The sequence below is a fragment of the Sciurus carolinensis genome, chromosome 17, assembly GCF_902686445.1.
Source record: "Sciurus carolinensis chromosome 17, mSciCar1.2, whole genome shotgun sequence".
NCBI lineage: Eukaryota > Metazoa > Chordata > Mammalia > Rodentia > Sciuridae > Sciurus > Sciurus carolinensis.
The window spans coordinates 15,788,718-16,029,303 of NC_062229.1; the positions used below are offsets into that span (position 1 = coordinate 15,788,718).

The following is a 240,586-nucleotide window of genomic DNA, read 5'->3' on the forward strand; positions in this document are numbered from 1 at the left end:
TGGGAGGTATGGGGAACGACTGCACAGGGGAAGGCCAACTGTCACGCCAGGAAATCCCGTCTGGGTGCCAAACCGGGGAGCCCGTATGCGAGGCAGAACGCTGATTCCCTGGTGCACGCCAAGCTGGCGGTGCCTGCGGCCGACGCTGGAAATGGGCTTTCCTTTCCTTCTTTCCTTTTTCCCTTCCTTCTTTCCTTTTTCCTTTCCCCTTTCCTTTCCTTTTTCCTTTCCGCTTCCCTTCCCTTCCCTTTTTTCCAATTGCCACCCTGCAGGTCACGCTGTGCCAATGAACTTGGAGTTTTGCTCTGGGGGTTTGGTTTTGCAGTGCTGGGGACGGAACGGGGCCTGGCGCCTGCTGGGTGCCCTTCCTTTATTTCAAGCTTTCTCTCCTAATGATGACAAGAATGAGCCCCTACTAGGTGCCGGGCAGGAAGCTAAGCACCTCACACACAGCCCCTCCTGGTGTCCTCAAGACAGGCCCATTGTACAGGTGGGAAAATCAGGGCCCCAGAAATGAAGTCACGTGGCGAGGTCTCACAGTTCCAAGGTGGTGGGGACCGGATGTGAACGCTGGTTGTCTGACTCCAGGGCTCGGACCACCCGCTTTCCTCTTCGCGGCTCTCTGCATACTTGACAGATGACCTCCCTGAAATACATTCCTGCAGGTGAACTTTCTGGGTCAGAAGTGAAAAGGGGTCCCAGATCAAATGAGATCGGATCGTTCACCATCTTTCTTTCTGCGTCAGACGTTCACACACTTAAATGTTTGATCATAGTCTAGGACTTTCCTCCAGGAAAGTTGTATCAGTTCACACTCCCAGGGCTGTGCTGAAGGGTGCGTCCCCAAAACCTCACCCACCACCGGGAAGATCAGCAAGTAAAAGTGATTCTTTAGCCGGTGTGGTGGCACACGCCTCTAACCCAGGCAACTCAGGAGGCTGAGGCAGGAGGATCGCAAGTTCAAAGCCAGCCTCAGCACCTTAGCGAGGCCCTTTCTCAAAATAAAAAATAAAAAAGGACTGGGGATGTAGCTCAGTGGTTAAGCACCCCCTAGGTTCAATCCCTGCTATCAAAAAAGAAAAAACAACAAACAATTCTTTAGCTGACAAATGGTCAGACAGCATCTGGCAGAAGTTTGTTGACTTCTATACCATTCCTTGGTGGACCCTCTATTCATTTCCTGTGTCAGTTTCACACTTGGGATGCTTGTCTTTTTCTTATTGATTCAAAGTGCTCTTGGTATATTAAGGCTCCTAATCCTTTGTCTGCCATCTAGATGGCGAACGATCCAATCTCATTTGATCTGGGACCCCTTTTCAAAGTCCAGCAAATCTATTTTTAGTGCCCACTTGACTACAGGGAATGTTTCTGTTCTGACCAAGAATTCACTGCAGGCTGTTTTATTTGCAGTAACTCAAGAAGGCAAGCAGAGACCCTGAAGTCTTATAAATCTCAGTCTCATGCAGGCCAACACCAGAAGAACCCCTCAACTTTTCAAGGAAAGAAAGCTCAGGCACGGGAGCCCCAGCTCTGTTCTGCAGCCACCGTTCATGCCTGAACTTAAGGGGAGCTAGTCAGCCACCACCACGGCTCCAGTAAGCCACGCCCATCTCGCATCTAGCCACGCCTACCCGCGTCTGACCAGCGAGGAAGGAGAAGCTGGGTCAGGTGGACGTAGGTACTGGGGGAGTTTCCCGGGAAGAAGAGACTCCTGCCTGCTTCCTTCCACCTTTCTCACTCGGATCTAACATATTCCTTCCAGGCTCATGATTCCTCTGTGCCTCAGTGTCCTCATCTGTAAAATGGGGATAGTTTTCAGGATTACCTGAGTTAACATCTTATAAAGGGGATAGAACGGTGCCGGGCACACAGTAGGGACTCCCTAAGTGACAGAGTGATTTGGTTCCACCGTCAGCTGCATTTCTTCTGGGCATACAAATGGGGCAGGAAAGCAGGACCCGGGAGCCAAACCCGGGGCAGGGGGGCTCGGCGGCTCCTCACCTGGGGTCCACCGGGAACTCTCTGGGGTGGACCGGGGGCCGCATCCCCCAACCCAGCACTGAGTCTTCACCCCCATCCACACAAGCCCCAGTTCACTGGAGTCCCTGGAGGTGCCCCGTGGGACAGTGGGGCTGTGGGGACAGGCTGCCCGGCACAATTACCGTTTTCATCCTCATTAAACCACATTTTCATTCTAATTAGAGTTCCGCGCCTCCCAGAGAGAAGGGCCCATTACTTTCCACATCGTTACAGCTGCTCCCTCCCCTTCCCACACTGCCCAGCGAGCTCCACTCCGCTCTCCAGCTCGCTCCTCCCCACCCACGGCAGAGAAGCAACCGGACCTTTATTAGTCACCTTCTGAATGCCGTTTCAGTGTTTTTCCCAGGAAAATTTTCCTTTTCCCTGCACTCTATGATTTACTAGTTCTGCTTGTGTCTCCTCTTCCAAAATGACAGCACCAATGTCCCCCTAGGAGTCCTGGGCACTGTGACCCCACAGCATCTAGCAAGCAGCCCCTGAGGATTGGCACTGACTGCTGGATCCCTGCCAGGGAGGGCAGAGAGTTCCAGAAAGCAAACACTGTCCTTGCTCAACGGCCGAAGGGAACGGAGGGATAAGAACCCAGCACCTCGTCCCTTGGTGGAAGAACCCCGAGGGGTGTGTTTGGCTGATGGCGCCCCCACGGCAGGACTGGGGGCCCATGATGGAGACCAGCTCATGAGAGCAGGCTTCACTGCCCACCCGCCTCCCATCCTCACCTCCTGCTCCGGCTTCCTGGGATCACCTCCCATATCAACTCCAACCTGGATCTTCCAACCACTTTGGGGTTCAGGGAACCCACATCTCAGAGAGGAACTCAAAAACCCAGGGTCTGGGTTAAGAAAGATTCTGCATCTCTCCCTACTACAGAAGCCTCATTTGGACTCGAATGCAGCATTATCAGGCAGCTGTGACCAGCTGTGGAAAAAGTTATCGGGGGAACTCTGGTTTGGAGGGGGTTAAACTGCACAGCATTTGGCAGGGGCAAGGGGCAAGCGGATGTTTCTGGAAGGCTTGTTTGTGTCCAAGCAGAATGGAAACTACCCACATATCCATCAGGAAAGGATGGAGAAACAGTGATGGTGTTGTGGAATACTATGCAACTGTGAAAAGTGGAATACTATGTAACTGTGAAAAGGTGCAGATGCCTGTACTGGTTTCCCAGGGATGATGTAACATAGGATCTAACACAGGATCACAAAGTAGTGGCTTAAAACACTAGGAAACTCTACAAAGACCTCTTTCCAAATAAGAGCACATTCACAGATATCAACAGGCAGGACTTGAACCTATCTTTTTTAAAAAATATTTTTGTTGTAGATGAACACAATACCTTTATATTATTTATTTATTTGTATGTGGTGCTGAGGATGGAACCCAATGCCTGACACATGCTAGGCAAGCGCTCCACCACTGAGCCACAACCCCAGCCCTGAACATATCTTTTGATGAGACAACTCAACCCAAAGCAATGTCCAATGGTTGATCTTAACACAGTGCGATTTCCTTTATGTGAGAGGCGGTAACCTTTTCTGGATCATCTATCCCTCTGCCCAAACCCCACACCTCCAATCTTTAGCTCCATCACAGTAGATTCTTTGTTTGTTTTTACAGCAGATTCCTTCCCCCCGGTTAAGCCCGCTTTCACGTGTACACTCATAACACACCCAACGCAGTTGTGAGCATTTGACGGCATCATTTTATTTCACCGTCGTCACAATCCCGTGAAGCTCACGGGGGAAAGTCCTGTTGTACAGAGAGAGGAACTGATACCCAGGGATGCCAAGCCCCGTTCCATCTCAGGCGGCTGGGAAGCCACGGAGCCGGCCCCAGCGCAGAGACTTTAACTCCGGGTTCCTGACTTCCACGCTGTCGGGATGAGTGACACCCAACGCACAGGTCCTCAATTTTACCCTGCAAGGCAGAGATGGCCCTCACGCTGCAGAGGAGGAAGGCAGGCGGGAAGCAGAGGAGCCTTGCGGGGTCAGGCGGTCGCCAGGGTGGGGAGGCGAGCCCGCGGGGCCAGGTGCCCACGGGGACCCCAGGCACCACCCCCTGAGGCTGAGGCCAGGGTGTCCGCTGGTCCAAATGCGGCCCGCAGCTCGGGAAGCACAGAGGCTGCGACCCGGCCTCCCGGGCGTGAGCCTGACCTCAGGCCGTGCACCAGGCACCCAGGGCACTCTGGGTCCTTCCGAGCCGGGATCTGCCGGCGCGCCCCGCCCCGCGGGGATTTATTAATTAATGCTAATTAATATCTGTGTTCACAGACCCAGCCAGACCTCCGGGCCTGCACAGCCACCAGAGGAAAGCACAAGGAACTCGGCACCCTGCCAAGCGACGCGGATCACTCGCGGGCTGGGCTCTGGGGCTGCTCTGCCTGCGGCGGGCGGGGAAGGACTCACGGCGACCCACCGAGGAAACCGAGGCCTGGAGGTTCTGGAGAGTTTCCACGGGGCTTGCCATTTGAGAAAGACCAAGATAAGGACCTTGGAGAGCTGGGAGCTCATAGCTGCCCAAGGAAGCTGGGTCCCCTCCCAGGCCTCACTGTCCTGATCTGTAAACGGGAAAAAGTCCTTAGGCACAGCCGGGCGCGGTGGCGCACACCTGTAATCCCAGTGGCTCAGGAGGCTGAGGCAGGAGGATCGAAAGTTGGAGGCCAGCCTTGGCAACTTAGCCAGACCCCATTTCAAAAATAAAAAAGGCTGTGGATGTGGCTCAGTGGAAGAGTGCCCTCAGGTTCAATCCCCAGGACCAAAAAAAAAAAAAAGAAAAGAAAAGAAAAAAGAAAAAAAAAAGATAAGTAAAGAAAAAGAAGCAACCTTCCATCCATGTAGGGCTTCTATGCAAGTGAAAGGCAGGACACATAATTGCTCTTGGGTACCTGTCAACTCCCCTTCTCTGGCCGTCCTCTGCCATGACACCTACTGCCTCTGTTTCCCTCCTGGGCACACAGGAAGCAGGTGGGGCTTGGCTGCTCCCTCGGAGAGGGTTCAGGACGGGACGCCCCCAACTCTGACCTCTCAGAAGGCACAGAAAAATCACTTCCCGTGGCCTAATTAACAACACAGTTGCTAATGCAGCAATAAGACAGCTTCCTGGCCCCGACTGAAAACAGAAGTTTCGTGGAGACGGAGCAGAAGGGAAAACAAAGAGAAGCACACTCGTGCCAGATAAATACAGACGCAAACACACGCACAGCAGATAAACACACACTGGCAGCCCAGACACGCACACAGCCGGCCGAGCAGACCCAGAGAGACCCTCAGCGACGGCCGCACAGGGGCAGAGACACCCCACACCGAGACCTCTGCTCCGTGACCACATGGCGCCCAGAGCACTGGAGTGCACGTGCCCGGGACGACCAGGGCCAGAGACAGAAGGGGACACGTCCCAGCTCCGTCCCGAGCAGGTGCCTGGCCCGCGCTCTCCCTGGGCTTGCAGAAGGGTGGAAGCCCGGGCGGCCATCACAAGAGCCTCTCCCCTCCCAAAGGAGCCACAAGTCCTGGGACGGGGATCTGCTCCTAGGAGGCCAGCCGAGGCGCACGGAGAGGTAAAACGGAACACAGCCACCGGGGCCATTCTGCCCCCAGTGCGCCTCTGGCCATGGCTGGAGAAATTTCTGGTCCTAAGAATTCCAGGGACGCAGGAGGTACCGGCATCTGGCCAGCGGAGGCCAGCACGCTGCCCAACTTCCGGCCAGGCTCCGAGGGTCTCCCACAGCAAAGAACCTGAACTCCAGTGTCAAGGGCGGCAAGGCTGAGAAGGCCGGGTCCCCAGGTTGTATACCACAGGCACCTCCGCTGAGCCCCGCGGAGATGGTGAGTGTCACTTCAAACAGACACACAGCGAGGGTGCAGGCAGCGTCAGGCGCACACACCTGTGTCCCAGGTCCCGGGACTAGATAGACAGCAGGAAGGATCAAGCCCAGTGAGTTTCCCACCATTGTGCTTAGACCCCTGGAGGAGGCGACCGGCACATTCTGGGCACCACCCATACACCAGGCTCAGAGCCTTGATTCTCACCGTCACCCTGAAGGGGCTTCAATGTCCATTAAGCCCATTTTTCAGATGAGGAAACTGAGGCTCAGCGACCAGAACTTTATGCTCAGTGACTGCTGGAAAATCCAGAGTCCCCTGCGGCACATGCATGAAGGCAGAGAAAGCAGGCTAGACCTTTCCCACGCCACCTCAGGGCTGAGATGGGAGTGTCGAGGCAGGTTTTATCTTCCCGTCTCACCCGGTGACTAAGAAATTCATGTAATTTAATCGGTCGATTGACTTTGCAGGACTTAGGCATTGAACCCAGGGCCCTGCACATGCTAGGCACGTTCTCTACCACTGAGCTACACCCCCGTCTTTTAGATTTTATACTGAGACAGGGCCTAGCTAAGTTGCCCAGGCCAGCCTTGAACTTGTGATCCTGATCCTCCTGCCCCAGCCTCCCCGGTAGCTGGGATTAGAGGCTTGTGCCTGATCCTGGAGCCAGACAGGCATTGAGGCGCCAAACTCATCCTCACCGTTCTGCTGGCTCTGAACCTGGGCCAGCCACATGCCTTCCTGGGCCTCAGTTTCCCCACCTGCAAAACGGGCATCGGGTGACTTGCTCTGCCATAGCCGTGGGCTGGGGGCTCGCTGAGGACCAAGCACAGGGCGTAGCTCTGTCCTGGTTAAGGCAGGACACGCACACGGTAAGCGCCGTCCCCAGCGCTCCAGGCACGGGGCTAACTAACTGGGGGGACAGCGGGGGCACGCGTGGCACAGAGAGGGAGCCCTTAGCTCCCCCCCACTGCGGTCCTCCACCCCGCGCCTCTCAGGCCCCCGTTTGAAATCAAAAGCCTTCCCCAAAAAAAACTTCCCAGCCAGTGGCCGAGCCCCAAAGCGCGGCCCCCTGACTTGACTACCAAATCTGGGCCAGGGGTCCCCGAGAGGCGGGCAGAGGAGCGGCCAAATCCGGCGCGGCCTCCGCGCCAGCTCCCGCCGCTCGGCTGCAGCGCGGGGAACGAGCGCCACCTGGGGGCCGCCAGCGGGAGGCGCGAGCGCCGCCCGGGAAAGTGGGTCGCCACCCCCTTCCTCCCACTTGGGGCGCCGGGCCCGCCCCCGGGAGTTGAGGACACAGCTCACGTCCCGGAAATTCCCTCCAAATTCTGCACCCCCAGCGGCCGTTTCCCAGTCAGAACCTGCCCATTTATCCATGCAACAAGCATTTATTGCGTGCCTACTGTGTGCTTGCTCGATTCAGAAGATGCAAGATATAAAACAGATAAACCTGACCTTGTGATTACCTGCAAATGAGCGCCTGGGAGGACTGACAAGGGGAAGGCAGTCACCGGAGGCCATCAAGGCCATCGCTGGTGGCAATAAGTGCCCTGGAGGAGAACAGGAAACAGGTTGGAACTAAGCCACTGTGTAAGGAGGAGGTTGCTCCCGGTAACTCTGAGGACTCTGGGGAGGTGACTTTTGAGACCTACCAAGGCTGGAGCAACCCGCTGGCCCCATGGCCCTCAGCGGAGGAGCCCGGGTTTGCTTTGCAAGCGGGTGGCCCTGAGTTAGATCCCCAGATCCCCCTCACCCCAAAAGCATTTAAGAAGGAGAGGAGGAAGGCTCTCCAGCGGAAGACACGGAGGTGCAAAGACACGGGGCAGACGGGAATCGGGGAGACGGACGATAAGAAAGGAAGTCAGGCGGAGGCGGTGGTGCTCGCCTGTCATCCCAGCGGCTCGGGAGGCTGAGGCAGGAGGATCGCGAGTTCAAAGCCAGCCTCCGCAAAAGCGAGGCGCTAAGCAACTCAGTGAGACCCTGTCTCTACATATAATGTGAAATAGGGCGGGGATGTGGCTCAGTGGTCGAGTGCCCCTGAGTTCAATCCCTGGTTACTCCTCAAAAAAAAGAAGTCAGAGAGGCCAGAGCTGAGCTGAGCTGAGGTGGGACGACTACCAAGACCCCTTTGGGAGCCCTCTGGCCTCCCTGGGACCACCTCCTAAGAGCCAAGGGAAGAATAAGGCTCCCACGGAGGGGACCCCCTTCAGCACCCGGCTCCTGCTCTTATCCAACGGTGGGTCGCGTGTCACCCAGAGGAAGAAGCCCCAGTTCTCCTCGTCCCCAAGCCGGGGTCGCTGACCATGTGGAGTCTGTATAGGCGGCAAGGGGCATTGGGGGCTCTGCAGACAGCCCCTCCCTCCCCCCTGCAGGACTCCCTGAGAGACCCCGGAAACACAGCCAGACAAGATCCAACGCCTGGCTCCCCTCCTGACACGAGGGGACAGTGCAGGCCCCAGGGTCTCCCGCCTCTGACAGCCTGGGTGGCCATGGTGACACCCCCACCACAGGGTGCCCCTGGCCTCTCTGCTACCCGGCAGCACCCCGTCCTCCCTATGGTCGGCCTGCGTCCTCGGCACCCCGCCCCATTTACGGCTGGGGTCTCTGCTGTGGTGCCTCTTGGTCAGAGAAAAGGGCCCTAAAGGCTTGTCAGCTGCACCCGCAGACCCCGCCCAGCCCCCGGCCATCAAAGCAGAGGCCCCAGAGCTGACAGCCCCGCAGGCAGCTGTGCAGGGGACCGGGCACCCCGCTCCGCGGCGCCCTGCCTGGGGGCTGGGGGCACAGAGGCCGGGTCTCCCTCAGCCCCCAGAGGAGGGCAGAGTGCTGTCCCCGGTCCTCGCCCTGGTGCAGAAGGGGCTGCCCGGATCTTGGGGCGGGGGCGGAGCCTCTGGGACTTCTAATTATGGCTTCAGAGGCAGCAGACTTAATTACTGCCTTGCGAAGGGTTAATTACCCCTAATTGGTTGGGAATCAGGCAATTTTCTCGCCTCCTGGGAACCAAAATATTTTCCTTCCAGAAACCCCTCTTCGCCCCTCCCCTCTTTTCTTTTGCTTTTGCTCATTTCCCTGCGCGAAGGGGCATGGTGGGCTGGGTGGGGTCCGGAGGATCAGAAGCCACCAGGATCCCCACGGGGGACACATTTGCTGGATCCCACCCAGGCAAGGGTGGAATGTAGAGAGAGGTTCCCAGTCAGAGCAAGCCTGGAGGGCTTCCTGGAAGAGGTGGCTGAGGATGGTCTTAAGGACCCCAGGCCACCCCTGAGAGGCCCAGGGCAACTAGCATCCTGTTCCACTTGGGGGGCTGCAGGGGTTGATGGCTCTGGGTCTGGGGGATGGCACCTCAGTTTCCTCATCTGTTAAATGGGGGCAAAGCTTCGATGAGGTGATCAGAGTGAGCCCAGAACGGGATGTCACAAGCAGTAACCTTCTCCCAGAGGAAGCCCTGGTGGCCGAGGCAGGAGCACTCCTCAGGAGTTCCCCAGGTTGTCCCCAGCCCCGTCACTTTGCGCTGGGGCTGTAGCAGTGCGACTCTTGGGGCCTGCAGGCCGGGCTGCCTCTCTCCCTGAACTCCCCCAGCCCGGAGCTGGGCCTGAACACTCCGCCCTGCTTCTCTCCCAGGCCCGCGCTGGATCACTGCCCCCTGGTGGCGGTGTCTGAGAAGGTCCCACCCTGAGCCAAGGCCTCCTCCTGGAAGCCTCCCTTGACCGCTCTGCCTCCCGGGAGCCTCGTCCTCGGAGGATTCTGCAGCCTCCAGTGCTGTTCCCTCTCTTGTCCGGCTGGAGGACTGGGGCTCGGGGTCTTCATCGGTAGAGCGAAGGTGATGACAGCGGCCCCCTCGGAGTCCCGGCTTCCGCTGGGCAGGTCTCGAGGCCAGGGCGAGTCGAGTCCTTCTACCGGCCTCCGCGTGGGCTTCGGGGAGTCGGAGCAAAACGTGAGACCAGGGAGCCAGGGAGCCGGAGCAGCGGGGTGGGCCGCGTGCAGAAGGGGCTGGAGAGGGCGCAGCCCGGGAAGGAAGGCGCCTCCTAGGCGGGAAACCGGGCCGCGAGGGCAAGTCTCCTGCGGAGGGCACACCGCCCTCTAGTGGGGGCGACAAGAGTCACACCCGCGTTGGCTCCTGGGCTCGCAGGATGGGAGGGGGCGCAGGGAGGGACCGCGGGGGGTTGTGGGTGGGAAGGTGAAATTACAGCTGTGAGGCAGCTGCGTGGGAGGGGCAGGGTGGCTCAGGTCAGGATGTGGTCGGGGTTAAGGCAGACCGGGAAGGGGAAAGGGAGAGGGGGAGGAGGAAGGCTGGATTGGGACTGCTTTCAATTGCAAGTGAAAATCCAAACCCAAACTTAAAATAATAGTTTACTGGTTTAAATAACTGAAAAGTCTTAGACAGCTTCAGACACAGCTGGATCCAGGAGCTCAACCAAACGTTCGCCTGGAGAGCTGAGGATACAATGCCCTCAGCAAGCCCGGGGTTCTGTTTTATCCACCAGAAACTCCAGACAAAAATGAGAAAATCTCACTGCCAACAGCTCCCGTGAAACACCTGAGGCGCCTTCTCATTGGACAAGCTGGCATCATGGGTCATTTAGGAACCAGTCACTGTAACCAGGCAGGATAGACTGTCCCCAGGCCAGGAATGGGCCACACGGCCATTCCTGGTGGTACGGGTGGACAGGATGGAAGATAGACTGGCAATTCATCCCCCAAACTAACGGAGCAACTGCTGTGCCTCGCCCTGTCCCAGTGGCCAACAAGACAGGGAAAGACCCCTCCCCGAAGGGCGAGCACCCTGGGAAAATTCATCAACTGCAGTGACACTGGAGGTGACAGGTGCTTTAGAGAAATAAAGGGCAGGGGTGTCGGGCAAGACCCAGGAGCCCTGGGTTGGATCCCAGCACCGGTGGAATCCAGAGCCTCTGCATGCTAGGCAGACACGCCACCTCAAAGCCACCTGCCCAACTCTGAAAGCTAAGCATTTGGGGCCTCAGGAAGGAGGTGACATCTGAGTGAGTCCTCGAGACAGATGAAAAAGTGAGAAGATCTGAGGAAAGATGTTCCAGGCAGAGAATTGGCCTGTGCAAAGGCCCTGAGGCCCGGTGAGGCCTCGTGTGTTTGGGGAACAGCATGGAGCCCAGGGGCCTGACGCCAGGGGAAAGGGAGAAGGTGGAGGTGAGGGGCAGGTCATGGCGGGCCCTGGGGGCCACAGGGAGGACTCTGCATAGTACCTCAGGTGAGGGAGGGCCGAGGAGGGTTCTGGGCAGAGGAAGGACCTGATGTGACCTGACGCGGCTCTCACAGGAAGGCCGCATTGCCGAGCCCACAGAGCAGCTGTGGTATATACGGACAGGCTCTTATAAACAGCCGCTGAGCCGTCCTTCAGCCCAGGCGGGGCCCTCCCCTCTCTCTACACCCAGCCTCCCTGCCGCTCCCTCTGCTCCCGTTTGCCTTTTCCCACGACCCAGGGAAAGGCCCAGGTGGGGCAGAGGGCTGGAGAGCGGGTCGCTGGAGCCCGTCCAGGAGGCCCGTCCAGGAGGCCCGGGCCCTCCCTCCACCGGGCGGGGACACACTGGGGCAGGCGCTGGGGAGTGTTTGCCTTTCCCTCTCCAGGCTGGTGGGCGGGCGAGGCCTGGGCAGGAAGTCCGCCCCTGGCTGGACCCCGAGGGGCTCCGGCCTTGCTGTCAGCTGGCTCTCTCCCCGTGTCAAGGCCCCTGGCCGCCTGAGCTGGTGGGAGGGGTAGCGCGGGCGGCAGGCCTGAGGCTTGGGCAGCGATGTTGGTGGATGAAAAGGCTGATAAGGACCCTGCTGGACGGCAGCCCCGCAGGGTGGGGCGCATCCTGTTTGCCGAGGCTCCAGGGCCCTGGAGGGGCTGCTCCGGGGCTGCCCTGGTCCTGGTGGGAGAGCCACAGGAGAAGGCACGCGCCCAGCGCCTGCTGGGGCAGAAGCCCAAACGCCCCCTGAGAATCTCCACACAGTCAGTGGTCGCGTCGGGCCCTGGCCTAGCACAAGGGAGGCCCGCCTTCCAGCCCCAGCACGGGAAGATCTAAAAGCACAGGAAAATGAAAAGATAAGCCGCAGAACAGTATGCAATTATCTGCCCATCACGTACGGGACTTGAATCCAGAATATATTAAAAAACAAAAACAAAACCTCAAGCCAGGCAGGGTGGCAAGCGCCTGTGATCCCAGCAACTCAGGAGGCCGAGGCAGGAGGACTGCCAGTTGGAGGCCAGCCTTAGCCACTTAGAGAGACTCTGCCTCAAAATGCAGAATAAAAAAAAAATAAAAAGGGCTGGGGAAGTGCTCAGCAGTAAAGCACCCTGGGTTCAACCCCCAGTACCAAAAGAAAAAAAGAAAGAAAGAAAAAAAGAGTTGTTATAAAAACGAACACCTCCTTCCTGTGGGTGAGGATGTGGAGGAACTGACGGCGTCTGCCACTCTGGCGGGACTGTAACCTGCACAGACACGTTGGAAGACCACGTGGCAGGTATATAAAATGCAAACACTGGACGGGGCGGCTTCCACCCACAGGCACCGTGTGATGCAACGTGAAGTCGTGTCCGCCACGAGCCGGTCGCGCGGTTCAGAATCTCCACGAGCTGCAAAGAGCCGAGCTCCGTGAGCGCTGAGTGGAGAGACAGCTGTGGCCCCCCGTCCAGAGCAACACTGCTGGGCTGCAGCTAGGCACAGGAGAGCCTGAGGCCCTGGGCTCTGTCCCCAGCAGCAGAGAAAAAGAAGCAAAGAAACAACCAAAGAGCAAGCGCAGCAGATCGTTCTACTCCCGAGGCTGAGGCAGGAGGATGCAAGTTCAAGGCCAGCCTGGGCCATTAAGTGAGGCCGCTTGTCAAAATAAGAAGTCAAAAGGCTGGGGGTGGAGCCCACAGCACATGATATGCGGTGCCTTTTCCAGAACGGCCAAAGCTATAGAGAGGAAAGTAGAATAACCGGTTTCCTTGGGCGGGGCTGGGAGGGCGGGAGAACCACAAACGGGGGCGTTCCTATCCTCAGCCCCTGAATTGTAGCGGCCTCGCAACTCAGTAGACTCACTAAAAATCATCTCACTGTAGGCGCATAATGGGCAAATTGCATGCTATGCAAATTACGCCTCTATAAAGCAATAAAAGTGTCGCCACAGCGCAGATGGGACTGTCACCATTCAACTCATTGAATCCACAAGTACCTACGGTACCAAACTGTGTTCTGAGCTGGGGATGCAGCCGCAGCCTGGAACAAAGCAGATAAAAATCCCCACCCTCAACAGACAGGAAGCAAGATCAAAGCTGAGATCTGCCGGGTGTCAGAGAGTGATAAGAGCCACAGAGATAAACCAGGGAGGGGCACAGCGCCATCTCAAGCTGGGGTCAGGGAGGCTCTGTGAGTCCAGAAAGCAGGAGCCACTAGTGCAAAGATCCTGTGGTAGGAGCATCCAGGAGCAGCAGGAAGCCAGCCAGGCTGGAGGGAATGAGCGAGGGGAGGAGGGAAGAAGGAGAGGGCGGGGAGGCTATGGCATAGACTGTGGAGGACTGGGGCTTCCGCACAGAGTGAGTGGGAGCCATGGAAAGTTCTTGAGCAGAGCTGGGGTGCAATCAGACGGAACACTGGAGTCAGGACAAGGCAAGAGCTAAGACCAGGGTGGAGGTGCTGCACTGATCTAAGGGGGACGTGAGGGGTCTGCGCCAGGACAGGAAAAAGCACAGAGCGATGGAAGGAGGGGCCGGCTCCACAGCGGCTCCCAGTGAGGCTGCTCCGGCCAGCGCCCTCTCCTGCCCCCAGCGCCCCTGCGCCCTCGGTCCTTCCCTGGCTTTCATTTCCAGAACTTCTGCTCCCTGGGAATCCGGCCACGTGCTTCTGATTCCTTTGTCCTGAACTCATGGGGTGCGAGCCCCCCAGGCCTTATGTGGAAGAATCTGAGTGCTGGATGGGGCACGTCCGCCCCGGGGCGGAGGCAGCGGGCGGAACGATGTCCTGCACCCAGGGGCACCTCCGCGGGACCAGCAGGCTGACCCGGCCCAGGGCAGCCCAGCTCCAGCGGCCGGCCTCCGCTCCCAGCCTCCCACGCATTTCCTCCTCGAGCTGCACCGTGGGATTTGGCCTCCCCACCCTGCTGTCTCCGCTCAGACCCGCCGCTTCTCTGCTCCTCCAGGGGCTCCTCCCTCCCGACCACAGAGGGACGGGCTCCCCTTTGTGGGACAAGCAGCCCTAAAGCGCCCTGGCAGGGCCTGTGTGGGGCCAGGGCGGCGTGGGCGGCATCCCACCCTCCCGCGGCTCCGGCCTCGGCCTCGGCGCCCCTCCTCCCCCGCCTGGGCATCCTGCTCCCGCCCTGCTCCGGAGAAGCCGCCTTCCCGGCGCTGCAGCCCCAGGGAGCCAGTGACCCACGCGGAGGGCGAAGCTGTGGAGAGTTGACGGGAGTCCATAAGGCAGCCCAGCCGCCTCCCTAGGGGCCAGCATTCCCATTCTACAGACAGGAAAACTGGGGCACAGAGAAGAGATGTTGTCGCCCAAGGTCACACAGCCAGCAGCCAGCAGCGCCTGGACTTCACCCTGAGGTCTCGGCTCCCCGACTGCCATGGCTTCTGAAGCTTCTGTCTGGAGGAGAGAGGCCAGAAACAGAAAATGAGCAACCGGCCATTCAGGGACAGGGCGGTGGTGGCGGGATGGAGGCTCCGCGACAAGGGGTTTCCCAAGACCACCACTCTTGGGGTCAATGACCCACCAAGACTCACAGGGACAGACAAGCTGGTGCGCTCACGGTCAGGGTGCAGACCCCAAAAGGTCCAGATTAAACCAGCAAAGGAGAGGCAGGACAGGACGCGAGCAGGCATGACCTCCCAGGGGGTCACACAAGGCGCTCAGCTCTCCCACCAATAGTGTGTGCCCGCTGGCCGGAACCGCCAACCAGGGCCTCGCTCCACCTGTCCAGGGCTCTGCGGTTGTGTTTTGGTGTCAGGGACCCAACCCAGAGCCCCGGGCAAGCGAGGCAAGTGCTCTCTGCTGAGCCACACCTGGCCCAGCCCAGGTCCCTACACACGGTGTCCCCTGTGGCTGATCCCAGCTGCTTAGCCTCCACGCCCGCCAGTCCCTGGTCCCACCCTAAGTCACACTGTGAGCACAGCCTTTCTGGTACTAGGGATGGAACCCAGGGCCTTGCGCACTAGATAGCACTCTGCCACTGAGCCACACCCCAGGCCTTTTACTATCTCATTTAGAGACAGGGCCTGGCTAAGTTGATGAGGCTGGCCTCAAATTTGCCATCCTCCTGCCTCAGCCTCCTGAGTAGCTGGGATTACAACTGTGCGCCACTGCACCCAGTTACAGGAACTCTTCTCAGGCAGGTACTCCAGGAGCCTAGAGGTTGCTCTGGGCTGGGCATGGTGGCCTCATGGAGGATCCAAGTTCAAATCCAGCCTCAGCAAGTTTTCAAGACCCTAAGCCACTTAGTGAGACCTAGTCTCAAATTAAAAAATAAAAAGAAGGCCGGCGATGTGGCTCAGGGGTTAAGCACCCAGTCCAAAAAGAAAGAAAACCCAACTCTTAGATACAGGAATAAACAAATTCAAACCCAGATTCTCCTAAAGCCTCACAATATCTGCTTTCGTTTTGTTTTTTGAGACGGGGCCTGGCTGTGTTGCCCAGGCTGGCTTCCAAGCCCTGGGCTCAGCGATCCTCCTGTCTCAGCCTCCCACGTGGCTGGGGCCACAGGTGTGCACCTGCCGCCAGGTATGGGGTCCCGGCCCCGCCGACCAAGCAAGCACTTGGACATCGCGGGGTGTCCCCAGTTTCCATCGATCCCTACAGAGTGTACCCGGAGGTACCCTCGACCGCGTCAGAACCCACAGACTGAGGCTCGGTCCCCGTGGCCCCTCGTGCGGGTGCCCACTGCCCCCCTCGGCTGGTTTCCCCGGTGCTCCTGACCCCTGGTTATGACCCGGGTTCACAGGACCCCTGGGGTTTGACTGAGTTGCTCGGCCACTCGCAGAACCCGGGACCTCGCTCTACTCTGGCGGCGGATGGTAGCGGAGATGTTCAAGGTGGCGGCGGTCAGGCAGGTGGGAGGGGGCGGCGCCCCGCACCCCAGGGCCCCGCCCCGTGCAGAGACCCCGCCCTCGGGGAGCCCGCCGCCCGCGGTTCCGACGCGCGTACCTGGAGGCTTCCTGCAGCAGCTTCGGGTTAGTTCGCCGCTCGGGATCCACTCGATCCTCACCCCGCTCCCCGCAGGCTGTGCGGGTGCAGCCGAAAGTCACAGCCTCCTCTTTCCCCGCAGCCAGCCGCGCTCCCAAAGCCACCGGGCTGCCCGCGCTGGTCAGCTCGTTCGCATGCAAAACGCCGCTCAAGGAAGCCGAGGAGCCCACGCATTTTAAGAATCAGGTGCCGAGAAACGAAGGCAAGATCAAACCTGTGTTCCTCGGCCCCTCCCAGGGGCAGGGCAAGGGGCCATGTTGAGGACAGACCTCTCCTTGCGCAGGGTCGGGGCTCCCAAGCCCGCTGAGTGTAAGTCCTCACTGCACAGGGCGAAGGGTGGACTAAGGCAGGATCTTTAAGGAGTCCATGTCACCAGGGCCGTGCTGGCATGCACCATAGTCCCCGCTACTCGGGAGGCTGAGGCAGAAGGATCAGTGCACCCAGAGTTCAAGACTGGAAGACTGTCGTGGGCAACACGGAGAGTGAGACCCTGAGGCCCGTGGGGGCGGGGAGAAGAAGAAGATGGTCACATTGAAGCTCAGACCTGAAGGACACGGATCGTCACTAACTGAGCCTCTACATGAGATGGCAGCCCAGTGGGTAGCCCAGTGAGGAGCCCAGAAGATATCCATGAGGACAGCTGGAGCAGAGACTTGCAGGCAGTGGGAACAGCAAGTACAAAGGTCCTGAGGTGGGGCTGAGCTTCCAAGAGAAGCAGGAAAGCCAGCAGGATCAGCCCAGGACGAGGGAGGTCAGGGGCCAGTTGGAGCCAGATTGGAGGATCTGTGGACGGGGTCAGGGCAGGAGAGCAGTCCAGGGGCACCCTGACTCGGGCCTGGCCAGCTGAGCCAGCTGAGCAGCTGGTGAAGTCCTACACTAAGAAGAGGAAAATGAGGAGAGAAGGTGAGGTTGACAGACTCCAGGACTTCCTGCCGGGGTTCGACTGTGGTGTGTCCCCCAAGGGTTCATGAGCTGGAGACTTGCTCCTCAGTGTAGGTGGGTGTTAGTGGGACATCCTTAGAACAACGGAGGACATGCCCCGGAAGAGATTATGGGCCCCAGTCTCACTCTGGTTTCCTATCCTGCCATGTGCTCTCTTGCTTCCACCCACACTTCCGCCTTTGTGAGGCCTTCCCCATAGCACAGCCAATGACCTCGGATGAAGCACTATGCTCTTGAACCTCCAGAACCACAAGCAAAATGAACCTTTTTTATTTACGAAATTTTCTAGTCTCGAGTATTTTGTTACAGTAACAAAAAAGGACAAACACCCGCCCCACGTGATCTTCAATTTCTGGCATCTGCCTCCTGCATGAGCCCCTCTCCTTGAGTGTCCCGACCCGCAGGACATCAACGAGGACGGCAAACCTAAGAGAGAAGGAATGAAGAGACAAGAGACGCAGGGAGAGACAGCAAGACAGGAATTCTGATCAAGCTGCAAATTTTTATTGTTCTCACGGGTATTTATGCTGAGGGAATGAGGGGTATGACGAGGTGCAGCCTGGTTGGTTGTGTTCTTCTGCTGGGTTCCTGATAGGGTGCAAATTCGCGCCGGCGGGAAAGTGTAGTCCCGGAAGAGAAGCCGTGGGCGCCATAGGCGCCATACTGTCAGAATTATCAGCCAGGAGGGGGGGAGGGGCGCTGCTGCTTATTGTAAAGGTCAGAATGTTCTCAGAATGAGAACTTCTTGGTCCCTGACACTTGAGTTTGTACTAGACCTAGTGACTCACTTCTAACAACAGAATGTGGCAAAGTGATGGGGTGTCGCTTCTGAACCCACATTACCAGAGGCTGAGACTTCCGCCTTGCTTCGAGTGACTCTTGCTCTCACTCTCACTCCGACGAAGCCAGCTGCCATGTCTCGATGGCCCTGTTGGGGGTCCACACAGCAAGGAACTGAGGGCAGCCTTTAGGCAACACCAGCGAGGAACTGAATCCTGCAGCAACAGGTGAGTGGGCTGGAAGAGGGTCCGCCCTGATCCAGCCTTCGCAGGACACAGCAGCCCAGCCACAGCTGATGGCTGACCCAGGGACACGGCCAGCTGGCCACAGCTTGCTTTCTCGCCACTCCCCGCGTGTGAAAGGGTAGCATATGTAACTGTGTAGCGCACACCGAGCTTGACGATGATAATTAGGTGACTTACCGGTTACAGATTTACTCCTCTGTAGCTTTATCATCCTTTCTGAGCGCGCTCCTTCTGCTTATAAGACAGAAGTTCGCGGTGACACACTTCCAGGCTCTGTCAGCAGCAGCCTTATACATTTTTTTTTTCTTTTGGTACCAGGGATTGAACCCAGGGGCACTTAGCCACTAAATCACATCTCCAGCCCTTTTTATTTTTTAGAGACAGGGTCTCACTGACTTGCTTAGGGCCTTGCTAAGTTGCTGAGGCCGGCTTTGAACTTGCAATCCTCCTGCCTCAGCCTCCCGAGGGTGTGCCGCCGTGCCTGGCAGCTTATGTTTATCACAGACATATACACACACACGCATACCGCCACTTTTGTGCTGCTGGGGGGGAACCCCGGGCTTTGCACTGCCAGGCAAGCATCTGAGCTGCACCCCGCGGGTCACATCCCTCGATGACATCAAGAGCCACCCAGAGGGATCCACCCATGCTGTCTAGGTTCCTGTTAAGTACACACCACCGTGGTGTTGACACAACAAAATCACCTAATGACCCATGTTTTGCAGAATGTGTTCCCGTTGCTAAGCGACGCATGACCTTATATGTTTAGCCCCTAACTTTGGGTTTGTTAAGCATCAATAGATAACAAACACAGCAGATAGGGCCAGAAGTTAGGAGGGGAATCGAGTTTGGGTTTTGCATGTTGAAAAAACTGTAACAGCCTGGGGCTGATTCCCCATCCCCCACCCCATGTAAAGCCAGACACCAGGACTTGAGTGCAGGTAGTTCATGAGAAGGGACCCCAGAGAGGTCCCGAGGAAAAGAGAGGACATAAATAGGAAGGGTGAGGGGCCAAGGCAGGGGTGCGATGATCTGCTTGTGGTTTGTCCCCTCAGAAATTCACGTTGAGATTTAATCCTCTTTATGAGATATCAAGAGTGCAACCTGGGAAGCTGCAGAGATGGCTCCTCTTGGAGAGTGCTCGCCTAGCATACACAAGAGTGCAACCCGGGGAGCCCCTTAGGAGGGGATAAGGAGCTGGGCACAGTGGCGCCACATTCGTGACCCCAGGGACTCTAGAGGCTGAGGCAGGAGGATCACAAATTTGAGGCCAGCCTCGGCAACTTAGTATGATCCTGTCTCAAAAATAAAAATAATAGGGCTGGGGATGTAGCTCAGTGGTAGAGCCCTTGCTAGCACGCAAGTGTGAGGCACTGGGTTCCATCCTTAGCACCACATAAAAATAAACAAATAAAATGAGTAAATAAAATAAAAAATAGTTGTCCATCTACAACTAAAAAACTGTATTTAAAAAAATAAAAATAGTAAAAAGCACTGGAGGTGTAGCTCAGTGGTAGAGCTCCCCTGAGTTCAGACTCCAGTACAAAAACAAAAACATAAAACAAAAAGAAAGAAAGAAAGAAAGAAAGAAAGAAAGAAAGAAAGAAAGAAAGAAAGAAAGAAAAAGAAAGAAAATAGAGCAAAACCCACACGTTTTTAAAGCCTCCACCCAGAAGAGCCGGCTATCAAACTGGCTCCCATTTCATTGGTCAAGGCAAGCCACGTGGCTGCACATGTGGGCGGGGCAAGGCCCTCTCTCTGGGTAGCTGGAGCCAGAACTGGGATGTGCGTGAATGGCCCCAGGGAGGGAGGTGGAGGGGCCATGTCTAGGGCTCAGCAGGAAGGTCCGGGTGGGGCGCTGTCAGAGGCCTCGTGGAATGACTGGTATTGACACCCTGGAGGGACTAGAGGGACTGGCCACCTCCGAACTGTGGAGGAGACTCAGGGTTCCCTGGCAGGCTGGTGGTTCCTGCCTCAGTCCCATCTAACCCTCTGGCCCAGATTGAAAAAAAAAAAAAAAAAGTAATATATTATACATAACAAGTTAGGCGCGGTGGCGCACGCCTGTCATCCCAGCGGCTCGGGAGGCTGAGGCAGGAGGATCGCGAGTTCAAAGCCAGTCTCAGCAATTTATCAAGGCCCTAAGCAACTCAGTGAGACCCTGTCTCTAAATAAAGTACAAAACAGGGCTGGGGAGGTGACTCGGTGGTTAAGCATGCTGGGTTCAATCCCTAGTACCCCCCTCAGTTCCAAAAAGCTCCTTTTTCATCACTGAGTAGTAATCCGTTATGTAGCTATGTTCCACTTTGTTACATGTTCATTCACAGGTTGATGAGATTTTTGGGCTGTTAAGAATCTCCCCACCTAGTCTCGGTGGCCCAGACCTGTAACCCCAGCGGCTCAGGAGGCTGAGGCAGCAGGATGGAGAGTTCAAAGCCAGCCTCAGTAACTTAGCGAGGTCCTGAGCAACTCAGTGAGACCCTCTCTAGATAAAATGCAAAATATTGCTGTGAGTGTGGCTCAGTGGTTAAGCACCCCTGGGTTCAATCCCCGGCACCAAAATCATCATCATCGTCATCATCATCGTCCACGTGAGGAACTTCACCGTCATAGCCATTCTTAAGTGTGCAGTTCAGGACACCAGGGACCTCGGCACTGGGGTCCCCTCATGCCCCCGGCCCGTCTCCAGCACTTTCTTGGCAAACTGAAGCTCTGTCCCCGATCGACCCCCACCTCCCGGCCCCTTCCCCTCCCCCCCATCCTACTTCCCTCTCCGAATTTCTTTCGTGACTCTGGAGTCCCCGGATGAGGGGCTCCTGCAGGGTCTGCCTCTGGGGGCCAGCTTAGGTCACTGAGCGGAGTGTCCTCAAGGCCCACCTGAAATGCGGCCTGAGTCGCCTTTCCTTCTTTATTTCTCCTTTATCAATTGTGGATAAACACGGCATACAGTGTCCCCTCCTGGCCACGTCAGCAGGAGGGTGGCGTGGTGCGGCGTCTGCCTTCTCTGCTACCTAGAGCTCTTTTTCATCTTGCAAACCTGAAACTCTCGCCCTATTCAACAGGAACTTCCCACCCCTCCCCCCGGGCCCTGGCACCACCGCTTTACTTTCTGTTTTGTGACTCTTAGTTGAGTGACTTCGCAAAAAGGGAACACCATGGGATCTGTCCCGTGGGGACCGGTTATTCCCCTCGAGCTTCCTCCTGGCTGGTGACATATGCCAGGATTTGCTTCCTTTTTCAGGCCACATAATATTCCACTGTGGGCGTCCATCCATCAGTCCATCGACAGGCCCTCGGGGCTGTGGTGGAGGGTGCTGGTGCCCGGGGTGTGCAGCTCTCTCTGAGCGTGCAGTTCCTTGAGGTCCACCCCCAGAAGAGGAGCTGCTGGGCCTGCGGTCATCCTGCATTGTGTTTTAGGAGCCTCCACACCTCCTCCAGCAGCACTCAGGGCTCCTGTTTCTCCAGCAACCTGCCCCCCACGTGTCAGCTTCGGGGCTTTTGGTGGCAGCGATCCTGGCAGGTGGCGAGTGGCAGCTCCCTATGGTTTTGCTCTGCATTTCCTAGCGATGGGAACTTGGGCATCTTTTTCCTGTGTTTATTGGCCATTTGTCCAGCGGGGGTTTTAACGGCGGTTTCGAAGGAAGTTCAGGGTGTGGACGTCACTCTGGCGATCAGTGCCCGGGTCATCTGGCCACAGCATCTCCAGGGCTGGCATTTCCACCCCGGCAGAAGCTGGAGAAGTTGTGGGGGCGGCAGGGTTTCCAGTGGGACCCTGACACTGAGATGTGTCACTGAGCCCCACACCAGTGGTCACAGAAAACCCCAGGGACACCCCGTCCCCTGCTTGGAGACACCCTCAGGAAAGGTGCTCAAAAATCGGGCCTCCGACCATTCAGAGAAAGGGGTGCTGTCTGCCCAGAGAGGCCCCCCTCCCAGCTGGCAGGGCCCCCAGGGAGGTGACACCGAGCCCCCTGCCGAGCAGGTCGGGAGCCGCGGATCCTCCTCCCCTCCCGCCTCCAGCACTTGGAGCGTCTCCACAGACCACGGATACTTTTTTCTTTCAATTAGCTGGCCTTTCCCTTTTTAAATTCTTAAATGGACTTATTTAGAAAGGAAGCCTCATGCTACTACCACAAAAGGAAACCAGGCCATTTCCACAAGTCCAAGGGGAAGGGAAGTCCATCCAGGGGTGAGGCTGGAGGCTAGGATTCCGCTCGTGCCGCAGCCTCCGGGGGCTCAGAGCAGGCACGCGGGATGAAGGCGGGCACCCCGAGCCAAGTTTAGGGGTCACCCCTCCCGGGCCTGAGAGCCACTCTGGTTAAAAAAACAAAAAAAAGAAACACTTCTTTTTGTTTAAAAAATAATGTTTTCGGACAGACAAAGAGGAAAAGAAACGAGGGGTGGAGTGGAGCTCAGTGGGGGGCCGCTGCCCCGGCAGGACGCCTGGGTCCCAGCCCGGGAAGACAGAAAGCTGGGCACCCCGGCCCTCGCCGGTCATCCCGGCTGCTCTGGAGGCCGAGGAAGGAGGATCACAAGTTCATGGCCAGCCTGGCACTTAGCTAGACTCTGTCTCAAAATCAAGAGGTGTGGACAGAGCCCAGCAGTAGAGTGCGCCTGGATTCAGTCCCCGGGACAGAGAGGGACAGAGGAGAAAAAGAAAGAAACCCGAAAACGGCTGCTGAGCTGTTTAAAGGCAGAGAACTGTCTTCTGTGCTTCAGACTTTAGTTTTCCCCTTTGGTACCAGGGATTGAGCCCAGGGCGCGTGACCACTGCGCCACGTCCCCAGCCCTTTTTATGCTTTATTTAGAGGCAGGGTCTCACTGAGCTCCTTAGGGCCTCGCTACATGTGGGCCTTGAACTCGGGATCCTCCTGCCTCAGCCTCCTGAGTCGCCGCGCTATAGGTGTGCGCCACCGCGCCGGCCTCGACTTTTGACATTCGTTTCATCAACCGTTATTGAGCACCAGCTGTGTACCGGGCACCACCAGCTCTGGGGACCTAGTGAAGCCTGGAAGCAGTGGAGGGAGGTGAGCAGGGGACTGAAGGAGAAAGTGCCCCACTGACCCAGGTGCCCAAGGAAAAGGGGAGATTAACGGCCATGGAGAGGTGGCCGCAGTTTTAAGGGGCAGGATGATGGCAGTGGCCTCGGGAAGATGGCGTCGCCTAAGCCAAGGCTGAAAGGGGCTGGCCGGGGCGTGTGAACGTGGAGGGGACCCTCCTGGAGGCTACAGGGCGGCACCCAGGAGGCCTGTGTGGCCAGGGGAGAGCAGGGGTGGGAGGAGGTGAGTGCAGAGGCGAGGGGCAGGGGAACCTGGGCTTCTGCTCTGGGCCAGGTGGGAGCCATGGAAGGTTCTTGAGCAGAGCAGGGGCTTCCCTGATCGGTGTTCAGAGGCGCCCCCTGCAGGGAGGCCAGGGCAGAGGCGGCTGTCCTCCAGGCCGGCGGGGACAGGGCGTGGTTCTGGAGCTCACCCCCCTGCCTGACCCCGGCTCTGCGACCTGAGCCGCCCTCCTGTCAGCCTCGGTTTCCCCAGCTGGGGAGTGGTGGCCACGCAGAGGCCTATGGACTGGGGGACAGGAGAAGCCATCGGGGCTGAGCAGGGCCCAGCAGAGCCGCGGCCCCTTGCAGATAGGCGGAGGGCTGGAGCGGGAGCGCTGGGCGCAGGCTCCCTGGGCAGCTTGCGCGGGTCCTCGCCACCCCGACCTCTCTGCGCCTCCACGTCCCCCTGGACAGCGACCCACCAGCAGGGCCCAGGACCCAGTCTCGCGGGCAGCATTTAGTCTGCAACCCCCCAGGACCACCCTCCTCCTTGGGTAACCCGCCTCATCTCCCTGTTCCAGCTTCCTCCCCACGGAACTTACCCGGCACGTTGCCGCCTTGTCCTCTGCTGGAATGTCAGCCCACAGGACGGAGGCCTGGTTCGCACCTCCGTCCTCCATGGCCCAGAACGGCCCGGGACAGGCAGTGTTTGTTGAGTGAATACACAACCGTCACATCTGTAAAGGGAGAGAAACACCTGCCTCATTTCAGGGCTGCAGAAAGAGTAACTGAGAGACCCCCGGGGGCCACAAAGGAGAGACTGCGTCAGGTAGGACCATGTCCAAGGTGGGGTGGGGAACACAGCCTTGGTCGGATCAGCTTTTGTATTTTTTTGAGGTGTGATGAATATAAAATGAACCCTTTTAAAGTGAATGACCCACGGCTGAGGGTGTGGCTTGGCGCTGGGTTTGACCCTCAGCACCGCCTAAAAATAAAGGAATTGTGTGCATCTAAAAAAATATTGTTAAAAAAAAAAAAAAAGAGCCATTGACAACTAAAAACTTTTTTAATTAAAAAAAATAAAACGAGTGACCCAGGGGCATTTGTACACTCACAATGCTGCGCAACTAGCGCCTCTAGTTACAGAATATTTTCATCGCCCCACGAGGAGACATCACCCCATTCCCGCCTCCAGCCCCCGGCAGCCACTAATCTGTTTTCCATCTCAATGGATCCGCCTGTTCTGGGCCTTTCCTAAGTGAGTCATGCCACAAGCTTCTTTTGTGACTGACTTCTTTCTCTCTGGGTCATGTTTTGGAGGTCCACCCACGCTGTGGACGGCTTCTTCCCTTTTAGTGACTGAATACTATTCCATTGTGCTTCCGCTGATCCGTTCATCCTTTGATGGACACTCTGTGGTTGCGGCCTTGGCCGGTCGTGAAAAGGCCCGGACGTGGTGCTGGAGCCTCTGAATCCCCACTTCCCGTTTTTGCAGCCACGTAACCCAGGACAGAAGGGTTGTGTCACCGGGTAACTAAATGACACTTTGCTTTTTGAGGAACTGGTAACCCGTTGCTCACTGCTGACGAGGAGAACCCCCAGCCCGAGGGGGCCGTGCGGAGAGTCGGTTTGTCCCCACCAGGCACTTCTTTCTAGGACTGGCCTGACCATCGGCGCCCTCCGCAGCCCGGGTTCCCATTTATGTGACTGAGAAGGCCCGGATGTGGAGACCCAGGCAGGAGAGGAGGCCCGGCAGCGAGCCCGAGTCCCTCTTCCTCCGCCCTCCCCAGCCTCCTGCCAGCCAAGGGGACGCCCCCTCCTGCAATGTCCCCAGAGTTGGGAGCCCACCCTCCCCCTGGCGTCTCCACCACCCCGCCTGCTATACCCACACCCAAAGGCCCTTGCAGAATGAGGAAGAGGCTAAGGACTGTAAGTGACAGAAAAGCCACCCAGGGTCACCTGCTGTCCCCTGCTCAGAACTGCAGAGCTTCCTGTTGGCCTCTGCAAGCTCCCCAGCCCCTGGCTGTTCCCCTTCGCGTGGCCCACCAGTCTCCCGGGCTCCTCCTCCCGCGCCCCTTAGCCTCTTCCAGCTGCCTCTCTCTTTATTCCCTTCGGTGCTGGGAATAAAGAGCACAGTCCTCTGGGGCGCAGAGTCTGTTCAGGGCTGCCATTCCTGGGGCCACCTCTCTGCCCATGACCGGCTGCCCGCTACTTGATTGTAATTTTTTTTTTTTTTTGAGATGGTTCTCATTATGTCGCCCAGACTGATCTTGAACTCCTAGACTTAAGCGATCCTCCTGCCTCAGCCTCTGGGTGTAGCTGGTATGACAGGAGGGGACCACCAGACGTGGCTTTATTTCTTTCTAAAAATAATATCGGAGGCTGGACCTGGTGGCGCACAGTGGTAATCCCAGTGACTCTGGAGGCTGAGGCAGGAGGATCATAAGTTGGAGGCCGGCCTGGGAAACTTAGTGAGATCCTGTCTCAAAAAAATAGAAAATAAAAAGGACTGGGGTGGAGCTCAGTGGTAGAGCGCTTGCCTAGCATGTGTGAGGCCCTGGGTTCCATCCTCAGCACCAAAAATATAAAACAAAATAAAAAAGACATGGGACCTCAGAGGCTGATCCTGCCCTGCCCACAAACAGACGTGATCCTGTGACACAGACCGAGTTTCCAACTCACGCAGGCTCACAAACTCCACATGTCCCCAGAGTGTCCAGTGCTGGTGTTCATGTTCGCGCTCTCTCCCCCACGAGTCTCGCTCACCTCAGTGCTGGGGACTGACCACTGAGCTACGTCCCCCGTCCTTTTAATTTTTTAAAAAGATATATTTTTTAGTTGTCAATGTAATTTTATTTATTTACACACGGAGCTGAGAATCGAACCCAGTGCCTCGCTCGTGCTGGGCAAGCGCTCTGCCCCCGAGCTAAGACCCCAGCCCCCTCTTAATCTTATTGTGAGACAGGGTCTCACTCACCTCCCAAGTCCCTGGGATCGCAGGATCCTGCCCGGTTTACTTTCTTTTGCTTGATACAAATTCTTTCCAGAATTCTATTTCATTTTCTTTCCTCTCTCATTTTATAAAATTATGTCTGCCTTTCACCTCAGAACACCACATTCTCTGTGTTGCATGACATTATACTAAACAGCCATTGTTTTAAGAAAACACTTCTATGGAGAAACATATGTGTACTTATTTACAATGTGAATTTTACTTAGCAAAAACATCTAAATCAGTAAATATGTGAAAATAAGCCTGACAGCCAGGTGTGGGGGTGGCACCTGTAATCCCAGGGACTTGGGAGGCTGAAGCAGGAGGATCACAAGTTGGAGGCCAGCCTCAGTATCAAAAAGAAAGGAAGGAAGGAAGATGAGATGCATACCCATGAGCCCTGACCACCCAGAACTGGGACATGATTCTGCCCCTTCCCTCCCTGTCCTACAGGTGACCACCCCCACCCCCAATTCCTTACCCTTCTTTCCTTTGCTCCTTTTTTTTTTTTTTTTAAAGACGAGTTCTCCCTAAATTTCCCAATTTCCCAGGCTGGGGCTGGGGATATAGCTTGGTTGGCAGAGTGCTTGCCTCTAATGCACAAGGCCCTGAATTCAATCTCCAGCACCACCACCACCAAAAAAAAAAAAAAAAAATTCCCAGTCTGGCCTCTAATTTGCGATCCTCCTACCCCAGTCTCCTGAGTAACTGCCACATCCTTATCTTTTTAAAAAACATTCTCACATGTATTTGTATGCTGAAATCAGATGTTGTTTTGTTTTCTCTGGGTCCTAGCTTTTTGGTGAAGATGACTTTCCTACAGGGTTTGAGGGACTTTTCTGTTTTTCTGGTTTTCCTCCTCAAGATTCCATATGAAATTGTCACACCCAAAATTAAGATTTTCCTTTCTTTCTTTTTTTTTTTTTTTTTTGTGGCGCTGGAAATGGAACCCAGGCCTCCTACACCTGAGGCATGCACCCTGCTACCGAGCTACATCTTTAGTCCCTCAGTTTTTAAAATTAAGAAAGGAATGTGATATGGAGCCTCAGCCATCTGGCTGCATGTGCCTGGGGACCTTTTTCATGACTGTATTGTATTCCACTTGTTTATGTAGCTATTGCTGAGGAAGTGCCTTGGTTTCATTGTAGTCTCGTCACCATGGTGCTGCCGGAGGAATCACTGACAGGCGCTGGGTGTGGCTTAGTGCATGTGCCCAGCATGCGGGAAGCCCTGGGTTCCCTCCCCAGCACAGTGGGGACAATGCCCTTTTAAGTAACCCTCCCCTCCGTTCCCTCTTGGCAATCATCAGTCCCGTGGAAGAGGCAAAGCTGGGGACACTTTGGGACGCAGCTGCCCGTGAAGAGCCCTCGGCGCTGGGGCCACCCCCGCGGCTGTCTCAGCAGCTGCTTATATACAGTCTATTTATAGCCTGTCCCCGCCCCCACCCACGTCACCAGCCCCCAGCTGGGGCCACCAGGGAGCTCGGGACCCACGGGGAAGGGGAAGTGCGTTGCCAGGCACTGGGTTTGTTTGGGGTTCGGGGCACCTTGCAGCCTCCTGAAGGGCTTCATTTCCTAGAAGCTGGGGACGTGGAAGTGGCAGCTCAGCCCCTGGTCTCACCGCGGTGCAGTGCGCGGTGGGTGGAGGGCCGACGAGCAGCCAGGTGCTGGGTCCGCTGCAGCAGCAGGGCCGCGCCGGGCTGGTTTGGCCCCTCCGGCTGCTCCTCTGCCCCAGCGCTGTGCCCACTCTGCCCCGAGACCCCGCAGCTCCAGCCCCAGGAGATGGAGAGCCCGGGGGTCCTGGGGCCCCAGGAAGGTGCTATTGGGGTGCGCCCGTCCAGGGAGCACCTCGGGAGCTCAGCTCCATATTCAGGCGCTGGCGCAGCCCGGCAGGCTGGGGTCTGCCTCCGTGCCAGGCGGGGACACCCGGTGTCCGGCTGCAGGGGCAGCAAAGGCCCACGGAGGGGCCTGCCCAGCGGGGGGTCAGCCGGCCGGGCCCTCCCAGCCTCGGCCCTCTCCCGGCTTCCTGGCTCCAGGACAGCTGGGGACTGACAATAGCCGGCCGGCCGCCGCACTGGAGCCGCCGCTGGGCTCATCCGTGGGCTGCCCAGCCCCTTCCTCTGCCATTGTTCCCAGCCCAGGGGCATCCTGTTATGTCCCCTCCACTGAAACCCCCCCGACCCCCACCTGGGCCCAGGGCACGGCTGGTGACCCAAGAAGCGGGGTTCCGGCCCCTGGGTCCCCTGCCTCCCTCTCCACTGCGAGAAGTCCCAGCTCTGCCCCCCAGGCAGGGCCGAGTTCACCAGCATCCACTGGGGACCAGAGAGGCCACGTCACCAGCCAGAGCCACACAGCCCAATGCAGGGACAGGATGAGGGGTGCCCTGTGACTCCAGGCATGGCATGTCATCCTGTGCCTCAGTTTCTCCAGCTGTCAGATGAAGTCACAGCCCTGCTGCCCGGGGCGAGGGGGAGGGTATGTGAGCACCATCACCCTGAGGGCCCAGCAGTGCCAGGTGCCAGGCCTGGCATGGGACATGATACTACAGGTGATAGGGCTCTTCTAGTGACATGATCAGTCACCCTGCTGCCCTGGTGGAGTGAACCTGGTCATCACCTCCGACCTCAGTCACGCCCAGGTGCTGGCTTCCTGTCCCCGCCCCACGCCATGAGCAGAGGTCATGAGCTGGTCCAGGGGCCACCAAACGGGTCTTTGGAGCCGGGCCCTCCGGGTGGAGGAGGAAGAGGGACATCCCAGCCGGAGCCCAGGCGGGAGGCCTGGAGGAGGCTTCCCTCAGTGAGGGGCACTCAGGTGCCGGGCCGCCAGCGTGGGGCCCGGCCCAGGGCAGCGAGGAGGACGGAAGTCTGCACTTGGCCGAGGGCCAGCAGAAGAGAGGAGCAGACAGTAAACAAGGTGAGCAAATCATAGGACAGGAGACGAAGCAAGAAGCAGGGAGAGCCGGGAAGGACCGGGGACGTAGCTCGGCAGTGGGGCACATGCTGGGCAGACAGGACCACCAAAAAATAAAATAAAATCGGGAGCAACGGGGACCTGGGGCACGGGAGGGCTTGCATGTGGAATGAGGGGCTAGGTCAAGAGATGTTTGAGTGAAAACCTGAAGAGGCAAGACTGCGAGGTTACTTGGGGGTCAGAGCCATTCATAGGCAGTGGCAGCAGCCTGTGCAAAGGCCCTGAGGTCTGACTGTGTTGGGTGCTCTCCACAAGGAAAACTGGAACTGTAAAGGTAAGAGGGAGAGAGAGGAGGGACAAGAACCTGGCAATGACAAGACAGAACATGCAGGGCCTTGGGCCCAGGGAGGGCGTGGGGGGTTAGCTGTAAGTGAAGTGGGAGCTATAGAGGGTTCTTGAGCTGAAGAAAGGTACGCCCTGACTCAGGTGTGCTCGGGGGAGCAGCCTGTGGGGGTTGGGAGCCAGTGCACCAGGTCAGATGTTGAGGTGGGGCCCAGAGGAGGAGAAGCAGTTCTGGGTCTATTTGAAGGCACAGCCTCAGGACTTGCTGACAGGCCAGATTATGGGGTGGCAGTGGTGGAGAGGGGACGCCCTTCCCAGCCTTCAAGCATGGAGCAGACCTCTGGAGGCCTTTTCTGCTCCTGTTCCTTCTTACACCGCCCTGGGAGGCCGCGGAGCAAGCATTTAAATCCCCGTTCAGCAGACGGAATCGAGTCCAGGGAGGCCAGACCTTCCGCAGGGGCCGGAGGCCGTCCCTGGAAGGAGCAGGCCAGAAAATAACCATCACCAGAGAAGGGCGTGGGGACCGCGCCCAGGCCGCGGGCAGATCCTCCGCCACCGCAGATGGTTTCTCCAGACACCAGCTGTCTGACCTGCCGTCTGCGGGGAGCGGGGGGGGGGGGTCAGCCTGGGGTTTCCAGCTTTCCAGGAAAAAAGCCAAAAATCGACTCTGGACCTGAGCTGGCCCCTGGTCCCCGCGGCCTCCCCTGCTGTCCACTCCCCTCCCCAGGCCCTGCAGCCCCGGGCCGCAGCCTGGGACTCCGCCCCTTCCCAGGCCTGGGGGGGCCAATCAGAATAAGGCTTCTCCGACTTCAGTTCTCTAGTCTTGTGTGGGGGGTCTCGTGTGTGGGGATGGAACCCAGGCCTCCACTCGGCCCGCAAGTGTCCAGCACTCACCGAGCTGGACTTTTAACCCTGCCATAGCCACACCCCTGCCTCTTTGAACTACTCTGTACTCCTAACTTCTTGTGCACCCCAAATCCACTCATGTGAACAGGAGACTGGGGGTATTGCTGGAGGCCCTGGGTCCCAGAGGCTCTCTCTCTCTCTCTCTCTCTCTCTCTCTCTCTCTCTCTCTCTCTCTCTCTCACACACACACACACACACACACACACAAATTTATTTGGATACTAGAGATTGGACTGAGGGACTCTTCACCACTTAGCTACATCTCCAGCCTTTTTAATTTTTAAATTTTTGAGACAAATGCTCACTTAATCACTGAGGGTCTTGCTAAGTGGCTGAGGCTGGTTTTGAACTCGCGATCCTCCTGCCTCAGCCTCCCGAGCTGCTGGGGTTGCAGAGGTGCACCGCCACCCAGCTGAAAGTCACATTTATTTATTTGTGGTGCTGGGATCCCACACAGGGCCTCCTGCCTGCCAGGCCAGTCCCCTGCCACTGAGCTATACCCCAGCCCCAAATAAATATGAATTTGAGGAACATAAAGCCGGGTCTTTAATTCCAGCTGGATACAGTGCCTGCGGAGCCTCAGGGTCACTAGCCAGGACTCCCTCGGTGACCTTGGGCTCCTTGTAGGGACTGGGGTCCGGCTGTCTGTACATCTCTTGCCTGGGGCCCTCGTTAGCTGTGCCGGGCCTGTGCCTCGGCTTCTCCATCTGGGATGTGGGAATCAAACCAAGGCCTGTTGGTGTTTTAAGGAATAAATGGGGCCAGACAGGCCAAGCCCTCAGGCCAGGGCCAGGTGCAGATTCCTTGCTTTATAAATAACGGTGCTTTTACGAGTCAGTAGCTGGCTGGAGGGTGCTTTTACGAGTCAGTAGCTGGCTGGAGAGTCGAGGCAGTCACGTGACTCACTCAGGGAACTTTCCCATCATGTGACTGTCGATATGCGATGCCCACGAGCCTAGGGATGGGGCTGCACGGGGCCTTGAAGGTTCCTCCCTCCCTCTCTCTCTCTCTCCTCTCTCTCTCTCTTTGGTCAGGCTGGGGGTCCTGCCCAGGACTTCACCCTTGCTAAGCATGAGCTCTACCCCTGAGCTGCACCCCAGTTCCCCAAATTACTCTCCCTGGCACCTGCCTGGCACTGGTGAGGGGTCCTCTGCCCTCCCAGGCTCCTGTTTGGACACTGGCCTCTCTGTGCCTGTTCCCCACCTGGACATCTGGAGAGAAGGAAAGGAAGACACCCTTAGCCCAGAAACAGACCTGAGCCCAGGGCTGCCCTACGTGGGAGTCTGGGGCTATTTCTGTCCTGGCCAGTGACCAGCTTAGCCCCCTGGCTCCGCCCTGCTCAGTGCCTACCCGCCTAGGGACAGAGCCAGGCAGGCCGAGGGAGGAGACTCCTCTGCCTGGCTGCCCCTGTCCTCGCTGATGAGCCGGCCGAGCCCTCCGCGGCCAGAGAGTGTCAGGGGCTGGCAGAGAACTGAAAGCAGGTTGCATTCACTTCTGTGCCGAGCAGGTCTGTGCATGCGCGAGTGCGAGTGTGTGTGTGTGTGTGTGTGTGTGTGTGTGTGTGTGTGCAGCGCCCCTGGGTCTGTGTTTCTACAGCACTTTTCCTGTTGGCTTCCAGCTGCCCCGCCAGTTCCGGGGAGGGCCCTGGGCCAGCGCTGTCCCCGCCGCCCCCTGCATAAAGGCCCTGCCTCCAGACCAGTCCCACAGCTGCCCGCCCGGAGACAGTGGCCCTGTCCCACGCCCTGCTTCCCCGCGCCCGCCCCAGCTGGGACCATGGGAGGCCCCCAACGCCCAGCCTTTCTAGGTAAGCACTCTGAGCCCCGCTGGGAAGGGTGAGGGACCCTGGCAGGAGCCCTGGGTGACCGCTGGCAGCTCTGGATCCAGGGAAGGAAGTCGATGGAGAGGCGGGCACCCTGGGCACATGGGGACAGGGGCGGCAGGGCCTGGCAGGGGCGGTGGGGTGCTGTAGGAGCCGGTGCCCTGCCCGGAGGTCTTCAGCTCTGTGTGGCTGCCTGTGTGGCTGCACCCTAAGAGGGGACACCGGGCACCAGGGAGGGAAGGGCAGGGGCCCCAGGGGCACTTGCTCTGCGGGGAAGCATGGGTGGGGTCTGGGGAGAGCTGGTGGTGTGGACCTCTCCAGCTCCTGGGTAGCCCCCGGGATGTCCCCTGCCATCTCAGTGGCAGGGGCGGCCCCAGAGACACCCTCGGTCCTGGAGGAACAGGCTGGGACTCCTCGCACGTGGGTTCCGGGCTTTGCCGGACTGTGGGCTTGAACTTGAGCCTCCCTTCCCGCCCCACCCAGGGTGGCGCTGACGGTTATCGGGGCAGCTTGTTGCCCTGGCAACGGGGCGACAAAGAGAGTGAAGAAATGGCATTTGGGAGCAGACGGGGCTGCCCAGACCACAGGGATTCCCCTGTCGTCCGCCGGCGGCAGCGGGTGGCAGCCCAGCGCCCCCTGCGCTCGGGAGCGGGCACGGGAGCGCGCCTGGCACTCTGGGCCGGGGACAGTTGCCTGGCTTGCCTGCTGCGTTCGCTGCAGAGCCGAGTCGCAGAGCTTCTCCGTCCTGTCCGTAGGCGGGAGCCGGGCGGTTTCCCGCCTCCGGGGTTGAGCGGGTTCGCGCCGGAGCGTTCAGGGTCGCCTCGAGCAGGGGCGCGGCGCTGCGAGGACCCGCTTCTCAGCGCGGAGACGCCGGCAGCCTGGAGAACGCTGGGTCCTCGGCAGGAGCAGCGAGGACCCCACCCCGCCCGGGTCCCCAGCAGGGCTGTTCTTGCTCAGGGAATGGAAAGCAGATGGGCCTGGCAGCAAGGACCAGCAGCTAGCTCCTCTCCCGGCTCCTGTTTGGTCAGCGTCCAAGGCCCAGATGGCCCAACAGCTCCAGGCCGCTGGGGGGAGAGCCCGGCCCGGCGCAGAGGGAGGGCAGGCAGCGAAGGAGCCCCCGGGGCCTGGCGGCTTCTGCCCCTCAAAGCCACCCCGCAGCCCTCTTTCCCTGGAATCTTCCCGCTCTTGTTCCGCGCTTCAAGCCTCAGTTTCTGCATCTGCAGAATGGTCGTAAACACAGCCCCTACCTCCTGGGTTGGTTCTGAGACCAAGAAATGACGTGGGGTTTGGGGAGCTGGGGACGATCAACCCAGGTCCCATCCAGTGAAGGAAGGGCATTCTGTGGCTTGTCCTGGGAAGAGGAAGTAGGACCTGGCGCCAAGGAGGAGGAAGAGGGACCTCCCAGCACGCAGGAGGCAGGGCTGGCGTTCCGCCTCAGTTTACCGTGCGCGCGAGAGGGGCTCTCTGTCCTCACGAGCCTGAGGGGTCCTAAGTTTGGGCACTGACTGAGCAGTCAGGGGTCCTCCGGTGGGGGTCCCTGACAGCCCCCCAATCGTGCTCCTGGTGATCAACCCCAGATTTCCCCTGGGAGCCCTGTCCAGGGTTGATCCAGGCCACTGGGGTGAGTCATCCGCTCCCCTTGGCCCAGGAAGTGACTCATGCCCGTCCCCCTCTCTCCCAGGGCACCCCCTTCGGGACTCCCTGGACTGCGGGGGTCCTTGCTGCTCCTGTGGTACCCTCCGTCCTCGTTCTTTCCATCTCTCCCTGTTGCTGTCGTTTCTGACACTCTCCTTTTCTCTCTCTCCTTGGCTTTCTGTCCGTCTGGCTCCTCTTTCTGCTCTTTCCGCCTTTGGCTGCCTTCTCCCTGCTTTCTCTCTCGCCTCTTCCCGGGTCTGAGTCCTCCAGCTCCTCAGGTTCCCTACACCTGACTCCCTCTCCACCCCCACCTGCCTCCCACCCCGTCTCCTCTCCACCTGGCTCCTCGTCCCCCCCTCACTGCTCCTTCCTCCCCTTTTGCTCTCCATTCTCTCTTCATCGGTCCTTTTTGGGGGAGGTACTGGGGATGGCACCTAGGGGGGCTCAACCACTGAGCCTCACCCCCGGTTCTCTCCATTTTTTATTTTGGGACCAGTCCTCGCTAAGTTGCTGAAGCTGGCCTTGAATTTGCGATCCTCTGGCCTCGGCTGCCTGAGTCCCTGGGATTACAGGTGCGCCAGCCACCTGTCCTTTCTCCAGCTTCCTCTGCCTGTCTGTCCCCTCTCCCTCTCCCTCTCCCTCTGCCTCCTTGCCTGTCTCTCTCTGGTGAAGGGCAAGGAGGTCCCTGGTGGCCTGAGGAGGGTTCCCCAGGACAAGCCCCTGAGTGGCAGGAGCAGCAGGAGGGGCCCCTCGGGCCTGAGCCCAGAATGTGCCCACAGCACCATCCTGTGGGGAGTGGATGGAGGGGAGGTGAAATGTCACCACTGGGTCCCAGGATGGGCCGTGGACTGATGCCTGTGGCAACAAATGTGACTCTCGATGCTCCAGCCACAACTGGAGCCAGGTGGTGGGTGTGGCGGGTGTGCACCTGTGTCCCCAAGGCTGGGGCATCTGAGAGTCAGGGTGGGACCTGAGAGACCCGCCGATCCAGACCCTTCTCTCCTACCTAAAGAACGCGATGTGCTAAACCCCCAGACACTTTGGGGTTTGTTTCCACACAACCCTAGGAAGTGGGGCCATGTCGGCCCCATTCTGCAGAAAGGGAAACTGAGGCAGGGGCAGGGAGGCAACCTGCCTGTGCTCCAGGATCTGATCCAGGGCCGCCGGGCTCCAGCCTCCTGCCCACGGGCCAGGAAAGCCACGGCTGGAGCCCAGACCTTGCTAGGCTCAGGCCCCTTCCCGTCCCCCAGACCCTCTGAGAGGCGCTACCTGGGCTCTCTGAGGAATGGACCAGGTCCCAGCCCCGGGTGGGTCCGCGGCCCCCTGCCCTCAAATGCACGGCCTTCGGCCTCCTCTCCCTGCTGGGCCTGACCCGCCCTCTCTGTGTCGCAGCCCTGTGTGTCCTGCTGAGTCTCTCGAGAGCCAGAGCCCAGGACTCGGAGGGTGAGTGTGCTGGGAGCCGTGTCCCCAGCCAGAACCTGGGGAAGGGCCCCTCCCCCAGCCCAGGAGGAGAGAGGCCTCCCCACCGCCCTGGGTGCTCCTCCGGGACCACGCTGCCCCCTCCCAGCCTCTGACCAGTCTATGCCCCACAGCCTGTGCCAGCTGGTGCCCTCCGCACTCGGAATGTGTCAATGCCACCGCCTGTCGCTGCAAGCCAGGGTTTGCTGCTTTGTCTGCAGAGGTCTTCACGGACCCCCTGGAGATCTGTGACGGTAAAGAGGCTTGGGGCGGGGCGGGGCACATCAGAGACTGCGGGGCATGGCCCAGTGCCAGTGGGGTCGTGGGTAATGGTCAGAGTCTCGGCCTTTGACCTCGAGACCATCATCAAAGACAGAAAAGAGAAAGGAAACAGGAAGAAGGCGGAGAGACCAGGAAATGTGCGTGCCTTCCTGCAGAGAGAGGACCTGGGCCCCAGGAGTTGGTCTCAGCCTGCCCTCAGGTCTGGGGAGGGTGACATTGAGCTTCTAGTCCACTCCCCACCTTGGTATTGTCCCCTGTATCCAAACCGGGGGTGTCAGCCAGAGGACTGAGATGAACAGAGTAGATTATGTGGTCTTCAGGAATGGCTTGCTCCAGCCACAGCACAGCCTCAGCAGTACAGCCCAGGATTCTCTCCAAAAGATTCTAACTCAACATCAGACCCCATGCTGGGGTCAGGTAGGGGACAGGAGTCTCTTCCCTGAGAGCCCGCACACCTTTGGGAGGTGACCCATGGCCCTATTATGTTGCAGACATCAATGAATGTGGGCCACCCATGAAAGTGTCCTGTGGAAAATTCGCAGACTGCCAGAATGTGGAGGGGAGCTATTACTGCACTTGCAGCCCAGGATACGCGCTCCTTTCTGGGGCAAAAATGTTCACCAATGCGAGTGAGAACACCTGTCAAGGTAAGGCCCGCCCCTCGCCCGCCCTTGGCATGCAGATTGTGCCTGTGACGATGGCCAGGGTGCTCATCAGGAACCCTGTGGACATGTGAGATGTGATGACATCATTGTGATTTTCTGTTTTTTTTTTTTTTTAACAAAAAGCCCTGCACAGTGATCTGTGCCTGTGCTCTCAGCTACTGGGAGACTGAGGCAGGAGGATCACTGGAGGCCAGGAATTCAAGGCCAGCCTGGGAAACAGAGAAAGACCCTGTCCCAAGGAGGAAAAAGCGGGGGGGGGGGGGGGGGATGAAAAAAAAAAAAGAAAAGAGAAGAGAAACCACAGGAAAGAGCCCCTATGTTCTAAAGCTAAACACAAAAGCAGAGGCTGGGGTGCAGCTCCGGGCAGAGCACTTGCCTGGCAGAGCAAGGCCCTGGGCTCCCTCCCGGCACTGCCAAAAACCAAAACCAAAACCAAAGGTGGCTTTGCTCTCGGTTCACTGTGTGACTTCAGACAAGTCACTTCACCTCTCTGTGCCTCCGTTCACCCATCTGTAGAAGGGGAGTCGTGGGCTGGGGTGTAGCTCAGGGGTAGAGCACTTGTCCAGCAGGCCCGAGTCCCTGGGTCAGGCCCCAGCACCAGGGGCGGAAGCGGGGAGGGGAGCCATAGGTGCTTCCTCATAGAATTGAGGGACATGAGGTCCAAAGGCACTTGGCAGGTCCTGGTGCACAGAAAGTGCCACAGTAGTGATGGCTTTGGACTTAATATTTTTTTTTTTTTTTTTTTGGAACGGGGCGTGATGGTGCACACCTGTGATCCCAGTGGCTCAGGGGGCAGAGACAGAAGGATTGTGAGTTCAAGGCCAGCCTCAGTGGTAGCTTAGTGGTAAAGTGCCCTACGGTTCCATCTTGTACCAAACCAAACCAAACCAAACCAAACAAAAATGTATTTTGCAGTGCTAGGGACGAAACCTTGGTCTCCCGCGGGGGAGGCTCCGCCCCTGCAGACTTTATTCTGAGTATTGGGGCCTGGTGCACCCTCTCCCGAAAGGGCTCCTCGCGTGGTGGGCAGAGTGGCCGCAGAGGACAAACCCTGCACAGCAGCCACACCCTGGCCTTGGCCCGGCCGGGTGTGCCATGGCTGGGCTGCGTGATCAGGTGGTGTCCCTTCCCGTGGGGAGACTGTTGGGCAGGGGTGGGGATTTGGGCATTGGCAGGGGGGAAGTCAGAGCCAGCAGGGGCCTGTGCGAACTTCCCCGGGGGAGTAGCACAGAGTACGGGGGAGCAGAGAGAGAGGGAGCCAGCACAGGAGGTGATGAGCTGAGGGTCTGAGAGGACCCTCCCCGACTGCAGAATGAACAACTGTGCAGGTGGCTCACTGCACAAGGGGGTCCACCAAGGGGGCCACAGCCCAGATCCCAGCCCTGTCCCTCCTGCCGTGAGGATAACAGACCCGGGGAAGCTGGGCCACAGGGCAGAAATGTGTGTGCCAAGAACGTGCATGGCACTTGGCCAGGGGAAACGTCTTTGTGTGACTTGGAGAAAGACTGGCCCCCTTTCCACATGGACACAGCCATGATATGGCCAACACAGTGTTTCCGGCCCCCTTGGTGGACCCCCTTGTGCAGTGAGCCACCTGCTCAGTTGTTCTTGGCGCTCATGGATTCCTCCTGGCATGCCTAGCTGAGGTGCTGTGAGCGTCCTTACCAGTGCTTATTGGTATTGAGAAGGTGTGCTGCTGAGGGTCAGAAACAACCCGCGCTGGGGCAGAGGCCCCGGGTGGCTGGGCAGAGAACTGGATGAGCAGGGGTGAAGTGACATAGGGGACACGCTGAGCCCCAAGGCAGGTGATAGAAAGCAGTCTGCTAGTCTGGAGAACCACCTGGTCCAGGCCTCCTTATCTAGCGCTTCAGCTTGTGCTGCTCAGAGGATACATCCATTTTGTCCCACTCCTGTGACGTGCAGGGGACCTGGGACCGGCTCCCTGGCTCCTGGCCCCACCTTAGGCTGTGCAAGACAGTTGGTCGCCCAACCTTGTCCAACCCCCAAGACCCAGAACCTGCGCAGAGGGCCACTTCTGGACTTTCAGGACACCCTGCTGCCCAGCTGGCATCCTTTTTCCATGAACCGAAAGCGGGTGGAACCCAAGATATTCCAGGAGCCCGCGGCGAGCACAGTCCAGCGCCATTCTGTCCTCTCCCACTGCTAGTGGCTGCCGGGATGAGACCTGACCGTTCCAGGACACACAGGGGCTCAGCCGCACCTGGAACACTCTCTGGTCCCCCAGCCACCATGGACCCAGGGACTCGATCAGGAAATACAGGAGGAAGGAGACTTGAGGGTAGGCCCCAGTTCCCAGCCAACACTGCTGCGGGGAGAAGACGCAATCTGTGCTCCACGCGTTTCTGAACCACTCACTCCTCAACCTCGCCCTTCTTGGCCACGCCCCCACCAACCACGCCTTCATCGGCCATGCCCTCACTAGCCACGCCCTCGTCAACCTCGCCCTTCTCGGCCACGCCCCCACCAACCACACCCTCATCGACCACGCCCTCACCAGCCACGCCCTCATCAACCACGCCCTTCTTGGCCACACCCTCATTGGCCACGCCCTTCTCCACCGCTCTGCATCATTCATTTGACTGCCCTGCTCTGCATCCTGACTCCCCACTAACTTTGGTCCACTTGAGGGCACTGGAGGATGGTGTGGCAGGGGTGGGCAGGGTGACATCGAGTTGGGTGGAGGAAGATGCTCCAGTCTGGAACACACAGCAAGAGGGTGACACCGAAGACTACTGCCCAGCCCCAACCCGCTCCAAAGAAGGTCAACCCAGATCTCAGGGGGACTGACTACTGGGAACAGAGAGATGCTGGGTCCCACTCAGCAGGCCCACAGGTCTGTGTCCCTGGTGGAGTTGAAGGACAGATGGCAGAAGTGCCTGCCACCCCTCCCTATCAGCACAGCTCCACTCTCTGCCACTGTCTTCACCCACAGCTGGCCTGGATAGAACATGGATGCCTTCATGGGGTCAGGAGGACACCAGCAAGGTCCCGGGGCTGCCTGGCTGGATGTCGACCCTGGCCTCTCTGGCATGGTCCTCACTCCTGTCCCTGCCATTGATCTTGTCCCAGTGAGCCTGGCTCAGGGGCGGATCTCAGTTCATCTCCTTGGAGCTGGGCTCCCAGAGCTAGTGGGACGAGAGGGCACTGTCCTGCTAGGTCACTAGGACCCCAAGGAAAACTCAGTCATCGAGCAGCCACGCTAGCAGAATCAGGCCAAAGGCCCCCCTGGAAGCCAAGACAGACCCGCCTCGGGAGCTCAGAGCTTCCCAGCACGCAGCTCCAGGAGGACCCATCTGGCCTCTGCTCCACGTCCTCAGGCTGGGACACAGGAGGCCATGACACCCTGCCCCAGCTGGGAGCTTCCCAGGGAGGCAGAGGGCACGGGGAGGAAGCAGCGTCTGGAGACCATGCCCACCATGGAGTGCCTCCTTGTGGATTAGGAAAGGCTCCTGGGGGGCCAGCGGGGTCCTCCTGGTGCTTCCATGCCAGGAAACCGGGACGAGCGGCAGCCTGGGCTGACAGCCAAACCCTCTGATCACCAGGCTCGCATATGGCCCAACCAGCCCCCGGAAGCTGCCGGCTGCTGGCATCCTCCACCCTCCCCTTCCTCTTGCAGACGTGGACGAGTGTAAGCAGAACCCCAGAATCTGCAGGGACCACAGCACCTGCACCAACACTCAGGGCAGCTATACCTGCAAGTGTCTGCCTGGCTTTGAGCTCAACTTGACAGAACCGAAGCTGTGCACAGGTAGAGGCCCCAGGAGGACACGTGAGGTTGGACAGGAGCCGGGGTGCAGCCCAGGCAGGTCCTGCGCCGGAGGGGGGAAACCTGCAGGTTCCCACAAGTCAAGGTCATGGACTCCGCCTATGGATTCGGCTCCCAGGAACCTCGAACCACAGGGCAGGGAGGTCGCAGGGCCTTCTGGGCCCGAGGGTCCTGGTGGAGGCCCCCAGACCTCAGCTCCCTCCTCATCTGTCGTGTGAGAGAAGAGAGAGGCACTCTCAGTTCGGAGAAGGGAGCCTCCACCGTGGCCGGGAAGGGAGCGGCCAGAGTCCTTGGTCAGGAAGTTCGCCCCCTGGCCTCAGTTTCCCTCCTGGCTCCACCTCCTGTAAACTGGGGACCAGGACCTTGCTGTGCCCCTCATGGAGGGAGGCCACCGTGAGGTGCTCTGAAGGGGAAGCTGAAGGTCGCCAGGTGGGGCACAGGCAGGGATCCTTGGTTGGGGTGGCGACAAGATGGGGAAACGGGTGCAGCTAGTCGGGGCATGGCAGCCGGTCAGGGGAGGGGCCTGACCCTCTGGCTTCGTCCTCAGATGTGAATGAATGCGCCCCTGGACTCAACCCGTGCCACAAGTCCACCCACTGCCTCAACCACAAGGGCGGCTACCAGTGCCGCTGCCGCCCTGGCTGGAAGCCGGTGCCCGGGTCCCCCAACGGCCCGAACACGACCGTCTGCGAAGGTCCGAGCTCGGAGGCCACACCCAGACCCACAGTCCAGCCCTGATCACAGCCCTCCCGGGCACACCGACCAGACCCCGTGCTTGGACGCCTGCGCCAGCCCCGATGCTCCCGGGCTGCCTGCAGAAAGACGGGGTCCCGGGAAGGAGCTGGGGTTCTGACAGGAGGCTCCGGGGACCCGGGCAGCAGCCAATAACTAACGGGGTGACGTGCTTCCACACCTGTACAGGGCAGGCCTGGGGCGCACCAGGCCTCACATGCTCCCTGACCCCGCGCCCGCCACGCCAGGGTGTGGGTCGCCAGGTGGCAGCACCGCAGCCCAGGCCGGGCACTAATGGCAGGAAGAAGGGGTGGAGCTCGGAAGGCAGAGAGCAGCTGGTCATGGCTGGGCCAGGACCGACCCCTCTCTCTGTGTCCCCAGATGAGGATGAGTGCAGCTCCGGGTGGCATCAGTGCCACAACTCCACCATCTGCCACAACACCCTGGGGTCCTACAAGTGCCTCTGCCACCCAGGCTGGGAGCCGATCCCTGGGCGCCTCAAAGGCCGGAACAACACCGTCTGCCAAGGTGCCTGGCCTGCCCTGACCCCAGATCCTTCCACACACACGCACAAACGCACGTGCGCACACGTGCATTCCTCCTAATGAACCACTGTCCTGTCCCTGCAGTCAAGCCCTTCTTCACCTGGCCGCTGCCCCCCGGAGTCAAGAGCCAGGTGAGCTGCCCCAGCCAGGACAGGGAGGTGGGACTCCCTGGTGCAGCGCTGCGCCCACTCTTTTGCCCTGAGCTTCCCACCCACCCGTGACCCCTCCTCTCACCTCCCCAGAGTCTGTCCCGCTTCTTTGACAAAGTCCAGGATCTGCACAGGAATTTCAATCCAGTCACGGCCAAGGACACAATTCAGGTAAGGGCAGGATCCTGGGGTACCCCAGCATGGTGTGGGGATGACTGGGGAGACTTCAGTGTGGATGGAGACGGCCCCCGACCCAGCAGGGGCCAGAGACACTCATGTGCCCCCATGCATACCCATCTCCCACTCTTAGATGTATGTATGTATGCACCCTGGTGTAAGCATGCGCACACACACTAGGGTGCTAATGGCAACAGAAGGGAGCAATGTAGAACCCTGATTTGAGCCACAAGAGTTCAAATCTCCTCCCTGCCACTTCTTGCTGTGTGACTTGAGGCAGGTAACTTCCCTTCTCTGGGCCCATTTCCTCATCTGTAACACAAGTATGAAAATGGTGCCTGCTTCATTCATAAAGCTGGTTGTTTCGAATGAGCCCTGCTGGTAGAAGTAAAGCTTACAGAAGAGAGCCTTCCCCCTGAGAAGCTCAGTGTAGGATATTTAGCCCAAAAGAAATATGAGAAAGGAGAAGAAAGAATGTACACCACTTTAAAATGTTTTAGTGGTTACATTTTCAAAAAAAGTAAAAACAAGCCAGGTGCAGTGCTGCACACCTGTGATCCGCAACTCGGGAGGTAGAGGCCGGAGGATTGCAAGAGCAAAGCCAGTGTCAGCAACTTAGCGAGACCCCGCCTCTAAAAAAAACACAAGAAGGGCTGTGGGTGTGGCTCAGTGGTGAAGCACCCGTGGGTTCAATCCTTGCTACAAAAAAAAAAAAAAAAAAAAAAAAAAAAAATACACAAGTGAAATTGATTATGTGGTTACATTGGCTAAGATCATAGATCTGGGGCTGAACGTGGTGGCAGACACCTATAATCCCAGATGTGCAGGAGGCTAAGCAGGAGGATCATAAATTCAAAGCAACGACGGGTGGGAGTGCACACCTCATCTATAATCCCAGCGGCCTGGGGGGCTGAGGCAGGAGGATCACAGGTTCAAAGCCAGCCTCAGCACTGAGGCCCTAAGCAACTCATCCAGACCTTGTCTCAAAGTTTTAAAAAAGGGCTGGGGATGTGGCTTGGTGGTTAAGCACTGCTGGGTTCAATCCCTGGTACAAAACAAAACACAAAACAAACAAACAAACAAAAACCGTCAAAGCAAGTCTGGGCAACTTAGCAAGACCCTGTCTCAAAAGAAAAGTAAAATAAAAAGGGCTGGGGATGTCGTTCAGTGCTTACCTGACGTGTGGAGCCCTGAGTTCAACCTGTCATGCGCAAGGCCCTGGGTTCAATCCCTGGCACCCCCAAAAGATCATATTGAACCCAACAGGTCCAGCATTAGCCATTTCAACAGGAATGACGAGAACAAATCGAGCCCGCTTTCCAGCGGAGGCTCTAAATGGACGTGCTGCGTCCCCGCCGCGGACCGGGCGGGCCCACCTCCCGTGCTGCACACCCCGCGTGCCCTGTGGTGTGTTGCGTGCAGCGCAGCGGGAGCGGCGCCAGGCGTCCCCGTGTGGTGCGCGCCTGCGCAGGGCGCAGACTCCATCCCCCTGTCTTCTGTCCACTGCGTCGACTCGATGATGCCCTCAGGCCTGTTCCCCCGCCAGCAGGGCAGTTTTCGGCCTGTACGCTGGTCCTGGGGAGGTCAGGGCCTTCAGGCAAGGTAGCCTTCTGTGGTCCAATACCCCAGCATCTCTGTCACCCCCAGAAACTCATCAGGACCATGGACGACCTGCTGAAAGCCCCTGGGGACCTGGAGGACATGGCCCTGTCTGTCCGGCACCAGTTGGCCACGCAGTTGCTCTTGGACCTGGAGCAGTCCCTGAGGACCCTGGCGAGTTCACTGCCTGAAGGCCCTTTCACCTATCTTTCCTCTGCAGACACAGGTAGGCTTCGTCCTCCCTCTCCGTCCCAAGGCCCCGTGCTGTACTTGGTGACCCCAGTCACGGTCCCTCTCTCCTCAGAGCTGTCCCTGATGATCCAGAAGCAAGGGAATGGAAATGTCACCGTGGGCCAGAGCCACGCACGGATGCTGCTGGACTGGGCCGTGGCGCCTGGAGCCGAGAACTCCAGCAGTGGTGTGGCCAGAGGAACCGGGGCCGGGGAGGGAGAGGCCAGGGCGGGTCCAACGTGGACGTAGGAACGGTCCACAGGCGGGCTGCAGGCATGGTGGCAGGTGGCAAGTCCTGGGCGGGAGGAGGCATGGAGCTCTTCTGTCCCCAGGCCCCACGGTGGTGGGCATCCTCTCCAGCCCCAACATGAAGACCCTGATGGTCAATGCCTCCTTGGACCTGGACCCCAACAAGCAAGCCACGCTGGAAGAGATCTACCAAGGCCCCATCCGAGGCACCAAGCTCCGGCTCCTCTCCGCGGTCAACTCTGTCTTTCTTACCACCAACGACACCGAGAAACTCGCCTCACCTGTGACCTTCGCCTTCTCCCACCCTGTGAGTCCTGGGTGGGGATGGGGGGCGAGGGGATGGTTCTGCCGCTCACCCCACAGCCAATCCAGGCTGCCCCTTGGTGCCTTCAGTTCCCGACCTGCATCCACTCTGCTCCTCTCTCAGACGTACCTCAGGACCTTTGCTCTTGCTGAGGCCCTGCAGGGGACACTTCCTCTACGGAACCCAGTCCTTTAACTATGTCCAATCTTGGCTCAACTATCACCTTCTTATGGGTCCTGACTTCCTTATTCAGAATTAAAACGTGGGCTGGGGCCTGGCTTAATGGTAGAGTGCTTGCCTAGTTTGTGCATGGCCTGAGTTTCCTCTTCAGCATGGGGCAGAGGGACCTGTCCCCCAGAAGCAGTTCCTACCTGCCAGGATGCTATTCAGTTTACTTAGTAGGCCTAAAATTTATTATTTTTTTAAATCATGGCATAATTCATAGGCTGCCAAATAATATCCTACTTTTTTTTTCATTTTTATTCTTTTTTAGTTATACATGAGATTAGTGTATTTTGACATACTTAATTACGTGGAGTGTAACTTTCCATTCTTGTGATTGTACATGAATGATGTGGAGAGCCACCATAGTATATTCATATGTGAAATTGGGAAAGTTATGTCTGACTCATTCCGCTGTCTTTCCATCCCCACTTGCTTCCCTTCCCTTCATTTCCCTTTATCTAATCCACTGAACTATTCTTCCCTGACCCCCACCCCCGCTAATTGTGTGTTAGCATTCACATATGAGAGAGAACATTCTTTGGGATTGGCTTATTTCACTTAGTATGATAGACTCCAGCTCCATCCATTTACCAGCAAATGCATAATTCCATTCTTCTTTAAGTCTGAGTAATATTCCATTGTGTATATATACACCACATTTTCTTTATCCGTTCATCTGTCGAAGGGCACCTACATTGGTTCCAAACCTTGGCTATTGTGAATTGAGCAGCTATGAACATTGATGTGGCTGTATCTCTGTAGTATGCTGATTTTAAGTCCTTTGGGTATAGGCCGAGGAGTGGGATAGCTGGGTCAAATGGTGGTTCCATTGTTTTTTGGGGAATCTCCATACTTCGTTCCAGAGTGGTTGCACCAATTTGCAGTCCCACTAGCAATGTATGAGTGTGTCTTTTCCCCACATTCCTGCCAACATTTATTGTTACTTGTGTTCTTGATAATCGCTGTTCTGACTGGAGTGAGATGGAATCTCGGTGTAGTTTTAATTTGCATTTCTCTGATTGCTAGAGGTGTTGAACATTTTTTCATGTATTGGTTGATTGATTGTATTTCTTCTTCTATGAAGTGTCTGTTCAGTTCCTTTGCCCATGTGTTGATTGGGTTATTTGGTTTTCTTGGTGTTAAGTTTTTGTTTGTTTGTTTGTTTTTGAGTTCTTCATATATCCTGGAGATTCATGCTCTGAGATGCATGTGGTAAAGATTTTCTCCCGAAGCCTCTCTCTTCACATTGTTTCCTTTGCTGTGAAGAAGCTTTTTAGTTTGATACCATCCCATTTATTGAGTCTTGATTTTACTTCTTATGCTTTAGGAGGAATTCGATTCCTAAGCTGACGTGATGGAGATTCAGGCCTACTTTTTCTTCTGTTAGGTGCAGGGTCTCTGGTCTAATTTCCAGGTCCTTGACTCACTTTGGGCTGAGTTCTGTGCAGGGTGAGAGGTAGGGGTCTAATTTCATTTTACTGCGTATGGATTTCCAGTTTTCCCAGCACCATTTGTTGAAGAGACTCTCTTTTCTCCATTGCATGTTTTTGGCCCGGGTCTAGTATGAGGTAACTGTATTTATGTGGGTGTGTCCCTCCGCCTTCTGTCCTGTACCATGGTCTTCGCGCCTGTTTTGGTGCCATAGCTCTTGGTACAGTTGGAGCCTGGTGCTGGGATGTTCCTGCCTCACTCTTCTCACTGAGGACTGCTTTGGCCATTCAGAGCCGGATTTATTGTCTGTCCCCTTCACCATCAAGACTTTCTCACGAGGGCAGGGACTTACGTCTGCTTTTTCCATTGCTGTGCCCCCAAGGCTGATGCACACAGTAGGTGCTCAGTAAATACTTGTCCAGTGAAAAGCAGACTACCTGGAGCTCGGCTCACGTCCCAGACCCAAGTGAGCACGGGGCCAACCTCTCTGCTCACCCCCATCTGCCCACAGTGGGAGACGCCCAAGAACCGGGAAGAGCTGATCTGTGCCTTCTGGAAGGTTGACAAGAGTGGACACTGGGACACTACAGGCTGCTGGAAGCTGGGCAGCACCAATGGCAGCACCACCTGCCAGTGCAGCCACTTGAGCAGCTTTGCCATCCTCATGGCCCACTACCAGGTGGAGGTAGGCAGCAGGGACGCCTCAGAAGACCACAGGTGCTGGCACAGAGAGGCACATCTGTAATCCCAGGGACTTGGGAGGCTGAGGCAGGAGGATCACAAGTTTGAGGTCAGCCTCAGCAATTTAGGGAGGCCCTAAGCAACTCAGTGAGACCCCATCTCTAAATAAAATATAAAAAGGGCTGGGGATGGGGCTCAGTGGTGGAGCGCCCCTGGGTCCAATCCCCAGTGCTAAAAACAAAATCAAAAAAGGGCTGAAGTAGCCCCTAAGGCAGAGCACCCCAGGTGCAATTCCCAGGGCTGTCAAAAATTAAAAAAAAAATGAAGGAAGAAAGAAAAGAGAAAAAACCCCATACATGTGGAGGTCGGTTTACTCAAGACAGTCAGCTGGTTCTCCATGGCACATTCCATCTGGTTGTTCAAATATATCCCTGTCCCTGTGGTTGCATAGCCCAAGTGGCACTATGCCACGCCCTCCATCCTCTTTCTTGGGACTTCATGACCCCGCAGCTGTGCTGCTTGGCACTGCTGGCCCTGCTGCAGCCAGTGCCCCTCTGCCTGTCACACTGGCACCAGTTGTGAAAGTTTGCTAAAAACTCCCCATGTAGCCACTCAGGAGACTGGGGAAGGAGGATTGCAAATTTGAGGCCAGCTTCAGGTACTAACCAAGACCCTAAGCAACTCAGCAAGACCCTATCTCAAAATAAAAAATAAAAAAAAGGGGTGGGGATGTGGCCCAGTGGTAGAGCCCCTCTGGTTCCATCACCCTCCCCATGTAGAACATTCCGTGTGTGGCCTCAGGGGGATCCATAGGTAAGCTGGGCGAAGTGAACTGGGATTAGCCGGACAGCAGGGGCTGTGGTCCACACCAGAGGTCCTGCAAAACCTACCCCGCGGAATCGGGTACAGCAGGACAGGTCAGGGAAGCGGCCTGGGTGGTAGAACTGTGGCGCCTCAGGCGCTAGACGGAACTCCGACCACCCCATCCTGCTCCTAGGACCCAAAGCTGTCCCTGATCACCAAGGTGGGACTGTCGCTGTCGCTGATCTGCTTTCTACTGTGCATCCTCACCTTCCTGCTGGTGCGGTCCATCCAGAGCTCTCGCACCACCGTGCACCTGCACCTCTGCATCTGCCTTTTCTTAGGCTCTGCCATCTTCCTGGCGGGCATCGAAAACGAAGGCGGCCAGGTGAGGCCCCGCCCCGCTCTCACCTGAGGTCGGGTTTGGGGCTCCAGTGGTGGAGCCCCACCCTTCCCTGGGACCCCCTGGCGAGGCGACTCCGTCCCCCCGCAGCGGTGGTCTTTGCCAAGGGAGCAGGCTTTGGAGGCACGTGCCACCCGCAGCGCCTACCCGCCCCCCCCCCCGGGGGTGCTGTTGGAGGCGGGCTCCGGAGCAGCTGGCCACGCCCCTGCCTGCCCCAGGGCTCCGGTGGGGCGGGCCTCCGCGACACGGCCCCGCCCCGCGTGACATCGCCCTGCGCCTCCACTGTGCCCACAGGTGGGGCCTCGCTGCCGCCTGGTGGCCGGGCTGCTGCACTACTGCTTCCTGGCCGCCTTCTGTTGGATGAGCCTGGAGGGCCTGGAGCTGTACTTCCTCGTGGTGTGCGTGTTCCATGGCCAGGGCCTGAGCACGCGCTGGCTCTGCCTGATCGGCTACGGCGTGCCCCTGCTCATCGTGGCCATCTCCGCGGCTGTCCACAGCGAGGGCTACGGCCGCATCACCCAGTGAGTGCAGCGCGATGGGGCGAAGCCGGTGCGAGACCGGGGCGAGACCGGGGCGAGACCGGGGCTCGGGCGCCAGGCCAGGGCGTGTGGACAGCGCCCCGCACATAGCTCCCTGCTTCTGAGGGCACTGATGGCTCCCCTCCCCTCTCCCAGCTGCTGGTTGGATACGGATCACGGCTTCCTCTGGAGCTTCCTGGGACCCCTGGCCTTCATCATTCTGGTAATTGCCTTTTCTTGCAAAGCCTGAGGCAGGGCCCCACCCTCACCCGGAGTCCGGGCCAGACCGGCACTCCCTACCCTAATCCACACTGTGCCCCCACCCAGTGCAACGCTGTCATTTTTGTGATCACTGTCTGGAAGCTCACTCAGAAGTTTTCTGAAATCAACCCGGACATGAAGAAATTACGGAAGGCAAGGTGAGAAGGGAGGACTCAACTGGAATAGGTGTGGAGGCCGTGGGACCTGAGGGGACTGGGGTGCAGGTTGGGGCAGAAATGAGGGGCTGGGGTGAAGGGCGTGCAGGATGGAGGCGAGGCCCCCAAGCAGCCTCTGCCCCTGCCCACTGCAGGGTGCTGACCATCACAGCCATGGCCCAGCTCTTCGTGTTGGGCTGCACCTGGGTCTTCGGCCTGTTCCTCTTTGACCCTCGGAGCTGGGTGCTGTCCTACATCTTCACCATCCTCAACTGCCTGCAGGGACTTTTCCTCTACGTGCTGCTCTGCTTACTCAACAAGAAGGTGGGCAGGTGGGGAGGCTGGGAGGGGCTGCCCTCTGCTGGGCTCTGTCCCTCCCCTGACGGGCACCCTGGCTTGCAGGTGAGGGAGGAGTACCGGAGGTGGGCCTGCATGGTTGCTGGAAGCAAGTACTCTGAGTTCGCCTCTTCCACAACTGGCACCAGCCAGAATCAGACTCGGGTAAGGGACTGTGCCTGCGGCCCAGCACTTGGGAAAGCACCTGGTGGGGTCCGTCCTCATGGGCTCCTTCCTCCCCAGGTCCTCAGGCCATCGGAGTCTGGTATGTGAAGGCAAGGACCCAGCCAGGCCAGCAACTCCTGCACGTGCTGAAGGCTCCCCGCCTCCCGCTGCGCTCCCACCTTGGGCCCCACTGCAGTAGAGGGGCCACAGCTATGTCCTGGCACCCAGCCCCAGAGCAGGCTGGAGGAGCCACTGGTCCTGCTTCTGTCTCTGCCCCACCAAGGATGTGGGGACAGACACTGGGCCAGGGTTGCAGCCCAGCTGCTCCAGCACATCCTCCCAGTCCTGGGGACAGACTGCGGACCCTTGCGTCCTTTACTCTCAGCTCTTTGCCATAGAAGGGCTGGGATGCTGGGTTCAACTTCTCTATTAAGCTAAGACTGAAATCAGAGGTCAGAGGACCTGGCTGCCGCTGAGGCTCACGGTACAGAGGCCTGGCTGCCCCCACAGGGGCGGAAGGGTCTCACGGTTATCAAGGTTGTAGATATTGTGTAATGTTTTTTGTATCTGTTAACTTTTCAGTGTTGACACTTAAAAATTAAATATCATAATGATACAGAAGGTGGTGTTGCTCACTGCCCGAGCCACGTCCACGAAATGCTGACAGACCACAAAGAAACAGATGGGGTGGGAGCCAGGCTTCCATAATAAAAATGTATTCTTACACAAATCTACAGCTTTTGAACAGTAAAAAGAGACACCCATCTGTCGCCTAGAAAGAGGACGTGAAGCAGCACGTGGGAGCAGGGCAGCTGTGGTCTTCAAGGCGCGTGGTTACCGGCTCTGCTCAACTGCAAAGACAAAGGGGGAGAGGCAGTGAGGTCTCCTGCCCCAGACCTGTGTCCCCAAACACTGGCCCTGCCCCAGTCACTTACTGTATGTGGAGATATCGATTTCTTCTGGAAGCTCAGCCACATTCACTTCAAACCGGTCCTGGACATCATTGAGTATTTTGGCATCATTTTCATCAGACACAAAAGTGATGGCCAGGCCTTTGGTGCCAAAGCGACCTGCACGGGCCACCTGCAGGGAGGCAGGAACAGGGTCAGGCCACAGGCACATCCTCAGGACTTGAGGATGAGCAGAGCCAGGTGCTCACCCCACTGTCAACCTGGGAGGGGAACGTGGGGGGGGTGACACCTCAACTCACCCGGTGGAGGTAGGTGTCGGAGTCCTCGGGCATGTCGTAATTGAAGACAATGTTGACGCGCTCAATATCCATCCCTCGGCCAAAGAGATTGGTGGCCACCAAGATCCGCCGCTGGAAGTCCTTGAACTGCTGGTAGCGTGACAGACTGGGTGCAGGAGAAATAAGTGTAGGCTGTCAGACACGGGCTCCTGGACGCTGCTCCCTCTGGCCACGGCAGGTGGCGTGCACTCACCGCTCCTCCTGGGCCATGCCCCGGTGAATGGCGATGGCTGGGAAGTTCTGCTCCACAAGGAGCTGGGCCAGGGCCATGCAGCGCTGCACTGACTTGACGAAGATCACCACCTGCCGGGAGAGGGCAGCATTAGGCCTGGCCAGGTCCCCACTCCCCGAGGCCCCAAGCTGCAGCACAGGCTGCTGGGGCATCACCTGGTTAAACTCCAGCACATCCAGGAGATCAAAGAGCTTTCGGTTCTTCTCGCTGTCCTTGAGCTTGACATAGTACTGCTGCAGCCCATGCAGCGTGAGCTTGGTCTCGTCGTCCACAAACACCTCCATGGGCTGTGTGGGAAGGGAAGCAGGAAGGGGCGAGCGGGGCTCACTTCTGGGCGTCTCGCCTGCCCAGAACCTTGCAGGGAGTGGCTCCTTTGCAGCGATGCTTCCCAGAGGGCCTGCTGTACCCAACCTCAGAAATAATTCTCTACCAAAAGCTGGATGTGAGCTCTGGTCTGGCTCAGGCGTGGACCACACTCGGCTCCCAGTTTGACAAGAGGGGAAAGGAGCCTCAGCCGGCCTCCCAGCATCCTTCCAGCCGTGAGGGCAAGGTGGGTGTCGTGGAGCCGCCTCAGGCCCCTGGGGAGGGCTGAAGCTGCTGCGCTGAGGTCTCAGCCACCACGGGCAGGCCGGGGCGTCACCCTACTCACATCCTGCATGAACTTCCTGCAGACTGGCCGGATCTCCTTGCTCAGGGTGGCACTGAACATCATACACTGCTTCTCATGGGGCGTCAGGCGGAAGATCTCCTGCACGTCCCTCCGCATATCTGTGGGGAAGGCAAGAAACGGGGGGCATGAGTGTCTGCCAAGCCATGACCCCAGCCCAGACAGACCCGGCCCCTCCCACCTGTGTCAGGGAGCCACTGGCACCATGACGAGGGCAGAGGGGGCCAAGGGAGTGGCAGGAAGGGAGAGTCCCAGGCGCCTGAGGGGCTGGACTCAGGGGCGAGCGAGCGCAGGCGCGGGAGGAGCTGCAGTCGACTTACACGCTGCCAGAGCGGAGCAGCCGTGCCAGTGCGCCTCGGGCCGCGCTTCGGGGAGGGGAGCCTGAGGCAGAGATAGCCGCTGGGGTGAGAGCCGTAGCTGCTCCCAGGACAAGCCCTTCTCCCACGGGTCCTGCCACTGCTGGCTGAGGGCAGGTGGAGCCTAGGACCAACCCAACAGGTGGCAGAAGCCACTCTGCTCCTCTAGGTCCATGTGCGTGTGCTTCTGTGCCCAGGAAGGGACAGCAGCTCATTCAGGCACTGTGGTCCCATTGAGCTTGGACTCAGAAGCAGCATGTCCCACTCTGCCAACATCAGAACTTTCCCTAAAGCCATTTATTTACCAGAGACCTGTGTTCTGGCCACCCATGTGACCCACTTTGGGGAGCCTTAGAAACTGTCACAGCCCCCTTAGAAACTGACTCCAAAGTCTGGGGGTCTGCCAGGGTGGGAGGTGTGGCTGGGTGGGCCCCAGGCAGCCCCGCGGGTTGGGTAGGGACACTCACCCAGCTGCTCCAGCATCTTGTCACACTCGTCCAACACAAAGTGCTTCACATTTTTTAGGTTGAGGCTCCTGTTCCGCACGAGTGCCAGGATCCGGCCTGGTGTCCCCACCACGACGTGGGGACAATTCTTCTTCAACACTTCTTCATCTTTCTTGATGGAGAGGCCCCCAAAGAACACAGACACCTATAGGCATGGAGAGGAAGTTGCTCCCACCTATCTGGGGCTGTGTCCACACTCACACGCCATCCTGGGTGCTCCTGATAGCACAGGCCCCAGCAGACCCAAGGGCGCCCAACACCCAAGCCCTGGTGCCTCAGAACCCAGGGACAGAGAACGACCTGAGAGCCCAGTGCCAGTGAAAGGCAGCCCCAGGCTGGGACGGGCACAGGGCCCTGGAGGCCATGCATAATTCATCAGGCTTTTAAAGGAGCATAAACCACCGCAAACCTCAAAGGCAGCTGCTGTGGCCAAGCTTCGTAAATGCTGGCTGGGCCAGAGCTGGGGCCAGCAAGGCTACAGCAGACCATGTGGCACCCTGCCTGCTTGCCTGAGGCTCACCTTGACACTGGGCATGTATTTGGAGAAGCGCTCATACTCCTTGCTGATTTGGAAGGCCAACTCTCTCGTATGGCACATGACCAGGACCGTCACCTGAGGAATGGATATGAAAGAAGTCGTGGAGGATGGTGGCCTAAATCCGTCCTCTCCAGAGCTCACACCGTCTGTCCTGTCCCCAACTGACAGGACACAGCCACACTGTGTCCTACACCTCAGGCCACCTGAAGGCCCAGTCAAAATGCCTTGTGTCCTCTGCCTTCACAGTCCTTCATTCCCCCAAACCTCTCATAATTACTGAGGCCTGTCTCCTGACCACAGGACCTGGAACAAAGCCAGACACAAGGGTCTGGGTAAAAGTGAGACCCTGCCCAGCGAGGGTGACACCGGCTCCAAGTTAACAGCATCTGGCTTCTGCTCTCGAGCTGCCCCTGCTTTCCCTGCTCACGTCAAACACTGATCACCCCAGTCTTCCACCAAGTCTCCGGCCTTCATGACCTACCCCAAGGCAAGGGCACAAGCCCCGACACACCACACAAGGATGCGAACCCCCGCAAGACTAGTTTTGTTTCATTGCCGAGCATGGAGCCCAGGGCCTCCCACGTGCTGGCCGAGTGTGCTGCCATTGAGCTCTACCCCAGACTCCCTGTGTGACTCTTAGGATCAAAGCAGAGTCACCAACGTTGTCCCCCAGATTATGGAACACATGTTGATGACATGAGATTGCCAGGGCCTGTCATCAGGAACAGCAGGGACACCAGCCAGTGCAATTCCACCTTCCAAAGCGTACGCTACTGAGGAAAGCACGCGCCCAAATAACAGCACCTTCCAGTTCTGGCTTATCACCACTTTTAGATTTTGTTATAACTATTTAATTTCAAAAGCTTACAAAAAGAATGTGGGAGAATTTACTAAGGGAAGCTGTGGCTGTGCCGCCACAGGCAGTTTGAGCCTGGAAGGAAGTCACTCACCTGTCCATTTACAGGCTCGATCTGCTGCAGAGTAGCCAGAACGAAGACGGCCGTCTTGCCCATTCCAGACTTGGCCTGGCACAGGACGTCCATGCCCAGGATGGCCTGGGGAATACACTCGTGCTGGACTGAAGGAGGAGGAGCATGTGAGTGACCAGAAAATAGGACATTCCCTCTCTACAGGTTCCGGGCAGGCGGCTGAGGGACCCCCCCAGACAGGGCAGCGGCAGGTCAAGCCTGGGGCCGGACCACAGACACCTGCTTGTATTCACCAAGTTAAAGCAGAGTGCCATGCTAGAGAAGCTCCTGGGACACCCGTACAGCTGACCTACATGGACCCTCCCTCATCCCGGGCACAACAGAGGTCACGCTGCTCTGCGCAGGCAGAGCTGGTTGTGGGGAGATGAGCTGTGCAGGGGACAACACCAGGGAGCGTACCCTCTGACGGGTGTTCAAAACCACAGTCCACTATGGCCCTCAGGAGCTCAGGCTTCAGCAGAAAATCGCGAAAGCCAGAGCTGTGGATGGAGACGTAGGACCCCTTGACGTCTTTCTTGGGAGGAGCTGGAGTGCTCTCAGGAGGAGCCTGGGGCTCTTCATCTTCCTCATAATCCAAAAGCTCGTTTTCCACATCTTGTTCTGCCATGGTACTAAGGACAGAAAAGAGAGGAAGAGCCAAGGGAAGTGACAGGTGGAGGCAGGACAATCTACCCAGCAAGGGAGACGATGGCCTGGCAGCCATGAGCTGTTGACACAGGCCCATAAAAGGGCTGCATGGAAGGGCAAGCCCTGTGAGGTGGCACATGCCTGTAATCCCAGAGACTTAGGCGGCTGAGGCAGGACTGCAAGTTCAAGGGCAGCCTCACCAACTTGGAAAAGTCCTAAGCATCTTTTTCTAAATATGTTTTTAATTGTTAATAGATCTTTGTTTTATATACTTTCATGTGGTGCTGAGGATCCAACCCAGCGCCTCACACGTGCTAGGCAAGTGCTCTACCACTGAGCCACAGCTCCAGCCCCTAAGCATCTTAACAAGAGCTGGTCTCAAAAAACACAAAGCAAGCAAGCTGACAGAGCTGTGACCTATCATCCTCTGACCCCTTTCTGCCTCAACGTGTACCACCAGTTCCACCTGTGCAGCGCCACCCGGCTTCAGCCCATCGTTCCCACAGGCCCACTAACCAATCTCTCCTAGTGTCCTCACGTGCCCATCCAATACTGTCCATCCCATCCCCAAGGGCTCCCATGGCACCCAGTGAAATTCCAACTCTGCACCACAGTCCTCCCTCCTGGTCTGGCCCACGCCAACCTGCTGTACCCCACCCTTGCTCTGTTCAGCTGTTCGACTAACAGCCCCTGTCCCAAACCTTCAAGTCCTGCTGCCACCAGGGGGGAACACTCTGCACCCAGGTCTCTGCACAAAAGCACCATTCTCAACATTCAAGTCTCAGCTGTAACCCTGCTTGGATCAATGAGCCCAAAGGAGTCCCCCTCCCTCCCTCACTCCCCAAGGACCCCAGACACCTGCAGGTGTACTGCCCAGACGCTGGAGAAAGCTAAGTATGTGAGGAAGCTAGCAGCGTGTGTGTGCCCAGCCCTGGTTTCTTCTGCAACTTGTAGTCTACCCAGGGGAACAATTGCTTCCATGAAAAGGCCTTGCATTGGGTGCTGGCCAATAAAAAAGCTGACATGGTAAATGGAATTAATACAAAGTTCACTCACCTCCGTGCTTTACACAGCCCAATGTACACCAAGTGCAAAGGACCCAATTGTGAGTATGCTTTTGTCCCCTCAGCCAGCCACAGCCTCCAGCTGAAGGCTGAAGTCGGTCTTCTTCCTGGAGTCACAGGCTAAGGGTCCTAGGCTGCCTTTATCCAGCCCTATGGTTTCAACCATTCCTATGCTGATGACCCTGTGTCTCTAGTCAAGAGCCCTTCCCTAAATGCCACCGAAGGCTCATTTCACATCCTTGGGAGGCCCTGAAAGTTGAACTCAAAATGCCCGGAGCAAAAGCCTCCATTTCTCCCCTGAAGACCGCTTCCCCCATCTCTGATATGAGAATTCCATTCTCCGAAGGAATCGGGCCTTCTCTTTCTCCCTCAACCTTCCTGTCCAATCAGCCAAGGAATCCCTCCACCAAGACCATCCAAGTCTGGCTACTTCTCATTCATGCTACCACACTGACCCAAGCTGCCATGCCGTCTTTCTTCTTTAAAATTAGAAAAGCTTTACTAAGATAGTCACGTGTTATAGAACTCAAAGTATACATTTCAGTGGATTTAGTACAGATACGTGCAACCACCACTGCAGTCAAGTTTAGGATGCTCCACCACCTCAAAAAAGCCTCTGTATCCTTCAGCCACCATCCCCCACCAACAAAAGCACTAATCTGTTGTCTCCACAGAGTTGCCTGCTTTGGTCGCTTCACATAAAGAGGCTCATACGACACAGGCGTGTGTCTGGCATTTCTCACTGAGCATCAAGTTCTCAAAGTTCACCACATCACAGCACGGATCAGTGCCTCACTCCTTCTAGCCACAAACACATTCCCTTGTGTGAGCACAGTAACGCAGTTTTGTTATCTGGGTGCCACCATTTCTTGCCTGGATTATGCCAACAGCCTCCACAGCGCTCCCTGTCCCCACTCCCTTCTGCCCAAAATGGTCAAAGGGAGTTGGTTAAAAAAAGTGAGGCCTGGCTGGGAACCACCACAGGCTCCCACCGCACTCAGATTAAAACCCATGTCAGCACCGCAGTCACCTCTACAGGCAGACCTCAGCACTCGCCTCGTGGCCCTGCTGCATCTCAACACACCTCAACACCTTTGCGCTTGCCGTTTGTGCCGCCTGAACAGTCATGGACCCCCCTGCCCCTACACTGCTTTTGGATCCCCACTGCTCCAAAAGGGTATTTCCTTACAGCCCCAACTTAAAAAGCATCCCCTCCAGTCAGTCCTGCTGGTGCAGGACCTGGCACAAAGCAAATAAGCACTCAAAAGCAATGGCTGTTATGAATGGAGCAAGAATCAAGTTCTCAAGGCAGAGTTTGCAAGTCTCTGAATCCGGAAGCAATCTGATGCCAACCCTAAGAATTCTTACTGGCAAAGACAGGAGGGGTCCATTTTCCAAACACCAGGGAAAAGACTAAGCGCCAAGAAAGAACAGGAGCCAACAAAGATCAGTCCAAAAAGCACCAGACCTTTTGGGGTATGAAGGACGACTGACTGGCTGAAGTAAGACAGCAGACACAGCTGAAGAGCTGGTCTGGCCCAGGGCACTTATACTTAATTTACTAAGCAACAGGGAATCGCTGATTAGGTTTCAGAGTTAAGTGACTCAATCAGGATTTACCCAAGAGTAATTTACTCCACAGATGCAGTAAAGGATAACATCAACAGCAAGGAAAACCAGTCATCAAATGGGAAGGAATTAAAGGCGGGCGGCTAAGAAGGAACAGAGAGGATGGGACACTAAACAGGTCGGAGACAGGCATCGCCTGGGCACTCCACACATGGAAAAGAACCAGAGTGAGTTACTCTGGCCTCCAAATCTGGGTGGCCAAGAGACGGCGTGTTTAAAATAAAGAGACCAAGCAAAGTTGTTTTGTGTTGATGTAGAGACACATTCGAAGGACAAGGGGCTAGGGATGTAGCTCAGTGGTAAAGCGTTGTCCAAGCAAGCGCGAGGTCTTGGGTTCCAACCCCAGAACCGAGACGCGGAGGGAAATAACAAGCAAATCCTAGAAGTGAATCTTATGCCAGAATCTTAAGCTCGAAACAAATCGAGTCGCAGGACAGCATCTGGCGTGGTCTGCCCGGCCCAGAAGGGACGGCCGCGAAGGCCGAGGTCCCATGAGCGGATGAACTTGGAAGCTGACACCGGGGTAAGGACAACCCAGGCAAGCCACGCGTACCCATCTGCCCTCCATTGTCCCCAGTCAGGCTTTTCGCCCTGGCGTAGATTCCCTAGTGGGGACTTCTATTTTCAAAAGACGATCAATTCTGCCCTAATTTCTGGGAACTCGAATCCCAGAAACGTAAGAGGCAAGAACAAGGTAAAGCGGGGGAGGGGAGAGCCCTTCGGACCCGGAGAAACCAGTCCTGCCTGGCAGCTCTGGCTTCTCCCACCGCGGCCCTGAATCCCGGTGTAGCCCCCCGAGTCCCTCCCACACAAGGCCCCAAGCCGCCCGGGGTCTATTCTCTCCCAAGTCGGCCGCCGACAGACCGCCATGACACCCCCTCCCGGAAGACGGCCCGCGCCCTGCGCGCCAACGGCCGGCCCGGTCCCGGCGCATGCGCCCCGGCGCCCAACGGCCACCACCGCGCGCTCCGGGAGCCCAACCGCCCCGCCCCCCCTCGTCTCGCGGCCCCTCCTGCTCCCCTTCAACCCACGGTATCTGCTCTCGTTCCTTTATCCACAGGCCCGACGTCCCCGCACCGCGGCCCCGCGCCCGGGCCCCGCCGCTTACCTGGGTCTCCGTTCGCCTCCGCGTGCTGCGAAGAGAGCCACCCGACTCCGGTTACCCAGCACGCGCCGCGACGCAAGCTGCCGCGCTTCCTGCCTCCTCAGTAAGACTGTGGTTCTGCTCACAGGACAGCTGGCTTTTCAGTCAAGAGAAACGGAAGGGGTGATTGGATGCCGAGGAAGGTGTCAGGAGGCTATTGGTGGAGAGGAGGAAAGAAGGCGTGCCCCATGCCTCAGGTTTATTGGTCGATCTGAAAGTAGGCGCGCCAAAATGAGATCTTCGCCGGGCGGCGCCCTGTCACGTGATCTGGGTTCGAGCCTCCACGCGTGCCGCCATGTTTAGTGCTGGCAACTGAAGGCCAGATAATTAGCCCGTGACACGTGCCCCACCCTTTAGAATCATGGACTGTGCTCTGGAAGCTAAACCTAGAGCCCTTGTAGTTGGCACTGATCGTCTCATGGGGGCCCTCCACCCAGAAGGCTCTGCAAGGACTCCCGAAGAGGCTTGCAGGCTTCAAGTGACTTCTATAGTTTTGTCTGTTCTTGAGTTTCACATAAGTAGAATCATGGGATAAATTTGTCTTTGGTGTCTGGCTTGTTTTTTGTTGTTTTCTGGTACCAAGGATTGAACCCAGGGGCGCTTAACCACTGAGTCACGTCCCCAGCCCTTTTTCTATTTTTTATTTAGAGGCAGCAAATCTCTAACTTGCCGAGGCTGACTTTGAACTCGAGCCTCCTGCCTCAGTCTCCCTAGGGTGCGCCACCACGACCACCCAGCAGGCTGCTTTTGCTTAACAGATTGTCCATATTAGCGCAGATTGCCGGGCATATCAGTAGTTTGTTGTTTTCTCTCGTGGAGTGGTATTCATTGTGTAGTCTACTACAATATAGCCAATATACTTTTATCCATTTGTCTGTTAATTATCAGTTGGTTGCTTGGCCAGTTTTTGTTGTGGTTGTTGATTTTGTTTATTTGGATAATGCAAACCTTTGTGCACACTAGGCAAGCGCTCTAACATTGGCCTGCACCCTGAACCCCTGTTGTTTGAGACAACATCTTGTTATGTTGCCCAGGATAGTCCTGAGCCGCTGAGCTCAAGCGATCCTTCTGCCTCAGCCTCCCCAGTATGTGGGACCACGTCCAGCTTGGCGGATGTTAAGGAAGTTTGCCCAGGTATCTTTGTGAACAGATTTTTCCAGAGTAAAATTCCTAGGAATTGAATGGTGGAACATAAATCATTGTGTATGCCAGGGTTAGTAGATTTACCCCCTCAATACTGGGGATTGAACTCAGCAGTGGGGATTGAACCTGGGTCGCTCTGTGGCTAAACTACATCCCTGGCCCTTTTTAAAAATTTTGAGACAGGGCTGGGGAGGCTGAAGCAGGAGAATCACATGTTCAAAGCCAACCTCAGCAATTAAGCGAGACTTTGTCTCAAAATATATAAAAAGGACTGGAAATGTGTATCAGAGGTTAAATGCCCTGGGTTCAATTGCTGTGCTGCTATGCCACCGCCTCCCCCCCCACCACAATTCTGCGTTGTCTTTTGTTTTTTTGTGGCACTGGGGAAGAACCCAGGGGAGCTTTATGACTAAGCTACATTCTCCAGCTCTTACATTTTTGAAACAGGGTCTTGCCAAATTGCTCAGGCTGACCTGGAACTTGCTATCTTCCTGTCTCAGCCTCCCGAGTAGCTGGGACTACTGGCATATGCCACCACATCCAGCACACACTGCACATTTTGAGTTTTATTCCCTAAACCAGTGTCTGGTTTCCCCCCAGTCCTGGACTTACGTGCTAGCCCTTATTCTGAGAAATCCAAGCCCATCCACAGATCTAATCCCGATGTGGAGCAGAAGGGGATGCCATTAGCATACGCTTTGCCAGAGGAGTGACCTGAAGCCTAGAGAGGGTTAATTACAGGCCCAATGTCACACAGCTGGCAGAGATCCAAACCAGGCTGTGTCCCTTTCTTAGGCTGTACCCTCTGAAGGTGGAGACAGAGGCCAAGCCCAAGAAATTTGACTGAGGGTTTTTATTGTTTTGGTTCGGTTTGGTTTTTTTGGTCATGCTAGGGGTCAAATCCAGGGCCTGGTGCCTGCTAGGCAAGCATTCAACCACTCAGCCACATGCCCAAGGCCAAGTGGAAGCCTAGGGAAAATCAGTCCCCAGAGAGGGTGCAGGGTGGGGGAAGCAGGTGGGAGGTGATCGTGGAGTAATTAGATCATCTGAAATGAGTTGATAGAGGAAGCTGAAGCCAGTTGAGTCCTGCTGAGAGGTCTAGGAAGAAGCACACTTGCCATATCCATGCAGCCTGGGAGAAGCCTCTACTTTACAAAAAAAGAAGGAAAAAAAAAAAAAAAAAACCCAAACTTTAACTTACAGGAAAGATCAGAACCTCCTAAAATACACCCACCACCCAAGATTAGCAAATGTTAACATTTGTCATATTGGCTCGATTCACTTCAGAATGTTTTAAGATAGCAAAGACTTAAAACACACCCACCCAAAGAGCTAAAAAGAAAGACTGACAGCGTCAATGGCCGGGGTACAGGCAGAGTCCCCACCCCCTGCTGCTGGGCTGGTGAGTCGGGAAAACCACGTCTGGGCAGTCTTCATCTTAGCCAAGAGGCGAGGAGTGGTTGGGCACTGCTTTTCTTTCTGGTTTTAGTTTTCTGTGCTGCTGGGGAGAGAACCCAGCGCCTCCAACCTCCAGACCAGGGCTCTGCTGCTGAGCGACACCTCCAGCCAGCTGGGCACTTCCCAATAAGGATAACCAGGTCTCTCAACCCCAGCACCCTTGACACCTAGCTGGGTGCTGGGGACTGCGTTGCGGACTGTAGGCTGCTAAGCAGCATCCCCGGCCCCTGTATACCTGTGCCTTCTCCTCTAGTCATGACAACCAAAGATGTCCCCAGATACTGTTAACGTCTCCCCCCAGAGGAAGGGGCAACATCCTCCCACACCGGGAAGACCCCCTGGTTAAACAGACCTGTCATGATGGCCAAGCACTCCTCCTAGGTGAACACCTAACAGCCAGGGAACCACTTTTGTTCCCAGACTTTATGCATGATAGCCCCAAGCTGGACACCACTGCAGTCCCACTGAACAAGTTAAGGCATGAGCACCACCCCAGGCACACCTGGGATCCCGCGATTCAGGAGGCCGAGGCAGGAGAATCACAGGTTTGAGGCCAGTCTCCATAACTCAGAGAGACCCTGTCTCAAAAAAATAGAAAGGATTGGGGATGTGTCTGAGTGCCCCTTAGGTCCAATCCACAGTATCCAAAATCTATCAATAAATAAAAAGCCCAAACTGAGTTGCCTCTGTGCTGAACATATGCAGACGTTTTTCTTGTTATCATTCCCTAAACAATATAGTACAACCACTACGTACAGAGCATTTACGTTACTGTGTTATTACTAAGTCATCTGGAGACCGTTGAAAGTATATGGGAACAGCAGGGCACTGGGGCACACGCCTGGAATCCCAGTGACTCAGGAGGCGGAGGTACCGGATCCCAGGTTCAAAGCCGGCGCAGGGAAGTTAGCCAAACCCGTTCTCAAAATTAAAAACAAAAAGGGGGAAGGATGGAGCTTAGTGGTGGAGCACCCCTGGGTTCAGTCCCCAGTCCTGGGAGAGTGCGCATGGGTTCTATGCAAACGCTACACCATTTTATAAAAGGGAGTTGAACTTGAATGGTCACGTGGTTTGGTGTTGGGAGGATCCTGAAACCAATCCCCCCTGACTGAGGGATACCGTACTGCTAGAAATTTAAACAAAAAAAAAAAGAACAAAATAGTGATACATACAACATTATGGATGAATCTCAAAGCCAACATGTTCTCTATAAATACAGTAAAAGTCACTGGATCATACATTTTGGTTTTATTTACTTTTAGTCTTATTTATTTAGTTTTATTTACTTATTTATTTTTTAATTTCTGTGGTGCTGGGGGTTACACTCAGGGCTGCTCCACCTCTGACCTACATCCCCAGCCCTTTTTTTGTTTTCTACTTTGAGACAGTTTCACCAGCTTGCCCAGGCTGTCCTCAAATCTGTGCTCCTCCTGACTCAGCCTCCCGAGTCCTTGGGATTACAGGTGTGTGCCGCTGCCCCGGGCTTATCATTTTTTTCTTTAATTTTGAGACAGGATCTTGCTAAATTACCCAGGCCAGCCTCTTGTAATCCACCTCAGCCTGCAAGTCGATGGGATTACAGGCATGTGCCACCACGCCCAGCAAGTCATGTCCTTCTAAAAGCATCAATTTTATGGTCTGTGAATTTTATCTCAATAAAAAAACAAACATGTTGAGTGAAAAAAGTCAGCCACAGTAAAGCACATGTGGATGATTCCGGGAAAGACCAAGTTCAAGAGCAGGAAAACAATCAATCTATGGTAACAGACACTGTAGGGGGAGTTTGCCTGGGCAGGGACACAAGCTCAACTCGTGGCAGGCCGGACCACGTGGTGACCACCGGGGTACAGACATATGAAAATTAGCTGGGGCTGGGGCTTTCCCAGCTGCCTGGGGGGAAAGACTCACAGACACACCTACACCAAAAGATCGGTTTATCTTCCCGTGGCTAAAATGTCCTTCAATCAAAATAGTTTAAAGTAAAAGAAAACGCATTATAGAGTCAAAGAACCCTGGGTTCACCACCTCCCCAACTACAGAAATAATGCCCTAAAAATATAATTCTCAGGCTCAGCGGCAGAGCGCTTGCCTTGCCTCGCACACGTGAGGAAATGGGTTCCAGCCTCAGCACCCCATAAAAAAAAAAATAATAAAAATATTGTATCTATCCACAACTAAAAAAATATTTTAAGAAATAATAAAAAGAGGGCCTGGGGTTGTGGCTTAGTGGGAGAGCGCTTGCCTCACGAGCAAAAGGCCCTGGGTTCAATCCCCAGCATCACAAAGAATAAAAAAATAAATAAAATAGAATAAAAATAAAAATAGGGACTGGGGTTGTGGCTCAGTGGCAGAGGGCTTGCCTAGCATGTGTGAGGCCCTGGGTTCGATCCTCAGCACCACATTAAAATAATAATAATAATATAAAGGTATTGTGTCCGTGTACAACAAAAATATATGTAAAATAATAATGAAAATAATGCTACCCAACAGTCACAGCCCGAGTTCCACAAGACTTGGTTCGTTTTAGTCTTCCAGCCACCCTATGACTAGAGGCTGCTATTATCATCCTTTATTATCATCCTTTCTTAACAGAGGAAGAAACCAAGACACAGAGCCGTAGCCTGCCTGAGCTCAGTATTGGTGTGAGCCCCATACCAGCTTCCATACCGCCATACATTATTTTACTGTTTTAGTAAACGATATAAAAATGGTATCACATTGTATCTTTATTATTATTATTGCGGGGATTGAACCCAGGGAAGTACTCTACCTTTGAGCTATATCCTCAGTCCTTTTTATTTTGAGACAGGGTCTTCTGAGGTTGCCCGGGCTGGCCTCCAATTTGTGATCCTCCTGCCTCAGCCTCCCAAGTAGCTGGGGTTATGGGCATGGACCACCACAATGGTCTCCAGGGAAATGTTGTTTGAGATAGCTTCACTGGCACATTTAGTTCTGCTCTCAGATAAATCCGCTCCCTTGTCTTTCTCTGGCCCCTGCTAGTCCTCACTTGGTTTGCAAAGAAATTTATCTTTGAGAAAAACAGCTTCATTCTGTTCCTGCCTGATAAGAATGTATCACTGGTTCTCACCGTCCTCAGGGTCAAGTTGAAACTCTGTGGGCATGCTGGAGCCCTACCACACTGTGGGCAGCATCTGGAAACTGCCGCCTCCACACCAAGGGTTATCAGCACTAAAAGTTCCAGCCATCCCTGTGATTTTGGTTTGCTTCCCTGTCTATTAATTCAGCAGCTGTTTTATTTATTTTTTATTTTACAGTGCTGGGACTTGAACCCAGGGCCTCACACTTGCTGTACAAGCTGGCTTCCACTGAGTTACACCTTCAACCCTCAGCAACTGTTTATTGAGCATCTAGTATGTATTAGGCCCTATTTTAGGAGCCAGGAACCCAGCAGGGAACAAGACAAATCCTCACCCTTAGATTGCTGACATCTTCCTGAGGGACATATACAAGGAACAGTAAAGAAAATGTATTAAAATTTTCATGAAAGAAAAATCAAGTCAAGTGAGGGATGAAATTTGGAAAGGATGGGATGGGATTTGTTTTAGGTGGGGCTGCAATCAGGGAAGGCTTAGCTCTAAGGAGGTGACATTTGCACAGAGATGGAAATAAGGCTGGCATGATGGTGCATGCCTGTAATGCCAGTTGATTCAGAAGCCTGAAGCAGGAGGACTGCTTCAAATTCAAGGTCAGCCTTGCAACTTAGTGAGACTGTATCTCAGAAAAAAGCCAAAAAAAAAAAAAAAAAGAAAGAAAGAAAACAGGGTCTCACTAAGTTGCCAAGGCTGGCCTTGAACTTGCAATCCTCCCGCCTCAGCCTCCTGAGTCGATAGAATTATAGTTGTGCCCCACCAAGCCTGGCCCTTGTCTCAAAAATTAAAAAGTGAATAAATAAAAAGGGATGGGATGTAGCTTAGTGGCAGAGGACCCCTGGGGGAACCCGCTCCGCAGCTTTGAGGCATGTGCCTCCAGAGTGCAGCGATCGAGGAGGTCCGTGGGAGAGGAGGACAAGGAGTCAGCAGTCCCCGGAAGGTTCCTGGTTTTCCCGACTCATCTCTAGGCCTTTGCCCCTCTTTACCACCTGGCGATTTTCTAATTCGTCCTTCGGAATTCAGCTCCAGTGCCAGCCCTCCTGGGAAGCCTGTGCTGGCTGCTCCTTCCTTCATGGGATGGCTGACTCCTCAGGTCTCCACAGGCCTGAGACCTTACGTGGTGTCCAGTCATTTATTCCACAGACTGACAGAACACAGGTACTGGGCAGTTTCAGAGAGGAGTGTCCTTCAAAGTAAAGCAAACAGAGCCTTGGGCCAGAAATGGCAATGACACTTCTCAGAAGAAGTACCATTTAAACTGAGTTCTCCATGAGAAAAGGAGCCAGGCTTTCGGAGATGTGAGCGAAAGGCATTCCAGACCAGATAAAAGTCAGTGCAAAGGCCCTGTGGTTGGAAGTACGGTGAGAATAGTGCGAGACCAGAGTGAAGGGCAATGTTCCTGGATAGAGGTGAGGAAGTGGAATGTTTGAACAGGTGGACTGAGAGGTCTGACAAAAACACCATGTGGGACAGGTAAGCAGGGAGAAGTTTTCTCTAAGACTGATGGGAAGCCAGGAGCAGGTTTTCCAGCAGGGAAAGGTGGGAGCTGGTGTCCTTCAGGGATTCCAGAGCCCCAGAGTGGCTTGGAGAGGGACCAGTGGAGGGATGTGCCACTAGTTGCGATATTACAGTTAGTCCTTTGTCTCCCCCTTTAAATCCCAATTGCAACTCTGTTTCCAGTGCCACTGAAGTCCCCAGTGGGCACTGATAAATGTTCACTGAGTAAATGAATGCCGGAAGGTTGGAGAGAGCATTTGGCTGGTTTCCCCAGCTGCATCCAGCTGCCAGCCTGGAACCTGGCAGGCGGGAGAGGGCTTGTCCCTGGGTAAGGTGCTTTCTGCCAATTGTCTCTGGCCTCCTGGAAACCTCTCTGCCTTGTGCTTCCCTTCTGTTAAATGGGTGGGAGAAAATTAGAGGGAGATGCTATGACCATCAGAGCAAGGACCATAAATATCGTGGGTTTGTTTGCTTTTTTTTTTTTTCATTACTGGGGATTGAACCCAGGGGCACTTCACCACTGATCTAAATGCCCTGCCCCTTTTTAAAATTTTTTATTTTGAGACAAGATCTCATTAAGTTGCTTAGGACCTTACTAAATTGCTAAGGCTATCCTCAAACTTGTGATCCTCTTGCCTCAGCCTCATGAGTCGCTGGGTTTACAGGTGTGCATCACTGCGCCAGGCAAACATCCCGTCTTGATGATTAGAATAAGAGGCTTCTCGGGGTTTTTGTTTTTGTTTTTATCTGCGAATAACTAGGAGCAAAATAACTAGCTTGGAGAATTATTTAATTCATTCAACAAACATCTGAGGAACAGCTAGGAAGACAATTGGCTGGAGGGAATGAATGAAGAGGAGAGAGGGGAGGAAGTAAGGGTTTATCGTGCAGGGTCTTGGAGGCTGCGGGGAGGATTTTCTTTTTTTCCTGGTGAGTTGGGAGCCATGGAGTGTTTTATGCAAAAAAGGGACATACCCCAACTCAGGTGTTCATGGGCTCCCTTGGGCTGTTGTGGGGAGAACAGCCTATGGGGGATGAGGACGAGGCCTCGAGAAGAGGAAGGCAATTACACTGGTCCAGAGGAACGACCTGAGGACTGGACCTGGTAAGGGAGGCGGAAGGGTAAGAAGTGAGTGGATTCTGGATCTACCCACTTTTCCTTCTTTCTCTGTTAAAATCCCCCAAAGAGTTGCCCAGAAGTAAAAAAGAAAGCACCGCAGCCTGATCTCTGGGACAACAGAAACCACGCAGAGCTGTGCTGCTGGTAACCAAGATACCCACGGCCCTGTGTTCCGAAAGGTCCCGGGAGGGCGCCAACCTGCGAGCACCCTCTCCAGGGTGCGCTCCCCGCGCAAAGCCCCGGGGACCAAGGCCAGGCGTCTGCACGGGACTTCTGAGGGAGCAAGGGGGCCGGCGGCGGTCACAAACCCAGCTGCACTCTTCGGGGACTCCAGAGACCTTGGAGAAATTCTGCAGAAACCTCCGCCCTTCGCTTGGGCACTCATCTGCATTTGCGGAAAAAAGCTGGTCCCGTGTCGCAGCGGGGGAAAAACTGAAGCTCAGCCGCCCCAGAGGGCCCCAGCGCCACGCAGTCGAGGCCGCGCTGCGATTCGAACCCCTTTTAATGATGATGACAGTGACTTTAAGAGTGACAGCGGCTGACTCTTGCTGAGCACTCACTGTGTTCTCAGCACTGGGCATGCACTTGTCTTAATTTCTGCCAACACCCGACAGGTGAGTGACCCCTTCCCATTTCCCACCGCAAGTCTTCGGGTGTGGGGCTCCCTCCACATCGTTCGCTGGGCTTCGAACTCGGATCCGCTCAGAGTACGTCTCAGGCAGCGGGGGACCGTGGATTCAGGAGGCCGGAGCTTGCAAGGCAGAAGGGACAAATGACTGTTTTGCTTTCTCAGGGGTCCCGGAGGCCCGAAGGCCTCTGCCCCGCCCGCTTTAACGCGGCTCACCTCTCTTTGGGACCCCCGCGCGGGGACGCGGGACCAGGAAGATGCAAGGAGGGCGCAGAGGTGGCGCTCGGCGGGCGGGAGCGAAGGGACCCCGCAGCCCCGGGGGCCGCCGGGAGCCCCGCCCCTCGGCCCCGCCCCCTCCCCGGGCGCCGACCTCCGCGGTCACGTGACCCGGCCCGGCGGCCGCTGGGGCCGGAGGGCGCGGCGCGCGGACGCGGCGGCCTGACCAGGCGGGGCCCGAGCGGAGCAGGCCGGAGCGGGCCGCGCGCCTGGGGAGGGTCGCGCCGCGCCCGCGCCCGCCCCCTCCCCGCCCCGCACGGGGCGCACGCGCGCTCCTCTCGCCGCCCCTCCCTCCGCGCGGGGACCCCTGGCGGGCGGCAGGAGGACATGGCCAGCGACGCCGTGCAGGTAGGCGCACCTGCGTCCGCACCCGCGGGGCGGCGGGACGGCGCCCGGGACCCCGCCCGGGAGCTGCCGGGGCGCCCGGGACCCGGGCGGCGAGGACGGGGACCTCCCTAGCGCCCGGAGCTCGCTCCCTGGGCCGGGACCGGGGAGCCAGCGCGGCCCCCTTCTTGGCAGGTGGAGGCACAGACGGGATCCGAGGAGCGGGTGCTGTCCAGAGGCTCCTGCCGCACCTCCAACCTCGCGCCCTCTCCCTGAGAATTTGAGGGGGCGCAGTGGAGGCCCCCTTCGGGTGTCTGTGGCTGGCTGTGCGTCCGGGTGTCTCTGGTCCCCCCTTCATCCCCCTCCTCAGCATTCGATTCCTGGCAGGTGCCGCTTCACCTGGGACAGGTGTCTGGCGCGGTGCCCCGGGAGGGGAGGAGGCTGCCCGGCTCGTGCCCCTCCCCCGCACAGCAAAGCTCTGGCCACCCCCCACCTCCGCCTCCAGACCGAGCTTTACGATGGTCCCGACGCCACCCAGATAGGCACCTGTTGGCGGAAGCGTCGGAGTCACCTCATTAGATTAGGGAACTGGGGACCCCCTCACCCGCCCTTCAGGCTGCCAGAGGCTGCCTGGTGGAAACTTATCCCAGGTGGGAAGTGTCCAGATCAACAGACCAGGATGCTCCCATACCTAGAATCCCACCTATATGCATGGGTGGCAAGGCTGGGTCACCCCCCCACCCCCAAACCCAGAGACCTGACTGGCACCAGCCTGCTGCTCGGCCAGGTTGCCTGGTGCCACTTGGTGGGCATCACTGTCCTGGACTCACCTTCCCATCCCATCACAATCTGGGCCTCCATGACCTCCGACCCTCTTTGGTTCAGTGACCCAAATCTGAGACTTTCGCTGCTGGTGCCTCCACTGGTGCTTCACCATTCAGTCCATTGTCCTGTGGTTGCTGTGTAACCAGGTTTCCATCTTCTGTACCTGCCTCCGTCCCCTCTGTGTCTTCCCTGTGCCCCTTCCCCCAGTCCTGCTGATGGCCTGCCAGCCTTGCCGAGGAGCTGGGCGTATCTGGTGTTGCCGATCACACAAGGTCAGACCTCGGGGCTGGGATGGGCCTGGGTCCCTGCCTCCACCCACAGTCCAGGAAGGGCCGTGTAGGAGTCCCCTGGCGCGTGCATGCGCTTAGTGTGTACCACACATGACCCACATGGAGGCTGTGATTCCTGGAATGAGGCTGGACCCATGCCCTGGTCCCTGTCCCTGCCTCTTGCCTACTCTTCTCCCCTCCTGGTCATCCCTTTCTTGTGGCTGCTTGGACATGCTGCCCTGTCCCTCTGTCTCAGTGTGTGCCTGTCTATTCTGTGTCCGGCAAACGGATGTCCTGTTCAGATTCCTGAAACGCCCAAGGCATTGAAATCTCAGGACGTAGGGGTCTACGTCCCTGGCTGCTCTGGGGAGAGGGGAATTCTGGGAGGTGGGCACTCTGGGTCTGCTGTCTCCTGCTCCAGGGTGAGAGGTGGAGTATGGATTCTCCAAGGCCATGCCAGGCCAGATTCCTGGGTTTGCCTTTCTGGCCCTCAGGTGACCCCGTGCCCCTGGGTAGCAGTGAGTCACCCAAGGGAGGAGGATTCAGGAGGCCCGGCCTCCCTCCCTGCTTTGCATATTCTCAGGCCTCAGCTGTTGGAGGTGGGGCTGAGGGAGGTCACTCCTCCTCTCTGCCTGGACTTCCCCCGTTTGAACTGGCCCTGCTCCTGGCTATGTCTGCTGTGCCTGCTGGGGACAGGGTGGGGCTGGCAGTGGGGTGGTGGGTGGAGCCCAGCTGGGCCCGGGTGGTATTAGGTGAGCCTAGGTTTCAATTCCATCCAAACTGTATGTCCTGGGCCAAGTGCCTTCACTTCTCGAGCCTCCATTCTGCCAGGGGAAAGGGGCCTAAGAGAGACTCGAGGGGGGCGAGACAGGCCCGGGCAGCGCTGGGTGGGCAGTCATTCTTTGTGGTGGGGGCTGTCCTGTGCACCATGGATGTTGAGCAACATTCCTGGAATTGTCCTGAGAGATGCCACCTCCACACCCCCAGGGGTGACAACCAAAATGTCTCCAGATATTGCCACATGTCCCCTGGGGGTGAGGACAAAATCTCTTTCCTCCTGTGTGAAGGGGGAGCACCGGAGCTGCTCAGGTGTGTGGTGAGGGATGGCAGGGTTGGTGGTGGAGGTAGGCTCTTGGCCTGTGACGGTCCAGCCTGGGGGCAGCTGCCCCCAAGTCAGGAGCCAGGGATGGCTTTCCTCATCCGCGAAACAGATTGTCACAGCCAGGGCATATAATGCACGTGGGGACCTTCCAGTTGGGGTTGGGATTCTGGGAGTTCTCATTTTAAATCTTGGCCCTGCTTTCTGTTGTCCCTGGGCCCCTGGGGCAAGTTACAGCATTGCTCTGGACCTCAGTTTCTTCATCTTGAAGATGGGTCGACATGGCACCGATGTCACAGAACTGTGCCAGTCGAGACCCTGGGGGAGGTTTGTAGTAATGGCTGTTATTTTCTGCAGTGCTGGGGATGAAACCAGGGCCTGGGGTGTGCTAGGCAAGTGCTCCTCCGCTGAGCCCCACCCCAGCCTGGACCTTTAATGAACAGCTGAGCTTTTTACTGTGTGTTCAGCAAGTAGTCTGTGGGCTGCTTGTTTGGAGGACTTTCTTGTCCCAGCCCCCCAGGGCTGTCTGCTCATAGTGCCGGCCTGAGGGAGGTGCCACTGGACTGGTGAGGCCCCTAGGCCTCGGCACTGTGGCCAGCAGCAGTGGACGTCTGGACAGGGAGGAAGCAGGAAGTGGGGACAGCCCGTCTGCAGGAAGCGGGCCAGGCCTCTGCAGGACTGCCTGTTCTGACCCCAAAGGGGAAGCTGGGGACAAGAGGCGGGTGGGAGGGTGTGCCTGGGGACAGGTAGTGCCGGCGCTGGAGGCTGTGGGAACGTGGGTGTGCTGTGGGGCCTGGAGAACTGTGCGTGCGTGCACAAGCACGTGAGCTGTGTCCACTCGGGCCGGTGGAGTGTGCACTGCATGGGTCTGGGTGACCCAGATAAGAATTCATAGCATGTGCACATAAGGTGCCTGCAGGTTGGCATAGGAGTGTGCACACATGTGTGGAAGGTGTTACGAGCCCTTGTTCTGTGCACACATACATAGGTATGCATGTGGGTACTTGTGTGAGCCTGCACACCTGCAGGTGTAGGAGTGTTCACATACTCGTGAGCACACACTTGTGCACCTGTGTGTGTGTGTGTGTGTGTGTGTGTGTGGTGCCGGGGACGGAACCCAGCACCCTCTGCATGCTAGGCAAGCTGGCACGGCGTCACCCCAGCCCGTTGCGAGCCTGTCTTCTGTGCACCCAGGAGCCCAGGTTCCATGGGTACACCTGCAGACCTGTAAGTGTGCACGCCCTTGTGATCCTGTGTTCTGGGCACATTTCTGTAGACATATGAAAGCGTGTGCTCACTCACCTTGTCCTCTGGAGCCCGTGCACCCTTGTGGGAACGTTTTTGCCACGTATATACTTTGGGTATATATACTGTGGACATTTGCTTGGCACCGGGAGTGAGAGCTGCCCCTGGGTTGCCTCTGGAGAAGCAGGCAAGGCCCTGAAGGGGCTGCTGAGGGAAGGTCCTCTTAGATGCCCCAGAGCTGGCCTGGCGCAAGGGGTGCCGGGAGTTGGCAGGAAAGAGGAAGTGGTGGCCCAGAGGCCCTGGCAGGGCTGAGGTTCCGGAAGAGGGCGGGACCCTCAGCCTGGACCCAGGATGGCGGAGGCCGATCCCCCTACGGAGCAGGAGCTGGAGGTGGGGACTGGGGTCCCTGTGGGTGTGGGTGGAAGGGGATCCCAGGAGCACTAGCTGGAGGCCCTGCCCCAGGTACCTCTTGGTTTAGGACTAGGGAAGGGGATGTGGCGTTGTCAGTTCTGCGCGGAGGGTAAACATATCTGGGGCTGTCAGGCTCACAGGTTGGGAGATGGGAAGGAGATGGGGTCTGCCCTTTGGGGTTCCGGTTTTAGGAGGCAGGAGGGAAGACAGGGTCTACTTTTGGGACCTCCTAGTTTGAAGATACCTTAGGACGTGGGGCCTGTCCCTGGGACTTCCTAGTTTGGGGTACAGCAGCAGGAACACCGGGACCTCCTGGTTGGGGTGCATCAGTGGGGAGAGGCATCTTCCCTCAGGACCCCTCTGTGGGGGCAGAGTTGGGGGCAGTAGGCTCGGCCCTGGGTCCCACTGCATCAAGGACAGATGAAGGGAGGCAGGCCGTACCCGGGGTCCCCTGGGCCGAGGGGACAGGGAAGGAGGCAGACCCTGCTCTCGGCCTGCTCTCTGGGGGATCAGGGAGAGAGCCTCGTCTCGCGCCCCAACCTTGGGCCCAGGTCCAGTAGGCCTTGTCCTGGGAGCGTCTGTGCAGGGTGACCGTCGGGCCGGGGTGGCTGTGCGGTGGGAGGCTGCACCCGAGTCCCCCTGCCTGACCTGCCGTGTCCCCCTCAGAGCGAGCCGCGCGGCTGGTCCCTGCTGGAGCAGCTGGGCCTGGCGGGGGCAGACCTGGCGGCCCCCGGGGTGCAGCAGCAGCTGGAGCTGGAGCGCGAGCGGCTGCGGCGGGAGATCCGCAAGGAGCTGAAGCTGAAGGAGGGCGCCGAGAACCTGCGGCGCGCCACCACCGACCTGGGCCGCAGCCTGGGCCCCGTGGAGCTGCTGCTGCGCGGCTCCTCGCGCCGCCTGGACCTGCTGCACCAGCAGCTGCAGGAGCTACATGCCCACGTGGTGCTGCCCGAGCCCACTGGCGGTGAGGCGCCCTGGACGCAGGCCCGTGGGGGACCCCAGATCCCAGCCGGCCAGCTGCCTGGCACCCGGGAGGCACCGGGCCACTGCACCCCTGCCTGCCAGCTCTCAGCCACGGCCAGCTCCTGCCCCACGCGGTCGCCGGCGCCCCCCAGCCACGCCCGGACCCCTCCCAGGGCCGCACACAGCCGCACACTCACCAACTCCCAGACACACCAAGACGCGCCCGTGTTCACCAGATTCCCAGGACACCACGCAACCCCTGCGTGACACCCGAAGACTTTGCCTTTTATTTCTTATTTTCGTGGTGCTGGGATGGAACCCGGTCCTCGTGCTTGTGAGGCCAGCATTTTGCCACTGAGGTCCACTCCCGACCCCTCTTTTTTAATATGTAAAAAAATTTATTTTTATTTTTAATTGCGATTATAAAACAACATAGAATCTACCATTTTAAGTGCAGTTTGCTAGAGTTTAGTGTGTTCACACTGCTCTGTGACAGGTCTCCAGGACTTTTTCATCTTACAACTAAAGATTTTTACAGTCACCCGACGGCTGGATGGCACCCCAGAACATGCACACTGTCACATACCACCCAGAGAGACACACATCAGTCACAACACCCAACACCCAGAGACTCTGAACCCCAGAGACTCGCTCAGTCATGGCAACACCCAAAGACCCGCACACTCCCACCCAGCACCCAGAGAAACAGGGCCGCCCCACCCTGGCAAACGCAGAGTCCCCTCAACAGCCAGAGACTTACGTCTACTGCCAGACAAGACTGAGGGACACACGCTCCTCACACCAGTGCCCAGCACTTCCACACACAGCCCGTCAACGTGCCCAGCACGCAGGGGCACTTCAGCCAACACCCAGAGTCTCACGGGGTCACTTGGCAGCCCCAGCCGCCTCCCTCACACCACCCCTGGGAGACTGAGCAGACCCTGCGTCTGGCTGTGCCGACACCCAGAGGCTCACTCGGCCGCGCCAGCACTGGAGGCCTGAGCTGGCTGTGCCCGGGCAGAGGCAGCCCGACCCCGTCTCCCTCGGTCGTCCTGCCTCCTGGGGCCCCGCACAGTTGCACCAGCACTGAGGGTGACACCTGGTGGCTCACAGACACCAGCACACGCACAGGGCCTTTCAAACAGCAGACCCCAGAGGCAGGCACTCACCTGCCTGCGCCCCACCCTCACGCATTCTGACCCGACCCCAGCCCCCAGGGGTTTCCCTGGGAGGGCTGGGTAGCAGGACCTCTGGCCCTGATGTCCCGCCCACTGTGCCGGGTGGCATCCCAGCTGGGCTGAGGGCGGGTCCTCACAGCGGGCACAGCACCTCCAGGCAGAGCTCCGTGACGGCCCTGGTGACTGCTTCTCCTCTTGTTCTCTCCAGATGGCCCCCAGTCCCCAGGTACAGGCGGCTCTGCCTGCTCGGCCACCAACCTGAGCCTTGTGGCAGGGCTGGAGAAACAGCTGGCCATAGAGCAGAAGGTGAAGCAGGGGGCGGAGAACATGATCCAGACCTACAGCAACGGCAGCACCAAGGTGGGTGCCACGTACACACTTGCCTGTGCACGCCCACGTGTGCACCGGCATGCCGCGTGTGTGCACACAGGGACATGCACGTCTTCTTTGACCATTATCTGTCACTGTAACTGAACACCAGACTGGATCGTTTATTTAAAAAAAAAAAAAGGAGCGACTTTAGCTCAGTTGGGAGGCACAGCTCGGGGCTGGCCTTTGCTCAGCTTCTGGGGAGGACCTCAGGGCAGAAGGGTAAGGGGAGGTAGATGGGTGCCTGAGAGGTCAGGTGTGAGGGAGGCTGAGGAGGCACCAGGACAGACCTCAGGGCTTGGGGTGCAGCTCAGGGGTAGAGCATGTGCTTAACGTGTGCACGGCCCTGGGTCCCCCCACAGCACCACAAAGGAAACTCATATCCCAAGCAGAGGCGTTCATCGTTTTTTATTTCCAACTGTTGTATCTACTTACTTATTTTTGTGGTGCTGGGAGTTGAACCCAGGTTGCTCTGCCTCTGAACTTCACCACCAGCCTTTTGTCTTAAATTTTTATTTTGAGGCAGGGCCCCACTAAGTGACCCAAGCAGGCCTTGAACTTGCCATCCTCCTGCCTCAGCCTCCTGAGACACGGATACCAGGCACGCACCGCCACGCCCGGCTCACCGCTTTACCCATTTTAAAGTGTAAAAGTCAGTGGCGTTAGGGGCACTGGAGATAGTGCAGCCAGCACCTCTGTCTAGTCCAGAACATTCCAACCCCCTGCAAGGAAACCGTCTCCATTAGTAGTCATCCCCATTCCCTCCCCCAGCCCCTGGCAACAGCTGATTGGAATTCTGTGTGTGTGGACACCTGTTCTGCACGTCTACATAAACGCGGTGTTAGCCTTTTGTATGTGGCCTTGGGACCACCTCCCCACGTGCACGTCATGCTAACAGCCAGTGCAGACATCAGCCAGGCTCGGCTCTGCACCCAACACGGGCCAGCTCGTTCAGTCAGTTATTACTCGGAAGAGAAGGCGACTGAAGCACAGAGAGGCTGAGTGGCACGCCTGAGCTCACACAGCTTTTGGGGCCAGAGCGAGGATTTAAACCCCATGAACTATATTACTTCTCTGTTTCGGGACTTTATGGGAGTGTGTGCTGTTGTACCTAACATAAACACTCTCACGCAGCCACCCAGGGTCTCTGTGGCATGGAGAACCAGCCCTCCAGCCTTCCTCTCATAACCCATCTCTGCCTGCAGGACCGGAAGCTGCTGCTGACAGCCCAGCAGATGCTGCAGGACAGTAAGACCAAGATTGACATCATCCGCATGCAGCTCCGCCGGGCACTGCAGGCTGGCCAGCTGGAGAGCCAGGTCGCCTCAGATGAGGCCCAAGGTACGTCCCTCACCCTGAGATAACTTAGGGCTTCAATCTGCAGCCCCACAGAGCATCCTTTTCTGGGGCAAGAAGGCAGGTACTGTGACTCCCCTGTGTCACTGGGACCTGTTCTGGGTCTGTTTGAAATTTTGTCCCATTTTAAGATTTGGACTAAATAGGTTTTAGTTAACTCTCATTCTTAGGCCAAATCCACCTGTATGTGTGTGTGTATATGTATGTGTGTGTGTGTCTATACACACACACACACTCACACACACACACAGTTTTTAGGGTATACAGCCAACCCGATTTCTTTCTTTTTTTGGTATTGGGGATTGAACCTAGGGGTGCTTTCCCACCGAGCTACATCCCCACCTCTTTTAATTTTTTTATTTTGAGACAGGATCTCACTGAGTTTCTGAGGCTGGCCTCACAATTGTGATCCTCCTGCTTCAGCCTCCAGAGTTGCTGGAATTACAGGCATGTGCCATCGTGTCTGCCCATGGCCATGCTGTGTTTCATTATGACTACTTTTATGCCACATCAGTGAAGCTGAGGAGTGGTGGCAGAGCCACCGTGGGCCACAAAGCTGAAAAGGCTTAACGTCCAGCTCTTTACAAAAGCAACGTGTGGCCCTCGGACAGGATGGTGGCCTTGTCGTATTGGCTCCCATGCGTGAGGACTGCAGATGTCCTCTGTGTGTGCGTGAGCATGTGTGTGCGTGTGCACATGAGTGAGCTGGCTGTGTTGAGGTTGTCAGCCCCAGTGCTGTCAGGGTCTTGGGGTACTGTGTGTGGTGGCTGTACTGCTGGTAAGGTCCGTCCGTATGCAGGTGACTTGCATGGTGGGGACAAGGGTGATGTACAGTTGGCCCCTTATCCCTGGGTTCCCCATCTGTAAGTTCAACCAAGTACAGGTTGAAAACACTGAGGCGAGAACTCGTGCTCCACTGAATGCGTGTGGACCTGTCTCCTGCCGCTCTAAACGGTGCGTCGTGACATCCGTGTGCAGGGTGACACGTGTGTTTTAAGTCACTTGGAGGTGGTTTGAAGTCTGCAGGAGGATGTGCACGTGCAGATCTACTCAACTGTATAAAAGGGACTTGATTTCAGTACCCGAGGGGGATCCTGGAATCAGTCCCCCGTGGATATGAAGGGACAGCTACATGTCCTAGAAACAATGACCAGAGGGGTAGAGGAGGGTCAGCTGCTGGCTTGTGCTGGGGAGGACGCGTGTGCGTCCGGGCCTGTGTGCGCAGTGCTGTGAATGCCTGCGTGGGCTTCTCACTTCCTGTGACGGTGAGTGTGGCCCTTTGCCTCTGGATGCTGTCACTGTGAGTGGCTCGTGGTTTTATCCCAGAAAGTCCCCATGGTGTGTTGACCATCATGCAATAGCAGGCCTGGGAGCCCCTGGGTGACTGTTGGGAAGGTGACATGCTGTGAACGTCAGTGTCCCTGTGACTCTACACCGTTCCCAACTCGGACGGCGCCACGCATCCGTGGGTACGGTGTGACGAGGGCGAGGCTCCGGGCCGGGGCATTGTCCAGGACGCAGGACCGTCCTAGCGACTGACAGCCACAGCCAGGCGTGTCCGACCTGTGCCTGTGGGTGACCAGGTTCCTGCACCCGTGTGACAGGGTGTGCTCCTCCTGCCGTCGGGCAGCTCCGTCTCCTGTTGGGCTGTGGCTTGTCCCTGTGCCTGCATCCCGGTGTGACACCCAGTCTCTGTGACGCCGGTGTCTGTGGTCTCAGTGACGCAGCCTGCCTCCGAGCCGGAGTGGTGGCACCGCTCGGCCCGTCTCAGTGCCTCGCCCAGGTGGCTGCGGATCGTCCTGGACTCCCTGGGCTGGAGCGATCCCTGGATCTCTGCTGCAGTGTAACTGCGTCCCGTTCCTTGGCTCTGTGCTTGGGCATCAGGTCATTCCTGTCCTTCGACCAGGTCCCTCTGCCCCTGTGATGGCGTGTCCCTGGGCCGAGGTGACGGGCTGCGTCTGTGTTGTGACAGTCCGGCCTGTGTTGGTTTCCCTGTGTGCCAGTGTGACCGTCTTTGTGATTCGAGTGTGTTCCACTGCAGGGGACAGGTGGCGATGCCCACGTCTGTGACCGGTCCAGCTTATTGGGCTGCTGTAACAAAGGGCTACAGACTGATGCTTGACAGATTTATTTTCTCAGTCTCGGGCTGGAAGTTTGCCACCAGGGTGACAGTGTGGTGGGGTGAGGGCTTTCTTCCCGACTTGTGGATGGCCGCCTGCTGGCCAGGTCCTAGCGTGTGCCTGAGCTAGCGCACGTGGCAGGCCCTCTGATCTCTGTCTGTCTCTTTGGCCGTGCTGGGGATGGACCAGGGCCTTGCGCTTGCCAACCAAGCTCTCTGCTGCTGGCCGCACCTGCCCTGGTCGCGCCTCTTCAATGGCCTCAATTCTATCAGAGCCCCTCACGACTCCACTGGCCCTAACCACCCCCAGGGCCCCGTGTCCACAGGCTGCGCCATGTGGCCGAGCCCCACGGCCATGCAGCCTCGCACTGCCCCTGTTGCTCCAGCAGCACCGTGTGCACTGTCATTGTATCCCCATGACTGTCCAAATGCCCACGGGTGTCTCTGTGCCTGGTTAAGGATGTGACAGCGGGATGGTGACTTTTCAGTGGGGAGTGATGTGTGTCAGCGTCTAATGACAGTGTGACTTATGTCCCTGTCCCTGTGGGTGACAGTCCCTGGGTGAAAAATGTGCTGTCCTGTCTGGATAATACCGTGACTGTCCTGGATGACAGCGTGCCTGTCGCTATGCTGCTGGGAATGAAGAGGGACCATTACAATGTGACCGTCCCTAAGCCTAGGTTGACAGCATGCCTGTTTCATTACAGTGACTCCTGGGTGGCTGTGTCCCTAGGACCCTCACTCTGGGTGGGGCGTTTGGGTAAGAGTGCCTGTGTCTGGCTGAAAGTGGGGCTGCCTGCCTGCGAGGGGCAGTGTGGCTGTTCCCGCGACTGCCCCTGGGGAGAAGCGAGTGCGTCCTGGTGGTGGTATGTCTGTGACCAGCGCTGTGCTTGTGCATTGGCTGCGTGTGTGGGACCCGATTGGTTGGGGAGCTGCAGGTCACTCACTGTCCCGCCTGCCATCACCACAGGGGATCCAGACCTGGGAGCTGTAGAGCTCCGCATCGAGGAGCTGCGACATCACTTCCGAGTGGAGCATGCGGTGGCCGAGGGCGCCAAAAATGTGTTGCGCCTGCTCAGCTCCGCTAAGACCCCGGACCGCAAGGCCATCGGGGAGGTGAGGGGGTAGAGCGTCGGCGATGGGCGGAGCTACAGTGAGGGGCAGTGACTGCCTGAAAAGGCCATGGTGAGGGGCGGGGCCTCAGCAGGCCGTTGATTGGTATGGGGCGGGGCCTCAACAATGGGTGGGGCTTCAGTGAGGGGCAGGGCTTCAGCTAGGAATAGGGCCATTATGGGGCAGGACCTCGGCCTTGGTAAGAGGTGTGGCCTCCGCAGGGGATGGGCCCTGAGTAAGGGGGAGGCTCAGGTTTACTAGGAGCTCGAGGGTGGCAACAGTGGGTTTGAAGTCGAAACCCCTAGAGAGGAGGAACCCAAGCTGGGGGCGGGGCCGGACCCGCCCACAACCCTTCCTTCCCACCGCAGGCCCAAGAGAAATTGACCGAGTCCAACCAGAAGCTGGGGCTGCTCCGAGAGGCGCTGGAGCGAAGGCTCGGGGAGCTGCCTGCCGACCACCCCAAGGGACGGCTGCTGCGCGAAGAGCTCGCCGTGGCCTCATCCTCCGCCTTCAGCGCGCTCCTGAGCGGGCCCTTCCCCGCCATGCACTACAGCACCCTGTGCAAACCGGCGCCGCTCACAGGTGGGCCCCGCTCTGCCCCACCCCCGCGGCTCTGGGCCCCCGACCCCGCATATTCCCTAGCCTGCGACCGACCGCTGAACTGGATCCATGTTGCAGTCTTGGAGTCCAGTCCCTCTGTCCCCTCCCTTCTCTTGCCACTCCATCTCTCCTCCTGCACCCGAGGTCCACAGACAGCCCTCGTGCGCGGTGGGCTTCACACACTTTTTTTTTTTTTTGGCATTGGAGATTGAACCCAGGGGTGCTTAACCACTGAGCCACATCCCAGCCCTCTTTATATTTTATTTTGACAGGGTCTCACTAAGTTGCCTAGGGCCTCACTAGGTTGCTGAAACTGACCTCGAACTTGCCATGTGTGGCAGCCTCCTAAAGTCGCTGGGATCACAGTGACTGGCAGCCTGGCTCCTCCCCACTTTGCTTTCTGATCCTAAATGTTCGCCCCCTCCCACTCCTCTCCACCTGCCTTCTTTTTCCTGTAGCCCCAGCCTCCTGGTCCACAGATCCCTCAGCCTGGAACCTCTGACCTCTGCCTGAGTCCGTCTCAACTAGAGCAGCTCACCTGTTTCTGCCCCAGACCCCTGGGTGCTACCTTATTCCTTGGATCCCCTAGAGCTCCCATCCCCTGTTCTCACATCTGGGCACAGCCATCCCTGTTCTAGACCCCCTCCCCTCCCCTGATTGTCCTTTATGGGCCCCCATGGTATGATGCACTTCTGGGATATGCCCCTTCACCTGTAACCCCCGTAACCTGCTCCTGTTGTGGCCCCTGATGATCCTATCCCTCCTGCAGGAACCCTGGAGGTGCGTGTGGTGGGCTGCAGAGACCTCCCAGAGACCATCCCCTGGAACCCCTCGCCCTCTGCTGGGGTACCGGGGACCCCCGACAGCCGCACCACCTTCCTAAGCCGCCCAGCTCGGGGCCTTTACAGCCGAAGTGGAAGCCTCAGTGGCCGGAGCAGCCTCAAAGCAGAAGCTGAGAACGCAAGTGAGCGGGCACCGTGGGCCCTGGGGGTGGGCATCGATGGGATCCTGGACGCCCCACGTTTCTCACACTTTAAAAACAGTGCACATGTGGCGCCTGTCTGTAATCCCAGCTGTGTGGGAGGCCAAGGCAGGAGGACCACAAGTGTGAGGCCAGCTGAATACCTGAGCCAGACCCCGTCTCAAGAAAACAAGCCATAAAAAGGAAAGACAAAACAAAGCAGCCAGGATACCCCGCTTCAGATGACCATTATCAAAAGAACAGCAGCAACAACAGAACAGAGCAGCATGGTGTAGTGGCGAGGACCTGGAGAAATTGGCACCTCCGGGCACAGTGGTGGGACATGAAGGGCACAGCCTCTGTGGAGAACGCGATGCTTCTCAAAACATAGAATGTGGCCCGGGCTGTGGCTCAAGGAGAGCACTGACCTAGCTTCTGTGAAGTCCTGGGTTCTGTCCCCAGTGCTGCAAAAAATAAGCAGAATTATCATGTGACCCAGTGACTCTGCTTCTGGGTACTTACCCAAAAGAATGGAAACAGATCTTAGAAGAGGACTGGGGACATGGCTCAGTGGGCAGAGCGCCTGCCTCACAAGCACAAGTCCCTGGGTTCAACCCCAGCACCGCAAAAGAAAGAAAAAAGAAAAGGATCGTAGAAGATTTTTCTTTTGTACCTGGGATTGAACCCAGGGGCACTTTACCACTGAGCCACATCCCCAGCCCTTTTTTATTTTCTGCAGTGTGATTGTCTCCCTAAATTACTTAGGGCCTCGGTAAGTTGCTGAGGCTGGCTTTGAACTCATGATCTTCCTGCATCAGCCTTCCAAGCCACAGGGATCACAGGCATGTGCCTCTGCACCTGGCATGCAAAACAAGATCTTTTATTTATATATATATATATATATATACACACATGTATATAGACTTAACCACTGAACCACATCCCCACCCTTTTTTTCTTTAATATTTTGAGACAAAGTCTCACCAAGTGTCGTGGGGCCTCACTAAGTCGCTGCAGCTGGTCTTGAACTTGGGATCCTCCTGTCTCTGTCTTCTGCGCTGCTGGGATTACAGATGTGCACCATCAGGCCCAGCCATAGCGGCATTTTCCACAATAGCCAGAAGGTGGAAGTCATCCAGGTGTCCTTTGCTGGATGAGTGGATAACAAAATGTACTGTAGCCATACAGTGGAATATGACTCAGCCTGACAAAGAAGGAAATCCTGTCGCATGCTACAACGTGGATGAACCTTCAGGACAGTATTCTAAGTGGAGTCACCAGTCACAAAAAGACTAATACGCTGTGACTTCACTCGGAGTCTAACTCATAAAGTCAGAAAATAGAATGGCAGGTGCGGGGCCTCGGGTGAGGGAGTGGGGAGGGTGTGTGTACTGGGGACGGAGTTCCTGTTTGGGAAGGAGAGGAGCTCTGGAGATGAGGCTGGTGGCAGTCACCCTGCTCAGTGCCACAGAACTGTATGCTCAGAAATGGTTACAGGAAAAACGTACACGTGTACAAAAATGTGAGTACAAGGCGGGCTGTGGCCCAGTGGTGGAGTGCCTGCCTGGCACGCTCGGGAGTCGTGCCCTCGCACCACAGAACAAAAGCCAGCCACCCAAACCAAGAGAACTGAGAGGAGTGACAGTAGAACAAACACACGTTACCACCACCCAGGCTGAGAGATAGACTGTTGCCACCTGTAATCCCAGCGACTCTGGAAACGGAGGCAGGAAAACTGCAAGTTCGAGGCCAGCCTTGGCAACTTAGTGGTTTAGCTAAGAACCTGTCTCAAAATAAAAAATTATAAAGGTCTGAGGATGCAGCTCAGTGGTAAAGCACCCCTGGGTTCAATCCCCAGTACCAAAAAAAGAAAAAGAAATAGAATATTGCCAGCCTCCCGGAAGCCCTCTCCCCAGTTCAATTCCAATCCCTTTATCCTCTAGGTAACTAGTCTTCTGATACTTATGGTTGTAATTTCCTTGCTTTCCTTTTAGATTTAGCACCTGTGTATCTCCAACAATACAGGTTTTTTTTTTTTTTAATTATGGAGAATTGGCATATACATAATGAAATATCTTGGGGATGGGACCCAAGTCAAAACACAAAATTCATCTATGTCTCATATACTCTATACACAAAGCCCAAAGGTAATTTTATGTGATAGTTTTAGTAATCTTGTGCATGAAACTAAGTTCAAAAGTTTACATTTTTTTTGGTGTCAGGTTGGTGCTCAAAAAGTCTCAGATTTTGGAGCATTATAGATTTGGGGTTTCATATTAGCAGTGTGCAACCTGTACTCTCCTATTAGTGGACAGTGGGATGTTTCTAGTTTAGGGCCACTATATAAGAGGCATACGTGTGTATTTCCTGAAGTATAAAACCTATATGCATTTTTTAGGATAAATTCTTAGGGGTACACTGCTGGTACTTCTGTACTGAACAAAAGTGAATTTGGTTGGGCGTGGTGGTGCACAACTGTAATCTCAGCTACTCAGGAGGCTGAGGCAGGAGAATTGTAAGTTGAGGCCAGCCTGGGCAATTTAGTGTGACCCTGACTCACAAGTCTTAGAAAAATTTAAAAGGATTTGGGACATAGCTCAGTGGTGGAGTGTCCCTGGGTTCCATCGCCAGTACCCCCAGACACACAAAGTGAATTTGGATCCCTACCTCACACCATATGAAAAAAAATCAACTGGATTAAGGCTTTAACATCAAAGGCAAAACTCAAAACTTTGCCAAGATAGTGAGGCAAAATGTTATTGGGATTTCTTTAAGGCAGTCCTAGAGGCCGGGTACCATGGCACTTGCCTGTAATCCCAACAGCTCTAGAGGCTGAGGCAGGAGGGTAGCGAGTTCAAAGCCAGCCTCAGCAACTGAGCGAGGTGCTAAGCCACTCCGTGAGACCCTGTCTCTGAATGAAACATAAAAAGGGCGCCCCCGGGTTCAATCCCTGGTACCAAGAGGGGAAATAAAGGAGACCCCAGAGACCCTGCCTGGTTTCCTGACCCAGCTCTGCTGTCGCAGGTGAGGTCAGCACGGTGCTCAAGCTTGATAACACGGTGGTGGGACAGACTTCCTGGAAGCCGTGTGGCCCCAAGGCTTGGGACCAGAGCTTCACCCTGGAGCTGGAGAGGGTGAGCTGTGTTGGGGACAAACGGGGGCAGAGGAGTTCTGGGCTTTGGACACCCCAGGTGATGACCCTGTTCCTCTCCCTCGAGGCGCGGGAGCTGGAGTTGGCGGTGTTCTGGCGGGACCAGCGGGGCCTGTGTGCCCTCAAGTTCCTGAAGTTGGAGGATTTCCTGGACAACGAGAGGCATGAGGTGCAGCTGGACATGGAGCCCCAGGGCTGCCTGGTGGCCGAGGTACAGCCCCACCCTGACCCCAAGAATATGCTTCCTGCCTCCCCCGCCCACAGCTTTCTAGGAGGGTAAGACGCATTTGGGATGGTCTTGGAACCTTGCTTCGTTAGTTCATCAGTGACGCTGGTTGGGCTGTCCTGAGGCGATGGACGGACCACATAGAGGCGGCCCCATAAGATGACGCCGCTCAGTGATGCATGGCCGCCTCACGTGGTTCTTTTTTTTAACTTTATCATCTTGTCTGTGTGAAATATACTCACAGTGTTTGCACAGAGATGGAAATGCCTGACATTTTCAGAACAGGTCCCTGACCAACTGTTTTTCTAAAAAAAAAAAAAAAGTGGGCTCGGGTGCGGCTCAGTGGTGGAGTGTGTGACTGGTCTGCCTGAGGCCCTGGCTTCCAGCCCCAGCGCTGAGGGAAAGAACAAATCACACAGTTTTGTCACGCCGGTAAAGAAACCTCACATGGCAGCGTGTCGTGGAGATTGCTGCAGAGCCGTGTCCAGCGGAGACTCTCCCGCAGACACTTAGGCGAGGGTCCTGGATCATTCTCCGTGGGGCGCATCCTGTGCGCTGTAGGATGCTCCCTGGTCTCCCCGACAGGATGCCAGTGCACCTCTGCCCACTCTTGCTCCAGTTTTGACTGTCGAAAATATCTCCAGCTGGGCGCAGTGGCTAGGGAGGCTGAGGCAGCAGGATCTCGAGTTCCAGACCAGCTAAGCAAGATCCTCAGCAATTCAGCAAGACCCAGTCTCTAAAAATAGGAAGGGCTGGGGCTGGGGCTGGGGCTGGGGCTGGGGCTGGGGCTCAGTGGTACAGCGCTCACCTGACACGTGAGGCACTGGGCTCGCTTCTCAGCACCACATATAAATAAATAAAGGCCCATCAACAACCAAAAAGCGATTAAAAAAAACCAGGAAGGACTGGGGATAAAGTGCCCTTGCGTTTAATCCCTAGTACCAAACCAAACCACCAAAAAAGGTCCATATATATATATATATCTCCAGACAAGAGCCCCTGGTGGGAGCCCTGTGGAGTGACCACCTTAGCAGACCCTGAGGAGTGTGGAGCCAGACTCTGTGTTGAGCTCCTGGCCACGTGAACACAGGAGCACTGCTGATTAGATTTGGGAAGGGGGAAACAGGCGCGGAGAAGCCAAGCCTCTGGACCCCTCATCAGCCAGATCTCCCCCGTGAACTCTTTGGTACGCCCCTGCGGATGCGCGCTCCTTTTCTTCCTTTCTCGGGGGTGCTGTGCCCCTGAGCGACCTCCCCAGTGTGGGCCTAACGCTTTTTCAACTGGACGGTGCTGTGGGAAAGAACACCTGCCTTAGAAGCCACGTTCCCGGGCTCCCAGCGTCCTGATTGGGACCCTCAGTACCGGAGTCCGTACATCACCTGAGCTGCTCAGTGCCTTTTTTTTTTTTTTTTTTTTTTTTTTTTTTTTTTTGTGGTGCTGGGGATCGGACTCAGGGCCTTGTGTTTGCAAGGCAAGCAAGTCAAGCACTCTACCAGCTGAGCTATCTCCCCAGCCTGCTCGGTGCCTTTTGATTACTTAGGTGTGCGGTGGGCGGTTTTGCTCAACTGCAGGTGCGGGGGGTTCTGACAGGTTTTGGGCAGTGAGGCAGAGGGGGACGTTTGGTGGCTTGGGGGCGTTCAGTTCTGAGTAACTTACCACATTTTCAACCTAGGATGGGCTCGTGTGGGAAGCAGAGGAGCCAGCGGGGTGGGTCCCGGTGGGACTCGGTGGTAGTGCGTGCCTAACACCAGTGAGGTTCTGGGTTCCTTCCACAGCATGGCAAAAAAAAAAAAAGAAAAATTCTCTGCATCTGAATCTGTGTGCCTCCTGTCTCCATACCCTCACCCAGACGCTCTTACCTGACCTGGTCATTGAAGGAAAGGCTGATTTCAGGTGGTGGGCAGTGAAATTGTTCTGTTTGGAAAACTGTCCAAAACCCAGTGTAATGGGCTGGAGTGAGGCCGGGTGGGAGAGGGCCCGCCGGGCGTGCCAAGGCCCTGGGTTCCGTGCCCAACACCACAAAACCAGGACACAAACGAGAGACACCAGGCCCCTAGGACGCGGCAGCCCCCAGAACTGGCTGCAGCTCTGTTGTCGAGAGCCCACAGGATGGGATTCTGTTGTAGCTGGAATGTTCCCTATCTCAGTGTGGCCAGTGTGACGGAGGAACCAAAGTTTTGAGTGTACTTCAGTTTTAGCTCATTTGAATTGAAGTCACCCTGCGTGCTGACTGGATAGGATACTGTGGTTCTGGACTTCAAGACCTGCGAGTTGTTAGAATTGGGAAGATTAGACGGTGGTTTCCCTGTGTGGGTAGACTGGAGCATTAACCAGGGGGTTTTGGAAACAGAGGGGTGCTTCTGATTCAGTGGTCCAAGATGGGGGCCTGAGAATCTGTATTTCTAGCACGTTCCCAGGTGTTAGTCAGCTTTCCACCACTGTGACAAAATACCTGTGGTAGTCAACTTAAAAAGATGAAAGATGCATTTGCTCATGGTTTGGGTCCATGGTTGCTTGGGGCCATTCCCGGGCCTGTGTGGCACAGTACATCATGGCAGGGCAGCTGGAAGCAAGGAGAGCCGGAGGGGCCGGGGCCTAGCATCCCGTCCAGGGCCTGCCCACGGTGACCTAACTGCCTTCCATCAGGCCCCGCCTCCCAGGAGTGCCAAGGCCGGTGACCAGCCTTTAACACAGGCGCCTCTGGGGGCCTCTCCAGATGGAAACCATAGCATCAGGTGACATCTGGGGATTCAGGGCGGGAGGCAAGGCAGGACCTGTTTGCTGCTCAGAGGCCAGCGGCGTTGGGCCAGCCTGCCCTCCAGTGGGGGCCTGGTTGCCTTCTGCTTTCCTGTCCAGGGGGGCTCTGGAGGCAAGCCGAGGGGGCTGGTGCCCGTGCCCCGTCACCCGGCGCTCCGGGTTGAAGGCAGTACATGGTGGCCAGGACCCACAGCACACGGGCGGACACACTCGGCCTCCTGAGGGCTCCTCACCACGCTGCCCTCAGTGATCAGGGGTCCTCGCCTTTGTCCCTGCCCCCAGGTCACCTTCCGTAACCCTGTCATCGAGAGGATCCCTCGACTCCGACGGCAGAAGAAAATCTTCTCCAAGCAGCAAGGTGAGGGTGCACTCCAGGATCAGGGGGAGGCAGGACCTGGAATGGCCCTAGGGTGATGGTGACGGTGACGGTGACGCGGCCTTGGTCTTCTAGGGAAGGCGTTCCAGCGCGCCCGGCAGATGAACATCGACGTTGCCACGTGGGTGCGACTGCTTCGGAGGCTCATTCCCAACACCACGGCCACGGGCAACTTCAGTCCCGGGGCTTCTCCCGGCTCCGAGGCCCGCCCTGCAGGGTGAGGAGGGAGGCCGGGCCCCCGCCTCCGCCTCCGTGGCTCCCCATGCCGGGTCCTCGACACGCCCTCCTCCCCTCTGCTGCAGGGACGTCTCCGTGGAGAAGCTGAACCTCGGAGCCGACTCGGACAGCTCGCCCCAGAAGAGCCCGCCGGGCCTTCTTTCCAGCCCGTCGAGCCTGGTAGGCATCTGTCTCTTCCCTCCCACTCGCCGCCAGCCTCAGGCGTCCTGGTCCTCTGTCAGAGAGCCGGCGGTTTCCCGGGGGCACACAGCGTGTCTGGTAGAACTGGGGCCAGGCTTCCTGTCCTGGTTAAAGACGTGAGTTCAGGCTGGGGCGGGCTCAGTGGTGGGCGCTTGCCCAGGCGAGGCCCGGGGACTGTCCCCAAGAAGAGGCTCCCTGCATCCCTGTCCCATCGCCCTTCTGATCTTGCTCGACCCACACGAGTCGCTGGGCCTCGGCGCCCACCTCCTGTGAATGACAGAGGACTGGATCTCGCCATTCTCTAGACAGGGGCCGCTCGCATGAGTGGGCACGAGGGAGCCTGCCACGGGGATGGGGTCGTCCTGCCCGGTCCAGGTCAGGGGTGGGCTGGTGTCTTCCGCAGAGGCTGCCACCAGTAGCGAGTCCCTTCGGCTTTGGGGCCGGCTGGTCCCCGTCTGCCTCATAGTCAGAAATGGCTCCAGGTGGCCAGCACACGCAGGGGCATGGCCCTGCCCATCAGGACCTTGTGCGGACACTGGCGTCGGATGCCATAGAACTCTGGATCACAAAAGATTCCTTCACTTGCCTGTGATCCCAGCCACACAGGAAGCTGAGGCAGGAGGGTGGCGAGTTCGAGGCCAGCCTTCGCAGCCCAGCGAGAGCCTGTCTCAAAATAAAAAGTAGAAAGGGCTGGGGTGTGGACCATGGGGGAGCACCCCGGGTTCCACCCCTGGCACCCCAGAAAAGGGGCCGGGAGAAAAGCACCCAGGCACGTTAGGGGTTCTGCAGCTTAACACGGAGGTCAGCTGACCGTCTGCAAAGGTGGCCGCCATCAAAGGCTTAGAGGGGAGGAGGCGTCCGGCCACGGCCCACCAGAGCCATCCTCAGAGGCGAGACTGCAGAAGTCCCAGGGCCAAGAGTGCGGGGCATGGGGACAGGGGTCTGGGCAGCCCCTGGGGTCCCTGTGGATGTGGGCATCTGGCTCCCACCTGACCTGCTCTCTCCACACAGAGCTCTCCCGTCCAGGAAACCGCCAGCACTCCTGAGCCGCCTCCAGAAACCCAGGAGACCCCAGGCCCTGCCCTGTGCAGGTGAGGCCCCTCCCCAACCCCCCTCCCCAGCCTTGCCGCCGTCCCCATCCCTGTCCCCACCGTGCCCTCTTTCCACAGCCCTCTGAGGAAGTCACCTCTGACCCTCGAGGACTTCAAGTTCCTGGCAGTGCTTGGCCGGGGTCACTTTGGGAAGGTGAGGTGCAGAGCAAGGACTTGGGGGCTGAGGGTCCAGTCCGACTGGGTCCTGGGCTGCCCACTCAGGCCACCTGTGGCTCCAGGTGCTGCTTTCTGAATTCCGGTCCAGCGGGGAGCTGTTCGCCATCAAGGCTTTGAAGAAAGGGGACATTGTGGCCCGAGATGAGGTAGAGAGGTAAGAACCCTGCTCTGACCCTCTGGGGACCTCTGTCTTTTCTTCTGGGAAATGAGAGGCAGAGCCATCCTGTTTTGGAAGCTGTAGCGAGAGTGACTCATATTAGCCACTGGAACTTAATAGTAACAACTTAAAAAGCGGTTGCTCAGTAATGTTCCCTCAAGCAGTAAGGACTGTTAGAGTCCCCTTTCTGCTGATGGCACAGGGAGGTTGAGCAGTTTGTCCAAAGTCACACAGCCAGTAAGCAGCGTTCGGCATTGAACCTAGGGACTCAGGCTCTGAAGCCTGGGTTATTAATGGTGCCATTGCACTGCCTCTGCTTTGGGATCAGGGTCCCAGGTTTAAATCCCAACTCTGCTGGGTGTGCTTGGAGAACCTGGGGAAGGCACTTCTTCTTTCAGAACTCCAGTTTCCTGATCCATCAAAGGGGAATGATAACATCCATCTTGCAGGGTGGATTAAATGAGAGGATCCATCTGAAGTACTCTAAACAGTGCTTAACCCCTGTAAACCCTCGAGAGAGGTACTTGGATTGTCCCCAGTCTTCCCAACAACCTTTTTAATAATCAGACACTCAACCGAGAAAGGTTTAAACAAACAGGAATTTATTGATCTGGACCAGAAAAGTCCAGGGGTGAGTGCCTTCTGATACAGGCATGGCTGTATCCAGGTGCTTAGATGAGGTTTCTCAGTTCTGTGTTCTTGTGTGCGGGCTTGGCTTGCATTCCCCTCCAGAGGGCAAAGATACCTCTGTACTCGGACAGCTTGAGACTCATCCACCAGCTTTAGCCTTTGTTCCTTAATAATCCCAGTAGAAATCCTGGTATCAGGCCCCTTGATTAGACTTGCCCGTCTCTGAACCAATCCCTGGCCAAAGAGTTGGAACACCCCAGTTGACCTGGGCCTTGTGCCAGGCCTGTGTTCCCCAAAGGAAGGTCATGGGCATTACTGGGATGACAGATGGACGCTGGGTTCTCCTTAGCAGATGAGGCTGCTGACGGTCAGAGAGAGTAAGCAACTTATCCAAAGTGTGCAGTGAGATCTGTGGTAGAGGAGGACACTGGGGAGCGTGGGGGTCGGGGTCAGGGGTTGCCATGACCCTTGACCTCCGCCCCACCCCCCTATTCTCCCAGCCTGATGTGTGAGAAGCGGATCTTGGCGGCGGTGACCAGCGCGGGACACCCGTTCCTGGTGAACCTCTTCGGCTGTTTCCAGACGCCGGAGCACGTGTGCTTCGTCATGGAGTACTCAGCGGGCGGCGACCTGATGCTGCACATCCACAGCGACGTGTTCTCCGAGCCCCGAGCCGTGTGAGCCCCTGCCCAGGACCCAAGCCGCAGCCCGGAGGGCCGCCACCCCCTGGCCACCCCTCCACCCTGGGGTCCTGCCTCCCGGCCTCCGGGTCGGGGCCAGGCTTCCCTGACCCGCCCGCTCTGCCCGCAGCTTCTACTCGGCCTGCGTGGTCCTGGGGCTGCAGTTTCTGCATGAACATAAGATCGTGTACAGGTGTGTGGGGGCACCTCCCGCCGCACAGCCCCGAGCCCCTCCCCACAGCCCACCCGCCTTACATCCTCTGACCCCACAGGGACCTCAAGCTGGACAATTTGCTCCTGGACACCGAGGGCTATGTCAAGATCGCGGACTTCGGCCTCTGCAAAGAGGGTGAGGGACTGGGATGGGGATCTGACCGAGGAGGGGCAGGCCGTGCTGGCTGCTCCACCTTCTGAGCTCACCTGGCCTTGCTGCTCCAGGGATGGGCTACGGGGACCGGACCAGCACGTTCTGCGGGACCCCGGAGTTCCTGGCGCCCGAGGTGCTGACGGACACGTCCTACACTCGGGCCGTGGACTGGTGGGGGCTGGGCGTGCTGCTCTACGAGATGCTGGTCGGTGAGGTGAGGCCCGGGTCACCAGTGTGCCCTTCGCGGGCGGGCAGGAGCTTGCTGCTGCCACCTGCCGTGTGTGAGGGCGTGGCTTTGCCTCCCTGGTGAAGTGGGAGGCTCATCCCTGCACAAGCCAGCCCCGCCAAAGCAAGGGGTACGGGTGGGACTGGTGGTATCCCAAAGAGGGGCCTCGGTCAGCCTGCCCCTGTCCCCAGTCCCCATTCCCAGGGGATGACGAGGAGGAGGTGTTTGACAGCATCGTCAATGATGAGGTCCGCTACCCCCGCTTCCTGTCTGCTGAAGCCATCGGCATCATGCGGAGGGTGAGGACTGCCCGGGGTGGGGTCGGCCGGGGAGGGGGCGGGGGCGCAGCAGGAGCCAGGCCCTGACGCAGCTTTGCCCCCAGTTGCTGCGGAGGAATCCAGAGCGGAGGCTGGGGTCCGGCGAGCGAGACGCGGAAGACGTGAAGAAGCAGCCCTTCTTCAGGGTGAGACCCCGGGCCTGGCCATCCTTCCCACCCGACAGGCCTGTGGCCCTCAGGCCGTGTCCGTCCCTCCACGTCCTCACCTGCCCTGGATGCTCCCATTTCCCCTCCCCTCCCCCCACTGTCCTGTGGAGGTCCAGTCCCTCCAGGCCGGCCTCATGGGCAGTGTCCTGGGTGAGTCCCATTGCCCCCGCCGACCGTCGGCACCTCCAGTGATCGTTCCTGAGCCCCAGCGTCCCCATCCTCTACCTTGCACTGACCCCCACAAACCCAGGGCCGGCCTCTCCCCACACCAGCCCTGAGCCTCCCATCCTGACCTCCCTCTCCCGCTTCCCAGACACTGGGCTGGGACGCCCTGCTGGCCCGGCGCCTGCCTCCACCCTTCGTGCCCACGCTTTCGGGGCGCACGGATGTCAGCAACTTCGACGAGGAGTTCACCGGGGAGGCGCCCACGCTGAGCCCACCCCGCGACGCGCGGCCCCTCACTGCCACCGAGCAGGCAGCTTTCCGGGACTTCGACTTCGTGGCCGGCGGCTGCTAGCCCATTCCCCTCCCCTGCCCCCGAGCTCTTAGTTTTTAAAAAGGCCTTTGGGGTGTGCCCCAGCCCTGCGTCCTGTCCCTTCTTGTGCGCTGCACTGGGGTTGGGGGTGGTGGGCGTGCTTGGAGATGGGGCAGACCGATGGGGGTCATTTGAAGAGGGTCAAGGGGGGTGGGACTCAGGGCTGGTGGGGGAGTGGGAAGCCGCGATGGGAGGGGCATCGGTCGTGCTGGGGGCTTTGGAATTCGAGGCGCGATGGTGCGTGGGTTGGGGATAGCGTCTTGGGGCTGTTTGTGAGGAGCTCAGGGTCATAATGGACAGAATGGTTGTAAAAGTCCGTCTTGGCGACCGCAGCGACCGAAAGTATCCGCCCCCCAACACTCTGCGCTAGTCTCCCAAGGAGCTGCGGCCTTGGCATGATGCGCATGCTCCTGTGACTCTGGCTCGGCGTCGGGATTCCCAGCTTGATGACCGAGCGGCGGGTGCCGCGCCCTCGCGTGGCAAGTCTCGGAGCTGCAGCGGTCCCGAGGCGCACGCGGAGCCTCTGCCGCCCCCACGCGGCCCCAGTGTGTGCTGCAGCCTCGACGGGCCATAACCCCATATTCCTCAAAGGCCCTGCGCTGAACACTTTGGGCTGTCTTAGCCTTCGGGCGCACTCAGAAGTGGCTGAGACCGCTCTGCCGGGAACTGCGCAGAGAGCTGGCCTCCCAGGTGCTCGGGGTTAGGCCCAACTCCGCGGGGCCGCCCTTGGCGCCAGCCCTTGGGGGCAGAAAGCGAAGCACTTGGCGCAGCACAGCCTGGCGCAGCAGGATGTATACCCAGGGGTCCAGGATCTGGTTCCAGGAGGCCAGGCGCACGGCCAGAAATAGCGGCCGCTGCAGGGAGTTGGAGTTCCAGCCCCCGATGGCCAGCACCACCAACACCTGCGGGGAAAGAGACGGGCGGGTGGAGGGTGGGGCATGGCCGGAAGGAGGTTGGGGGAGGGGCGGAGCGTCGTAGGGACCTTAAATGGTTATCTATGTGGGAAAGAGCTGTGGAAGGAGGCGAGCAGGAGCAAAGGCCTCCAGAAGAGGGGGGCTTCGGCCAGAAGGGAGACAAATGCCAAGTCTCCCCAGGCACACTGGAGAAGGCGAGAATACAAAAGAGGAGGGAAGAGGCCAGGGGATGAGGCGTCCGGCCTTGGGAGGGGGCTGGAGAGAGGACTGGTATGGGGCGGGGTGGGTTAACAGGTCCCAGGAAGGACGAAGATAACGCGACTGGAAGAAAGGATGCCAAAGGGATGCTTTCCCGGCAGATGGGGCCTTAAAGGGTTGGAGCCTTGGCTGGGTGAGGGTCTCTAGTTTACAAAGGTAGCGAAGACTGGGCGGGACTGGGGAAGGAATGTGACTTGAGAGGCGCCCCTCACCAGCAGCGGGCTCCAGCAGATGCAGGACACCATCATGATGCCCACGAGCTGGCCCACCATCTCCACGTCGTGGGCGCGGGTTCTGCGCGCTGAGCCTCCACCCCGGGAACTGCGGAGAGCTGGGGAGGCCGAAGTGATGGACGAGGCAGACGAGGCGGAGGCCGAGCGGAGTCCTCGGGCCCCCCAGCGTCGGCGGCTATCCGGGCGGGAGGCCTGGGGAAAACGTCCCGAGTGGCGGCGCCAGCGGGCGCGCAGTAGGGCCAGGCCGCTGAGCGTGTTGCACACTAGCGCAGCCAGTAATGCGGCCAGGCCGAGGCCCGCGAATAGACCTGCGAGCAATGCCTGGCGCCAGCCACCGCGTGGCCCGAGGCCAATAAAACACCAGGTGCCAGGGTACTGCAGCTCATAGCGACCCACGCGTGCTAGCGGCAGCAGCGCCACCGCCAAGGCCACGGCAGCCAGCGCAGCCAGCGCCAAGCGCGCGCGGGCCACCGAGACGCGCGCCGCGTGGAGCAGAGGCCATGTGACACCCACACAGCGCTCCACTGCCATGCCGCAGCCCAGCAGCAGCGGGCACAGACCGAAGAAGACCATGCAACCGCCCAGGAAGTGGCAGGCTCCACCGGCCGGTGCGCGCCTCGCAGCGTACAGGCGCAGCACCAGCGCGCCCGGGATCACGTGGCCCGCCAGGTCGATGGCCAGCAGACTGGCGACGAACAACAGGAAGGTGGCGGCCGAGCGGCGGCGCCGCAGGCGGCCTGCGGCCTGGGCCAACAGCGCCAGTGCCAGCACGTTGGACACTGCGCCCAGCGTCATGGAGAAGATGGGCAGCACCGGTGACCCTCCCGGACCGCCCGAGGGCTGCACAGCCGACACGTTGGGGACTCCGGGGGCCGCGCACGTGGTCGCCTCCCCGGCCAGGCTCTGGTTGAGGGGCCCGCAAGGACTCATGTCAGGCGCTGGGAGGGCTGGGTGGAGGAGATGAGGGCAAATGAGGCTGGCGGACACCGCCCAGGGCCATGGGACTTCCTGTGCCTCTCACCAGAGCCCAGTGGTCCCCCTGGCCCCTCTGCCTGTGGCAACTGCACTTGACCCTAGTTGTTCCACTTCTGACCCCCACCTCACGGCCACATCCCTAGCTCCTGGCCTCGCTGGGCCCCGCCCTCCAGTGCACCCCACCTCTGGTGCAGCTCTGAACCCCAGCTCCCATCTTTACAGCACAGCAAATTCCTGGCCCACAGCCCCATCAGATACACCTACTTCTGACCCCGGGGACCAACTGTCCCAGCTGCCCTGTCTGACCTTCTCCCTGTCACCTTTACTTCGGTCCCATCCTTGATGCCCCCAGCTCCAGCTCCACTACCATGCACCCACATCCTGACCCCATGACCCCGTGTCCGTCCCCTTACCACCGGCTCTCCCCCACAGTCTATCTCTTGCCTGTGGACCCATTTCTGTGTCCCAAGGCCTCATGTCTGTGCCTCAGAGCCTGATGGCACCGTGTCACCTAGCCATGCCATGTCTTTGTCCCCACCGTCCCAGCTCTGACTTCCATGGTGCTCTCTCCCCAAAGCCTCATCTCTGTGCCCCATGGTCATGTTGCTGTTGTCACAGTCCCAGCTCTGTGCCCACGGCCACAACTCTGTCCCTACAGGTGGCCTCTGTGATCCACTGCTGTCTCACCCAGGCGAGACCCCTGACCACCTTCACCTCACCCTGGAGGCCCACAGTTCCACTCTGCCCGTCTCCTGTCCCTGTCGCAGAGACCTCAGGGAGACCCCTGAGTCCTGCCTCCCTCACCCCCTCCCACTCCGCCGCACCCTGGTGGTGTGGGGCTGAAAGGGCAGGGTACCCCAGCCCTGAGGAAAGGCAGACGGACAGATGGCAAGACCCAAGGACAGACAGACAGGCTGAGAGCCAGGGAACACGGCAGTGTCAACCAAAGCAGCCCAGGTCCCATCCTCATCCCGAGCCTGACCGGCTGAACCGGCCTTCTTACCCAGTGCAGCCTGGGACGCCGGGTCCCCATGGCCCACCGCTCAGGCCTGGCTGCCCACACCCGCTGCGCCTGGCTCTGCGGCGGCCGCTCCCTCCCTCCCTCTTCCTGGGGCGGCTCCGCGCTCCTGGCCTCCACCCGCAGCCCTGTTGGCCTCCAGGGACTGCTCCACCCCTTGTAGGCCTGCTGGGGACCTGGAGTGGCAGGGACCCCTCTGTCCGCTGGCAGTGGGCGGAGAGAGCACGGGCCGCTCCCGCTCTGGAGGGGGAGGCTCCTGGGAGTTGGCCTGGTTCTGTGGCCCCCTCCTCCCAGCGGGGCGGGAGCAGCCCCTCTCCCCCCAGGCTCGGGCCTCTTGCCTGCCTCATTAATAAAGTGGATAAAATCTAAACACTGGAAAATATGAGTGTCGCCCAGGGCGAGCTGGGCGGGCTGCAGGGGGTAGTGCTCTCCCCACCCAGTTTGAGGTTTGGGGGGCTGGTCCAGCATGTGGTGGGGGGCAGCAACCATCCCGACCTGCCAGAACCTCCGAGTGTCCAGACGGGGGTTGTGGTCAGTGCCTTGGGTGGACTGGCTTGGGTCAGGCCCAGCCTGGCCAGGGGATCCGCCCACTATTTACACAGGGGCTTAAGCCCAGGCCAGGGCAACAGGAGTCACACCCTTGGAGGAGAAGGGGGGAGGCTGGGGCCCCTGGGGGAGCCAGGAGGCCTGGAGCTGAGGCCAGCCTCTGCACACGGCTTTAGGGCGAGTGGAGCAACTTGTGGGACCCCAAGACACAAAGATGCACCTTGGACAGACAGACTGCGGCCTCACCTGTGCCCTGTCCCAGCACCCCTCCTGCGGCACCCTCTGGAGGACTGAGGGATGGAGGGGGGAGGGGCGGGACCTGGCCAGGCCTGGAGGAAGGGAGAAGGTGGAGGGGGCGGGCCAGAGGTCCCTGTGGCTGTGCGCGGGGGCACTGCAATGCTGCGGGCAAGTCTGAGTGGGGCCTCAGTTACCAACCACTTCCTCAACACCTCAAAATGCAGCTCCTGCAATGACCCCCAACACCCTCAGCACTGAGGACCAGTCACCTCAGGCCACCTGAAGACACTCCCCAACAATACAGGACGGGTCCACAGGTGCACTCCACGGCTCGGGAGTGGCACTCCTGGGAACCGTGAGACCCAGCAGGTCAACCACCAGCTCCTACCACTGGACACCCAGGACAGCCACACACCGGCTCTGCCAGTCACACCCACCCAGACCTGTACTTGCAGCAGACGCAAGTCACAGCCCCTGTTCAACAGGGTCACCAGCCATCAGCACCAACAGACACCCAAGACCCGGCCACACCCCTCGCCCCAGGGCTGTCCCCTGGCAGACACACCGAGAGTTCTCAAGTGCCCAGGGATGTCCCAAGGTACCCAGCATTGCCCCCGCCACCTGGTGAACACATCAGGAGGCTCCCTCCCCTCCCCCTGCGCACCCCGGCTCACCCGCACACATTCCTGCGGGACCTCTGGCCGCGCTCCCCCGTCAATCCTCTCCCTTCCCTCCAGGTCTGGCCAGGGTCCCGCCCCTCCCCTTCCTTGATCCCCTCAATCCTCCGGGATGAAGAGGTTGTCAAAACAAGCCTGCGGGCTTGTGTCCCGTGGGAGGCCCACGCACCACGGGCCTGCAGACCCTGCGCATCCAGGCCAGCACTGGCTTCGAGCCGCGGGCGGGGCCAGGACTGATAGTGCAACCTCACGTCCGCCATCACCAAGGGCAGGGGCTGGGGGGCGGCCCCAAGAAGAGGGGACAGGAGTTGAACCCCGGCAGGCCAGGACTCTCCAGCACTGCCTGGAAGCCACTGGCTCATGGCCAGGAGCCGCATCAGGACAGTGGGAGGGGGCGGCGTCCAGGGCCAGCTCCTAATTCAATTTGGAGCCCGGGGAAGACAGATCTCAGCTGCTGCATTCCTTCCAGGCCGGCCCACCTCCGCTCCCACCCCGAGGCCACCAGGTCCAATACCAGATAGATTCTTTATGTTCAAGACAGCGATCCAGATACAAAAGTCCCTCCCTCCACTCTGGTCTGGGCCCGGCCATGAGGAGGGAGGAGGGCAGGAGGGGTTCACAGCAGGCTCTTGAGATGCGGAGGTAACAGAATCCACACGGAGGGCTCCTCTTGGGGGGCGGTATTATTGCGTTTGCTGGCAGTGGGGGATGCCCCCCTTCTGCATTCCCTGGGGAGGTCACAGTCCCCAAACAGGACCCGAGGCCCCAGGGAGACCCCAGGACCAGTCTGGCAGCTGACGGTGGGAAGAGCTGGGGGTGGGGGCAGCCGCCCAATGTGGCCATCCCCCCAGGGCGCCCGGCCTGGCTGAGGTAGGTGGGAACCGGACAGGGAGGCTGGGGAGCCCAGCCAGGCTGGGAACCAGGAGGGTGGTACCGGTGGCGTGGGCGCTGGGCCCCGCTGCTGCTCTGCACTGTCCTTGGGTTGCTGAGCTACAGCCCAGGCGGAGAACTCGGGCCCAGGCCGTGGCGTCCCTCTAGGGACCCCCAGGCTGGGCCTGGTCATCACATGAGGTCCAGTGGAGTCCTAGTAGCGGCCGACCTTTGCGTCCCCAATGGCACCCCACACGTCAAAGACGAACTCATCCGGGAAGGCGAAGTCACCGAGCCGTTCATCCAGGGCCTCTGCCAGCTCATCCGGGTTCCTTTTGTCTTTCCCCAGCTCAACCATGGTGGCAGCTGTGTGGGGAGACGGAGCGGAGGCACAGATGGCAGGGGACCTGGAAGCCCCCTCCCCAAGACTCTGGGGCCAGGGTCCCCGCGGCCAGCTCACCCAGCTCCGTGTCTCTGATGCCCATGTAACTCTCCAGCAAGTCGTCCACCTTCTCGATGGCCTTCTCCTCAAAGGCTGAGGGCTAGGGTGGGAAGCAGGGACAGGGGTGGCAGGAACAGAACTGTCACGGTGCTTATTTAGTGTCTCTGTTAAGTGCCCTTTCCGTGGCTTCACATGTATTCTTATCCATAACATCTGCTATTACCACTCCCATTTTACAGGTGGGGAAACAGGCTCACTTGCAGAGGGGGCAGAGGTAGATCTGAATGCAGGTAGGCCGCCAGAGTCCCCTCAGCTACAGGTAATGCCACCAACGAGAGTGAAGGTGAGGGGCTGGAGTTGGGGAGCACTCACCAAATCCTCCACGGTGGCAGGGCCCCGGGATCGGAGCCGGAGGGTCCCTCGGCCAGTGCCCAGCTGTGGGCCAGAGCCAGGGCGGCCACCCCCTGAGCGCTGGCTGATCATGTCTGTGGGAGGCAGGGAAGAGGAGGGTGGAGGAGGGGGACGGAGTCCAGCAAGCCCTGGCCAGAGACCAGGCATTCTGGCCTTAGGGGCCCCTCCCACCTTCTCCAAGCTTCTCCAGGCTCCCTCGGCTGGGGGGCTGGAGCCCAGGCTGGAGAGTCAGAGAGGAGACTGGCAGGGTCCCCTCCACTCCCTGGGCCCGAATAGAAAGGGGATGGGAACTGGTCTCTGACTACTGTCCCCACAGCCTCGGGGGATAGCTGCTGGCCACAGACAGTCCGGTCTGCCAGGTCAACGCTTTCGGGTCCCCCACCCCCACCACAGGGGCCTGGGGCCCATTCCTGGGAGTTAGTGAAGCCAGATGCAGAAGTGGGGGTGCTGGCACAGGGCAGCCAAGCCTGGCTTCTCAGGGCTGGGGGTGCTTGGCTGGGCTAATGGCTTCTGGAAGGGGGTGTGGGGGCAACTTCCTCCTTACCCACCCCTGCCCCCTGCTCCCAGGCTGGCGGAGAGCCAGTGCGCACCCTGGGGCAGGGTGGAGCCTCCCTCCTTCCCATTGCAGCCAGCCGGGCATGGCCGCCATCTGCTGGTGGGTCCAGGCACTGCAGCCACATGGGCCAAGAGCAGGGTCATTATGGGGGTCCAGGAGGCAGCCCCTCACCAAAGGCCTTTCGAGGCTCTGTGAGCTTCAGTGTGAAGGTGCGGCCTCGGGGTAGCTCCTTGAGTAGCCGGGCCACCTCATAGTGCCGGCAGCCCAGCAGGCTCTGCCCGTTAATGGCCTCAATCATGTCGCCCACGCTGATGAGCTGCATGTGGTCAATCACACTACCCTCCTTGATGCGCTGGGAAGGAGAGGAGCGTCAGCCCTGGCGGCCCTGCCTTGGCCATGCCCGCCCCGGGCCCCGGATCCGCGCCTGACCACCCGGCACCTTGATGAAGGCATAGCCAGCGCCGTTGTCTGTGATGGTGAGCCCCAGGGCGTCCTCCGACTTGAACACTTCCACCTCCTTGCGCTGCCCCTTGACGTGAGCGAAGATGAAGTCTTCCAGCCCGATCTGGCCCCCCAGGAGCTTGTCCATGTCCACCTTGTGGGTGTTGAGGGTGCAGAACATCACCTGCGGGGGGGACATGCTCGTCCTGGCCTCCCTCCCTGGGGCCCCTTTGCTAACACCTGGGGGTGGAGAAGGGCGAGGGGTCTCCACCCCGGGCCTGGGCACCCTCTGAGCCAGGGCGACGCTCCCCGCTAGCCCATCAGCTGCACCAGCCCTGGGACTTCTCCCTCCCGCTCCCTGGGAGTGGAGCCAGGCACAGGGTGAGGCACAGCCTGAGGAGTGAATGGGGGATCCCACCGCTGTCTCCCTGCCTGCCTCTCTGCTGCCCCCACAGCCCTTGGGTTCAGGCCTCCAGCCCCCCACAACCTCCCGGCCGCGACCTATAAGGCCTGATGGGAGCTCCGCTTGCACCTGTGACCAGAAGCCCCACCGTGAGTGGGCCCCGCCTCCGCACCCACAGCACCGGGCAACAACTCCCACCCAGGCCGGCCACCCACCGCCAGGGACCCCGGTGCCCTGCGCCCCGCTCCAGGGTACCTCGGCTGCGGGCAGGCGGAAGGCCTCGGCGATCTTGCCATACAGCTCCTTGACGTTGGTGAAGCCCTCGATGCGGCCGGTGGGGCTGCCGTGGGCCAGCTGGGTGTGGAACACGAGGCGGGGCCGCAGGGCCGGGGGTGGGGGGGGCAAGCCCATTTGGGGCCCCCCTGCCCCACCTCCGCCCAGGGGCCCCGGCTCCCCCACGCCCAGCCCGCCACGGCCGGGCTCGGCCTCCTCATTTTCCACCAGGGGTGGTGCCTTTTTCCGCCGCCCCAGTCCCAGCGGCATGAGCAGGAGAAGCGGGGCGCACCAGGAGATCTGCAGGCGGGAGGCAGGGCTCAGGGTGGGCAGCGCCGGGCACTCCCTCACCTGCACCCCCAGGCAAGACCGGTGAACTGCATTTCCCCTCAGTATCCGGGACTGGTTCCAGGACCCCTCGCGGCAGAGCCCCTTGGAGGCTCGAGACCCACGTGTAAAGTGGAGCTGGCTGCAGGCCCTCTGCGCGTCCTCCCACGTATCTTATTTTTAATTATTTATTTGTATTTTTTGTGGCGCTGGGACCACAGGGCCTTGTGCATGCGAGGTGCCTGCTCTACTGCTGAGCTACACCCCAGCCTCTCCCGTATACTTTAAATCAACTTTAGATGACCTCACACAATACAAATGCTGTAAAAATAGCTGTTACAGCGGGTGCGGTGGCGCACACCTGTGGACCTGGAGGCTCAGGAGGCTGAGGTGGGAGAATTGTGAGTTCAAAGCCAGCCTCAGCAAAAGCCAGGTGCTAAGCAACTCAGTGAGGCCCTGTCTCTAAATGAAATACAAAATAGGGCTACGATGTGGCTCAGTGGTTGAGTGCCCCTGAGTTCAATCCCCAGTACCAAAAAAAAAAAAAAAAAAAAAAAAAAGGCTGGGGATGTAGCTCAGTGGTTAAGCACCCCCTGGTTCAATCCTTGGTACAAAAAATAAAGGTGTTACACTGTATTGTTTAGGGGATAATAAGGAAGAGCCTGTGTTCAGTGGAGAGGCCGACTCTTCCCTGTCCACTACAGATTGAACCCGAGGATGCTGACCCCGCGGGCACAGCAGAGCGACTCCTCAGAACACAGATGGGCCTGGTGTGAATTCTCGGCTCGGTGTTAGATCACAACTCCACCCTCATGCCACGCTGGAGACTACCTCCTGCGACAATCAGGTCCACTTAACAGGAAAGGAAAGTGGAGGCTGGAAGCAAGGTGCTTCCCTTCATTTCCTGTCCGCCTCAGGCGTCAACGAGGTGTGCAAACCCTGAGTGTCCCCTTCCCAGCACACAGGCAGATGGCGCTACTGATCCTCCAGGACGCGGCAGGCGCTCGGCTAGCTCTGGCCAAGGAGTCGTAAGAGGAAGCAATACAGGACACTTTGGGGCCGGAGCACTTACTCCCTTAGAATGAGGGCCTTGAGCTGCTGGCTGACCTGCCTCGGCAGGGTGGTCACCACATGTGATATGGTGGCCACTCTGTCAGGCCAGGCTCTGGGAGACCACAATAAACAGAACCTCCCGCCTCAGAGCTCCAGAGGAAGCTCAGCAAGAACAGAACCTAAACCCTGGTTAGTTCAGCCACTCATATTTGGGGGATGTTTGTTACTGCAGCAAAACCTGTCCTGATGGACTTATAGCCACGCCACGCGTAACATTCCAGTCGACAAAGAACCACATACACAACAGGGGTCCCTCAGGATCAGGGCACCACAGTCTGTGTAAGTGAAACCAGCATTTGCACAATGACAGAACTGCCTAACGATGTGTGTCTCAGGAAGTATCCTCATTGTTAAGGGGACATGACTATCCTTTCCTCTTTCTTCTTCCTGTTTCTTTATTTCTCTTTCTCCCTCCCTTTAAGCAAACATGTGGAGCAGGGTACTTACTACATTCCATGCACCATTTTAATGAGACCAGGGCGGGAACACCAGTGCAGTTCTACAGGTTGTTTATCATGCAAAAGCGCTACACCAAGATACCAAGCAGGACTGAACTTCAGTCTGTTCCACCTGCCAAACTACATGCCCTGGCTGGGGCCACGTCCGCCAGGAGGAAGGCTCGTCTTTTTCCCAGTCACTTACAGGGGCTATGCAAGCGAGCTGGCGCTCTGACCTTACTCTTCAGCACACACAGTCTAGAGCCCGTTGGTGTGTGGCTATCTAATGAAACTTCTAATGTGCTCTGGCCGGGCGTGGACATGCCTGTGATCCCAGTGACATGGGAGACTGAGGCACCAGGACAGGATCACAAGTTCGTGGCGAGCCTCAGCCACTTGGCGAGGCCCTGACAGTGCTACGAAGAGAATAAAGCAAGACTAATTCCACACACCAGGTTGAGGAGGGCCTCCCTGAGCAAGTGAAGGTGGACCTGAAGCACCCACGTGAGCACCCGTGTGAGGACCTGGGGCAGGAACGTTCAGGAGCCTGTTGGAAGGCCCGCAGGTGGGGACGTGCTTGGAACAGAGAGGAGGGCTGTGTTTTGGAACTGAGTAAGCAGTAAGTAGGAGAGGCGAGGGCAGAGAGGTGACAGGGGACACAGCACACAGGGCCTCGGATCTCAGGGAGAATGTTGGCTTTTATCCCGCAGGAGATGGGAGGGTTCTGAGCCGCAGAGGGACGTGCCCTGACCCAGGCACACAGAGACTGCTGCGGCTGCAGTGGCTCAACAGGAGGAGGTGAAGAGGGAGGGAGGCGGCCTGGACCAGCACGCGGGGCCTTGTAAACTGGGGGAGGGCTCAGGTGTCACTTTTTAGTTTGTCTTGTGGTACTGGGGACTGAACCCAGGGGTGCTCTACCACTGAGCTACATCCCAGCCCTTTTTACTTTTTATTTTAATATTTTTAAAGTAGTAGGTGGACACAACACCTTCATTTTATTTATTTCTATGGGGTGCTGAGGATCAAACCCAGAGCCTCACAAGTGCTAGGCAAGTGCTCTGCCACTGAGCCACAACCCCAGCCCCCTGGTCCTTTTTATTTTTGGTTTTTAGATAGGATCTCTAGGTTTCCCCGGCTGACCTTGAACCTGCGATCCTCCTGCCTCGGCCTCCAAAGTCACTAGGATTACAGGCGTGCGCCACCACACCCCGCCAGATTTCACTTTTAAGTCACACGTCTACAGCCACAGAGCCCAGAGGCACCCCCAAGTCAGTCTGACTCCCAAGCCCAAGTGCACAGCCATGAATCTGCCCCGAGCAACTCCACCTCCCTGGGCCTCGCTGCGTGATCCTCAGTGGGAAGGTCCTACCCATCTCACTGGGTCATGGTAAGGAACAAACTACAGACCAAGTTCTACTTTTCTGGGTGCAAGGGCCTCCCCGCCTGCTCCCTCGGGAAGGGTTCTCGGAGCCCGGCTGCACGCCTTTCCCGGGGCGGCTTGCTCAGGCGCTCACGCATGCGCTCACTGAGCCTCTGACCTCACGTGGTCCAGCCACATCCTCACTCACCTACCCTACACGGTTGCCTCCTCGGGCCTCTGGTCTGCCCTCACCCCCGCACGGTTCCTTGTCAAGACGGCAGCCAGAATAATCCTGTAAAACATAAGTCGCATCATATCGGACCTCGGCTCTAACCCCTCCCACCTCCGCCTCCCTCCAGTCACTCAGTCCGCTGAACTTGGGCTCCAACGCCCCAGCACAGACCAGCCTCTGGGCCCTGGCACTGGCTGCTGCCACTGATGTGACCCACTCCCTCTCCTCTCCCTGCTGGGGCGTTCATTTCATTCGCCTCGCTCGCTGTCTGTTTTCGGGACGGGCAGGGGATGCTCTCTGCGTTAGCCACACATCCTGCCCTGCTGAAGCCTCCCCTCAGCGCACAGTGTCGGCTGGCACTCGACAAATACGCTGGATGAATGAATGATCCCAGGCTCCCTCGCTCTACAGTCCCGGTGCCACTGTGGGGCAGTGAAGGGCTATGGGCTGTAGTCCCTGTCCCCAAGAGGGTCTTGTCTCCCCAGCAAAAGCACAAGTCCCACGTCTATGGTCCCCTCATCCCTTGCTTCCCAGTTTGCTTGGCTCGTGGAAGGTGTTCCATCAAGCCATCTCCGTCGCCTGTCATTGTAGTTTTGTTTTGCACCCCCGATGGTGCCAAATGCCTTCTTATACATTTACTGATTCTCTGGATTGGGCTTTTTTCCCTGAATTGCCTGTTTAAGTCAAAACCCCCTTACTCTGCCCCCTCCCCTTTTAATGCATTGTCTGTTTTACATTGTGTGGCCTAGTTGTTTTTTTTTTTTTTATTATTATTGGTTTGGGGGAACTCTTTGTATATTCTGGATACTAGTCTTTTATTGGTTCTCTCATTTCTCTATCCATAGCACCCATCAAGTCTAGCATACAGTAGGCACTCACTAAAATAATTTGATCAAAAAAAATTCTAAATGAATAAAACAGTAATGCCCCCTCAGGTTATTTCAGCAAACTCAATGATGAGAAAGGAAGGAAGGAGGGAAGGACAGGAAGGAAGGGAGGGGAAAAAAGAAAAAAAACACACCCTTCATTATGTGTCGTCATCACTGCCCCCAGCTCCATTTCCTGGAAGGTGGGATGCTAAGAACATGTTTCTGGAACCTGGCTTCACCTCTAATTAGCTGTGTGATTTGGGGCAAGTATCTTAACCTCTCTGAGCTCTGAGGAATCCACGTATGTGTCTGGAACAGTTCGTGGCACAAAATAAGGGACCTATAAATGTCCATGATTATTACTACAATTTCCATCAATACCATCCTTCAGTCAGTCACTAAGATCCAAATTTCCAATTTCTAGGACCCCTACTTCCCAAGTGTCACTTCTTAACCTCCTTACTCTCTCTGACCACACCCACGGCTCTGGCGTCCTCCTATGTGAGGAGGCCAATGCTGCTGAGGGAAATGGGCGATCACACCTTCCCGGTCATAAGAGGCATCCTGGCCTGGATTCAAATCCCACCCCTGCCACTTACCAGTTGTGTGGCCGTGGGTAACTCACTTCACTTCACGGGGCCTCAGTTTCCTCATCTGAAAAACGGGCAGAATTCCTGTCTCTGGGAGTGTTTATGGGAATCCGAGGAGCTGGTGCATGCATGTGATCTGCTCGCACCGTCCCCATTCAGGGAAGCTGTGGTCAGTACTGTCCTGCCCTGCTGAAGCCTCGCTCGTGCTAGGCAAGCATCCTGCCACTGAGCTACCCCCAGCCCGCTGCCTTCATCTCTCCCGTTACAGCCTTCCCTCTTCTGCCCAGGAAAACCCAGTCCTCTGTCTGCGGAGGCTGACCCGAGGCCGCCCCTGCAGGCAGTCTTCCTGGCTTGCTCCAGCCTGCTGGACCAGCCCCTATGGTCCAGACAGCTCGAGCCCGTGAACCTAATTACATGCTGCCTTGACAGAACGGGTGTCCTCCAGCATCAAGCTGCTATTTAACTTTGTGTCTCTATTTTAAAATGTACACCAGATGACATTGCTCTTCTGCCTCACATCACAACAGGATCCCACCTTACAGCGAAAAACTGCACACAACGAAACCCCTTACTCTGCCCCAGACTCCTGCAGGGTCGCCCCGGCTTATCTCCCGCCCAACCGCAGCCGGCCCCCAAGGCTTTGCCCTGCCTGCTCTCTGCCTGATCTCTGCAGGGCTGACTCCTTCTTGTTCCGGTCTCCACTCTAAAAGCCGCCTTCTCCAGCCGGGGCGTGATGGCACATGCCTGTGATCCCTGAGACCCGGGAGACTGGGGCAGGAGGATCACAAGTTCTAGGCTAGCCTCAGCAAACTCAGCGTAGACCGTCTCCAGATCAAAACTGAAAGGGCTGGGGATGCGGCTCAGTGGTAGAGCAGCCCAGGGTTCCATCCCAGTACCACCAAAAAGAGTCACCTTCTTCCTTACGCCCGCCCACACTCTACCATGCCCCCTCGTATTGTATGCACAGCCCTTAAGCGAGATCTGAAGTAGCTCCTCTGGGTTCCCGTTGACTTGTCTGTTGCTCCACTAGCATGCCCTGCCCCCAGAGCAGGGTTTGTCCTGCTCACCATTGTAGCCTGTGGTGCCAATCTCAGTGCCTAACACACAGCAGGTGTTCAGTAAGCATTTGTGGGGCTGGGGGCATAGCTCAGTGGCGCACACTTGCCTGGTGTGTGCGAGGTTCTGGGTTCCATCCCAGCAACACCAACCCCCAGCCTGTGGGCTGAATGGATGTGTGTCCGGCCTCACTTGACTGCTGGGGCCCCTCCTCAATGTGCCTGCTCCCCACTGCCCGTGAAGAACTTTTGGGCATCAAACAGGTTGAGTGAAATTCCAACATCCCCACCCTCTCCTCCCTGAGAAGGCCCCGAAACTCAGCAACTGTGGCCACACAGAAGCAAAGCGAGGGGAGCGGGAAGTAGGGACGGGGGTTCCTGGGAGCTCACTGTAAGCCTGTGGGGGGACACCACTCCCTGGCTCCCCCTCCAGCAAGGTACTGCTTTGGGAGGAGGAAGACGGGAGGCCTCTGATTCACTCTTGCAAAACCGGCTCCTGAGTGGTTCCGGGGAGAACGCCCACTGCCCAGTCCTGGCCGAGACTGCCCAGAGGCCGGGAGGCCCTGCGGGCCCAGGACTCCAGCATCGTGGCTCCCTGCCCGTTTCCTTGGATGTCGGTCTCTCTCAGGACCCCCACCCAGGAATTCAGGCCTTTCCTTTGCAGCCCAGGGAGAAGGGACATGAGCCCAGCTTCTTGTTTGAGTGGCTGGTGTCTGGAGACCTCTGGGTGGGCAGAAAGCAAAGACTAGCAGGTGTAGCCCACATGTGCGTGTGGGGTGGCAAAGGGCTCAGGAGCTGGTCAGGAACACCTGAGCCCGGGAGTCACTGGGCATCTGGTCTAGCGGAGGAGACTCCAGTCCTGGACCCCTGCACTGCTCGGAGAACCAGATCTGCCACTTTTAGCTGTGTGACCTTGGGCACCTCACTCCACCTCTCTGGGCATGCTGCCTCACCTCTGAAAGAAGTTAACAGCCCCTCCCATGAGGAGTTTTGAGTCAATGATCCGAGTGGTAAATGGCTGACAAACGCTAGCTCGGGTGGATTGTATCATCATCATCATCATCATCACCCAGACCGTGGTCCTCGCCGCATCCCCCCAGCTTTGAACTGTACCCCGGGAAGAGTCAGAAATACGACTCCGCGCCTGTCTCCACCAGAACCGGGCAGTCCAGATAAGGAGAGGAAGGCAAGCGGACGGCGGGAGACCCCCGTCCAGCGGCGGGAGGCGTGTGCCCCCTGCCACCAGCCGGAAGGGAGTTGTCCCGCTGCGAAGGGGTCTGGGGCATCCCCGCGCCCAGGCTCGACCTCCGGCTGCGTCCACGCCGCCGGCCCCCCCGGCACGATCGCCCGAACCTCGCGGGTCCACGCCCCGAGGGTCCGCGCTGCCCCCACCCGGGCCCGGGCGGCGGCACCTCGCCGGCCGGGGACACTCACCTGAGCCGCCGCCGTCGCCCTGCGCGTGCCTGGCTCGGCCCTCCGCAAACTCCGGCCCGGGCCTCTCCGGCAGCCGCGGCGAGGGGGCGGGGCCGCCGCCCAGGGACAGCCAATCGGAGGCGCCTCCCTGCGTTCGCGGCCAATCCGCGCTGTCCCGCTTTGGGTGGACCCGACGGAAACATTCCAGGGGGATCCCTCCGCCTCGCCCGGCTCTTCCCGAACCCCCTGCGCCGCGCTTAGTGGACCATCCCGCCCCGCCTAAGCCGCGGCGGGCTGTACTACTGCAGGGCTGCGGAGGGGGGAGCTGCCACTGGGCCCCGGCCAATCGCGGCGGAAAGGAGACCAGCGGCCAATGAAAAGCTGGGACCCCTGCACCGCGTGCTTGGCTGAGTGTTAGTCTGGGGTGCCCCCGTGTTACGGCTGGGGGGACTGGCCGTGGGAGGCAGGTGACCGAGGCTGAGTTTCCGAGAGAGGACACAAACTCGGAAAGTCCAGAAGAGCAGACGCTTTTGGAGGCGGGGGAGGGACAGCCCCCAACCCAGTTTCCCGCTCAGCTTTCTCTGCTCCAGCCCTGCCATCCTCCAAGCGAATGAAAAGATGCATTCATCCCAGGCGGGCGGGCGATGGACAGAGAAGAATAGGGAGGGTCCCGAGTGTCCCTGCTTCTTGGGGTGCACAATGGACAAAGGCAGTCATTCAGTCATTCATTCATTCAGTCAGTCGTCAAATAGTTAATGTGCCCCCTACTCCGTGCCAGGCTGCGGTCTACCTCTACAGACAGATCACTGAATAGAGGAATGTGCTGCCAGTGGAGGGAACAGCCTGAACATAAAGGTGCAGGCCACACAGAGCCACGGCCCGCTAGGATGGGCCACCGTCCTGCGAGCTAGCAAAACAGGCAAGGCAGAATGGAACAGAAGACAAGGCAGAATGGAACAGAAGACAAGGCAGAATGGAACAGAAGACTAGTTGAGCACCTAGTATGTGCTAGATCACAGGTGGGACCAACTAGCCCAGTTTCTGCTCTCAGGAAGTTGACTTTTCGCGGGGCTGCCTTTCCATCTAACTGTGAATTTACTGAGAACAGAGGCTCAGTCTCCCTTGCCAACCACATCCCTCACCCCCACCCCACACACTTCACCCTCCAGACTGGCACAGAACAATATCTCAACAACCCCGCCTAGATGGATGAGTCCGGTTGAGTTTATCAGCCCTCAGGTGGGCCCAGGTCCAAGAAAGAAAGACACAAACGCACCTGGACGCTCAGTTCCCAGGACAGAGGAGATTTCTCTGTTCTGGTTCAAAGCCGGTCACTAGAGCAGCTGTGTGCTGTGTGTTCAGGGAATCGTACTGGATGACTGGGTCTTTGCGGTCACCAGGGAGAGCTGTTGGTCATTCCAGCCTGGTCAGGACCTGGAGAGGGCACAGAGAAACAGGAGCACAGGCCTTGGGCTTAGTTGCTGAAGGTCTGGCTGGCCCCACCCAGCTAGCAAACACAGATCCTTCCATGGCCAGGGCAATAGGCACAGCCATTGTCCCTCCCTTCCTGTTCTGTTGACCTCTGCCACCCCCATTGAGGCAGCAGTGGCCTTGGCTGGGCCTGTGCCCACTGCCCTGTTTGAGCCTGGCATCAGAATTGCCTCCTGTGCACCTAGAGAAGGCAGGATGTGGGGCCTCAGGGACAACATGAACCCAGGCTGTAGAGACCTGAGCCCAAATCCACCTGCCTCCTGTCGACTGATAAGGAAGTGCCCAGAGAAGAGGGTCATGGGATTGCCCAAGGGCAGAGAACAGGGCTGGGCACCTCCTACCCCGATTTTATAGCTCATGAGGCCTTCCTGAAAACTGAGACTGGGGAGGAGCTCAGACTTGAGCGTCACCTCTATCCCTTTGGAGAAAAAAAAAAAAAAATCTCATCTGAAATGCCCCTAATACATGCAGAAACGGAGGTTGTATTAGAAAAATCACCATTTTGTAGCTACCAGAGAGATAATTGGTTCCAGGAAAGACTCGTCAAGGATTAGCTCACAGATTACATTTTTCAATCAAGACGGGGAAAAGGTAACTTGTGTTGATGTTTCCCATCTTACAAAGGTTTGACTTCCAATTTTGGGGGGTTTATGATGGTGAGAAAATGATGTGTATTTAGATTTAGTAGGAACCACATGCGGACAGAGGAGAAACCTGTGAGTCACTGTTAACCAAGCCATCAAGATTGATTTTGGTACCTTAGCTAGGTGATCCAAGCCCCATGGGCACATGCCCCCTGCTGTCAAGCACTGAGACCTAAACATCACCTCTGAAGCACATGGTCCCCCAGAAGAGTTGAATTGAATCTAACCATGAGGAGACAATCAGGTGATCCAGATCCAGGAACATTCTGCAAAGCCACTGGGCTGGACTCTTCAAACAGATCAAAGTTGTACTCCGCAGCATCCATTGATGAACTAACGCGTGAACGTGTGGCTAAAAGATGGGGCAACGGCCCTGGATTGGAGGGAGCAGAAAGGCATTCTAGCCAAAGTCCCTTTGATGGGATCTTCAGCGAAAGGTTCAAAAGAAGATGAAACAGGTACAAAGGATGTTCTTGGACCACTGGGGAAATCTGGACGGTAAGTGGCTGCTGGTTAGCAGCGTCTGTACCACGTTCGGTATCTGGCATGCCGTCATTACACGGCAGGGAAATGCCTCATCCCGAGGAGGATTCTTTAGTGGTAAACTTGTGATGAGTGCCTGTGTCAAACGACTCAGGAAAAAAGTTCACGTGTACAGAATGTTATATCTAATACAATATAGGACGTATATATGGGGGAACAAAGAGAGAGAGCAGGTTTGGCAAAATATTAATACTTGCTGGATCCAGGAGGGTGGTCTATGGGTACTAATTTTCTTACTCTTTTTTAAAAATTATTTTTAGTTGTAGGTGGACACAACACCTTTATTTATTTGTTTTGTGTGGTGCCGAGGATGGAACCCAGTGCCCGGCATGTGCAAGGCAAGAGCTCTGTCGCCGAGCCCCAGCCCCAGCCCTGTCTTCTTATTCTCATAAGTTTTCTACATGTTTGAACATCTCAAAATAATATTGGGGGAATTACCCCCATTTCTCTCCCATCCCAAGGTGACCCTCTTGCGGGTGTGTATTTCCTTGAAGATGTACATTGTTTTAATGTTGTTCCATGATGATATTTGAATTCTTTTTCTCACTCAGTGCTGTATTGTCTGATTTAGCACTGTGCCTTGGCAATCCATCTGTACTGATACTTTCTTCAATTACATTTTTTTCTTTTTTGCAGTACTGGGGATGGAACCCAGGGTCTCAGGCATGCTAAACCTGGGCCATAGCTTTAAGCTTCACCTCAGGCCCCTACTTTCAAAAATGCCTCTTGAGGGTTGGGGAGATAGCTCAGTTGGTAGAGTGCTTGCCTTGCAAGCACAAGGCCCTGAGTTTGATCCCCAGCACCGCAAGAAAACAAAAACAAAAACAAAAACAAAACTCTTGAATCCCAGCTAGTCTGGAGGCTGAGGCAGGAGGATTGCAAGTTTGAGGCCTGCCTTGGCAATTTAGTGAGACCTTGTCTCAAAACAAAAGTTAGAAGAAAGGCTGTAGAAGTAACCCAGTGTTAAAACATTTCTGCGTTCAGTCCCCAGTACCAAAAGCAAACTACAAAACAATTCCCTCACAGACCTGCTGGGTTCAATTCCATCATTTCCACACCTGGACCCGTGGTCTCCTCTGCAACCTGTTCCACACACAGCAGCCAGAGGGCGCCTGTGAGCACCTGAGTCAGATCACGACCCTCCTCTGCCGGCACCCGCCAGCAAGCCTCCCGACGTCAAGGAACAGGTTCCTGTGAGCAGAAGGGTTTCTTCTGGAGCCAAGCCTGGCCACACGGATGTCCAGCACAGTCTTCCTGGGGAAAACTGGGCCCCCATTAAGGCAAGTCACCCAGGTCGCATCTCCACCCCCCGGGGCAAAAGCAACCCCAGCCATGTCCCTTCTGACTCAAACTCTCACAGCCAGCTTCTCTTCCTCCTCAGGCACGCAGGGCCTGCCTCAGCAGGACCCTGACGCCTGGCCTGTGGCATCTCTGGGCACACCCTGCCCTGCTCATTCTGTTTCAGCTCCGTCCGAGGTGTGGGGAGGGCCTTGCTGGATCCACTCCCCCATCTGCTGCAGAGTCCCATCCCAGAGTGGCCCATCCCTGACCCTGAGGAACTCCAGTGTCTCCCGTGGGCCCAGGGCCTGCCGGGCTCAGAGAAGTGCCTTGTCAGTATGGTGGGTGAATGGTGCCCCCTTCCCACCAAAAGGTATGCCCACTTCCCAGAATCTGTGAATGCCACAGTCTTCAGAATAAAGCTCTTGGCAGGGGCAATTTTTAATTTATTTTTGCAGTGCTGGGCTAGAACCCAGAACCTCACTCCTGCTGAGCACATGTTCTGCCCCTGAGCTGCATCCTCAGCCCTGGCAGATGGATTTAATGAAGAATCTTGAGAGGAGATCATCCAGGATTAGGCTGGGCCTGAAATCCAATGAACATGTCCTTTGTAAGGGACAGAAGAGGAGGAGACATGGAGACATACTGAGGGGAGGGCCACGTGAAGATGGTGGCAGAGATGAGATGTCTGTAGAAGCCACTGGGCATGGGATGGCTGCTCCTTTAGAGCGTCCAGGAGGAACCAACTTTTCTGACATTTTGATTTTGGACTTCTGGACTCCAGAATACGAGACAATAAAGTTCTGTTGTTTTAAACCACTCGGTTTGTGGTTGTTTGTTATGGTAGCCACAGGAAACTGAGACCTCCAGGCCCGTGTTTCCTGGAGACTGAGCTTCATGAGGCTGCTTCAAGACTGCCATGTTTGTTGTTTAAAGGGTCCCCGGGGCTGGCATTGGGCTGTTCCTCAAGAACTGTGCTCCATGACTAACCCATGAATCATGAAGTAGAAACAGGGTCCCCAGGAAAGGGGCTCTCCTGGAGCCAGAAAGAATAACTGGGAACATGGGACATGGGGATGACACTTCCCAGGGAGGACTGCCAGCAGCCCCCAGGGCTGGCTGTCCTTCTGCACATTCCTTGACATGAATGACCAGGACAAATGTTGTAAGTGCTCTTGTCTGAGTCACTTTGTGAATTACTCATTCAACCAACAACTCTGAGAGTCAGTTAGGGACCCAGAGTCACTCTGGGGACTGGCTATGCAAAGCTCATTAGGACATGGTTGGTGACCTCAAGGAAAGTCATGGTTGCTCTGGAAGGGGACCTTCTGAGTGTTCCCCCGAGGTTGTCTCTCCTCCCCTCATGATAGAGAGATGTGCATTTGATGGAAGAATTAGAGTTTGAGAATTCACAAACAACCAGACTCCATGCCTCTCGGGTATGGAATCGGCAGACCATGAAAGCGTCTTCAGAGCTGTGGGAGGAGGATGAGCACAGGACCCTGAGCCCCCAGACCTAAGTAGAAGACTCTAGGTGCTGTTTGCCTTGTGCTGTTTTGAGGTGGAGTTTTGGTGCAGTGAGATCTCAAGACACTGATGATCCATCTCAGGTCTTTGAGGTTATCATGCAATAAAATGATGCACACCCACGCTCCTCCTCAGCCCTGCTCCGTGCAAAGGAGAACAAACCAACCTCAGAATCCTGGCACACTCTGAACCCACTCAGGAAAAAAACCAGTTTGCTCGGCAGCTTGTCAGGCTCTGGCTCACCTGCTGGCCCCCTCCCTGCCCTCTCCTCCCCAACTCATACCATTCCCTGTGCTCCAGCCTCTCAGGGCCCCTGGCTGGCTCCTTAAACAACTCAAGCATGTTCTGGCCTCAGGGCCTTTGCACAGGCTGTTCCTGCTTCTTGGATGCTTTTCCCTCAGTATCCACATGGCTCCTCCTGACTTCTTTTGTCTGCTCAAATGTCACCTTCTTGGCAAGGCATTTACTGTGCTATTTTAAAATGTACCCAACACTTTCCACCCACTAGTTTTCTATTTCTCCATTACTCTCATCACTATCTAGCACATTGGACATTTTATTTATTTATTCTTATTCTCTTTTTACCCTTAACCATCAGCTGCACAAGGCCAGGGATTTTTTTTTTTTTTTTTTTTTTTTCCAGTGCTGGGGGTGAAACCCAGGGCCTGGCACATGCTAAGTTAGTGCTCTACCACTGAGCTGCACCCCAGCCCAAGGACAGGGATTTTTCACTACTGTGTTGCCAGAATCAAGACCTGGCTGGCACACAGGAGGTGCTCAATAAATGCTTATTAAACGCATAAGTGCTAGCTGTGTGAGTGGCACTGTGTCATTAGCAATGAGAACAGCACCTATTTAAGATAAGTTTTCTGCAAGGTACTTCAGAAATATTTGTTAATAAGTTCTTTTCATTGTGGGGAGTTAATGCCGGGTCTGCACAGGCTCAGTGCATGCTGTGCCACTGAGCCACACCCCGCCAACCCCGGGAGCTGAGTGTCAGTCATTGTGCTTTCTGGCTTCCCTAAGGCATCACCTCACCAGTTGTTACAACATCCCTAGGAGATCTGTGCCTTCATGTCTCCCTTTTTCAGAGGCCACTGAGACCAGGACACACAGCAGCAGAGTGGCAGAGCCAGGATCCAGACCCAGGGCTGCCGAGCTCTGGAGCCTGGTGTCGTCATATTGAATGGGTAGGTGGTCAGGAGGGGCGGTGGGAGGGAGCCTGCTAAGTTTAGGTAAGGCTTCCTCAGGCTGGGTGGGATCTCAGTGGCTCACCTGGGGCTTTGGTTCCGGAGCTCAGTAGAGCACTGACCCGGATGACTTTAGACTCATCTGTCTTCGGGGTTACAAGCCAAGAAACCCTCACATAAAAGTGTAATGATGACAAGAGCCGCACACAGAGGTCGTTCCATGCCAGGAGCTCCGGAGTGTACGTCTGGAAATTCTCACAAACCTAGGGCAGAGGTAGTATTATCATGCCTGTTTTATAGTTGAAGAAATGATGGCCCAGAGAGGTTAGGTCATTTGCACAAGGTCACCTAGCTAGAAAGTAATCAAGCTGAGACTCATTATTCCTGGAAGCAGGAATGGGTAGAGCTGACAAAATCAAACAGCACACTTCCTGCGATATACCATGTGGGGGGTGGGAGTGGAGTGGATGGTACACGGCATTAAAAAACAAAAAAAAAAGCATTCTTGTAGCATCTCAGGAAAGGTACACGAGAGAGAGGTACACATGGCAGCATTTGGTAGGGGCGAGGGAGGACTTCACTCCATGTGCCTTTTCCAGTTTTGTAGAACAGTGCAGCCACAAAGTCAAATGCAAAATTGAGCAGTATTCTTATATAAGCGCCCCCTTGGATCCACACCAGAAAAATACCACACCGCGGCTTGCCTATCCTGGTGAGCGGGGAGAGGGAGCTTCAGGCCCCAGGAGGGATGGGGCTCGGCTCCACTACATGGGCATTTTGAGGGTTGGATCATTTTTTGTGGTACCGGGGTGGAACCCAGGGTCCCGCACATGCTGGGCAAGCGCTCTGCTGCTGGGCCCCACTCCAGCCCCTGACCTCCAGGATTCTCCCACCCTTCCTCTCCCCACCCCAGGTAGGCTGCTGGGCCATGCTGCTTGTGGAAGTTCCCAAGACTCTATGTACACTGAGGTTTTGTTTGTGGTTGAAATCAGTGTGAAATTCACAGGGACCTGCTGCGGAATGACAACTCTGTGGCAGGGGTGTGTGTGTGTGGTGGGGGGGGCAGCAATCCTGAAAATAAGTGCCACCCCAACTGAAGCCTGGGCCTGTTTTGCAGCAAATATGACCCCGGGACCTGAGCTAGTTACCATTTCAATACTCCTTTTTGGCTCCAGTATCAGGGCTCCCGGTCTGGCTGGGACCACCCCTCCCGGCTCCAGGCAGTTTGGAGAAGCTGTGTATTATACTTGGTTAAAAACTCTCTGTATCTGCACCATGCAACAGGCGCCACTAGCCACATGCAAGTGGTGGTTGAGCGCTTGTGATGAACTGAGAAACTATCGTAACCTAATTTAAAACTCTCTAAATGTTTTAAATGGAAGATACACACAGTTCCTACCATGGCAGAGTGGCCTTGGGCAGTGCTGTCTCAAGACTGGCCGGTGGGCCTTTCAGTGGGAAGGGAAAGTGGTCTTAGGTGAGAGCTGCACAGTGTGATTTTAAGTTTTGACTTTAAAACACTTTGTAGCATCTAGGGGCTTTGCTCAGTGAGGTAGCACAGACTTAGCATGCAAGAGGCCCCGGCTTCATCCTCCAGTATTGCCAAAAACAAAGTACCACTTTGTAACAAAGTAGCATTACATTTTTGTAAGCCTGTATAATTACTTACCTTATAATAAAATCAGTTCCTTAAAAAAGTTACAAAGTAAAAGCCTCTGTGGCCAACAAATAAGAGGCAGGAAATGGATCTTCCCCAGGGTGGGGTCAGCACTGGATTGGCTCCTGGGTGACTGGAATTCTAGATCTGGTTTGGCCAGGCCTGTCTGACACATACCCTGCCCTAGCAGGAAAGCTGTGACAGGGCATTATGAATGCAGATCACACCTCTCCTTGGTCCCAGTGACCAGGTCACCAGAGGAAGTCAGAGTCCTCCCTGGAAGACAGCCAACAGCTAGGGGCCAGTCCCTGCCCCAACTTTGGCCCTAACCTCCACCAAAGGAGCTGAATTCATTGTACTCGAGTCTCTTGCTATTTGGACGGGTTGAAGTTCCCTAACCCACATGTGGCCCAGCAAGGCAGACTTCTTTCCCCTGCAGAGGATTCTTTCCTGTCTCCTGCCCATCCCACCCTCTTTCCTTGACTGTCTTTGGAGGGATGCCCAGGACCGCCCCCAGCCCCAGAACCAGCAGAGCCCTCAAACAGAGTCGCAGGACAGCTCCCCTGAGGTTTAGCATCAGTCTTTAATGCTGTCACGCTGCATAATGACAAGTCACACACTTTGGTCTCGTGTCGGCAGTGGCAACTTACAATAAGTCTAAAGGTCTGAGCACCAGACTGGTCTCCAGAGAACAGACATTTTTGTTCCAACTTCCCCCACTCCCACTCCCAAGGTTTCTTCAGAATTCCATTATGGCCCTGTACGGAGAGCAGAGCTGCTGTGGACTATTTTCATTTGAGTGCACACCAACTTTACATGGAATTACAAAAACATATTTACAGACGTTCCACAGTGCTCCTGTAATCAGAAGCAAAGACCCTTTTATCAAAAGGGATTATATCTAGGGCTGTGCAAAATTCAAAGGGATCATATCCCTTTGAGAGAGTCCAGAGTCCATTAAACAAAAAACAAACAAACAAAAAAAATTACCTGGGCCACACTGGTTAAGCCCTAGGTGTGCCAAAGGATTGCCTCATGGACAAAGGAAAAGAGTGTGACCCATAAATCAGCACATTGGGCTTCACCAGAGCCAGAGGTCAGGAGGATGCCCTGCTCTAGCCAGGCCCCCAGAACCTGGATGGAGAGGCGGTTGCGAGACTCACTCACTGGAGGCTGGCTCCCTTGGTCCTGCCGGAACGAGGTATTGCTTGTGGCGCCAGCCAGGCAGTTCTGCAGAACTGATTTAGGTTCTCAATTTGAGATGGTCAAAGAGAAGAGAGAATTCTTCAGGGGACAAGCAAGGCGTGGGAGACAAATACAGAATAAAACACGAACCGATCATACAACACAAACTGAGGAGTGCACAGGGTCTGGTGACCAAGATGGCAGGTTGATACCATCTAACAGCCAGAAGCAAAGGGACTACAGAGGGATCAAGTCCAGTTGTGGGCCTGTCTCTTGCCCCTGGGCAGGGACTGGAGGAGCAGAAGGTGGGCCCATCCCAGGAGGGCTGCAGGACCCAGCAGGGCAGACTGTAATGCCTTTTCCTGCTGTGCCCACCACCTGCCGCTCTATCGCTCGAAAAACCACTTAAGTCTAGTGCACGACTTTGAAAGATTGTAATATATTCTCTGGAAAACATTCAGCAGTACGAAAGCCCTCCCTGGGCCCTCCCGCCCTCTCACTGTCCACAAGTGGTGATCGGTCCGGAAATCCTTGAGCTGTGGAAAGGTCCCTGGTTAGTCCTTGGGGAATGCAGGTGGCTATATTGGAAGAACCTGCTCAAGTACGGTTCTTGACGTCTGGGGAATCCTTTCCGGGAAGATCACTTCGAACTCGATAATGAGGTCTCCGCGTTTCTCGGGCGTTTTGGGGAGGGGGAGGCCTTCTCCAGGAACTTTTCGCCGCATGCCAGGCCTGATGACATCTTTGAATACGACGGGTATGGTCCTGCCGTCCAGAGTGGGGACGTTTACTGTACAGCCACACAAAGCCTTGGAAAACAGACAGACAGTGTTAGATGAAAGACAGCTTAGGAAGCTCAACTCTTGCCCATAGGTTTTTTGGTGCAGGGTCAGATCCACCAGGCCTCTGCTGCTAAGAGGCTACCTCAAATCTGCCCATATCACCAGCAGGGAAGCACGAGCCCTGATCAGTCTTGCTTCCCAAGCCTGGCACAAACCACTTGCTCAGAAACATTCATAGAAAAAAGACTGAATGGCTTAAAAAAGCAGCCACCTCCCTGCACACTGCCCCACCTAGTCCCTTACCTCTCGAAGGCTGATTCTGGCAGGATAAATGACGTCAGAACCATCTCTCTTAAAGATATTGTGTGGCTTGTCCTTTAAAACAAAGACAATGTCAGCTGGAATGTTGTTGGAGGTCTGGTCTCCTTCCTTGGGGAAGGTGATTTTGGTCCCTTCTTTCCACCCCCTCTTCACTTCAATGGTCAAAATTTTGTCTTCGTTTCGAATGCTCTTTCCATCGGGGTTCAGCCGCTTGTGTGAGATTTTCATCTTCTTGGTACAGCCGCTGTAGATTTCTTCAAGGGAGACTCTCAGGTCATGGGTAACAGGGGGATCTTGCTTCTTCCGGGTGGGTTCTTGGGGAGGGCGGGAGCGACCAAAGTTCATGTTGGTGAAGCCACCCATGCCCATTGGGAAACCAGAGAATGGGTCATCGATGTCCATGCCTTCTTCTCCGTTCCGCTGCCCAAAAAAGGTATCAAAAGGATTTCTGCCGCCAAAGAACTCCGCAAACATGGCATGGGGGTCTCCATGGAATGTGTAGCTGAAAGAGGTACCGTTAGCACCACCGCTGCTACCGCCACTGGGGCCACCGCCCTTTAGGCCTGAAAAGCAAAACCAGAAGTCAGTTGGCCGGCCAAGTGCTTCTCTCTAGCTTTCCTTAAGGATAAGGAACAAACAAACAAAAATACTTGGGAACCCCGGAGAAAGAATTCTTTACAGACTGTCACCGAAGAATCCCAAGCTTTACTATCCCCAGCAGCAGCAGCAGCAGCAAAAAAAGACCACCCCACTCTACTTCACAGTGACATGTCAGTGGCAAAGGCCTTAAGCTCTGAGGTGGCTACCTCCAAGTGCCACCCAGGCCCACAAGGCTTTACAAAGAACTCACTAAAGACGGTAGAGACAGGCGTGGTTCAGATGGGCAGGCGGTAGCTTACTCTAAACGCCCAGGGGCTGGGGAATGTGTGCAGAGAATACAAATAATTGAAGGTCAGCACACCGACGACTTTCAAGTTCTCTCTGGATCAGTCGCCATCACCCCGAAACTGAAAGTCAGTTTGTCTTAGGATCAAGCCCAGACGCCAGTCCAGTCATCGCTGGCGAGTGGACGGCAGGAACGCGGGGCTGGCCGGGCGCGCCGCCGGCTCCCGCACCTGGACGGCCGCACCGGCGCCCCGCCCCGTACGTGCCTGGCGCGGAGCTGGGTCAGCGCCGGGCAGGGATTACCTCACTGCCCCGGGCCGCAGGGCAGCGCGCGGCGCGGCTCCCCCAGCGCTCTGCGGCCGAGCCCCGCCGCGCCGCCCGCACCCTCCCCGGTTCCCGCGCCCCAGGGCCGCTCGGGGACGTGGGCGGCGGCACCCCAAGAGGGCGGCCCCAGACATACTAGAAGCTTCTGGGCGAGCGGTGCGTCCAGGGCTCCTCCTCCCACCCGGCGGCTGCCAACCCGAGGGCGGAGGCCGCACCGCCGGAGGGCGGGGGCCGCTCGTCCGGGTCCGGGTCCTCCCCAGGGCGCCGCCGAGCATTCGGCGTGCCTCCGTTTCCCCGCCTGTCAAACGGCGGGGGCGCACCCGCACCGCGCGCGCACACGCACCTTCCTCCCCGTAGCGGTCAAAGATCTCGCGCTTGCGCGGGTCGCTGAGCACGTCGTAGGCCTCGGCGATCTCCTTGAACTTCTCCTCGGCGCCGGGCTCCTTGTTCTTGTCCGGGTGGTAGCGTAGCGCCTGGCGGCGGTAGGCCCGCTTGATCTCCTCGTCCGACGCGCCGCGGGACAGGCCCAGCGTCTGATAGTAGTCCTTGCCCATGGCCCCCACCTGCGGCCCGCCGCCTAGCTGTCGCCGTCCCCCGGCTCCGCCGCCGCCCGGTCCTGGACTCTATATACCCGTCCGGCGGAAGCTTCCAGAGCCCGCCAGCCCCCTCCAGAACCTTCCGCCCCGCCCCTCGCTCCGCGACGACCAATCGCTGGTGCCCAGCCCGTGACGCGCGACATCCGGGGCGGGGCCAAGCTGCCAACGGCCGCCCGCGCGGGGTTACGCCCCTTCCCACTCCGCTCTGGGCAACGCCTCCCCGCGGCGCGCGCACCAGCCGACGGAGTCCCGCCCACCCTTCGTGGAGAGCCAATCGCGATCTTCCTTCTCTACCTCCGACAATCCGGCCCGCCTTGCGCCCAGTCCCTACCAATAGGTTACGACGCGTTCCTGAACCACAACCAAACCCACTGCTCCGGGAAGGGGCGGAGCTTGGGACGACCTGGCTCCGAGGCTGTCCCGCCCCTTGGGGAGGTGCTAAATCTGACTGCAGCTCTCACTACTGGAGGTGGCTGCGGGCGCACTACCTGACCTCTCTGCCCAGGTTCCGCTGGTGTAACACGGGGCTAAAAGTACCCTCTCGCCCTCATCTTTTGGTTGTAGGGATGCAACTGAAGACTGCCCCCTGTTCCTGTAAAGCGAGGTGAAGACCCGGGACCAAAGCTTATCTGCCTGGCGAGATCTTCGCAGTCCTGCCCCTCAGGCCTTTCACTTTACAGACTCCTAAAGAACACTTACCACTAAATCTGAAATTAGCCTGGTCTTGGCCTTCATGCTAAATGTCACCTCCCTTCCAGTCTGGGATTACCCCCAGGGCAGGGGCTGGCTCCCGTTTTGGATCTCTAGTACTTGGAGTAGTGCCTGGCACAGTTGCAGTGCACACTTTGTAAACATTTCCATTTGGTTTTACACGCGTGCTTCTTTTTCTCTCACCACTACCCTTAAGACCTGGGGATCATCTGGGGGTGACCGAGGTCCTGTTCTGCTCTTTAAGTCTGAGGTGCCTGTGGTCAGGGACACCACTGATGATGGGGAAAGGAGGCTCAGAAAGGGATGCCACTTGAGAGAAGGGCCTACGGGAGTGCATCAAGCAGTGGTGGCTCCCAAAGGGGAGAGGTTCCTGGAAGGTCAAGGCCTCTCCAGAACCAGGCATTTCCCTGCTTCCAGCACTTCCTAGCTGTGTGATCTTGGGTTGGTTACTTAGCTGCCATCCTGGGTTCAGTTTCCACTCTGTACAGTGGGGATGGAAATTGTACCCACCTCATGAGGGCTTTGAAGTTTACGTGAGTCAGTATTTGTAAAGGTTCGCGACAGGCCTGGCACAAAGGAAGCGTCTAAGGGGTGACTATCTTGTTTAGTGGTGGGCTGCTGAGCCACGCCCTTCCTGGCAGCTCCACCGCAGAAAGATTCTGGTGACCACTGCCCTTGGGTAGGCTGGTACTCCTGAGAAAGAGGACCATGGCTTGTTCCTGCTGTCCAGCTGGGGAATTCTGGCTCTCTCTACCCACTCACTGATCCTGAGGGAACAGAATCAGTAAGGACTTTGAACTAACACACAGGCCCACCTGGAGGATGGGGTTGGGTCTGGGGTCCTGAACCAATCTCAAGGGGAGAGAAGTTGATATTTAAAAAGTTACACTAATAAACAGAGAGTCATCATCATGGGGAAAAACCCAGAGTCGTGGACTTCCTCATACTAATATACTAGTATTTTATAGAACAGCTTTAATTCAGAATTACAGAAAGGGTTCTAGATGGGCCTATCTGGTTGTAGTAAGGCTTTGTGCCACACTGGAGGACAACATCTTACCAAAAACCCAGAGAAAGGGATATCTTCATGTTTGGGGGCAACCTTAGGGCTGGGCACTCCCCCCTCCTTGAGTAATCCTGGAACACATTTAGGAAATTTTAATTGTTTAAACAAAATCCCAAGCCTTGTGGAAATGTGTTCAGTGGGCGGGTGTGTACTTAGCGTGTGCAAGGCCCTGGGTTTGATCCCTAGCACCAAACAACCACCACCATGGTGGCCACCACCACCAAAACACTAAGCTGACCCAATGACTCTATGGTGGGTTTTGTTCTTGTCTTTTTTTTTTTTTTTTTTTTTTTGGGGGGGTGCTGGGGATAGAACCCAGGGCCTTGTGCTTGCAAGGAAAGCACTCTACCAACTGAGTTATCTCCCCAGCCCCTAATTCTTATATTTTGAGACAGGGTCTAAGTTGCTGAGGACCTTGTTAAGTTGCTGAGGCTGGCTTTGAACTGGTAATCCTCCTACCTCAGGCTCCCAAGTCTCTGGGGTTACAGGCATGTGCCACTGCATCATCCCTTATGGTGCTTTGACCTGGAAAGAACTGGCACTTCAGACCGGGAAAACGGCTTCTTCAGAAACCTCAGCAGATGTGGGCTCTCAACTCTGAGAAGCCATGGTGGTTAGTTTTGTGCATTAGCTTGACTAGGCTCTAGAATTGATTCAGTTAAACATGAATCTAGGTGTTGCTGTGAAGGCATTTCTGTAGACGTGGTTAGGTTCACACCTATGACCAGCTGACTTAAGTACAGGAGATGACCCTTGATGATGTGAGTGAACCTTCCTCAATCAGTCAAGAGGCCTTAAAAGCAAACATCAGGGATCCATGCAGAAGAAGCCAACAGCTTCTTTTCAAGAGTTCCCAGTCTGCTGGCCTGCAGATTTCAAACTTGTTTAGTCAGTCCCTACTGAATTGAGTAAGCTAATTCACTGAAATCAATCTTTCTCTCTCTTGCAATGCTCGGGGTGGAGCCCAGGGCTTTGTGCATGCTAGGGAAGCACTCTGGCTGGGCTACATCCCCAGGCCCTGAAATAAATCTCTTCTTCGCCCTTCCACACTATTTGCTCTGTTTCTATGGTAAAATCCTGATACTGTAGGAACTAAGCAGGTGAGTGTGGGGTGAACGTAGGGTGAGTTGCCTCAGTTCAAACCCTAGACTCACTATTGACTTATTCACTCTGTAATCTTGCACAAGTGCTTGATCTCTAGTAGGTCTGTGCTCTTAAAGAATAGATTTTAGCTGGGCACAGTGGCACACATCTGTAATCCCAGCAGTTTGGGAGGCTGAGGCAGGAGGATTGCATGTTCAAAGCCAGCCTCAGCAACTTAGTGAGACCCTGTCTCAAAATGAAAAATAAAAATGGGCTGGGGAGGTGGCTTGGTGAATAAGTGTCCCTGGGTTCAATCTAAGGAAACAAACAAACAAACAAACAAACAAAAAGAATAGATTTTAGCCACACTTGATGGCATGTGCCTATAATTCTAGCTACTTGGGGGGCTGAGGCAGGAGGATCCAAGTTCAAGGCCAGCCTGGGCTACTTAGCCAGACCTGTCCTAAAAATAAAACAAAAGGAAGTGGGAATACAGCTGAGTGGTAGAGCACTTGTCTATCATGCAGGAGGCCCTGGATTTGATCCCTGGAACCACAAGGAAAAAATAAAAGATTTCACCACCTATAGTGACTATGTGCATAAAGTTGACAGAGGACAAGAAATAAAAATTACTATGAGAATAGCTAACTGACATGGCAAAGCTTATTCTAAGTGCTCAATGTATATTAACTTTATTTATACATATTTTTAGTTGTAGACGAACACAACACATTTTATTTCTTTTTATGTGGTGCTGAGGATGGAACCCAGTGCCACTCACGTGCTAGGCGAGAGCTCTGCCACTGAGCCCCAGCCCAGCCCCCATGTGAACTCTTTCATTTTCCTTTTCTTGTGGTACAGGGAATGGAAGCCGGGCCTTATGCATGCTAGGCAAGTGCTCTATCACCGAACTACACCCCTAGTTCCTATTAACTCATTTCACCATCACAACGACCCGATGAGGGTGGACTGTCATTACCCATATTTTATAGCTGGGGAAACTGAGGCTCTGAGACGTCACGTGACTTGCTCAAGGTCACCCAGTGAGTAAAATGCTGGTGTTCAGCACGCTGGGAGGTTATGGTAAGCACTCAGCTTGTTTATGATGTGACACGGATGATAATGAAGCCTTAATTTTTTTTTTTTTTTTTGGGTGGTACTGGGGATTGAAATAAGGCCTTGTGCTTCCGAGGCAAGCACTCTAAAAACTGAGCTATATCCCAGCCCGAAGGCTTAATTTTTTAAAAAATGTATTTTTTTTAGTTGTAGATGGACACGATACTTTTATTTATTTATTTTTATGTGGTGCTGAGGATTGAACCCAGGACCTCACATGTGCTAGGCAAGTGCTCTACCACTGAGCTACAACCCCAACCCATGAAGCCTTAATTTTTAAAAAATGCAGTATCATTATCTTCAACTCTACCAGTTCATCAGAAAAACCTTTAAAAGCATAATGGCCACATGAGCCAGCAATTCCACTAGTGGGATAGCCGTGTGCAATAAAAAGAACTGCTCAGGTAACAAATGGGGATGTATGAGAAATTCCCAACAGCCATTAACACTTCAATGTCCTTCAATGGGTGAATGGATAAACAAAGTGCGATCCATCTATACAATGGAATATTATTCAGACATGAAAAGGAGTGAGCTATGGATACAGCAAACAATGCAGATGCACTTCAAATGCATTATGCTAGTGAAAGAAGCCAGACTCAAAAGGCTGTGTGATTCTGTTTTCGGTGACCTTCTGGAAAAGACAAAAGTATGGGAACAGAAAGCAGATCAGTTGTTGCCAGGGGCTGGCAAATAGGGCAGAGGAGAATGTTTTATGATGGAAATGTTCTGTATCTTGATTGTGAGGGATGTTTCATAATTGTGTATGTTCAGAACTGTACACTAAAAGGGAAGGATTTTACTGAATGTAAATTATAACTGAATAAAAAACAACAAAGAAAGAAAGGAAAAAAATTTAAAATCCCAAACATCCTAGGCAAGATAGGATAGGGCTTGGGAACTTCTTCTGGGGTTCCTGACACAGCGGAAAGTTGTGAACCAGCCCTGGCTTGCCTCGTCTGGGCTTCACCTTCCTTCACACAGCTCAGAACCAGCAGGATCACACACCCAAAAACAAGCCAAGTCAGGTTTGGGGAAAATCAACATCCTACTTTACCCGCATGTAGATAAAACAAAAGGAGTTTGTGAAACAGACATCACCAAACACATCAGATCCTGGCCATCCAAATGACCCTGGGTTTCCCAAACCTGAGGCCCAAGGAGTCTCTGATCACCCTTCCTCAAGAGCTCTCTGCAGTTTCCCTCTTGAAAATGGCTTTAGTTAGGAACCTTGCTATGATAGGCTAAGTGAACACTAGTGAAGCAGATTCACTAGTTATCATTAGGAATGAATCACCCACTGGGCTAGGGATGTGAAGACACATTAGAACCTAACAGTCCCTCCAGACAGGCACTGTCAGGGCCACAGGACAGTGTCATCAGCGGCTTGAACAAAGTGGCAGTCCTCATTCTGAGGTTGGATTTGATTTCTGCTGACAGACTGGTTACTGGAAGCCAGATGAGGCAAACAAGGGGTTCCTCACGCTTGCAACACTCATCAAAATCAGGGGAAGCTCGGCATGGCAGAGGGTGCGGTAGTCTCAGTTACAAAGAGGCTGAGCAGGAGGATCACTCGAGCCCAGGAGTTCAGGGCCAGCCTGGGCAACATCTCAAGACTCCAGCCTCAAAACCCAAAACAAACAAAACAAAACAAAGAGGGCACGGGGGGTGCAGCTCCGAGGGTGGACTGTGTCCTTAGCCTGTAGGAGGCTCTGAGTTAGTTGTCCAGTTCCACATGCAGCCCCCACCCCAACCAAAAACAAACAACAACAACAGCGGAATGAAGAAGAACTCTATTTCTCAAGTCTGGCTTCTGCCCTTCTATGATAGGAGCTTCCTGGGGCTGAGGAGGGGTGGAAATTAGTTAGATGCCTAGATGGCACACAGCAGTGTAGGTGGCACAACGATGATCTGTTGCCTGCTGAGTGAGTGTGGGGTTCATAAAAGGAGTCATCAAAGGGAATTTCCAGAACATTCTGAGTTCGTGGGAACGGATGTGGAATTTCCACAAAATGACATCTGGTTCAAACACCATAATGCTTTACCTAACTGGAACCCAGAGATAGAGACTAACCTACCCAGATCACATCAGAGAAGCAGGGAAATGAGACAATAGGAAAATGGAAAAATGAACTAGATTTTAGGATTTTCAATCTTGCTTCCTTGGCCTCCCACAGAGTGTTGACTAACTCAACTTGGTAGGTTTTATCTGGTGGCCTCTGAGTAAAATCACCCCCTCCCCACCACCAGAAGGGCTGGGAATGAGGCTTTCAGGGTGGGACAAAAAGTGCCTCAAAATACTGTGGATCCCATCACTGCTGACAGAAAAAGATCTTTGTGTTTGAAAGTATAGTTCTAAAACACCTTTGTGTTTTCACTTGTTTTTGTCCAGCTAACCCCAGTGAAAAAAGATGAGTTTTTGAAGACCACAGCACTGGTTTCCTTTGCTCTGGAGACAAGAATCCCCCAAGGCTACATACAGCTTCACAAGTTTCCAGAATGGAATGTGGATGACTAAGTTCCAAGCAGTGACTCACCCTGGCCCCAACCTGTTCCGCTGTGAATCAGCGATCTACCTGTAAGGACTTCTTGTGCCCCTGATGCCAGGCCTCTGAGTTCTGATGGGTTGGCTCAACAGTGGATGGAGGCTCAAGGGCAGGATCTGGAGACAGGAGCCGGGAGGAGAAGGTGATATGAGACAAGTTCTGCCTGTTCTTCAGCCAGTCCTGAAGTGCTGAGTGTGTGCATGAGTCTGAGTGTGCACTACTCAAATCTTCCTAGTGGCTCAGACAGCAAAATCAAGGGGACAAAAGCGTGTCATGGCCCCAGACCAGCAATTCCAGTGGAAAGACTTTGAGAATCCCAAATGCAAGCTGTTATTTAAAATGCTTGAATAGGGGAATGGGGGTATTGCTCAGTGGTAGAGTACTTGCCTAGCATGCTCAAGGCTCTGGATTCAATCTCAGCAGCACAAAAATAAGAAGAAGAAGAAGAAAAAAGAGTTAGAATAGGCACATGAATAAAATAAAAAGAGTTAAAGAATTGGGTGCAGTGGTTCATGTCTGCAATCTCAGCAACTAGGGAGGCTGAGGCAGGAGGACTGCAAATTTGAGGCTGGGAAGTTTAGCAAGATTCTGGTTCAAAACAAAAAATTAAAAGGGCTGGGAATGTAATCAGTGGTAATGTGTCCCTGGGTTCAGTTCTCAGTTGGGAAGAGGAAGCTAGCTTTAATAAAAAGAAAGAAGGGAATTTAATTTTAATCCATTAAGTCCCAAGTTTTCAATTTTATATAGGACAATGGGACATAATGGGTTACTAATTTATTTTAATCCACTACAGCAAAAATAATGTCATTTCAATGTATAATCATCATAAAACATTATGGTTTAGTGATGGAAGCTTATTCATAGTTTATTGCTACTGAGGAAACATTGCATTTTTCTCATTTAAGCTTTTACAGTTAAATACTTTTGTTTGTTCTATGCCTTCAGTTTAAATTATTTCAGGATTTTTTTCAGACATATTTAAATAATGGTATGGTAATCATTCAAGATGGAAATAAAAATCATCCTTTCACTAAATGAAACGAAACAAAACAACCATTAGCAAGATTTTTCTTTACATTCACCTTTTTGTCTTATATTTCTGAAATCTGCATTTTAACATCGACAGTTTGGGCAGGCCACTTTTCAGGGGCTCAGTAGCCAACGTGACCAGTAGTGACCATACCGGACAACTGTGCAGGTAGAGACAATTGTGGGCTTCCTGCCTACAGGACCGAGGAGGGTGGGTCAGGGGCTATTATTGAAAAGGGCAAAGAAGACAACCCCACAGTGGGTTCAAGTTGCAGGCTGAGGGACTCTAGGCAGATTTAAGCCACCCCATTTCTCCTTTCCTTCCTCCCAGTCATGACAGATGGAATTCCCTCACCACAGCGGCCTTGCCACCTAGGCTCTCCTGCCCGCGCCCTCGCTCCCCGGCCCTCTCTCGATGCTCGCCAGAACCCCGGGACCACCCACCTTGGAATTCACCTAGCCGCTCCGTCCGCCATGAGGACGCTGCCCTCCCTGTCACTCAACTTCTCCCGCCCCAGCTTTACAGTAACCGTCGCTTCCCTTGGTTTCCACAGCTACGCCACCAAGGGGCGGGTCAAGGGTGCGCGCGGCGCCGTCTCGCTCTCTTTTGATTGGTGGGAGGCCGAGCCCCTTCTTTTAGCCACTCCTGCCCTTGCTCCGCCCCGCCTCAGTGGGTCCCGCAAGCTGATTGGTCATACCTGTGGTGCGAGTGTCTTAGTCTTCTCTCGGACCGTCCCCGAGAGGCGGGGCGAGGTGGGCTCCCTCCTCACTGATTGGCGGAGGGGCGCGCGCGGCAGGGAGGGGCGGGGCGGCGGAGGAGCCGCAGTCTCGCGCGGCGGTCGCGAGCGTGCGAGGAGCTGTGTGCTGTCTTGCGCGCAGGTGGAAAACTGTCCGCAGTAGTCGAAGCAGGAGCCACCCTGTGAGGGAGCCATGAAGCATTATGAGGTAAGAAACGAGGCAAGGGACTGAGCAGCCACCGTAGACTTATTCTTTTTTCCACTTTCCCGGACCGTGGGATGCCCTCTTTCCAGTTCTGTGCCCCGAAGAGAGCCGAACGCGCAGGCGCAGTGGGCGCGCGCTGCGCCTGGGGCCACTCGTAAAACCCAGTGCGCATGTGCGGGGGAGGTATTTATAAATCTGCAACACAGGCTGTTTTTGGGGGTGCCTTTTCTTGGGGTCTCTACAGGGCGTGGGAAAAGCTCCCTTGCAGCTTCGCCAGCGGACCGAGTTGTAGACTTTGTCCAGGGACGAGCGAAAGTATCGAACCTTTTCTTTCCATCCGTGGGAGTCTTGCACAAACCTTGCACCATGCTACCGCCTGGGGTTTAGGAAGGGGCTCTGCAATCAGTTCTCTCCTGTATGACCTTGGACCCCATTCCTCACCCGGCACGGTCCCCGAGAGTCTAGGCAGTGAAGGAGATGTAGGTCCACGGCCAGTTCCTGCCGAGCAGCAAAACAGATCTTACTTTCTGATGACCTCGGAGATCATCTCTGTCAATCCCTGCTTGTCACCAAGGAGAAATCTTACACCCGCAGCCACTCTTGAAGCCCAAGTCTTCTGACTCCCAACTTTGGGTTTCTTTTTCTCTTAAAACGAACCTTCTGATGCGCTTATCAATCTAGCTGGTACTATATTAATAATTTATTGCTGACTGTTAACTAATTATCATTAAATAACAAACAAATGTATAATAACATGCATAGGAAAAATAGCAAGTGCTTACTCTTGTGCTCGTGAGATTCTGTTACATTGTTCTCATCCTCAAAGTCGTTTCAGGTAGGAGATTATTACTTGCCCCACATGCGTAGATGAAGAAAGTCTCAGAAGTGACTTGTCCAAAGACCACCAGCTAGTACGTGCATGACAGAGAGAAGAAATCGGGACTCCAGAGTCATAGTTCCTATCTACAAATTGCCATACAAATTGTTAAATGAAAGTTATCAAATTGAGAGATTTCTTGTTCTCCCCGCCTCCCCAAATTTTAAAACTGTGATAAAATTTTAAGTGTACAGTTCAGTGGTATCAAGTACATTCACATTATTGTGCAGCTGTCCCTATGAGCTATCTCCAAAACTCTTTTTATCTTGCCAGATTGAAACTCTGTACCCATTAAACAATAAGTCCCCATTCCCTGCTCCCCCAGTCCCTGACACCACTATTCTACTTATCTCTGTGAATTGGATTACTCTTAAGGACCTCTGATAAGTAGAAGAGATCTTTTTTGTTGTTGTTGTTTTTGGTATCAGGAATTGAACCCAGGGCACTTAACCACTGAGCCATATCCCAACCCCTTTTTAGTTTTGATTTTGAGACAGGGTCTTGCTAAGTTGCTGAGGCTGGCTTTGAACTTGGAATCCCCCTGCCTCAGCCTCCTGAGTCTCTGAGATTACAGGCATGCCCTACCACATCTGGTCTTTTTTTTTTTTTTTTTTTTTTTTTATACAAGTTGAATATCATTACCTCTACCTACTACCTTTACTATACTTGGTAATTTGCCCAGAATCCTTTGGAACCTTTGATCTAGAAGTCCTCATTTTTGACATGGTGTCAAGAACAGGTAGATGCCCCATTCATCTTAGGCTTGTAGAATAAAGTTCTTCTCATGTGGGTTCCTCTTTTGAACCTCTGTCTAACCCAGGAGAAAAAGCCACGGTTAGTAGGAGAAATGCAGACTGGAATCTGCTAAAGCAGGCCCCTCAGGAGGCCTGGGCACTTTTGTTCCAGGAAGCTGGGAGCAGCCTGCCAGTCCCATGGCTTGTCCTGGAGAACATACTTAAGCCTTTTCTGTACCAGAAGGAGCCTTGATTTTGATTCCGCAGCATCACCAAACAAAATAAAACAAAAATCAGTGACCTGGTGAGGGGGAATTGTTCTTTTACCAAGTTCTTTGTTATCATTCTCTGATAACATTTGTCCTCTACCTACTGAGGTGATAGCTAAACAAGTTTCTGGATGGGAGGAGCTGTTGTCCTCCAGCCTAGTTCCCTGTGGGAGCAGATTAGTTTCATGTCAAGTGTTTCTCACAGGCCAATAAAAATAGAGGAGATGCTTTCACTCACATTTAACAGTTTGAGAAAAGGTTTCAGTTTTCCACATGGAAGAATATATTTCTACTTGGGTCTAAGTCCATCCTTCATCCTCCAGTTTGAGAAAGGTTCGCCTTTCTCAAAAGACATTATTGGCCTGGAGAGAACTTGGAGAGTATGAAGTACAGTTTACTTTTCACTCTGTGTACTGGGGATGGAACCCATCGCCCCGTGTGTGCTAGGCGAGGACTCTGCCACTAAGCTATACCTCCAGCCCCAAGTGCTGTCACGTGTGATAGAATAATGTCAGAAGGGTGCAGGACTCGTTCACTGTCATACAACATGTCAGGTTGGAGTCCAGTGCATGGCAGTGAGGGTCCCAACTGGAGGAGAGATTTGTAGCTGTTTTCCTAAATTTCTTTTCTCCTTTTTTTTTTTAAGTACCATGGATTGAACCCAGGGATGCTGAACCACTTAACCACATCCCCAGCCTGTTTTTGTCTTTTTGTTTTGAGACAGGGTCTTGCTAGGTTTTAGCTCAGGCTCGCCTGGAACTTTTGATCCTCCTGCCTCAGCCTCCCGAGTTGCTGGGATTATAGATGTGCCCCACCATACCTGGCTGTTTTGCTAAATTTCATATCACTTGCCAAACTCACCTAGGAGGAAAAACAGTATTCCTTCTGTGACCTAGTTGAGATGAAGCTTGTAAAACAGGCCACCCTTGGGCCTTAGCTGCAGCCAGTTCCTTGGAAGGGCATAGAAAACCTTGGGATTATCTTGGGGTCAGAGCAAGGTTGTTAAGAGAACTGCTTATCCTAGGCTATGGGAGTTTTTTATTGATTTTTTTTTTGCTGCTACAGGCAAAGACTCCAATTGACGATCCCAGTAGCAGCTAGAAAAACAGATACTGCATCTTATGAATGAGCTTGTAAATTCCTGGGACAATCCACCCATCTTCACCTCTGGGAGCTCAGGCCACCACTCATTTCCTGCAGCCCAGTACCTGGAGGCTGGGAAGCCCTTCTGTAGAGGCTTCCATCTTTCCACGAGGTGGCCCTTTTGGTACACCTTGTGAGTCACCCAGACCAGTTTGGTGTCTGCCTCAGTCAAGTTCTTGCTTTAGCTTTCTCCTTGGAGTAAGTGTGAAAGTTCTGGAAGTAGAGTTCTGGTCAAGGTGCAGTTGTTTGGAGTCAGAAAACTGGGTAGGAAGGTGACAGTTAAGGAGAAGGTGGACTTGTAAAAATGGTGTCATAGGTGTGTGCACTTTGGACAGGCCTAGGACTGAATCCTGGCACTGTACTAATTAAATGGTTGGCTCAGTAGATTAGTTAACCTCTCTGAGCCTAGGCAAGTGCTCCACCCAGCCCAAGAGCCTATAAACTTAAAACATTTAGTATCCAGTGGTGCACACCTGTAATCCCAGTGACTCGGAAGGCTGAGGCAGGAGGATCGCCAGTTCAAAGCCAACCTCAGTAACAGTGAGGCACTAAGCAACTCAGTGAGATACTGTCCTTAAATAAAATACAAAATAGGGTTGGAATGTGGCTCAGTGACCAAGTGCCCCTGAGTTTAATCCTCAGTAACCACTGCCTCAAAAAAAAAATGTAAAAATCCTACTACATGAGATAATGAGATTTCTGTTCTTTATAAGCATATACATAATAAAAGGAGAAATTGTAAAAAGTTAGAAATTTATGGGCATATCATGATAGTTAGAGGGGCTGTTGCTTATTTGGGCAGGAAGTAGTGGGGCAGCTTTAACTTTTTTTTTTTTTTTTTTTTTTTTTTTTTTAAGGAATCTGTAGTAATTGGAGGAAAATGATATCTTTTAAACCTGGGAGGTGGAATTTGCTTCTGCTGATTTACTTTTTAACTGGTGCTGGGGATGGAACCCAGGGCGTCAAGCGCCCGAGGAAATACTCTACCTCTGTGCTAGATCCCCGGCCCAGTGCTGTCTTTTTGTTTTGTTGTTTGCAAATAATATCAAGGAGAGATCACATTTATCATGCCTTCCAAAGACCCTGAGAGGTAGGTACGCTCTGTACCTCACTTTCCCCCATAAGGAAGGCCCACAAAGGCAAAGGACCTTGCCCAAGGTCTCCTCATGTGATCCGACCAGGTCTGTGATTCCTGGAGCGGGGAGCAGCCCGGCCACGCAGTGGGAGTGTTGCTCTGGCAGCAGCTGGCAGCTCTGTAGGCACCTGAGTCGGTGGAAACTGACATTACTTCTGCTTTGTAGATGAGTGAGCCTGGGCCCAGAGGTCCCATGGCTCAGGTCACAGCAGGGAAGCGGTGGAGCTGAGCCTGGACTTTGGTTTATCTGTCCCTGTCCATGTCTTCCCTGTGGAGGCTGCCCTGAGGTGGCTAGTGACTGTGCTGCTCTGTTCCGAGGACAGAGCCTTCCTTTTCAGAGGGTGGGGAGTTGCGGGTCATGGTGGCCCCCAGTTGCATGGCCAGCCCTGGAGCTCTAGAGGTGAGAGCAGCCCTGGGCCTGGAGAGCCGTGAACCTGGTGAGCTTTAAACAGCCTTCCCACGGCAGCAGGCCTCGTGCCCAGGTCCTGTTTGGTGGGCGGTCATGCGTTTCAGCCTCTTGTGCTGAGCAGATGGTAGTTCAGCTGGCACATTCTCCTGCTTGAGTCCCTCCTCTTATTTTGTATTTTTATTTTTCGCAGTCCTGGGAATCGAACCCAGGTCTTCACAAGTACCACTGAGCCACACCCCCAGCCCTTTCTGTTTTTTGAGACAGGGTGTCCCTAAGTTCTCAGGCTGGGCTGGAACATGCGGTCGTCCTGCCTCGGCTCCCTGAGTAGCTGGGATTACAGTCATGTATCGCTGTGCCAGGTGCGTGGGGAAGTTGTTTGACCTCTGGAGCCAGTTTCTTCATCCCTAAGGTGATACACAGGTATGAACTGGAGCTGGTGGCGGGCATCAGCACAGTGCCAGGCATCTCGGAGCAGATAATGTTTAACGAGTCCTGCTGACTTATTCAGCCAGGCCTCTGTGGGGGAGGCAGGGCGGAGGCAGAGAAGGAAGGCAGGAGGAGCTGTAAGTGGTGTGTTTTATTTATTTTTCTCCCCTGGGGATTGAATCCAGGGGCACTCTACCACTGAGCTACATCCTCAGCCCTTTTTTATTTTGAGACAAGGTGTCACTAAATTGCTGAGACTGGCCTCAAACTTGTGATCCTCCTGCCTCAGCCTCCTGAGTTGCTGGGATTACAGGCATGTGCCACCATGCGTGGCTGAGTGCTAGGTTTTGGGTGTCAGTTGGGTATATTTCACTGTACTGGTGGAGGCCTTCTGAACCCAGCAGAGCCTCTTGACTCACTGGCTCCTGAGGAGAGAGAAAGGAGACCTTAAGTCGGGGTCTGCTTAGAAGGTCTCAGCTCTGACAAAGTTGTTGGGTTTGGTTGGAAATCCTGCACTTTCACCAACAGACTTGGCTGGGTGAGAAAAGCCAGAGACCTTGGGCTATTGGTCAAGTTCAGGCTGGTTCTTTTTTTTTTTTGGTACCGGGAATTAAACCCAGCGGTGCTTAACCCCTGAGCACATCCTAAGCCTTTTTTTTTTTTGCTATTGTATTTAGAGACAGGTTCTTACTGAGCTGCTTAGGGCCTCACTGTTGTTGAGACTGGCTTTGGACTCACGATCCTCCTGCCTCAGCCTCCTGAGCTGCTGGGATTATGGGCAGCTCCATGCACAGCTTAACTCACTTAACTCACTTTTAACTTTGTGACAAAGAACCACCCCAGGAAGCTGATGCTCAGAGTTGGCCTGGCCCCTGGTGCCCGGCAGCCACTGTCCTTGCCCCCTCCGTGGCTGCCTGTCGCCAGCTGCAGCCTAAGGGCTTTCCCACAAGTGGATCATGGCTCTCCCCCACCCAGAACCCTCCCTCAGAGGTGTCCTGCCTCCTCTGTCCCTTGCTGCTCTACTTGTCACCATGCTGCCATTGTTCCAACACACAGCCTGGCTCCTGCCCTGGGCACCCGCCGTTCCTGGGCCTGGATGCTCTTCCCTCGGTTTCCCCATGCTGCTCCCTTGTCACAGAGAGCTCAGCTTTGGTGTCACCCAGAGGCCTTCTTGACCCTTCTGCCTGCAGCACGACTGCCCTGTCCCAGCAGCGCCCCCGTCACCACCCCCTGGCCTGTCGTCCGGGTACTTGGTGGTACTACCCAGTCAAGCTGGCTCCAGGAGCAGGTCCCTGACCTTTTCCCGTGGCTCCCGGTGCTGCCCGGTGCACGAGGGCTGAGGCTTCTGTGTCGGGCTCACAGGAGCTGCAGGCACTGGGGGAGCCCCCTGCCTCACCCCTGGACCAAGGCCGCGGTGGCCAGTCCTTAGCAGTCTTGGCAGGGAGGCTGGCTGCCTGTGGGCTGGACTCACCTTGTCCCTGGCTGGCCTGCTCCCATTGTCCCCCGAGCCCTTCCTCTGTGGCCTGCTGCCATCACAGCCCTGGGCCGCCCCTCAGCACGCGGTGTTGCTGGCGCAGGGCTCTTTTCACGGGTTCCTCCTGTTTTCCCATCAGTCCATCACTTATTACTGGATTCTTCCACACACGTCTCTGCCTCTGTACAGACCTACACTGGGTTACTGGACCCAGGAACCACCATCACTTATTACTGGATTCTTCCACACACGTCTCTGCCTCTGTACAGACCTACACTGGGTTACCAGGACCCAGGAACCACCATCACTTATTACTGGATTCTTCCACACATGTCTCTGCCTCTGTACAGACCTACGCTGGGTTACCAGGACCCAGGAACCACCATCACTTATTACTGGATTCTTCCACACATGTCTCTTTGCCTCTGTACAGACCTACGCTGGGTTACCAGGACCCAGGAACCACGGTCTTTGCCTCACGATCGTTTCATCTAAGCTGAAGGACGGGGTCTTTGGGGAGGGGAGGGGAGCAGTGCTCTAGGCAGAGGGAACCATGTGGTGTGTACAGAGGTCCGAGAGCCAGGCTTTGTGGGTGTCCCATGTCAGGACATGAAACTGGCCACCAGGACTTTGTGGCTACTCAAAGGGACCTGTGGGCTTTATCCTGGGGGAAATGAAATCCCCTTTTCTGTTGCTTTGACCTAAAAGTTTAACTATCAGAGGGTGTTTTATTATTTTTTTAAATTTTTATATTTTGATACTGAGATTGAACTTAGGGACACTCGGCCACTGAGCACACCCCCAGCCCTATTTTGTATTTTTTTTTTTTTAGGAGACACTGAGTTGCATAGCACCTCCCTTCTGCCGAGGCTGGCTTTGAACTTGTGATCCTCCTGCCTCAGCCTCCAGAGCTGCTGGGATTATAGGCGAGTGCCATGTGCCTGGCTTTTATTTTTAAATTGGAGAGGAGGGGTCCTAACCTTAGCATACTTGTAGAAATAGAAAGGGCAGTTGTTCCTCACTCTGAGGGGGCTGGGGCTGCTGACATGCTTGTGGGAGGACTGGGACTCCCAGCCCGCAGCCCTGCTGAGTTGGAGATGGGCCCTGAGCATCTCTTAATCCCACTGGGGATAAAGGCCTCTCAGTTGCTCTGTCGCTGTGCCAGGCTGGCGTAGTCCTGTCCCTGCCTGCCTCTGCTCTGGAGCCTCCAGGGCTTTGTGGTGGCTCGGGGGCAGCCTGGGGGTGTGTGGGATGGTGCCTGTCCTCAGATGGGCCTGCCAAGTCCGAGGGGCAGGGCGGCACAGGCACCTGGCCTCCAGACACCAGGAAGCAGGCTGCAGCTTGAGGGCTCACAGAGCTGGAGCTCCCGGGTCAGGGTAGGAGAAGCTGCTGAGAGGAGGCCACTGGCGGCAGAGCCCCCAAATGGACGTGTCTCAGGAGGAAGGCTGCGGGAACCCGGCTTCTTTTGGGGGGGTATCAGGACATATCAGAATTCTCGTGGGGATAATTGTGGTCTAAAAGCGTACCTTCGTCCCTCAGTGTCCCCAGGGGACGGGTTCTAGAACAAGGACACCAACATCCCCGATGCTCCAATTTCCCTTCTGTAAAGTGAAGTCGCCTTTGCCCAGGACCCACAGCCCTGCAGCACAGAGTGCGACGTCTCTAGCACTCAGGGGACCTGATCTGTAAATGCAATGTGAATGGCTATCACGCCACACTGTGGTGTTGAGTCAATGGAAAGACTGTCCAAGTTCGGGACAGACGCGGTTTTTAAAAAAGCACTGTGGCCCGAAGTGGGCTGACTGCGGAAGTGGCCACGGGGACAGAGGGCTGCCGCGTGTTTGAACACTGCTTGTTGCAGAGGATGAAGACTAACTAGCAGCCCCCCTGGTGGAGGGACGGCGTGGGGAGTCCTGGTGCTTAGTTTTGGAAGGGGCAGATTCAGTCCTACTTGTCTGGTGATCTGTTTTTTCTGTCATTGGGGAATGGAACCCGCAGACACCCTACCGGGGATCTTGCCTCCGGCTGTGTGTCTTATCTAGAGACCGCAGTTCTCTGCATCGCCCAGGCTGGCCCTGGGTTGCGCTGCTCCACCCCAGCCTCACTGGCTGCTGGGATCACAGGCATGCGCCCCACGCTCTGATCGCTTGGTGATCCTGCATCAAGGTCTCAGCCTGGCCCTCACCTCTTCCCTGAGGCCCCCAAGCCACCCAGCAGGTGCTGGTGTTCTACGCAGCACTTGGCACCCTCTGATGGCCCCTGGCAGGCCTCGGAGGCTGTTTGTGGAACCGTGATTCGCAGCCAGTTGCAGACCCCCGACTACAGAGCAGAGCCCTGCCCGGGACAGCCTGGTGTCCAGCCACGTCATCGACCCCCTCCCACTTCCTAAAGGAGGCACTGCAGCCCGTGCAGGAGGACGCGTGCTCCCGGGCGCGGGGCCGTCCCCTGGGTCTGGCCGTTGCCTGGGACTGGGAGCGCGTGGGTGCCTGGCACCTAGACTGCATTAACGTGGACCCCTGCTCCTCTGTGAAGCTGCCCCGGCTCCTCCTTAGGTACTAAGGAGTTTGGCCATTCTTTCTATCTTGCTATTTCTTTCCTTTCCTCTCCTGTGGTTCTGAGGATAGAACCCAGGGCCTCTTACCTGCGAGGCAAGTGCCCCATCCCTGGGTGCCCCCAGCCCTGGTCTGAGTCTCTTGTAAACGTAAGATTGAGGCTCCTGTGGGAAGCCACAAACCCCAGTCGTATTTCCTCATGGGCTTTTCCTTGTGTCCCCAGCAGTTACACTTAACTACCACCTTCTGGTTCACCCGGGGCCTCAGTGGATGGCATGCCGAGGGGTGAAGTCATTCCTGGTCAGCTGAGCTGGGCCAGGGAAGAGGCACAGGGCTGGGCACCCACCCAGGGTGCTTGGGTTCCTTGTCCCTCACTCGACCCTTCCTTCCTCTGCCCTCCAGGGCAGGGCATTGCTGACTGCAGAGACTTCTGGGAGCCAGGGGCCCTGACCTTCAGAACTGCTCACAGAACACAGTGCAGAGAGCCGTGGGCATCTCCAGGACCCCGCTCTCAACTGCCAGTGGAGCCTTTTCCATTAACGTGATTTTCTCCTATAGTTGAGACCAGTCTTGCCTCATCTTCCAGAATCATCTTTCTTATTTCACTCCCTTTCTTCTAAGATGCACAGTTTTCCTTCACTTGGGTTTTAATGTTCTTTAAGTTGGGATGCATCTTATGATTGTGATTGACTTATATCTCCCATTGACATATGCAGTTCTTCTTTTTTTTGGTACTGAAGATTGAACCCAGGGGTGCTTAACCACTGAACCACATCCCCAGCCCTTTTTGTTTTTTTATTTAGGGACAGGGTCTCATTGAGTTGCTTAGGACTAAGTTGCTGAGGCTGGCCTTGAACTCGCGATCCTCCTACCTCAGCCTCCTGAGTCTCTGGGATGATGGGTGTGTGCTACCCTGTCCAGTTATGTGGTTTCTTTTGCAATTTTTTTTTTCCCCCAAATTGATGGCTTGGTGTCTCAGGATCCAGGAATGGGGTAACTTTTCCACCACTCCATTGTGTGCCCCCCACAGTCTACACCACCAGGGTCACTGCTGCAGTTGTCTCTGAGCCTTTCACTGCTGTCTCTGCAGCCACATCTGCTCACCTACTCTCCCTCTGCTCCCAGTAGTGACAAGTATCCTTCTAGAAATCACACTAGCCTGAGACACTCCAGGACCTTCTCATCACTCTGGATAAAACCCAGAGCTCCATCCATTTCCTCAGTTACTTGCTTTCCTTAAAGTCCACTCTTCTCTAACCTCTGAATGTTCCTAGGCCCTGCCAAGCACTTCCTCAGGACCTTTGCACATCTCTAAGGAGCCTTGTGCTGGCCCTCGTGGCTCAAATCTCATTTCCTAAGCAGTGCCTTTCCTGACCACCCAGTCTGGGCTCTCTACCCTGCTTAAGAAATCATTATTATTATTATTATTATTATTATTGGTACTGGGATTGAACCCAGGGATGCTTAATCACTGAGCCGCATCCCCAGCCCTTTTTTACATTTTATTTAGAGACAGGGTCTTTCTGAGTTGCTTGGAATCTTGCTAAGTTGCTGAGGCTGGCTTTGAACCGTGATCCTCCTGCCTCAGCCTGCCGAGCCACTGGGATGACAGGTGGGTGTCACCGCACCTGGCTACCCTGCTTTCTTCATGGCACTTGGTGCATCCTGGTATTATGTAATTGGTGCTTTGCCCTCGAGCGTGAGCCAGTGCAGGAGGCTGGGCATGGCCTCTCTGTCGTCCTCCCTGTAGGCCCCTAGCACCTCAACACTGCCTGTCATCCTGCCGTCACTCACAGGCCTTTGCCGACTGGGGACCAAGTCCTAGTCATCACTGAGCCCAGCTCCTCGAGGAGCTCAGTGTTTGCTGAGCACGTGGCAACTGAGAACTGCTCAGTTGGTAGAAGGGGCTCTTGGGGGGCAGGCCCCTGCCCTGCTCAGCGCTGGGGTCTCTGCCGCAGGTGCAGTGTGTCCAGGCTCTGAGGAGGAAGGGGTGGCTTCCAGGGCTGTGAGGGTTTTCCAGCCGGTTGCCGCAGCCCCAGACTGGCTGAGCGTGCGGTGCCGGATGGGCTTGGTCGGAGCTCCTCCAGGCCACACAGAACCTGGGGAGGTGATCGGAGGGACCCAGAAGGGCCACCCTGGCTGGGTCACGCCCACCCTGCTGCTTGGCTCTTGGGGACCAGGGAGGGGGTGGTGAGGAAGTGAGCATCCTTTTGTGCCTCAGGTGGTGACTAGTCTCAGCTTCCAGAAAAACAGTGGGGCCACAGGGCTCAGGCCCTAGCCAGCTGCAGGTCAGTACGGGCGGAAGAGGTTTGTAGTGTGGATTTTTTTGCTCTAACAAAGCTCTCCCTTTTTCCACCTGCTTGCTTAGGTGAACACCCCTCCTGTAGTGTGTATATCGAAAAAGAGAATGATAGTGGCCAGAGGTGAGCTTAGCGCCGTGCGTGGGCCTGGGCTGGACCCCAGCACCCCCAAACAAACAGATAAACAGAAACTAGAAGGATAAAGAAATGGCAGGATAAAAGGGATGCTGAGCGCCGGCCCATTGTTCACCTTAGGACGTGAACTAATTGGCCAGGAAGGTACCTCTGTCCCACGGGGACGGGTGTGACAGTGACCTTCTGTACACGGTTGATATTCATTAGTAGTTGATTCACGCTGTTGACTTAAGTTCTGTGCTGATAGGGTAAGAATGACACTTTTTTTTTGGGTGCTGGGGACGGAACCCAGGACCTTGTCATGTAAGGCGGGCACTCTGCCAACGGAGCTACATCCCAGCCCACAATAACACATCTTAAAGGATTTTTCTTTGTACATATAGAGCCCTGGGGCCCTGAAATGTGTTTTAAAAATTAAACTTCAGGGCTGAGGATGTGGCTCAGTGGTGGAGCGCATGCCTAGCATGTGTTAGGCCCTGGGTTCCATCCCCAGCTCCCCAAAAAAAGAAAATTCAATTTGATCCATATGATAGAAAGACCCCTAACACCCTCCATGAGCATGTTTCAGGGCTGAATGCGGCAGGGGCGGGCCAGCATTCAACTTCCAGGCAAAGTGGGAGCCGATGTCAGTTGTTCATAGTGTGCTCGCTTGCTCTCGCTCGCTCTCCTCTCCTCTTCTCTCTCACCCCTTCTCTCTCTCTCTTGGCAGGGTCCCTCTTGCCTGGTGGCCTTGAACTCCTGGGCTCTAGTGATCCTCCTGCTCAGCCTTCTGAGTGGGTGGGACTGTAGCTGGGCCCCTGCATCCAACTGTATTTTGTTTTTTACAGTGATGATCGCAGGTCCTCAACTTACTGGTGTCTAGACTGTAGATAGAGACCCATAAATGTCTATATGAAAATTTCAGAGATCTACAATCAGATCACCTCATTTAAAGCTAACTATTCAAGCCTAGGTAAAAAACCTGAGATGCCAGCCTCAAAACGTTTGCCGTGTGCGGGTCTGCGCTCCTGCGGGCTCCTCTGCCTGGCGACAGGCAGGAGGCTCACTTGAGCCAGGAGTCTGGGGCCAGCCTGGGCAACACAAAGGGCTTTGTCTTGGGAAACCAAGAACAGCAGAAGGAGAACTGCTGGGGGGCTGGCCTGGAACCCGCTGCTGTGCTCCTGTGCTCCCCGCGACTCAGAGGCTGGAACAGGAGGTCGCTTGAGCCTGGGGGTCCAAGGCCAGCCTGGGCGCCACACGGAGGATCTGCGTCCACAACAACAATAAAACCAAAACCTGCTGCAGGAACACGACACCTGCAAAATCACGAAGCAGGAAGAGGAGACTACTTTGGTCCTTGCAGATGCTTCTGCCCCATTCGGGTGGAGGCTGAGCGCAGCGGGGAGTGCCGTTTCTGAATCCCCTGGTGGGCTGTCCTTGTCCTTTTTCTTTGCAGTGCTGGGGATGGAACCCAGGGCTTTGCACGGGCTCGGCTGTGCTCCGCCTCCGAGCTTCATCCCCAGTCTCCCAGCCAGGTGGATGTGTAACGGGCATTTCAGGTTTGATGTCCCGACTCGCTGTAGCCTCCCCACCTGCGTCTGCCCCCTCAATGGCATTTCCAGCCTTCCTGTCGCCCATGCCCTGAGCTCTTTAATTGTTTTTTCTCTTACGTCCCAAAGTCAGCAGGTGCCTTGGCTTAGCCTGGAGGACACATCTGGAATTGAACCGCCACTCACCAGCCTCGCCGCCCTCACCAGCCTAAGCCAGGGTCCAGGGGCCAGCTTGCAGGTCTTGTGGGCCCGGCGCCCTGGCAGCTCCCCCTGCACCCCGCCGTTACAGCCCAAGAGCCTCTGCGCTGCGCCAGGGAGCACAGCCGTCCCTCTAAAACCCCCATACAGACACCGCTGTTAGAGCTTCATGTCATTTTCACGAGTCACGAAATAGGATTCTTCTGATTTCTCTCCCTGCCACCATTTTAAAATGCGAAAGCCTGCCTTGGACCTTATAACCAGGTGGTGGACACGAGGCGGCCCGCGGGCTGGAATCTGCAGCCCTCTCGTCAAAGCCTCATTGTCTTTTCAGGCCGCGAAGCAGCCTACCTTCCTGGGCTGGGTGGGCCCTGCTGTCCCCGGCCCCAGAGCAGCTTTAACAACACTGTCCTCGTGGGGCCTTAACCGGGGTGGAGTATGAAACCCTGGCGGGGTCTTGGTGCCTGAGGTGGGTGGGGTTCAGGGAGGGCGCCCTGCATCTGCCCAGCCTGGCCGGGAACTTGCAGTCCCGCCTCAGCCTCCGTCACCTGCCACCATGCCTGGCTCGAGGGGAGATTTTTGTGGAGACTAAAACAAGTTAATACTTGTGCTTCAAAACAAAGACAAAATGCCAGCCTTCCCAGGCGATGAGGCACCATGAAAGCCATTGTCACTGTGGTCATTCCACCGCTTCCACTGGGCCCCGTTTCCACCCCTTCCCCCTTAAGTCCAAGGGGCCCCTTGAGGAGCTGGGATCAGGGTCGGGTGTGGAGGCGCACACCAGGTCCTAGGGACTCAGGAGTTTGAGGCCATCTTGGGCAACTTAGCAAGAAAGACCCTGTCTCAAGATAAAAAATAAAAAGGCGAGAAGGACTGGGGTACCTCAGTGGAAAAGCGCCCAGGGCTCGAAAAAAATCGTTGTCAGACCCTGGCCCTGTTCTTTTCACCATCTTCCATGGCTCCCCACCTCACTCAGTGGAAGCTGAAGTCCTCAGGGACCCAGCACCTCACGTCACCTGCCTGCTGGCACCTCCTCTGTCCCACGGCTCACTCCCTCCTGCCACACAGGCTGCAGCCACTAACCACGCTATACCTCAGGGCCTGTGCACAGGCTGTTCTTCTCCCTGGATGACTCACAGCTCTTTCCTTTATTCCTTCAGGCCTTGGCTTCTCGGCTCCAGGAAGGTCTTTCTTGACCAATTTGTATATGACGACACCTGCTCTGTGCACTGGCTGCTCCCCAGCCCCCTTTGTTTTTTTCCCTGTCACGTGGCACCTGACATTATGTAAAAACCCTTATTTCCTTGTCTAATCAATGTCAGCATATGCGAGGAGTTTTTTTTTTAGTAGTGCTGCGGATGGAACCCAGGGCCTGGCACGTGCTAGGCGAGTGCTGTGCCGTGGAGCCGCATCCCCTGCCCCTGGATCCACAGCGAGTCCTCAGAGCCCTGGCGGTGCCCGCATGTCTGATAGACGCGTCTGCTTTTCATCACGAAAAGGGATTGACAGTACAGGACGTGACCGGGGAGGCGGGGGCCACTGCTGCGTGATGAGCCCGCCCGGGGTCCCAGGGGGCTGGGTGCACGCTGAGCCTGGGGGCACTCACCTGCCTGCTCACTCAGCCCAGGGGCGGCTGGTGGTCAGCTGTGGGCGGTCGGCTGGGAGCTGCTCCTCGGGTCAGCGGGTCCGCAGAGCTCAGGGTCTCTGTCCCTCTGCCGGCTTCCTGGCTCGACAGCAGCTTCCTGCCCAGAGGTGAAGAGGCCCGTGTGTGGTCACCCTTGCAACAGGGCATCAGGGGTGGGCTGCAGCTCTGGCTGCCTCCAGGGGCCCACGGCAGGGGAGGAAGGAAGAGGGTCAGCAGACCGGAGTGCCCAGGGTGAGTGCTGGCCTGTGCAGCCCTGAGCATTCTAAGGAACACAGCGGATGGGTCCTGTCCCGTGGAACTTGTAGCCTGTGCGTCCTTGGCTGGTGACTTGCGTCCCCTGAGCCTTGGACTCTTATCTGTAAAATGGGTTAACAGTGTCAGCCTGAGGCTGCATGGGTGCCAGTGGGGGGAAGGGCAGGGGACTGGGATGGCCCTGGGGTTGACCGATGCCCCACTGGGAGCCTCTGTCCACAGAGAGGAGGGCTTCCCTTCATCCAAAGGGCAGGGCCTCCACCTGTCCCTGGAAGCTCCCGTTTACTTATCTTTGGGTCCTGCGGCTGGGACCCATCCTGACGTGAGAAGCACACCCCACTGCTGGACTGCACCCAGTCCCGGGGGCTTCCGCTGCGGCCTGGGCCTGCCCTCAGTCTCTGGTGCTGGGGTCGAGGTCAGGACTCAGGGTGAGCCCACGGGCACGCTCAGCCGCGGACTGGTGCCACAGCGGTCGTCTCCGATCGCCGAGCAACCCTGCGTGGTAGGGGCGTTCCCACTGACCCCAGGGAGGAGCAGAGGCTCCGTCAGGAGGGCTGGACACTCTTCAGTGTTGGGGACACCCCCTGCTCTTCCGGGCCTGTCGGTGGCCTTAGTCTGGTCAGGAAAGCCTGCAGGAAGCATTGCCCCACCCTGCCCAGGTCCCTCTGGATGGTATCAGGAGGTGACAGACCTGCTCTGGGTGTAGCCTGGTCATGCCAGGCTGGGTGGGCAGAGGCAAGGCACATGGGGTTCCTGGTGCCAAGAAGCAGGGCTTAGCCCTGGGGCCCCAGCTGTGCCCTCGCACACGTGCAGGGCCCCTTCTGAAGAGGTCGGGGTTTTCTCTTTAGAGTGTGGTGCTGGGGTGGGACCCAAGCGGGGTGTGTGAGGCGGGCGCTGCCCCCGTTTGTGTCTTTAGGTGGGTCTTCCTGTGACGACCTTACCGCCTGGGCTGGAGGGAGCGGGCCCAGCCTCCCACATGGCCAGGTCTGAGGCCGTGCAGTGGCGGCTCTCGGCTGTTCTGGGGACTGCCTGCCCTGCCTCTGCTGGCATCGGCCCTGCTCATCAGAGGGAGGCCTGAGCAGCCTGGTGGCCGCAGGGGCTTTGGGCCTGTTGGGTCAGTGCTGGCGCTGCCTGCTGCTTGCCTTGGATTAAGTCAACCTTATTTTCAAGCCCAGCGTCCTGAGCTGCCCAGCGGGGTCACAGTCCTTGGCACCAGAGCCGGAGCGAGGCTCTGCGCCATGCTGGCCAGAAGGTGCGCGTCCTGGCAGCTGCGCATCTGAGCGAAGCCACCTGGGCAGAGCCGCTCTGGGTGGCCAGCGCCCCCTGCAGCCTCTGAGCGGCCCAGCGGGTGTGTGGCCATGGACCCCGAGTGGCTGAGAGCGTGGGGCTGGCCCGGGACGGAGGCCAGGGCCCCGTGGCCCCCTTGTCTGTCCAGCGACTCCCTCCTCTTCCACCTCAGTGGTCGCGTCAGCCAACCCAGGGGCTCGTGCACATCTGACAGATGTCCTCTGAGTTCACGCTGCTACCTGGTGGCCAGGGCCTCTGACAGGTGGGGACAGCAACCTGGGTTCTTTGGCCCTGGGCCTCCACTGCCTCTGCACCTGGCCCTGGCCCCAGCTCTGAGAGCCTGATGGACATGGTCATTTGGACCCGGCTCCTCTGGCCTTGCTAGCAGGGTGGCAGAGAGGAGCAGCTTGGTCACGGACCAGGTCAGTGTCTCCACACCTCCCACCCTGGGTGACATTCTGTTCCCACCATGGCACCTGGAGGAGGCTGGAACCCCCTTCCCCGCACCACAGAGAAAGGAGGTCACAGCTGAGGCCACCAGGGAGGGAGGTATTTCTGGCCCAGCAGGTGTGCCTGCTGGCTTCCTGGCTGCTGAGCCCCAGGTCTTCATCCACCCTGGCGTTAGTGTTGTGACTTGATATTTCTGGAAAGTAAAAGGGGGGGAGCCGAAAATGCTGAGCTGCAGTCCGGGGCAGCTCCTGGTCTCTGCCTGGGCAGCGTGAGTGAGCCTGGTGTGCTGCGCTGCTCAGGGCAGGCCTGGTGGGGCAGTGTCCCCAGGAGTTCAGGCCGTGGGTGCACCAGCCCGTGTGCCCACGTGAAGGACCTGGGCTTCCTGGCGGGCAGGTTGAAGGAACTTTTGGGCTGTCTGCATATTAGCCTGGGCCCTGGCCCCGAGCAGGCGCGCACCCAGCCAGGCTTCTCATGGTCCCGGGCAGGTGCCGGCCAGGCTGTCAGGCTGTCCAGCTCCGGGCAGCCTGGGAGGGGCTCTTCTCTGGCAGGAGCCTCTGCGGGGTCTGAGAGAGCCTGTGGAGTGTCTGAGGGCTGCGTGTGCGGGCTCTGGCCACATCTGTGGGTCTCCAGAGGGCGGCTGCGTGTGGTAGGGGCCTCGAACTCGCATGTGAGCACATTTACTGCAGGTGACCTGGCTGCGCTCCTCAGCCTTGGACCTTGGCGTCCTCATCTGAAGTGGAGCTGATGGCTCCTCCTCCCTGGGCCGCTGTGGGCGTGGGTGACTCTGGGCGGGCGCACTGTTGTCTGCAATCCCCCACCGGGACCCACAGAAGTTCAGTACAGGGATCGGGTGCTGCAGAAGGCAGGCTTGCCCTTGGGCCCCATCCTGGCGAGGAGGGTGGGGTGCCTGGGCTGGCCTTGCGGCTCGGGCTCCTCAGCCAGGGAGGCCGCCCAGTCTTGTCCACAGAGGGAGGGGTCTGGAAGCACCAGGCCCAGCTGCCTGTAAAGAGGACAGCACTGTGGCCCGGGAGGCTTTCTGGGCACGGGTGCCTGGCCAGGTGAGCCATGCCTGCTGGCTGCTGCCCCTTGGATGGCACAGGGGGTTACACACTCAGCTCTGCAGCCTGGGCTTGACTGGGGCCTGACCTCCCTTCTGGTGTTCAGTCAGAAGCCTCACTCCTTGCACCGTTGTCCCCTGTCCAAGTCTGCAGCCGCTTTTCATTCCCTCCTGCCCTGGTCTCCTGCGTCTGCCTCCCCTCTCCAGTCTGCTGCTCTGGCAGCAGCCAGCTGTTAACACAAGAGTAAGCCATGCCCCTCCTGCCTCAGAACCCTGCACAAATACCACCTCACTCTGAATGAAAGCTAAGGCCCTCCTCAAGCCCACAGGCCCTGCACCAGCAGCTCCTGTCACCTCCCCCTCCCCCTGCCGTGCTCTGGCCACTGGCCTTCTCTCTTCTCCTGACAGGCTGGGCAGAGCCCAGCCACAGGGCCTTTGCACATGCTGCTCCCTCCCACCCGAAACAGCCAGGCCCCAGGCTGCGCACGGCTGTTTTCCTTACTTCCTACTGGCCTGAGCTCAGACACATTTCCCAGGGAGGCCTTCCCTGACCACTGTTGAAAATGCCCATCTCCTCACTCTTGTCCACTCCCTCACCCTGTTATTCTCCTCTGTTCTTGGTGACAAAACAAGTCAAGCCACTGTTGTCTGCCTCCTCCCCGCTCCCTAACCGGAGTGCAAGCCCAGTGAAGGCAGGAAGGGGCTTGGCTTTGTGCACTGCTGTGTCCTAGGGCCTAGCGCAGCGCCTGAGATGTTGGGGGAGGAACGATGCAGGGTGGTGGCTTCCCAAGGCCTTTGGCTGGTAAGTTGCAGGGTTGGGGGAAGAGCTTGGTCTGTCCCATCTTACACTCTAGCCATCTCCTTGGTGGCTGTGGGCTGGCTGCAGCAGGCGCCCTTCCAGCAATGGCCACAAGAGGGCAGCGAAGAGTGCCTCAGCCTCTGCAGGTGGCCACTGCCCAGGCTTTCCACCTACAGGTGCCCTGCTGTTGCTAGGGTCTAGACTCGCGACCACCGGCTGGGTGGGAGCATCATGGCACCAGCCCCCCAGACCTTGGGCCCCCTCATGGCCACAGTCAGGATTTCTGGAGAAAAGGCCTGAGTGCTAAGCCAGGGCCTGGGCCCTGCTCTGCCTCTGCTGCGGTTACTCTGCTAGAACTTGTTTATGGTGGTTCTGGAGACTGAGCCCAGGCGCGCCCTCCACTGACCTCCTCCCTCAGCCCTTGCCGTTTTGAGACAGGGTCTTGCTTAGTTGCTGAGGCTGGCCTGGAACTTGTGAGCCTCCTGCTTCAGCCTCCTGAGGGGCTGGGAGTACGGTGTGTGCCACTGTACCTGACCAAGAATATTTATTCTTAATAAGATTTATTCTAGATTGGAGATGCTTATGTACCTTTTTTGGATACTATTTTTTTATAATTCTTAAGGTAACCCTATGAGATGACATGCAGGAGCAGCAGACTCTGCAGATGAAGAAGGGCTCAGAGAGGGTGGGCACCTAGTCCAGGGCCACACACCATAGGAAGTGGGTGTGCCATTACCTCAGCCTGGGGACGCGAGCGCAGCTGAGGCTATGGGCCTACTGCGGCCCGCCAGCCTCGCGCCGCCTTGTGAGGGGGCCTCACGCGGTGCTGCCTCTGAAGGCATGTGGGGTGCCACTGAGGAAGACCCACGCCTCCCTGGGAGCCAGACGTGGGCCGTGGGGCCGTGGGGCCGGCTGCGCACACTGGGGCTCCGCAGCTCTGTGGAGCGAGGCCTCCCGCAGCCGGCTCCCCATGGGGTGCAGCGGGCAGCCCGCACGCTGCCGTGGAGTGGTCAGGACATGTCTGGGGTCACTGCTGTAAACACACTGCTTCAGAGCCAGGGCAAGGACCTGTGCGTCCCGCGGTCGCCCTGCTGTGCTTTCCTGCCACTCTGGTTTCCCCGTGTGCAGGTGGGGACGATCCTAGGACCTCTGCTTCTTTGGTGGCTCTGGGCCTGGTGCTGGCTCACAGAAGCACCTGGAAGGCGGCAGCCCCCTTCCTACTGCTCCTGCCCAGGCATACGGCTCCAGTGGAGGGGCTGCCAGCCCCGGACCGTGCCCTGACCTTGTGCGAGCACGGGTTGCTTTTGGCCGGGTCCTAGAATCTGGGGCCTCTGGTGAGCACGCCTCCCGGGCTGGGAACTGTCATCACAGAACCGCACTCCCAGGTCCATGCCAGCCTCCTGCCCTGTCCCGCCCTCTGCCTGTCCATTGTGCCTGCCACCACAGGGCCACACCCCCTGTCCACCACCAGTGTGGGGATCTCGTGGGTGACGCCCCTGCAGGCCTCCCTGAGTCCCTGTCCAGGAGTGTCTTCCCTCCCCTCACTGCCTCCCCCAGGGCTGGGACTGAACTTGCTGCCTCCCTCCGAACTCAGGGTCCCCGGCCTGGGGCTCTGCTCAGCTGCCCGTGCCCTCGTGCCCCTTGGGTGGCCTCAGGCCCGGGCAGGCCATGTCTGTGCGGGGCAAGCATGGCGGGGGGTGGAGGTGGGAAGTGCGTGGGGAGGTCCCCTGTGAGGCCCAGGTCAGGGTGGAGGGTGGGGGCTTCTCTCATTTTGATGGGTAGGTGTGACCCGCTTGTTGACCCTCTGGGAGTCCTTGTTGAGCTGGCTGCACATCAGTCAGGTAGAGCTGTGTAGCAGGTGGGGGCCTGGGTTCCATTCTTAGCACCAAAAAAAAGTTCTTTGTTGAAAGGGAATTCCCAGCCCTTCAGAAGCCTGGGGTTCAAGCGGCCGCAGTGGCGCGTGCCTGGAGTCCCAGCTGCGGGGGGCTGAGGCAGAGTTTCTCCAGCCTGGGTGTCAGTGAGACCCAGTCTCAAAAAAACTGAAACATGCACAGCGAGTGGCACTCGGTACGTTCTCGGTGCCGTGCCACCACCACCCTGCCCAGTGCCTCAACCTGCCGTCACACCTGCCCGCCCAGCCCCAGCCTGGGCCACCGGCCTTTGTTGGGTCTCCCCTGAGCGTGTCACATGAACCTGTGGCTCAGCGTCCGGCTGCCTCTGCCCACCTGGCCTTGGACCCCACGTAGCCTAGCCTTCACTTTTGGTTTTGCGATGATGACAGAGGCTCAGGGGTTGGCGGGTGCTCCTGGGGGCCGTCAGGGCCTTGGTTCTCCCTGGGAGAAGATGGCTGCTGGGCGTGGGTGTGCGGGCAGGGCATGCAAAGCCACGGCCATCCCTTTGGGGATGGGTCCTGCTAGTGGGCAGCCCCCAGCCTTGCTGGCCCTTGGGTGCTGTCCCGCGGCCCTGGCTTACCTGTGCGTGGTGCAGGCAGCTCTTCTTGGGGCTGCACCCCGGCTTGGGCGCTGCTGTTGCGGCTGCCGCGGCCCCTCTCCCAGCTGCCCCCGCCTGCCTCCTGGCTTCCTCTCCCAGCAGCCTGGCCAGTGCTCCCCGCCAGGCCCTGGTCTGGTGCGGGGTCGGGGAGAGTAGGGTTTCAGCCCTCCCCCAGCAGCTGGCTGGTTGTATTTTAAGCCATTGAGTGGTTCAGCAGGAACTCGGAGACCTGTCCTGGTGGACGCCGTGCCGCTCTCCTGTGGGCCACACAGGCTTGAAGGCATATGGCACTGCCCGCCAGGGGCCCGGGAACTATTAATATACCTGCAGCCACGGGGCGGCCCAGCCCTTGCCAGTGCCGTCCTCCCCTCCTGTCTCTGGTGGGCCCTGAGGGGTATGACCGGCTCCTTCTTAGGTCTCTCTCTATGCCAGCCGCTCTGTGGCCTTTTTGACCCTGTGGGGGTTCAGTAACCTGCTCCCCAAGGCCACAGGACTGAGCTGAGCCCAGAGTGGACAGCAGGTGATTTCTCTGATGGAGTTCAAATAGGTGGCACTGGCCAGGAATTCCTGGGCTCTGTCCCCTCTCCTCCCCTCAGGTCCATGACGTGGGGTGGGCATGTCATGGATGGACAAGCTCACGTGCTGCTTTGACCTGCTGGCCATGGCTCGTCAGGATATGAACGCAGGCCGTGTTGCCTTACTGGGCTGGGTGCCTCCTATGGACCCCAGGACCCTGTTCTGACTGCTTCCCAGCCGTCAGAGGTGCTGGCTCTTCATGTGCCCTGGCTCAGGAGGCCCAAGCAGCCCAGGGTGCCCCTTCCTGCCTGCCCGAGCTGAGGCAGAGATGTGCCACGCCTGGGCCGCTCAGCTGCAGGGCACGGCTGCCGCTGTGGTTAAGAGCGTGTGAGGTGAGCCCTCTTCAGGGGGCTCTGGCCGCAGTGGCCCATCCCTGGGCTCTGGGTGGGTGAACGTACCGCACCCTCAGAGGGCCCGGGCGGGGCCTGCTTTGGAACCTCTGGTCCCACAGCAGAATATCTAGTCCCTTTTCCTCAGGCAGAAAATAACTGGTGGCTCACTGGAGTGCTGAGCGGGGAGGGTCCACAGTTGCTGGCCAGGGACCAGCCTCAGCCCCGGATGACATCCAGCTCTGCTCACCGTGACTTGTCTAGTGGGGTCTGCGCCCACCCCATGGGCATCAGGCGTACCCTGCCCAGCCTGGGCACTGCCCACCTTCGCTCCAGCAGCCTTTTCTGACCTGCTGGGATGGATGGCTCAGACCCCCTGGTACTCCCTCCTGCCCAGTACCACCCCTCTACATCCGGAGGCCCAGACTGTGTGCTCTGGGCTTTGGGGGTCTTCAGGCCTGGATGAGGGTGACTGGCTGACCCCATGGGAAGACTGCCCCACTGGTAGCCTTGAACAAGGTCTGGATGGACCTGGTCAGAAATGGGTGGAGAGGGAGGTTGGGGAGGCAGAGGGCTGAGACCTCATAACTTGTCTTTAACTTCCTGTTCCGGGTCGTTTCCACTTAGAGGCTTTCTGCACCAATAACTGTGGAATCTGTCACCTCCCTGGGAACACAAATGCACAAGGAAAATAATCCAGAGTGTCTTTTACAGCTCAGAAGGGGAAATGGATGATCTATCTCACGGATTCTCAAAATAGCTGGGGTGTCTCCAAGCACAGTGAACTGCTTACGCCTGAGCTGGGGCCTGGGCTGGCCTCCTGCCTCCTCTGGCCAGTGGCCGGAGGCCCCTTCACCTCTCGGGCAGAGGAGGGGCTGTGAGGTGCCTGCCTGCCTCTGGAGATCGCCCTGCCCTGGTGCTGCTGTGGGGACGGTGTCCACTCGAAAGCCTCCTTCAGGGCAACCTGGCTCCCAGGGGCTGCCCCGGGCCCTCCCCCAAGGAGGACTGTGGCATGACTCCTTGGTGGGCTCTGTCCGGGCAGTTTTATATTTAGCTGGGCTGTGGCTCTGGTGCCACTCGGGTTACATCTGGCACACAAGCCGGCAGTGCCAGGGCAGGCACGGGCTCTCTTCCAGCACCGCGGCAGAATTTGATCGCGCCTGCCCGGCCCAGAGCTGCTCCTCGTGGGGAGGTCTGTGGTGGGGGCTGACGGCCGGCAGCTGGGGCGGCAGCCTGGGTGGGCAGAGCAGAGCGGCCGGGCCTGTGGCGGGCAGTATGGATATCAGCTTGAGCATGGTGGCCCGGGAGGCCAGCCAGGGGCTGAGCCCTGGCCTCGACTGCTTCCCCCGGCCTGCACCCCCCAAGACAACCAAGAAACCTAAAAAGGCTGTTCTCTTTTTTGAGGTGGAGATTCTGGATGCAAAGACAAGGGAGAAGCTGTGTTTCCTGGACAAGGTAGGACCACGGTGCCTGTGGCCTGGCGCCAAGGACCCCCAGCACCTTCCAGCCCTTTGTACCCACCCCCTGCCCTTCAGAGGGCACAGGAGGAATGCTGTCAGTGTTTGGGGTAGAGTGGGCAGCTGTGGCCCCCGGTGTGCCTGGGGGCTGGCCTCCTGGCTGGGGAGGAAGTGGAGCCTGTGGTCTGGACTGAGACCTGTTCCTGCTGAGGCCAGTCCCGGGGGAGGGGCTTGGACCGTCGCAAGGTCTGAACCCCACCAAGATCCTTCACTCCAGGGCAGAGAGGAGCAGTGGGGAGGCAGGCCTGGAGCCCCCTGCTGTGTCCATGGCAGGCCAGCAGGTGGGGCCTGGACCCCATTCCTCTCCTGTTCCCATAGCAGCTGCCAGGCCCCCAGTCCTTCTCCCTGCCAGTCTCCATCCTGGGTCTGGGCTTCCCCCAGGCTGATGTCCCTGTGCTGGTCTTTCTCCAGGTGGAGCCCCAGGCCACCATTGCAGAGATCAAGAACCTCTTCACCAAGACCCGTGAGTCCTAGGCCCCACCACGACCACCACGGCCCTCCTCTTGGCGGCCGTGGCCTGAGTGCTTCTCCCTCAAAGGCCACAGAGATGCCCCGTGTGGCCCAGGCTTCTCTGGGCTTGACTGCAGCAGGCGCCCCCGTGCGGCCATCAGGAGGAGTGCCCTTGCTGGGCTTCCGGAAGGACAAAACCCTGCTCTGGCAGTGCTCCTGGCCCGTGTCCTGGGACAACAGGCCTCAGAGGCCTGGCCTGGGATGGGAGTCGTGGGGTCCTGAGCCCTGGCAACAGACCCGAGAAGCTGGCACAGTGGGGTGCGGCACGCAGGCTGGGTCCTGCCAGGCTGAGGCCGCGACACTCTTCTCCCCACAGATCCGCAGTGGTACCCTGCCCGCCAATCCCTCCGCCTGGACCCCAGTGAGTACAGCTGTCCGCGGGGCCCACGCCGGCTCTTGGGTGGCAGCGGGGGAAGGCTGGGGCAGCCCTTGAGCCCTGGCCTGCCTCTCTGCAGAGGGCAAGTCCCTGAAGGACGAGGATGTTCTGCAGAAGCTGCCCGTGGGCACCACAGCCACACTCTACTTCCGGGACCTGGGGGCCCAGATCAGCTGGGTGACGGTGAGTCCTGACCCCCCACCAGCTGCCCTTGCCACCAGCCATGTTGGGTAGCTCACTCTCCTCCCCGGGCCCCCAGGTCTTCTTGACCGAGTATGCTGGGCCCCTTTTCATCTACCTGCTCTTCTACTTCCGGGTGCCCTTCATCTACGGCCACAAATACGACTTCACGTCCAGTCGGCACACAGTGGTGCAGTGAGTGGGGTCAGGTGGGTGGGAGGGTGGCGCACAGACAGGGGGCCCGTGGGACCAGCCCCAGCCTCGCCTGCTCCCCCCAGCCTCGCCTGCATCTGCCACTCATTCCACTACGTCAAGCGCCTGCTGGAGACGCTGTTCGTGCACCGCTTCTCCCACGGCACCATGCCCCTGCGCAACATCTTCAAGGTGAGCCCTGCCGCTCAGCCCGCCTGGCCTCCGTCCCCTCCCAGGACCCCCCGACCCCCGCACTACCCTGCCCTCCTCCTACCCTGCCTGCTCCCTTTCAGAACTGCACCTACTACTGGGGCTTCGCTGCGTGGATGGCCTATTACATCAACCACCCTCTCTACACACCCCCCAGTAAGTGGCCTCAACCTGAGTCCCCGCCCCCACAGGAGGCCGCCCCAGTAGCCCTCCCCTCACAGGCCTCCCCTCCCTGCTTCCTCCTCAGCCTATGGAGCTCAGCAGGTTAAACTGGCGCTCGCCATCTTTGTGGTAAGGAGTCTGGGGCAGTGTTGGGGGTGGGGGACCATGGGGGCTCTGGGCTGACTCTGCTCCTCCTGACAGATCTGCCAACTGGGCAACTTCTCCATCCACATGGCTCTGCGGGACCTGCGGCCAGCTGGTGAGTGGCCTGCTGGGGATTGGGAGTGGTTGGGCCAGGTGGGAGAATCTCACCTGCCCCTCCTGTCCTGCCCACCAGGGTCCAAGACCAGGAAGATCCCGTACCCCACCAAGAACCCCTTCACGTGGCTCTTCCTGCTGGTGTCCTGTCCCAACTACACCTACGAGGTGAGGAGCTGACCTGTTCTCCCCACTCCTCCCTGGGTTTGGGGTCCCTGTGAGGTCTGGAGGGGGCACTGCCGCTCCTGCTCTGGGGTTGGAGTGTGACGCTGGGCTGGTGCAGCTCTCCCCGCACTGGGGAGGGTGAGGGAGGCGCTGAGCCTGGCTGGCAGCCTGCGGGGCCCAGCTCTGCCTGCCCCTACCTCCACCTGTGCCGCCCACAGGTGGGGTCCTGGATTGGCTTTGCCATCATGACGCAGTGCCTCCCAGGTGAGCCTGTCACCCCTGCCTTGGTGGGGTCCTGCCATCCTGCCGGGCAGCCCCATCTTGACACCCTTGCTCTGCCCCACAGTGGCCCTCTTTTCCTTGGTGGGCTTCACTCAGATGACCATCTGGGCCAAGGGCAAGCACCGCAGCTACCTGAAGGAGTTCCGCGACTACCCGCCCCTGCGCATGCCCATCGTCCCCTTCCTGCTCTGAGCCACGACCCACGGGGCTCAGTCAGGCGGGCTCTCACCCCGCACCCCAGCGTCATGCTGGGATGGCTGCAGCTCTGCAGCACCTGGAATAAACCCTGCCTGCCCCAGCTGGACTCGGGCTGTGCTCCTTTGTGGGTGGGGACCACCAGGCACACTGCAAGAGGCAGGCTCAGGCTGAGGGGCTGGAGGCTTTTATTTCTCAGACTGGTCCAGAGGATGGTGGGTGACCTCCTACAGAGCCACCTCAGGGTCCAGTCCAGATCCCTGGGCACTGGCCAACTGTGCTTCCCTCTGCTCCCGCCGCTTCTTCCGCTGGAGCAGCCGCCGCTCCCGTTCAAACTCCTTCATGCGCATCACATAGCTGAGGGGAGAGCGGAAGGGTCTCAGCTCCGAGGCGGGCTCAGCCCTTCCACTGCCCTGGCCCGGGAGCAGAGCAGGGCTCCTGATCTCCTCGAGGGAAGTGAAGTGCCCCTCTGGTTGTCTGGTGGCTCCCCAAGTGGCTTTAGCCACCTGCCCCACCCAGACTCCTCCCGTCCCCACCTGCAGCCTGGCCTGGCTGAAGTCTGGCCAGGGACCTGGGTCTGGGTCTGGGGGCGGGGGAGGCCGGGAGGCCGGGAGGGGCTCACTCCAGGTGCTCGCAGTAGTCCCAGTCGTGCTGCTCGTGCTTGCAGGCCAGGAAGTTGGGGAAGCTGTCGCGCTTGCACTTGAGCAGCCGGATGAGGTAGTGAGCGCAGTAGTCGCGCTGCGGGAGCGTCAGCTGTGCGTCGTTCATCTCCTGCTGCGTGGCCACCATCACTGAGGGGAGGGGGGGGCTCAGCAGTGGGCCCACCCCTGCCCAGACTCTAGGGCCAGTGTCCCCTGGGGACAGTGGCATGCTCATGGAGAAGGGTTACAGCATCCCCTGCTGACAAGGGTCTTCTCCCAGGGTGCACAAAGGTAACCTGACCCAGGGGAGGGCTGGCTCTCCTCCTCACCCGCCCACCTGCTCCACAGCACTGGAGGCTGCCTCCCCTCCAGACAGACTGGGGCTGAGAAAAGCCTTCCCTGAGCGTCCCCTCAGCCCCTTCCCAGCGCGGGTAGGGCTGCTCCACACTGGCCATTGCTGTGTCCTCTCTGAGCATCAGCTTCCTCCTCCAGAAAGGATTTACAGCCCTCAGCATGGAAGTCACCTGAGCCAGTAACAAGTCATGCCACTTAGTGACAAGGACCATTAGGTGATTTCCATCATTATGTGAACATCAGAGTGTACTTACACAAACTAAGACAGCTACAGCGTCACCAGGTGATGGATAAGCCCTCGGTGGGGGTGTCCCACCCACCTGGCAAAACCTGACCCCAGAGGAAATCAACCTTCAGGAGGCTGACTAGGCAGCAGGAACTCTGGCTGTGCACCCCAGCTGTGCTCCCCTGCCTGGCGATCCCGTGTCCCTGGCCTCCTTGCTCCACACGCTGCCACACAGTGGACCAAGCCTCCCTCCTCGCGGCTGCCTCCTTGCCCCGCTGATGCCCAGCCACCATTCTCCATCTCACTGGGCCGCTTCTCGACTCCTGTCCTGCATGCCACCTCCTTTGGCTTCAAGTCCATCATGTCAGAGGTGGCTCCCCTGGCCGCCCCCCACGCAGGTCAGCTGGCTTCCTCAGCCTCTCCCCTGCTTCCTTCTTTCTGTTCCTCTGGCTCTTGCTATGCATCCTCCCCAGGTTCCCTTCCATTTCTAGGCTACCCCAAACCCAAGCGTTAGCCACTTCCTGAGAGTCATTCAGGATTAAACTGGGTCCTCATCCGTAGCTTCAACTACCATCCTTTATGTTAAAGAACCCAACCTGGTCCCCCCACTCCACATCTGAGCCCCTGAAGCCAACCACACTGGGGGCTTGGGTGAGCAATCCGACTCTTCCCTCTTGTCTTGAACTTAATAATCAGCCAGCAGGGCCTTATGGGGCACCTGCTGCATGCATGGTGTATTCGTGGGTACACAGTAGGGAACATGCCAGAAAAGTCCCTACCCTTGGAGGGAGAGAACAGACAGGACACAGTGTCACAGATTGGCAATGGTAAGGATTAAGGAGACAGCAGGAGGGGGAGGGTGCTGGGCACCCGGGAGCAGTGTTCAAAACCAGGTGCAGAGGCCTAGGTGAGAGGCCAGGTGTCAGGATGCCATTAACCTCAGCAGTTGGATCTGTGGGTGGGATCTGTGTGGTGGGAGAGCAAGCCCCCTTAGGAATAAACTCGGGAGCTCTGGCCTACAGAAGGTACTTGAAGCCAGGAGACTGGGAGACACTTCCTCCCAGGCAGTGGTGGACAAGGCCTGAGCCTTGGGACACCCAAGAATTCGGACACCCAAGAATTCAGTGTAGTTGCCCCCAGCAAGGTTGAGTCCTGGAGGCAGGTGAGGAGGGTCTTCCAGGAGGTGTCAGTGGTGAAGGTTAGGCAAGAAGTGAGGACTGACAATGGGGCTGGGTGTCAGGAGGGCTTGACAGAAGCCCTTTAAGTGAAGTGATGGGGAAGCTGGAGGTGGAGGTGGGGCAAGGGGATTCCAGAATGACAGGGAATAACTTTATGTGGATGGGAAAGCCAGTATTGCAAGACCCTGATTCGGAGCAGATGGGATGCAGGGCATAAAGGGGGTTCACCTGTTGCAGGGGCTCAGCCTAGAATAACAGGTGAGGAGCAGCAGTCTGGGGTGCACAGCGGCGGGGTAGGGGACCCAAGACAGCTCTTGTGTTTTCTCAATAAGAGGATGCAAAATGGCCTAGGAGGGTGGAAGAGACCATGACTGACAGGAGTGCCCAGCAACACCGAGGGGCCACTGGGGGAGGCTGGTCAGCCGCTCCCACTCCTGTTTGGCCGCCCAAGGGTAGAGGCCAAAGGAAGGGAGGAGCTGCCTCCTGCCACGGTTTTGGTTTGGTCAAGCAAGAGAGGGGCGGGGGGCAGTGGTAAGGGGGCAGGCGGTACAAGGACTGCAAGCTCTGATGTGACTTTAGGACGACCCGGAGAGGGGACACCGGTTCTGATGCGACCTGCAACACTGTCTCGGACACATACCTTTCTTCACCCCTACTATCTGAAGGTTCTCTGCCTCCAAGTTGACGTCCACCCGGCAGCCAAGGCAACCTTCAGACACAGCCATCTGTGTCCCTCCGCTCTCCGTCTGCTCTCCTCCTCCTCCTCCCCTTCCCATCTACCCACTGCCTCCTAGAAGCCGGCTTTGATCCCCGCCAACTGTCCCCCCGGGTCTGCCCGGACCCGCCGTCTTCCCTCCGGGGCTGAGGTCATGCACGCGGTGCCTGCATCTCTCCAGCTCCCTGATGTATCCCCGCGGTGCCCAATCTGGGACGTGGCCCACGACTGGCGCTCCATGTGCCTGTGACATTACTGCATGAAAAGAGCAACCAGCGCCGCGGTGACACTCGGCGCAAGGGCCTGCTTCCACCCCGGCACCGCGGGACCGCCCGGGTGGGCAGCGCAGGGCACACCACGCGAGCCCCGCTGGCGTCGCCTGGTGCAAACCCACATGAGTGACAGGCGAACGGGGTCCGCGAAGGTGTCCCTTCCGCCACAGCCTCCTCGCGGCTCCCCGCTGCCCTCAGGACAAGGGCCGGCTCTCCCTGCTCCCGGCGCCCCTCTTGGTGCCGGGTCCTCTGCCCCGAGTGCCCGACGCTCGGTAGGGTGACGGGCTCCTGCCGACTTCGCGCCGGGGCCAAGCCGGCGCCTCGGCGTCTGAGTTCGGAGGGTCCCGCGCCCGCCCCCGCCAGCCGCGCCTGCGCGCTGGGCCTCACCGCGCTCCTTGCGCTCCGGGAAGCCGTAGTCGGGCGGGAAGGTGGGCATCTTCAGAGGGTCGGGCTCCACCGAGGCATCGCCCAGGTAGCGCCGGACCAGGTGCGCCCCCATGTTTGCTTCGCCGCAGGCTCCTGCGCCGGCCGGGGTCACCTCACTCCTACCCGGAAGCACTGCCCTCTTCTCCACCCATGACTTCCGGGTCGCCCAGGCCGCTGCGGGATCATAGACACGAACCCTCGGAAGACTTCCTGTTCGGCGGGCGCCACCTGGCGGTCTGATGGAGGCAGGACGGCGCGACTCCGGCTCGCTGGACTGGATTGGACGCCGGAGGGGGACTCAGCCCGATTCTAGAGCATACATGAAAATTGTATTTCATATTTTTCAGGAAGAATATTTTCTTCTAAAACATTAGAACTTCTCTTTAAATGAAAAAGGCACAATACTGATTATACCATTAGTGAATATAAAAAATATGACTTTTGGTTTTCTGCCGTGCTGGAGATGGAACCTAGGGTCTTGCACATGCTGGATACAGTGCGCGACCACTGAGCTGCACCGCCGCCCAGAATATCAGAATTTTAAATGATTTAAAAGAAATATTTTAACGAAATAAAGGCAAATTAAAATAAGCGAAAGCCAATCTAGTGCTGGGTTCTATTCTAGCGCTGTTACACAAAACAAAACAAAACAACAACAAAAAGATTTTATTTAACAAGGTGTTGTGGATTGAATTGTGTCCTCCATAACTCCTAACTCCTTAGGAAGCAACTGCAGAATTGTGACCTTATTTGGAAATAGGGTCCTTGTAGGTGTAATGAAATTAAAGTGAGGTCATACTAAATTAAAGTGGTTCCTAGTCCAATGGCAAGTCCTCATAAGAAGAGGGAAGGTTGGCCAGGATGCGCACCCGGGAAGGAAATCACGTGAGGCTGGAGGCGGAGGCGGAGGCTGAGGCTGGAGTGATGCCGCACAAGCCAAGGATCACCTGCGACCACCAGAGGCTGGGGAGGTGCAAGGGCGGGTCCCCCAGAGCCTTCAGAGAGAGCTCGCCCTGCCAATACCGCCAGAACTGTCAGAACAGACGTTCTTGGATTTTTAAAGCCACCTGGTTTGGTGTTTGTTAAGTCATAAACTAACAGACAAGGCGGTTTTGTCTTTTTCCCCCCTACTTAAATCTTCCTCCCACTCCAGAGCAGCGGCATGGACAGATTCACACAATGTGGGGACTGGAGGAGATGGGTGGGAGAGACAGGTGGGAGGCAGTCCTGGCCCCGCACCCGCGGGCTCTGCAGTTTGCTGTGAGTTACTCCATTTTGAGTGGAAGTGCTGAGGTTGAGTGCCCCCACACCGTGTCTGCACAGGTGAACAGCCACCATCTGCCCCGCACGATCACAGGGCACAGAGTGAATGAATAAGTAAATTAATCGTTGTAATAACGTGGCCACCTGTGAACTTATCCAACTGATCAGCACACGGATGCATGGACCTATCAAACCCGTATCAGAAACAACCGGGTCCATGTCCTGGTTGAACACACCAGACCCCCAAATGAAGCAACCCCTCACCCCAGACTCATAAGAGGAGGAGTACCCCAAGGAGGGACGGGGCAGCACCCTGGCCCTGTCACCTGGTGCCTCGTCAGGAGCCTTGCCCCACAAAGTCACCACAGTGACGAACCTCTGCTCTGTCTTTGGGTTTCAGCAGAGCACAGCACGGTTTCTCCCATGGTGACCAGCACACCCGGCCCACTCCAAGCTGGCACCTCAGGCTGACACCCTGAAACTGCCACCTATCACGACGCTGGCCGAGACTGGAGTAAGTTCCTGCACCTTTTATTTTGTCCTGGGAATTGAACTCCGGGGTGCCTAACCACTGAACCACATCCCCAGCCCTTTTATTTAGAGACAGGTTCTCGCTGAATTGCTTAGACCCTCGCCAGGTTGCGGAGGCTGGCTTCAAACCCGCAATCCTCCTGCCTCAGCCTCCTGAGCTGCTGGGGTGACAGACAGCTCTGCACGGCCTCGAAGTCCCGGGGCTGGTTCCTGGTCTTTCCTGACCACCTGCAGTGAGCCTCCGCGTGTGTCTGCCGTCTGCCTCTGCTGTGGGTTCAGTCTGCCCAACCTGTGGCTGCCTCAACCCTCTCCTAGCCCTTCCATATCACATATATGTAATTACGTGTATATATGTAAATTGCGTGCCGTGTGACTTGAGATACTAGTAGTTCAGACTGGAATAAAAGAATCTGTGATGGCCCTGCTTATGACTGACAGGAGGCCCACAGGTATTTGGTGAAAGAGGCGTAGTCCGTGAACTTGTTCTTACTTGAAACATCCGACCCTGGAAGGACACAGATGTGCTTGTTAGAGCTCAGCCACAACAGTGTGGACCCAAGTGTGTTGTGTTGAGGACATGAAGTAGAACAGCAGTGCCCGGCTTCTCACTGTAAGCTCGGGCGGGACCAAATGTAAACTCGGCGGGTCTCGGCCGGCACAGTTAGCAGCCAAATAAAATGGGACAGAAAAGTGGCTGAAGCAAGTTTTATTGGAATTTGGCTCTTGGGCGAAATTCCCAGACCCCCGGGGTATAGGGACCCGGAGAAAATCGCACGTGGTCCTGGCTGCCCAGGGTTTTTATAGACTAGGATGGGAGGGGGTCCTGTTGAGTGACAGGTGGGTGTGAAGGGTCAGTGGAACTTTCCATCCACCTTGCTGCGAACTTTCTTGTCACCTTTGGCGGGCTGGTCTTTGTTCTAGCTGCTCAGCTGTGCCCCCTCCAGTCGCCTAATTTCCGACCTAACACTCACCTCGACTAAGCACGTCCTTACTATTACCCGCTGCGTTGGTCAGCTTTGTGCCACTATGACAAAATACCTGAGCTAACCAACTTAGAAGGAGGAAAGGTTTATTTGGTTTCCTGGTATAGTCTGTGGTCACTTGTCCCCACTGCCTTGAGGCACTGGTAACACAGTACATCACAGCAGGAGCCATCAGCACATTGGCGGCACTGTCAATGACTGTGCAGAATGTGACCCCTTCCTACCCGCCTCGTGGCCACCAGCCCCATCCGAGGCACCACTGCCTCTGGCCAGCGTGACTGGCGGCAGAAGCCTTCTCCCTGACCTTGCTTTGCCTGAGCTCTCACTGCTCCCAAGATGTGCCTGTCAGAATTGGAGACAGATCCTGCCGTTCCCGTGTCAAACCCTCCTGTGGTTCTGTTTCATGTGGAGGGAAAGCTGGACTCAACTTGAAAATGTCTGAGTCAGGAGGTCAGCAGTGGACCCCCAGAATCTGTATTTCTAGCACCTTCTTAGGTGACAGGGAGATTGCTGGTCTGGGGACCACCTAGGGGGAATCACTGGGCTAGATTTTCCTGACTCTGGGGTGCGGCATTCATAGTATGGTCTTTGTGAATGGCACTCCTGGAGTTGTGCAGTGCACAGCGTGCACAACTGCCCGAGTTGCCCCGGCCCTGTCCTGGTTGTCTTTCCTCTCCTTCTGTTTCTCTGTGCTTTAGCAGATCATCCAGAGATCGGCGCTGGGAGGAAATCCACAAAGGCAAATTCAGGTCCCACTTCCTTTGCCACTGCCGGAAGTGACTTCCTTTCTCAGAAACTCAGTTCATTCATCTGTAAAATGAAATCAGTAATACCCACCTCATAGTTCCCAGACAGGAGCCCCCCCATACCCGACCCTGGTCATGCTTCAGTTTTCTTCTTAGCATTTATCACTGTCTAAAAGACTCATTTGTCTTTTCGTTGTTGTTGTTGTTGGTCTCTCTTCTCAAACGTTAGCTCTGAGGAGCAGGAGATTTCGTCTGTCTTGTCCACCGCTATATTCCCGCACCCAGCATAGGGCTGGCACACAGAAGTGTGCTCTGATTTAACTGTGTCTCCAAATTTCATGTGTTGGAAACTTAGTCCCCCAAGTCCTGTGTTAATGGTCTTTAAGAGACGGAAAGCTTGGAGAGGTGATTTAGTTTTGGGGAAGAGCCCTCATGAATGGAGGGAATGACTTTGTTGTGGAAAACAAGCTCTCTCTGGTCTGCTGGCTCATCTCACCATCCATGCCCTGCCATGTGATACAGCCCCAAAGCCCTCCCCAGGTGCTGGTGCCATGCCCTTGGACTTCCCAGCCTCTGGAACCATGATCTAAATAAATCTTTCTTCTTTATAAGTGACACAGTCTCAGGTAGTCTGTGATAGCAACACAAAGTCAAGGTGCTTAATATTTGTCAAAAAACCAAATGAATAAATGAAGAGGGAACTTGGGGGGATCAGTCAGATGGTTGCATGAAAAGTACCCACTGCCTGGCACCTAGTAGGCACCGACATATGCTCGCTATTACTCCTGCCACGTAACCGGAAAGTCACTCTCCAACTGGAGATTCTCGAACTGGAAAGCCAAACGAGGGGGCTCCAGTGAGCAACCGCTGCAGTGGAGGCTGAGGCGGGCAGAGGCTCATGGTGGCTTGAGTGCTTCAGCCGGTTTGTCCTTATCCAGGGCGGGGGATGGGAAGGTGCCCATGTCACGCAGGGTGAGATGAAGTGGCGTGGGAGCGGTGGGGAGTGGGCCGGGCCTCCTGAGACAGCTCTTCCTGTTTTTTCCTCTGTCAATCACCCGACAAGGAGCACTTCCTGTGCCTCCGCCCTGCCACCCCCAGGGGCCTCAGTTTATCGCCGTGGCCCCTCCTTCCTCCTCTTCCCACGCTCCTCTCCAGCCCTTCTGGGTCCCTTGGCCCTCTGCGGACAAAGCCCAGAGCCTCACATGGACCTGGGGTGGGGATGGAAATTCTGGGTGGTGTCCGCGCCTCTCCCCGGTCTGCTGGCTGGGAGGTGGGTGCCCTGGGTAAGTCAGTTCTGGGGTAAGCCCCCGGGGAAGAACTTGCTTCTGCTTATGGGCCCACCACTCGCCCCTAATTCAGGCGGGGAACAAGGACGCCCGGGATTGCCTTCTCTGTGAGAAGTGGCTGGCCGGCAGTTTTACATGATTTTATGGTCCTGGGCATTGAACCCAGCGTCTCACACCAGCTGGACAAACGCTTTGCACTGAGCTACATCCCCAGCCTTTAAAAAATTCTGTGTTGAGACGGGGCCTCACTAAAGTTGCTGAGCCTGGCCTTGAACGTGTGATCCTCCTGTCTCAGCCTCCCAAGCTGCTGGGATTACAGGTGTGCACCACTGCACCCAGCCTGGCTGGTGTTTGAAAGACATGTGAACCTGCAGGGGTCTGACTTTGGGGGTGATCTTAATCAGGACTTGGCAGGCAGGACAGTTACTCATTCATTCAACAAGTAGTCCCTGAGCACTACATTACCAGATAGCAGGCACTAACATACAGTGAACAGGACAGACACAGATCTCTGCCCTCGTGAAGCAGAGTTGCAATGGCAGCGGGGGTGGGAGTGGGGGCTCGGAGACAGGCAGTGAATAAGATTAGGAAGGCCAGGTGCAGTGGCCACACCTATAATCCCAGACACTCAGGAGGCTGAGGCAGGAGGATCGCAAGTTCCAAGTCAGCCTCAGCAACATAGCAAGGCTCTAAGCAACTCAGTGAAAGCTTGTCTCTAAATAATAAATAAAAAGTGGCAGAGATGTGACTCAGTGGTTAAGCATCCCTGGGTTCAATCTCTGGTGCCCCCAATGTCCCCCCACAAAAAAGAATAAGAAGTGACATATTTAGAATGTCTGATGGCTAAAAAATGGTGATAACTGTTAAGGAGGAAAGATGAGGTTCTGGTATATGAGAAGGGACGTCTTGGAATTTTAAACAGGGCCATTTGGGAAGGTCTCACTGAGAAGGCAACTCTGGACAGACTTCCTGTTGCTCTCCACGGGGACTGGGCACAGCCTCTGCTTGCTTTCCCCAGGCGTCTGGGAGACTCCCCTCATCCCCTCCATCTGGTTGCAGACGGCACCTTTCCAGCAAAAATTTCCTGACCACTTTAAAAAATGTGAGCATCTAACGATGGTCTTAGTCCATTCATGCTGCTGTAACGAAATACCTGAGACGGGCTAATTTACAACAAACAGAAATTTCTTTCTGAGAAGAAAAGAAAGAAGGAAGGAAGGAAAGAAAGAAAGAAAAGAAAGAAAGAAAGAGAGAGAGAGAGAGAGAGAAAGAAAAAGAAAGAGAAAGAAAGAAATTTCTTTCCCACGGTTCTGGAGGCCGAAAGTCCAAGGAGGCTCGGGAAGGTTTTGCATTTGCCTGGGGAGGGCGTCTTCTCCGCTTCCAGGGAGGGCGCCCTGTCGCTGCACCGCCAGAGGGGCCGAGGCGGCCTCTCACGTGGCAGAAGAGCCGGCGGGCAGGCCGCTGCCTGTGCCCTTCTCTGAGGTCATGAGTGCGTCCCTGCGCACCGAGCTCTCTAGGCGGGATCGCTTCCCCAGGGACCCCACCTCTTAACATCACCACGGAGATGGGGAGGGAAGGAAAGAAGGAAAATATCACCGCAAAGAGGATGAGGCTTCCGGCATGTGAAGTCTGGAGGGACGCGGACCTTCCAGCCACCGCAGGGCGCCTGCTGCCCTCCGTGAGGCTTCGCTGGACTGTGCGCGCTCCCGCAGGCTGGGGTCCGCCCGGCCCGCCGCGCCGTTGAACTACAGCCCAGCCTCGCGTTCCCGTATTTTGAGGCGTTTTCACTTTTCATTCAGCTCAGCATCTTTTGAATCTCACTTTTGACCTCCTCTTTGATCTCTGGGTGTCATTTAACCTACAGATATTGGGGGATTTTTCAGATATCACGCTGTTATTGATTTCCAGTTATTTTTTTAAAATTATTTTTTAATATGTACTTTTAGTTGTTGATGGACCTTTATTTTATTCATTTACTTATAGGCGGTGCCAAGAATCGAACCCAGCGCCTCACACATGCCCGGCAAGCGCTCCACCACCCAGCCACAACCCCAGCCCCATTTCCAGTTATTTTTGTTTATGAAATTGAACTCGGCATGATTTCCGTTCTGTGATCTTTCTTTTTACAGAGATTCTTGCCCCCAACCAGTGCATCCGATTTCCCTCTCCTGCTGTCTTTCTTCTGTTTTCTTCTTCTATTTATGACTAACATAACTTTTGGGATATTTGACTGATTTATTTATTTGCAGTGGTGAGGATTGGTTTGTTTTATTCCCTGCCTTTCTACCGGTTGCTGCTCTGAGGGTAGAGATTTTGTTGTTGTTTACCGATGAGTCCTGAGTGCCTAGAACACAGCTTAGTACATAGTGGGTGGTCAATACGCGTCTGTTGAATGGATCAATGAACCAATTCGACCTCTCTGACAATCAGAGATGTTCTTCTGCTCCTCTGAGGTCACACAGCATGAAGGGGGTAGGGCTGGGGTTCTCCAGGGTGATGTGGTTGGATTCCGTCACCAGTTCCTGAATACCTACTGCGTGCAGGTCCAGAGGGCTTTACATCTTTACACGGGAAGACCACTCTGCCCGCATTGTGCTTATCTCACTCTAGACCCACTGCCCTCAGTGAGCGCCCTTGATGTGCAAAGATGCCACCAGTCCATCCTTCTGACCCATTCGCCTGTCCCCGTCCCTGTCCGCGTCCATCTGGAGCCTGCTGCTCCACCTGTGTGCTTAGCGGGTTGGTAGTGCAGACAGACTTCTTCCTTCTCAGACAAGGGCTCCCCTTCCGCACCTGTAGGGTGGGCACGCTGCACCTGTGACCTTAGGTCCACCACAGGGGAAAGCCCAGCCCCCGGGGGCGCCGTGGGCGGAGAGTGGGGCCGATCGACTGCCCCTCTGGGGCCGTCCCCGCCCCAGGTGCCGGGGAGGACTTTCCACTCACGGGGACCAGGTCGTTTCTATGGGGTCTTTCAGGGGCCTGGGGAGGGGTCTTGCCTTTGGGGTATGTGTAGTGTCCTAAGATGACTGGAATGAAATTCCATGAATTTAATGGTTTAAGCGACAGAGTTTGATTTCTTCACGGCTCTGGAGTTCGGAAGCCCAGGAGCAGTTCCACCGGGCTGACCCCAGGACGCTGACTGCGCTGCGGGTCCTGGGGAGGCCGCTGCGGGACGTCTCTTCTCCAGCTTCTAAACCACTTCCTTTGCGTCCCTGTGGCCCCTACCCTCCTCTTTGGAGTCGACTCAGTTCCCCACATCCAAGGGCATTCAGTCCTTGGACCTCGTAGCGGGTTAAATTGTGGTTTCCCAAAATAACACAGCTAAGTCCTGGAAACGGGAGATCTGACCTCCTTTGGGAAAAAGGGACTTTGCAGAAGTGACTAAGTGAAGCGTCCAAAGATGACATCGGTGATCTCCATGTCAGGAACCATCTGTATGTAGAAGGAAGCTTTTCCATCCTAATTAAATGGATTTGTGAGCTAATCCCTTGAGACTGTGTGAATAGCCACTTCCTTGAGAAAAAAAGGGCGGGGGTCCCCCACAGAGAACCCACTTCCTTGAATGAGGCTCCACCGGTAGCACCACCACCTGGGGTGCAAGGCTTTAACACAGGAGACTCTGGGGAACATTTAAGATCCCCACTATGCTGGGCATGGTGGCACATGTCTATGCTCCCAGCTATTTAGGAGGTTGAGGCAGGAGGATCTGGAGTTTGAGGCCAGCCTCGGTAACAGTAAAACTCTGTCTCAAAATAAAAAGTAAAAGCTGGGGATGTAGCTCAGTGGTAGAGTGCGCTTGGGTTCAATCCGCAGGACTGCCAAACAGAAACAAAAGACAAAAACTAAAATCCCTTCTGTTGCTGCCCAGTTCAGATTGTGCTTCAGTGACTCACACACGCGGTACAGGTTTTGCAAATTCTGCTTGCACAATTGTGGCAGCAGGCTTCAGGATGACCCCCGCGACCCCTACCTCCTGGCACTTGTGCCCTTGTGTGGTCTCGTCCCACAGCGACTCAGATCTGGTCCAGCTGGTAAATTGAGCACAGAGTAGATGGTGCTTGGCTTGTGAGGCTGGGCATTGTGGCTTCCACCTCAGCCTCCACCATCTTTTGGGGACACTCAGTCATCCCTTTGGCAAGAATGGAGTTCTCCTGTCCAGAGTCACGTGAGCGCACCGTCCTAGAAGTAGATCTCCAGTACCATCAGGCCTTCAGGTAACAACTGCTCTAGGAGACATCTTTTTTTTTTTTTTTTTTTTTTTTAATTATAAATCCTATTTAAAGTTCTGTTTATTGGGCCTGGGGCCGTAGCTCAGTGGTAGAGTGCTTGCTTAGCATGCACAAGGCTCTGGGCTCCATCCCCTGCGTGGAAAAAAATAAAGAAAATAGTTTTATAGTTTTAGTTATTGACCATAGTAGATGGGTAAGGAAGTTTTAGGACATGTTATATCATGCCTTGTTTCATGTAGGGATCCAAACTAAGGCTTTATCTTAGAACCCCCTTTCAAAGTATTTGTTCATCTATTTTTTCGATGCAGAATTTTTTTGGGGGGGAAATTTATTCAGATTTCATGAATTGCGGACACCGCTGAGGTTCCGTGTGGCCTTTCCATACCCACGCTGGGCACCCGCTGCTCAGCCCCAGCCTCCGCTTTCCACCCTCCCCTCGCCCCCACACCTGCCCCATCTCTAGAAATCACTTTGCTACTTTCGGGTTGGCTTTTTTTTTAGCTTCAGCCTCCGGGCAGGAACGTGAGGCGCTTGTCTTTCTGCATCTGGCTTGTCACTTGATGCGACAACCTTCAGCTCCATCCCTCTTTCAACAAATGGCAGGCTTCCTTTCTCCTTCACTGCTGAGGCATGCAGCATCCATCTGCTGGGGGCACCTAGGCGGATCCCACCTCTGAGCTAGCGGGACCAGCGCCTGACAAACACGGGGCATCTGGGTCCCGTTTAGACTGCCTCATAGAAAAGATCCCGAGTCAGAGCCACCCAGCGAAGCTGCTCTCAGATCCCCAGGCCACAGAAACCAGGATAACATGGATGTATTGTCGCTTAAAGTCACTACATTTGGGGGTAGTTTATGAGCCAGCTGTAGATGGTTGATCCAGTGTCCTAGCACTTCATTATGGACTGTGGGAGCACTTAGCACCTCTCACTCCAGCGTCTGGCTGCACGTCACCACCTCCAGGAAGCACTCCCAGACCACCTCTCCACATTAGCTCTCCTCCATCTCATGGCCCTGGTGTTTTCTTTCTTTCTTTCTTCTTTTTTTTTTTTTTACCAAGTAATGCTTGGTCACCATTGAAAATAAAGTACAAGCCATTTCCTGCTTATTCCTGGGTTTCTTCGCTGGCTTATTGCCCCTCCTGTTCAGCTGGGAAGTGCGTGGCGGGAGGAGGTGGGCCATCTTTTCCACCTGGACTTGGCACTCTGTCCCAGCCTGTTGGAGGGGGCCGTTGTCCTTGTTCTGTGGCCCTGAACTGGGGAGAAGGAACAGCTCAGACGTGGGGTCCAGAGGGGCTCCTCTCAAGATGTATTTGCATGTATTTGATTTTTAAAGAAAAGGGAACTGAGAGAGGCCCCAGAGTAGAAGGAAGCGGGCCGGAGCGCCCAGCGGCCGGCTCCTCTGGGCTCCCGTGCCCTCTGCAGCCATGAGTGCCCTGTACACTAACGCCGGGCGCCCAGACCCACCAGGTAGGGCCCTGGCCAGGCCTGGGCTGGGGTCGGGAACCCGCGCGTGGCCTTCCTACCAGGCCCGGGCTGAGGGCGGGAGGCGGGGGTGGCCCCACCTGACTGGCCTTTCTCCGGAAGGGACCCTAGCGGAGTCAGACGGCGAGGACTATGAAAACATGGCGCCACCCTACAGGGACCTGCCCCCCAAGCCAGGTACGAGGCCCCGGTGGAAGGGGAGCCGCAGCCCCGGGCCTGGCAGATACTCGCCCAGGCCCGGCCCCACCATGGCAGGGGCCCTGGGACCTGCACCCTGCCCGTGAGGATCTGCGAGTCTGATGGGGAAGCTCGGGCACCGCCTGACTGAGAGGGAGGGACAGAGGGGACGGAGGGAGGGGAGAAACCCTGAGGGGCCTGAGGCAGGAGCCGTAAAGGTCCCAGGAAGGGCATCGGGGGGGTCGCGGGGGTGAGCAGGAGCGACCAGCGGAGGAGAGCCTGCTAAGGGGATGGAGACGTGGGGATTGGAAGGTCTCCCGGGTGAGCCCCCAGCCGGGCCTGGAGGTTTCTGGGGCTGATAGTACCACCCTGGTGTCCTTGGACAGGGGCTGTCCCAAGCGAGACGGACCTCTGCGGACCCCATTCCTGAGGTCCAGGGACATGTTGGCTCTGTGCTAGGCTGGAAGTGAGCTGGGTTGTGCCGCTGGACAGCCCCATCTCTGACGCCAACACTGTCCAAACCTGATCCCCACTCAAGACCCACCTTGGGGCTGGGGATTAGCTCAGCAGGTAGAGCGCTTGCCTCACAAGCATAAGGCCCTGAGTTCAATCCCCAGCACTGCAAAAAAAAAAAAAAAAAAAAAAAAAAGACCCACCTCGTTCCCATCGCCAGGGCCACCCCTTCCTCAAATGTGTCCCAAATACAACATCGTCACTTCATCCCGACCCAGCTACAGCGGAACCTCAGCTTCCCCAACTCTTCACCCCAGGCCCAAACCCAGCCCGACACCGTGGTACAGCCTGACCCTGTCCCGATGGCCACCCTTCTCCCGCACCCATCTCCACCATCACCCTCGTCCAATCCCAATGCCAGTCCCGATCCCAACTAACTCCATCCTCAGTTGTAGCCTCAGCTGTGTCTCCGGGGTGACCAACTGTCCTGGTCCACCCAGGACTCAGGGGCTTCTAGGACATGGACTTTTCAGTCTCAATATGGAGAAATTCCCAGGCAGTTCGGGGTGGTTGGTGGCTGCACCTCAACCCTGTCCCCGTCCCTTATCCCAATTGCATTCTCACGCCCAGCGCCTTCTCCAGCCCCGACCTCATCCCGGGCCCTGTGTTCACCACGCCTTCTGTCTCCTTCCCCTCGTCTCCCGGGCCCTGATTCTGAGCTTTGCTTCCTCAGGTTGGATGGCTCCGCCAAGGCCTCCGCGGACAGGTGAGCCGGAGCTGGGGGTCCAGGAGTGGTCTTGCCCCGCCCTGGGCCTGAGCAACCGTTCCTCCTTCCTCAGGAAAGAAAACGAAGAACCCTCCTCTTCCTGGCAAGTCCCCAACGGTGGCAGGTGAGGTCAAGGGCTGGGGTCCTCCTGCTCCCCTGGCTGAAGCCCTGCTCTGAATGACGGTTGTCTTTCTGATCCTTCCAGCTTTGGACGTCCCACCTGTCACCCTCACGTCTCATCAGCCGGGTGAGTAGTGGGAGGGGATGCTGGGGAGTGACGGTGGCCCGTCATGCTGTTCTGTTGGGCGCACGTGCGGATGAACAACAAACCCCACCATTGTGTGCGACTCTAATGCACCAGGAAAAAGGTGGGAGGAAAAGAAGCCCGAGAGGGAACCTTGGAAGTTTCCTTCTCATCCCTTGGTTCCCATGAAGCTTGTTGATCTTGGAAGGCAGAATCTTTCAGCAACTTCTGAACAGACCTCTCTCTTTTCTCCCAGGAGTTGATCTGGAGCCTCCTCCAGTCCAGCCGTCACTGACCAGTGAGTCTCCCTGCCCTCGGGTATCTCCCTTTCTCCGCTCTCATGGTGGCCAGTGTATCTGGTTGAGACCCACAGGTCCAGACTGAGACCCTGGGCCAGAGAAGCGTCTCTGTTCAGAAACTCCTCCTTGTGGGGAGTCCAGGACAGGCCCCCAGGGACCCAGGGTGTCTTCCAAGTCCCTTTTTACTTGGAGAAGATGTGGAAGTGTTCTCATCTCCCAAGGTCCACAGGCTTCCTTGAATGGGGGTAGCTTGGGCAGGAGCTGCTGGAGAGTAGAAAGTAATGCATCATAGACATGAAGAGCAGAGCTGGGTCCAAGCAAGTCTCCAAATGGGAATGATAATTAGATCCATAAGACACGCTGCTGAGAACACAGCACAAGCTCCAGAGCTGTGCTCTGGGCCCCCTCAGAGTTCATTTCCCCGACACTTGCTTGCTGACTTTCTCTGGTGAAATAGGACCATAGACCTCTGTCCCTGGGCTTTTGGAGAAAGGCTCAGGGGTCCCTTCCTTGCACTCTGAAGCACCAGTATCAGATGCTCTGTCCCCATCCCCACCCACCAGCCACTCCAGTGCCCTGGCTCCATCAGAAGTCTGGGAGTTCTAGGTGTTACCAGGAGGAAAGGCTAATGGTGTACCTGTGTCTGCTGCTGCTGGTGATATCACTGATCCTGAGCTGCATCAGTCTGATTGTGACCCTGATTAAGTGTGAGTAGGGCCAGGATGGGGCAAGAGAGAGGTTGGGGTGGGGCACAGGAGGACCTGGGGTCAAGCTGGACTCTTCCTCATAGACCAGGAGGTGGTGGAAAAGCTGAGGATGTTCACCTTTCAGCAGACGGCGTGGCAGGTGAACGGTGAGCGCTTTCAGTCACTCCTTCACGTACACATGTTGGGCCTCAACACGATCCTCAAACCCAAGTCCAAGACCAAGCCCTGCTCCGTCTTTGCCCGGCACCTTGCTGGGTGTCGGCAGGTAGAACGGTGAACACATCAGATATAACCCTTGTCACACACTTTTCCCTGTGGAGAGAGTGTGTGTCTAGTCCTCCACTGTCCAATATGGCGGCCGCTGAGCACTTAAAATGTGGCCGGTCTGAAATGGGACGTGTTGTGACTATAAAGTATACGCTGACTCCAGAGGCTTGTTCCAAAGTAGAACAATGTTCTAATCTAATAGAATGTAACGTGTCTCACCAGCGATTTGAAAATACTGGTTGCAGATTGAAATGACACTATTGTGGATGTATAGGGACAAATAGAAATGTTATTCAAGTTAATTTGACCTGTTTCTTTTGACTTAAAAATGTGACTGCTACCAAATGTAAACATTCATACTTGATTCACGTTGGATTTCTCTTGGACAGCACGGTATAGGCAGTCATTAGTCAGATATGACCCAATGAATACAAAATGCTGAGTGTCACAGACTAGTCCCAGGGAAGAGGAAAGACCCCTGCCTGCCTGTTTTCCCTCCTCCCCTGCCAGTTTCCAAATCACCCTCTTCCTTAACCCTGTCTCCATCCCTTCTCCCAATTCCATCCGCATGTCTAATGCATCTCCAGGAGGGACACCACCTCCATTTGTCCTCAAGTCCTCCTCTCAGCCACTCCAGGACCCCTGGACACTGAGGACGTGGTTCTTGAATCCTAACATTTCCCAGGGACCGGGATGCAGTGAGGAGCAAGGTCTTGCTTCTCTGTGACGTGTCTGCAGTCAGTGGTGGGTAGGGGGATGCAGGAGGGTGTGGCTCTGGGTTTCTCACCCTTAGTCTCTTCTGACAGTGACTGGCATGGCAGGGCTGGCCGGCCTGAAGAAGGACATTGACCGCGTAAGAGCAGACACCAGCCAGTCCCTGGTGGAACTTCAGGGTTTATTAGGTGAGTGGGGAACGACCCAGAGATGAGGAACATGGCAAAACCAGGACATCGTGTGACTTCATGGAAATGGTTTTTAGTGAAGTTTATGTGAATGGTGCTTATTGGGGTTGAGAGATGCATAGCCTGAACAACTGTCCATGGCATGCTAGGTATGTGGACTCTGGAGCCTTCTGACAGCATCCTGTCTTGTCCCCAGACTGCACCAGGCTAACCTGCCCTGAAGGTTGGCTTCCCTTTGAAGGCAAGTGCTACTACTTCTCTCTAAGCACCAAGTCGTGGGATGAGGCCCGGAAGTTCTGCCAGGAGAACTACTCTCACTTGGTCATCATCAATACCTTAGCTGAGCACGTGAGTTGTCCCTGTTGAACCCTTGAGAACCAGTCTGCATTGCTTCTGGGATTCACTTCCCCTTTTCTTACCTGGATCGAGAGAGATTGTAATTGTTTTTGAGTTATTAAAACTGAATAGCAGGCTCTTAGTGAGAGAGTATCATGCAGAAGCAAAGAAGTTAGGTTTCGTTTGAGTTCAAGTGCTGAGGGTGTTGATTTAACCTGTGCCAAACTCAGTTTTCTCTCTTCCATGAAAATATAATGACTCTAAGATAGTCTTTCCTGTCTTCCAGCTATATTCCAAACACCTTACATCTTGCATGCATTAGCATGTGTGATCTATGTAATCTTCACAACTCTGTACTTCAGTGTAATAGTCAGGAGAGGTTGTGTTATGCTGCAGTAACAGAAAGACTCCTCAGCCCAGTAGTGATCATGTAGGAAGCAAATCATACACCTTCTCTCAGAGTGTTCACTTATGCTCACAAAGCAATTCACATGAGCATGCCTGTCCCTTGAGGTGATAGGAAATAAGGTCTTACCTGTGTGTATCCAGAGGGAGAACTGGAATATTTGTAAACAACTTTAGTGACTTAGTGCTATGACAGTTAGGTAAAAGTATAATTTATGCACAGAACATGTCATTTGCATTTCACAGCTGAGGAAATGGAAGCATAGTACATGTAAGGGACTCACCTATGGTCACTCATAACTAGTTTCAGAGCTGGGATTTGGGCCCGGGTAACTGTCTTCAAGGTCCATAATCTTGGCCATAAATGTCATAGCACTATTTTTTGGTGTGGGGTACTGATGGGATGCTCTAGCACCGAGCTCCATCCCCAGACCTTTATAAATTTGAAAACTTGAGACAGGGTCTCACTAGGTGACTGAGCTTGGTCTCAAATGTGCCATCCTCCTGCCTCAGCCTCCCGAGTCGCTGGGAATACAGGTGTGGACTACCACACCTGGCCTCTGGTTTCTTGAAACCTCCCTGGAGCTTTTAGTGAGAAACGGTGTCCAGATATCTTTTGCTTTTTAGAGTCCCCAAATCTGGTTTTTCTTTTTTTGCCACCTTCTGGGGCTCCCTGGGGATGAGGTGCAGGGTTCCTCTATTTCCAGACCTTGTCTCTATTCAAAACTTCCTTGCTATTGCCATCTCTCCTTCCTGCATTGAAGGATCCTGGTCTGGCAGCAGGTTGTTGGAAGTATGATTTACATACAGTGAATGCACATATCTGAAGTGTGTGTTTTGACAAACGTCACTGCCAATCAAAACAAAACTTATAACATTTCTACCACCCTGAAACGTCCTCTCGTGTCCCTTATCTAGTTAATCCTCCCTGACATTGCAATTGCCAATACGATTTCCTTCACCATAAATTAGTTTTCCTGGAGAGGAGTTGCTTTTAACCACGTCTTCCTGATCTTTTGTATTCAACATAAATCCTTTCTTTTCTTTCCAAAACCCAGATATACCAGTGTCGGGAAGCTCCTTCTCCCTTCTTTTCTTCCTCTTTCACTTTTTTTCTTAATGAACTCCTCTGTCTAGATGCAGATTAGGGCTGCAGAGAGTGGGTGGAAAATACCAGGGGGGAAGAACCTCCTGTCATTTCCTATTGCTAAAAACGTTATTCAAATGTTGTGATATTAAATGTTAAGATGTCACAGTAGTTGTTATGTGCCAGTCACTGTGTTGAGCACTCTAAGTACATCATCCTATTTTATCTGCCTGCAAATCCTATCCTATGAGGAGGTAGTACTGTTATCATCTCATTTTACGAATGAAGAAAATGAGGCACAGGATGTGCATTAGTTGCTGTTTCAGTTGCTGTGACAAAATACCTGGAACTGGGCACTTTATAAAGAGAAGAGTTTTATTTGTCTCGACGTTTTAGAGGTTGAAAGTCCAAACAGCATGATGCCGACTCTGGTGATGGCCCCTCTGACTGCATCACAATTTGGAGGAGGCATGAGAGGGAGAGGTCATATGGTCAGAGAGGAAGCCAGAGACCTGAGAGGGGCCAGTCTGGCTCTTTTTACAACAACTCATTCTTTTGGGAGCAAAACCATTTTCCAGGACTGGCAGATGCCTCCGATGACTTTACCACCTCCCACCAGATCCTCCCTCTTAGGGGTTTCATTACCTCTCAGTACCACTACCCTGGGGACCATGCTTCCAACACAGGATACCTTTGGGTGGAAAACCACATGCAAACCATAGCAGAGTGGTCCGTTGGGCCAGGAAGCTGCAGGATTGCTCCCACCCACACGCTGAGGCAGGGGAGGCGTTGACCCCGCTCTGCGGGCTGCGGGGCCCCGGGATGATGTGGGGGCAGCACTGTGAAGCTGTAACCCTGTGGGCGGGGATATGGGGGGCTCTCACCCTGAGGGTCATTGGAAGACTCGACGGCTGAATGGAGTTTGTACTTGCAGAATTTCGTGGCCAAGGCTCATGGCTCTCCGCGGGTGTACTGGTTGGGGCTGAATGACAAGGGCCGAGAAGGGGACTGGAGGTGGCTGGATGGGTCTCCTGTCACGTTAAGGCAAGTGTCCGTGGCTCCTGGGGTCTATCTGTCTCTGCTGTGGGCCCTGAGGTTGGGGAGAGGACAGGGAGCAGGGGCTCATGGCTGAGGGTGTCAGAAACGGGTTCTTTTTTAAAACTTTAAAAAAGAGATTTTTCTTTTGAATCGATACATGATATTTATTTATTTTTTATTTTTTAAATCTATTTTTTATTGATGTCGATGGACCTTTATTTTATTCATTTATGTATATATGGTGCTGAGAATCGAACCTAGTGCCTCCCACATGCCGGGCAAGTGCTGCTATGGAGCCCCAGCCCTGGCCTTGCATTATATTTAGTGACATTATTGTGTAACTCTGCCTGTTCACGGGGCAGCGTGGTGTTTCCCTGCACACGGCTCCTGGGTGAGGCTGCTCCGAGGAGCGGGGCATCCGTTGCCTCAAAGGCTCATGGTGTCTTTGTGCCGGGAACATTTCCAGTCCCGTCTCCTGGCTGTTTTGAAATACACTATTCATCGTCGTCGACCACAGTCGCTCCATTGTGCCATAAAACGTCAGAAGTCGTTCCTCCTACCCAGCCTCGCCCCTGCTCCAGCTTCTCCCAGGCCCCGGCCCCCGCTCTTCTTCTCTTCTTTAGAATCGGCTTCTCAGTTTCCACTTGGACGTGGGACCCGCTCGTTTGTCTGTCTGTGCTGGTTTATTTCACTGAGCCGAGTATCCTTAGTTCCATCCAGGTTGCTGCAAATCACAGGACTCGATCGTATTTATAGATACATATGTATTATTATTATTTTTGGCGGGGGCTCTGGCTCTTCCTGGTCGAGGTGTGCTGATCCTAAATACAGAAACACTTCTCTTCTGGCTGATCAGCTGCATTGCCCTCAAGCCCCAGAGGGTCTCCCCTAATTGGAGGTTAATGCCTGGCACACAAGGGACCTTGGGACCCTGACTGGGGGGTCATGGGAGCTGTCCACCCTTTCGGTGCCCCTCTGGGGACCCTCTTCCCTGTGCATCTAGGATGGATGGCAGTTCTCAGAATTCCAGGCTGGACAATGAGGTGGCTTCTTTTTTTAATGATGACAGGGCTTCTGGTCCCTGTATGGCGCTAGCTTTTGTCACTGTGACAAACCCCCGAGGAGAACGACTTGGAAGAGGAAGGATTTATTTTGGCTCAGGCTCAGAGGTTTCAGTCCCGGCTCTGCCAGCTCCGTTTCTCTGGGTCTGAGGTGAGGCAGAGCATCAAGGCGGAGACCGATGGAGGAGGGCAGCTGTCCACTGGTGGTGGCCGGGCAGGAGGGAGGGGCTGGGCTCAAGACAAGCCCCTGGGGACCTGCCTGCATGACCCACTTCCTCCACTCGGGTCCAGCCTCCTACCAGTGCCAACACCTCCCAGTGATCCGGTCAGACTCTCAATCCGCCAGTGAGATCAGACCCTCCTGATTCAGCCCCACCTCCAAACCTGTGCGACTTTGAGGAACATTCCAGACACATCACAACACGTACCTTTGATTTTTCCTCCGTTTGCAACATCTCAACCGCTTAGCACAAGTTCTCAAATGTATCAAGCCTCCAGGTTAATAGTTGGAAGAATGAAAAGACTGGCCACAGGTTGAGACGAAGGTTTTGACTGGCCAAATTGACAAGCGGGATTTTTTTTTTTTAAACTAGAGATTCCTGGGGCTGGGGAGATAGCTCAGGTGGTAGAATGCTTGCCTTGCAAGCATAAGGCCCTGGGTTCGATCCCCAGCACCCAAAAAAAACAAAAACAAAAACAAAAAAAAACCCCCAAAAAAAACCCAAAAAAAAACCAACTAGAGATTCCTGATAGGAGAGCTGGCTCTCTAAGGGGGGTGTGGCACTCTGGGTACCCAGCTCAGGTCCCTTCCTGGGGTGCGTGCATCTCCCCACAGGAGGCACTGGTTGCCAAGGGCTCATGATCATGATGTTTCTAGAAATTTGTCCTCTGTCGAATGGGATGCTGCTCATGTGAGAGGTTACCCCACTCCCACTGGGGTCAACCCGAGACCAATGACATCCTAAGAGAAGGCAGAACTCCTTGTCTCATGGGGGGTGACCCCAGAGGACGTTCACATCCCGAGTTCCTCACCCTCCCCTCTTTCTGTAGGACATCCCTTAATGTGTCCCATGTTCCCATGTCCCTGAGTCAGACTCTGCTTTAAGAGTGTGACCCAAGACAGCAGAATTCCTGCCAGGTCAGCAGGATCTGGGGTGTGTAAAGGAAGGGACCCTTGGAAGTGGAGAGGGCAGAGGAAACTGGTTCAGGAGGCATGAGGGTGGGGTGGGAGGGGACGCCCCGAGTGGGGGGCACTGGGAGGATGGGCAAGCTGGGGACAGGGGCATCGTGTGGCATCTTCGGGTAGTTCTGAGAGGCAGGAAATGATTCAGAGGGGAGGACCCTCAGACCACGGACGCCTTTCCTCTCCCACCCTCAGTCCTTCCTTTAAAGTGAATAGATTTTATTTTTTCTCTATTTGTGGTACTGGGGATGGAACCCAGGGGCATTCTACCATGGAACTGTATTCCTCTTTTTTGGGGCTGGGGTACCAGGGACTGAATCCAGGGCCTCAACCACTCAGCCACATCCCTAGCCCTATTTTGTATTTTATTTAGAGACAGAATTAGGGCCTCCTGTTGCTGAGGCTGGCTTTGAACTCGGGATCCTCCTGCCTCAGCCTCCCGAGCCGCTGGGATGGCAGGTGTGCGCAGTTGTGCCGGGCCCCTCTTCTGATTTCTTCATTTTTTCTTTTTGGTGAAGAATGTGCTGGTGCCTGGCGGGGACTCATCATGGTGGCCTTCACTCAGCCGAGGTCATGCCTGCACGTTTCCATCGGTCTTGTTCCCCGGTAGCTTCCCTTTCTCACCAACCCCCTCCTGCCCCTTCCACTCTGCTGCTACATAATCCTTTTTATTTTGAGACAAGTTCTTGCTAAGTCGCCCAGGCTGGACTTGAACTTGGGCCCCTCCCTCCTCAGCCTCCGGAGTACCCGGGACCCCAGCATGTGCCACAGTGACTGACAGTCCCGTGGGCTGGGACAGCTGCCTCAGGGCACGCGCTTGCATTGCAGAGTCGCAGAGAGCAGTCTGGCCACCCCCAAATCCCTTGCGGTCCCTTTGCTCACCCTTCTCTCTGTTTCTTCCGTCCAGTTTCTGGGCCCCACAGGAACCCAACAACATCCTGGAAGAGGACTGTGCCAGCATGAACAACGGTGGCACCTGGAACGATCTCTCTTGTGCCAAAACGACGTATTGGATTTGCGAGCGGAAGTGTTCCTGTTGAACCCGGGGCGGAAGCTAGAGGTCCCTGATCAAGCCTGCCTCCCTCCTGGGGATGAGCGTTTCCTGCTGGTCCATGGAAGGCTCTGCGTCTTCATGAACTGACGTGGTGTGTTGAAGACGTGACTGGCAGCCTGGGTGTGGCCTGGATGCAAGCCAGGCCTTCCCGTGCAAGCAGAGGGTGAGCTGGAGGATGCTGGGGACTTGGTGGCAGGTGCTCTCCCATTTCTGAGATGTGGAGGACATTCATCAATTTCCTGATAATGGCTCTTGAGAGGTGATGCTGAGTCTGACATTGAACCGGGGGGCTCTGAGTATGATGTTGAACCCTGGGAAGAACACCCTGGCTCCCCTGAACCATACTGAGATGGAACCAGGCTCCTTTACGGCCTACCTGACGCAGACCAGCCGCTGGGAAGCCGTTGGGCACAATGAACCTCGACTGTCAACTTTCTCAATGTCTTGGGTGTATTTGCACAAACCAGGTGGCAGAATCAGATCTCTGACAAGACCTGGCCCACAGAACTTCTGGAAAGACAAGAGCACCTCTGCAGGGTGTAGCCGGGCCATTCCACGGCTTGGTCGGTGATGGCCATGTCTGTCTCCATATGCCTGGGCTGTGTGTGGGCCTTTGATGGTGTAAGAATTCACGCACATCTGTGTGGATTTTCCTGGGCTATTCACTCTTGCAAGGTTAGTGCTTCTCAAAACGCGACTGCATGGTGTAGCCTTGCCCACGGTGTTAGTTTCTTGGGGTGGCAATAACCAAATACCAGAGACTGGGCAGCTTAAGCAACAGAAAGTTATTTTCTTTCTGTTCTGGAGGTGATAAGTCCAAGATCAAGGTATCAGTGAAGTTGGTTTCTTCTGAGGCCTCTCTCCTTGTCTTGACGAAAATTGTTTTCTCCTCCTCCCTGTGACTTTGATGGGTCTCCCCTCCGTGTGTGTCTATGTCCCAATTTCCTCTTCTTACAAGGACATCAGTCATATTGCATTAGGGTCCATTTAATGACCTCATTTTACTTCAATTGCTTCTTAGTTACCTTCTTAATCTCCACATACGATCATGTTCTGAGGAACTAGGAGTTAGGACTTCAACATATGTATTGTTTTGGGAAGTAGATTACCCATCAGTACCGGAAGTACCCTTTGATCACTATGGCACCCAAAACACACCACTCTGAGGCTTGGTACTGTCCCCATCAAGCAGTAACAGTTCCTCGACCTGGTAATCCTTTTGGACAACACATGGATTTTAGTCAAGAGTGGGTAGACAGTCCTCAAATGGATCGAGTTCTTAGCCAGCGAGTGCACTTGCCTAGTAGCAGAGTCCTTCCTGTTTTGGCTGAGAGCAGGAGGTTATGGAGAGGAGGCAGGGGAGTGGGGGAGGCTGAGCTTGCTCCACTTCCTGTCCCTCCATTCTGGGCTCCCACCTCTATAGCTGTCCCCACCCCACTGCCGGTCCAACCTACTCCCCACGCAGTTTCACAGCCTGCAGAGTGGGTGGGTGTCTGCTTCTAAGCCCTTACCCAGGGGACTGTGGGTCCCAGGGACTGTTTATCTGGGGGTCAGGGGAAGTTCCGAATCTCAGAAGAGGAAACTTGAGTTTCCTCCAAAATATGTATTAAGAAATGAAGAAGCGGGGGCGGGGGGCTGTGGTCACATCTCTTGAGTCACTCCGAGGTGGGGGGTCCATGGGGAGCTGGCCCTTCCACATCTCACAACTGTCTAGTTGAAGACAGACGGGTAAATGTAAGAGAGGTTTCCTTTTACCATTTTGGGTCCAGAGGAGCAAAGATTGGGTGCTTTTAGGTGGATGAAAATAATAATAGCCACAGTTTATCAAGCATGTATTATGTGCTGGATTCCTGTAGTCATGCTTATTTAAGCTTCACGATGACTGTGAGTTCAGGACAATTACTGACCCTACATTGTAGCAGGGAAAACTGAGCCCACAGGGGTCTTGTGGAACATCCATTGCCCGTCAGCGGGTAATTGGCACAGTTGATATTTACCCAATGGCTGGTTTCTTTTTGCAGCATCTGCTGCTTTCAAAGGGACTGTTTGTGAACTTGAATTATCCTTGAGGACCCTGACCTTGTGGCTCTGATCTCAGCTGGTTATTTTGGGAAATGAACAGCGTGATGTGGTTGGAACCGACATCGTGGGTTGGGAGAGGAGACTAGGGGTTGGATTCTGGGTGAGGTGATAGTTGTCTTTGTGGCTTTTCTGGGGTTGTTACAAAAATGGTGAGGACCTGGGAGCCCACTTGTGAAGGTCTGGAGAATCCTGAATCTACTTTGAAGATACAGCCTTTAGGATATATGCTGATGGATTAGATGTCAGGGGTCAGAGAGAGAGAAGAGGAAAGAATGACTCCTAGGTTTTCAGTCCAAGCAACAGGAAAGAAGGACTTATCATTATCAGTGATGGGGAAGAGAAAATGTTAGTGAACACCGTTTAAATTTGGGTAGTTCATGAACTTTTGCAGACATTCTTAGAACTTCTCTTATCCAGTAAGCAGGGGGTCAGGAATGGAAATGCGTGTGTGTGGGGAGGGGCTGGGAATGGAAGCCAGGGTCTCTCACGGTGCTAGGCAAGTGCTCTAGCCCTGAGCCATGTCCCCAGCCCAGGAATGGAACCTCCTGTGTAGTGGATGAGGTTCTGCCCTGTGGATCTCCTTGATCCTCACTTTTTCAGTGACTGCTAGTAGCTGGCATCTGCCATGAGAGTTACCTGATTGGCCATGTGGCCAGTAGGAATTTTCAGGGTGGAAAAATGCCCCCAGGAACCGATTTCAACCACAGCCTGGACTTGGTGTACACATGCCCCAGCTCCTGGCCTCTCAGGAGACTTGCCGAGAGCATTCCTCCCGGGGGTGAGCTCTGCACTCTCTCCTGGGGGTGGCTGGTGGGATTAAGCTCCAGTGGCTGCAGCAGCAGCAGCAGCTGGCTCAAACGCACACTGTCCATCAGGCACGGCACCAGGCTCCTTTGCTTCTCTGCCTCATTTCTTCACAACCTGCTGCTGTGTCCTGGCATCACCTCCAAATAAAGGACAGTTTGACCTGCAGTGGCTCCGCTGACCATTCTGTCACCCTCCCCGCGGCCTGAGAGTGACGCACGCTCAGGGAGTTTGTACCCGATGTGTTCCTGGGCGAGTCTCTTTCACGGTGCGGGCAGTGGGGCCGATCTGCGGTGGGCCGCGTTGCTGGGCGGAGACGGTCCCCGCGCAGCGTTTTCCAGGCAGGGCCGACCGCTCGCGCTTGCCCTGAATCCTCCCCTCTGACTTGGTTTCGCGGGGAACTGAGGCGAAGCTGGCGCCGCACCGCAGGCAGGGCAGAGGCGCTGGCCAGGGTCCCAGGGGTCCTTGGAGGTGGGACGGCCATTGCTCAGGCTGGGCAAGTCCTGGGGCTCCGGGTGGATTCGACGGCCCTCGCGGAGGAGAGGGCGCATCAGGAAACCCCGAGGAGGAAAAGGGATCAACAGAGTCACCTGCGCTCCAGCGGCCACACTGGGTAAGAGCGAGGAGCCCAGTGGGCTGAGCACCTGGAGGCCCTGGGGACCCCGAGCAGGCCGTTCTGTGGGGTGCCGGGGGTTAGAGGGCAGGCGAGGGGCGCGCGATGTTCCGGGAGGAAGTGGGGTCGGCAGAGTGTAGACGATTTCTTTTCCTGGATTTTTTTTTTTTTTTTTTTTTTTTGGGTGCTGGGGATCAAACCCAGGGCCTCATGAACGCTAGGCAAGGCCTCTGCCTCCAGCCACGGCCCGGCTTTCCCAGGCTTGAGGGACGATGGCGGTGGCAGCCGGCGGGCAGGTTCAGGGAGGGAGGGAAGAAGGGACCCGGCCTCCGCCCTGCTCTGTGGCAGGGGCTTCTATTATTTCCACGTTGGATCCCACCGACAGCTTTCCTCCTTCGGTATCTTCCACACCTGGCTCCGTGCCACTCTTGGGAATGACCACAGCAAAAATCTCTTTTAAAATTCGTTCCCTTTTTATTTAGCCGAGTAGACCCCGTGGCCACTGGACTTCAGTCTCCTTAGTCTTTTTTCCTCTTCTGAAAATTTGATTTGGAGGTACAGAATAATTTGGGGAGCCAGCCCTCTGATATGTTTAGAAATTATTGGCTTATTTATTTTAAATTGACATAAAATTGTCTATGTAAGATAAAGAAAATAAAAATGTGTATATTTATCATGTATGATAGATGTTTTGAAATATGTATATATTGTGGAATGCTAAATGGATCTAATGTACATGTGCATTATCTCAAATATTATATTTGTGGTGAGAAGATTCAAAATCTACTCTTCCAGCAATTTTTAAGTACACATACAGCTGGGTGCAGTGGCACATGCCTGTACTCCCAGTGACTCAGGAGGCTGAAGCAGGAGGATCAAGAGTTCAAGGCCAGCCTCAGCATCTTAGCAAGGCCCTCAGCAACTTAGTGAGACCCTGTCTCAAAATAAAAAATATAAAATGATTGGGGATGTGACTCAGTGGTTAAGCGCCCCTGGGTTTAGACCCCAGTACCAAAAAATAAAAAAAAGACATGATATATTTTTACTTACTCTAGCCATTATTTTGTCGAACTGATTCCTCTCACTGAATTGACTTTGTGTACCATGTGACCAGAGTCTCCCAAGCCAGCCCCTGGTAACCACTGTGCTACTGTGTGTGTGTGTGTGTGTGTGTGTGTGTGTGTGTGTGTGTGTTGCACTGGACAGTTCTCTTCAGCTGCGGGGCTTCTCATGTGTCATCCTGTTCCTTTGGGAGTCAGGTCTGGTGCTGAGAGTGTCAAGGACTGGCGGCTTCCCTGGTGATGGAGGGAGCTGGGTTCTCCGTCCCAGCGGAGACCAGGCAGGTGTGTGCTCCAGGCAGGTGTGTGCACCAGGCAGGTGTGTGTTACCAGATGCCTCTCCTTGCCCAATTCCTCACTTCCTCCTAGGTTTAGGAATAAGGATCTTCTTGAGGTTCCTGGGGGCCAGAGAGAAACTACACACACACACATAAGCGCACGTGCGCGCGTGCATACACACGGGTATGTACTTTCCTCTAGGACCTCTGTGGCCAGATGCTTCCAGAATGGACTGTTTGACCCTCACCCCAGAACACTCTTCACCCTAACTCAAGACTCTGCCCCTGATGCAAGGAGCAAACATTTCGATCCCAAATCTCCCTTTGTGGTTTCTCCCAGAGACACCAAGCCCCCTCCTATTGAGCTGCTCTGGGTCCCAGCAGATTTTTGGTTCAGAGGCAGCTAGACTAGGCTAGGGAGCGCAGGGAGACGGACTCCTGCAAGCTGGCCATGTCCCAGAATCTCTCGTTTCTCTTTCTTTAACCTGCAGCCTATTTCTCTTTCTTTTCAATGGACACTCAGCCAGGAGTCATTGGTTGGTTTCTAAAGGGCTGTACACCCATCTCTTCACCCGAAGCTCTCCATATCCACCAGCTCTGCACCCATGGATCCAATCAAATGCTGATAAAAAACATTCAGAAAACAATGGCCTCCACACTGAACATGTGCAGACTTCTTAATGTTACCATCATTCCCTTAACAACACAGGGTAAAAACCCTTTATCTAGAATTTGTATTGTATTAGGTATCATAAATAATCTAGAGATGGTTTCAAGTCATGGGTTCTACACAAACACAATGCCATCTGACATAAGGAACTTGGGCCTCTGCAGATTTTGGTGTCCACGGGGTGTGTTGGGACCAGCCCCCTGTGGATACCGAGGTATGACTCACCACCATAAGCTAGGCATGCAGCTATGTGTGTACGTCGTGTGTCCTGAAGAGTCTAGAATGTTCATCTTGCCCTTTACAGAAAAAGCCAACAGGCCTCTCTTCAGCATATTTCAGTGCCACCAGGACAGGGATGTGGGAGAAGTGAAAGAGTCTGGAGAGAAGGGATGTAATCAGTGGAGGAAGGTCTTCAAAGAGGCAGGAGGGAGCAGGGAAGACCAAAGCATGGAGGATGGGGTCAGTCTTTGAGAACTGTGGCAGAAGGAGCGGGAGACAGTGAGCGTTGAAGGAGGGGAGGTGAGGATGGGCCAGGATGGGATTGTATTCCTACAGGGTGTCAGGAAGGTGACGAAACTCCCATCACGATCCTTGATCGCCTCTGCAGGAGGAGATGTCATGTGACTTATCCTGGACACAAAAAGAGGCGAAGCCAGTAAGAAGGTGCTCGTTTATGAGAAGCATTGGGAGGAGCTGATGGTTTAAGGGGCTAAATGAATTTAAAGAGCAAGTTAAGAACCTGACAAAAGGCATCCTCATTTGCAAAAAGTCAAGGAAGAATTTGCACCAGCCCTGTTGTGGGTACCCGGGGGCAGGCATTGGCTGAACACACTGTAAGCAGGAGAAATCCAGTTCAACGCACATTTATTGAAAGCTTAGGATCACACAGAGCTCATGCTTCAGGAAGTACAGGTTAAATATTTCCTGTTCCACATGACATGCAAGGAGTTCCCACGTTCAGCTTCATTCCTTACTGTATCCCATTTCATTCTTGCGATGCCAACAAGATCCGTGGGCATGAACTTTCATGTGAAGCTACATGTTCCAGTTTTAGTATTATCTCTTCACTTGTTCTGGAAAAAAAAAAAAGTCCCCCGCAGAAGATTTTTAGATTAATGATGGATTAAGGATGACAAATCGAACATGGAGAAAGAGCAGGAGTGAGTTAAAGTCAGCTCCAGCCACCAGGCAGGGATGGAATGACCTAGAATTTTAGAATCCGAGGGCAGGTGTGGCATTCTCTAGCCTAGAGTGGGAGGATTTCTCAAAAATCCAGGATGAAGAATTCTTCTTTTTGACACATTTTCAGACATGGTATCTTCTATGATTTGAATGTGGATGTTGGAAACTTACTTCCCAAAGACATATGCTAAAGGTATTTGGAGGTGAGACATTTGGGAGGTGAATGGCTCATGAGGACTCTGCTCTCATCAATGGATTAATCTATTCATGCATTAATGGATTATTGGACTTTGGGTTATTGAGAGAGTGGCTTTGCTATAAAAGTGAGCACTCTGGGTACACTTGTTCTGTGTCTCCATGTAATGCCTTGCACCTCCATGGGACTCTGCAGAGAGTCCCCACCAGCAAGAAGACTCTCACCAAAGGTAGCTCCTTGACTTTGGACTTTCTGGCTTCTGGAACTATAAGAAATAACCTTCTTTTCTTTATAAAGTACCCAGTATCAGTAATTTTGTTATAGCAACAGAAAACAGACTAAGACAGTATGCCACTCCAGAATTTCAATTTCCTGGAAATTTTTTGCCTATGAAGAAAAGTTATACTCTAAGCTCCATGAAGGTAGGAAGTGTACTGTTTTGTTACTTTTTGTATTTCCTTTCTGTCATGACCATTTTATCCCTCTAGGAAGGTCCCATAATTCCCAGCAACCTCTATAGGTATGTAGAGCATCTGGCTGGTGGCAGCCCCCTCTCCTGGGGCCCTTTTAATGGTCCACCAACTCCCCCGGGCTCACATCCACCTTTCTACGGGATAGTTTGTGTTTTGAGGGATGCCGATCACTCTTCTATGTCTGTACATGTAAATGTCCCCAGTGGGATACTATCTGAATGGTAGTATTGCTACCACTCAGCAATACACATGTTTAACCCCTACTTCTTTGAATGACAAGAATAGATTCAAAAGTCAGCTGCAGTGCTGTTAGTGAACAGGGAAGTCACTGAACAACGATACAGTGGGAATGAGCTCAAGCTAGTTGTGTGGCTTGGATCTTCAGTGTCCTCCAAAAGTCTGTGTGTTGAAGGCTTGGTCCCTGTCACTGGAGGTGGTGGAAATCTTAGGAGGTGGGGTCACTGTGGGCAGACCCTGGAAGTGGGTATGGGGACACCAGCTCCTTTCTCTTTTTCTTTGCTTCTCAGCTGCCATGAGGTGAGCTAATTTGCTCCACCATGTATTTCCCACCATGATGTTTTGCCTTGCTACACGTCCAAAGTGATGGGGCCAAATGACTATGGATTGAAACCTCTGAAGCCATCAAATAAAACTCTCATCCTTGTAAGCTGCTTATCTCAGGTATTTTGTCACAGTCACAGAAAGCTGATTAGACAGAGCTCTTCCTTATAATCTCTAGCAAAGGGATCTTGTGTTAAGACATGGAGAGGAAGTTTGGGATGTCAGGGGTGGCAAAACATTAGGATAAGTCACGGGTTCTCTTACCTCACTCGCTGAGTTTTAAATCAGGGCCAATCTTGCTGGAAAGTGTATGTATCTCAGACTTAGACTTTGATTTTGTGACATCACTAAACCACTTTCGGTACTGGTTCCGGACCTGGGACATCAAAGGAAATACCAGGATGGTTTTTGTTAACGTTACCAAAGAGGAGAAAAGTTAGTGAATCAGTAAGAAGATAGAGATTCATTTCATAATATGCGGCAAATCCATGTGATGGATTGTTATTCAGCCTTTAAAAGAAGGAAATTTGTACACACGCCACACATGGATGAACCTTGAAGACACTGTGCCAAGTGAATTATGCCAGACACGGAAGAACACAGATTCCACTTACATAAAGTACCTTGAATAGTCAAATTACTCAAAACAGAAAGTAGACCAGTGGTTGCCAGGACCTTGGCAGGAGGGACCAGGCAGTTACTGTCTGATGGGTACCAAGTTTCAGTTGTCATGATGGAGTTCTGGAGGTAGTGGCAATGGTTGCATGACATTATGAATATAATGACTTTGAACCATGCACTTAAAGATTATTCAGATGGAAACACTGGACATGGTGGTGCCCACCTGTAGTCCCAGCTACTCAGGAGACTGGGGCAGGAAGATCACTTGAACCCAGGAATTTGAGGTCAGTCTGGGAAACAAAGTGAGACCCCATTTCAAAACATTTATTTAAGTGATAATTCTATGTTGTACGTATTTTACTACAATAAAACAATTTCATAGGACGTAATACATCTTTCTTATTTGGGTTACCCCGGGAATAGAACTTGGAACAACAGTTTAAGTGTAAGGAGTTTATTTTGAGGGGTGGTTCCAAGGATGCAGGATCCAGGAAGTTTCCACTGTGAGCAACTGGGGCTCAGCTCCCTGGGCAGCCCCAGGAGACCCTCTATGGCCTAATCCAGAGCCATCACACTGAGGTGAGGGGGCTGGGGTGTTTGTCCACCAACTCCCTCGGTCACTGGCCGAGGGCTGCTCTCAAGCGCCAGTGCTGTCTGGCACCACCACCTTGCCCCCCGCGTGGGTCACGTGCATCCCATGGTCAGCAAGAAGCCCACTGGCATGAAGCCATAGGTATTGTAACAGGAAACCTCAGGCATGTGGTGAGAGCACCAAAGGACTGTGGGAGGGCCACGGACAGCATCTGCTCTGCCAGGGCTTCCCAACCCGGGCACCTTTGAGACCTAGAGTTGGATGGTGCTCAGTGGTGGGGACTGTCCTGTGCACTGGAGGGTGTGGACAGCATCCCTGGCCTCCACCCGCTAGATGTCCATAGCAACCCACTCCTAGTTGTGACAACCGAACATGTCTCCAGATATCCCTAACCATCCCTTTTAATAGGTCGTAACCTGCCTACCCACACTCAAGTGAATGCAAAAAATAGCATAAGAAGTGAACGTTTATGTGATCATAGAAATTAAACGGAGTCCTCTGGAGACATGCTTTGAAACTTGCTTTTTTCACTGATGTATTTTGAATGTCCTTCCAGTCGCAAAATATGCTTATGCCTGCACAAATACTCACACGTGGCTGTTCCAAGCCTCGCGCTCATCCTGTGCTCCCCAGGGAGTGCCTGGTCTCTGGCAAGCTCAGTTTCTTTATCCCCGAGGAGCTATTTTTCCTTTCCAAGTTTGATTCTTAGGCACATGGGCACAGTGTGAGGAAGTGGGAGGGGAGAGGGATAGAGGGAGGATCTTCCTTTTTTGGACAAAAACTCTGGAATTTGGTGTTAATACTTAATTCCATAAAATAGAGTGTTCCTTGGTTTACATCCGAAGGACTTAAAATCAGCATACTACAGTGATGCAGCTATGTCAATGTTCATAGTTGCTCAATTCACAATAGCTAGATTGTGGAACCAACTGAGATGCCCTTCAATTGATGAGTGGATGAAGAAACTGTGGTATATATACACAATGGAATATTACTCAGCTACAAATAAGAATAAAATTATGGCATTTGTTGGTAAATGGATGGAGTTGGAGAATATCATGCTAAGTGAAGAAGGTCAAGCTCAAAAAAACCAAAGGTCGAATGTTTTCTCTGATAAGTAGATGATGATACATAATGAGGAGCGGGTGGCAGGGTGGGGGAAGAGAAGAATGGAGGAACTTAGGATGGTGTAGAGGAAAATGGGGCAGGAGTGGGTGGGGGAAGGAGAGATAGTAGACTGAGACAGACAGTATTACCCTATGTATATATATGATTACATGAATGGTGTGAATCTACATCATGCACAACCCTAGAAATGAAAAGTTGTACCCCATTTGTGAACAATGAATCAAAATGCAATCTGTAAAAATAAAAATTAAAAGAAATAAAATAAAGTGAGTGTTCCATGTAGAACTTACAGGTAAGTATGTCAATGTGGCGACCATACCATGTATTTTTTCTCCAGCTTTCTCACTTGTAATAGTCAGCTAGTGCTACATAACAACTAATTTCAAAAAAAACTTGATACAGCAAGTGGTTTAAACACAAATATTCACTCTTCTCACTCTTAGGTCTGCAGGTCTGTGGGGTTCGGCTGATCTTGCCTGGGGTCAGCGTGGCCTGGTTAAATTGGTTGAAGAATTTATAAGTGGTATGGGAGCTTGCTTTATTCACTCCTGGTTAGAAGTAGGACACCCTGTCTTAGCCTCAGGGTGGGCAAAGTGTCCCTTCCCCATTAGCTTTGGGCCTGGCCACCTGACTTGCTTTGTCCAGTGGAGCATCAGTGGAGGTGAAGTGAGCAGAATCACAGGCTTACAATGGCCCTGTGGGGTAGCCCTGGCCTCTTTGTGACTTTGCCATTGTTAGGAGAAAAGCATGCTGGAGAACTGCTCCCGATTCTGCCTAAGTCTCAGGATGAGTTCAAGGAGTAGATGTGAATCTGATCTGCACCCTGGAACCAAGCCCTGCAGAGCCCCGCTGAGGTCACTGAACCCCAACCTTACCTGCCGACCTGAGGGTGAGAGGTAAATATTTGTGTTCATGCCACAGATTTTTGACGTTACCTGTTACGAGCATCAGCTGACTTGTGGTGGGAAAGCTGGAGGAAAACCTACCTCCTCGATACAGCAATGATCTGCTTTCTGAAAGCCAGTCATAAGTCAGGGGGTCTTGTAATCAGTGACATTCTTCTTTTGTTATTAGCTTTCTTGAGATAAAATTCACATATCACACGACTCGTACATTCGAACTGTACAACCCAGTGGCTTTTCCTAAGTCCGTGGGGTCCTGTAGCCCTCACCTGACACATACTTAGGATGCTTTCATCACCCAAGAAACACTCCAGAGCCATTGTACATTCCTGATTCCTCCTCCACCCCACCCGTCCTCTCCCCAGTCAATGTTTACCTTCAAAAACATTTTAAAGTAGATAAATTACAGGGTCTGTTCACATACTGACGACAAACTCATGAAAATTTAGAGACATGGAACTTAAATGCTCACCGAACTACACGTCTCCAAAGTTTTCACCAGTTTCAAACAACAGAGGAAGGGGTCAGCGTTTACCTGTTGGCTGAGGAGACAGTAGACCAGGAAGATGAAGACGCCCTGAAGGCTGTTGACGATGGTGAAGAGGTAGGCCATGACCCGGCTGGCGGGACCCACCTGGAGGACCCCCAGACACCACGTGCAGCCCAGGATGAAGAGCTGAGCTGTTGCTTTGAGAGTCAGCATCCTGAGAGGGGTCAGAGACGGTGATGTCCAAAAGCTTGTAATGGACATGGACACCCTTTCAGGGTAGTTGTTAGTCGTGAGGACTCAGGTGAGACCACCAGCATTTAAATTCAATCCAGCACTTGCTAACTGTGTGACCTTGGACAAGTGACTTCATCTTTTCATAACTCAGTTCCTGCATCTTCATAATAGAGATGTTCCCGACTTACCATGGGGTTGCCTCCCATAGACTCATGGGAAGTGGAAAATATCACTTAGTCAAAAAGGCACTTAGTGGGGCTGGGGAGATAGCTCAGTCGGTAAAGTGCTTGCCTTGTAAGCACAAGGCCCTGGGTTCGATCCCCAGCACCCCCCAAGAAAAAAAAAAAGGCACTTAGTGGGTTGGGGTTGTGGCTCAGTGGTGAAGCGCTTGCCTAGCACGTGTGAGGTACTGGGTTCCATCCTCAGCACCACATACAAATACATAAATAAAGATATATCAACAACTAAAAAAAAAATTAAAAAGAAAAAAAAAAATGCACGTAGTGGCCTTAAGCTATGGAACCTCTGTAGGCATCTTATGTCATGTGGCAGAAACTGCCTGTTTTTTCTTTCTCCTCTTTTTCTGTTCAGAGTTAGATGTCTTCTCTCTTTGAGTTTTATCAGGCACATGGCTGACAATTAGACTACATTTCCCAGCCTTCCTTGTAGTTGGGTATCACTGTGTGACAAGATCAGCCAATGGGACGGCTTCTACATCACCCAGAGGATGGTGGAGTAGCAAATCAGACAGAGCCTGAGCGCCTGGGTCACTCTGTGGAGCACAGCTTCTCCGCCAGCCCTGGACTGCGGGAGTGATCAACTCCTTTCCCACTCTTCTTTGGGAGGGTGGAGGGGGAGGGTCTTTCTCACCGTGTGGCTCAGCCCCTACTCTAGCTAATAGGAGTCCTCTTGACCGTGGCAGTGGATGGGTGCAGTGGCCCTGCTGGCCCGGGAGTTGTGGACTGCCCCTGGGGGTGGGTGTGCAGGAGGGCCCGGCGGGGGTTGCCTAGAGGAAAAGGCAGCAGGAAGCACCACTGTCACTCCTACCTTGTGTTCTGGATGGTCGACACCTCTCTGTTGAGGGAGGACAGTTTCTTCTTCAGAAGCCACAGGACAGAAACAAAAAACACTAAATTCACCTGCAGGAACAACACAGAGTACAAGTTAAAATCATCTATGGCGTCCACTTCAAAGACTCACGGTTTTACCACCGGCGCATAGGATCCAACTGGCAGCAGATGGAAAAATCAAACCACACGATTGAGAAAATGCACTTCTGGTGGCTCCTCTTCAGTCGGGAACACTGGGGACCCATACTCACCAGGATGATGGCGCAGACTGGGCCGAGGAACCCCCAGATGAATCCCTGGTCCAGGCGGAGCCAGCAACTGGGACAGTGGAAAGAGGGACACAGAGAGATCAGAGCAAGCATAGATGTGGTCACGAAGTGACACTTTCCATATCATGGGGCATTCCCGCCCATCCCTGAAAGCTACCTGAAGACACTGGTGGCTTTGTGGCTTACTACCGTGCATTTTACTACTGTCCCGTTAAGCATTTTAGTAACAGTCCTGTTGCGATTTCACAGGATTGTGAAGTTGGGAGAGCTGTCACCTTCATTTCCTAGAGGGCTAAGTCCTGAGGACTGGAGGTCCCAGATTATGCGAGGGATAGAGTGGAGAGTTAACCACAAAACCCTCTCCTTCCAGAGCCTTCTGAGCTCTTGCCACCATCTTCAACCGTCTCACTGGAAACTAGGCTGAGGCTATTACACAGCAGAACGTGGAGCACGGTGGGTACCGTAGTCCAATCATCGCTCTGGACACTGCCTCCGAAGGGCCATCCTGGGAGGTGGCCAGGGGCACAGGGCGAGGGTGGTGCTCACCGAGCAGGTGTCCCGTAAAGGTGAGGCCTGGATGCCGCAGAGACGGCCACGATCACGGCGGGAACCCCGTAGCCCACCGGGAACCGGAGCCACTTCATGAGCTTGTTCACGCTGGCGTAGTTGACCACCGCCAGGTTCCGCGCCGTGAGGAAGAGGAACAGCCCCTCCAGCAGCATCCAGGTGAAGGAGGCCAGGTAGAGGTAGTGCAAGGCGCCCGCGACCACGGCGCACAGCACCTGGGGAGAGACCCCGGGGCGCCAGCTGGAGTGCGGCCGGGGCCTCTGCACGCGGGCTTGGGATTCAGAACACCTGACTTCAGACCAGGGGCATTAACCTAAGGGTGGTCATGGCCGAGGCCAGCGCTGGCCACCTTGACAGTGACCCCTGCAGCCCGACCCAAGACCCAAGGGTTGCAGGATAGCCACTGGACACAAGGTACTTGGCAGTAAGTTCTAGAACTGGTTGCCCCTGTACAGTTGGCCCTTTAGACGGTCCTCTGAGACCACCACCCTACGCTCTACGTCCAGTGCGTAGAGGTCCCACGCTTGTCATTTTACTGGTTTGTGGTAAGAACACTAAAAATTCACTCTTTGCAATTTTTAAGACTATCATACACTGTTAAAGTCACCATGTGTACAATAGGTCTCCTGAACTCATTCCTCTGATCTAACCAAGAATTTGTATCATTTGACCCAAGTTACTCTAATTAATAATAATGTATCTTCTCTCTCCTCCACTCCCCTCCCCTCACTGGGGGTTGAAGCCAGGGTTTTGCATACACCAAGCCTGCTGCTCTACTGCCGAGTGACACCCCCAGAACCTTGCAGGTTTCAACTTGCTAAAACAGATTTTTTAGTGTTAAGAGATAAATGTTAATTAGCCTGAATTGATCATTGTACAATGTAGACATGTATTGAAACATCACATTGTACCCCATAAGTGTCTATGATTATTATTTGTTAAATAAAAACAAAATCTGGAAAAAATTGCCATTTTGGCATAGGATTATTTTGAGCCAAAGGCAAGGAGACATAAAATAGCAGATAAAAACAAAACAAAACAACAACAACCAATAAACAACAAAAAAGAGCTCTCTTTCTCATTATCTGCTGAAAAATAAGACATAAATGTATATACTTATTATGTGATAAGAACATTAAATAATCTAATATATAATATATAATAAATTATAATATATATGTATAGTGTTATATATATATATGTATATATATATATATATATATATATATATATATTTTTTTTTTTTTTTATAACAGGGATTGAACCCAGGGACCCTTAACCACTGAGCTACATCCCCCAGCCTTTTTCATATTTTATTTTGAGACAGGGTCTCGCTAAATTGCTGAGGCTGTCTTTGAATTTGCAATCCTCTTGCCTCAGCCTCCTGAGTTGCTGGGATTACTGGCGTGAGCCACAGCACTGGGCCTTCAGTGATTTTTTTAAGAGAACATGATACAGTGTTACTAGCACTAGTGACTGTTGCTCAATAGATCTCCTGAACTTACTCCTAAATGACATTTTGTATCTTTGACCAACATCTCTCCAGCACCCCATTCCCCTCCTCCAGCCTCTGGTGACCGCCATTCCGCTCTACATAAATGAGATCACAAAGCCTTTGCCTGGCTTATTTCATAGCATAACACCTTCCAGTTTCACCCACGTTGCCACAAATGACAGAATTTCTTTCTTTTTTTCCTTTTGAAAAAAGACTGAATCATATGCCAGGACATAAATGCACAGGGGTGTCCTCCTCTCCTCTCTACCAGGAGGGTCAACAGTTGATCACTGAGGACAACTTCAGATCCTCATCAGCCTGGGGCAGGAACCAGAGGAATCTACAAGACTGACTTTCCCAAGGCGCCTTTATCCACCGTTCATTTCCTGTATGTGTGCCTTCCCACAAGTTACTACCCCTAGGGACTCTAAATTTCTCTTCCTTTGTCTTGTTCTCTGAAACCTGACTGTTTTGAGGATGCTGTGTAGAGCAGAGTGAGAAGTACTCAGCCCCTTGCTCTCTCCTTGGTAGTGAAATATCCATGGTAGTAAACTTCCGGCTGCTTCTCTTGCTCATCTTTGTCATGGGAGGCCCAGCTGAGATCTCAGAGGGTAGAGGGAAAATCGTTTTTCTCACCTACAGACCAGTGCGGCCATCTCCGTGGGCTCAGCAGCCCCTGGGGCGGGCGGGGTGGGGACACCTAGGTACCTTGGGCTGGGTCCTGTCGATGGCGGTGAGGAAGAGCAGGTGGGCCAGGAGGAGGCAGAGGGAGAGCTGCAGGTGCAGGGAGGTGCTGGTGTTCTGGATGGCTCTGCACAGGAGGAAGGTGAGCGCCGCCAGGACCAGGCACAGCAGGGAGACGGCCAGTCCCCACGCAGGTGACGATATGCAGCACAGGGTCGTCCTCCTGGTCAGAGGAAGGAGCCTTCATAGCTGCTGCCGTGCTCTGGGGTTCTGGTCCCCCCCCATCCCTGGACCAGGGCATGATGTCTGCCGGCAGGTGGGAAGCCTCCTCCAGACAGCCCTTTTCTGCTCTCTGCTTTACTGAGGCCTGCCTAAGGTGCAGAGCCGGACTGTTTATCAGTGACATTGGCAGCATTTGGACACATGCCTACGAAGGGTGGCTGAACATACCACCCCAAGCATATCACTTTGGCAAAAGCATTATTTTGAGCTAAAAGCACTACCTTCCCCCAGCATCCCCCCCGAAAAAAACCCAACAAATCCCCCCAAACCAGAAGGTGCAACAAAAACCACTCTGACTTCCTCTTTTTCTTCCTGAAAAGGAAGAGACAAAACCTCCATATGGAAGATGCTTTCCCTATATCAGGGTGAAAAAGTGACATTCTTATCACCAGAGAAGTTGAAGCAGAGAAAATTCTGCAGAGCAAGCCTGCTTGGCTTCTTCCTGGTCTTCTCCATCTAGTTGACCCACCGCCCTCGTTCAAGCTCCTGTGCTTTGTCAGACATTTAGAACTCACTGCTGTTCATCCAATTCAATAGGCAGGGTCCAACTTATGATGGTTTGACAGAGTTTCTTGATTTTATTATGGTGCAAAAAAGTGCTATGCATTCAATAGAGAGTTATGCTGAGTTTTGTGATTTTCCTGGGCTAATGATATGATGTAATATTCTCTTGTGATACTGGACAGCAGCAGGGAGTGCAACTTCCAGGCAGCCCCTGTGACCACAAGAGGAAATAGCCAATGCTCTGTAGGGTGCTGTGCTGTCAAGGTGGGATGTTCACTAGGGGAAGTGGATTCAGTGCATTTTTGACTTCATGTTATTTTCAGTTTAGGATGCTTTTTTGGGTTTTTGAGTCTCTCTTTCCTTATGAGAGCTTTCATGGCTTGTGATATTTTGTAATTATTATCATTACTTTGACAAAACTTGTGTACATTTATGGTGTACAACATGACCTTTTGAAATATGTATGCATTGTGGAATGGCTAAATTGAACTAATTAGCATATGCATGAGCTCATATACTTGCCTGTTTTGCTTTTATTGGTGCATTAGAATTGTACATAATAGTTGGGTCCATTTTGACATAATGCATGGAATTTAATGTACTCCGTTTCAGATCCATTGCCCCCCTTCTCCTCCTGAACCCCCTCCCCCATTTCCCTTCTACTCTTCTGGTCTATCTTACACTCATTTATGTATTTTTAATAAAAATATTTTTAGTAGTAGATGGACAATACCTTTATTTCATTTATTTATTTTTAGGTGGTGATGAGGATTAACCCTGGTGCCTCACACGTGCTAGGCAAGTGCTTTGCCACTGAGCCCCAGCCCAGCCCTCCTTTAAGTGTTTTTAGTTGGTGCTTTATAGATACATAAAGGTGGAATTCACTATGGTGCCTGTATATATGCACAAAGCATAGTTTTGTCAAATTCACCAGAGAAGTTGAATCTGAGAAGTTGAAGCACGTGTCCAGCATTTCCTACCTTTCCTGCCCTCCTCCCTCCCCCTCAAACTCCTCTTCTCTGCCAATCTTCCCTCTGTCTTTATGACATCTGACCCTTATTCCCCACCACCCCCAAAGTGACAGGGCTAAGGGACCACAGACTGAAACCTCGGAAGCCAGGAGCTGAAATAAATCTTTTCTCCTTTAAATTGATTTTCTCAGGTATTTTGTCACAGCAACAGGAAGCTGACTAACACAGTGAGGAATCGACTGATCTTGAACTGAACACATTCAGAAAAAAAAATCACATCTGGGGGGCTGGGGAGATAGTTCAGTCGGTAGAGTGCTTGCCTTGTAAGCACAAGGCCCTGGGTTCGATCCCCAGCACCCCCCCAAAAAAAATCACATCTGTACTAAACAGGTACAGGCTTCTTGTTTGGCCATTATTCTCTCAACAATAGAGTATAACAACGATATGCACAGCATTTCCATTGTATTAAGTGTTGTAAGTTATTAAGGCAGGATTTAAAATATGCAGAGGATGTGGGTTGGTTCTGTGCCAATGCTAAGCCATCTTAGGGACTCGGGCATCCATGGGCTTTGGTGTCTGCCTGGGGTCCCCCATGAGTACTGAGGGACAACTGTCCTATGGGGAAGAGTTGAATGCTGACATCGTACCTGGCTGGTGAAGGCCATGAGAACAGCAAAACTGGACAGGTGCGTGGAATTGCAGATGGTGTGACTTTGGTTCACGTGTGCGAGGAGACAGCCATCCCTGGACCAGTGGCCACCCTCCTCTGTGACCTTCCAGTAGACACAGAAAGTCTTTTTGCTGCTGGGGTTCATCTGAAAGCAGAATAAGCTCATTGTCTTCCTCCTCGGGAGGGGTGAGTCTCGGTGTCCGTCCAGGCCAGGGTGCCACGTGAAGGCTCATGGGTTAGGAGCCACTCAGGTGACGTCTATTTAGAAATCACCTTTAACTGACACCTGGTAATTATACATATTTGTGGGGTCCACTGTGCTCTTTTTGTGGTAGTGGGGTCGAACATAGGGGCTCTATCCCTGAACTACGTCTCCAGCCTTTAAAAACATTTCATTTGAGACAGGATTTTGTTCGATTGCCCAGGTTGACCTCAAATTTGCAATCCTCCTGCTCCAGCCTCCTGAGTAGCTGAGATTACAGACATGGGTCACTGCACCTGACCATGCTGTACTTTTTGGGTCTATCTATCTATCTATGTATATATACACACACACATACATATATACACACATATACATACATATGTATAATATATACATATATTTAAGGATATGTATTATACATAGAATAATATATATCTCTATATACATATCATTATATAAACATAATATATGCATATATATTTGTATATTAAATATACATTTATATGTATATTATATATATATATATATATATCTCCTCAAATATATATCATTTCTTTTCAGTGAGTGTATTAAAAGTCTTGGCTTCCAGCTATTTTGAAATATAGAATTTATTACTGTTATCCTTATTAACCAAACTCACCCTCTTATGTAATAAAATGCCAGAACTTACTTCCTTCTGTAACTGCAACTCTGGGCCATGACTGACCTCCCCCACCCTCTCGTCGTGCATGTGTGGATCCTGCCAACCTCAGGTGGAAAAGAGTCAGAAAAACTTGGCATTTGTAATGAACCTGCCCCAAGTTTTTTCCCTTAGCGTTCCCTAAACGACACACCCGCTCCTTCCCCGGCATTCCCACTGGATTGAGTGTTGTAAGTCACTGAGAGATGATGGGCACCCGGCTCGGCGAACGCCACACTGTTGTGCAGAGGCCCGGGGGCATCCTGGCACCCAGGCCCCCAGACGCGAAGGCGGGGCTGTGCAGGCCTGCGGTTGCAGTTCAGGCCTGCTGTATTTCAGTGACCCACAACTGCCCTTGGGGCTACCATACTGGACAGGGAGACTCTGCAGCTGCTGGGCGGGGGCTGCATGCGAGTTGGTTTAGGTTCAGAACAACTGACCGGGGCAGTTGCAGCTTCCACCCACCTTCAAGTGCTGGAAGGTCAGGGCGACAGACTGGGAGAGGGACGCGGTCCTCCTGGGTGCCACCGCAGCACTCACTACCTGGGAGTTCAGGTACAAGGGATCCTTCTCGTCCGCCTCTTCAAAAAAGGTCGCATTGAGGATGTTTCCCAGAGAAGCGTAGGAGATAAAAGCCACTGCGCTGGGACCTGAGCAACGGAAGTGGAGTCTTTAGGGGGACAGTGTGGGCTGGGGACATGCCCAGTGTGGAGTGTGTGCTTAGTATGCAAGGCCCTGGGTTCAATCTGCACCACCATAAAAAACAATTTGGGGGTGTTCCATACCCATTGACCTTTTGCCATTCTCTGAGTATCCCAGGCATGTTGCTGCCTCAGGGCCTTTGTACTGGCTCTGTCTGCCACCTTAAATGCTCTTCCCCCAGAGAATGGCATGGTTGGTTCCTGGTATTCTTCAGGTTTCAGCTCAAACATCACCTAATCAAGGCTTTCGTGGATCACCTACAAAACAGTTCCTCCCCACGGTCACTCTTATCCTTTATTGTTCCTAAAAGCACCCAACAAATCATGTCCCTTTACGTAAGTAGTGGACTGTCTCCCTTAACTACACCTTGAGCACCCAGGTTGTGCGTGTGTGTACTAGAACCTAACCCAGCAAGCGGTGGAGATGATCAGCACACGTCTGTTGAATTCAATGAGCACCTACTGTCGGTCTGTTTTGTGTTGCTATAACAGAGGATGAGAGACTGGGTGATTTATAAAGAAAAGAAATTTGTTTGGCTTGCAGTTCTGGAGGTTGGGAAGTCCAAGGGCATGATGTCAACACCCACACGGCATCTGATGAGGGTCTTCTTGGTGCCTCATCCCATGCTAGGCAAGAGAATGCCTTCAAGAGGTGGAGCTTGCACACTCAGCTCTCTCTTCCTCTTCTTAAAAAGCCACTAATCCCACGACGGGGCCTCATCCTTCTGACCTCATCCAGTCCTTCCCAAAGGCCTGCCTCCAAATACCAACATGGGAATCTGGGGATTTACTTTCCAACACAGAACTTTGGGGTATGCATGCAAACCACAGCACCCACAGCTTCCTTGTGATACAGGGCTGTGGGGTGGGTCAGGGTGGCCTGCATTAGTTACAGGTATTAAGCCATTGATAGCTCCTGTTGGGTCTGAGTGTATTCCCCAAAATTCATGTGCTGGAAATTTAATCCTCCATGCAGCGGTGTTGTGGGGTGGGCTTTCGCGAGGTGGTGTTTGGGTCACAAGGGCTCTGCCTGCTTGAATGTGTGAGGGACACCGTAAAGCGCTTGTTAGAAGGGTGTGGTCTTCTCTCACCCCTCCTCTTCCACGATGGAACCATGTAGCCGGAGGGCCCCCACCTGCTGCCTGTTCATTGATCTTAGACGTCCGGCCTTCAGAACCGTGAGACGCGAATTCCTGTTCTTTACAAATTACCCAGGCTCAGGGATCCTGTTGGCGGCACCCCAAATGGATGAAGCCAGACCCAATTTATTAGGCCGTGGCCATCATAATTAAATGTGAGTAGAGGGAAAATATTCTTGCCAAATCTGGAAGTTATGCTAATGCAATCCAGTTTTTGTTTTTTCTTGAACACTCAGAAAGTCTGATGTCCCTGGGACAGTGAGTAGCGAGCCACTGCTTTCTGTGTAAGCTGTAGAAGCTGCTGTGGGGACCCCGGCCCACAAGTGGGTTCTACGGCAGGCAGCTGAGCCTTTGCCGTGGAGCCTTCCCAGAGTGAAGGTGTGTGGCCGCAGACACGGTGGCCGGAGGGGCCTGTTACCACCCAAGAGCAGACTTCAAGCAACGGTGGACCAGAGCAGGGGGTCAACTCCTCTGCCCCAGCTCTCCCACCCCCACCAGTAGCCTGATCACTCAAATACCCTGACAGGTTGCCTTTGCTTAGCTCTCACTTCTCTCTTACCTACGCCACGGTGCCTAGATATTTGGTCAAACACCCATCTGGATATTGCTGCAGAGATTTTTTAAGATGAGATTCACATTGAGACTGAGTAGAAGCAGATTTCCCTCCGTGAAATGTGGGCGGACCTCATCTAATCAGTTGAAGGCTTTGGGAGAAAACAGACGGAGGACTGCAAGCAAGGGGGAATTCTGCCTCCTGACTATCTTTGGATCCAGCTGCAACGTTAGCTCTTCCTGGGTCTCCAACTGGCCTGCCCACTCTGCTGATTTTCCACTGACCGGCCTCTGTCATCATGGGAACCAGTGCTTTAAAGTCTCTTCTCTGCAACACCCATGCACATCCCTGGTTGGTTGGGTTTCTCTGGAGATTCCTGACTAACACACCCACTGGTGTTTTCTGGTATCATTTTCCAAATAGACCCCCTGCGTTTGTTCACACAGGGTCTGCTTCTGGGTGAATGCAAACCAAGACACAGGAAGGATTCACCCCCACCCCCCAAATGGCAAAGAAGTCTTTCCCATGCTGCAGAACAGAGAGGGTCCAGTCGGGGAAGATGACTTTTTATATTTTTGAAAGGAAAAATAAAACTGGACTGACCAGGCCCTCCATCGGGGAGGGGCCTGCCGGACACCCTTCCCACGACCCGCCCAGGCCCTGCTCTGAAGGGCCCTGACTGGCCTCACCTGTACCCGGTGGTCGTCCCTGGATAACGTCCTTGCAGTGGATGTCCACGGAGTTCATCTGGGAGTGTAAGCGGAAGACCTTTCTTTCTTCCGAGCAATTGTCTGAAACCACTCGAGTTTCAACAGCTGGTGAGGGAGCAAGCGTCAAGTTCACTGATGTTATAAGAAGCTTTAAAAGTTGCCGTGGGCTGGGGTGTCCGTCAGTGGTAGGGCGTTTGCTGAGCATGCACGGGATCCTGGGTTGGATCCCAGCGCGCCCAAAATATTACTTTCAAGTCAAAATTATAGGCTCAGCACCAACAAATAAGTTACTTTTAAGTCAAAACAATAAACCCGGGATTGGAGACCATTGTCTATTGTTCTTTCTTATTTTCAGTACTGGGTATTGAACCCAAGGGCACTCTACCACTGAGCTACTCCCCAGTCCTTTTTTATTTTGTGACAGGTCTTGCTAATTTGCTAAGGCTGGCCTTGAGCTTACAATCCTCGTGCCTCAGCCTCCCGAGTCGCTGGGATTACAGGCATGAGCCACTGCACCTGGTTTAATTCTTTTTTTTTTTTTTTTGTACCAGGGATTGAACCCAGGTGTGCTTAACCACTGAGTCACATCTCCAGCCTTTTTAAAATATTTTTTTTAAGAGACAGGGTCTCGCTAAGTTGCTTAGGGTTTCGCTAAGTTGCTTAGGGTTTCGCTAAGTTGCTTAGGGTCTTGCTAAGTTGCTGAGGCTGGCTTTGAACTTGGGATCCTCCTGCCTCAGCCTCCCTAGCCACTGGGATTTCAGTATCTTTGTAAAGCAGCTTTCTAGAGGTGTAATTGTGGCCCAATAAGCTGCACACATCCAAGCACACAAGTTGTTGATTTCTACACCTGTGAAGCCACCACACGATCATGGTGATGAGCACATTTCCATCCCTGCCATCCGTTTCCCCAAATGTCCTCCTGTCTTTTTGTCACCCTTTCTCAGCCTTCTTTCTCTCTCTGCAGACTAGTCTGCATTTCCTAGCAGGACGCGTGCAGTGCAGTTTTTAATGACTCCACTCAGACCCCGCTGGTGAGTCGGTCCAGAGTGTTCCACTCCTTATTGTCTTACCCACAGTACTGTTTTGGACTTTCTGGATTTTTTGACCCGGGGCTCTCAAGGCAGCTTCTAGAACTTTCGATTCCACATTCTGGAGGATAGAGGAGGCTGTGGATGCGACTTCTTGCTTGCCTCCAGTTCCCCAGAGAGTCTGATTGGTGAGAAGTGACTTGAAGGTATTGACAATCTGTTGCAGCTTTGAAGACAGAAATAATTTTTAGAAAATGGTAGATCTCATATCCAGGAGGAGAGTGGAAAGCAGGCTCTGGAGCCAGAGGACCCAGGTTCAAATCCTGACAGCACCATTCAGTCCTGCTGTGTGACCTTAGGCAAGTCTCCCAATCCTGTGCCCAAGACAGACACAGGACCTTATAGAGGTTGTTTTTGGTTGTTGTTGTTGTTGTTGTCTGTGTATTTTAGATTAAGTGAGTTATGAGGTGCTTCTGTGCTTTCAGAATAGTGTTTTTGCCTGGTAAACACCATATAAAGGTTAGGGATCTCTGTAGTGGTAAGTTTGTTAGAAACAGAGCCAAGCTGACACCAACTCCATGGAAATCTAGAACTTAAAAAAACCTCTTTTCTTCATAAAATTAACCTGTCTCAGGCATTTTATTATAGTAATGAAAAAATTAATACAGATGGCTGGCGGTGAATCTGCTCCTTCCCCTGACATGGAGACCTTTGCCAGGGGTTAAAAAAACTTTTGGTTGTTATGAGGGGAGGTTACTGCTGGCATCTCGTGAGCAGAGGCCAGGGATGCCGCCCAACACCTTACGAAACCCAGGGGCGCTGCCCACTAGTGGGCCTGACCCAGTCCCCAGTGCCAGTAGCACCAAAGCTGAGACACCCTGAATCAGAGTCACAGCTCAGGAGCACTCTGACTGGCCCTTCCAAACCAAGGGCCGTGTCTGCAGTGGCGCTGTGACTGGACAGCTTGAACGCTCGCTCTGAGGATTCTGTGGTAGCGGCTTGGTTCCCCACGTGGCAATGTTGGGAGATGCTGGGGACCTTTAAGAGGTGGGGTCTAGAGGGAGGTCCTTCAGTCACTGAGGGCAGTGCCCTCAGAAGGGGATTAGGGTCGTTCTTGTGAGAATGAACTCTGATAGGAGAAAGCTTGACCTCTGAATTGCTCTCTGGCTTCCTGTTTGGGATTGTGACTCCCCCCCAACACACTCTCTCTCTCTGTCTCTCTCTCTCTCTCTCACACACACACACATTGTGACACCAGCCATCATGAGGTCTTCACTGGAGCCAAGCTGACACCAAGTCCATGGACATCTAGAACTAAAAACCTCTTTTCTTCATAAAATTAACCTATCTCAGGTATTTTATTATAGTAATGAAAAAATTAATACAGATGGCTAGCCAAGAAATGTGCTGGGGGAAAAAGGAAGGGCCAAAGTGAAAATTTAAAAATTGCAACAGAAGTGATTTGAAAGACAATTAAAAAAAATGTTGAATGCCTCTCCCTGTATCTTTGTAGTCAAAATATGGTCCTTGGAGGAGCAGCATCACCTGGAAGCCTGTTAGGAATGCAGAATCTCAAACCCCAGCCCAGGTACACTAAATCCAAACCTGGCTTTACCAAGTTCTCTAGGGGATTCCTCAGTGCATTAAGGACCAGATGGTGAGTTCCATCAGTGTAGGGACTTTTCTTGCTTACAGGTCTTTCTCAGTAAGTGGATAGAGATTGGCAAAGAGTAGCTGCTCAATAAATGCTCCTAGGATGAGTGGGTGCTCTTAAGAGAGAAATGCCATCACACCCACGCGTCACGAGCAGAGTGATATTTAAATAATCATGAAAGACAAATGCTGCACCATCTCACTGTGGAATCTAAAAACGTTGATCTAAACGTTTACTGCAATGTTGAAGTTGAGGTTAGAGTAGTGGTTACTAGAGGCAGGGTGGGGAGGGTGAAGGGATGGAGCAGGTTTGATCAATGGCACGGAGAGCTAGGAAGGAGTTCTGGTGCTCTGTGGTGAGGCAGAGTGGATATAGTTAATAACAACACACTGAAGAGAGGAATTTTAGTATCCATAAAAGAACGGTGAATTTACGGTGGTGCGTGTGCTAACTACCCTGCATGGATCCCTACCTGGTGTACCTGTGCATCAGACCATCAGTGCCTCACTGCATCTCATAGACACCTACACAAGTTATGTGTCAATCAAAGAATGAAATAAAAAGAAAGGGTTGGAGGAACTCTCAGAATTGAGGTTCAAATAAATCTTTTTAACATTTTTCTCTTTTTGTTCAATGAGTCTTCAAGAAAATTCAGTTTTTTTTTTTTCCCTTCTGGAAACAGGGTCTCACCAAGTTCCTGAGGCTGGCTTTGAAATTGCCATCCCCCTACCTCAGCCTCCCACGTGGCTGGAATTACAGATGTGCACCTGCTCCGAGCCGAGTTTTCTAGGTGAGGAGTGGCCTCCCATTTCTCGCCTGACACATAAAATGCATCCTTCTCCTTTAAACGGAGGCAAAAGTCTTCTTGGCTTCAATCACTTGCAACAAGTAGGGGCTGAATTATTTCCCCTTCATAAATACTACTGGAGTTCTAATCCAACTAGATGACGTTTTTATTTGGAAAAGCATTTTTAAGTGAAATTTGCATAACCTAAAATCCATCACTTTAAGGTGAACATGTCAGTGGTGTGGACACTCAGGATGTGCAGCTCTCTCTCTCCACAGTTCCAAAATGTTTTCATCACCCCCAAATGAGTCTCCATACCCAGTGTTCCCTACTTTCCCTCCTCCAGTCCTGGGCAACCATCCATCCTCCTTCTGTCCCTGTGGATTTGCTTGTTCTGGACATTTCTAATCTTTTGTTTTTTTTGGGATGAGGTCTCGCTATGTGGCCCAGGCTGGACCTGGACTCCTGGGCTCAGGTGGTCCTCCTACCTTGGCCTCCAGAGTAGCTGGGACTACAGGCATGAGCCACAGCACATGGCTGGACATTTCATGTAAATGGAGTCATCCAATATGCAACCTTTTGCATCTGGCTTCTTTCTAGCTTTGGTTGGGGAGAAGTGCTCTACCTTGGAGCTACACCCCCAGCCCTGGATCCCGGGTCTTTACTGAGCACAACGTTTAAAGTTTCTTCCACCGTGCAAGCATGCATCAGGCCTTGTTTCTCCATGGTGTATACTATTCCCCTGTCTGGATAGCTCACATTTTGTGTATCCATTTATTCCCTGATGGACCTTTAGGTTGTTACTCCGTTTTGGCTATCGTGGGCAGGGCTGCTGTGAACAGAATGTGAGTCCCAGTTCTCTTGGGTATATGCCCCGGGGTAGAACTGTCAGAGGGCGTGGCAAGTCTATGTTTAGCTTTTTTAAGGAACTCGATGATGCAGTTTTGTAACACAATGTTCCTGTGATTATCTGATTACTGATGTGCTCACTACTTCAAGGGGTACTCTTTGAGCTCCTAATGGAAGCATGGTATTGTTTCTGCCCACAGTTGGGGGGGTGATGATGCAGTGTGATCACACATCCTGTGACCGTCACTGGTCTGGTGGAGACAGCAGGGGCAGCATGGGCGTAATGTGCAGTCTGGTCACGCTGCACTAAGTACTTTGCGTACATTATTTCTTTTGATCTTCCCAAACACTGGGGGAGGTGGGTGCCGTTATCAACTCATTTCACAGGTGAGTAAATCAATGAGAAGGCAATGGTTGATTTTGCGTGTCAACTTGACTGGGCCCTGGGGTGCCCAGGTATTTGGTCAAGCACTCTTCTGGATGTCTTTGTGGGCATGTTTCTGGATTGAATTAACATCTGAATTTCTAGATGGAGCAAAGCAGATGACCTTTCTGAATCCCATGTGTAAAAAGTTAAATTACTGTCTGACTAAGAAATTCTGCCCCTAGGTAGAGACTCAAGAGAACTGAAATCGGGGATGCTTATAAATACTTGTTCGTAGGAGCACGAGTTCACAATAGTCAAATTGTGAGACAAACTTAAAGATGCATCAGCAAATGAAGGCATAAGCAAATGGGGGGCCTCATCCAATCACTGGGGGCCTGAATGGAGCCAAAAGGTGAGTAGGAGAGAATGTCCTCCTACCCAACGGCCTTGACCTGGGATGTCGTTTTACGCCATGGACTCAAGTGGGAAGAGTCGCTCTTCTGAAGACAGCCTGACCATCCTTGAACTAGAAAAATATCCATCTGCTTTCCTGGTGTCCAACTTGCAGCTGCAGATCTCCTGACTGACAGACTCCAATAATCATGTGAACCAGTTCTTGATAATGAACTGCTAGCTCTCTAAGTATCTACTCCCTATCACCTATCTATATCTTGCTGTCTTATAATAGTATTGTAAACTAATACTATGTAATATGAAAACATTATATATGTAATTGTATGTAATATTATATTATATAATTATATATAATGCATAATTAAATCATATATAATTAGTAATGGATAGCAGTACTATTCTGAGAATATAATTATAATATATAGTATAATGAAATAATATATAATAGTACTTTGTCCTGTGAGAATATTATATAATACATAATAAAATATGGTGCAGTATAATAGGTCATTACATAATGCACTATTATGACCAGGTAACATCACATGATCATACATAATATAAGCATCCTGCCCTAACCCCTCTCCACATGCTAACTGTGGGCTTTGTGGATATCAGTCCCCTGATTTTTATAACCTGGCTAGTTTCCAAGGTTGGCCTTCACTCACCTCTGTGTGGCCCTTGGCTGGCTTTGAGGAGGTGGTCCCTGCAAAGGACACAGAGAGGTGTTACTGGAGGAAGGAAGAGTGAGGGGTGGGCTGGCGGCTCTGCCTCTGCAGCTCTGGGTTCACACTCAGGCTCACTGACAAGTCTGCTTGCTTATTTGGGGCTCACAGTCAGAGTGATGTTTAACTGGGTGATTTTGTGCCCCAGGGGACATTGGTGAAGTTTGAGGACGTTCTGGGGGTCACAACCTGGGTGGATAGTACTGGACTCTAGTGGGCGGGGCCAGGATGCCGCTCAACATCCTACAGCCTCAAGGCGGCCCCGGGCAGGAAGAGCCATCAGAGCCGGACGCCACATGGCTTCCACAGAGGAAGCCGAAGCACAGGCGCCATGTTGTTCAGTTCACTTTTGTCTGGAAGTTATAACTGAAATGGTCAAGGAAGTGGAAAATTAGAAGCCTCAGATTTTTAAAGTCATCTTGGCTGAGAATGATATTGATGTGACAAGAAAGTTCTTTGCCCTTTTTAGCAAAGAGACTCAGCTGAAAGCCAAGACACAGAATAAATGCAGATTTAGAGCATCCAGTGTGGACTCTCAGCTACGGATGAAGACCTTGGCCTGCCATCTGTACCTGGTGAAGGCGAGCACCTCTGTCCTACAAAGATGGGGCTGGCAAGGTGACCTACCTGTTACCATGGGGCTGAGGTGAGATCTGTGGTTTTCAGCAGAGTCTATTTACTAACAAGGGTGAAGGGCTTCCCTGCAATATCGATGGCTTTGTCTGAAGACTTCAAGATCGCTGACTTACCACCTAATGGGTGTTTGTTCTAGGAAACCATATTCATTGAGAAAAATGTGACTGCCTTTCCCAAGAATGCAAAGTCTTGTGCTTACCAGCCCTACTGGATTTAGGCATATAAACTTTCCCCATCTAGGTGGCTTCCATGGGAAGAGTTATGCTTATAGAATACGGAACCTGGGCACAGATCCAAGGGTGGGCACATGACTTAAACTGGAACAATTTGCCCATTTTCAGAGAATCTGCAAGTGGGTTCGAGAGAGAGTTCATTAGTCTCTCTTGGCTTGGAGCAATAAGCCGGGTAAGACTTGGAGCTGTGGATGGTCGTATTTTCTGTGCTGTGGTGTAGGAAGCAGAGCCAGCCTTCCAGGAAAGAGAAGAAAGGAACAGACACAAGAAGATGCATCTGAGGGTAGGGGGAGCATGCTGCTGGTGTGGAGTCACCAGCTCCAGTTCATTGCACGATTCCAGCTGCACTCTTGTCCTGGAGTCCCTTGCACGCCCACACGTTTATATAAACCCATATTTTCTGCACATGTTAGCCTGAGTTAGTTTCTCTTCCTTGCAGGTCAAAGAATTCTGTCTCAGTCACTGCCATCCATTCCCCCATCTCCAAACTAACCTAGCCCTCCTGACTCCACTATTCCCCTGAACTTGAACTCCCTCCTTCTCTTTGTTCTGTTCTTTCCATCTCTTTCCAGGAAATAGAAACATTTTCCCGTCCCACAACAAGAAAATCTTTTTTTCCTGCAGTGTTAGGCTCATTGAGAAATGAGGAAGGGCGACGAGAGGACAAGAATTGGCTTACTGTGACAAGTGTTCTCATTGGAATTGTTGAATCGTGCATCTCCAGAGAGAAGCTCGTAGCCAGGCACACAGCGACAGTAAAAACTTCCTTCGATATTCTGACATTCAGCATTTAAGCCACAGTATATGCTAATGGGTGGTTTACATTCATCGATATCTGAAAGACAAAGGAAAAATATGGCCATTCATCCAATGAACATTGATTGAGCACCTACTATGTGCCAGAAGTTGTGCCTTTTCCCCCAGGCTCTGTCCTGGGTATCTGAGATAAATTAGTTGAGGTAGTGGTTATCTTTGTTCCTTTGTTGATTTCGCTTGAGTACTTTGAGAATTAGACATTGAGGCAAGGACTCAAGTGCAAGCACTTTATTTGGAAGTTGATCCCAGGGAACACTGAGAGGGAAGTGGTTAAAAGAGAAAGAAAAGGGAAGGCAGAAGATGGAAGGTATGTTATTTGGCAAATTTCCATAGTGGGCAACTGGGGCTCAGTTCCTTGGTGAACCTCTGGAAGGCGATGTAGAGCAAGCATGTCAGCGTTAGCTCACAGAAGGGGGAAGATGCTCCCAGGAAGCAGCCAGCTTTTCTGCCTTTCCTGAGTGGGGGCTGAGTGGCCTCCAGTATCCAGAAAAGACCTCATATTTGGTATGTGAAGGAATGGGGAATGTCAAGGTTACATGTGCTGGATACTGACCATGCCTGCTGTCGTAGACTGAAGTCCCAACCTTGGTACCTGTGAGTTTGATCTTGCCTGGAAATAGGGCCTTTAGGTTGTGGCTGGCACAGTGGTGTGTGACTGTAATCCCAGCAGCTTGGGAGGCTGAGGCAGGAGGATCATGAGTTCCAAGCCAGCCTCAGCAACTTAGGGAGGCACTAAGCAACTCAGTGAGACCCTGTCTCTAATAAAACATTAAAAAAGGGCTGGGGATGTGGCTCTGTGGTTAAGTGCCCCTGGGTTCAATCCCCAGTACCAAAAAAAAAAAAAAAAAAAAAAAAAAAGTCGAGGTTGTTAGGAGGGGTTCCAACATGACTGATGTCCTTCTAAGAAGAAAATGCCATGTGAAGACAGAGACACGCAGGGAGAAGGCCACGTCACGGCAGAAGAGGGACTGGAGTGAAGCAGCGACAAGCCCAGGAATTCCAAGGATGGGTGGCTGCCACCAGAAGACGAGAGACAGGGAGGATTCTTTCCCAGAACCTTCGGGGTGTAGCCCTGCGGATGCTTTGATTTCAGACTTCTCGTCTCCAGGACGGGAAGTTCTGTGGTTCCAAGCTACCTGGCTTGTGCTGCTTCCTTGTCTCAGTCCCAGGAAATGAACGCACCGTCCTTCATGTGGGAGGCTTGCCTCCCCTGAGACCATCGGGCCAAGTGAAAACATTCTGGAGGGAGGGAGAGAGAAAAAGGGATGGATGGCCAACAGGAGAGAGGGACAAAGAAAGAGGGAGAGAAAGATTGACTGAACATGTCAGAGAACAAGCTCTCTTGGAAGTGGCTCCCCTGTCTCAGTGGACATCGCTGGGCTGGAGATGATACTCCTGGCCATGTCCTTCCAGAGCGCCTGACTCACGGAATTATGAGAAAAACAAAATGGTGGATTGAAGAGTCATGGTTTTGGGGTATTTTAAAAATGCCCCAATAGGTAGCAAGAACAATCATATTTTCATGAGTGGAGACCCCAAAGGTCAAAGATTGCAAGCTATCTCGTTTTGTTCCTCCTGAAGATGTTTCTCAGAACTGTACTGTGTGGATGACCACCTTGGCAGGCTCGGAGGTGAAACAGAGGGATGGACAAGTCTGTTTTGTGCAATCCATGTGACATATTCCCGGCTGAGCCGGGGACTTTTCCTGGTTCCTAAGGCAGGCTGGGCTCCATGCATTAACAAAGTCTTAGAATCAGATGGAAGCATTCTAGTGCTTTGGATGGGGTTTTCTTTTCTCCTTCTGTGTCAGCTACATCTCTGTTTCTCCCAGGTCTACCATTGCTGGGTCTGGGTGGAAGAGAGCCCAGGTGCCTATAGGAGAACCCACTTAACACTGCCTCCATGGCGGGCTGGGTGGACATTTGGAAATGTGTTCCAGGACACCCAGGGCAGGAAACCAAAAGCAGAGTCCTGCAATGAACTTCTATCAGGGAGATGTGAGTTAGGGCTGGAAGCGGGCAAGTAAGAGAGGAAGGATTCATCTGGAGAGAGCCGTTGCCGTGCGGTGAGCGCCCCCCACTTACCACCCAAGAATGGAAGTGTGTGGGTGCGTTTCTCTTCTCCACTGGAGAGAGGAACAGAGGTTAAGGAGTCCACCACTTGCTACTTGCATTTTGTGGGGACCAAATTGATTGGCAGCTACTTCCCTCTGAAAAATCTAAAGAGTGAGCCACTGGCTTGTGACGGGGTCAGGAAGATGGATCTAGTGCACGTGCCCATTCCCTAATCCATGGACTACAGGTAGGCGATGTTTCCCCAGAACTGGAGGCAAGTCGGGTGTGGAGATTGCAGGCACGTGGAGGGTACCTGGAAACTGGAGGGTTCCCAGGAGCCCCCCATGGTGAGGAAGGTGCGGGGAGGAATTTGCTGTTGTCAAGACGGTTGCAGGAGAGTGGATTTGGGAGGGAGGCCTGGTCTCCAAAGATCCCGCAAGGTTCACCTTGCAAGCGTCTGCTCTGTCTCAGGAACAGAGAAGTCAAGCCCCGACCAGAGCAGGAGTCAGGTGGAGACGCCTTCTCTCTCTCTCTCCCTCCAGGGTTTCTTTTTTATCAAGATTCTGGGGGTAAGTGCTAAGTGGGGGAAAGAGAAGGGAAGCCAGGGCCACTGGTTGTCCCTGACCACAGGCTTCTGCCCATGAGGGAACCAGGGAAGGGGAACAGCCCGCCGTCAATCCCCACCTGGAGCGCTTATAATCCCATGGGATGGAACGTTTCCATCACTGAATGGAGACTACAGTTCGCCTGCCGGTGACCTCAGAACTTTACATGAGACATGTTTCTGCTGGAGCTTTTATGGCCTCCTTGCCTCAGTATGTGTTCTCTCTCCTTCTTTTAAAAAAAATGACCCCATGCTTTTCACAAAGCGCGGACATGTTCACGATCCTCTTCAGTCCCTGACCACCCAAGTGAGGTCAGCATTGTTGCCCCAGGTTATAAGGGAGAAGATGGAGACCTAGCCAGATTCTGGAGGAGCTTGCCCTTTCTTTCTTTTTTTTCTTTTGGTACTGGCTGTTAAACCCAGGGTTACTCGGCCACTGAGCCACATCCTAGCCCTGCTTTGTATTTTATTTAGAGACAGGGTCTCACTGAGTTGCTTAGGTCCTCGATTTTGCCGAGGCTGACTTTGAACTCGTGATCCTCCTGCCTCGGCCTCCCAGGCCGCTGGGATGACAGGCGTGAGCTCACCCTCTCTGACCTTATCGAAGTGTTTCTTTCTGGGTGCAGGTTGGATGGCAGGTCTCGGCCTGGCACATTCCTGGGAATTCTCTCTCCCGCAGCCCTCATGATGCCTCCATGGACCCTTGTGCAAAATGCCCCTTTACCTTTACATATCTCCAGGGGGAATGTGAAAAATATCTTCTTAGATTCAGAAATAAATCCAGGGTTGCAGGTGCAGTGGGTGCTGTTGACACAGGAGCCGTGTAGCGGGCACCGAGGACACGGAACTGCGGGGAAAAGAGAGGGAGGTCAGACCTGGCCGTGGTCGTGCGGTTCCCGGGTCAGCAGAATCACGTTGTTACAGTGGCCGTTCTGCCATAGTGATCTCCAGGTTCAATGCAATTCCATCAAAATACCAACGGCGTTCTTTATGGAACTAGGAAAAAATCCAAAATTCCTGTTGTTGGGTAAACACTGATGAGTGCCTCAGGAAGCTCGCAGAGGGAAGGACTCTGAAGAAGGGGTAACAGGGGAAATGGGGAAGGGGAACTGGCCACTCCCCTTACCCCTAGAGGCTAAGGACCCAAACAGAGCAACCCAGTGTGAAGCAGAGGAATGCACTCACAAGACACCCAGTGTGAAGCAGAGGAATGCACTCACAAGACACCCGGTGTGAAGCAGAGGAATGCACTCACAAGACACCCGGTGTGAAGCAGAGGAATGCACTCACAAGACACCCGGAGAAACCCGCCTGGGCAGTGGGCCGGTCCCCTGTCCTAGGTATTCCTTTTCTTGCAGGCACGGAGCAGACAGACCTCTGTATTCCAACCTCCCACTGCTGGGGAGTAAGGGGTAAAGCGTTCCCAACCTCTCCCTTGAGTCCTCCAAGTTCTTTTCTTTTCTTTTTCTTTTTTTTTTTAAGTATTTTTTTAAGTTGTTGATGGACCTTCATTTTATTTATTTGTATGTGGTGCTGAGAATCAAACCCAGTGCCTCACACCTGCTAGGCAAGCGCTCTACCACTGAGCTAGAGCCCCAGTCCATCCAAGTTATTTCTTTGGAATGGGTTAAGAGTTTGCTTGGGGCATTGGCATTCCAGAACGGCCAAAGCAATCCTCAGCAAAAAGAGCAAGCCTGTAGCCATTTCATCTCCAGGTGTTAGTGCAGCTTCTATTTTTTAATCTTATTGTTGATTTCTAATTTCATTCCATTATTATCTGATAGAATACAAGATATTATCTTTAACCAAAAGAAAGAGGGAAAAAACTCAAGTTATTAAAATTAGTGTATGAAAAAGGAAATATCACCACAGACACTACTGGAATACAGCGGATAATCAGAAACTATTGAAAATTTATACTCCAATAAATTAGAAAATCTTGAAGATGTCAGAAAATTTCTAGAGACATATGACCTATCCAAATTGAACCAGGAGGACAGAAAATTTAAACAGATCAATTTCAAGTAATGAAATTGAAGATGCCATCCAAAGCCTACCAACAAAGAAAAGCCCAGGACCAGACAGATTCTCAGCTGGATTCTACCAGACCTTTAAAGAAGAACTAACACAAATCCTCCGCAAATTATTCCATGAAATAGAAAAGGAGGGGACCATTTCAAACTCATTCTATGAAGCTAATATCACCCTGATATCAATAAGAGACAAAAAGGCACATCAAGGAAAGAAAACTTCAGACCAATATCCCTGATGAACATAGATGCAAAGTTATTAATAAAATACTGGCAAATCACATAAAAAAAACCATTAAAAAGTATACCACAATTAAGTGGAGTTCATCCCAGGGATGCAAGGGTGGTTCAACATACAGAAATCAATAAATGTAATTCATCACATCAATAGACTTAAAGACACAAAACACTAGAAAAACTAGGGATAGGAAAAACATACCTCAATATTGTAAAAGCTATGTATGCTAAGCCCAAGGCCTACATCATTCTAAATGGAGAAAAATTGAAAGCATTCCCTCTAAAAACTGGAACAAGACAGGGATGACCTCTTTCACTACTTCTATTCAACATTGTCCTTGAAATACTAGCCAAAGCAATTAGACGGACCAAAGAAATTGAAGGGATATTAATAGGAAAAGAAGAACTCAAGCTATCACTATTTACTGATGACATGATTGTATATTTAGAAGACTCAAAAAACTCAAAAAAGAAGTCAGAAAACTTCTAGAACTCATAAATGAATTCAGAAAAGTAGCAGGATATAAAATCAGTACCCACAAATCAATTGCATTCCTATCCACCAATGATGAATCAGCTGAAAGAGAAATAAGGAAAACAATAGCCTTGAAAAAATAAAATACTTGGGACTCAATCTAATAAAAAAGGTGAAAGGTCTCTACAATGGAAACCACAGAACACTAAAGCAATTAGAAGATGGAAAGACCTCCCATGTTTGAGGACATGGGTGTCCCCAGCTCTAACCCTGATTTGCGCCCACCTGGTCAGTCTCTGAGCACTCACCTTTGGCAATCTGAGCCACAACTCCAGACAAGCTCAGCAGAAAGCAGAGTCCTGCAACAGAAGGGAGAGATATGAGAATATTGAGGAGAGAGTCCAGGAACTCCTCCAAAGGTTGTGTATCAGTTATGTATGGAGGGAAGACATATGTAGCTGGTGGCTGTGAAGTGAGACTTGAGTGAGACTTGGAGGAGGTGGGAATTATTATTTTTTCGAGTAAAATGCAACATACCTTGTGATGCAAACTCCCTTTCATCTTTTTTTTTTTTTTTTTTTTGCGGTGCTGGGGATTGAACCCAGGGCCTTGTACTTGCAAGGCAAGCACTCTACTGACTGAGCTATCTCCCCAGCCCCTCACTTTCATCTTGCTTGTGAATGAGTCAGTAAGATCTACCTTGATCATGGTTCTAGTTCATTGTATGTTGCTATTACAGAGTACCAAAGACTGGGTATTTATAGTGAGCAGAAATTTGACTCATGGTTCTAGAGGTTAGGAAGTCCAAGTGAGGTGCTGTATCTGGTCAGAGATTTCTTGTTGCATCAAAACATGCCAGAAGGCAGAAACAGAAGAAAGAGCGAGAGCAGGAATGAGGTGGGTTGGGGAGAGTTGCATGAGTTATTTTTTATAGGGAAACATCTCCTAAGATAATGAACCAATTCCCATGGTCAGGCCATTAAATCCATTTTTAATGGTCCCACCTCTCAAAACTGTTGCACTGGGGATTAAGTTTCCAACACATGAACTTCAGGGAACACATCCAAATCATCATACTCACTAATGTTTCCCATTATTTTATTTTGGTAACATACACACGACATAAAGTTCTCATCCTAACCTCTTCTAAATGGAATTCCATACAGCGGCCATCCTCACCAGCCATCTCCAAAACTCCTTTCGTCTTGTCGACTGAAGCTCTGCATCATGAAACACTAACCCTCAATTATGCATTAATATCTTGGGGTGGAATTGGTCTAAGTTCCCAGTCCTATCTCTATAATGCCCGGGACAGTTAATTTTAGTTAAAATGTCTTGGCTGGGTAAAAAGATACCTAGATAGCTGGTTGAGCTTTACTTCTGAGTGTGTCCGTGAGGTCCTTCTGGAAACTGGCATGAGTTGGTGCACTGAGTTGAGAGGACCCACCCTTTTTGAGGGCAGGTGCCATCCAACCGGCTGAGGGCTGGGATGGGACACAGAGGCAAAGGGAAGGTGAACTTACTCTCTCTCCTGGAGCTGGGACACAGAAGTTTGGATTCTGAGACTTTTGCCAGCAGCACCCTTTCCCATCCCCCAGCCTCTCAGGCCTTTGGTTTTGAACTGAGAGTCACACCATCAACCTCCCTGGTTCTGAGGCTTTTGGACTTGCACTGAGCCACACTGCTGGCATTCCTGGGTCTCCAGCTTGCAGATGGTCACTTCTCAGTCTCCATAATCATCTAAGCCAATTCCCTTCATAAATCCCTTCTCAAATCTGTCTATCTATCCATCCATCCATCTGTCCTCGTTCCTTTTGAAAGGTTTAGGGTAGAATTCATGTCCTTCCAGCTTCTAGAGGCCACCTGCATTCCTTGGTTCATGGCATCTTTCCCCAACTTGAAATCCAGATCTGAGTCTCAAAACCCAGTAAACAGTGACAATTTACTTGATCATTTTGGGTCAATCCAGACCAAATGCAGGGATTGGGAGAAAAGATCTATGGGCTGGCTGTGATCCTTCAAAAATTGGAAGAGTGATACCAAACCTGTTTGGACCTCCAAGAGTCTCTGATGGCCATTATACAAATCACCATGAAGTTAGTGGCTTAATGCAGCACAAACATATTCACTTACCCTTGTGGAGATGGGACGTCTACAATCAGTCTCCTGAGGCTAAAATCAAGAATGTTGGCAAGACTGGCTCCTTTTGCGAGCAGGAAGAATTCATCTGCTTGCTTTTTCTAGCCTCTAGAGGATGCCCACATTCCTTGACTTACAAGCCCTTACTCCACCTTTAAATTCACCACTGTGATCTCTTCTTTCCAGTTTCCTGCCTTCCCCTTGTAATGATGTTAGGCCCACATGGATAATTCAGGATGCTTTCCTTGCTGTAGTTTGGATCTTGAGTGTCCCAAGGCCCACCTGTTGAAGGCTGGCTTGTCAGCCTATGGTGTAATTGGGAAGCAGAGAAACCATTAAGAGGTGGAGCCTAGGGGGAGGAAGTTAGGTCATTGGGGGCGTACCCTTGAAGGGGATATTGGGATGCCATTCCTTTCTCTCTCTCTATGCTTCTTGGCTGCCCTGAGGTAAGCAGCTTCTTCCGCCATGTTCTCCCGCCATGATGCTGCCACAGGTCCAAAGTGATGAGGCCAAGTGACCATGGACTGAAACCTCTGAAACCATGAGCCAAATAAACCTTTCCCCCTTTAAGTTGTCAATCTCAGGTATGTCATCACAGTGACAGAAAACTGATCTCAAGACCCTTAACTTAACCAGCACCTGTGAAGACCCTTTACCATGTCAGGTGACATGTTCACAGGTTCCAGTGATTAGGACAGGCACCCGTTTGGGGGGCATTATTCATCCTCCTAGACTCTCCGCCTCCCCCCAAAGGTGCCAGGTCTAGTGTGTGATCAATTACTTTTTCAACTGCAACCTTGGAATGTTTTGAATACTCTGGTTCTCCCATTGAGTATATGCTCAGCTGGGCATTTGCTGTGGTTGGATCTTAAGTGTCCCCCAAAGACTCATGTGTTAAAAGTTCGGTCCCCAAAGGATGGCTCTATTGGGAGGTGCTAGAACCTTTAAGAGGAGGGGTCTGGGGGGAGGAAGTTAGGTGATTGGGAGCATGCCCTTGAAGGGGATGGTGGGACCCCAGCTCCTTCCTCCCTCTCTCTTCACCCGGCCCCATCTGGTGAGCACCTTTGATCCACCATGCTTTCCCTCCACAATGCCCTGCCTCTCCACAGGTTCAAAGCAATAAGGCCAAGAAACCCAGACTGAAATCTCTGAAACCATGAGCCAAATAAATCTGCCATCCATTTAAGTTATTTATATCAGGTAGTTTGTTTCTGACTAACACTATGAACATTTAATGGCCTGACCCTCCCATGTTTCCTTACAAACCCCCTGCCTCTTATTTTTGGGCAAGGATTAATGTTGCAGCAGATACATAAACCTCACACCTTCCCAAATGATAACTAGTTCACAGAGCCAGATGGTAAAATGAGGGTCTGAATAGAGTTTTCTAGCTCGTGGTCAACTCGTCTGGGTACCCTCATGTTTAAGATTAGGTTTTATTCCAGTTGCTAACCCCATACTTGCTAATCTGGGTGTGTGTCTTAAATTAGAGTTTCCAAAGGGTCATTTAGCAGAGCAGAACCCCAGAATTCTAAGAAATTAGAGACCACTCACTGACTCATTTTGTAGATGAGGAAACAGGTCCTCAGGGGTTATGACGAGGACTCTAATTGTGCAAGCTCGGTCAGGTTGTTTAACTTCTCTGTTTCCTTCTATGGTGACAGCAGAGCCGGCTCTGTGATTGTGGGGATGAGCTAAATTAGGGAATGTGTGGAGTGTGTTAAATGCCGTGTCTGGCAGAAAGCACCCCAGAAGCGCTGCTCCTGCTATCCTTTGAGTCGATGCCCATTCCACCACACACGCCTGTCCTGTCCTAGGGTGTGGGCAGAGAGTTCATGGATAACTGAAATTCACAAACAATCCATCTCAGAAATATCCAGGACTCTTCCTCCAGTTGCCAAAAAGCCAGGAAAAGTCTTGTTTGGAGCTCCTCTCGTATTCGATTCCACACAGACACACAGAACACCTTTCATATGTGAGACTTTCTGCTGGGGACTGCAAGGGTGAGGACATTTGCTTCCACGTAGTTTATATTATCTTGATAGACTTGATGGTCTATTGCCTGCCTCTGAAACTAAGTGGCTGTGACACCTTCAGCAATCCACAGAACTTCTCTGTGACATTTCCCGTCTGTAATGTGGGGACCCTGTGGGTTAATGAGTGGAAAGCAATCTTAGCCTGATGTCAGGCTTCTACAGGTGCTTTGAAATCAGATGACACTGTGGCTGTTGATATTGTTTGATCTAGAGCTGGAAGGATGGATGAAATTTCAAAGAGGTGGTCACTGAAGTCACAGAAACAAAAGATTCCTATAAGGAGAGGGAGTATAAAAAGGGAGGAGCCAGGCAGATTTCTGTGAGAGGAGCAGTATAGCGAAGATCTAGGGTCGGATGGCTTGGGTTTGAATCCTGTCTCTGTCATTTGAATCGTTCTCAGCTGTACGACCTCAGATAGATAACAACCTCTCTGTGTCAGAATCTTCTCACCTGTAAGACGGGATAATAGTGCCCACCTCCTTGGTCTATGGTGGGGATTAAATGGGATTATGTGGATGCTGCTCAACTCAGCCTGAGGTTACACCCTGATAAACCTGTCACAAGTTGGATATCCTAAGTTGATCCACCTAACTTAGTTCAGTACAGCTCAGCAGAGTCTCCCTTCAGTGAGCTCAGAACACGTCCTTGTGCCTTCGGTTGGGCAAAACCATCTCACATAAAACCTATTTATAATGAAGTGTTGGATATCTCACGCAGTATTCCAGCACTGCTCTCACAAGTGAACGACAGAACCACTGAACAGGTGCACCGTCCCGCCATCGCAAGGTTGGGACGCCTCATCTGTTGGGGCCCATCCGTACATGTTAGATGCATAGCGACTGCGCCAAAATGTTGGTCATGGTTATTAATGTTCTTGGCCCAGGAAAAGGAAAAAGGAGGAGGAGGGAAGGGCAACATGACAGGAAGGAAAAAGGATCAGGGCGGTGCTAGTCCATAGAAGCATTCAAGGCAGGGAGAACAGCAATTAGAACACAAAGCAGAAGAAGAAGGAGAGGAAAATCACACTGGACTGGACCTGCAGGAAGATGTTAGCGAGGGAGCGTCCACGGCATAGTTTGAATAGGGTGGGAACCACAAATGAAGGGAAAAAGGAGCGCATACTCAAAGCAGAGAAGAAGGGGAAGGAGAACCCCAGCTAATGGTTGACCCACGTAACCCCTTGCCGGGGAGGGTCACGGCAGGGCCCGCCGGGCTCACGTACCTGCCAGAAGGGCCCCTCGCGTTCTGTGGTGCAGGCAACACCCGCCAGCTCTGCAGGCTGCCTCCTGTGCCATTCAGTCAGTCACCGCTCCAGCCTCAGGAGGCTCATGAGAATGACATAGGGACCTTAGGTTGACTGACCGAGGAAGTTGGCAGTCTAACCGTGAACTTCTCTCCCTCTTTCATCATCCAACCCAAGTTCTGTTTTTTTTTTTTTTTTTTTTTGTGGTACTGGGGATTTGAACCCAGGGCCTTGTGATTGCTAGGCAAGCACTCTACCAACTGAGCTATATCCCCAGCCCGGACATGTGTTTATTTCTGAGCCCTTTTCTGTGCTTTTTGTCTTAAGGTTCCTTGGCAGTGGGTTTTCCTGGTTATTGTCAGTTGCTTTCAGGATGACAAGATCTGTTGACTCCAGCACAGAAATGCTCTTGGTTTACATCATAGTACTGAAGGTCAGGAAGGGCCTTTGGATTCAAAATAAATCTTAAACAATCTGTGGCTTTTGAGCGGAACAAGCCAAAACTTAGGGAATTTGTGTTGACAACTAAAGTTCCCAGAGAAGTCATTTGTACAATTCTTGGGATTCCGTCCCCACCCCACCAGGCAAATGATACTTGCCAGTTCTGACTGGAGTCTCAAAATCTGGCGGAGGGTGATAAATTTTTTTATTATTTGGGAGTAATCCAAACTAATTGAAGATTTGGGAGGAAAGGTCTCTCAATCTTTCCTACCTTCAGTATAAACCTACTAGCCAGGTTTGCTGGCCAATTACTGACCTGGAGTCCCAGCTACTGACCAGCTGAGATGGAGGCATTGCTTGAGTCTAGGAGTTCAAGGTCAGCCTGGGCAATGTCGTGAGACCGGTGTCAAAAAGAAAATTCACTGTGCTACCATCTGGGAATACAGCAGAGAATAAAATTGACTCCCTCTATTTTTAAACTTAAAAAATTAACACATATTACTTGTACATATATTTCCACAGAGTGTGCTTTGATCAAATCCAGTGTCCCCCCTCCCTCGTTCGTACCCTTCCTAATGGCTAGTACTCACTAGTCTGCCTTCAGGTTGACTTCCGTTTATTCTCCACCTGAGAGAGAACAAGTGGTACTTGTCTTCCTGCAGACACAGTCTTTCCTGTGCAGAGCCAAGAACTGGTGGGCAAGCCAGATCACTAAAGAAGTGTCATCCAGATAGAGCTGAACTTCCCGCTCCACGTTCAAAGCAAGAGGATGTTGCTTTGAACAGTCAACAATTCAAGATCCAAGAAAGAAACCTCTAACAAGCCAAGAAATCCATCACTCAAGAAATAGACAAGAAGCCATTATTAAAGTATCAAAAACATAAGGAATTTCATTCATAATGTGCACAGGAAAAGGTCTTCGAGTCATTCTTTCCTGTCTCCCATGTATGAGGCTGCTTCCTAAAGTCTTTTTTTTTTCTTTTCTCTTTGAGTTGTTTTGGAGAGGAGTTTGGGGAACATTTAAATCACTGGATTTTTGGGGGGCTGGTGCCGGAGATCAAACCCAGAGCTTTGAGTATGCCAGACAACAGTTCTACCACACAACTGCTGGATTTTTTAAAGCAGGTGTGGCATCTTTGTCTATTTTATGTTGCTATAACAGAGTGCTTGAGACTGGGTGGTTTATAAAGAATCAAGGTTTATCCGGTTTGTGGTTCTGGAGACTGGGAGGTCCACAGGGCTGAGTGGCCACATCTTGCTAGGGCCTTCTTGTTGTTGGGGACTCTACAGAATCCCAAGGTGGTGCATAGCCAGAGAGGCACATACGAGACAGGGCCACACTGGTTTTTATAACAGACCCACTCTTGAAATGATCCCTTAACCCATTAGTCTATAAATGGATTAATCCATTCACAAGGATAGCACCCTCATGATCTAATCACCTCTTAAAGGTCCCCCATCTGATCCCACCTCTCAGTACCTCACAATGGGGATTGCATTTCAAGGTGAGTTTTGGTGATCATGTTCAAACCATAGCACATGGAGATAGGATTGGCTTGTGCTCTGGGGGCGGGGTTTGTGAATGTTATGGATTGGAGGTGGCAGGAGTGGATATGAGGATCAAGTCTGGACAGGAATCCAGGAACCACTGCAATGCCCACCCTCTGTCTTCTCAACATTCCCGGCATCTCCACCATGCAGCCAGTTACCTACCGAAACGCGTCCCACTTTATCACTCCTGAAGGATTATGGAAAATAATATTCCTCCAAGACAACTCCCCAGGAAAAATGGAGGAAAAAGGGAAAGAAATGGCAAACATCAAACCTGGCCCAGAGCACCCTTTCCCAATAACAATGGGCGCTCAGGGGAAGAAGCAAACTTTCTTCCCTTCCCAGGCTCATCCCCAGCCTCTCCACCAAAAGCAAGTGTTCACCTCTCCCAACCCCAGTGCATCTTGAAAGAGGAGGCAAATGCTGAATGCTGGACCTTAAACTGTGACCTTCCTCCATCGCAAATTAGCACTCAAGGGAGGCACAGCAAATACTGAAACTGGGAAATGAGGGATCCCAGAGAAAGTAAAAGAGTGGGCAAGATTTGAGTACTCATCCCTCGCGATCTGGACTCCCCTCTCCCCAGATAATGACTTTCAACCTTTTTACAACTACTGTCCTAAGTTAAAGTTTAACCTGTACAATTACCCCTGACTGCCCAAACTGCACGTCCACAGTCTCCAGTGAAATTATAAAAACCCAGACTCCTCCTGTAACTTGGGACCAAATCCATACCCTGAACATGGACCCTTCCATGTCTGATCGATGGACTTTGCTGCAGAATGAAGGAAAGCTTGCTGATTTGAGGTTTGCCTCCGGTCTCCTGCTTCTGTCATTTGTGGTCCATGAGCTTATAACTCCCCTGCTTAAAAATCTCGGGGATGGAGGTGTAGCTCCATGGTAGAGCACCTGCCTAGCATATGCAAGGCCCTGCGTTCAGTCCCCTACACTGCAAACAAAGCAAAGCAAAGCAAAGCAAAATTCTTCTGAAGCTCTTTATTACACTTAGGATTAAAATGACATTTCTTTCTCTTTGCCATAGGAGCCCACATGATTTTTCCTCTTTTATATCTTCAACCTGATTGACTATGACTCTCCTGTTTTTCTGTGTATCAGCCAGAGTGGTCTCTTCTTGGTTCTTTAACACATCAGACTCCTACTGCAGGACCTTTGCACATGCCGTCCATGTTTCCAAGAATGCCTTCCACCTGTAGGGTCCCTCACTTTCCTTGACTTTTTCCTCTGTCCTGACCAAGGAATACAGAGCACCTTGATCCTGCTGCATGTTTTCCCCTGCAGGCTTGAACTCCCCCAGGCATTGATAAAAGTGCTCTCTCTGCTTCCTTTCCGCCACTTTCTCTGCTTTGGCCACACTGAATCTTAACATGCCAGGCATGCTCCTGCCTCTGGACCTTTCCAGTTGCTGCCCCGCTACCTACCCGCTTTCTCCCAGTACCTGCATGCCACCGCATCTCACTTTCTCAGTTCAAGTCATTGCTTAAATGCACCCGTTTCAGCAAGACCTTCCCTTATTGCCCTAAAATTTCTCCTTCTTTCTCCAAACCCAACCATCCATTTGCTCAGCTATTTCTATTCACTACACCCTCCACCTTCTACTATACGAAACTATTTACTTCTTTTGCTTACTGTCTGCAATGGTTAATTTGAATTGTCAACTTGATTGGATTAAGAGATGCAGATGATTATGAGGCCTCTGGGTGTGTCCATGAGGGTGTGTCTAGGAATGCTTGGAATGTGGGATAGTGAACTCAAGTGGAGCCCCTCCCTAAGTGTGGGTGGCACCACCCAATAGGAAGGAATAAAAGCTGGAACAACCAGGAAGCAGATGCAAATGCAAATGTAAGCTCCACTCTTCCTGAAAGGGTTCTTGATTGCTGCTTCATCCTCTGAGGATACTGGACTCTTGCTTCTTCACTTTTCCAAAGAGGACTTTGCAAGTGATTCTCCAGGTAGTTTCCAAAAGCTCTGGTCTCAGACTAGGGTAGCACTGTTGATCCTTATTGTTCTGGGTCTTATGTGTCTCGGACTGTGCAGCTGCTGGTTCTTCCAGCTTTCCAGCTGCAGACAACCATTGTGGACTATCCAGCTTCTGGTCATGTAAGCCGATGTAATAAATTTCCTTTTATAATCATACTTCCTGTTAATTCTGATCCTCTAGAGAACCCTGATTAATACACTGTCTTTGTCCCCTTTGGATTGCCTGCTCAATAAGGAAAGGATTTTTGTTGGTTTATTCATTGCTATAGCCCCTATACCTCACTTGGGTTCTGGCACATAGTAGTTGCTCAATAAATATTTATGTAAATAAATGAATGGACATAACATTTAGCACAGAGAGCAGTTATCAGCCACTCTGAGCAGTGGCTAACCTTAGTGACATCAAGTACCTGACTAGCTCCTGAGTGGCCTTCATGTGGTGATCACCAGCAGCTTGGTTTCCAACAGTAGGAATCTCCAGGTTTTCAACAATGGGAATCTCTTGGCATCTACACACCTCAGAGTCCAGGTTCAAGCCTTACCCCAGGAAGCACTGTTCTATTTTAGGCATAGGGATGAAATAAAGAACAAAACAGATAAAAATTCTTGTTTTTGTGGATCTTTTTTCTTTGGCACATGCTGTTCTACCTCGAATCCACCCCCACACCCAACCCTAGGCCACCTAATTCTTCAAAACCCAAGAAGTGACTACTGTGAAGCAGCCTTCATTATAGCTCCAACTCTAGTACTGGGAGCGGTGATGGAGGATGGGAGAGCAGTTACTGAGATCAGGGTCTCTGATGCTCTCAGGACTGTGGCATGCCTGGTGCCTGGGAATGTTTCTGTGCAAGGGCTCAGGATACCTAGCTGCTGTGGCAATGCCCTGTTTGAGGAGGCTCTGTGCAAGAGCCAGGTCAGTTCTAACCTTGATCTCAGGCACACACTTCCGGGAAGGAAGGAATTCTTATGCTAGACAACCACAGTGTTTCACCAGCTCCCCTTCTCTGGTTCCTGCCTGCCTTCTAGCAACTTTTAACAAAGGACTTTCTTGAGAGCTACACAAACCTCCTAACATCGCACTTTGCAACCATGGATTGCTACTGTGGAAAAGCTACATAGATGCCCTAGTTTCTGTAATGTTCCTGAATAAAAGAATAATGCTTGCAGTCTTTAACCTGATAAGGAGACATATATAAATAAAGATTGCTGGCATAATTCTTCAGAACTGTATCTCCATCAGAGAGCAGGCACCACCTGATCCCAGCCTAATATTCAAGATCTGTATCTGTCAATCTTTATTTTCCAATACCCCTTCACCCCTCAGAGTTTGCCCAGTGATAGCTCCAAGTGTAGCCCATTCTAATAGAAATTTCTTCATGATGTTGTCAGGCTGCCAATAAGCAGATCCTGAGGTAGGTGTTGGGAGGTACGTGGTTTTCTGGGCATAGACAGTTGAGACACATTCCATTTGTTGGGGGAGGGATGGAGGCTGAGGCACACAGGAGTTTTGGAGGAGTAGGGGTGAGGATGCACGTGAGTTTTGCAGGGTAAGTGTTGGAAAGCATGTGACTTGTTGGGGGGATGGAAGATGGGATATACATAACTTTTTTGGGGTGATGGGGCACATCATTTGCTGGAGGTGAGAGTTTGGACACACATGGTGTTTGGGATGCACTTGATGTTTTGGGGGGATGCAGGGGGTGAGAGGCACATGATTTTTGCAGGACAATGAGGGTTGGATGTACCTGGTTTGTTGGGGCAGTCTCAGAAGAGGATACTGAGGAAGCAGGAGGAGGCGCGAAGCAAGGACGTGGTTTCAGCAGAGGTTGAGCCTCAGCCTCATCCCATGGGAGTACGGGAGTCTGCGTGGTGTGGTGGATCTGTCCTGAGGCAGGCATTCGTTCACACAGGCCCGCCTCAGTCTTCGGCTGTGGGCTGCGGCAGGGGCGGGGTTCACACAGCAGGGGCGGGGTTCAGACACAACCTGGGACTGCTTCGCAGGGCCCCAGGCACACGCACCATTGGCTCAAACCTCTCTCTGCAGCAGGCTTTCCCATTGCCTCAGGCATTACCACACAGGTTGTGCGAAGGTCACTTCCTCTTCATTTTAGAGTGCTCAAAATAACGATGATTTCCCAAGAGCCACTTCAAGTCATAGTAAAGATGGGGGTGAGCAGTTTCTACACAATTCTTTTATTTTTACATTTATGTTTTCATTGTTTATCTTTTTAAAAATTTGAGACAGGGTTTCACTAAGGTACCCAGGCTGGCCTTGAACTTGTGACCCTCCTGCCTTAGCCTCCTGCCTCAGCCTCCTGCGTAGCTGGCACGCACCATTGCATGGGCAACTTTTTTACATTTTTTTTTTTTTTTTTTTTTTTTTTGCGGTGCTGGAGATCAAAACCAGAACCTTGTGCATGCTAGGCAAGCAAGCCCTTTATCACTGAGCTACATCCCCAGCCTAATCTTTTACTTTAAATAGACAAACAATAATTGTGTACCTTTCTGGGGTGCAGTGTGATGTTTTGATAGATGTATACATTGTGGGATAATTATATCAAGCTAGTTAACTTTCATTACCTCCCATTTTTAATAGAACATTTACAATCTATTTTTAAAAGCAAATTTGAATTATACATTTTTATTATCTACGGTCACTGGGCTACTCAACAGGTCTTTTAAAAACTTATTCCTCCAACTTGTTACAACTTGTTATATTTCCAAATAAATGAAGAGGAGTCTGAAGGCTCCCAACACTGAAGTGATAAATGTTGGAGGAGATGCAAATTCTAATTACCCTAAATGGATCATTACACATTCTCTACATGCATCAAGTTATCATATTGTAATCTAGAAATATATACAAAGATTATAGGTCAATAAGAATAAAAAAAGCACACAATACCCAACCTGTGGAACCAGGTGTCCATCAACAGATAAATGAATAAACATATACATATCTCACCCCTAGTAATGGGCCCCATCACCATCCAAAAATTATAGGAATTTTATTCAGTCAGAAAGAAAAATGAACTTATGTAATTTTCAGGAAATGGGTGGAAATTGAGACCATTATGTTGATACCGCCGTTTACCGGTGACGAGTTCTGCTTCTTCTAATGTTGAAGATTAAGCACTAGAGAAGCAGCCAAGGCAAGCATATTAAGCAGGTTTATTTAAAGGGAATAATACAGACTTCTCCCGGCAGGGAGAAGGGGGCCATGGCTGATGTTCTAAAGTCCCAAGAAGTGAGCACACCCTGCATCTTTTATAGGTTAAAGTCTCTTTTGTTCTCCAGTTCTTTCCTCCCTAATCTCTCTCCTTCCTGCCTACGTGACTAGGCCTGGTTTTGCATTACTGAGAAACCATGGGCAGGGGGAGGGCCAAGGTGATTCAGGCGGGTAAGGGCCAGGGGGCATTAATTAGCATCTCCTTGCTTGCAGTCCTTGATAAAGGCAGGTAAATTTGGTAATCAATGGGCTCCGGAGATCTTTGACATTCCATTCTTCCAGGGGCAGTCTCCAACTTCCAAAGGCAGATGGCTTCATGGCTTTATTTCCTCGAATTGACCCGATTTTCTATTTCTACACTAACTACCTGTCCTTAATTCTGGCTTCAATGTTACGTGAGTAAGCCAAACTCAGAAGGTCAAGGGTCATCTGTTTTCTCTCATATGTGGAAGCTGGAGAGGGAAAAGGAAAAGCAAGGTGGGGAGAGTCTCATAAAAACCGAAGGGAGATCAGAAGAGTAGAGGAAAGGGACGGGGGAGGGAGGAGGGAAGGGGAAGGGAAATACAGGGGAAGGATATTGGTCAAATTCTATTGTTATGTTGTGTGCAGGTATGCATCTGTAAAAACAAATCCCACCACCGTGCACAACTATGATGCACCAAATTACAACGTGGGGAAAAAAGAAAGAGAAAGAAATAAAAAAGTAAAATCCGGCTCATCAGCAGCAAAAAGCAGGCCCCACAAGCCTTATCCCTTTGGTGTAGTGGTTGGTCTTTGCACCACACTGCCACCTTCTGGTAAAATTAAGGAGTGATATTTGAAGTTGCTTGGAGAGCTGTATTTATGATGCGGAAGGTAGGTTTAAACCTTCAGGGTGTGAAGAGTGAGCAAATTGTACAGAGGTGTTAGCTCCTTATGTTCAATGTCTGTGGAGAACTGTGACTTAAGCCATGGCTTCTGATTCCCTCATGGCTGTGTTTACCTGGGAACTACCTGTATGAAGGTGCAGGTCAGGATGGCCCAGTTGCTATGGTGACGATGGGCCAGAGGAGGCTGCCGGTGAAGGTGCTCAGCTGTAATCAGCTGGAAACTTGAGCTCAGGCACCAAATCCCTTGGGTAGAGGACTCTGGGCATAACAAGATGACCTCTATGTCTGCATCCTTCGGACGGCCTGCTTTGCTGAAACTTTCCCACAAATAACTTTCTGATGACAAAAACCTATATAGTAAAACATGCTGAGCTAGCTCTGGTGTCAGTCAGGCCTCATCAGGGCTTGGTTGTCCTACCTGGCCCCAGCTTCTTCTCTGTGTGTGTCTGTCTTTTCTTCACCACCCGACCCCCCACCCCATTGCCCCTCTGGTTTCTGAATTAAGGGCTGGTGCTGGTTGCAGGAAATGTCATCTTCAATCTATTGTTATATTCTTATTACACTTGAACATTCAGGCCCAAAGATAATCAAGTTAATAAAGTAACTTTAGTGACCAGGGCATGGAATGGGGAGTCTTTCCACATGAAACAGTCTTCACAGGTACCCATGCATGCATGTATCTGACCTCTGTCCATCTATCCCTCAGCTTACCCTTCCATGCATGTTTAAGACAAGCTGCCTCAGTGCACGGTGACTTCCTGTCAGCTTGATTCATTTTACTCAATATTTATCTTCTCACATTTAATTTGGGGTGGATCTTGCTTCCAGCTACTTTTCTTCACTGCCAGTTTATTGAGGTATGGTTGAAGAAAATAAAACCTGAATATATTTAATTCGTGCAATTTGATGTTTTGAAATATATACATGTTGTGAAATAACCATGACAATCACGCTAATTAACATATTCATCATCTCACCTAATTACCATTTTGTTGTGTGTGTGTGGTGAAGACACTTAAGATCTACCCTCTTAGTAAATTTTAAGCACACAATGCGCTGTGGTTAACTGCTATGTGTGAACAGCTCCAGAACTCACGCATCTCACAGGACTGAACCTGAAGCCAGAATTGGGGACAGGCAGTGAGTGTAGAAATAGGAAATCGGGTCAGATCAAGAAAATAGAGGCCATCAAGCCATCTGCCTCTGGAAGTTGGAGACTGCAATGGGAGAATGGAATGTCAAGGACCTGCAGAACCCATTGATAACCAAATTCACCTGCCCTTGTCAGAGACTACAGGCAGGAAAGTGCTGATTAATGCCCCCTGGGCCCTTGCCTGTCTGAGACACCTTGACCCTCCCTCTGCCCCATCGCTTTTCGCTTTTTACATTTCAAAACCAGGCCTAATCCCGCAGGCAGGAAGGGAAGAGATAAGGGGAAAGAATGGGAGAATGAAACCCATAAAAAGGACAAGATTTGCTCATCCCACGGATTCCGCCTTTGGGTCCCCTTCTTCCACCCGAGAGAAGTCTGCTTTTCCTTTTCTTTAATAAAGCTGCATTTTCCACTCTACATTTGCCTCGGCGTGCTTCTCCGGCGTTATACTTCAACACCTGAGGAAGCAGGACTCGTCACCGGTAAACAGCGGTATCAAACCTTCCACCCTTGAGCAAAGTTTCCTTCCCCCCTCCCTCCAGCCACTGGCAACAACCCTCTGCACTGCTACTTTTTAAATTTTTTCAGGAGAAAATCACTTTATTCTAATAAACTCAAAGAATGTCAGAACAACTGGCTTAAGGAGGGCACAGAAACATTTGACCAACTCCAAATCTGAACCAACTCACTGAACTTCCATACAATTAGCACTCTCTTTTGCTGCCATTCAGAAACATTGAAGCTATTAGGTGAGGATTTACACTGCAGTTTTACATTTCATACTTTCACTATCAATTACATTTTTATGCTAAAGTAACTCGGTCATCAGAGCCGATTTTCCATTTCTTCAATTTGAGCCTCTGGATTCGACTAATCCGTTAGCAATTCTGCACTACTTCAGCACCTCAATGAAACCCTCACAGAGCTTAACATCAGCCTGGTTCTGGGCACACTCCAAAAATTTCATAAAAGCAAGGGCCACCAAGTTGCTGCTGCTGGGCTGGGGAGATAGCTCAGCTGGTACAGTGCTTGCCTTGCAAGCACAAGGCCCTGAGTTCGATCCCAAGTACCGCAAAAAAAAAAAAAAAAAAAAAAAGTTGCTGCTGCTGCGCTGGCTAGGCTCCCTGAGGCCCCTCGAGGCGATATCGGGCTTTGAGGGCTCCTCAGCACTCCCTCTGCTGAAGCCTCCCGTGATGGCATGGCCCAGTGTGTGCCCCACATCAGAGCCCACAGCCACACCTGCTGCAGTGGTTGCCATTTGAGCTGCATGGCTGCCGGGGTGCTGCAGCAGGTGAGCCCACTGCAGCTGGTGGGGTTGCAGCTGGCGGCTGAGCTGCTGGTGCTGGCCTGGGTGCAGCTCATCTGAGGGGCCCGGCTGGCTGGGGGCACCACTCGAGAGGTGCAGCTCCGGCTTCCACACGGCATGCTAAGTGTGCGTTGGCTACTTCTTAAATAGTCACTTTAACAGGTGTGAGGTGCTACTCGTCATGGTTTTAATTCACATTTCCCTGATGATTAGGGTTGAATATTCTTCATACACCTGTTAGTCATTTATATGTCCTCTTTTGAGAAATGTCTATTCAGTTTTTTTTTTTTTTTGCCATTAAGTTTCAGGTTGGGAAGAAATACATTCATGACATTAACACAAGTTGATATTCTTTCCTTCATTAAAAGAGCATTTTAATGGAAATAGTTCTAGAGACTAACATCAGAGAGTTGGTGCGAAGGAAGTTTGGAAATAAGAAATGCCAAGGCAGAAGAACAAGTATTTTGTTGTGTAATTAACCCATAACACTGATATATTTTGAGTATTGATTATAAAATACATTGTAAAAATATTTATGCATCATTTAGATACAGTTTTACTGCTTCACTTTGGCTTCATAGTATTGCAATGTGTGGAATTAGTTACTGTTGAGTTCTAATGGATGCTTGGGTTGCTTCTGGTTTTATTTTATTTTCCTTGGGCTCGGTGGCACATGCCTGTAATCCCAGAGGCTCAGGAAGCTGAGGCAGGAGGATTGGAAGTTCCAAGGCAGCCTCAGAAACTTAGTGAGGCCCTGAGTAACTCAGCAAGACCCTGACTCTAAATAAAACATAAAAAAGGGTTGGGGATGTGGCTCAGTGGTTAAGCGCCTCTGGGTTATTATTACTATTATTTTTGTGGCACTGGGGTTGGAACCCAGGGCTGACGAATGCCAGGCAAGCACTCCAGCACCGTGTTGCATCGCCAGGCCCCTCCAGTTTTAACCTATGACAAACACTGCCCAGTGCGCATTCTCCTGAGCTACCACACTCGGGAGAGCAGAGGAGCAGACAGACGCTGCGGAGGGCGTGGGTTTGTCAGGCTGATGTGTCGCCTCTCTCTCTGCCACAGCAGACTTCCCTGCTGCTGTGCTGCTGCGGACAGACTCGCAGTGCGAGCAAGGGCCCCCAGACAGGTGCCTTGGATCACTTTGGAGAAATACAGGGGACGAAGGTACACGTGGTCCTAGCTGTAGCTCACCAATTAGCCTACCTGGGGCCATGACATTTCTTAGGCAGAAGACGTGTGGGGCCGCAGTCGGTGTCATCAGTGGGTGTTGGCACTGAGCCCTAAGGAACACCAAGTGCTTCATGTGCTTTGTGTGTATGTGGGCAACACGCATACCAAGAAGCTCTTCACCCTCCTCGATTTCACACACACACACACACACACACACACACACACACACGATCAACTTCCTTTAAATGAACATGTCTTATGAGTATCATTGATCCCATTTGTTTTAATTAGGAAAGAGGGGATTTTAAAAAATATTATTGATAATAAGGTTACTTTATCAAAAATATAGTGATGGGCTGGGGTTGCAGCTCAGTGGTAGAGCGCTTGTCTTGCATGTGAGGCGCTGGGTTCGATCCTCAGCTCCACCTAAAAATAAAAAAAAAAAAAGTATTGTGTCCATCTACAACTAAAAAAATGTTTTAAAAAATATCAGATCAGTCAGTATTTACTGAGGACTGTAAGTGCTTTACACGCAGGTGCTGTATCATCCAATCCTTAGTGAAATTCCATCATTGTCCCAATTCCACTATATATTTTAAAGGAAATAAGAAAATTTATTTTGAGCCAAATATGCATGGTCATGGCCCAGAAACAGAGCTGAGTTATCTTGAATGACCTATTCCACTGTAGAAAAGATTAGACAAACTTTTATAGTCCCAGAACAGAAGGAGTAAATCAATGCATTTACCAATTACATGGTAATCGGGCTGGAGCATCACCTGGGTGGGCTACGGTAGGGTGGGAATCTCTTCTACAGGTTTTAGATGTTACAGCATTCTCAGCTTTACCATTTCCACCATCCTTGTTGTGGTTCAACAATTTTAGACTGAACACAGAGAAGTTAAGTAGATCATGAGTTGGTTAATAAGAACTGAACTCCACAACTCTTAACCATTACACCATCGTATCCTTGAAAAATATAAAGCAAAACCTGTCAGAAATACACCTGCATTTTCTTGCAACATTTTAGTCAGCTTTTTTGCTGCTGTGACTGAAAGTCCTGACTGAACAATTGTAGAGGAGGAAAAGTTTATTTGAGGACTCACAGTTTCAAAGGTATTAGTCCATAGAATGCTGCTCCATTCCTCAGGGCTCGAGGTGAGGCAGAGCATCATTGTGGAAGAGTGTGGCAGAGGGCAGTGGCTCAGATCATAATCAGAAAGCAGAGAGAGATCTCCACTTGCCAGATACAAAAGTATATCCCAGAGCCACGCCTCCTCCAGCTGCAACCTACCAGCCTTCAATTACCGCTGACTTAATCACTTGTAGGGGATGAATTCACTGATTGGGTTCAGGCTCTCACAACCCAATCATTTCTCTTCTGAACCTTCTTGCATTGTCTCACATGTGAGCTTTTAGGGGACACCTCACATTCAAACCATAACAATATTCTAACGTTCTTTTCTAAGGTTTGAGTTTGTAATCAATCTGGAATTTGTTTTAGTGAATGATGTGAAATAAGGACCTATTTTGGTTTGATCCTTTAGTCAACTGACCCAATGGCTTCCTTGTTCCAGTGATTTTAATATTTCCTCTAAGATGGGCTAGACATCTACAGACTGCTGGATATCTACCCCAGTCTGCTTCCAAGCTCTGCTTGTCTATGCTTATGCCCCTGATCTCTTGCCACGGCTCATTACCCAACATCCTCAGGTTGCATATTTCCCCGCACCTGTTCTAACCTACACTATACCTCCAACTTGCAAGGGTCCTCATCCACCTCACTGGCCACACCCCGAATCTTAATAGTCGCTCTAAGGACCCACCTTCAACAAACTTTTCTATGCCAAATTTCTTCATTTTCCCTTCATATCTTATCATTTAAAAAAAAATTCTGCTAATGTAGCATAGACTACAATGTGTTGAGTTCATTTTATTGGACTTGAGCAACACCATCTCCTATCTGTAACTCCCCCAATTCTTCATTTTGGAGCATTTTTGTACAAAGCAACATCTCACCTTGGTAACCCTAGTACCGAGCATAAAGCAATCAACTGATGCTCCAGAGGTATTTGTTGAAAGAACACACACGTAAGTTTCATACATAAAAAATATTAGGGAACCAGTTAGTGATCCTTTCTGGGGAGGAAAACTTAAATTAGCCACCCCCATTTGAACTTTTCCTACATAACTACAAAACAAACATATTACCTTTTGTTATGTATATATTTACATAACATGTAATTTTTGGAAACAAGAGTCAGACCTCCTATGTATTGTCTTGGACAGATCTGCACATCTTTTTCTCATGAGAAAGGCAAGATGTGGAAGCAATTAAATATATACTCCTATTTTTAATACAAATTATAAAATTTTTATTAGAAATAAAAACTTAGGTATGGGTAAGTTTTTGTAGGGCACTGGATTTAGTCAAAGGAGCAAAGCATAAAGGGATAGTGTCAGGAGATGGAAACTTAAATATTCCTGACTGGTCAGCGAGCCCCGCCCCTACCCCGCCCGCCACCCAAGCCCCACCCCTACTCTGTCCTTCAAGCGTAGACCCCGCCCTATCTCGGGCGGTCCGACCTAAACCCCGCCCAATCCCCGCCCCTCGGCTATAGGCCCGCCCCCAGTCCCACCCTCCTGGCCGTGTCGGACCCCACTCTGGAGTCTACTGTAACCCCTGTGGAAGGAAGTTAGAATTTCTCCTACGAGACTGAATGAGGAAGGGGTCAGGCATCCGCGGCTCCCTAAAACACGTCTGGCTTCGAGAGCCGAAGACCTGGGCACTTCCGTTCCCGGCTGCCCCGAGACCGGAAGCGGAACTGCGCGGCGGCGGCGGACGTCTGCGGCCGTGCGGGACTGCGCGGCTCGCGACGGTGGGAGTGTCTCCGGCCGGTCTGCAGGTGCGGCCCGGCCCCTCGGGAGGGCGGGGCGGGGAGGACGGTCTGCCTGGCGCTGGGAGGGGCCGCAGGGCCAAGGACAGCCCAGACCTGGCCGGAGGCACTGGCTTCTCGCGGTGGTCCTAGGGCCCGGATGAGGCCCGCGCAGCTCGGGCCTCGCGGCCCCTCGGCCCGCAGCTCGCCCCCGTCTGCTCAGGGTCTGGCAGGCGGGATTGTCATTCTGTCGAAAAGGATCCCCGTAGTACAGTCCAGGTCTGGCTGCTCAGGAATGTGCTGACGCCGGCCCTATCCATCTCCTGTTCTCCCAGATTTATAGGAAAAATACATTAATAGGACCCTTCCCTGCCTCCCTTATGCAAGATAACTATGTATTACTAATTCAAGTTTTACAAGACATTTAATATTGTCTACTTTGGGCAACTGTAAAGTTAGGTCTGGTGTACATGTGCAAATTGTTTGAGTGACTTGTCAAATGTATTTAAAAATCGAAGGGATGAATTAGGGGATTTATTTTGGTGACTGACAATTTGTGGTCCCTTAGCTTAATCTCTCTCTCTTTTTTTAAAATTTATTTTTATTGTAAACAAATGGGATACATCTTGTTTCTCTGTACATGAAGTAGAGGCATACCATTTGTGTAATCATACATTTACATAGGGTAATAGTTTTAGATTCATTCTGTTACTTTTTTCCTTCTCCCCATCCCTCCCATCAGCTTAATATCTCTTATCTTCTCTTCGTTTCTTCTTTTCTAGTCCTTCCCTTCCTGTTTCTCCTATTGGGGATTGGACCCCAGGGTGCACTTACTACCGAGCTACATCCCCAGCCCTTTATTATTTTGACATTGGGACTCCCTAAGTTGCCATGACTGGACTCCAAATTGTGATCCTCCTGCCTCAGCCTCTGGAGTAGCTAGGATTACAGGTGTGGTTCACCAGGCTGGGATGTTCCTTCTTTCTTTTAAGTGAGTTTTTAATTTATGACTTTGCTTTGGCTATGGCCATCAGCTTTTTATTTTTCCTTTTTCCCCCCTTTTTCCTCACTGTGAGATGAATGTATCTTAAGGAAAGTTATTTCTCAGTATGTCACAAATGTTATTATAAAGGAAAAAGTAAGACTCTTCTTTTCAAGTGGGCACCAGTCCTTACCCCAAACTTGTGAACTATAAATCTTTAAAACATATGGGACTCCAGGAAAAGGATTAGTTCTGTTACCAGAAATTGAAACTGAGTTGGCCATAAGTGGGATGTCTTTCTTGATAATGGAAAGTAACTTCTATTGAGAAATGAAGAAAAATTAACCCACTGTGCCCAGATGAATCCAGGTTTTAAGGAGGGGAATGACCTGATTATGTTTGTGATTTAAACAAAACATTGGCTTTTGGGTTGAGTATGGAGTTTAGGATGGAGAAGAATGAATGCAGAGTTTATCTAGGTGCTTCAGTAACTTCAGAACTTACGGGATGGTAGAAAGGACTTGATGACTGTTAAATCAGAAAAGTTAAAATAATTGTGATATGTGTAGAAGGTAGGATTGAGAGAATTTGATGGACGATGTGTTTTGTGTGTCCCATGAGCAGGGCTCAGCAATCTGTGGCCCACAGGCAAAATCTAGTTCACTGCTGGCTTATACAAATCAAGTTTTATTGTAACCCATTTGTTTAATGTGCTGTCCATGGCTTTTTTTGTGCTCTAAGCATATAGTTAAGTCGATGTGACAGAGACCACATAGCTCATAAATCCTAAGACATTTGTGCTTAGACCTTTGCAAAAAGTTTGCAGACCCATAAACGTAGAATACTTAGTACACATCAAGCACTGTGCTGATGGCTGGATGTGGAGTCCTGAAAAGAGTGGGCACAGGTCTATCTATGCTTATCAGAGAGCTGGAGAGAGACAGGCAAACTCACCTAAAGGAATAAATATGAAATTACAACTTGAAAGAGCAGGAAAGGAAAAGTAGAGGGTGTTAGAGGTAATTTGAAGGAATATAAGAAGAAACATGATTCCTTCATGAGGTTTGAGGAGCCAGTAGGAATTCCCAAGGACTGTTGTCTGAAAGGCCACACCGTGTTGCTTATTGGGATAAATTCCCTATAAGGATTTTTAGCTTGCTGCCTTGCTGGAGGTCCACAAAAATGGAATAACCTGGCTCAAGCCCTGCTTGGTACCCTGCCTGCACCCTCGCCTCCCTTTTTATTTTTATTTTGTTTAACATTAGTATCTCTTTTATTGCAGGGAGGACATCTACTGAGATCTTGAACCCTGGAGCTGATGTCATGGTGAGGAGATTGGGGGAATCTGGATGCTTGAGGTGGGGCTGATAACCGTGTATTCTGGGCTCTATTTTCTCCTCACCCCAACTGAGGGAGAAAGGGGAGAGGTAGTGTGGAGCGCCCTCATTCCTGCCCCAGAGGACCTGGGGACCTCTTTTTATGCATGACCTCTAGAAGGAACTGTTATGGGAGGAGAGCCCCTCACCCCCCAAGGCACTGTTTGCAGAGTGGGGACTCCTCCAGGACCATCCCTGCCATCCTTTGTGAGACTTACTGAGAATACATGTGGCTGTACACATTTAATTTAAATTAGTTAAGATTCAATGAAATAAAGACTGCATTTCTCAGTCACCTAGCTACATTCCTCAAGGGCTCTGCAGCTGCACATGCTTTTTTGGAAAGTACAGGCTGAACATTCCCACGATGACAGTGAGCACTAATGGACAGCACAGCTCTAGAGAATTTGGAGATAAGGAGGTCATGCAGTTTCTCAGATACAATGGAAGCCTATTTTAACAAATATAAAAGATTATTAAATGTTGGCAGTTGACCCCTTATATCTGGAGACCCCTCAGATCCTCTGCAGATCTGCGTTTGTGGTTTCAGTTACTCACAGTCATCGGAGAAAGGGTGATTACAGTACATCAGGAGATTTGGGGGAGGGCGTGGAAATAGGCCACATTTGCATAACTTTTACTATAGTAAATCGCTGTAATTTTTCTGTTACTGTTAATCTTTTGCTGTCCCTAATTTATAAATTAAACTGTATCATGTGTATGTACAAAAGAGAAAGAACTTGTTACATATAAGTTTGGTGTCGTCTGTGGCATTAGGCATCATTGGGGGTCTTGGGCGTATCCCCTGTAGATTAGAGGGGTACTGTACTCTAAGTATTGGGAGGGATCCTAGGGACTTCACAGAAATTACGATGTCAAACCCAAATTTGTGATGCTATAACTAAGAAGTCTAAGAAAAGTCTATGAAGTTGGGATGAACAAGTTCTGCCATCACTGGTCAGCTGAATTACGGAGAGAGCCAAATTTACACTTCAGGATTTGTGCAAATGTGAAAGGAAAGTAAACATTTCACCTCGGTGGGCCGTGTGGTCACTGCTGCAGATACTCAGTTCTGCCATAGTGGCATAGAAAGTCAGATGTGTTACAGATGGGTGTGTCTGGGTGCCAAAACAGTGTCCTCGTCATGCCTCCCAGAGTGACGGGAGGCCAGATTTTCTGTCTCCAGGTGTAGAGAGAGCTCCCTGTTGCATGTCCTTGCGTGGGGGTCTCACTTCCCTGTGATAATTAGTTGTCCTTTGCAGTGGTCGGGGGTGATCTCTGCTGACCCAGAACATGTGTGCTTTTTAAGGAGTCAGTCACCTTTGAGGATGTGGCCATGGGGCTCATGCAGGAGCGGGCATTGCTGGATGAGGTGCGGAGGGACCTGTGCAGACACCTGATACTGGACGACTGCCAGACCCTGACCTGCAGGGGTAAGGCCAGCATCTCGCTGTTCCTGCTGCACAGGTGCCAAATACTTCCTAAGTGTCTGCCCTGGGGACAAGCAGATGTGGTTTAGGCTTTGTGGGGTTTATTGTCTGCCGGCTTCCCTAGATTTACAAAGCTTCATTTGTTGCACTGGCTTCATTCTTTCTATAGCGAGGATGTCTGTGGGCCTCACTGAACTTGGCCCTGGAAAAGGGTTAAGAGAGTCTCTGCCTCTTGGGGCAGAGAGGAGGGGATTGTGATTTGGGTTAGTATTAGTCTGTTTTCTGTGCTGTTACAAAACACTGAAGGCTGGATACTTTATAAAGAAGAGAGGTGTATTTAGCTCACATGTTTGGAGAACATTAGTTCAAGATCTGGTGGCCCCATGGATTCAGCTTCTGGTGGATGACTCAGTGGTGGAAGTGCATGCAGATGCGATCACATGGTGAGACAGGAAACCATGGAGAATCAGGGCCAGGCTTGCTCTTTTTATAACAATTCACTCTTATGGGATGGGAGCTAATGGGGGTCCTGCGAGACTACACTAACCTTCTCTGAGAGCAGTGAAGCAACCTACCCCCTCCTCCCAAGGAGGATTGTCTGTCCAGCGCCTCAACCTTTGTGGGGGTGGGCACACCCAGACCATAGCCAGACCTCTGCAGGGTGCTGATGAAAGAGCTTTGCTGAGTGCACTAACAGGTGGGCATGGTCACTCTGCTGCCCGGCATCCTTGTCCGCTTCACCATCTGAAGCCCATGTTGCGCTGAGCTGGGGTGAATTTGTTGCCCTCTGCAAGCCACCGGCCCTCAGCTCTGCACCTCTCTAGGCGCAGGGACTCCCCCGTGCGAGCCCCAGCTGGCCTTCCTGTTGGGGCCAAGAGCAGAGCCAAGGGCAGTGGAAGGAAGGTGCGTGGTGGTTCTACTTCTCTCTTTCTTAGCCACACTTGTTGTTCAGTTCCTCTTGAAATTTAACATTCCCATGTGTGTTCTTTTCTTTTTTCTTCAAAACTGGAGGTTGAACCTGGGACCTTGTGTGTGCCAGCAAGTGCTCTGCCACTGAGCTGTATCCCCAGTGCTATGTGTGTTCTTCAACTAGTTGCTTTTTACTTGTTTTTCTAATAACACCCCTTTTTTGGAATTATCAGTCTCAATCCTCATATAATCTCTAGCTAGGAAATCACCTTTCATTTCATCCTCAGATCTTTGACTGCTAAGTTCCTCACACAGACCTACTCATGGATGCCTTATTATTTTTTAGTATTCTTCCAAGTTTAGGCTCAGCATTAAAATAAAAGCCTACAGATATATACACATGTGTGTCTGTGTCTGTCCCCCCACCTCTCTCCTCCTCTGACCCTCTTTATCTAAGGGTTCTGCATCTGTAAATTCAACCAACCATAAATAGAAAATATTTGGAAAAAATTGCCTCTGTACTTTGGACATACGGCACATATAGATACACATGCAGACTTTTTTCTTGTTATTACTTTCTAGGGTACAACTATTTACATTCTATTGGGTATTATTATCATTATTTTTGGTACCTGAGATTGAACCCAGGGCACTCAACCACTGAGCCACATTCCCAGCCTTTTTTGTATTTTATTTAGAGACAGGGTCTCATTGAGTTGCTTACTTAGGGCCTTGCTAAGTCACTGAGCCTGGCTTTAAACTTTTGATTCCCTGCCTCAACCTCCTGAGTGCTGGGTTTACGGGCATGTGCCACTGTGCCCAGCTCTGTTGGATACTATAAATTTTCTGGTGCTGACCTAAAATCTTTGGGAGGATGTGTGTAGGTTCTATGCAAATACTGTCTCATTTTGTACAAGGGTTTTTATTAACTTTGGATTTTGGTATCCAAGGTTGGACCTGGAACCAACCCTTTGTGGACATGGGTGTGTGTGTGTGTGTGTGTGTGTTCTATGTGTATGTGTGTTTGCTATATATGTATATATATAGATATAGATACGTAGGGTTGACTATACTTTTCCCTTTGTACCACCATTTCTTTCTGAAAGTAATTTTTGCTATTCATTTTAGACTGGGGATCTCAGTGCAGATGTAAAGAGTCAGCGTCTTTGCAGGGTACACTGGAAGACATACCATCCAGTGACATGCAGATGGTAAGATTTCTGGGATTATCCCTAGCTCCCTATTGCAGAAAAGTTGAAGAGTCTGTGAACTGGAAAACCAGCACCAGAACCAGGGAGACCTTTGGGGCAGGGGAATCTCCTCAAAGGGGAGCCATGTCAGAGGGGAGGTGTGACTTCTGAATTTGGGCAAATCGCAACTGTCTTCATTCTAGAAGTTTTTCCCAAGTACACATTTCCATCAGTGAGTCAGACATTGAGTGTGTAAAATGTGATTTACCTCTCTCTCTTTTTAAAAAATTTTGAATTTGTCCTTTTTAGTTACACATGACAGCAGAATGTGTTTTGACATATTGTACATACATGGTATGGCTTACTTCGCAACAATGATCAGAAAAACGTTGCCTGGTGTAGAAGCCCCATGAAAACCACGAATAGGAGAAAGCTCTGCCGTAGAGCAGACAGCATACTAGACTGAGGGAACTCGAGCTCTCTAAGCAAGACCTGCCTGGAAGGTGCTGAAAATGTGCTCACTGCAGGGAGCATCGCTGGGTCCTGGCTGGGCTGCTGGGGAGCCCTTCGCTGTCACTCACCTCTTGCTGGGAGCAACCTCCACCTAGAGAGAAGGAGATCAATGAGCTTAACCAGGGCAGCAGGGACTCTGGGCAACATGTAATCTGGGTCTGATGAGAGAACAGGCAAAGGAGAGGCCACTTTGATTTTAAAGAATGTGGGCAGGTAGTTGGGGATCCTTCAGAATCCTTCCTGGAAGGTGCCCTTAGAACTGGCCTTCACGTTACTGTGCATGGAAGAATGCAGAGTCCCCTGGGTCCCCACTTGGGCTCTGAGTCCCTTCTTCCTCACGTGACAGGGATTCCCATTTTTGGGAGTTGGCAAGAGTTGGGGTTGGGTTTGGCTAGACTGAGCCCCAGAGCCTGGTCTCACTCCTCAGTAGTGTGCACTGCCTGTAGGACGCAAGGGGCTTCTGCTGCATCAGAGCCTCAACCCAAGCTGGGCCCACTTGTTCCAGAGCCAGTGAGGTCCCTGGGATTCCTCAATCTGCACCTTGTC

At 53.8% G+C, this 240,586-nt stretch overlaps 10 protein-coding genes, 4 long non-coding RNA genes, 1 other non-coding gene and 1 pseudogene across 35 annotated transcripts; 6 read left to right on the forward strand and 10 right to left on the reverse strand.

Annotated features, from left to right (window-relative positions):
• The first annotated feature begins 28,925 nt into the window (after positions 1-28,925).
• Adgre5 (adhesion G protein-coupled receptor E5) lies at positions 28,926-49,623 on the forward strand. Of its 6 annotated transcripts, none has more exons than XM_047531156.1 (22): positions 28,926-29,149; positions 32,013-32,198; positions 35,241-35,291; positions 35,441-35,560; positions 36,080-36,235; positions 38,421-38,552; positions 39,891-40,022; positions 40,588-40,734; positions 41,154-41,300; positions 41,402-41,448; positions 41,560-41,637; positions 43,291-43,468; positions 43,547-43,660; positions 43,806-44,029; positions 46,194-46,367; positions 47,361-47,552; positions 47,862-48,088; positions 48,242-48,308; positions 48,413-48,504; positions 48,657-48,825; positions 48,904-49,002; positions 49,081-49,623. In XM_047531156.1, exons 2-22 carry the CDS (start codon positions 32,168-32,170, stop codon positions 49,108-49,110), a joined length of 2,607 nt encoding a protein of 868 aa, XP_047387112.1. In that variant the 5' UTR covers positions 28,926-29,149; positions 32,013-32,167; the 3' UTR covers positions 49,111-49,623. The 6 variants fall into 6 exon arrangements, with proteins under 6 accessions (XP_047387112.1, XP_047387110.1, XP_047387109.1 ...); XM_047531154.1 differs by lacking the exon at positions 28,926-29,149 and adding an exon at positions 31,758-31,901 and having other exon boundaries at positions 43,547-43,657; XM_047531153.1 differs by lacking the exon at positions 28,926-29,149 and adding an exon at positions 31,760-31,901.
• A 79-nt stretch (positions 49,624-49,702) lies between these two features.
• On the reverse strand, positions 49,703-58,095 carry Ddx39a (DExD-box helicase 39A). Of its 2 annotated transcripts, none has more exons than XM_047531163.1 (11): positions 57,968-58,095; positions 53,939-54,150; positions 53,501-53,628; positions 52,533-52,625; positions 51,974-52,157; positions 51,133-51,251; positions 50,639-50,770; positions 50,445-50,554; positions 50,213-50,357; positions 49,938-50,085; positions 49,703-49,853 (listed from the first exon to the last, which is right to left on the reverse strand). In XM_047531163.1, exons 2-11 carry the CDS (start codon positions 54,144-54,146, stop codon positions 49,837-49,839), a joined length of 1,284 nt encoding a protein of 427 aa, XP_047387119.1. In that variant the 5' UTR covers positions 54,147-54,150; positions 57,968-58,095; the 3' UTR covers positions 49,703-49,836. The 2 variants fall into 2 exon arrangements, with proteins under 2 accessions (XP_047387119.1, XP_047387120.1); XM_047531164.1 differs by lacking the exon at positions 57,968-58,095 and adding an exon at positions 55,223-57,656.
• Positions 58,096-62,820: 4,725 nt separating this feature from the next.
• On the forward strand, positions 62,821-62,888 carry Trnav-cac (transfer RNA valine (anticodon CAC)). The gene has a single exon. It is a non-coding gene; the product is annotated as a tRNA-Val (tRNA).
• A 3,097-nt stretch (positions 62,889-65,985) lies between these two features.
• LOC124968583 (uncharacterized) lies at positions 65,986-67,322 on the reverse strand. Its single transcript, XR_007105776.1, has 3 exons — positions 67,176-67,322; positions 66,530-67,082; positions 65,986-66,313 (listed from the first exon to the last, which is right to left on the reverse strand). It is a non-coding gene; the product is annotated as an uncharacterized LOC124968583 (long non-coding RNA).
• Positions 67,323-67,359: 37 nt separating this feature from the next.
• Pkn1 (protein kinase N1) lies at positions 67,360-91,382 on the forward strand. Of its 2 annotated transcripts, none has more exons than XM_047531160.1 (22): positions 67,360-67,583; positions 72,075-72,369; positions 73,755-73,906; positions 75,121-75,256; positions 78,361-78,506; positions 78,872-79,085; positions 79,873-80,067; positions 83,089-83,198; positions 83,283-83,426; positions 86,481-86,556; positions 86,650-86,791; positions 86,877-86,970; positions 88,003-88,082; positions 88,161-88,236; positions 88,322-88,413; positions 89,547-89,723; positions 89,857-89,919; positions 89,999-90,075; positions 90,165-90,307; positions 90,511-90,618; positions 90,702-90,782; positions 91,117-91,382. In XM_047531160.1, the coding sequence occupies exons 1-22, from the start codon at positions 67,563-67,565 to the stop codon at positions 91,318-91,320; spliced, it is 2,826 nt and encodes a 941-aa protein (XP_047387116.1). In that variant the 5' UTR covers positions 67,360-67,562; the 3' UTR covers positions 91,321-91,382. The 2 variants fall into 2 exon arrangements, with proteins under 2 accessions (XP_047387116.1, XP_047387115.1); XM_047531159.1 differs by lacking the exon at positions 67,360-67,583 and adding an exon at positions 71,334-71,387.
• On the reverse strand, positions 89,007-96,215 carry Ptger1 (prostaglandin E receptor 1). Of its 2 annotated transcripts, none has more exons than XM_047531165.1 (3): positions 96,194-96,215; positions 92,723-93,690; positions 89,007-92,240 (listed from the first exon to the last, which is right to left on the reverse strand). In XM_047531165.1, exons 1-3 carry the CDS (start codon positions 96,201-96,203, stop codon positions 91,974-91,976), a joined length of 1,245 nt encoding a protein of 414 aa, XP_047387121.1. In that variant the 5' UTR covers positions 96,204-96,215; the 3' UTR covers positions 89,007-91,973. The 2 variants fall into 2 exon arrangements, with proteins under 2 accessions (XP_047387121.1, XP_047387122.1); XM_047531166.1 differs by lacking the exon at positions 96,194-96,215 and adding an exon at positions 94,722-96,089.
• Positions 96,216-96,702: 487 nt separating this feature from the next.
• Positions 96,703-108,432, reverse strand: Gipc1 (GIPC PDZ domain containing family member 1). 7 transcript variants are annotated; one of them, XM_047531171.1, is made up of 9 exons: positions 108,265-108,432; positions 104,530-104,584; positions 103,042-103,121; positions 99,575-99,892; positions 98,915-99,100; positions 98,647-98,827; positions 97,881-97,993; positions 97,527-97,608; positions 96,703-97,432 (listed from the first exon to the last, which is right to left on the reverse strand). In XM_047531171.1, exons 4-9 carry the CDS (start codon positions 99,860-99,862, stop codon positions 97,281-97,283), a joined length of 1,002 nt encoding a protein of 333 aa, XP_047387127.1. In that variant the 5' UTR covers positions 99,863-99,892; positions 103,042-103,121; positions 104,530-104,584; positions 108,265-108,432; the 3' UTR covers positions 96,703-97,280. The 7 variants fall into 7 exon arrangements, with proteins under 7 accessions (XP_047387127.1, XP_047387126.1, XP_047387128.1 ...); XM_047531170.1 differs by lacking the exon at positions 108,265-108,432 and adding an exon at positions 107,010-107,108; XM_047531172.1 differs by lacking the exon at positions 108,265-108,432 and adding an exon at positions 107,010-107,108 and having other exon boundaries at positions 103,038-103,121.
• Positions 108,433-115,882: 7,450 nt separating this feature from the next.
• Positions 115,883-119,471, reverse strand: Dnajb1 (DnaJ heat shock protein family (Hsp40) member B1). Its single transcript, XM_047531169.1, has 3 exons — positions 119,159-119,471; positions 117,589-118,169; positions 115,883-117,312 (listed from the first exon to the last, which is right to left on the reverse strand). Exons 1-3 carry the CDS (start codon positions 119,367-119,369, stop codon positions 117,082-117,084), a joined length of 1,023 nt encoding a protein of 340 aa, XP_047387125.1. The 5' UTR covers positions 119,370-119,471; the 3' UTR covers positions 115,883-117,081.
• A 6,872-nt stretch (positions 119,472-126,343) lies between these two features.
• LOC124968581 (uncharacterized) lies at positions 126,344-149,361 on the reverse strand. Of its 6 annotated transcripts, none has more exons than XR_007105774.1 (6): positions 149,048-149,361; positions 142,692-142,827; positions 129,477-129,592; positions 128,687-128,812; positions 128,229-128,402; positions 126,344-127,879 (listed from the first exon to the last, which is right to left on the reverse strand). It is a non-coding gene; the product is annotated as an uncharacterized LOC124968581 (long non-coding RNA). The 6 variants fall into 6 exon arrangements; XR_007105772.1 differs by having other exon boundaries at positions 128,687-128,867; positions 129,424-129,592; XR_007105770.1 differs by having other exon boundaries at positions 128,687-128,867; positions 149,048-149,360.
• Tecr (trans-2,3-enoyl-CoA reductase) lies at positions 127,758-154,120 on the forward strand. 2 transcript variants are annotated; one of them, XM_047531168.1, is made up of 13 exons: positions 127,758-127,907; positions 151,375-151,425; positions 151,899-151,950; positions 152,314-152,358; positions 152,453-152,556; positions 152,633-152,748; positions 152,832-152,937; positions 153,039-153,111; positions 153,203-153,246; positions 153,319-153,376; positions 153,455-153,543; positions 153,759-153,804; positions 153,887-154,120. In XM_047531168.1, the coding sequence occupies exons 1-13, from the start codon at positions 127,893-127,895 to the stop codon at positions 154,012-154,014; spliced, it is 927 nt and encodes a 308-aa protein (XP_047387124.1). In that variant the 5' UTR covers positions 127,758-127,892; the 3' UTR covers positions 154,015-154,120. The 2 variants fall into 2 exon arrangements, with proteins under 2 accessions (XP_047387124.1, XP_047387123.1); XM_047531167.1 differs by lacking the exon at positions 127,758-127,907 and having other exon boundaries at positions 151,169-151,425.
• Positions 154,121-154,188: 68 nt separating this feature from the next.
• On the reverse strand, positions 154,189-157,975 carry Ndufb7 (NADH:ubiquinone oxidoreductase subunit B7). The gene is made up of 3 exons (XM_047531178.1): positions 157,791-157,975; positions 154,640-154,808; positions 154,189-154,374 (listed from the first exon to the last, which is right to left on the reverse strand). The coding sequence occupies exons 1-3, from the start codon at positions 157,900-157,902 to the stop codon at positions 154,245-154,247; spliced, it is 411 nt and encodes a 136-aa protein (XP_047387134.1). The 5' UTR covers positions 157,903-157,975; the 3' UTR covers positions 154,189-154,244.
• Positions 157,976-166,806: 8,831 nt separating this feature from the next.
• Clec17a (C-type lectin domain containing 17A) lies at positions 166,807-181,936 on the forward strand. The gene is made up of 12 exons (XM_047531177.1): positions 166,807-166,852; positions 168,452-168,526; positions 169,713-169,745; positions 169,819-169,869; positions 169,951-169,992; positions 170,246-170,287; positions 170,852-170,995; positions 171,079-171,141; positions 172,069-172,164; positions 172,361-172,512; positions 174,927-175,036; positions 178,182-181,936. The coding sequence occupies exons 2-12, from the start codon at positions 168,490-168,492 to the stop codon at positions 178,312-178,314; spliced, it is 903 nt and encodes a 300-aa protein (XP_047387133.1). The 5' UTR covers positions 166,807-166,852; positions 168,452-168,489; the 3' UTR covers positions 178,315-181,936.
• A 2,507-nt stretch (positions 181,937-184,443) lies between these two features.
• On the reverse strand, positions 184,444-219,190 carry Adgre3 (adhesion G protein-coupled receptor E3). Its single transcript, XM_047531161.1, is given in 17 exon segments — positions 184,444-184,906; positions 186,510-186,621; positions 190,024-190,192; positions 191,260-191,351; positions 191,534-191,600; positions 192,098-192,333; positions 194,322-194,483; positions 194,485-194,520; positions 196,702-196,869; positions 198,074-198,258; positions 200,691-200,816; positions 201,782-201,965; positions 206,479-206,516; positions 208,084-208,239; positions 211,603-211,725; positions 213,929-213,979; positions 219,018-219,190. Coding segments are annotated over 16 exon segments (1,977 nt in total). The 5' UTR covers positions 219,091-219,190; the 3' UTR covers positions 184,444-184,906; position 186,510.
• A 9,892-nt stretch (positions 219,191-229,082) lies between these two features.
• Positions 229,083-229,704, reverse strand: LOC124968876 (coiled-coil-helix-coiled-coil-helix domain-containing protein 2-like; annotated as a pseudogene).
• Positions 229,705-231,043: 1,339 nt separating this feature from the next.
• LOC124968584 (uncharacterized) lies at positions 231,044-233,576 on the reverse strand. The gene is made up of 3 exons (XR_007105777.1): positions 233,477-233,576; positions 231,513-231,650; positions 231,044-231,190 (listed from the first exon to the last, which is right to left on the reverse strand). It is a non-coding gene; the product is annotated as an uncharacterized LOC124968584 (long non-coding RNA).
• LOC124968582 (uncharacterized) lies at positions 233,433-239,950 on the forward strand. The gene is made up of 4 exons (XR_007105775.1): positions 233,433-233,670; positions 235,905-235,948; positions 237,308-237,431; positions 239,466-239,950. It is a non-coding gene; the product is annotated as an uncharacterized LOC124968582 (long non-coding RNA).
• The last annotated feature ends 636 nt before the right edge of the window (positions 239,951-240,586 follow it).

Excerpts from the sequence above, each read along its gene's own strand:
- Adgre5 (XM_047531153.1), top strand. The coding sequence starts at position 31,814 with ATGAGCCGGCCGAGCCCTCCGCGGCCAGAGAGTGTCAGGGGCTGGCAG. Across the intron at positions 40,735-41,153 it reads GAACACGACCGTCTGCGAAG|ATGAGGATGAGTGCAGCTCC; the intron begins GTCCGAGCTCGG and ends CTGTGTCCCCAG. Across the intron at positions 47,553-47,861 it reads TCGAAAACGAAGGCGGCCAG|GTGGGGCCTCGCTGCCGCCT; the intron begins GTGAGGCCCCGC and ends CTGTGCCCACAG.
- Ddx39a (XM_047531163.1), bottom strand. The coding sequence starts at position 54,146 with ATGGCAGAACAAGATGTGGAAAACGAGCTTTTGGATTATGAGGAAGAT. Across the intron at positions 53,629-53,938 it reads TTTTGAACACCCGTCAGAGG|TCCAGCACGAGTGTATTCCC; the intron begins GTACGCTCCCTG and ends CTCCTCCTTCAG. Across the intron at positions 50,771-51,132 it reads GCAGGAAGTTCATGCAGGAT|CCCATGGAGGTGTTTGTGGA; the intron begins GTGAGTAGGGTG and ends CTTCCCACACAG.
- Pkn1 (XM_047531159.1), top strand. The coding sequence starts at position 71,349 with ATGGCGGAGGCCGATCCCCCTACGGAGCAGGAGCTGGAG. Across the intron at positions 88,237-88,321 it reads GCCGGGGTCACTTTGGGAAG|GTGCTGCTTTCTGAATTCCG; the intron begins GTGAGGTGCAGA and ends CTGTGGCTCCAG. Across the intron at positions 89,920-89,998 it reads GAACATAAGATCGTGTACAG|GGACCTCAAGCTGGACAATT; the intron begins GTGTGTGGGGGC and ends CTGACCCCACAG.
- Ptger1 (XM_047531165.1), bottom strand. Across the intron at positions 92,241-92,722 it reads TCTGCTGGAGCCCGCTGCTG|GTGTTGGTGGTGCTGGCCAT; the intron begins GTGAGGGGCGCC and ends CTTTCCCCGCAG.
- Gipc1 (XM_047531171.1), bottom strand. The coding sequence starts at position 99,862 with ATGCCGCTGGGACTGGGGCGGCGGAAAAAGGCACCACCCCTGGTGGAA. Across the intron at positions 99,101-99,574 it reads TCCGCCTGCCCGCAGCCGAG|GTGATGTTCTGCACCCTCAA; the intron begins GTACCCTGGAGC and ends TCCCCCCCGCAG. Across the intron at positions 97,433-97,526 it reads CATCAGAGACACGGAGCTGG|CTGCCACCATGGTTGAGCTG; the intron begins GTGAGCTGGCCG and ends CTCCCCACACAG.
- Dnajb1 (XM_047531169.1), bottom strand. The coding sequence starts at position 119,369 with ATGGGCAAGGACTACTATCAGACGCTGGGCCTGTCCCGCGGCGCGTCG. Across the intron at positions 118,170-119,158 it reads TGACCGCTACGGGGAGGAAG|GCCTAAAGGGCGGTGGCCCC; the intron begins GTGCGTGTGCGC and ends TTTGCTTTTCAG. Across the intron at positions 117,313-117,588 it reads CCAGAATCAGCCTTCGAGAG|GCTTTGTGTGGCTGTACAGT; the intron begins GTAAGGGACTAG and ends CTGTTTTCCAAG.
- Tecr (XM_047531167.1), top strand. The coding sequence starts at position 151,246 with ATGGATATCAGCTTGAGCATGGTGGCCCGGGAGGCCAGCCAGGGGCTG. Across the intron at positions 151,951-152,313 it reads GAACCTCTTCACCAAGACCC|ATCCGCAGTGGTACCCTGCC; the intron begins GTGAGTCCTAGG and ends TTCTCCCCACAG. Across the intron at positions 152,359-152,452 it reads ATCCCTCCGCCTGGACCCCA|AGGGCAAGTCCCTGAAGGAC; the intron begins GTGAGTACAGCT and ends GCCTCTCTGCAG.
- Ndufb7 (XM_047531178.1), bottom strand. The coding sequence starts at position 157,902 with ATGGGGGCGCACCTGGTCCGGCGCTACCTGGGCGATGCCTCGGTGGAG. Across the intron at positions 154,809-157,790 it reads CCCGGAGCGCAAGGAGCGCG|TGATGGTGGCCACGCAGCAG; the intron begins GTGAGGCCCAGC and ends CCCTCCCCTCAG. Across the intron at positions 154,375-154,639 it reads GACTACTGCGAGCACCTGGA|CTATGTGATGCGCATGAAGG; the intron begins GTGAGCCCCTCC and ends CTCTCCCCTCAG.
- Clec17a (XM_047531177.1), top strand. The coding sequence starts at position 168,490 with ATGGCGCCACCCTACAGGGACCTGCCCCCCAAGCCAG. Across the intron at positions 169,870-169,950 it reads CAAGTCCCCAACGGTGGCAG|CTTTGGACGTCCCACCTGTC; the intron begins GTGAGGTCAAGG and ends TGATCCTTCCAG. Across the intron at positions 175,037-178,181 it reads GGGTCTCCTGTCACGTTAAG|TTTCTGGGCCCCACAGGAAC; the intron begins GCAAGTGTCCGT and ends TCTTCCGTCCAG.